A 288358-nucleotide genomic window follows, 5' to 3' on the forward strand; every position below is an offset into this window, starting at 1 on the left:
CACGCCAGATTGTTATTTCCTCCATTATCACAAGTGTTCTCTTAATTTCTAGTGCCACTAAAAATTTCTCATAAGAATGAGCACAGAGATAATTAGCTGGGTTTGAGCCTATATGCTGTATCAAACCAACCAAATTGTAGATGAAAAGAATACTGGGTTTTATATCATCTGCATTTTAGGAACTTAAAACAAATTCTGAGTGCATAGATGCCTTGATAACTTTCATATATTTTCATAACTTTTATATTATTTATATTATTTGAGATATATATTTCAAATATTATGTTTATTTTGAACTTCATATGACACAAAGAATTTAAACACACTTTTACTTTTAACATGTTATCAAGATGGAATGGGCACAGACTGAAACACAAAATGTTCCATTTGAACATGAAGAAACAGTGGCACAGGTTGCCTGGGAAGGTTGTAGAGTCTCCACTCTTGGAGATATTGAAAAGGCATCTGGACATGGTCCTGGGCAAACTGGTCTAAGTAGCCTTGCTTCAGTGGTTTTCAAAGATCCCTTCCAACCCCAAGTGTTCTATGATTCTGTTACAGAATGTCTTATAAATTTGTATCAAATATTGTCAGATTAGCTTTAAGAAAAAATTCAACTGCCTGAAGTTAAAAGTCATAAATGTATTGATTCTAATTACAATGTAGACCGAATTTTATCCACTGTGAATATTAATAGAACAGTGATTTCTTGTTAAGATATATGTATGAGAGAACAGCTCATACAATGGAAGTATCTGTGTAAAAATAGTGATGTTTTGTGTACATCAATAATGAAACTATGGACATACCACTGTAGTATTGGACTAAACTAAGAGAATTCTATTTCTCCATTACTGTCCACTAAAAATAAGCCAGATTTTTGATTGTCTTCAAATATCTTTCAAGACAATCTACATTACATTTTATGCTGTGTCACATTGCTGATATTATGTGTAGTTATGTAGGTTAATGATCACATAGGTGAAAATTAAGGAAGAAGTATTTTGCTTGAGAGATTATATTAAAGCTTTATCAAGAACAGAACTAGCTCAATGCTGCAGCACAGCAGCCAGTGAGACTCTCCTTGCAGGGTTTAGAGAAAGCTTCTTGACCTCCTTTGATTACTGGAATTGAAGCAAACCTCATGGTCTTTTCATCTCTGAGAGTCATGGGATTTTGTTCAGAGAGTTTAACTTTCTAAATTGCTTTTCAGAGGAAAGAATTGTGAATTGTGCTGATAGGAATGTGAAACTGAACTAAAGCATAGTGCAGTAAACAAAAAGACAGACAAGCAAGCAAGCAAGCAAAACCCACCAAAAACCCCCAAACCCCTGAAGAACTGTGGAAGAAGTTGAACTGAAGAAATAATGTGGAAACAGAAAAGAAGAAAAGAAATGTTGTTTAATATAAACTTGACGTATTCCTATAATGGGACAGAGTATCATGGACAAACTGAGGTGACTGAATACCCAATTTCTGTGTCAGAATGCCATTTAACTAAAAAATGACCAAGACAGCAGGTATCCTACAGTAATGTATTTTTGGCCTAAAGTCACTGGAATAACAGTCTAACAAAATAAAACAAATAGTCAAAAATACTTTCTTTTAGCCATCAAAAGGCAAAACAAGCAGAGAAGGAGCATAGAATTTGATCTTTCAATTTTATTGTAATTGTTTGTGTACATGGCAACAAGATCTCATACCATGGCTTTGTGATTTATGGAGCATGTCCTGTCCTTCCCTTTGATCTTTTGTGTACAAGGCCAATAGTGAATCAAAAGGGTGACACAATTTTTAGAAAACCAACCAACAAAGTGAAAATTATGACCTCTCCTGAAAGAAAGATGATTCAGGCTGAAAACCCAAGCTGAAGCTACAGTGTGGGACTTTCAGTTGTTCAGAGGCCATGCCCAGGGCAAAAAGGTTTTACAAGTTCAGAATAAAATGCTTTATACAAAAAGAGGTATTTTCCTTTTGTATTTCTTTCCTGGTGGGAGACAAACTTCCTAAGATCACAAATTTGTGTGTCTGGCTTTCCTAAGTTTGGTCTAGGCAAGGAAAAAGTGATCAGATGATAATGCCACATATAATACCTCATGTTTGCAGTTTTCCACTCAGGTGCTTGAAAATTATTATTTTGGCCTTACTTTTCTGTTGTGAGATCCTGTCAGCATGTGTAGGTTTATTAGAAGCTGTACAGTTTCTTTCTCATATTCTGTTTTTCAAGTACTCATAGAAAACTCTTTCTGGGGTAACTCTGATTACTGAAAGATACCTCTTCCCTCTGCCCTCTGCTTCAGCCAGATCTTGGCATTGTTGTGGGTGGGTGCCTTTGAACAACTTCTGGAGCTATACTTACATGGAGAATTGGAAATGGTCATAGTTTTAGGGGTCATCAACATGCCTATCATCTCTCTGGATCTGCATTCTGTATCTATGTAGCATTCATTCTGTGATGAAACTCTGTTTACATTTCCTGTTACAAGCTTTCCAGTGTGCTATCCAAAATATGTCAAAGGGTCATACGAAATTAAATTCAATAGTAACAATATAGTTGTGCATAATTTCTTTAGACATAATATGAAATGTTTCCAGGTGTGATCTAGGTCCTCTTAAAAAGGTGCTATTCAAGCATGTTGAAAGAAATTGGTTTCTGCCTCAGAGAGTTAAGAAATAAATGGAAATAAATAAATTTGCCCCTTATAACTGTCAAGATTTGTAATGCTTTTCTAACACAAAATAAGCATCATATAGAAATAAAGCTAGATATAGCCATAGAGGAACTGACAGTTACAGCTAAGGTATTTTACCGGTGTTACGACATTTGAGACTGGTCCTGACAGTTACCTTGTCAGTTATGTTGAGAAAGACTCCTAATTCATGGTTATGAGACTTGATCTTCCCTTGAAATTTCACACTCCTTGAATACTAATACCTGCAGTTGAAACCTTGGAATTACAAAGCCCTTTCCCTATTTTATAGTTCTTTAAGTGGTTAGTCCACATAAGTAATCAATCACAACTTCTATTCACTTTTCATATGGACAATTAAAACATAAAGAAAGTGAAAGGAAGTGAAATTTAAATCAGTTCAATAAATATGTTTTAAGTGGATTTAAACTCTGGTAGAAGTCTCTGAGGGTGAATTTTTATGCTTCAATTAATTCACCCAATTTCCATATAATCCAGAGCCAATTTTTGCATATAAAGTTGTTAACAGTTAATGGGAATGGATATGCAAGCATATGTTCTCTTCCATATATAGATATCCAGTTTTCTTTACAAAATATGTGCCATGTACACACACAAAAAGATATATCAGTTTGTATGCATTTCTTTGTAATACAATAAGGCTTAATAACTTCTGACATGGATCTTTATGAATGTCAAATCAATAAACTACTTATTAAAAAGAGAAACTTTTAAATACAAGAATAACAGAGTTTAAAATGCACCAAAGTATATTGTCAAATGGACACAGTTCTGTTCAGGGGAAGGGTACAAATGATGTTATACAAAACAGAAGAATTGCCTCCATGTGAACTGAGACACAACAAAGACTAAGACAAAATTATAGTTAACTTAGACAATCTTACCTGTATCGTCAATTGGAATAGGCAACTTTCAGATTTCATCTCACCCTAATGTAAACTATAGAATAAATCAATAGACTTGTTCTTTTGACATACTTATGTTATTTCATCAGCTAGAAAGGAAGGCTGAGCATGTCTGCTCAGATGTTGATAGTTATGATGCCATGATGACTTTAGGATTATGGTGGAAATGCAGGATGATTAAGGTAAGTGACAATGTGTCACACAAAATATTTACTCAGTGTCCATGCTTTTATTTTTAAGTTATCAAGCAACATGTCTTTGCTCTCCATCTGTTTGTCAGACATTATATGGTGTATCATCACTTCTGCCATTCATTTATTTCCCTATCATGACAAGAATTTTTCCTTGTATATATTTCTTTGCACAAACCATTCTGCTAGACAGACATAAAGCTAAAGAATGTTCCAGATGTTTTAAATAACCACATTTATTGCCTGATGAAAGATCATCTCCAATGAGCTAGCACAATGGTAGCTTCATCCCTCTTGCTTCTTTCTTTGACAGGTAGTATGCTCTTCCTTAGTGTCTTTCAGCAAGATGTCTGTTGCTGTTCCCACTGAGAAGGGTCCTGAGTCCTTATTTCATTGTTAAACTTGATGATTTTCTACAGCATGTCTTCAGTCCACCTCCTGTGTATGTTCTTCCTTCAAAGAATACAGAATAACCAGTTCTTTGTGATGTATGATGTTGGTTGATTTTTTATTCTGATTGCCTTTATATCTCTAGATTAATATCTTGGCCCAATGTTCACAGGAGCATCTTGACACTGAAGCAATATAGGTACTATATTGTATGTATTAGCGTCTTACTGTTGTGCTTTTATTGACTAGGGAGAGATAAATGAGATGTTCTAACTGATTCTTTTACTTTGAAATGCAACTGACATTCAATGCTCACTTTATAGGTTCTACTTTTTTTGTCAGGTATCAGCCTTCTTCCCACTGCTGAGTGATCCTCACCCTGGTCAACCTCTTGCCTGGTAAGTTTTAATGCTGAGGGTGAATGATCTTCACACTTCTGACACATGTGCTTCAGTTGGACTGAACTGATATTAACTGATATTTTTACATCTTTACTCACAATTCCTTCCTTCTTCTATAAACTCTATATAACCTCTCTACATTTGTTACAGGTTCAGAGATGAAGCTGACCACTGCTGAAAACCTTCTTCATTTCACTGTGAAATTCAGTGAAAATAGTAAGATCACTCAGGGCCAGCTCTTTTAATAGTATCAGAGTGTAGCTCCAGGAAAGAAGAGGCATATAGCCTTTCCTTTGGATTAAGAGAAAGAAATGCAAAGAGAAAGATGTCTTTTAAAGAAGATGGGAGTCTGTTTTCGCTTGGGTTTTAGTGGTTATTTTCTGTTTTTCTGTGCTGCAAAATGGCAACAATGCAATGCATAGACACTTCTCTCGATGGAAAGCTTGATGAATAAACAATGTTAGGACATTTAAATATAATGGCAGAATCTCAATATGAGCAGAATGTGAGATCCTTTTCAAAGACCTGTTTGAGGCAGAATGTACTGATGGCTTTTTTAACTATCATTTGGGCAATAAAAAGACATGTTTTAATTCACTGAGGTTTGGAATTCCTATTACCTAAAGCTGGAGTTTTTAAAGGAGAGTAAAATCCCCAAATCTATTGAATTTGAATGGGATTTATTCCCTTGACCTCCTTTGAAGTCAGATATTTTTGAAAATCATAAACTTTTAAAAAATCCCATCAAATCTTGAGGCTTTTATGAAAACTTCTTCTGTTTCTGCATATTTCAACACCAGTGAAGTATTGTGGGAGAGGAAGAAAGGGAGAGAGAATAAAGATGGAGAAAATGTTGCAGGGATATAAGGTAGAGAAGTACATAGAAGCACATTTTACACCAGAGATATTTTTCCATGATAAATATTATTGCACTGAAAAATGAACAACCAACAATGTTCTAGCATTAGAAGTAAACCTGGTAACATCAGATTGTATGTGTGGGAGTCACAATGAGCAGTTTCTCTTTTTTCATATAAAATAGAATTAGAACTTCATGGACTTAAAAGCAAATTGAACTTTGACCATGAAAGAAAAGATTGACTCATATCAAAATTAACAGCCTTAATATTTCTTTAGAAATAGGATAGAATAAAAAAAAATCTATTAAGATCCTTACATAGTTGTGGGTTGGTTTTTTTGTTTTGTTTTGTTTTGTTTTTTTTTTTTTTTTTTTTTTTTTTTTTTTTTTTTTTTTTTTTTTAATTTTTTTTACGTTTTACTTAAGTCATAGAATCATAGAATGGTTTGGGCTAGAAGGAACCCTAAGACCATCTAGTTCCAACATCCCTGCCATTGTCAGGGAACCAGGTTATTCAGAGCCCCACCCAACTTGGCTTTCAACACTTTCAGGGGTGGGGAATCCACAACATCTCTGGGCAATCTGTGCCAGTGTCTCACCACCCTCGCAGTAAAGGTTTCTTCCTAATATCTAACATCAACCTGTCTGCCTTCAGCTTAAAGCCATTCCCCTTTTTTTCTACCACTATACACCCTTGCAAAATGTCCCTCTCCATCCTTCTTTAAAGCCTCCTTTGGGTATGCAGAGGCTGTTTTAAGCTCTCCTCAGAGTCCTTTACTTGCCAGGCTGAACAGCCCCAGCTCTCTCAGCCTGTGTGCTCCAGCTCTGTGATCAATTTCATGGCCCTCCTCTGGACTCCTTCCAACAGGTCCATGTCCTTTTTGTGTTGGGGACCCCAGAGCTGGACACAGTGCTCCAGGTGGAGTCTTAGCGGAGCAGACTAGAGGGGCAGCCCTTGACCTGCTGGTCACTCCTCTTTTGATGCAGCCCAGGATGGAATTGGCCTTCTGGGCTGCAAGTGCGCATTGCTGGGTCATTTTGAACTTTTTGTCTACAAACACACCCAAGACTTTCTTCCCAGGGTTAGTCCTGATCCATTCTCCTCTCCACCCTTATTAGTGCTTGGGATTTCCCTGACCCAGGTGCAGGACCTTGCACTTGGTCTAGTCAAATATCATGAGGTTTGCACAGGCCCACTCCTCAGTCTTGCAAAGGTCCCTCTTGATGTCATACCTTTCCAACAGCTTGTCAACCACATCACACAGCTGCGTGTTGTCAACAACCTTGCTGAAATTCTCTCAATCCCAATATCCATGTCACTGACAAAAGTGTTAAAAAATGCCAGTCCCAATATTGAATCCTGAGGAAAGCCCCTCATCACTGCTTCCATTTGAGCTAAAAAATCTAAAATCTAGAATCTAAAATATAAAAATCCGAAAATCTAAAAATTAGGAGTTCCTGAAACTGTTGAAGAGAATTATATAAGACACTAAATTGTTTGATGTGGGATGTAGAAGGACTTATGCACATAGTTTTCTGTATGAACTTCTTCTTTGCAATGCTGCTGGTGATTCATCATCTTAGGAAGTGTCTACTAAAACTTCTGCTCCTTAAATCTGAGAAGAGTTTAGAAAAAGTAATTTTATAAATAAGTTCACTATGAAACACCATTTGGAGGACTTCAACTGCTAGTTGAAGGCATTCACTCAGCTTTCTTCCTTATGTCATGTAAATGAAAATCAATGTTTACCCAGTCACTCAAAGATTCTGTTACTGTCTTTAATCCTAACACCTTATCTTTCTCTCTCCAAGCTTTTGGCTTTGGAGGTAAAGAAAAAAACTAGACAAAGTGGTTAGCATCTATAAATAAATCTTGATTTGGAACAGTAAAATGTAAGATTGGAAAAATTCCGGAGGATAAAGAGAAAGAATAAGGTGTGGAGGATTGTAAATGTTCTCACTATATACTATTTCTCTGTCTGCTTAAAATATTGCTCCTGAATGTTTAGGTCTAGCATCTTAGACTCCAGAGAGAAGAAAAAGGCTATGACAGAACATGATTTGTGTTGGAATCCAGGGCATCCCTCTGAGTGCCCTGGAAAGTCATAGACCTCAGTAGAGAGGCGTGGGACCCAAGGAAGAAGGTCTGGGGTCTGTGCAGGGGGGGTTGCCTGGCACAGAGACCAGGAGGACACAGTCTTTGATTTTGGTCCATGAGAAAAACTTCTAACACAGAGAAGAATTGCAAGTCACAAATGTGTAACAGATAGTAGTGTAGTTTATCACCAGGTAGAAGATTTTGTAGTTTTGGGATTTTTAGAAAGTAGATGCAAAGGGACAAGATGGAGATTTTAGTGCGGATCCCTAAATTCTTCTTCTTTCCCCTTGGCATCCATCTTCTGCAGTGATGTGGGCACAAAGTAGTTTGATAGGATTGGCTCAAAGTAGAAACGACCCTGTTAGTATAAGTGATAGGCATTGGTATGAAATGGTAAATAATAACCATGTAGTTATCTGAATAAAAGCAGAGTGACCTCCCATTACAGGGGGAGTCACATCGTGTCTGAGCTGCTGTGAACACCTTGGCCAAACACAGATTATTGTAAGAGAAGAATTAATAAACAACACGAGAAACCAAGAAAACCAAGACCTTGAGACTCCACATCATTCCCATACCGAACACAGACTCACAGACCAGAGTCAGATTTAAAACCTTCAGAGGTCAGGAGGGAAAAACACTCCCTTGAGCCCACCAGAACCACCAGCCTCGGAATCTCGGGTCGGGCAGAAAGAAACCGTAAAACCGTAAAGAGAGATTTGTGATGAAAGAACTAATTATTTTATTGTGAGGTATGTTTTTGTTGTACCTCTAATCTTGTATAATCCTGTTCATTATGATAAGAAATGTCATAATTTTCTCCATGCTGGACTCATATACACACACCCCACCACCACCACCATGTTCCTCTATAGCTAAATAACATTTGGTTAGAAGTAGTAAGAATGAGTCTAGTGTAAATAAACAAGAAAAATCTCTAAAGATGTTTTCTTTCTGGTGCAGCTTGGATAGGACATGCAGGAGAAAGGAGACTATGGTGTGTGGCAAAAACCCCCTACGTATTATGAAGGCTGAATTTTTGACAGATGAGTAGGAACCAGTAATTGCCCATTGTCTTGAAAACCTCACAAGAAATATCCAAAGATCATTTTAAAAAGAATTTGAGATTGTTTTGGAAGGCTGCCAGTACTTGGTTGTACTGAAACTCAGCTTTTTATTGTCCCGGCAGTCAGAGAGTGCTGCAACACAGATGTTATGGCAGAGAGAGAAGCATATGAGTGTAAGGAAACTGGCTCAGGTTCTGCATAGGAAAAGAGGAAAGGAGCAATAGACAGAAAATGTTCAGGATAACAATGCTTTCATGAGGTGTTAACAAAATGGAGGAGAGAACATCTTGCTGACAAATTTATGTGTTTAGAAGAACTTACTTGAACCTGGAACATAAAGCAGAAGGACTACATCTATGAATTTACTAGAGAGAAGAAAGGATATATGACAATATAGTAGAGAGATAAGGCAAAAAATTGGGCAAAATGAAAGGATACAAATACAGTATCCAATTGCATGATCCTTTGGCATCAAAAACTGCAGCTTTCATTGGTTCCAAATGCACGCAATTCAGCTCCTATCTGCTGTAAAATTGTATGTGAAAGTAGAAGGTGGTTTAGATCTTAATCAGTATTAGCAGCAGTGACAGGCTATTTTTTGCTTTACACTTCCACTAATTCCTAGACTTCATAATAGCTTTCTTCTCCTATGACACAGAACACTTTTAAAATGATTGACACAAAATTTTATTATACTGATAGTGCACTCAAAATTAATTTTAATCAAATGGCGTAGAAATGCTTTAGTTGTGTTTCCAATATGTTGCTGCAGTTATATACAAAGCTGCTAATATATAATTTACTTCATATGCCAATTAACATGTTAATATGCAATATATTTACAAAAAATGTATAAATAAATGTAAGATCTCAAACAACACTTCTTAAAAATCTTAAATAAAGTATTTAGGATGCAAAAGAAGAAGAGGAATCCCATCTGTGATAGGAAATGGTCTACAAGTCAAAAAGTGATTTGCTTCAGAGAGTAAAATAATGGCTATTTAAATGTTTTCTGAATTCACTGGGACAAATTTTTTATTATGGTTAAGTGACTCTAATTCTGGGTTAGTCAGCAACAGAAATCTGTTGCTTTATTATTTATTTTGTTTAGAATCAACTGGGATATGGACCAACATTGCATTAGGCTGTTCCAGTGCTGGGTATCAGCAGAACAATTCTCATGTGGCTTGTTTTGGCTGCATCTACTGGACAGATTCAGCAGAGAACACCACAAATTATTTTCCTATCTTCATACATCAGTTACCCTTGAAAGAGTGCTGTAGGGTAGGTCATTAGGATTTTTCTTCATGAGTAGCTTCTTGCTTTTTCTTGTTTTATTTGATCTAGAGCTGTGATTCAAAATCTTCAGTGATTTGTTCCATTTGGTTTATCTGCCTTTGCTCTCCAAAAAGTGGGTTAATAAGACAGGGAGTGGCAGAAGCAAAATGATACTTCATTTCCTTCCTGCTCACATAAAGGATGGGTGAATTTGTGACAATATGTGCTCTGACTGGTGCAAAATTATCTAAACAGATGAGAACTGGTCCTACAGCCTTTGTCTATGCTACAAAAAGCTCTGTTATGCCAAAAGTGGTGAAACTTGCATGAACGTAACATTTTTTGAAAACTCTATTCCTTTGTTGAGTGAGATGAAGGCTGGAAAAATTTTTAAGAGATTAAGAGGAATATACAGATGATAGGACAGAACTTGGTAGCTTAAACTTCTTGTCCCTGAGAAAACAAGCTGAAGAACAACTACCTACCACTAATTTTGACAGTGGTTTAGGAAATAAAAATAACAAATAACTTATCTCTCAATTACTTTCTACATATCAAGGCTTTTAAAAATTTTTCCGAAGTTCTCACCTGAAAGTAGAGCTTTACATAGTATGAAAAATCAGTTGGGATTTGGTGTGTCTGATTAACTTTTCAGGGACAACTTTGACTTACTCTACTTGCTTTTACTCTGCTGTGTTTGGTAGAATACTTTGACAGTACCAGCTGGAAATACTTTGGATACTTCAGTGAAAACAATATTTAAATAAATAGTAAATGGAAATTTTAAATTATATTGCAATAATTTACATTGATCTGAAATCTAAATTCCATGATTTATCTATCTACATTCTAAAAATTTTCACTGTGGTAGTTATAGCCTTCTACCTATTCAAAGGGCTGAATTCTAGCTATTTACAAATTCACTTAAATCTTGCTATAATTGTATAATAATTCCTCCAAAAAGAGTATATATAATTTCTTTAATTTTGTATCAGTATAAATTTCCATCCTAATGTAAATTCTCCACAGATAACTAACAAACCCTTGAGACTTACTGTAGAATTTGTGAAAAGAGTATTTCAAAAGATTTTCTGGCTAAGGTAAGAAAAAGCAGTTAACTACTGGTCTGACATAGTGCACACTCTTTACAAAAAGTCTCAGCATTTGAGAATAATAAAGCCAGATAGAAGCATCTGTCATTCATTATATATGACCTAAAGATTCCCTTTCTTTGAAGACAGACATACTATCTCATCTCCCACAGTCTTAAAGGATTTACTGTAAACTATGATTATCTGACATGTGAGGAGTAAATTTTGCCAGAAAAGAGAAAAATTACTCAAAATATTCACCTCTGGCCACTGAATTTGGAATTTCTTGACTGAGGAGTGTCTGATGAGCATCTGACTTTTTTACACAAATACCTTTTTCAACTATAAAAGTAATGCTTTTTTCAGTAGGTTAATGTAGCCTAAATTCTGAGGTTGGAATTTTTAAACAAAATAAAAAAATATACGTATGTGGCATCATAATGATTCCTTACACAGTCCAATGACAGGGATAAACTATGTAGGGCTGAACTCATTAGTGACTTGGTACCTTCCACAGAGACCAGTCTGTAAAAGAGAGAGATGAAATAAACCGTTCAGAAGAGGTTGCTGACAGCAGGACACTGCTGGATTGAGGGATTTCTTTAAATTTATATTCTTATAAGGGATTCTTATAAATTTATAATTCTTTATATTTGAAGAAAAATACAAACCCTGAAGATAATAGACTGGAATCTGACACACTATTCAACATGTTCTCTCTTCTTCCAGCATGTCATCTTTGTCTTTCCTCAGTGTTCTCACTTGAGTGTCCTTCACCTGTTAACAAATGGGAGTCCATCCAGCACGTTGTGTTTTAGTCATATGTTTATCTGATACTGCAAGGAATAATTGGAAATACCTTGGTCCCTAATCTTGCCTCTTATCTATGGTAAAGAGATAAGGTTGCCTTCCATATCCACAGGTAAGAAATAACTTGAAAGATTCTTCACTCTTATGTGATGTCCTTTATAAAAATAAAATATTTTGGACCTCACTTCCATAAAGTAATTGACTTTTATTTTCATTCAATTTTCTAATGGGACTATTCTAAACTGTGTGACTCAGGAGAATCTTTAATCTTTTAAGATTAAAAGATCTGGAGAAGTAGATCTAGGCTCACAGAAGCTGCAATAAATCTCTTCTGTTGAGTCCTTCCATATATAAGAATTAGCCAATATGTGGAATAGTTTTCCTAAAGGTCTAGAAGAAAGCTCAACTGTTCCTAAAGGTGCAGTGATTCAAAAACATATTTGAATTAATTTTGTTTGGATCCAAATTTCTTAAGTAGGCTCAACACCACACCTAGGATTTATAATTTTACTATTAAAAATTATTAAATTATAATTATTTTCTCAAAGTTTTCTGTCCTTCTAATATAATAATATTCTCTTCCTAGCTATGGACAGTGACTTCTCTACACAGTGTATTTGAAAGTTGGTAAAATCAACTATATTTTTTAAAAAAAGGTTGCAATATAAGGTTGTTGAGGTTTTTTTGTTTTGTTTCTGAAGTAATTTATTAGAAAATACTTTGCCAATAATATTTTCCTTTCAGGAGACATTTTTGTAGACTTTTTGAAATAGAACTGAAAGACAAACATAAAATGATTATTAATTTTATTTAAATAAAATATTTTCTGAAGTGAAAGTATCTGAGCAACAAGTCTGAAAGTTAATTAAACAATTCTGTAGCAAAACATTTGGAGAACCTTAAAAAAGTCCCTCTGGTGTTTAGAAGTCTGAATAAGAGCAGAGGGAATTTGTGGATTGCTGTTAAACTTTCAAAGTAGTGTCTTAGAACATTTAAAAGTCTTCTGACATTTGAAACTTTTAAGACCTACCCACAAGGGTTACTTGCTGTGGTACGGAATACATTAGACAGAATAATCCTCAAAATAAATTATGATAGTCAGTTGAATTTGATTATACTGACTGAGTTAAAATAATTAGTTCAAAGGAAATATTCACTCCAGAATGCCAAGAGGAAACTCAGAATCACTATATTTCATGCAACAAAACTTAGTTTGCATAAATAAAGCTGAACATTGCGTAAGTAGTATATGAGGGACAATGCAGGGAGAAAAAAGTGATTTAAAATGCATTTTAAAATTACTTCCATGTTGATGGATCAAAGAAATGATGATTTTTTAGGCCATCTGTGTGGCTGTGGGCTTATTAGTTATTTTCCAGAGACTGAAATGCTAAACATAAGGACATTTGTGTGATTTGCACACCCGCACCAGTTGCATATTTTTCTAGATTCCAACATAAATATTAGCAGCAAAGTATGGTCCTGGTCCCTTTCAGTCACTTTGCCCTGAATTAAACCCTAAGTAAGCCATTTCCTTTCTGCCCACCTCTCTAGAGTGAGAGTGACAAAGGCAAAAGACTTTATTGGGTTAATAATAAAAGTATAAAAAAAGAGAAGGTGCTTTACATTCAAAAGGTGTTCACCTGCTTGGCTTAGTTCTGTGTGGCTGCTGAGAGAAAAACAGGATAGTGGGTCCTCCTGCAGCTCAGCAGTGACAAGGGTTCATTCCTGAGCAAACTGCAAAGGGACAAAGAACTCTGGTCTGTGCCAGGGAAGAGGAGAGGAAAGAACTCTGCTTTATGTCAGAGAAAATACTCTGCTCAGAAAAACTGTGCCTAGTATTTCCCATCCATATGTATAACTTTCAGTACTACCAAACTAATATTTTTTTACAGATAACCTGTATGTTAGTCACATTTAAACATGGCACCTATGAGAATTATTCATTTTGCAAATATAAATTTTAATAAAATCCAGTTATAACTGTGACTTTAGTACTTTGCATGTTCATACAGTAAAACCTTCTCAGAAGCTTAGGGGGGAAAAAAAGCTAAGAAACTTTAATATTGGAATGTCATTTTATGAGATTAATATTTCATGGATTTTGGAGCTCTTTCTGCTTCTGAAACTCAGAGAGGCTTCAAACATGAATATATGCTATTGTTAAAAGTGGCTTGAGGAATGGGAGAACATGTTAAGTTAGGAAGCATGGATAAAAAGACTGTGTGTGTTCTTGAACTAGAAGAAAGATTTTGGTTAAGCAACATACTATTACATCTAAAATAAACACCAGGATTAATTAATAGTTATAGGGTCTTATGATATTTGTGGGGAAAAAATTTCTAGCCCCATAGAGTTCCAAATATGGCTGATCTTTAAAAATTAGTTACTGGCTAGTATTCTTAGATTTCTTCTGTAGTCATTTTTATTTAGAAAAAAATTCAAAGGGTTATTCCTGTTTTGTAATTTAAAATTAATGAATACTATGGTCCATGCATGAGGAAATAACCAGCAAAGATTTGGTAAAGGTGGATACAAAAAACAAAAAATTATCTCTGTAATGTGTAATTGTAGGGAACAAATTTATGATAGCAAGCTGGAAGCACAGTTAAAATAGCAGACTATGAAAAGATCCTGTTCCGAGGATGGTAATTTGGGTGTTTGACCCTGTAGAGCTAGTAAAAATTCCCACATTCTTCGGAGAGCAAGAGAGTCTGTACTCAGATTCCTTTTATGTGAAAATTCTCATGAGGAAAAAAAAAATCCTTCAGATTACTGCCCCCTGACACAACCAGTTACACAGTGGGGTTGAGCCTTAGCAACTTGTTTGGTCATACTAGAAGAACATTCATCATTATCAGGTCAGATGTGGCTTCATGAGCAGTATCATAGGAAGGGTGATGTGGTTTGAATAGTAATGTTGCTTGAAAACACATTAGAATTCAAATTTTATTTGAATTCAAATTCAAAGGCAGTGAGAAAGATGAGGACAGTGCACCCACATGGTGACTTACTGGATCACTGACAGCAATCATGGGATGCCATAGCTCTGGTGGACTGTCAGAGACACAATGTTGGGATCATCTTATTCATCCTGATGTTGGGTAAAGTGCAGGATGGCATACAGCAGGGTGTTAGTGTTTTAAACATATGAATATAATTCAATGTAATTTTGGTCTACTGCTACCACACCAGAGGGGCAGAACTCCCCAAGATCAATTTCTAGTCATCAATCCCCTGTAGATATTTTACATTGTAGAGGCTCAGAGAAGCTGACTTTAGCTATGGGATGGATGGTGCATTCCTTCCCCAACCAATAAAGTTTAGCTGCTCAGCATGTATTTTCTTTAGTAACAAGACCTGGAAGTCTTAAAGAAGGATTTTCAATTTTCCAAATGCTTTCAAGTTGTTATATAAAGTGCCTGGAAGATTAATGATTCGTGCTGAGAGTTTCATGAGGCTTTCATGATTCGTATGCTGAGAGTAAGAAACTTCTTCCTCATCTGCTGTACTATCGGTTAGTTTGACCCAACTGTACTGCCAAGTTCTCTTACTGCTCAGAACTTGCACCTTGTCTCTTCCTTACAGATTAAATGTCTGAATCAGAACTCTCCCAAAACTGTTGGCAGTTTCCAGATAGTGACGTCAGACTAGTGTCTCTGTCCATTCATAACTCTGAACCTCAAAAAGCAAAGTATTTGTGCTGACTCCCAATATGTAGTCTACATCAGCCATGTCTTGAAAAACTGAAGGTAACTCTCTCAGTATGGTTACAAATGCAAGTGCTTGAATGAATATAATAATCCTGGCTACTGAGGTGACTGTAAAATTAACAGACTTACTAACTGTGTCTATTACAACCTCATTTATAGGAAATAAAAGCAAAAGGCAACTTTCTCATAATTTAAATCATAATGTGATGGCAAATGCTATTGAATAGGTGCTGCTGATAGACAGCAGAGGCACTAGACAATAGGGCAGCTCATCAGCTTGTCTTCCATAAACACTTTCTTTGAATGTCTCCAGTGTTTCTTCCAGGAAGGAGTCAGAAGCAGTGTTGTGGTTTGAAAGCAAAACGAATGAGAGGCTCCAAGTCAGAGATATAATTTAATAAGAAGAAAGGTAAAAAGGTAAAAATAAAATAAAATAAATGCAATAACACAAAGGATCACTGGCAGAGTCAGAATACAACCTGAGCAGGATGGTGGAAGCAGTCCAGGTGAGGTGCTCTTCCTGAAGCAGTGATCCTGTAGAAAGGTCTGAGAGCTCTGGTCCTCTGGGAATCCAGTGGATAAGTGCCCTTGCACTGTCCCACATACCAGCTTATATCCAGGTGAGAATGCTTGGCTCCTCCCCCTGGGCAGAGCATCTCACAATAGCATGAGAAGTGTGAAGTGGGTCCTTGATGGCCCATTAAACAGAGATAACCCCTGGAGGGAGTTACCTGTGACTCATGGGCCAGGCGTTAATGGGCCATTAGCAGAAGACACCCCCAAAGGCCATTAGCAGAAGAGGCAGGGGCTTGGGAAGAACACTGCCCCACCTGGTTTCAACAGTTCATGAAGATGGTGATAGAATAAATACTTTGTGTACATCCTATACTGCAACGCAGGATAAGCAGGAAGGGATAATGCTGTCTTTAAGTGTAAATATGGCATTGTGTGTATTTCCTCTCAGGCTCACTCACTCAGCTTGGACACATGGTAGTTACATCCCCCTGTCACCTTTTTTGTGTGGAGAACACAGTATAAATATCCTGACTCTTCTATTTTAATAGTAGCCACAGATTATAGTGTCTGCAGGTTTAGACAGGTTGTGGTGCACGAGATACAGGAGGGTTGAATTTTCATATTTTATTTCAAAATCTCTAAAGCAGTATTTTTTCCTATAAACTCAAAGTTTGAGATCTTAATATATTAAAAAATCAGGGTCTCCAGGTATGGACCTATCTTTCCTGCACCATTATTAGGTAACATTTGGGTGGGATTTTCCTTCACCTGGACAGGAATTTTGAAATCAAAATTCTTGACCAGAGACCAGAGTACTCTGGTGCTGGATGATGTTGCAAGCCTATCTATGGCCTAAAATGCTCACAAAACACCAAATACTTTATATTTTGCTCCTCATCTCTGTTACTGCTGGCTAAAAGCAACATCAAAATTTCTAAGTGTTCATATATGCCTTGTGCTTTTTTAAGACTGTTGAGCACATTCCACCCACAAGAAGCATAATCTGCTCCAACTTCTTCCTTCTACTAGATTTTCTTGAAATATTTCAGACTGAATAAACTTCTAAACCCATCTTGAATAATTGTTTATATCATCGTAACCATCTTAAAATATATACATAAAATTGAGTTGTCAGTGTATATTGTGTTACAGCATAAAGAATGTTATTTACCACTGCCGTACTCTTCTTCTCATAATTCTGCTTTCTCTTGTTTTTTCTCTTGTTTTCTGCCTTTTCTTGTTTTTGAATAGCTTTTACATTTCTTCAATTGTCAACTGCAAATTCTATATATATGCATATTCATATAACAGAAATAAGAACACATGAAAATCCAAGCTTTTTTTATTGCCTATTACTTTCTTTTCTTGGTTTATTGCTTAAAAAGAAATATTTATGCTTTAGACATAGGCAGGCATAAGTAAACCAGTTTATACATGTGCAGACATATATGTTGTCTCACAATAATTGTAAGTGGCATTACAAGGTCGCAAGATTTGAGAAAAGAAGAAAACTCATCAAGGAACTCTGTATAAATACCAGTTCTTTTTGTTTCTGAGAATTCAGAGTCATGTAAAAAGAACTGGATAAGTAATGTTGTTGCTTCGCGTATCTGTCTCTCAGGTCAGCTCAGCATTCGGCTGGGCCACCCTGCTAGCTCTGATACGCCCCAACAGTACCTTTGCGTGGGTCTTGGCTCCGCAGTACCTTTGCCTTGGCTGTCACGGCCGTGGTTCGAAAGAGGGGACACTCTTTAAGGCTCAGGAAGAAGGTTTTATTCGGGAAACTCAGGGGCAGTCCCTGGTCCCAGGCCTGTGCCTCTGGAGAGTGACCCAGGGCCTGGTTTGCAAGGGGTTTTTGTTCCCCAGAAATCTCAGGGGTGGGCACAAGTTACAAGACCAATGAAACAAAGCAAGGTGGGTAAGGCCAAATGCAATACACAACATTAACAAATCAGGTTGATTGAGGTGGGGTCCTCGGAGATCCACCAATCACTGTCCGACACCTCTCCAAAGGTTTTGGGCCTGGGAGATGATGGGCATGGGGGGGAGAATATACATTGTGATGGGGAAAAAGACAATGGGATGACCAAACTCCAGGCAGAGGATTAGATTGTCTTGGAAACTCTTATCAACTTCTGATAAGAACCATTCTAAGACAGGAACTTTACCTGGCTAGGGTTAAAGTCCAAATCACATCAAACTTACAACTAAAAAACCTATGAAACAATTCCAGCACCCCCACATAATGTACTTCGTTTTCTGGTGGTTTTTTTGTTTTGTTTTTTTTTTTTTTTTTTATGTCGCTAGTAGAGTTTTTCGGGCAATGAAAAAATGGGTCACATTCATTATTTGAAAATTGCATAAATTTTTTTTTTTTCTTCTGCACTGAACTACTAACTGAGACATATTACAAAACTGACAGGAACACCTCTTGCAACATAGTGGTAATGAAAATGAAATAAAACTATTATTACTGCCTTATATTTTGTTATTTTTCTCTCATCAGAAACCAATATTGTTTAGAGCATTGGTAAGTGCCAGAAAAACTTTTTGGGTTGCACGATACACTTATCTTTCACTTATTAGAATCACTTGTTCCTCACCTCATTTTATCTGCTTGCTACTTTGCAATAGTAGCAAGCAATTGAATCTAATCCAATCCAATCATCTCAATCCAGTGTTAAGCCCAGTTTTCCAATCTCAAAGCATACAAACAGTGCTCACTCTTTCTGAAGGAGGATTCTAAAGCTAAAGAAAAATACTGATGAGCAGTCTTACCCTCTAGTCTTTCTTTAGAGCAACTTCTAACATAAAAAAGGACCTGTTTACTGAATGCCTGTACTCACTGCATCTATTCAAAGGAATATTTTTTCTCCAAATTAGGAAGTTGTGTCTTTAAATTGCATAGAAGGGTAAGAATAAATATCAGTAAATAATACATTGCTTAATTTATCTTACATAGTAGCCACTAAGAGGGATTTATCAAGAGTTCTGTATGGAATCAAAGTTGCTGTTTCTTAGAATAATACTTTGAAGTGACTGGAGGTAGAACACTGCCTACTGTCAGTCAAAGATTCATTCCAGTTGAACTTTATTGCCAAAGAAAGATAAATTTTTATCTTCATACACAGTAAACTTACATTGCGATGCCTAAAATCACAAAATGAATTACACTTCTAGGCTTCACCTCAGTGGCAATTTAAGCAGCTGAGCCCAGTAATGACACTGTAAATGCATCATCTTCAGAGAAATCCAATTCATATATTCCCTTTCTGGCCATTTGTTACAGCTTTCATGCATTTTACACTTCTGTACATTCTGTTAAAATGAAAATATTTTCCTTCTAGTCTTTCAAAGGACATTTTACATTTGTGTTGTCATTGTGGTTTATATTCTTGCTCCGGTCCCTTAAGTTTAAATGCTCTTGTATGTTGGTTGAGTAGGGTATTACAACCCTAGACAGTAAAATGCAAACCACAACCCCTTTAAAATTCAACTAGATTTAATACTTAACTCTCTTCCTCCATCCCTACCCTACCCCCACCTTGCTTTGTTGAGTACAGAAAACTTTTCCCTTCTTAATATCTCTATTTAAATTCTTGTGCAGAATTATTTGGAAAGTAGGTGTCATGATGCATGAAAGAAATTACACTTTTCTAAATCATGCAATGAAAGTAGTCAGTAAGTGTTCAAATGCGTCTAAGCTAGAAACTTCATGCCTATATTTCAATAGTATTACTGAATCAGTAGGGGTAAAACTGCACTGTTTTTCATTAAAAACGGTATTGCTAATGAGTTTGCTGAAGACAATGTTGGTCATTAATGCTCAGTAAGCGTTAATTGTTTTACGTGATTTGGAACATACTTTAGTACATCATTTTCATTGTTGCCATTTTAGATCTCTTTCCATTCTAATACTGTCTCCTAATGAAATTAACATCAAGAATATATTTGTCAAGGATACAATTTTAAGGACACCTTCTGCCACAGAGGCCTCATTAGGGGCTTTTGAAATACAGAATACTAATGAAAGCCCCTTGTGGCAAGACATTTAGTTAAGGACTCATGCAGCTTAGGATGTCTCTGCTTAAGATATTACTCCTCATGATGCAGACAGACTTGTTTTGAAAAGTATCTGTTCAGTTCCAGCGAACTCACTGATGGCAGTAAAGATGAGGCCCAACAAAATCACATATTCATGGGAAAAAACTAAAATAAAAATATAAAAATATATTTACTTTTCTTTGTATAAATGAATTAAGCAGAGAATACAGTAAATATCATCCATATACTGGAAAATTTCAAGTTTGCAGTTCAAGCAATTGCAGATCATTTTAATGGAATAAAATTTCAGTCATATAACTACTGTGTAAACTCTGCCTCTAGCACTTCAAGCCTAAGAGGCCCATACTCTTTCATTACAGAGCAGTGCCTTGATGGGACACTCACGATGTGTGTTTCTGGAAGCTGAATTCTTTATAGGATTCTACCGGTTTTAGATCTATAACTGGTTGCTAGAACCACTAAAGAGTAGAACTACATGCTTATGGGGTCAAGCAAAAGTTAAATGAGGATTTTGAGGATACTAGTACTGCATAAATAAAACACAGCTGGGTTTAAGTGTCATCTAATATGCTTCAGCCTTCCATACCATCCTCTGGCCAGCCTTCCGGCACTTCCATGACCACAGTGACTTTATCAAACCCTGTGTGACTGCATGCTTGTCTTTCCTTTAACCTCTTTTCAAGGTGTTTGCTGTCAGAGGTAGGGCACCCTCAGAGGCAGGAAAACAGAACAGACAGATCCTTCATCTGAGGGCATGACTATCTCACATTATTTTCTTATGCTGGTTCTCTTATCTGCCTGTGCACCTCATGCTGTTACGTATAGCCTCTCTTTATATAATGATTTCCGTTGAACAGACAGTGACTACAGATAGTTTACCTCAGATGGGGTTTTTTCTTATACACAATGAAAAAATGAACAGTATTAAATACCATTTTATTGTACCTACTGTTTAATGCTGATAAGTGATCAACTTAAATGAACATTCTTTCTTTTGAGTATTTATTTCCTTTACCCAACACACCAAGAACATTCTTCATTATATCTCAATGTTGTTTCAAGTTGGCTTTTTTTTTTAAATTTAACAATGAAGCTACTATGTTGGTGCTGGCCAAATGATTTAGAGTTTTCACAAATTTTACTTAACCTCTTTAAAATAGAAATGCTTCAGTGGTCTGAAAGAGAACAGAGCATGATCAGAATGTTTAACACACAAAAGAGATTGGAAATACTTGGCAAAAAACAGGGGGTTTTAAGAGACTTGTCTAAACTTGTATCTCATTTTTGTACCTAATGATGCTGCTCAGTTTCACAGGCATTATTTAACTGCCTGTAGTGCTGTCAGATTAGCAAGCATCAATTGTTTCATGGTCTTACTCAAGAAATATTTTTCTTTTTTTTTAATGATGTGTATGATGACATAAAGACATATGTGTTGTATACCATCAGAGAATCAGTCCTTATAGTTTCTTCAATAATAAAGTATTCTCATCATTGCTGAAATACCTTGTGATACTTTGTATCTGTTTCCAGGCATCCTGTCCCATCTGGCTTACTGTCTGTCCACTGCCTCTTTCCAGTTCTCATTCCAACTAAAAATGAGTTCTAGTCAAGGGGTGTTTGAGAGAAAAGCAATTTAAGGAGGGGGGATAAAGGATGCCTGAGAAATGGGTGTGCACTGAAAGTGACTCTTCTTCTAAAATATAATAGTCCGTCAGTAGAAATACCTTTTTGACTCTGTAATTTATAAGTATTTGTGGAGTCAGGAATTCTTTGCCATTCTTGATCAGTCAGCTGGGGTCAAGTTGAAGATAACATATGCTGGGATTGAATGTCATGCCTCAGTAATGCCTCTCACTTTTTTCCCAGAAGAGCTGGAGGTTCAGAAGTCAGAAATGTTAATGTGTCTTGCTGCCCCAAACCAGCCAAAATACTCTTTTTTGTTGTCTGAAAATTAAGATGGATTCTCAGATAACTCAGGTCATTAAACAAGCAAATTTAAGATTTAGAGCAATAGGAGTTTTTAAAAATAAATTTGGCTTCTAGCTCTGGAAATAAGAATCCAGAGCATGTTTTTGCCCTCAGCATTCACAGAGAACTTGTGAATTAGGCATGTTTACAATTATTCAGATGTGATATTATGTACAGGGCACTTGTACTCAGTTTAACAAAAATAGATGGCCATTTATAGCTGAATATGATAGTCTATTTTATCATGTCAATAAATACAGAAACCATTATCTACTGATTTATCAGTGTTCAGAGCTGTGCTATAGTTTATGACAAATTACTTACAAAATAAAGCATGTATATTGTTTTCAATTTCTTTGTGCTTCCAGAAGAGTGGTAAAATGATTTTGCTTAATAAGCTAGTGACAACAAAGAGAGTTTAAGCTGGGAGGGTTTCTAGAGTTTCTGGAAAGATGTATTTAAACCTGAACCACAACAATTTCTTGTGGCATAAATGTACTAATGTGGCACTTACAGACTGTGTGTGTCGTTCAAAAATTCTCTGAACCACCTGAGCATTGATATTTAGATAAAATGTAAAAAAGTACACAAAAAGACACAAATCTTTGCATTGAAATGTTAATTTTCTTTATGATCAATTTTCTAGTTTAATTACTACCTTTCTGTATAGATATTTTAATCTTTTAAGGTTTCATTTTTAAAAGTGTGTGTCTGTAGCACTGTCATTGCCATGCTTTCTGAGCAGCCTGACCACTGGTTGTAACCCTGACTTCCTAGGAGCAGCACAGTCTCACTGTGGCCAAGCCATATATTTTGGGGAAGGCTTGTGTAGTGACTTATTTGCCTAAATTTGCCTTTCTCTCCCCAGTACTTTTACTGTCTTACTGGGGTTTCATGTGGTGGGAAAGGGGATCTCTTACCACTTCATGCAATGGCTCCTTTCCTGTATGTGCCAGGTTTGTGCTGATAACTTTTCTTGGGGGCTGTGCTCACAGGGAACATGCATCAGCTCAAACTCTTTCCTTAACTGACTTACAATGCAACCAATACCCTCCTGGACCAAAAACTCTGCCCTTTGTCACCTGCTGCTATCCACAGGGCACAGTAGGAGATCTGCCTGACATAAGCAAACTACTGCAGGGAGTTTCATCTCCCAGCATAGCTATATTGCAGGTGGGCACCATCTGAAAGATACAAAAATAAATGGCAGTATTTTACAGCAGCTCTTTGGTGTTTCCATGTGAGTGCTTCGGGCCATATTAAAGTTCACTAGATTTTTGCAAACACAATGAAAACTTGTTTCCCTAGGCATTGCTGCAGTGCAGCAATTGTATGCTACATCATTTGTCTTTTACTGCCTGAACTTGTCTAGGGAGCACTAGATCTACTTGGTCTGTTGCAGAAAGATGTACCTGGATGGCCAGGTAGGAGTCAGCTGTGCAGCTGTGCAGGATCTCAGTTGACAGGTATTGAATCATGAAGTCATGCAGCTGCATTATTGTTATTGTGGTTGATTTTTTATGACCAAAACCACATCTGTTTCTAGCTGATGGCTTTGAGCTGGTTTGCATCCTTTTGCCCAGTCATACTGTAAATAAAAGACTCAGGTCTTAATAAAGGTAGACCATAGTCATATAGGGATATTTTCAAGATGTATTTTATGTTCATAGCTACTAGGAACAAGTGAAATATGTACATCATAGAGATCTTGAGGTTCAAGAGTGAAAAGCCCTTGATAATTGAAGCCAGAAATGACTGCACAAGAAGCAACCTGTGGGAACAGACTCATCAGAGAATGAGAAATATGCTCAGTTTCTCATCAATTTATGATTTCTCTTTTTAAACTCTGTTATTCATCATATCAGTGGGCAAAGTATTTTGCATTTGGTGTAATTTTTTCTTTTTAACAAACATCAATTTTGTAATTCACAAAAATCACGTTGAAAAACCAATGACAATGTCATGTTTGTTTTAAGAATGGTGTCTCACTCATTGCTATATGACTTCCAGTTCCAGCATTGTGCCCTGGTGGCATAAATAGATAATTTTTCAACCACAACAAATATCTGTTTTCATTTCCATTCTAAAATAAGTATGTTTCCTAACTACGAATTAGCTGAAATAAATTTAGAAATAGAAAGAAATTAAATTTGTGGTTCATGTTTTTCATTTTCAAGTATTTTCCTCATTGTTAATATATTCCTATTGCATCTGAACAGCAACAGAACTAACATCAGCATTGCTGTGCAGTGAGGTTGCATTTAGTTATCCATATGGAAAATAACAACTTCACTCAGACTTCCCTTGCAAAAGAATGAGAATGATTTTAACATACAAAAGTAGAATTTGAAAAGTAGAAACTTTAGGCCCAAATAAATTAATGAAACAAGTCTACAACAATGTGTTATTATAAGTGACCAAATCAGTGAATTATAGAATTGCTGAGGTGAGAAGGCACCCTGGATGTCCTCTAGTCTAACTCCAAAGCACAGCCAGCTAGAGCAGATTGATGAGGAAAGTATCCAGTGGGATTTTGAGTATCTCCTGGAGATAGACCGGAGACTGATATTTCTGATGTTTAAATGACATTTCCTTTTTGTCAGTTTGTGCCTCCTGCCTCACTGGGCACCACAGAGAGGAGTTTGTTAGCATCTTATTTAGTTCCTCATCAGGTATTTATATACATGGAGAAGAGCTCCTTGAACATTCACTTCTCAGGCTGAAGTGAACACTCTTCCTAGTACCTTTCAGGAGTCTTCTCTCCAAGGTCATATTGATGGCTTATGACTAGCTTGTTGTCTTTTCTGTAAAAAGCTTTCCAACTGGTTAGTCTGTACTGTATGTACTAATGCAGGCTGTTCCTACTTAGGTGCAGGACTTGGCGTTTTACTTTGCTGACCTCCCCAACTTCATTGTCCCTGTCTCCAGCCTCCTGAAGCTCCTCTAAATGTGAGACCATCCATCAGATGTATCAGCCATTCCTCCCAAGTGTGTATCATCACTCCTGCTGAGAGTGCAGTCTGCCTCCTTGCCCAGGTCATTAATGAAAAGGTAAGTCAATACTTTCCTGGAATGAGGCCCTGGAGTATACCAGCAGTGGCTGACTTATCGGGCTAGTCAGAACAGTCCATGCTGACTGTTTGTGTCATTCTTGGTGGCTTGGTGGTCAAACCTTTTTAATAGAATTGGAAATAGCTTCCAGGATTATTTGCCCCTTTCAAGGGATCAGGTCAGGCTGACCATATTGTAGTTCCCTGGGTCTCCTTACCCTTTTTGAAGACAGAAATCTTCAGGTCCTCAGGAACCTCCTTCAACTCCCATGAACTTTCAAAGACAGTTGGGAGTGGCCTAGCAATGACATAAACCAGCTCCCTCACCATGGATACATCCTATCAACGTAGAAGACACATTCAAGCTTTAAAGAAGGAACACCTTTCTGAAAGTGTACACAGCAGACTCTGTCAGTAAGAAAATATGGAAATTAAAACAAAATGTGTTTTGAAAGGAAGGATTTTATTCAATCTCAGCTATTAATGTTAAAATAGGAGTCACCATTGCATAAAGATTTGCAAAAATAATGGTTACTTTTAATATTTAAAATTTTTTTATTCCTTATATAAAAACAGGTTGTGTTATACCACAAAGACTTAAATTGTTTGGAATTTCAGGCTAGTGTGGAGTGAATCTGACTTCTTGGTGAGAGGTCTCTGACACTGATATTGCAAGTAGTGTGTGAACTTCTGATAACTTTTCCTATAGAAAATAACACTTGGCTTTTGACCCAGAAGTGCCAAAGTGATTTTGATTTCCTGAAAGAAATTCTTTCTTCCCCGACTGTACTGCCATAATTCAGATCACTGGCAGTTTTCAAGTAGGAGCATTTGAACAGAAGTGACTGTTGAAGAGAAGAGACCAAAATGGTAGTTGATACTGGTTCATTCCTTTCAAGTGGAGTAAGGACACATCTGTGAACTCCACATCTGTATCTCTGCCTGCTGCAGGTGCCCTGAACTTCCTGCAGCTACATAGGAGATATAATTTTTTTTTATTCCCTGCACTAACTGCTACCTAGAATCTGTACCCAAAACAGAATTAACCACCTTGACATTGTTAGATCAATTCTAATAGTGTTCTAGTCAATCTACTGTCATTCACTGTCATTGCCTGTTGTCAACATTTTCTGGTAAAATAAAAGTTTAAATATCATGGGTCAAAATGGATTAAAATATATATGGTTACCATAATTTATAGGTATTTGACATCTTATGAGCATGGTGCATATGGAGTTTTCTGCTGCCTTGGATGGTGGGAATCACTAATCTAGCACACAGGATTCTACACAGCTCTCGAAGAGAATAGGTCTGGTTTGGTGATACAAGGAGGCTTTGTGGGTTCTTTAACACCTGTACATGGTCAATTTGATCTAATGCAAAAATCAGAAAAAAGAATATTTTCTCTGAATTACTTTAGTAGTTTAAAACATTTAAAATAATTACTGTGTCAAATACTGTTCCAAAATTTCTTTCATCCAGCTGGGAGTAATTGCCTTTTTCCTTGTAGTACCATGGTCTAAGTAAGAATAACTGCCATTAAACTTGTCAATCTTATGCTAGAGTAAAAGTGGTCTAATAGATATAAATATCTTACCAGAAAGGTATTGATGTAGAAACAGCCCAGTGGAAACATTACTGGGTTTCTAAAAAATGCATGGATAAGCTATATAGCCAGCAGCTTGGCTATTTTCTAATGAATTATTTTCTGTGCTAGAAATGCTGCCACTTATCCTAGGCCTGAAACAATCCCATAGAAATGGCCTTGAGAAAACTTTAATACATGAAGGTATGAACATTGGCATTATGGCAGCCAACAAATGAAAAAATATTCTCAATATGTGGCAGCTACTCGCCTTGCTGAACAAAAAGATAACTGTCACCAAATTATTCAGCCCTCCCTACCCTCATATGGGTAGGTAATAAATTGCATTTCCTTGATCTTCTTTCTGCTTAATATCTGAAACCCCCAGCCTACCCAGGAATCATTTTTCTCCAGCACCCCAAGGAAAGAATCCGCTTGCTGCCAAGATCTTTTTAAGTGATATACACCTTTAGAAAACAATGGCAATGTTTCCTAAAATGATTTATTTAAAAAATATGACAATAGCCACTCTGCTAATACTTGCCTACAGGTAAGAGCAACACCAAACAGCCACAACACTGGAAATCTAATGACAGACATGACCTCTCAGCAGTTCATTGATAGTGAAAAAACACAAGTATAGCTGAGAAAACAATGCTGTACAGCTCTATACAAAAGGTTTAAAAATGGCATTGCCTCTCTAAAGTGTTGTGGTTTGTTTGCAGAATAATTATTCTGATTTCATAAAGTACACGCAATTTTCATTTATTAGTAACAGATCACCTTATATTCCATGACAATTTCTTTTGAGTTACTGTTCTCTGCTGAATGCCATCTCATTTAATGACACAGTATCACCTTATTAGAATGCACCTAGGAAAGTGCCACTGTGGCCAGGGCACTTCTGAAATAGTTGAGACAAATTAATATTGTCAAACCCAAGAGAGGGATTATAAATTCCCCTTTAAACTGACTTCATGTCTTTCAAGGACAATTTACACCCTGTAGATTCAGCTGATGCTTTAAGTATCTCACACTGACATCCTTTAAGTGTTTTAAATTGTTTTTAAACTCAGATTTTTTTTTTGCATACTCTTTATATATAAAACAAAATATAATATTACTGCAAGTTTAAATTTGCTACATATAATAAATACGGACATCTAAAAAGTAGGAATCACTTGAATTAGTCAGCATTCAGGTTCAGTTTCATTGCCAATAATTTATTTAAATAGTAGGACACCTATAACATTGAATATTTATTTCCTTTCAGACTGAATTGTATTCCACTCTAAAAAATCCTTGTATCAAGTTCAATTCAGCTTTAATGATACTTGTACAAGAAATTCATCATGGACATAATCTATAACATCCAAAACCCCTCCTACAGTGACAGTGCCTCCAGAATTTCATCCTCTTTACATCAGACAGGTGAAAATGATGTTTACATTTTTACAACATATTCTTTCTTCTTCTTTCAACTCCTCAAAGGGAAGGCTCTGCAGTTTAGATCAATAAGGGCACCCTTCACACACCCCATCTTACTCAATGAACTCCACAGTTCATTGTTTTTGCTCCTTTCTTGCAGATAAAACTCCACTTGGGTCTTCCTGCCAAGCATGCTGCAAGAGTTTCCCTGTTACCCATCTTGTAGATGGGACACCTGCTCAGTGTTCCTTGCTACTGATTGGGAAGTTTGCTTGTGCATTGTTTCCAACCCTTTGAAAAGCTGACCACAAAAAAAATGTGATCATTTACAAACAGATTAGACCTATAAAGATCCAGATCATAAATGAAAATGTTGTATTTGTCTTCTGAATTTTCATCCTTCAGGGTGAAATTTGATCACACAACTAATATTAATTTCATAACAGTAAGAATGTGATGTTTCTCTCTTTTATAGCTAAAATTTACATCTGATTAGATAATTTGAAGAACTGAGGCTTGAAAAAGGCACTAAATATTTAAAGACTTACTATAAATATTTCAGGCCAAGTATCTGGAACACATTCATAAAAATCAAGACATTACATAGAAATATAACAACTCAAGAAAAATTCTACTGAGGAAGAAATTCAGTTCTTCAATACTTTTTCTTCAAAAATCCCAAAATTTTAAAACAAATGCATCTTCTGATCTAAACAACTTATTTCAAAATAATTTTAAAACAAATGCTTCTTCTGATCTAAACAAATTATTTAAAAATATTTATAAAGAAATTTCAAATATTTAGATGAGTATACAAATTTATGCTAGTTTGAGCCATCATTATACTTGAAAATACTAACAGAAATGAAGCTCTAGATTTTGAGAGAGCTATACTGTGACAGTATTTTGCAATACTTCTTCCTTTTTCTGAAAGAAATCTGACATTATTTAAAGGGAATAAACCAAGATTCAAGCAAGCAAGTAGGGAAGAAACCTTACCTGAAGTAAGATAGTCAGACTTATTCTGATTACAACTGGTACAGGTATACCATATTCAGTTTACCCCAAATATTTGCCTTCATCCAATATCCCATCTCGCTTACACCAACATGTATTTTCAGTGCAGATTTAGAGGTCCAGAAGCTGAGCAGAAGAAGTATGCTCTGACTTATAACAGATCATAAACAATTGCATCAGGAGAGATCACAAAGTCTAGGTATAGTGCAATTTCTTCTTTGAGCTATATTCTTTGTATTTCAAATAATATTGATTTGTTGGCATCATAGGTTCAATTACATTTATGGGTCCTAGTCTTCACCATGCTCTCATTTTATTTATATTCATACTCCTATTTACATGTTTCTTTGATTTTTACCTTTGTCAGCCTCTTAGTCCTTTGTTATTTGAGATGTGAAATAATATTTTTTAAAATTTGCATTGCTGCCACTATTGCAAAATAATTTTTGATTAGTGTTTTCCTTTGCCTCAAAAAAGACTTTCGGCTAATTTTAGCGCCACCCTAATCTTGAAGTACAGCAGCTCTAATGCATTTTGTATTAATGTATTTAAATCCAAAATAAAGCAAACTGACAAACTCACTCAAAAGAAGTCTTAAACATCCGGAATATTTCTTCCATAGGGAAGAATTCTATATTACTTAAATACAAATCCTATTAAAGTCATTGCTTGCTTAGAAACACTAACATTTTTATAACTGGTTTTAAAAATAATATGGTATAAGGGAACAAAGCAAAATATTTTAAAAATCTTGGGCTCTACAAGAGTTTTTTACTTCCCAGAAGTTCATTGCTGGTATATAAACTTTATGTTGTGCAATGCGTGTGTCACTGGAGAAAAGGTAGGCTTGCAGATGGGGCAGGTGTGGGGATAGAAAGGCAAAGTACAATAATACTTTGAAAATAGCTGTTCCTTGCTTTTTTCTCCATCCCAAGCTTACTATCTGCAATAAACCTCTATATTCATTTCTATGACTTCATGGCCATTAATTTTTCTGATAAAACTACTGCATTCAGTCATTCAATATAATATCCAGCATCTCACACTGAGTAACTCAGGATTGTTATTTTGCATTAGTAGGTGTATTTGGCTCAATCTTGTCAAGATTTTTTTGTAGCCCAGAGTGAATTAAGAAAAGCAAGGAATCAAAAGTTAAAAACCTGGGTGTTAAACCCATGACTCTTCAGAGCAGTGAAGCAGATTTCTTCAGTGGCTGCAGGCTTGTGTCCTAGGCAGTCTAAAGAGGTGTTTTATACAGAGAAGGAAATTTGTTAATATATTGAAGACAAGTAAAAGATGGCATACATGGCTATTGAAAGGAAACAGACTATCTTTTTGTCAAACCAATGAAATAAATGGAAAATGGAGGAGATTTCCTAATTGTTGATTTATGCAGGAAACAAGAAGCAGTGGTTTCCTGTTTAGATGAAAGAATGTGGCATACTATAAATTTAGTATGATACTTAAGAAATCACCGGCACTACATCCTCTTTTTCTCACCTACTTATCCTGTAAAGATAATTTTAAGTGGATTTCAGTTTCATACCACTGAAAATATACTAACACATGCTATATTAGAGTGAAATTGCTTAGAATCATTCAAAGTCAAATAATAATGGATTGGAAACCCAATCTTTTCCTTAAATATGAAGATATTTTCTGCCTAGGCTTTCACATCTGTGTCACTTTCATCTTTCTTAGAGAGAGCAAAACGAAAGACAGCCTTGTCATAAAGACAGTAACTGAAGAATCATCAGTGTGGATCACGAGTACCTGATCTTTTACTGCCTGTATGAGCTTGTGCAAATCTTTTATGACCAAGTCAAGGATTCAAATTTTATTTTGAACTGAAAGAAGAAATTCATAGCCCTCTGTCAAGTTCACAAAATCAAGCATATGGACTAAAAGATTGTTTAAGATAATTTAAGATGCTGAGGACAGGGGAATAAATAATTTCCTTCCCTACAGTTTAAGTACCAGCCCACCTTCAAGACTGTACTTCTATTCACAAATTTGTAATTAAATCCTTTCAGCCCAGGGAGACCAGTGCAAAATGTTTCATCCCTCCATGAAGATTGGAAGCCATATCTCCCGGAAGGGTCTTTTAATTATCAGGTAGATGAGCTGAGGGACCCTCAATCTGCCTGCTTGGTTTTGTTCCACTTTGCCTAAGAAAATATGTATATTCCAAAAAGATTGATTTAATTGCACTTAGTAGAGCACTCATTCTCAAGGAGAGAATCAGGGTTCTAGACTCTTCTTCTACTAATATTTTATTAATTTGTGCTGGAAAGGAAAATCCATGTTTTCCTTCACCTCTACATGTTAACTGACCAGTTATATAATCAGTTTCTTATGGTCTTTGGCTGAGTCAATATTTAACTACGCTGTGTAAGTGGAATAACTTCAAAATAAAAAGAAAAATGGGAACACTCAAACTTTTATCATACTAACAGCTACAGGTTCTTAGTATTTTGCTTTTCTCAATGAAGTATCAAAAAATCACAGAACGAGAAAGGAAATAAACAAGATATTCTGTATCCTGAAAGCACTGTTTATTTGTTAGCTGAAAGACTGTTAAGGCACCATTATCAGCTGTTTAATTTTGCTCTGTGACCTAATCAGCAGGATGTTCTTGGTGGATGTTTTTCTTAAGCTCTGCAGATAAGTACTCATGGCACACAAGTCTGAAACAGATTAAGAAGTAAACAGGAGGTCTCTATGCACCTAAGGAAATTTAATTTTGGAAATTTATATCCCAGTAGACTTCAGTTACCTTAAACCTTATCATGATGTTTTGGCATTCAGTTAGGAATTTAAATGCCTGAAGTTATAGAGATTTATCATCCAGTAATTTTATTTTCTGTAAAGTGCTTCAATTATAAGGAGTTCTATAAAAAGCACAGAGCAGAATTTCTCCAGTGTACAAGTATTGTGTAAACAAATGTTTTAAATCTCACAAAATTTAAGGATCATATATGAGGCACTGAAGCAAAATGCCAACTAATATAGATAATTAGTAAAAGACATCTGCTACTATGATATAGCAGAATTTATTCAGTGACATTACAAAATATTTTACCTTTGACAGCAAAATTTTCCTGTAGTTGCAACACCTTAACAGTAATAGCTTGGCATTTTTTTCATACTCATGAGCACTGCAGACATAAACTAATGTATAATCAACATCTTTATATAGAGTGAGTGTATAGGAAATGGGATGAAGTTTGGGAACAGAAGAAATAGAGATTTTTGTTTTTGAAATGACTCAGTAACTAATGCTTGATTTCAGTGTAATATGAAAATGTTTACAAGGTGATACAATACGTAAATCTAGAGTAGTCCCTGGGTCTCACAAAAAGCCAGTATATTCAGTTTGCTACAAACAAACAAACAAATAAACAAACAAGCAAACACCCCTGCATTAGTCAAGTGCATACTGACAAGAAGGTAATACTAGAAATTCAAAATTAGGAATAGGGTAGACCTATGACCCAAAAGGATGCTTGCCAGAGGGTGGAGACAGAGTTCTGCTACAAGTTTCAGCTATGGCAAAAATTTACACCTTTGTTAGCTCCGCTTTTCAACTGAGCCTTCATCTGAGCTGATGAACAAAACTTCATCAGATGTAGGATGTTCATCTTAACTGCAATCTGTGTTGATGTCTTACAGCATCATAAATACTGACAATATTAATTACTGACAACTGCTAATAAGGAAAATGAGCAGTATTTTTTGAACAAAAAGAGCTTTTCGCTTTACACTTCACGATCTTCATTAGAGCAGATTTATGCTGACTGTAGAGACAGTATCACTACATTTATAGACCCAAAGTAATAAAAGACAAAGTTACTCTTTACTGAACAGAAGCCCCATTGTGGAGATTTATATTAGAAAGTCACTTCATCAGCTTCTGATTAATAATTAATTAACAGTGTGGACTCATTAATTTATTTCCTTCTAATATCTTCACTCTTTTTCTTTCTCCACCAAAAATGCAATTCATTATAAAATGCTGCCAAAAGTGACTAATGCAATTGAAGACAAATTTCTTAAACATAAAATTCTTGTTCAGGAAAAAGATGATGTTTCATACCCACAAACTAATGGCTAATAATGAACAAAAAATTACTAATAATTATAATCTAAAAACAACACTTGACTGTCTACTACTGCTTTCTGGAGGTAAAAAATCTAGGAAACATTTTTTCGGAGTTGAATAATTTTGTTGCATACAATATCATGTGTAGTTATATAAGTTGAATTCTTGATAGCAGTAACAGGATGAAAGTAAGGATAAGAAAATTTTCTCTGAATATTGAGATAAATTTCTAAACACTGAAATCTATTATACTGTGCAGTCATTTTCAGGAGCACATTATTTTCATATTTATTTTGCTCTCAATGGCCCACAAGTCATGCTGATTTCAAGACTAAAGCACTTGGTGGAGTTTGAAATTAAACCCAGAGGTTTGCAAAAGAATACTACATATATTTCAAGTTAACATCTCAGTGATTTCTCCTGTTTACTTCCCCCCCGCCCCCTTTTCTCTACAACACCGACTTTCAAGGAATCTAAAGCTCTGAATAAGAAGTATGCCTGCCTGCCTATTTTTTTTTAGCTCCATTTGCAAAATATTCTTCCAGGTGTTATATCATTGCCTGATATAAGATGACAACATATTTTAACTGTCCTTTCAGATTTTGACATAAGAGATTTCTCTACATACTCTACTGTGCTACTTCATTGACTGATTTTTTAAAAAATCTTAACCATGCTTGGCAAAGAAAGAAGTCACATAATAATACTGCAATACTAGCTGTTCACATATATTTTCCCTGGTAGTTTGAACTGGTGACATAAGGGCATTAGAGAGTTTTCATGATCCCAAAAATCATGTTTATTGAACTAACTAAAAGGAAGACATATCAGAAAAGAATTGTTTGATTTAGGGAGAGAAACTTCACCAATGATGATCAGAGGTGATTTGTTGGATCAGTTGCCTACATGAGGCAATGGGTACAGATATTGTATGCACCTATTGTATCTACCTATTGGATGGATTGATAAGAAAAGCTGCACTAAATTTCTTATTCTTTTACAGTTACTTGGTCAACCCTCATCCTGGCAGATGGTGATAGCAAGCAAATTTAGAAGCGTCTTAGACATTATGAGGAATACCAATCTTATTGGTTAATGTCACACAAAGCAGTGTGTGACCAGTCATAACTCCTTACAGCCATCTGTTCTTGCTGGGAATTAATAGACTATTTTGGTATGGACTATGTTTTTTATGTACCAAATACTTTATTGCATCCAGCCACCATGAGGTTATATACACCTATGCAACAGATGGGTGTAAATAGGATATAATGATGATTTTTAGTAAGTATTATTTATTCATATTTATTTTTCACAGTTTCTTCAGAGGAAAACTAGACATTTTAAATTGATAGAAATATTGGTAATAAAGAAGATTGTAAATAAAATGTTAGGGACCTGAGGATATGAGTAAAAGCTTTTTATTGAAGAATTCACTGCAGATGTAGAATTAGTTATAAGATACATTGCCTCTTCCCATGCTATTCCTCCACAGCTGAGATTTATAACTTAGAGGTTATATTCCTGCTGTGATTTTTAATACACAATATAGTGTTGCTCCTCTGTCTTTAAATAAGCATCTGTAGAAGAGGGCACATAGTGGTCAGATGGTCAATACAACCTCCAATCACTGACAGTGGCCAGCAGGACACACTCAGTGAAGATTAGGCATCAGAGTGATCTTTTCCCTCCAGAATTTTCTCTGAACCTTCTGTGATGTGTGACGCAGAAAGCCCCTGGGCCAGAAATAAAAGGAATAGTGATTTTATTGATCTCTATCATATCCTCTTTCTATCACCTTCATCTTAGCCTGAACAATCCTAGTCATTCCTTCTACAGAGGCAGGTTGCCTATCAATAAAATGTGGAATTCCTACAAGTATATTTTGGCTTTTGATAATCCCTTCCTTTTTTTGTAGCTGTGCTTTCAAATCCTTTTCTAAAAATTCTCCTTTTATAATCCAAAGTTTTCTTTGAATGCAGAGAAACCTACAAGATCTGAATTTGGTTAAAAGAGAAGGAAAGTGAACCCTCAAACATTTAGTTGTATGCACTATGTTTTGTTCATAGCCCCTTCTATACGAGACCTAAATTCTCATATGAGAATATAAATTCTCTATATTCTCATTCCTCTATATGAGACCTAAAATCCCTGGATTATAAATTATTTATTCAGTTAGTAGTTGGCAACATTCAACAATTATCTCTAGAACACTTTTTGATCTATAAGTCCTTAGACAATCATGTATATTACATACTACATTCTCATGCTAATTATAAATTCAAATCAAAATTTTAGCATATATTAATATGATACTTTTCCCTATTAGAATCATAGAAGTGACATATATTGGAAAATCAGTAGCAATGACTCATCTTCAAAGCTGACTTGTTATTATATGATAATGGTTTTGTTATTTTCAACCCTAATTTGGTCACTATGGTGTGTAGGACTTTGGACATATTGGCCTATCCTCAGCAGTGCATTCTGCCTGCTAATCCCTTTTCTCCTTCCTTCTGGTCTCCTACACACAGAATTGATGTGGGGGTGGTGTACACTGGTACAACTTTTATCTTGGACCAGACCTTGTTTTCCAATGCTGTGGAGATTCAATGGCATGACAGAGTAGGGGGTTACCAGGAGGTGGGTGGCAAGTGCCGTCACTGTGTCAGAGACCCAGTCCCGTATGTGCCTGAAGGTCCTCTCCTGTTCAACCATTTCTATTATGTAATTTGAAAGATAACATAACACGACATAAAAGATCAAATTGTGTGTCATATAGATGACCACAGAATCTTACTTGAAAACCAAGAAATGAAATGGTCTTCTGTAAAATCGATTTTATGGAAACAGTGCCTCTTGATATATAAAGAAATATATTTTTAAAAACTTTGAAACATCAAACCTTTGCATCTTGTCAAACTTCACAAAGTCTGGAGTTGGCTCAAAGCTCCATTTAGCTGTCATGTATTTTTCCCTTTTATTTCCCTTTCCATCATTTTTGATCACCAAGATTTGATGAATTGTTATCGCAAATACATAAGAACTGGCCACTTGAATCAACTTGCTTTTCTGTCAAGAATGTCTCAGCGGTGGCTTTCATTCCTTCTTTGAAAGATTTCTTTTCAAGTCAAATGGAGAGCATTATTTTATAAAGAAGTACCTTACTGCTTTATAGCTCAATTTTCCAATGCTTCTGGAGAGAGACAGACTTAAGAGTTGAAGGCACTTGGCACCCTGCAGGAGACACTCTGCACAGCAGAGGACTGAATCATTAAATACAGTACTTTTTACAGTGCACACACAAAAAATATTGACTTTGATCTCTGTTTCGTGCATCTGCACAATGCTGTATTTCCTAGTAATATTTTTACAAATGCTGTACTTTCTATATTTTAATTGAGGGTTGATTATTAACCTGCTTCTGTAAGTATTATAGAAGACCTATAATTGCAAAATATAGTGTTAAATATGGCTTCATTAGAGAGTTTCACAAGAAGGGGATTATTATTTTATTATTATATTTGTTGAGGAATGTATTTGAAGTAGAGTGAATGTTGCTTATTTGTTTATGTGTTTTCCACTAGATCTGCAAAGTCTTTTAAATTATTATAATCATTATTATTGTTATTATTATTATTGTTGTTACTATATGGATCAGAGCAAGTAGCAAAGGAGAGGAGAAATGGGATGCACTGAGGTCAGCTGCAATTCTGCCACACAGGTAAAAAACCATGGCAAAGGGAGATTAAATTAAAGAGTGTGGGGAATGATGTGTAAGCAGGTGGGAAAGTTACATCAAGAACATCTGAGGTGCAAGGAATGAAAATTAGTGAAACGAGAGTTTCAAAGGCTAAGAGCAAAGAGAAGTTTTCTCAGGAAAGCAATTGAAGAAGCTCTGCTGGGTGCATTGCACAGTCTTAGGTAGAGCAATAGATAATAGTGGAAGATAAAAGAGAGTAGCCAGAGCCTGTTGAGCACTGGACCAGAAACCCTCAGCCATAGAAGCAGTGAGAACCTGGGAAGGGAAGAGAAGGATGATGAAGGCAGGGAAACCCATGGGAAAGCACAGGCAGTTTTCCAGCAATGCTTACCTGCTACCATAAAACCCAGTCATGCTTTGATCAACTATTCAGGTGCCCACAAGCATTTTGCCACATTTTTCTTGCAGCCTCCTTTACATGCCAACTCACATTACGCAGACATATGCAACATTTGTACCTATGGTACACTGGCGGTTGTAGTCTCTGATATGGAACCTAAATTTGTCAGCTTACAAGCCTAAATTTCAGTACTTTAGTGGTATTCTACAGGAAGGGAAAAAGACTGCCATAATTGAGAACATGGTCAGGGAGATCTGAAATGAGTGGAAGAGAAGACACAGAAAATAATGTACTGAAATGAAATGAAATGAAATGATTTAATAAACCAGTGGATTCAATTATACTGCCAAAAATATTACCAAAAAGACCACATGAATTTATGTACCAAATAAGCTACTTCAAATTCAGAATTTTTCTTTAATCAAAATTTTAGGGTATGTTTTTCTTTTAATTTTGAAACAAAAGGCAGAATGCTCAAAGTCTATATACTAGAAGTATTTAAAAATGCATTTTAGGGGACAAAATCGAAACATTTTAGATTAGGAAATCTAAAACAAAAAAGATCAAAATCTAAACAAAATAGATTAGGAAATGACTGCATTTAAAACCACCACAGAGTCTCTTATTGTCTTTGAAATAATGCTTTTAAAAGACTCTCATCTTAGTATAGTATTGTATACATTTCATGTTGATATTTTTTCTACTAAGTTGTATCTGCAAAGTTTCTTATTTATTTTTCATTTTGCAGTAGTTAAAACTAGCTTTTATTCTGGACACTAGATTGTTTAACATTATGCTTGCTTTACTTCCTTTTTGAAGATGTCCCTGTTTTGATACCACAATGTAATATAATGGAGAAGAAAATTAGGCAAGTGCTCAGGATCTTTATGAGTAGCAAATCTTACGTTATTTTAAATCATTAAATAAAGTGAGATAGAGAGGAAACTTAGGTTTCTCTTTTGTTACTTCTTCTCTTCAGTTTACTGTTCCCTGGGTGAGCATGTATGTACCAAATGTATGACATGTATGACACAATGCTTGAGACAAACTGAATGTGCCTGAGAAGTGGAGATAATCATGAGTGCAAGAACAGCTATTTATTATCTCAAATACAATACCAGAATATGCTCAGATTCACCTTACTTAGAGCAGGTGTGTGCAGATACACCCCTGGGTGTGTCTGCTGCAAGTGTTTGAATATGTCACACTTGGTAATATGTTTTGTGGAAACTGAGACATCCAGTCAAGAAGTCTATGGTGCAGAATCTCTATAACAGAGATTCTTAGCTGTTGACTGACAAACAGAAATTTTCAAGACTTTTTTTGTCTTAAATTTTATCATTCATTGTTGTCATAATCTTTTAATGGGCTAGAAGCTGTAGAAAACTATTTCTTATTCAATACATCCCATAGTATCAAGAGAGATTTCATAGCTGAACATAGTCTAAAAGTCTTTACATTTTTATCATTGTAGGTATTTTAGCATTTATTCATATGACATCAAGTTAGATGTGCAATCCTACATTATACAAAAACACTGGGACCACTTGGGATAACAAACACAGAGTACAATTGGGGTAGGCTTAGCGAATAACCATGCTTTGGGTAAGCAAAAATCAGAAAGGAAAATCTCTTTGCTTGAGCCATAATTCTTCATTCTCAGCTCTTTTGGGACTCTGTAAATACTGGAGAAAAACCTTGGGAAGATAACTTAGTCTTCTTTCGCCCTTTGATTCTCATTTCTACTTTTACTGTGACTTAATTGATGAGTGAAAAATTCGGTGTAATAAATTAAACAGAATACCATATTCAAATATATAACCTTAAAACAAATGAGGTAATTTAACTGGTTTAAATTATTCTGTAAATTTGATATTTTTGGCAATATAACAAAATAAATTAAACACTGCATTCAATTGGATTGTGCTCCATCAGGTAATTAAGTTAATATAGCTCAATAATAATGTCCAGATAAAGACAAATACTGGAAAATTATGAGCTTTTACTTTGCCATTTTACTTTTATGATTTAATGAAGAGGAGAAATTTCATATGACAAAGAACCTAGTTTGTACTAGGCAAAATTGGCTTTTTTGTATTTCCATTTAATATAGTGAGGAGGAACATTTAAAGATAAATTTTATGTTAGTCTTGCACATTGATTTGAGTTAGAGTGAAACAAGAAAGAATGGCTCAACAATGTCATGTCCTGCTGGCACATATGTAGTGCCATAATCTCATCATATCTGTTAATCATCAAAATCCTAATAGCATTAATGTGAATACTGTGTGCTTCTTAAAGAATTGCTTTTAGCAGAAAAATTGCTCCTCTCTGTTGTCCTGTGTTTCCAAGTTCAGGAGCTCCATTTTGACAAACTTATGAACTTAAGTCTTCTAGGTTTATAGTGGAACACCATGGAGATAACAGGACTCTCAAATCTGTGGGAATGATCAGCAGGAAATGTCAATGTGCTCACAGTATTGCTTTGTTTTTGAAGACCTTCACGATTTTCCAGAGCCACGTCACCTCTCAGCATCTTTAGTCTGAAATACTGGGGTGAAGGTCTCTAACAAATACCTTTGCTTTTTTCCTGTTTCAATATTATTCATGGATAACACTGAAGCATATTTATCACAACTATTCTTAGTGTTTCTTATTTCTGGAATTTAAAATTAAAAGGCTGGAGTCACTTTGCACTTTTATCCTAAAAAACAAAATTTTTACTTCAGTATTAGAAATGGTCAAAGGTTTGATGATTTTTTTTCCCCTATATACCCATAAAATTATCCATACTTAAAGTATGGGTAAGTATGAGGAGAAGTGACCCTTTAGGAAGTACCCTGGCCACTTAAAGGCCTTTATGAACAATACATGTTAATAGTGACTACCCACATCTCCTCTACAAACAACAGAGAGCTGGTTTGGTTTATTTGTTTTGTTGTGGGGTTTTGTTTTGATTTGATTTGATTTGTTGAGGTTTTTATGGTTGGGTTTTTTTCAGGTAAAACGGTGATGCAGAGACTTGACAAGGAAATGTGAATTCCATGACCAAACACCAGACTTCACACATCACCTTAACAAGTGAGTGCCAGTGCCTACACCTTTTCATTTCAGCTCCATCATCCTAAACGCTTATTTCATTATTCTTTTCAACTCAGTAGATCAGAATATCAAAGACTGAAATTTTTGAACATTTCCCACCAGGCAGAGTTTATTCCTTCTGTTTACTGGTGTCAAGCAGGTTTCAGTCTCATGCTGAGCAGATGCTTTTCTAATGTTTTGCACAGTGGTTAATCAAATATTTATGCAGCACATGAAGGAAGTATACTTATATTTCACTGTAGATGATTGAATAAGTTCTATACCATTTCTCCAATGAATAGTCACGTCCAAACACTTTCAATTATTCATGTTCTAATTTGTAAATATTGCAAGGAGTTCTTCTCTGGAAATGCCTCCTAGTCCTGTAGTTGAGGAGAAAAAATTCCTTCCAGGTACAGAAGATACATGATAAAAAATTATTCTTCTCTTTCAATATGCATGTTTAGTGCCAGCTCCTGGATAATTTAGAAATTAATGCTAATCCGTAAACACATATAATTTTTCTTACCTTCATTACAGCTGAAACATTCTGATACATTGTATACTCTTGTGGTTTGAAATGCATGGGTGGTTTAATCCTAACTAAGATGAAAAAAACCTTGGGAAAGTAATATTGTAAATCAGTAATGTATGTAATACCTTGCCTCTGCTTTCTATAATGGGGATGAAAGCATTTTGAGGAATTTGAAATTGAAAGACACCCAAATCAAAGTCCTGATTTAAAAAGAATCCTTGTTTAGGTAGTCCTTACTCATACAAATAGTTCATTTAAATTTTTCTGGATTAGGCAATAATGCATATTATTACTTTTACTATTATTACATATTATTACTTTTATGCTGAATTATTTTTTGTTGTGAGTCAGAATGCTTGATTTAATTCCTAGGTAATACATTAAATATTATAATTCTTTGTAAAAAAACATACATAATTAAGATAAATGAGCACTTAACTGATAGACAGTATTAGATATATAAGCAATATATATATATATATATATATATATACAAGGAAGAAAACATTGCTTATTAAGTCTGAGATGGCATCTAACTGGGAGGAATTTCAAATCTGCAAGAGAAAGAAAAAAGTAATACATCAAGGAGAAACATCAACATTTACGTACAGGTAGGAACAACCAAGTCCAATATTGTAGAACAAGAATTATACATCTGGGCAACAAAACTGTAAAAGCAGGCCTGGAGACTAAAATGGATCCAAACTGATCATGACTGAATAGCGTTGCAGTGTGGCAAACAGGCACAGAGGTACTGTCAATATGTCAAGCAGGCTTTCTGCTCAAGGCACTTCTGACAGATAAGGCTTCACTAAGAATATTTTGTACAGATTTTGGTCCTGTGCTCTAAGCAAGAAATGAGCCATTGGGAGAACATGGAAAAGACAACAAGAAGCAACACTGATCTGACCTACATGATAGACTGAAGAAGTTGTAATTTGGAGAGAAGAGACTTGTGGCTCCAGTTTCAACTTGTGGAAAAGAGCTATGTGGTAAAAGTTAAAATCCTGCTATGAAATTTTCATCTGTAGGAAGTGAGATTTATAGCACGCATCTGGAAAACTTTCTGGAATGGAATATGGTAAATGCTAGGAAAGGTGGAAACTGAATTTTTAGGAACAACTTAAAGAAACTCCTGTCAGAAATGGCTTATGGAGCACTTATCCTGCCTTTGTTCTAGAACTAACTAGCTAACTAACTAAATAACTAACTAATTGAAGTCTTCCTATTGCTTTTCTGTGGAAGTGGACATATATTCAAAGCACCCATTGGGACTTTGGTGTTTTTCACTTTGTACAGTGGCATATGAACAAACACATCTGTCAGCACAGCTAGCAATAATGCAGAATTAAACCCAAATCCTCCAGCCTTTGTATATAACTGTTATTATTACTTTTTCTGTCTTCAGTTCCAGTTCCAACATCATATAATAAACAGTCCTCTGACACTGCCCTTGACTTATGAACCCTCTTCTAGAAGTACAAGAGCTGTTGTAATGAGCCTCTCATGTTGCTATTCTATTTCTGTAGAATTTCTGATTGACAGATGTGAAGATTTTTTTTGAGTGAAAAATTTGGAAATAAAATTTTTAGGATAAAATAGTTAATTAATAATGCTTAGGTTACCTTGGCTTTTTATGTTTAGTCACTAGTGTTGTATTTGGAGAATTCTTGTGTTCATGTGAAACAGAGGTTCTCTCAGGCTCTCAGCCTCCATCATTGAGACACTTATAGCAGGAAAAAATGGTGTTTGGATACACCTTCCCATTTTGTCTCAAATGTATAGAAAAAGCTTTTTAAAGGTTTAAGGGATCATATATAATTTGACCCATGTGTGGAAGCCTAGCATGGTTTGTAAGAACATCCATGATCTCTCTAACCAGGAATTCAGTATTTCTTCAATTTAATGTAAAATCTTCCTTGATTTAGATTGTGCAGCACTTAACATATCCTTGGATAGCAGTTCATCACAACTTTGCAGCCTAAATTTAGAATTAACATAGCCTTTACCTGATTTCTTACTTGGCAAGCACCTCTGAAAATGTCTTATTTCTTCCTGGATAATGCCTGTAACACTCACACGAGCATGGGGAATTAAAATGAACTTATCTCTGATGTGAATTTTTTTATAATTGTACAGTTCTGACCTTGTATAACTCCAGTGATCTTTCTGCAACAACATCTCACAACTTTGCAAATTCCTCATCAGTCCAAGCCAAAGTTATTCAACTGAACCATAAAAAATTGGGCTTTGAACCCTTGGTCTCAAGCAGCTAAACTTTGGAAAGGGGAAGTTTACATAGAGAAGAGATTAGGGGAAGGTTGCATAGAGAAAGGGTTAGAGTAAGATTCTAGGCTCTAACATAGCAAAATAAGATTGTCTATGAATGTGGAGTACTTTCAGCCTGGTTCAATTGGATTGAATACCTCTCACAGGAGTGGACATGTGGAGCTGGAGCCTCACAATTTGGTTTTAAATTGCCTCTGCAAATCTATCAGAGGCCTAATTTAAATTCTTTATCCCATACCCTTCCAACCTCTTTTGCCTCAACGAATTAATGTCATAGGCCTCTGAAAGCAATTTATTAATGATTGAAAAATCTCTAGAAGCCAGAAATTGAAAAGCTGAAAGGAAGAAATCAAGGTAAATAATACACATTTCTAGAGACCTGTACATTTACTATAAGATTTTATTAAATTTGAAAAGGAAATGCATGTCTTCTAAGTACATTAAAAATATGGTAGAGAGATACAAGGGTCTTGGTTTTGAACTTTGAGGAATGTGATCTCTTTTTGTCTGAAATACAAAATATTTTTCAAATGTGGATTTGAATGATGAAGAGGAGGAGAAACTCATAAACTGTAACACAATACACTTCTCATTCTCTCAGCATTGGCAAAGAATTGCTACTCTCTGTGTGTGTGTGTATGCAGGCATGTGCATAAATAAATTGCTCAGGTGAAAAGTTTGCATTAGCAGAAATTGTGTGACTCACATAGTAAGGAAAATCAGAGGCTGACACAAAAAATGCCAAATGTATTACAGCATAAAAGGTCACTTCAAAAATTTTTGACAACCTGTAACATTAGAAGGTCAAAAATCTACAGCATATTGTCCTGTTTGGTTAGATTGTGCTACTACACTCTCTATGGACTCTTATTTTTTAAAATAATTGCATGCACTTTTGAATCAGCCAGCCATTCAAAACTGTACTTCCCATTTTATTGAGAAATTAATGAAGTGTAGAGAACAACTCATTTTATTCCAGTAGTCCTTTTAACATGAAAATAGTGGAGTCTTTCAATGAACACACTTCTGTTTGTGCTATTAATGTTGGAGCAATTGATAATTGTCCAGTTTAGAAAATGTGTCCCTAAAACTTGTCTATATTTTCCCCTAGGTAATAATGAAAGATCTAATTAAACACATATTTTCTAACTTTCCACATATTTCTTGCCTGTCTGGACCAGTAAGAGAATATCTGCTGATTACTGATTTATCAAAATTCCTATCCTATCATTTATAAATTCCAGTCACAAACAACTGTGAGTTTTTTCTGCTTGTCTTGTTTTGAAAATCTTCAAAATATTTTAAGAGAAAAGGCACTGAAGAGTTAGGCTGGGAAAAGTCTTGTGGATCCTCACTGAAAGAGGAGAAGATACAAAATAAATTTTCCCAGTTCACCTCAACACTTTATATAAAAAAAACCCCAAAAAACAAACAAAGTTCTCCCACAAAACACAGAGATACCTAGAAAGTACACAAGCTATTGCTGACAACTCCTTAAAGTAAGGATATCTTGGAACCTATTTTCTCATCTTTATTTTACCAATCTCTTGTATTTCACACCATACTGACCCTGCACCTCACAGAGACTTCTATAAATGCATTCTATTGTCTCCACAAAGACACCAGAGATCCATCTTCAGAAAGGTGTCAACATCAAAAGACTTACAAGTCATGATCTTGGGAAAACCTTAGAACAGGTTTTAGCAGCATTGACCAGTACCTGGAAGTATATTAGTGGAAAATATTGAAAGTTTTGTCATGAATATTTCTTAATATTTGAAAATATATGAATCTGGAATACAGTTGTAAATGATGTCAAGAATAAATGCAGAAATTATTTTCTGCAAAAGGACATGAATTCTACTTCAAACACTTAGAAACAAACATATTGAATTTGTGTGAATTTGTAAGCAGTTTTCCTTTGTTGGGTATGTCATTATAGCTCTGGATAGGTTTATAGAGTTATTTTAAAGTAACCTGTATGAATAGTAACTGCAGCAACTGACAGATATTGTGAGTTACATTTCAGATTCAGAGACTGGACATATTTCAGTGTATTTCATCACTTAATGTCATTTTTATTAGAGATAAGAGGAAATCTTTGACTTCTTTTTTTACAAGGAGGACTGCTTAGAAAACAGAAGCATAAAAGATGTAAAACCAATAACACTTAAAGGCATTGCTTAGTTGGAGATACCGATGGAGTCACTGGGAGTCAGGAAACATCAGCTTGATTCTCTGTTACTGAGACATCAGCCTTTAGAGGTAACAAAAAAAAAATCAGAAGAACAAAACTTTTAATGTAATGTAGGTTATTCACATTCCTTTCTTTAAAAAAGAATCGAGCTTTATAGAAAACGAAAGGTAGATGATAAACATTTGCCACACTAGTATGAGAGGTACAATAACTGATTTTTTGTATATTCCACTCCTAACCATGTAAAAAGTCATCTGCTGAGATGGAGATCCCTCCATGGTTTGGATCTTTTTCCAAATCCCCTCATTCTTGTTTTTCACTTAAAAGACACAGGTGCACATCATTGAATCTAACTTTGCACTTGATGCAGGGGCAGAAAGTTGTCTCAGGTTCAGGTCATTGCTACTGACAAACTTTGAATACAATAAACAAATTTTTGGTTTTATAAAAGGTGATTTTATCCTTACAGAATAAGCCAGAGTTGTCACCTCTTTTGCTTTGTGATTTGTTCTTTCTGAAAAATGTTAATTAAAATGTGGAGATAAATAAATCCTAGGTCTTCTCTTGAGGCTTTCTCTTTTTGGCATCTGAATCACTAACCTCTCTGTTGCCACAGATTTAAAACAAAACCTAAACCTTTAATTTTCAAAGGAGAGTTTATGCAGAAAACTAATTACAACCTTCTCTTCTGATTCCTGTGGTAATAGTCCTGTCTCTATGCAAGCAGAACTGCCTGCCAGAAAATTTCTTAGATGTCAAGATTCAAAGTATAAATATTAGTGAATTTAAGTTTTCTGTAGACAACAAACCTCAGAATAATTTTGTGACCTTTCATTCAAGTCATGCATAATGTGTCTGTTTGCTCTTATCTTCCATTTCTTTTCGGCTTCTGCATGTAAGCCAAAAACTTGGAATCCATTTAGCTGGGGAAAAGACAATATGAAGAATAACATAAAAGTTTGTTTTATACGGCTTTATAGCTGAAACTTACTACAAGTCATGGCTCTGGCATTTATCTACAAGTTCTTATCTGCTAGAAAATACTAGCTAGCATCTACTGGGTGCTTTTAAACACTTCTGTTCTTTGCTGCTGATGGGAAAAGGCCCATCATGGTCTTCTGTAAGTAAGAGTAGGCTTCTTCTCTGCTAAGAGGTATAAATAAAATATGTAAAATAATAAAAAAATCCCTTAGGAAGTATTCTGTAAATGTGTAACATTACCATATCCCATAAAAAAGGACCATAATAAATTGGTTGCCAGAGGTAGGATACATTTTACTTAACTTTAGAAGTTTTATGACCAAGCTGAGCACTTCTGGCTGTTGGGAGATGACTGAGCAATTCTGAAAAGTGATTTATCAGACCTCTTTTAGACATCCACTTTAGTCATTGTGTCCCAGTAGTGGCTATTTCTCTCTAGCTCTGAAGGGAGTGTGTAGATGACTACCAGCAATAGGTGCTTACATTTCTCTGATGAAAGCCATATATGACTGGGATCCCATGCATCTGTTTGATTAAGGACTTTGGCCAATGTCCAAGTGCACAGTAGCTGTAGCTCACTACCAAGAAACTTTGCATCACACAATATTTTAATCTCTGACTACAGATGCCAAGCAGTCTTTAGGCAGCCAGACGAAATTGGGTTCCTTACAATTCAAATTATCTTAGCAATGTAAAAATGTAATTATCAGGACAGGTGGGGGAATCATATCACATTGCAGCAAAGGCAGCTGCAAAAAGATCCCAGAAGATCACTGTGCCAGGAATGGTGAGCCCCTCACCAGCTGAGAATCCCCACAAACCCAGTTCTCTAAATGCCATCTCAGCTGACTTACATCCACACACTACGTATGCAAGCCAAGTATTAAGAGTAGACGTATTCACATCTGCCATCAGAATGCTTACGTTTTTGATCTGTTTTTTTATTCAGACCTGATTTCTTTTAATGACAAGGTAACTCCCCCAGCTGACCAAAGGAAGCCAGTTGATGTATTCTTTTTGGATTTCAGTAAAGCTTTTAATAGCGTCTTTTAGAGGACTCTCACAGCACTCAGCTGGACAGACATATGATGTGATGGGTGAGCAACTGGCTCATGAGTCAGGCACAAAGGGTTATAGTGAATGGGGTGACATCAGGCTGATGACTGTCACTAGTGGGGTTCCACAGGGCTCCATCCTTGGCCCTGTACTCTTCATCATCTTCAGGAATGACTTGGATGCAGGACTGGAAGGGATACTGAGCAAGTTTGCAGACAATACAAAACTGGGAGGAGCTGTTGACTCCTGTGAGGTCAGGGAGGCCCTGGAGAGAGACCTTAAAAGCTAGAGGACTGGGCAATCACCAATTCTATGAATTTCAACAAAGGCAAGGGCCAGATTCTGCACATGGGATGAGGCAGCACTGGATGTACAGACTGGGGAATGAGAGGCTGGAAAGCAGCAACACAGAAAAAGATGTAAGAATCCTGATCAATGGCAAATTGAATATGAATCAGCAGTGCCCTGGCAGCCAGGAGGGCCAAGCCTGTCCTAGGAGGCATCAGGCACAGCATCACAGCTGGGCAAGGGAAGGGATTGTCCCACTCTGCTCTGCACTGGGGCAGCCTCATCTTGAGTGCTGGGGGCAATTTTGGGTACCACAATATAAGAAAGATATAAAGCTATGGGAGAGTGTCCAAATGAGGGCCACAAATATGGTGAACAGCCTTGAGGGGAAGCCTTTTGAGGCGTGACTGAGGTCACTTTGGTCTGTTCAGCCTGGAGAAGAGGAGACTGAGGGCAGACCTCATTGCAGTTGCAACTTCCTTGTGAGGGGAAGAGGAGGAACAGGCTCTGTCGTGACCAGTCACAGGACCGGAAGAAATGGCCTGAAGTTGTGTCAAGGGAGGTTTAGTTTGGATATCAGGAAAAGGTTCTTCACCCAGAGGGTGGTTGGGCACTGGAACAGGGTCCCCAGAGAAGTGGTCACAGGACCAAGCCTAAGAGAGTTCAAGAAGCATTTGGTCAACACTCTCAGGCACATTTTGTGACTATTGGAGATGGTCCTGTGTAGGGCCCAGAGCTGGACTTCATGATCCTGATAGGTCTCTTCCAACTCAGCATATTCTGTGATTCTGTGGTTCTGCTTAGTCAAAAGAATTGGCAAAACCCTTCCAATTTTTGTCCCTTTAACTGCTGTTATTCTTGCATAGCATATAGACTTTAGAAAATCCCCATTTCAAAAAATCTTCTTAACAGTCTTTTTCATAGCTTTAAAATGGATTAAATTATTCCTCAAATCCTTACACATTGTTATATAAGACCAAATCTATAACTTAGCTCAGGTCAGTTCAGTAAAAGTAATAACTTTTTGTATGCAAAATGTGTAATCCCCTTTTCACCTCAGTTGTTTTTCTGGTCTGTTATTACTGCTCATTAGTATTTTAAGATGCTAATCATTACATGCATTTACTCTATTATTCAGGAAAATCTGAATTAATTGTCTGAGAGTTTTTCAAAAATACACCACTGGACTGTAGACTGAAGACTGAAGAAAAGAATTAAGTTTCAAACCCGTAGTTTCATAAGCTTAATAAAATACACAACCAGAAGTTACAAGGAAATTTTTAACTATATTGTTAGTGCTAAGAAAATAACCCTATAATCACAATGATGAATACGTGCACAAAACTTTTCTTGCTACATTACTTGTCAGTGAAATAAATCACTGCTTAGATGTCAGATAAAAGGGTATTCAGGAAGCATCAAATCATGGAAGCTCATGAATTACAGTAATTGATCATTTGTTGTGTAAAAATCTCATCCAGAATATTCAGCCTAATGTTGAAGCTCATATTCTAAGGGTTTGCAGATTTCACTTCCAAGTGAGAAAGATGTTTCTCTCCAGAACTCCTAAAACTCATTTGATATAATAAAATTGTTACTTTGAGATTACAGACATTTGATGAAACTATGAAAGTATGTATTTTTAAGAGGGCAAATAAGATGGTAGTTTTATTTTTCATGACAATGTACAAAAACCCGACATCCTTTATCTCTGAAATACCTTTTTTTTGTCCCTTTAGGCTATTTTCTGCTGAATTTGTAAACACAGTCATAAGGTGTCTCCAAAAGAAAACTTAACTCTTAACTTCTTACACATACAGATAGCTGTTTTTATACATATGGATCTTTCTAGATATTTTCTAAAAGCAACCTTGAACCAAACACTCAGAGGAAAACCTAGAACTCTGAAGATGCACAACAAATTGTTGTTATAGGCGTGAAGAACTTCCACCTAGCCACTCTGTGTGTGTAATTCAAGGTGATGTTCCTTGTATTCCTGATGGACCAATGCACAATTACTCTGTCAGAGAGGCTGGCTGCTACAAAGTCAGAGTTTGAATTTTCTGTGGGAAATAACATTTCTGAAAGAAATTCCCCAAAGAAAAATAAAAGATCTCTTCATGTCAGTTTTCGTAGTGTAGATATGTGAGTTAACTGCAACAAGAGCTCCCTCATTTTTCTAAAAGATGTTGGGGATTTCATGCTGGGGGTTCTGTTCTTATCCATTAGTGTATACTTAGACAATGTCTGACAGAATCAGATTAAAATTAGTCATTACCTGCAATTCTTCCGCATTCAGTCCTTCAACTTCTTGTCCATTTAGCCAGAAATCTCAAGTGACATGAATTCAGCATGAAGAGTTTCCCAAGTTGTTGTGAGAAAATGAAACCCCGCAGGGATTTTCTGGTAAGTCTGTGTAACATTTTGAAAATCTCTGAAGGAAACATGAAGTGGGATTAAAAACAGAAGATAAAAATAGAAAAAGGCAAGGACAGGAAAAAAAAAAAAAAAAAGTGAAGGAAATGTAGGACATGAACAAAAGAGTAGATTGAGATATAGTACAGCAGAACTGCAGACAAGCAAAGAATAAGCAAGCTCTGGGAAGAAAGTAGACAATGTCTTGTCATTACAGGATTATAGAAAAGCAAAACTGCACAAAAGGAGCACCAGAAGCTGAAAATACAGATGATGTTCTGATCCATTTGAGATCACTGTCAGAACTTCAGTTGACAGAAGAAATAGGCTATAAATACACAGGGGAAAAAAAGATATACATACATATATAGAGGCATATATATGTACCCATGCGTATATATTCATATGTTCCAGGGAAATCTGGAAAAAATCTACATATATTCTTACAGCACAGTTATAAAAATAATGCAATTATAATAAAGACACACCTGAACATACTGAATAACATCTTAATTGGATCTGATAGGAGTCTGGCAAGAACTTTTTTTGCTGAGTGTCACCTAGAAACAGTGTGGAATAACGAAAAGACCTTGAAAGAAGACAATGTTCTATGTTCATAGAATCATTCTTCTAGTTTTAAAATAGTATTCAGCAAACTTAAATTGGAAAAACCACACTTTCTTAATAACATTTCTATGCCCACAGATTTCTCTTAGCCTGGACACTGATGTGCTATGTTTTCAAGTCTGAATAAATCTTTAATTGCATTTGCATGAAGGTTGTATCAAATGAAGGTTAGAAGCAGAGTTAATTTTCTGACAAGGTTTGCTGTCCCTAGTCTGATGACCTGCTCCAAAATGGAAACACAAAAAATATTGTCTGTAGAAAACCGATTTGAGAGGACGTGTCAAGGAACCTTCAAGGTCTTAAAAAAATGAGAGGGATTTGTGTGTCAGTGTGAATGTCTGGCAAACAGATCATCATAAACTCTACCCCACAGCAATTCGAGCATGCCACCTTGCAGCTTTAGTCTATGAGGGAATGTCAAGCACCTTTCAGCCTTTATTAAACTCCTGCATGCCAGGGCAGCCTCCCTTTGCCTCTGCACACCCATGCTCCCTGTGGAACAACAACTTTGGCTGTGGCACAATATGCAGCCTTTCCAAAAATATTTCTTAAATAGAAATTACGTCCCATTACACTTAACAGCAAAATAAAGAAATCCCTCAAGTAGGATCCAATTTAGTTGGAACAGCCTCCAGAGGCAAGTTCTCTCCCCTGGGATGCAGTTCTACTTGAAAATGGTGCACTATACATGTACAAAACAAAGCATTTGTTTACGGATGTTTCATATTCAAAAGGTATCAGGAGACAGCTCTGGTCAACACTGTCATATTATTACACTGAAATGGAATTGTACAAGGAATGAAAAAGAATTGTCGTTCTAGAAATACAATTACTTTGGTGCGTTTTGCAGCAAGCAATTCAGGTAAAACACTGTTTGCAATCTACACAAAAAAAAAAAAAAAATTGTCCAGACATTGATATACAGATTTTGATGAAAAATTATGATTGTAAACAAAACAAAACAAAAAGACAAAAGCAAACCAATTTGATCTAGTTGCATAAGCTGTTGCAGATTGCTGATTTTCTTTTCCTTTATTGTAGTTCAGAATATTTTTCCTTCCTACTGAGACAGCCTTTATGTGTGTACACTTCACAAAGAAATGATAAAAGAGATTTTTTTGTTTGCTTGAGCAAGGAAGAAAGCTTTTCTCTTTTTCTGTGCTGCATTACTGGCTCGGAGTAGAAACAGACAGCAAAACAGATGTATCCTATGTGTAGCCAGCCTGAAACATACTGTAGCAGGACAGTCTAGACCAATATGCTGTACTATCTGTAAGGGAAAACAAAACTGCTGAAGGCATCAGGCCAGATTTCTAAAAAAACCCCAATGTTGTCCTGATGTTTCCACTGTTTGTTGTCCATAATCTTGGTATTTGAAGTTCACCTGTAGCAGCTTTAACAATTGTGTTACATCCTTGCTTTCTGTATGTACAACACACAGGTTTACTGAATTAAATGCATCCAAACATATCTCTATCTGAAAGTTCTATTTCATGTCAAGGGAGTAAAACAAGCAGAGCAAAGCATAGCGAAGCACACATATCCATAATCACCCTTGGGAATCTTGCTTCAGTGAAAATTGTGTTTTGATATTTTAAATTGTTACCTTATTAACAGATTTATTTCAATGTATGTTTACAGTATCTATTCCTCTTTACATGCTGGCAAGGAAACTTTCACTTGAAAAATATTTCATAATCAACACACTTCCTTTCAACATTCCAGGGTGTAATCAAATATTTGTACAATGTCTCTCTTAAATGAAAGAAAATGTGTAAAATTAAATAAAAGGCAAATAAATTGAAACAGCTCAAAAAGATTGGTGATGCTAACAAGTCAGGTGCTTCTGCTCTTTATTTCAAGCAATTTAACCAATGAAACATTTTCTTCTTAAAGAGAACTGCTCACAAGTGAACATGAGTTTAAAAAAAGCCAAATCATTGTATTTGAAATTCAAATGAAAGGTTTTACCAGAATATTTGTGCTGTAGATGAAGTTCCTGCTTACAAGCTGTAATCATAGACAAGGGAAAAAGGATGAGTTGTCCTTGGCTGTGAATATTCATGCATGTGCAGTACCAAACAGGTTTTCTAAAATCTTCTTCTCCCTTGCTATTTTCATTATAAAATAATTGTCACTGCAGACACTTTGGGGTGTAGTTTTGTTTCAGCACTTGTTTGAGGAAAATTACCTGGTTATTTGAGTACCTAAATGTCTGGCTGATGTCTGAAACTGTAGTCAAAACAAGAGTGATTATATATGCACTCAAACAAGCAGGATAGGGTGGGAAACTGAATCTATTCTAACAGTCGTGATAATTGATACTTTTATCTCTTTGAATCATAGCATACCATAATATATTCTACTTTCTGGTTACTAAAGGGCACATAGCACACAGATAATGAAGTTGGCAATGAACTTAGGAGCACTGAATGGAAGCTGTCGCATGGAAAAGCTAAACATTGTATTATTTTGAATTGTTAAATACCAGCAAAATGTGACCACATGGAAAATTAGTATATTTTGTTATATTACTGTTTGGGTTTTTTCCCTTCTTGCAGGTGAGAGAAAAGAAAAACTAAAGCAAACTCAGGATGGGGAAAAAAGTGAGTTTGATTTTTCATCTGCTGTCTATGTCTTCAAATTTCTGAGAAAAAGTTTTGCTTTGAATTAAACTGATAACTGCTTAAAGACAGACCATTTACTTAGCATTGAACACGGATGGGGCTGAGCCAGCTGGAGTGCAGAATGCTGATATTTTTGTGTTGATTTGACTGATCACAGTAAGCAGACACTGATCTGAAGAAAGAAACAGGTATATTACAAAGCATTAAAAAGCGTAAACAGAGGCTCAGGAACCAGGATCCTTTAGACTTCAGCCCTTAGCAAGTTTCACCAAGGCTCTAAGACCTTTCTACTTGAATAATGATTAAAGAATAATGGCAATAAAGTTCCTAATACATTTTTTCTTTATAAATTTGAGCTGTGAGTTTTTCACTTTTTTCGGGATAAGTAAAAACACAGTAAAGTAAAAAAAAAAAAAAAAAAAAAAAAAAAGTTTTCCTTCCTGGACTCACACAGCTGCTATACCAGTAAAAGTGTGTCTTTGTGGGGACAGAAGGGCAGGAGCACTGATTAGCGCCTCTCGCTCATTCAGCCTGTCAAGACATTGTAGCACCTTATATCACAAAGCAAAATGAAAAACAGGAAACCTTTTTCTGTCATTAATGGGAGCACTTTAAATCAACTAAATGCTTGTGAAGTCTCCCCACCAGCATAATAGTAACCGCAGGTCATATGAAATCTGAGGGTTTTTTCCCCGGCTTCTAAAAGACATGGATACAAATCAGAGTTTCAGAAAAGTAATCCTTCAGATAGCAGCATTTAGATTCTGGGATAGACTCCATAAATATAACAGTATTCTCAGTTAATAATGAGCCTGAACGTCAGTGTTTTGTTGGGTCAAAGACCTCAAGAATGACTGGTTTCTGGACAGAGACTGGTAAAAGCCTAGTCAGTCCATCTTGAAAAACATAGATCGTGTCCACCTAAGAGCAAAATAGGGACAAGGGAACAACAGAATATTATTCTCGGAGTCCTGAAATTTTTGAAATTGGTGCAAGGAAAAGTGGGAAAGGCCATTATTAGGTCAATGTAAAAAGCTGAGAAACCAGCTGTTCCAGAATAGCTGTGTTTACTTTTTACCTCACTTTCTTGGGGCAAAGATAATGAGAAATGCAACAAACTGCAATAAACTGAGAAAAATGTGTGGTTTGTAGTGAACTGCCTAAGAGAATCTTAAAGATCTTCATATTGTAAAAAATTTAATTCAGGAGGCACAGAAAAGAGCAACAGAATGTGAGTTTATTACTATGTATGACTGTGTAAGCTTTAACTAGGTTAGAAAGAGATGAATTAAAAATTAATTCAAAGAATGATATTTCTGACATTTTTCTGCACTACTGTTAATTATTACTGTGCCTTTGGAACTGTGTATACAGTATGATAATACCAAAAATTTAAGTTTTTAAGTAGGCTTTGTTTCACCTCTGATCCCTGCCAACCCCAAAATTTAGTATTCTGCAAGGTTAATTTATAAAACTGAAAGTGCAAATGACTTCAGGAAAGAAGATGAAAATATTAGTCCAGAATACTAAATGATATTTCTGGACAATGTAGCCTCATATTAAAAGCCAAAATAATGTAGGAATCATAGAAATTAAATATCACTTTGATTCCCTTGTGATTACTGTAGTATTGCAGGAAAAATCTGAGAATTTTGTTCTCAAAAAGAAATCCTTTAAACTAGTCTAATGATGTGGGAAAAAATTTAAGATGTTAAAGAAGAAGTAGAAATCTTATCTAGGTAACTGTGATTATTTATTTATGAACTGTTGCCCCGGCCTGAATAAACCTTGTCCCTGGAGCACATAACATTCTTGCACAACGACTGACAGTTGTTTTGAAATACGTCAAGATTTGTGATGACTGTGTATTTCACAATGATTTGCTTCCCCCTTATGCAAAAGAGTGAGTTATACTGTCTGTCATGTGCTGTCAGTGTTTATTCCCCATATACTAATACCCATTATCTTTACTGTTTTCACACAGCTGTGCAGCATAGAGAAACTGCCACAGAACTACTTAAAGTCGTCAGGGTTATCAGCTTCAGGTCATCTATATCTTTGCCTGCGCTATCATTTTATACCCACTCTCTTATTTGACTCTACTTGAACATTAGAAAATATTAACTATGAGTCTTAAACTACAAAGCCTTAATTCCGTGTTCATCTTTACTATGAATAAAATATTACCACAAGGATTATTCAGTACTGTGGACAGAAATAGCTAAATAGCTAAGTTCAAATATGTTTTATAAGCACATTACCAAATAGTATCAGATATTATTGACACATGCTGATTTTGAAATGAGAAATCATGCATTTTGAACACAAAAGCATACCTTTTTTGGGACTGGGGCATTTCTGGAAAAAAAAGAATCAAATTGAGATTATGAATGCACACTGAGAGCTGGAGATGGATGCTACCCATTTTGTTTAGAAATCACATATTTTTCTTTTCCAGTCTGTGTTGTTACTATGAATCGAGTTCCTTACATAACCCTTTTCTTCTTTCTGGGAGTATGTAACAGTGCTATTGTTAGTGTGCCCTATAAAGGAGCATTATTTTTAAGACTAGAGACCAGAATAAAATGCAGTTGTAAATACCAGCCCACAATGAGTATTTTACTACTATGACTGGGTATGTCGAAATCTACGATTTATTAGAGTCTCTCATTCCAGGCTCTTGGTGTGCTTTATGAATACAGCTTTTCCAGCCCAGCTTTCCCAGTGCTGTACTTCTGAAGCACAGTCATCCCAGAGTGGAGTGTAGCAGCTATTTTGCTCCCACTTGACGGCTGTTGGTTATTATGACATGCTTCTTTCCTAGTTATTTTTCTCAAAAATATATGAGACAGAAATCCACCCACCAGGAATAGGCAGAGACCATCTGCTGTGACTAATTTCACATTTATTCCAGGCAGCAGTTGTACCAAAATTCCAAAATGAAAGCCCAGTTACTATTATAACTTGAGCCAGTGGATGTAAAATGAAATAATATGTTCAAGATCTTTCCATTATATTATCCATGAATACAGATCTCCATCAAAATTGTAAACATTTTTGAACACCTTTCCAAATTCAAGCAAAGGTCCTTTGAAACATTTAGGTTTTTTATTCATTTCAAATGTTGCCATGTTGCCTGGACAAGTGTACCTAAACTTAGAAAACTGATTACAGAGACCTTTTCTTTATCTGAACAGACAAAGCAAAATAGAACATGTGATCTATGGTTGGAAGTGTTGATTGTTTTTTAGGTACTTTAGGTACTGAAGTGCATATGATATATTAGTAAAATAATTGCTTTCAGTTTCTGCTGTGGTCAATGTAAAGGAATAGATACTCTACAGGGAAAATAAGAATTATTCTTTGAAGGTAAGTATTTCTTTCCCTTTCTTGCTTTATAGATTAGAGAAGCATCATAGTGTGACTATGTATTTTGTCTACATTTTAGCTGATATATCTTCCTATAATCAAAGTCCATGAAGAGCCAGGCTGCATAGCTCAGTGCTCTACGTTGACTTAAACAGGTTTACATGGGTCTGCCTATCTGGAGAAAGACCTTGTGACCCTCTAGATGAACTCCTGCTCTTTGAAAGAGCTTTGAACTTCTTCCATTAATTTGTCTAGACTCAGAATTTTATATTTGTTTATGTTTTCTATAAAAACAGATGAGGAATAATTCTTGGGTATACTTAAATTCACTATTCCTCTGGGAAATGCACTTTTGCTGTGCTATGTTGCACAAACTCTTAGTTTCCTTCCTACTTATGCTAGTTTAATCATCCCTACTTACCATCAAGTTTTAAGAGAATTTTTTTAAATTCAGTGTGGATTTTATTAGTTTAAGTTTCTTTTCTTTGAGGCAGTACATGCATTTGTATACATATGTAAGAGAAAGAGCTTTGAAGACATGATCTGAATCTTACACAGCAAATTGAAAATTGATCTGTCTGTTATCCAACACATTTTATGTGAAATAAATCAGACAGAGCCAAACCATAATCCAGTCCAAACGCAGTAACTCAGCAGCTTAGATAATAGAGGACAAAATCAATAAGAACAAGACAAAAATGTAAGGCAGGTTGTAAGGTTCAGCAAAAAATGGATTAGAGAATGATCATGTTAAGAAAAGGATGAAAAAAAGGAAAAGTTTTCCATACTTTTTCCAGCTGCAGGCCTCCTGTTCCTTTAAAACTCCGCAATAAAAAAACAAAACAAAACAAAACAAAACAAAACAAAAAAACAAAAACAAAAACAAACAACAACAACAACAACAACAACAACAAAAAACAACAACAAAAAAAAACAAAACAGAGAAACAAACAAAAACCACCACTACAACAACAGCAAGAAATCAGGTGATAAAATTAGTGCTTTCCCCTTAAGGTAGTTGGGCCAACCTTTTCTACATCTAAACTTCAGATTTTGATTTTCATTTCTCTCCCAAACCCATAAAATTCACTCAGCAGCTTTAAGTCCACAGGAAATAGTGGAAACTATATATGGAGAGTAGATTGGCATCTAGTATGTTTGCATTCACACCTCTCAAGCTTGACTTTAAATCATTCAACCATGCATTATATAGGTCTTGAAGATGGCAGCACATTACACAATATTTTAGCTTCCTGGCCTTCTACAGTAAATTTTTGCGCAGTCCTGTAATTAAAGTTGAGCCTGAAAGGCACAAGACTGATTTCTGCTTGATAAAACAGCAGCAGATTTTAAGTGCAAATTCCAAATTAAGATACTTCTGGGAAAGGACTTCTACACTTTTTCAGTTATTGGAAAAGGGTGAAGCTTCAGATTACAAGCACAGTAGAAAACACTAAATTATCTTAATAGCTGTAGTCAGTAGCTAAGTATGACAGAGGAAAGGAATCTTGGAGTTTGTATATATTTTGTGCCATTGTAACCAGCAGAACCAAATCTGAGTAATATCCTAATTCTTCAGTTTGGTTGATCTTAGAGTGACTACTAAATAGATTTTTATGAGAACCCTTTTTTCCAAAAGCAAGCAAGCAAGCAGCATTGGCTGATCAAAAAATTACTCAATTTAAATATTTATAATATGACAGTGAAAAGTAATGGAATTAAATATTGGCTTTTATGAATTAAAATTATGTTACTTACTACAGTATCCAAAATATCTAAATAAATTATTGGGGATAATGCTTTAAAATTATAATTATTAATATTAATAACAACCAACTAAGGAAGATCCTTATTTGACATAAATTGAAAAAAAAATTATAAGTGCAATGAAGTAAAAAAAAATTAAGATGTTATCGTCCTGATGATCTGAAAATGATATTTGAACAGCTCTGAGAACAACATCTTTTTTCTGCATAGTTCTTGACTAATGACACTTTCAAACTTGTATAGCTTACCTCAGTTTTAATGGGAACATTAATAAATTTTAGTATTCATGGAAGCGTCTGCCTTTTCTGGCAGATAACTGGGACATCACTTCTAGATAGTATAAGATGAGTTTCTGTGATAGCAACAGTTGTCCTGAAACCAAGACAAATATTTTAAAATGAGAAAACTTACTTAAGAAGTGATATGTATGTTGGCTTTAGAGCTAGAGAGGTGCTGAAAGAGGAAATTTATACCAAGCTTTATATGATATATGGTAAGGAATCTCTTTCATACATGTGAAAAGTGCATGGGTCCTTAAATTATTTTATTAGCAAAGTCTGTTGCTAGAATAATGGGGTCCCCATAAGCATGAGAAAGTAGATATAGCTGACAGAAGAGGTAAAACTTATAAGATAATGCAAATTGTAGCGCCTAAGGACACATTAAATAAAGGTTACTAGATCTAAGGATATTTCTTAGTCATCCATCAATTTTCACATTATTCTTCTTCACTGTAATAAGGAAATACTGAACTGAGTAATTGCACATGCAAGGAGGGCAACAGTACTAAAAGATATTCCAAACACTTTCTGGAGGCATACTTTAAAGGAGCAAAAATTTTCACATAAAATACTTAGAATGAAATTGATCCTAGTCTGAGTTCAACTGTGGTGCAAAGATTACAGTTTGAACTTGCAATGGATGTGGAAAATAGGGAGAAAAACCCTTATCATTCTTAATAATGCTGCTATCTACCTAACACTACTAATATATGCCATGTTATTAGAAGGGAAGGGATGGGGGTGTGTGACATCCTTCTTTCAGATCAAATTTCCTTTTAATGTTACATTAAACAGGGAAACCTGAGAAAAGTAACAAACTACAAGCAAAAATAGCATAGCAGATCATTTAATATATCATCAAAGGAAGCAATATCAGAAAATCACTTTAATAAAATACTATGCCATACCTTAAACTAGTCAGATCTTCAAGAAAATGACTCATAAGCATCTAGTCCACAACCTCACTTCCCTGATGCTAGAAAACCTTCCAGCACAGAGAAACCTTCTCTTCCTGGCCAGCAGATATCCATTTTATCCAAATGCTTTGTGATTCCTCCCTCCTTTTCCAGTTGTATCCTTAGGACTTTGAATTGTTTCATGCTGAAAAACTTTTTAAGCCTTCTCTCAATGAATCTTCATTACGTGTATTATCGTCCCACTTTATTTCACAACTCTTTCTATTTCAGTACCTTTTTATTTAATACACTTGATCAAGTTGGGTGAAAGATATTGTAGCCAAAATTCTCTAAGTGGTGTTTTGTCCAATAGCACACAGTTTCCCACATCCAACACCTGAAATCACATCTACATTTTGATAAGTCCGTCATAATGTCAGTTTTTAATATCTCAGGAAGCTACTACTATGTCAGACTTTTCTATTTCTGAGCAATTGACAATTGATAAATTTCCAGATAATGGTGAAAAATATTATTAATGCCTCTTCATAAGGCTTCATGTTTCAGCTAAATGCCAACCCATTTCTATTACTGTAGTCATCAAAATCATCACATACTTTCTGCATGATATGCAAATTGTCCTTCATATTTACTTGCCTCTTAATTTTGTATGACAAACCTCTTTCATCAAGATTTTTACTTTGTACCAAATTCATTAATGTAAATACTAAAGATCTGCTAGATGAGTGGGTCTTCGAAGAATTCTGTTGCTGACCTTCTTCTAGTCTGATATATTCATTTTTTATTACTATTTTTAGCAATTTTTCTTTGTCAGTACGTGTTTTTTATCAAGTCTTCTATTCTTTCAAATACAAAAAAAGGCAGAAAATAAGTCTCCACCTGGAGAAGTCCAGCTGACTCGTGTCGCAGTGCCTCCTTGTGCCACTCGCCTCGGCCAGCCCTGGCACCATGGCAACACCGGGGCTCTTGTAGCTTGGAGCAGAGTCACAGCTAAGGCGCAGGATGAATAAGAGACGGGACTCTCTTAAGGGTGAACCAACCAGGTTTATTGCAGGGATCCTGCACCCAAGGCTGTGCCTCAAGAGAGACCTAGAACACCCGAGTACAGCAACTTTTAAAGGTGGGTGGATCTCAGGGCAGGGTCAAACATGGAACCAATGGGAGAAGGTTGGGGAGTGGCTTGGGATATAATAGACATACATAACAGCAAATTAGGCATAACTGGGAGGGGAAATCCCGGATCCTGACCAATCACCTGGAACCTTCCTTAGAACTTTCCAGACTTAGGGAGAGAACTTTCCATCCAGAGTGACTGGCAGGACCAGAGGGTTATGTAACAGATGATTGACATATAACTGATAGGGAGGAGAGACCAACAGGGAGTAACAGGGGGGGTACAGAGAACAAACCATTCAACAACAAACTCATAAAGAACATGCCATGCAATAGGACCTTGTTTTGCACCGCCACAGACTTGAGTGCCTAGGACCCCTAATATTTCTAATTTTGAGACACAAATTTTTAGTTTCAGAATGGGTTCTTTGCTTATATTACTATGTTAAACCATAATAGTTTGATGTAAATTTGTATAACCATAACTTATATGACCCTTAAAATTTACCAACTATAACAAGGAAAATAGCATAACATCTTTGAGGCATCAGATGTATGTGAGGTAATTCTTTATCTATCCCATTTTGTTTTCAATGTACATGCATTAAATTAATCTGTATAACTATTTTGCTGCTAAACTCAGAATCTTTCTATGAACAATAAGGAAACAGGTATTTTTTTAGTATTATTGAAATCTTAATAGTCTAAAGAAATTTTATTATAGAAAAGAAGAATGAATGTCTGTATGCAGAACAGTTTCAATGATAGAATAACAATAATAGCAATACAATTACAATTATAAGTCACAACAATTTTCTACCCCTTGTTCTGATGTTATGTGCACCCTACGGTCACAAGGTTTTTAAGGTCAGAAGATTTTAAGACTAAAACCATGCTGCTACTATACATCCCTAGGAAAATAAAAATAAAACAACAGCCATAGTCCCTCTCCAACTAGAGCTAAACCAAGTAAAGTCAATCTCTAAACAGGTCAGGAGCAGTTCAGAAGGAGCAAACTTGACAAAGCTCGGTCTCAAGTCCTTGCAACACAATATTTAGACTGTTGCTTGTTACTAGCCAGGGCTACAATATTTGTTATGTTTATGAAACAACTGTAATTAACTAGAGTGTAAAAACTATAACCATAACTTCTCACTTAACTCCTCACTTCTCAGTTTAAATAATTTAGACCTACCTAATGATTCTAGATTAATCCAGGAAAGCCTATGGATTGAATCCAGATGAATCCAGGTTTTTGAGATAGTCTGCATTTCTCAGAGCTGGTCATTTAGCTTCTGTTTGACCCTACTTTCTCCTCCCACCTCAACTGATGCCCCTGGCGAAAGAATGAGTAAAAATCAGATAAAATTTGCCAGACTCTGATGATGTGGCATTTTGAAACCCCAGAATAAAATCTATTTGTGGTAAAAATCTGTAGTCTTTAAATTCATGATATTGCTTTAAATTTTAATTTTCTTCTACAGGACTTAAAAGAGAAAAGGCAATTTGCACCTCTTCTTTCAATATGCAGTCCCAAGTTGCTTAATTTTATTTAGGGTTACTTTTTTGCATGTAATTTAATCCAATCAATGAATCATATCTAAACATAGCAACTTAAACACTTTTGATGGAGTTATAAACTATTTAAATAACACCATCTAAATTTCTTTAATTTTTTAGCCCTCATTAATTCCTGATTTGTGGGTTTCAGATGTTTTGTCACAGGGCTGACATTTTAGAGTTGTAGTTACCATCACATGTTTCCTATAAAGGCACAAAATACAAAGCTAAATATATCCTTGTTCTCATGTTGTGCAATAAAAAATTGGTTGAAAAAGACTGAAAATATTTCTTACTTTCATGCAGCCTGATTTCTCTTTGGTTGAGATAATTTTAGGGAAACATATCTGAAATGTTTAATATTTATTTTCAACTTTTATTTAGTGCAAAAACATCCTCATAGTCAAACATTTGAATGTAATAAACATTAGAGGAAAGCATAGACAGTTTTGCAGAAAGAGCCAAATATTAAATATTAAAATGAGTTTTCCTGAAAATTGGAGTGTAAATGTGAACAAATGTTTTAGCATTTCCACATCTGCCAGTCTCTTAAATGGTCTGATCCTCTAGGAGTTGGACAAATCTTGAACAGATTTAACAGAGAGTACTGGAGGAATGTGTGAACCAACAAACTTGGAATGGATAAGAAACAGTTTCTATGTGATTTTTTTCAAGTAAATCTTTTATACATACTGTTTTGGTTGGTAAGTATGGAACAGTTGCATATTTCTTGGTGTTCGTCTCCTAATCTTGTTTGGTTTTCCAGTTTTAGATTTAGCAGCTATATATTTTCTTACCTATGTAATGCTTGATCTTTACTTTTGGTTTTCAGAATTTGTCTTATAAAGTAATGTTTTAACACTGTGCATTAAAACCTTATTTAAGGGTAAAGAAGAAGCATGTTGTGTATAATTAAACCAATAACTTACTCATATAACTGAAATGTTATATCTAAACTTAATATCAAAACATTCAGCGTTTAGATCAGAAGTGTTACAGAAAAAGAAGAGCAATGCAGTTTAAGTTGTTTTACACAGATGTGGTTCCTATCCCTTTTCCCAGTGTTGTATTCAACCTTTCTAGGCCACTGTACCCTAAAGTTTCTGTCCTCATGGCTGTGGCTGTGGTGCTGTGGTTGTCAACACCTGGCCTGCCTTACTGGGACGACTATGATGATGATGTTTACTGTTCCCCACCCCACTTGGTGTCAATCCTCTTGTTGGCTAGCACCCTTTTACACCTTTGCTTTATCTTCATTTGTCTGTAGCATACAGGTGACCTCTTAATTTGCCGTATATGTTACATTTTACTTGTGTGAAATATTATTTCTTTACTTTCTCTGCTACCTCTGAAAGTACTTTTGTCCAGCTGCAGGTCAGTGTCTCCTCTACAGACAGCAGGTGAGCTCTTTGTGGGGTCTGCAGTGCAGACTGGGACCCCTCACCTGCTATCCCATGTGTACATCTCTGCACCACATCCTATGTCTCCGCTTCTCAAGTCCTCTGCTGTCCTTCATAGACTGTTTTTCTCTACATTGTCATTGTAATAACAATCATAAATATCTCATGCTGCCTAAAGTAACTGCTGGTTCCTGTTAGGTGTAGAAAGCATTGTACCATGCACAAGTAAACAAAAGTGAAAAAAATTAACCATAGACACCTGTCCAATTAGAGAAAGTACCATCACAGCTATGCCAAGTTACAGATTAAGAAAATTTCAGACAAAGCATGCCTGACAAACTTCAGTCTTAAGGCCTGTCCATCTTAGCACAACACTTAAGGCCTGCTACTAGCAATGGAAATACAGCTTTTGAGGCTGCACAGTCACATCGCATTTCAGTAATGCATCGATGGTACTTAGTAATTTTTTTTTTAACATCCTCATCAAGTTGAACCTGTGTACAGACATTTTCCCCTTCCGTTTGATTATTAAACAATTTAAATCAACATAAAATCATATTAGATGTAAATCCTGTGATGCTGGCAGAAAGCAGTTGAAGTATTAAAAAATAATTCTAATCACGTTGACAGATGGCAGCACTTTCCATGCACCTTAGTGAGCAGAAGTGAAACAGAAAAAAAATTAATTTGGCATCCAGACCTACTATCTGCCTAGTTAGCATATTACCTTTAAAATTTTCCACTGCATTTTTCAATCTGATCCATAGGTGGTCATAGAAATTTATCTCATACAACATACACCTGCAAAATATGGCTCACCAGAGATACAACTCTCCCTGGTCCACAGCAGTGCTTCTTGGCTTTTTTGATACACTCCATTTCAAAATTGCTCCTTTTCATGGATGAAGATGGTACCCTGCACTTGTTGCAGATGGGCTGGGATATATCTGGGTCCACTGGTGGATAGATAGCTCTCCTATATTAAGAGATATTCCTATCTCACCTTCCTAAGTAAAAATTCTTGTTTGAGACTCTTGTTGGAGATACCTTTTTATAAAAATAGCATCTGAATACCATTAACTATAGGCTACAAATTTTGCCTTAACCATATGAGTTGACAGAATTAAATATTGCATAAAAAATCATGTAATCAAACTGACATTTGGATGCCAGTAGTGGAAACAAAAATGTGAGCAATAATATATGTGGATTGTCACAATTCAAGTGCCAAATATTTCCTCCCTTCCTCAGTCTGTCTTTAGTTTATCATCTGTTTGGTGTTTCAGGTTCAGTTTGGTTTTATTGAAACACTGGACATTGTTCAAGGCTCCACATGAGGACTTCAAAAAATATTATGGGAGTTAGGAGCATCTGGCTGGTTTGGCTGAAGCTCCCTAACAAGCTTAGTTGTCTGGGATGTAAAATAAAACAAGAAGCTGAAGCAAAAGATAATGTTAATGAGAAAACTTCTTGGCTTTTGCACCAGCAAAACAGAAATACAGCCAATTTCATACCTTTGAAAAAAGCTAAAATATCTCAGTAAATAAGAAACAGCTACTGTATATATCACCTCAGTAGTCACTGAGAACTACCAACCAAAATATACTTTTTTTAAATCTAAGAATTTTCTGGAAAAGCTATTATTCGTTTACCTTTCATTGTGGAAAAAAAAAAAATCCTAGTACTAGTAAGTATTTTTAACCTAAATTTCAGGTTTTCAGTTTCTGAAGTTTTAAGTGAGAAGCCTATAAGTAGACAGCCAGGGTACTGGCAGGTGTTTCAAACCCAAAGTGGACTTTATGCTGCACTGTGGTGATCTGTGTGTCTAGTTGCACATCAACCTGACTGGGGAAGGGTGGTTACCAGAAATTTTCTGCTGCTGTAACACTCAAAGCAAAATGTATCCCTGGCAAGGGGACTCCTTCCTTCTTTCTGTCCTTTCACCTGTGCCCTGTGTATCTAGAGTAAGCCAGGTTACCTTTGAGATACCCAAGCAATATGGAATATTGATATTCCAATATGAAATCAATCTCTGATGGAAACCTGAGAGATGCAGCCTCGTCCTGTTTCTCAATGAAGAAACAAATGAAATTCCTATCCATCTTTGTTGTGAAGATAATGTCTAGCTTACAAATCAAAAGGAGTTATAGTCCTTTGGAGAAAGATTAATTAATTTTTTTCTTCTAATTTTCTGGCAGCAAAAATTAATTGTGATAAGAAATTCTGGTAATTCTAATGACAAGCTTGTTGGGAATTTTTAAAGATTTTCACAGAATATCTATAATATTTTTTGCCCATATGTGTGATGTATGACTGTGTGCTTTGACTGTTCAATTGTAAAACATCAGTTTGAATACAGGAAACTGAGTAGGTTTTAGTCATTATTTTCATCACCCTGAAAGATCTCCCTGGTAGAGAAGAATGAAAATAGGTAACACAAAAGACAAAAATATGTCAGTGTCACTTGAAATCAGATTTGAATAGATGTCAGTCCTTTAACCTGTCAGCAGTGAGACAACACCATCAACCTGTATCTGGCAGATCAACATAGTATAAAGGTTCAGACAAAAAAGAAGACTGCTGCATCAAGCAAACATCTCCCCAAAGGTACTGTATAGATAATGATTTATACCTTAAACCATGAATTTTAATATACCTCTTCCATGAGGTTTATTATAATTAATGGCAACTTTTAATACTGATCTTACCTGGTGTTCTTTGAACTCTTGATCTCAGACACTCTGTATAATCATACACTTCACCATTCAGTTAAATGCTGTGATGAGAAAAATGGAAATTGCCTTGACTTGATTCACAGAGCACTCTAAAGATATGTGAATCATGAAGCTCCACCTGGAATAGTCTCTAGAATACAACAGGACAATGTACATGGACATGGGAACTAAAAGAAGTTAGTTTCCTTCAGGAAATGTAAGGACTAATACTCCTGAGCTAGCTAGTCCATATTTTATTACAGTGTTTTTTACAGTGTTTAAAACTCTTTTCATGCATTCATATACATGTCTCTTTTCTAGAGAAATATAAAATCAGAGTTGCTATAGCCACTTACAGGTAAGTTTTTTCATGGCCTTGTCAGCCTTCTCAGAAACATTTATTTCATGCTGTCATATTTCTGAGAAATGCTCAGTGCACAATTGCAATGCAAATGAGGCAGTGTTGTTGGTTTCTGATAGTACAATAACACTTCACTCTGAACATGACTTTGCATTTTTCCTACCAGTTGCACATTGAGCAGAAGTGAGATTTTTGCATTTTCCCAGATCCTCTCTGAAAAGTGACAGGTAATATCATTTTCTAAAGCATACAAGCCCTTTATTTTATTTCCCTGTGGTAAAAGATACTTGGAGTCTATTGATACTAAGTGTCATTGTTATCCTGTACCTTTGCACGAATCTTTTGTAGATATCTCAGATTCCCCAGTTGTCTCTGGTACCAGACTAACCCAAGTAGATTCATTGCTCTGCAAGAGTGTCTGTTTCTCTAATCACTTAATTTTAAAGGTATTTAGTAAGGACACAAAACAAGTCCTTTATGAAAGAACTTACTGGCATACTTCTTGTAACATCTTGTCCTGATGAAAATCAAACACATTCACCCCTATTTTCTTTTTCTGCCTCCTAGGCAAGTTTTATTCCTGTTTTTTTACATCTTATGGGATTCAGGGAGGCTTCAGGGAGGCTGCAGTTGGTTAAAAGTCTACAAAACTATCAGCTGCTTCTCTATTATTTTGGACTTTTTGGAGAAAGATATTTGTAAGGTGTTTTTTTGTCTACAGAGCTGTAAACAGACTACATTTGTCTACCAAAATATCCAAGACAACCTCAGTGACTTCTGGTCTGACTGCCCTCAGAGAGAAGAGGGAGGAACCCTGTAATCAGCTGCCTTCCTTGCAAATGCAGATAAAGACCACAGATGTAGGTCACACACAAAAAGCAGAACTTAATCACTGTTCTTCCCTGGAAACATGGTTTATCTCTCAGCAGTGGCTTTTTGGGCACTAAAAACAGTCTTTAAGAAGAAATGTTAAGCACTTTAATTAGTGCTTTCTTCTGCCACGATATCATGTCCTTAGATCTCAGCTTTTTTCTCAGACTTTGCATGCTTTTTTGAAGGAAGTGAAGATGCAACTTCAGTAGAACACAACTTGGGCTGTTGCATACAGCAAAAAGCTTTGCTCTGATTTCTGTAACTAAAAGTTTTGTGGGGATAAATCCACCCCCTCTTCAAGCAGTGGCTCCTGGGGCAATAGAGGAGTGTGAATGTGCCTTAAAAAGTTATGTAACAAATACCAGAACTGACTTTAAACATGGAGACATCTTACCAAGTGCATTTTACCTTTAGATTAATTTCATGGAACAGTTGCTCTAAGGAGGAATAATATGAGCTTAGTCTAGTCAAAATTTCAACAGATGCAATTTGTAGTCATAGCCCTTCCAACAGAGTGAAAAAAGGAAAACTTAGAAGTGAGAAGTGCTTTGTGCACTCTTTTCTGAGTGGTCTGTACATCAAAAATCAGTCCTCTGATCTCACCAGAAACCAGATGCTGAAATTAGAAAGTCTGAACAGGATCAGAAGCCATCGAAAAATTCCTGTTGCCACATATCCCAATGAAATGAGATTATTTTTGATACGATGAAACATGTTTCTTTACAGTCAGTTGGAAGGAGACTGTAATCATGCAGATTATATTTACATTGTCATTTTTTCTACTCCTAATTTTGTATTTGCATCTTGTCCCTTTGCCCCCCAACATCAATACTCTCTACATGTTTGGATACATTTGGATTTTGAATTGGTGCTTACCAGATGTCCTCTTGAATGAGGAAACTCACATGTAGGGAATGGATTTATTACACACTTCTACACCTGCATGGATGCATTAGTAGGCATAGTATAACTTGTATAAATATTGGTAATACAGCTATAACTCTTACAGACTTCATTCTATTTAATCTGTCTGCAGTCTTTCAAAGCTATATAGCAAGCTAAGCATGTTCTCAGTAGTCATGCCCTGCCCAGTACCGGCAGGTTACTGTGAAAGGCCAATGGCCTACGAAACAGCCTTCTCATTCCCTGGCGAAACACACATCTGCCCTATCAGGTTTTTTAGATGCTCACATATATACAGCCAATGCAAGATGGCTCAACTCCTTTTGAACATTTGCAAAGAACATAAAAATTGTTACTTAGCGATAAAAATGAAATTTAGAATGTTTATCTTGTAATGTAACAGTAAAAAGCCACCTCCGTGGCACCCCTCAGACCACCTTAAAAACAGACCTCTAAAGCGAGAGCCCGTTCCCTTCAAAGATGCTCGGCACCGCGGCTCCCCCACTCCCGCCGACGCCGGAGGCTGCCGACCCCCCCCGCCGAAACCAGAGAGGGGAAGAGCAGCCCCGGCCCCCACCCGTTGCCGCTGCCGGGGCTGAGAGGGAGAAAAGAACCGGCTGCTCCTCCCAGCCCTGTCCGCGGCCCGAGCCCGGCGCAGGGGGATCCCAGAGCCCGCGGAGCCACCCGCCCCGGCGCGGCTCCAGCCGCCAAGCAGTCAGCCACCCGGCCCGACCCCCGGCGAAAAAAACTCCAAAGCCCGCAAAACCACCATGTGCCGCAGCCCCGGGCTGCCGCCGCAGCAAAGCGATGCGTCCCAGCCCCGTCCTCAGCCCGAGCCCAGCGTGGGGGATCCCAGGGCCCGAAGAGCCGCCCGCCCCGGGCCAGACCCCCCGCCGGACCGCCGCCCCGTTCCAAAAGAAGGGAACCCACGCCCGCCACGTTCCACCCCCACCTCACAAGCCCCAGCCCGAACCCCCGCAAACGTTGCTGCCGCTGTGAGGCAGCGTGAGACCCCCGAGACGCCATGACTGCTGCAAAACTGCCATGCGGCCGCAAGAGTCTCCAGCCGCCCGCCCCGGCCGACCCCGCATGCAAATAAAAGACCTCGAAATGCATCTCGGGATACCGTTTAACACCAAAAACCCCTTATAAAATAAAACCAAGCAAAATTAAAATGCACAGAAACCAGTGCTAGGCCGTGTGGACCCTGGAGTAACGAAGGAGCTGATTTCTCCGGTTCTTCTTACTAGCTGTAAGTTAAAAAGACCAAACCAGAGATGAGACCCCCGGAGAAAACAAAAGAAACTAAGAACCCTGGGGTTACTCCCAGCGAGGGTGGGTTCTCCAGCTCTGCTTAACTCTCTGCAACAGAGCTGATAAAGACCCTCCTCCTCCACGGTGCGCACGGGCAGCCAAAAAACCCCTCGAGCAAATATTGTAAGAGCTGATTAATAAAGGCGTTTTAAGGAGATTAATATTATCTCCGCCTATTTTTATTCATAACACTTAGTATCCAGGAAACTTTCTGTGCATTCACTGTGTACCTGCAATGTTCATAAGTGTCATTCTAATTGTGAATTATCATTGATTCAGATGAAAAAAGTTGAGGATAGTTCCTTGCAGGCCTTGGATCCAAAACGACTGCCCAGAGCTCAATCACTGATTTACTTGTCTCCCTGCGAGCCACCACTGAGACTTTCTGTCCAGATGCTGTCTGCAGCACAAGACTGCTGCATGCATTGTTATCGAACACGCTCAAATCAATACTTGAATTGCTGGAAGCCATAAAGGGAAACTAGGGGGCATCAAATGCCATCTTCTAAACACATGAGTCTGTTTAAAACTTCTGTAGAACAATGGATGGTCTCTGCCTGTATACAAGGGTCAAGCATGAAAAGAATATACCAGCAACACTTCTTACTCTGTCCTTCCTTTTGACCTAATCATCCACCCCTTCCTTAGCAGAATGAAGTTGACAAGCATCTAAGGATGACAAATACATCTTTTGTTTGCTAAAAACAAAAGATGTATTCCCCAGCTTCCCCAGCCCGGCATTTCTTGCAGATTGAAGAACTGAAAAAATTTAATCGGTACTAAGCACGTTTTTGTCTGACATGAACCAGCTCTTTCTCTCTCCTAGATATTTGGTGCAGCTCCAGCACCTGTTTCTCCCTGACCACTCCCAGCAACACACCCCTTTCAAAATCAACAGTTTACTTCTCCCAGCAAAGATATTCAGACTCTATTTTTCAGGCCTCACCTTTCTATACAGTAGGAAACACAACCTTGGGTGGACAACTTTAGTACTTAAAGGAGCAGAGAAAGAGTGTGATTTGCATTTATCAGTTTTTATAGGGAATGAATTGTAATAATTGAATAATTTGGCTTATTAATGTTATTATTAATGAAATTATGCTAATAATAATTCATTGATTAAACCCCCAATACCATAACTGGACTAACCATATATTCCTTGCTTAAAGTGTGTTTCTGTAGTCCAGCTGAAGCCTACCATATTGATCTGCAGCCAGTTCTTGTGGAATAGCTGTTTAAATATAGATTCAACAGCTTGTGGAGAATACAGGTGGCCCAGGCTTTAATTTTCAGTGCAATAAAATAGTTCCTTGCCATCTGCAGGTTGCTCCAATGATATCTACACTGTGCAAGACACAGAGTATTTGTAAATTTCCTCACCATATCCTTGGCAAGGTCCTTCTAGAATATCCCCCATTTTATTTATACACATTGAGCTCCTCTATTACATAACACAGAAACACTCATTAAACTGTTACATTCAGTATGCAGACTGAACTTATTGCACCTGCAGTTGAGACAGGGTGAATGCCGTGAAGCTGAGTGAAGAGAAGGCAGAGTCGGCACCAGCACTGTAAATTGTCAGAAGAGTGTGCATTGTTTTCACATTCCACTGAAAACAGTGACTTGCAGTAATCCATCTGAACACATTCCCCTAGTCCTGACATAAAGCTCAGTAAACAGTTGCTTTCAAAGGAATTCAAGTTTCAAAAGAGCGATGAGACTCTACATCATCTACTAATGACTATTGTTGTGAATTTTACTTTATTCCAGCAATTGGCTGATGGATAGCATAACACAGCTCTTACAATTCTAAGGGGAATTTCAGCAAAGGGCTCTTTCTTAGAATAGCAGTTTATTGTAAAGAAAAGGTCCTGAAAATGGAGACAAAAGGCAGACTTTTAATCAGAGCACTAATGTGGGCTGTCAGTGATGCAGCTCTTATCATTCCACCACAAGCAGTGTATAGCACTCAAAGAGAGATTCTGTACAACAGTAATAGAGGCTTTTAAATCATTATTTGTACTTTAAGCATAGGGAGATATTTGATTGCTTCACAAAACATTGCTCAGAAAGGGAAATAACTGTGAAGATGAGTTTGGACCTAATTTTTTCTTCTTTTTTTTTTTTTTTCTGGACACTAGAGCCTGTGGCTATCTCTTACTAATGGCAAATCCAGTAGTTCAAGCCCAGTTAATTTAAATTCTGTCTGTGAGAAGCATCCTAATTAGTGACAATTTCATTTTTCCAAAGACATGAGTATATCTCTATAATGGAAAATAACATGCAAGGAGAGTGACTGATCTGGTAGAGGGGCTAGTCCATAATGGACTTAGAATATCAAGACTAGAAAATGCAGATAATTATGGGCCAGGCCAAGGGAAGCATAACTACCTATGGTGATACTTAAAGGTGAAGAAATACCTAACACATCTGTCTGAAACATAGGGATAGAAGGTTTTCACCAGCATCTTATGAATTAGATTAATCACATTAAAAGAGCTATTACTGTAGCTTTAATGCAGAATGAAATAGTTTGTAGCTATTAAAATAAGATGCCATAAAATGTTAGTTTGCCATAGCAAGGACTTCAGCTGCAGTCTTCTGGTCTCTTTCAGTTGGAGAGGAAACCTTTTTCTGTCTTTTCTTTGGGGTTTGGGTTTTTTGTTTTATATTCCAAAACACTATAGAATGGAGTTAACTTAATTCGATAGTGAGTGATATTCACTGAAGGTCATGTTAGAGAGAAAGTATTTAAGCTGCTGCTTCATGTTTAATTTTTATTACCTTAAGGCTTCAAGCTATTCTAGTCACACGTGCTGATTTTGGCTGTGCAGAGAAAAAGCTGAAAGATGCTTGGAAGTTATTTATTTATTTGTTTGTTTGTTTATTTATACATTCATTCATTCATTCATTCATTCATTTCATCCCAGTTGAATAGAAAAGGAATGAAATATTTGTAATTCACTGAAGGATTCTGCTTCTTTTGTTCTGAGAGCTTGTGATACAATTTCATAGAGGTCTTGGTTATGGAAGAATACTGTATCTAGTTGAACTTCAAGGGTGATATTGGCAATCCTGTGCAGAGCTGAAAAAGAGTGCAAGTGTTTTGCATGTAGAAACATGGTAGTCAGCACTGTTATTTCACACAAATGAAATTTCACAGGGGCCAACAAAAGGGACATTGAATGCACTGACATATAAACAAAATTACTGACCCCCACAAAATATCCCAAATAATATAGACTTACATTGAGTAAGGCAAAATATAATTTCCTAAGTTTATTTTGCACCTGGAAAGCTTTTGCTTTTAATTACAGTGTGTAATTTTATCAACAAACATGAAAATGAGGATTTAGTAGCAGAGCAGCAAGATTCCCTTGTTTACATAGAGAATATAAAGCTATGATTTTTGTCCTGGCCAAAATTTGATTAAAAAATCCATAAGATAAAATGGATGACACTGAGCTTGAATTATTTTCAAAATCCTTGATTTTATTTAAAGAAAAATAAAAAACTTACTTTTGCATGAATTTTCAAAACAGTTAGATTTAATGCCTGTGTCTTGAGAACTTTGTAGCTAGTAAATATCCTTAAATGCATCAAAGACATTGGCAGTGTTCAGAAAGATGAAGCTTCAGTCTAACATTCATTTCCTCTGTATTCACTGTCATAAAAATGAAAATGAATGTACTTGAAAACATTGCTACAATATAAGAAATATTCAAATGTTGACATAGATTGTTTCCATTCAGTGTAAACTTGTTTTTAATATTACTGTATTTCAAGAACCAGAAAAAGTAATTTGAATTTTAATGCAAACACAACCAATCTATGCGTTTATTAGACTCTCTTTGCCTTTAACGTTTTAACATCTATTTCAAATTTTATGCTTTGAATGATTAGTTTGCCTTACATGTGAAGTGGAAATTTAGATTTTTTTTCTGTTTTAATGTTACTTTAAGTGCCATCCCCTCCTGCTAAGATAGTAAATTATTTGAGGTGAAGAGCATGATTACAATGGTTTTGTGTCATCACATAAATATTCCAAGAAACAGTGCTGCATATTTATATCAGTATTTAATAGCAACATCACATTACAAGGATGTGCTCACTTGAAAATAAAGTAGAAAATAGTTCTTATACAGATCACAGATATTTAAGTGGTACTAGCTCTAATTTTCTAGTATAGTAGATCAGATCAATCACCTTTCCTAGTCAGATAAAATCATAGGACTTCTGTCTCTGAGGCTCACTTCCTTCAAGATGTCCAAGAGGTAAAAGAGTCTGGGGAAAAGTTGCCTTTTGAGTATGAAGGATAACAAAATCATTTTGTTGGGTAAAAGATAAAGACTGAACACAGGCAAATACTGAACACTGGCACCAAAGTTCCTCCTTGCTTACTGCCGTACTAATTTTACTACCACCTTCCATTCCAATCCCTGATGATTTCTGCTCTTTTCTGATGGCCTTCCAAAACATATCACATTTTACTTCTACTGTGTGGTCTGTTTGGCCTAATTATTTACTTCTTGCATTCACCTACAGTGCCATACTCCTGAGATCAGTGTTATGTTTCTCTCCTGCCCGCCAGGTACCATCCAGCATTCCTCCTGTGCCTGCTCCTTTCCCCACCATGCTACTTCCAGCAGCCCTGCCTTGCCTTGCTTCTCTGCCCATCTCACCTCAACATCTTGTTCCCTCATCCTCTGGGACCATTTTCCCTACAGCTTGAGCTGACTTCCCCCTTTATTCTCAACACTATGGTCTTGAATCCCATTGCTGACAAGTGGTGTCCCTCAGGGGACCAGTGCTACTTCCTATCTTCATTAATGATACAGAAGAAGGGATTGAGTGCACCCTCAGCAAATGGTGCGGTTGCCAAAACCAGTGGATGCCCAGAGGGACCTGGACAACCTCGAGGAGTTGGCTGGTGGGAATCTCCTGTTGTTTAATATGACCAAGTGCAAGGTGCTGCACTTGGGTTGGAGCAACCCCTGTATCAACACAGGCTGGGGGGATGAACAGATCCAGAGCAGCCCTGCTGAGAAGGACCTGGAGTGCATTACATGCTGGACATGAGCAGTCAAAGTGCCCTCCCAGCCCAGAAAGCCACTTGTATCCTAGGCTGCATCAAAAGCAGTTGTCAACAGGGCAAGGGAAGGGATTCTTCCCCATTGCTCCACTCTGCTGAGACCCCACCTGGAGCCTACAAGGAAAGGCTGAGAGAATAAGGATTGTTCAGCTTGGAAAAAAGAAAGCTTCGGAGTGACCTAATTGTGACCTTTAAGTACCTGAAGAGAATTTACAAGAAAGATGGAGAGAGACTGTTTACAAGAGGTGATAGGACAAGGGGGAATGGCTTCAAACTGAAAGAGACTAGGTTTATATCAGACATGATGAAGAACTTTACTGTGAGCGTACTGAAGCACTGGCACAGGTTGTCCAAGAGAACTTGTGGATGCCCCATCCCTAGAAGTGTTCAAGGTCAGGTTGGATGGGCTTGGAGTAACCTGGTCTAGTGGAAGGTATCCCTGCCCACAGTATGGAAGGTTGTATGTAACTAGATGATCTTTAAGGTTTCTTCCAACTCAAACTATTCTAAGAGTCTATGATCCTTTACTTGTTATTTTTCTTGCTCTAGTTCTAGGAGGTTTTTTATTCTGGAAGAGTTTACAATTTTTCTAGTAACTAGGCTGATTTCCTTTTAATGCAATAAATTCTCCTCTTTTAGGTAAATATTCTTTCCTTGGCATATTTCCCCTTCCTCTCCAGAGATATTATATTCCAAGTTCCAGTGTGTTTTTCCTAGTTGGGTCTGAATTTATGCCTTGGTTTGGAAAGGTGTCTGCCAGGGAAGCAGAAGCTTCCCTTGGAATGGAGAAAATAGACTGCATCCCTCCAAATTATTATAATTCTGCAATTAAGGGAGCTTTCAGACAAAGGTGTGAGAATAGGAATAACAGTTCTTTACTAGGAATATTAAAAATACAAATGTACTAGTACAAAAAAACAAGAAAACAAACAAACAAACAAATCCTAGAAACACTGACAGAGTCAGAATATGACCTGACACAGTATTGGTCAGGGTGTTGGAAGCAGTCCAAATATATATTCCTGGAGTAAACAGATGTAGTTCTGTTGGAGCAGAGATGATCCTGTAGAAGAGTCCAGTGGTGGCAAGATGGGTTCAGTCTTCCTCTGGGAAATCCAGTGGAAAACATTCTGTCCTGGTGTTCTGAATTGCAGGTTTTATCTAGGTGGGAATGACTGGCTCATCCCACTGGGTAGAGCATCTCACAATGAGATAATGTAATGTTTTCCAGTCATGTGGTAAACCTTAATGGCCCATTAACAGCAGATATCTCCCTGGAGGGAGGATGGGTCAGTGGAAGAGATAAGGAACATTTCTCCACCTGGTTTTAACAGCTGGCCCATTAACAGAAGGCACCTGCCCCCTCCTCCCTGGGTATACAAGCAAGCAAGAAAAAACATCTCCTCAACCAGTTTCAACATATGGCAAATAGAATACACATTTTTGGTTACATATTGCAACCCAAGACAATTTCTCTGGTCTATATTAACAGCCTCAAAAAATGGGTTAAATTCAATTCAAGCATTTTTTATCTATCTTATGCTGAGACCTTAAACTGTGACCAAAAATGCTTTGAGACCTCAATGGTTTTTGCAAAAAACACTCTTAGTTATGTTACTGGTTATGCTGGACTATCAATTTGGAAGATCAGGTCCTTTTTGTGTATGGCCCAATATTTCTCTACACTGGTGCATTATATTTATTGAAGTTAATACATAAGAGTAATAAAATCAACTTTGTGATGCAACAATACATAAAAAGTTTCTCAGTGGTTTTTTTTATTATTATTTTTTGAGATTTTTTTCCTCATGGAGAATTAACAGCATGTGAAGAAGATGCAAGGAGATATAATTCAACATTGTGTAACTTTGACTAAATAAAGAGAACAAAAGATAATCATGTGAAAGGATGTGTTTCTGACGGTGGTGAGGATAAGACTAGAAATTAATGGGATAAAATTGATTGTAAGTGGCCTATTAAGGATTTGTTTCATTGCACTCTTTGCAAGCGTTGCAAGCTTTCATTCAACAAATAAGTAAAGCTTTGCTCTGGGGTAGAAGATCACTTAATAAACAGTCCAAGAACTGTTTGATATGAACTGCAGAAATCTTCACCATCTTCTGCCAAGAAAGATAATAGCTTGTCTCTGTAATAGCAGAGACTTCACAAATATACACTAATAGCAGCTACTTCACAAATATACACTAAGCGTACCATTTCCAAATACAGTGCTCTTCCTATATATGCAATTACTAACCTGAAACTATGGACAAAGTTTTTGAAAATTTTCACCTGTATGGACTCTTGACTCCCTGAGAAAAAAGCGGGAGACACTTTACTTGATTTGTTTAAACCTAGATTGGATGAATTAATGGTAAATACTATCAGGAAAAATAGCAAGTGACTAAAATTGTGTATATGATTTATGTGTTTTTGTATGTATGAATGCATTCATGCATGAATGTGAGCATGTATGTCCAGTTCTAAGTATTTCAATTTTTTTCTACTTATTTCTGTGCTATTTCTAGCTCATCAAAATAGATAACTTTTTTGAGAGAGATGGCAAAATGTAATATATTTTAACATACTCTCACTCATAATCTCATAGTCATAGGGGAGTTTTATTGTTATAAATGGGCAGAGATAATATTTTTCTCCTTAAAATGCCTTTATTAATCAGCTCTTACAATGGTGGCCCGAGGGGTTTATGGCAGCCCGGTTCGCCTTTGAGGAGGAGGGTCCTTGTCAGCTCTGCAGCAGGAAGTTCAGCAGGGCTGGAGAACTCTTCCCTCGCTGGGAGTGTCCTCGGAGTTCTGAATTCTTTTTGTTTGCCTCGGGGTCTCACTCCTTGTTTGGTACTTTTAAGTTACAGTGAGTTACAAAAACTGGAAAAATCTGTTCCACTGATGCTCTAGGGTACACACGGCCTAGTATTGGTTCTTGTGGGTTTAAATTTTACTTAGGTTTATTTTTATAAGGGGTTTTTGGTGTTAAAAGGGTCCCGAGATGCATCTGGGATTTTTAATTTGCATGTACAGGGTCGCTATGGGGGCGCAGGGGCTGCAGGCTCTAACAGCCTCATGGCAATTTTGCTGGGGCGGGCGTCCCGTTGGCAGAGACATGCTGCTGCGGCGGCGGTTCGGCGGCCCGGCGGCGGCCCGGGGACACGGCTCTCTTTATGGGGGCCCGGGGACGCGCCGTCTCGTCGGCAGAGCCACAGCGGCCGCGGCCGCCTGGGACGGAAGCTGTGCTGGAGTGGGGCGGCTCGGCAGCCCCGTCGGTCTGCAGCCGCAGCTGGCTGCCCGGTGGCCGCTCGGGAGCGGTTTGGGAGTCGGGAGCCGCAGTGCCGGAGCCATTTTGCGGCGGGGGTTTTTCGCACCGGGCTCGGGCTGGGGCTGGCTGGCCCGTCGGTTTGCGGCGGCGGCTGGCTGCCCGGCAGCGGCGGGAGCGCTCGGCCCCGCGGTTGTGGTGGGGACGGAGAGCGGCAGGCTGGGCGTGGAGGAGGCGCGGGGCCGTGCAGCCAGGCTTCTTTGAAGGGAGCGGGCGAGCCTGCTCCCGGGGTCTGTTTTTAAGGTGGTCCGGGGTCTGGGGGGTTGCAGGCTCTCTCTCTCTCTTAAGGCGGCAGGCAGTCCACTCTGGGGTCGGAGGGAGGGGGCCTGCGGGCGGCTTCTAAGCGACCAGGCAGCCCCCCCTTCACTGCCCCCTCCCACCCCCCGGGGGGGGACCACGGAGGTGGCTTTTTACTGTTACATTACAAAATAAACATTCAAGATATTAATACACTTATTACATAACAATCAAGGGTTTCAATTCTCCAAATTTCATTTCTTTCATTTATCATCGAATCTTAGAGAAAAACAGGAGAAATAAATATATGACAACAACCTGAGAGGCACTAGTGAAAATGAACTACTTAAAAGTTCTGCAAATAAATGAAAGCAATTATTATGCCAAATTTGTTTCTCTTTGCAATTTCTTCATATTAATTTTGTCATCTAGATGTTAAAATGTATTTTCTCCCATCTTTTTTTTGGAAGGGTGAGGTGTTTATTTTGGTATTGTTGTAGTTTTTTAATTAGCATTTATCACTGTCTGCAACAGTGGCTTGTACGCTAGGCACTTACTACATTTTAAATTCCACACACATGTTCTTGTATTTCTAAGTATGTGAGTTTGATGATTCTGCCACTGGGAAATGTTTAGTTTCATTTATTTAAAAAAATCAATTAGTTGAGCCTTGTACTTATGGTCAACTTCCATCAGACCTTTTGACTTGGAGGAATTGGATTGTAAAACGCCTTCCAGCTCTTTATATGACACCTTGACTAGACTTTTATTCTATCATCCAGCAGTAATAATAAACTCAATTTATGCTTAATTAGTCATGACATTTTATCATGTCTGGACAGAAACAACTGTTATCTCCAAAGAGTGATTGTTGAGAGTTGGGTTGCTCTGAGAGACCTAGCATGAAGTATCCAGGGAGATATTACTGTAGGATTTCAATACTTAAAGAGGGCTTATAAGAAAGATGAGGATAGAGTTTCTAATAGGAACTGTAGTGATAAGACAAGAGGTACATGTTTTAAGCTAATTTTTTTTTACAATGAGTGTGATAAAACACTGGCATAATTTGTCAAAAGAGGTTGCAGATGGCCCATCCTTGGAAACATTCAAAGTCAGATTGAGTAAAGCTTTGAGCAATCTGGTGCAGTTAAAGAGATCTCTGCTCATTGCAGGTGGTTAAAATGATAAGATTTGTTTTGGATTTTATGGTCCCTTGCAACCCAAATCATTCTAAGATTCTACAATTCTAAGAGTAAGGTGTAGTTCTAGTTACTTCAAATTTACATGCTTCTGAGATAGCTTTGTGCTGAAGTGAGTCATAAAAAAGGCTACCTGAGACCTCACCAGTGAGGGGAATCTCTCAGCTGTTCTACATCAGAGACTGCCACCAAGCCTGAGGGAAGTACTGACTTCCTCACTACACTTCTGAATAAGGAAGAAGAAACCCTATTCACTATGGATGGAAGAAAATCAATAGAATACTGTTTTGGCTGTGATATCTTAGATGAGTTGAGGAGAAGGGATTTCTTATTTATTTCTCCATATTATCATATGACCAGTGTAGAGTATGATTCATATAGATAGACTCAGGCATGTGCTGTCACTTGAGATGCTCTGTAGTAGCCTAACTGTCCTCTATCTGATGTCTGTGTTTAAGCAGCACTAACAGATATGGAAAAAGGCATGAGAGTAACAATTTAACTCTGATAGCATCTTCAAGTTCTGTAAAACAAAGCAAGAGAAAATGTGAAAAGACTGTAGAGCATAAAAGACCATGTTCCTCCCATTGTTTGGAACTTTAAGGATCTCTTTCCCCGCGTTTGTTCAGATTAGGCCCAGTATAAACAGTTTGAGTTGAAAGAGTCCTTTTAATAGTCATCCAGTCCAACTCCTTTGAAATGAGCAGTGACAACTTCAACTAGATCTGTTATATGACTAAATATCTTACTAAAATATATATACATATATCTGCTTTTATACTATGTTAAAAAAAAAATATGTTAGCCTATGGAATAAAATTCGAGAACATAAGAAAGAAAGCAAACATAACCACATGAGTAAGTTGCTGACAGAAAATGTTACAGATTGCTGAGTTGTAATGTAAGCGGCTATCACAATGACCAGCATGAATGTTTTTTAAGATATCTTGAGTTCAGGGACTATTTATTGTATGGCATGAAAGCTTCATGAATATTCTTTGCCTCTTCCTATCCTCTTGTGGAATGTATATTTTTAAATAATAAAATGTTCTTTCATTATTATTGGTTCCTATCAACATACTTAGCATTTCTCACATCACATACACAAAAAATCCCACAGAATCTCAGCTTTTGTTATTTCCATTCTACCTTTCTATTGTCTTACTCAGAAAACATATAAATGCAGCAAATATATAAGAAATAATTAAACAACAGAATCCTATCTGGACTTCAGTCCCAAGGGCTTAGTACAGCGTCTGAAAATATTTTATTCCATTCCAAACAAGAACTACTATGCTAATCCCCTTGGAATACAGCACTTATTACTTACCTGGCAGGTGTGAGGCATTGCATGCTAAACGGATTATCTCTCCCTCCTTCTCTCTACCTCCTGCTTTGTTCGGGCAAAGTAGAAGAGGGAAAGGAGGAGATAATCCTCCTCAAATGGAGCATTTATTACTATAGATGTAGCCCCAAAGTGCTGCTTGCTGAGTGGGAGTTAGCACAGGAGCATCTGCTTATACCAGTGATAAACTCCATTGTAAACAAAATAAAGCTTCTTACTAATCTGACCACTGCCTTCTTGAGAAAGTTCAGGACTTTTTATTGCTCTTTACAATAGTTCTTGATATTCAAGACAAATCCCTACTATCAGATTATTGATAATGGAAATTTTGGGTAGCAGATACAACAAGCTAGAGTGTTCATAAAGCAAAGTTGTGAGGGTTTTTTGTTGGGGTTTTTTTGTGTGTGTGTGTTGGGGTTTTTTTTTTCCTTTGGGTGTTTTTTCTCTTTTTTTTTTTTTTTTTTTTTTTTTTTTTTTTTTTAATTTTAAGCTTTTAGAGTTAGGTCTGTATCTATCTAACTGTTGGCAGAGATTAGGGTTGGATGGATTTTCTCATTTCAAGAGCATCAATTCTACTTTCTGTTTCACAGACAACTGCTTTTGTCATCAATTCTTTGTGTTGTATTTGTGACATTTGTGAACATATTCTCCACCCTTATCAAGTCCATTTGTTTAGAAGAAAAACCACACTTGGCTCTAAAGAGACAATGTAAAGCTTAACCAAAAAAAGAAGGGTTTTTTTTCTCTGAAAGAGAATTTTCTGCAGAGGGCTTATGTTTTAGAGTTTTATAATATATTGCACAGCCACTTAAAGACTACTCTCTAGGGACATAGAGTGAACTTTACACTTCTGGTTCTCTAGGTGTAGCCAAGTTACCAATTCATGGATTCAGACTGACTTCATCAAATTCAGAGCATGCACGGATCAATAAAAGTTTGTGGCATTCATGATGATCTGGAAAATGACAGAACTTCCCATCTTGTTCTGCAGTCTAGAGCATACCAGAAGTTTTGGCATATTTCATTCAAAGTAGAGAACAAAAGAATGAGAGAATGAGCTGGGAAATAAATATTGAAGCCTAAGTCTGTCAACAGGCATAGTCATATAAAACAATTTAACTCTTATTGCTGGTTTTTCTCTCAAATATATGGCTGCCCCTTTAAGGCTCCACTTCTTTAGCAGTTTGTTACTCCCAGCCCAGGTGGTCACTACAGATCTGCTGAAGGAGCTTTTCTTGTGAGTCATTTCAATCAGAATCAGCTGTGTCAGTTCTGGGACATGGGAAGTCTGAGTCATCCTAAACCATCCTTGCTTGTGTCCCTCCTCTGGATCCTACCATGTAATTCTCTCCACCCTGATGCCATCACTGGTTTTACTCTGCACTTATTCTGAACAAGTTTGGTTTGACAGAATACAAAGATAAAGGAAAACGATATCACAGAAATGTTGAGTACAACACAAGGACAGAGAACATCCATGTGGACAGAGGTTGAGAGACAGAAAGGGACTCTAGTGGCTCCCATTTAGTCAGTCTTCTTTTGTATGTGACTTAAGCCAAATTTGCTGAAATAGAGCAATCATTAGAGTCTTAGTCAGCAGAATAGCACTTCACCAGTTTCCTCCAGGAACAGAGCAATTACAGAGTGAGGAAAGTAGTGGCTGAAGAGACAGTGACCTCTGGAAGAGAGGCACAGCAAGCCTGCCCTCTTTCTTGGAGCAGACAGAATAACAATTGCAGTAACACCAAAGGCTGTGTTTTGCAATTATAATATTTATATCTAGACATGAAAGAGCAGTGGCAAAATGTTCTAATAAAAATTGATCCTTGAAGCAAAGAGGTTGATAATTCAGTGGAAGAAACTTTGAGGAACATAGCTGATAAAAGTTATGCAGTGGTCATGTAGCCTCATGCATTTCATTGAGTCCTAAAATTTCCTACAAGATATTCAATATATCTGTCTTGCCAGAAAAATCCTTCAAGGAAAATGGTATCATTCTGTATATTCGTGTGCAAATTAAGCTGCAGAAGCAGGTTTGCCAATTAGGAAATTGGTGCAGTGTCTGATAGGCACTTAATCTGGTCTTCACTACAGAAAGTTTAAGGACAAAATCTCAATGTGTCTACTCTTATTTTTAACTGTCATTCAGATGTTTAAAATTCAAACAGCACAGCAGGTGTTTCCAGAATAAGAAGAAACAAGGAAAAAGAAAATTGCTACACAGACAGTATTTCCTTGTACTTATGCCAGTTGGCAATGTAGATACTGTGTTAGACTGACATTGATTAAATCACTCTCTTGGGCAGAACCTTTGATATTTTGTACTTTCTGTATCTCTCTTAACTGTGAAAACTTATGTGTTAGACTTGCTTCTATTATCTTTCTTTTGAGAGAATTTCTAATTCGTTTGCAGCACTATCAGCTTTTCAAGGTTCATGTTTGCCTTTATATTCAGCCATTGGTGACATACTGCAGAAGAGAATTGAGGATAAATAGCATGCCTAGTACTGAAGTGCCTGAACACCCATTTTATTCCAGAAATGCTGTTACTCTCTCTCTCTGCAGTCTTTTTATTCAGTTCTGAGAAAAACCTCCTTCCAAGCTAATTTATGTTTGCACAAATTTGTTTTGTACAATACAAAATGTTCTTGAGAAAAATATTTATCCAAATTGTGCTCCTCTGAAGAACCAAAACATTCAAGAAGCTAGCATTGTTAATGCAAAAGTAGGTTAGGATACATGCAATTGCACTCATAATGCAAATACACATCTAGGTTTTATGTATAGGACCTTAAGCTCTGCATTTTGCCAGGTCATAGGGTCTGCTTGAATGACAAGGTGATTCAGTGCTGAGAGGATACTGTTTGATATTTCTTATTTTATTTTTTTTTTTAAATTCAACAGAGTAGTTATTGTTCCTGTGAATACTGTGTAACCGAGTATTGTTCATTAGGCTTTGAGTAGAAGTTTTCGGGATCCATATATTTCATTAGTGTATTATTCATTATTTTTTCACTCATTATTCTCTTGCAAATAAATTCGTCAGGCAGTAAAAGAGCAGAAACAACATAAGATCAGTTGAACTGCACAGCCAATGTAAGCTATCTGTCATCTCTGTATAACACATTCAGAACATTCAGAAAATACTTATGAATTCTAATTATGCTAACAGCCAATCTGCATGCCTCATAAATGTTTCTCAAATTAATGAAAAACCAACATTTGTCAAACTTTTCTCTGATGAGTGTTATTCAGCTTGTACTTGTTTCTTCTCCAGCCTGTGATTTTTTGTTGCTTGTCAAGGGAAAAGGAAATAGCTGTAAGATCTGAACCAAATAATTGAGGATGCAAGAGGATCTTTTGATATAACTGCAATTTAACATCCGTAGTGGTAGGTCATTTTGTATTCATTTTCAGTCAACACGTGATGTCTTTATGGACCAAAATACTGGTGTTTAAACAATTTAGTATATGAAGTATCTTTTTAAAAGCAGATATACACTGATATTATGTAGATTTTAGTGACTTCTAGGCATACAAGGTTTTTTAAGAAAGACAGTGAGCAGTTTCCTCGTGTGTAGTTTGTACTGTGTTAATTTACCTCTAATTAACCTGTCTTTTGTAGGGTTTTTCTGTCAGAAAAAAATTGCCTCAGATGGCAACTACGAGTCATCTCTGAGCCTTCCTAATTAGAACTTCAACCCAACTTTTGCACCCTGGACAGTATTACTCCTGTCTGGTCTAATCAGTTTAAAGTACTGTGGGATCCACCACAGTTTGCAGAAGATTCTGGTGAAAGAAAGACTTAGATGTGCTTGACTGTATGATGTAGCTGGTATATGCTATGGTAAATGGCTTTGGAATGGGATAATGAAAATACAAAGATCTAAACTGCCGAAAGATTTTTTTGTTCTCCTTTCCACCTTCTTTTTTTTTTTTTTTTTTTTTTTTTTTTTTTTTTTTTCAGCAGTGTATTGCTAGCTATCATCTATTTAAAAAGGAAAACATAGGGGACAGAGATGGGCAAATAACCTTAATCTACTACCATAGTGAAGATGACTACCTCTCGTTCAGTTTAAAATACTAGTCAGTATTTTGTTTATGTAGGTGTATTGCAAAGCCTTGCTAATAAAATATTTTTGTTGAAGATATATTAAAAGGCAAATATTCTACAGTATTTTTTTCAGATTTCCACAGAAAACGTGTTTTAGGAGATCAGTTTGTTTGGTTGGATTTCTCAGCACCTGATGTATTTTTCATACAAAATTCAATCAATAATCATCCAATATGCATTTGGTATTCATTCTATACCATTATTCTTTATTATTTCAATATGGAAAATAATTCCTTCTGTGTTTCGCGGCAGAGGATTTTAGCCTGTCTCTAAGTACATTTATATGTGCTGAAAAGTAGCTAAAGGACAAGCAAATCTTTAGTCATCCTGGTGTCACAGTAGCACCAGAAATTAAAATTAATGGGCTACAACTAGATTGCTGCAGTGGAAAGAAGATGAAAAAAACTTGACTGGACACTTTATGAAGCCTGGAGCATTCATTTATTTATCTGTAAAAGTATCGCAGTACAAAATGCCTCTAGAGAGATTAAAAAAAAAAAAAAATCTGTGTATGTCCTTAATGACCTCTTGGGCAGTATGGTTTCTTTAACTCTTTCAGTATATGAATATGACAACACAGTAACTTTTATACTCAGCTAATACTCAGCTATTCATCACATTCATGACAAATGTGACAGCAGCAAAGCAATTTTTTCTGTAAGAATCATGCACATAATGAGGATCAAGGAAGATGGCAGACAAAGTGGAATTTTTTTGTTGAGATACACCCTATCTAAATACACAAGCACAATTTTTATGGATGAAAAGCACAGAGGAATGAACACAACTATTGGGATCACCAGACAGAGGAGATATTGGCCTTCTGACATCTGGCTTTTTCAATGCAACCCATTGTTAGAAGTATCCCTGCTGCTTTATTTATAGAAAATAAACATTTCATATGAATTTGTATAGATTTTAGCTTGCTTGCTCTAAAAGTCTCTCTCTGCACCATCATCCTCTTCCTCAGCTAAAACAAGGTCAATCAAATCAAGTAGGGATTAAGGACAGAAAAACGGGTTAAGGATGTTTATCAGAGATGAGTTGGCAATGAAACTCAAGTGTGATGCCTAGAAAAGCAACAAATTCGCTGAACTGAATTATGTAGTCATCTGAAACTGATAAAGGCAAGTGACTGAGGTTATCTTGAAATATTTCTTGGCAAGATTTTTCTGATTTTTATGGTACGTATTAAAGAAAATAACAGCAGTTATTTTTCAGCTCTGGAATTATCAGCAGCTCTTTTCCAGCTCTAAAATTATAGACTTGTTTATCAGGAGAGCTATATGCAAAAGTGAAACATATCAAATATTTCTTCTCCTGAAAATAGTTATATAATAAGGATGTCCTTCAAATATCTTCTGAACTGACTCCTGAGCTATTCACTTATAGCAAAGCCTAGTTCCAAACTGAGAAAAAGGGAATATGTAATATGAAATCAATTTAGAATAAAGAATTCAAATAAAGAGCTGAGAATAGAAATTAAAAAACAGGAAAATCAACTTTATGTACCTGTTGAAATTTTGCAAACTCGCTCTTCATCATAGGATGGTTTCCTGTGGCATACTGCACTCACTACATATGACCTACTTTTACATCCTTATAAGAGGTATAGGAAGACCAGGAGACATCTTCCTGCAGCATCTGTAACAGTGATGCAGTGCCGGATTCCCTCCAGCCAGCTCCCGGCACCGGGCTGAGAGTGGGCTGTTCCCAGAGAGCAGCACAGTCCGGGATACAGCTGTGGGGTTTTTGCTCTATGGCACAGGATGTCAAGCGTCAGGGGCAGGAGCAAGAACGAGGGAGAGGTCTTCCCTGTTTCCAAAGGGGTTTATTCCGAGGAAGGATCATGGATGAAAGATCAGGAATTGGGGTGTGCAAAAACTCATAAACAGAGGAGGTCTCAGGAGGAGGTAACAATTTAACCAATAGGGAAAACACAGGGGACAGACGACTACAGGGTGGGATTGACAATATACAAACTAATGGGGAACAGATCAAACAAACCAGAGAGGCTTCAAATATTAGGGAACTTCCAAAGCAGGGGGCAGGTACCATATGGGAATGACAACTCAGGAGGAGGAGGAACAGAGAACATTCTATAACAAGGGATAGGCCTTAGGGAAGATAGACAGCTAGGGGGGAGGGTATAACTTAGGCTGAACCAACAAAGCAGGGAGGAAACAGAACAGACTATTAGAGACAAAAACACACCACATTTCCCCCTTTCTTGTTCAGAAAGAGAGAAGAAGAAAAAAATATATTGGGGAAAGAAATAAGTTATTTATATAAACAGAGGAGTAAGGACTGCAAAGGATGGGATAGGGTACCAGTAGACAGTGGTACCATCCTTGAGAATGACTCTGACCTCAACCACCAGCATTTACTACTAAGGCCATTCTACCTTACATCAAATTGTAAAAGCTTAGATGGGGAAAAGTGTTTCTAAGCAGACTGATTTCAAAAGATTAACTATTTAAGGAGACCTCATAATTACCACACTTTCAGTGTGTACAGAAAATTGAATCTTTATAATGCTTTCAGTGCTTTTCTCTTGGTCATTTCCAGTGAAATGAGACATACTTGGACTAATACTGATATTCCCAGTCTACGATTCATTTGAGGAGTTTCCTAGAAGAGTGGAAATATAGTTACCTGTTATCTGGGTAATAGTCTCCTTCTGCCTAGCATGTTTAACCAATCCTAAGTGTAAATTCTTTTGAGAAAAGTACTATGTGTATTGGCTAATATAAAATTATTTACTGGGAGATGAATCTCTGGACATAGTGTAATAATTTTGTAACTGAGAAATGAAAACCAGCTAGCCCATAAACACAAATGAATCCTTTGAAGAGCTGCTCACTATTACAATGTAATATTTGAATCCACATGTATAAATAATCCTACCAATGACTTCATCATTTCCCAACTGATTTCAAGGAACTAAGTCAACTCCTTCAGGTAAGATAGGCTTAGGGAATGTTTACAGATAAACAGCTGTCTTGGATCCATCCAAATCACTTCTCCAGCAGCTGGTGTTAGTTTTTGATTTACTGCTGGTAAGGAAGCCTAGAAAAAACTCTTCTTGGGAAGTGAGGGGGGAATGGATGGGAAAGAGCACAAGAAAAACCTGAGCGCCTTGCAGATGTTGATTCACAGACACAGAGGTGCATGCATATGCACAACCACAGGTTCCCACTGATCAGAGTAGGGGTACAGTCCCTGCTCCTTTTTCTGTAGCAGGACCTATACTGACAGGACAAGGGGTAATGATTTTAAATTAAAAGAAGGTAGAATCAGAGTAGATATGAGGAAGAAATTTTTATTATCAGGGTGGTGCAACACCTGTACAGGTCACCCAGATAGGATGTAGGTGCCCAATCTCTGGAAACAGGTCAGGTTGGATGGGACTCTGAACAACCAGGTCTAGTTGAAGGTGCCATCACTTTTTGTGGGTGGGTTTTGCTGCAAAACAAAAAATGGGAGGTGAAAAATCTCCCTCATTTTTTTACTGCTTTTGATCCCTCTTCATTCTACATTTTTTATAGTGTCATTGATTTAAGTATGTAACAGTGGCCAGCATAACATCAATTATCTTAGTGGAAATGATGAGCAGGTTTTTAATCATCTGGCTTTGCCTTTTTGCTTCTTGGTTACAAAACCTCCCCCCCCTTATATCTGCATCCCTAAATCAGCATTGTTCAAAAAGAAAATAAAAAAAAAAAAAATGGGAGAAAAAAGTTACTTATTTGTGCCTGGCAAAGACTGAAGTGTTCAAACATTTTAAGAAAACATCTGAATACAGAACTGTGACCTTCCATTAAGACTCACACAAGATAATTGTGGAGAGTGAATATTACTCTGACTACATGGACTGATACTTTAAAGATTTTTTAATATGCTATTTCCTTTTTTTTATTATTATTATTATTATTATTATTATTTTTTTTTTTTTTTTTTTTTTTTTTTTTTTTTTTTTGCAAAAAAAGTTTTGATGAAAAGCAGATGTAGATCTGCAACAGAAAGGAAGCGAGAAATTACATGTCAGTCATAAATGGAAAGAATATCAAACCCATCAATTTTATACAGTTATGTATATAAAGATAGCTGAAGATGTGTGCTGTAGTATGGAAAATTATCCATATCTTGAGTTCTACAATAATAAAGAAATTAAAATCATCAAGTTTTTTAATTACAGTTTCTGTTTTTCCAAATGATTGTCTAAAATTTTTAGATTTAGAAGGAATGACCTAGATATTTTTCTGAATTTCTCTAGGGGGGGAAAAAAAAGGCAGGACTAAGATTTCCAGTTATCATCTGCTTTTTCTGAGAAAAAAAAAAAAAAAGGGAAAAAAAAAGCAAAAGGGAAAACAAAATTTGAGAGTAAAATTAGCAGTGCATACAGAAAGATGTCAGGATATAGTTGAAGCAAACATAGGACTTCCAAGAGAAGAGAGGATAAAAATTTGATTCCTCCATGAAAAAACTCTAGCTAGGCAAAATTAGGCATCCTCAGCTTAGAGAGTTCTGGCTTCAGAACTGGTCTCCAGTGAGAGGTAACCTTAAGGAGTTGGTGTAATTCTATGATCCCTCCTGTTCACAAGCTTAAGAGATAAAGTAGAACCAACTGATGACCAAAGAGATGAATGCCCTGTAATAATAACATCTGTGTATTCATTTGCAATTATCTGATTAACCAAGATACAAATGGAATAGGTTTATTTCAATGAGTTTGAATCGGAATTTCCATGAAAAGACTTGAGGCATATCAAATTTTCTTTTATTACTGTAATGGATCCAGCCAATATGAAAACTTAAACTATATTGTCAGGCAAAATGCAAGCCAAGATATCTCCTAATTCATGAAAAATAGGCCTTTGAAGATCCATTTGAAACTCTGTGGAGACATAAGACAACTTCAGGCAGTGAGGCAATTAGATACATGCAGTATTTTTACAACAATACCATACTGTTTACAGAGACTGAAAACTAATGTTCAGTAGCTATTATTTTTCTGGTTAAGTTGCAGTTTCTATCTTTTTTTATAACATAAAGAGCATAAATGAGGATCACTAATAGGACAGCACAGAAATGTCTTTGAAGTGGTTTAATCTTCACCTCCTTGTGACCTCTGTTTTTATGGCAGAATAAGCCACAGTGGTGCCACATAATTCCATTAGCCATCCTTTCTAAACTGAATAAAATGAAATTATCAAAAGGGGTGGAAATATCACCCTGTTATGTAGTGTTCTTGTCAGAGGTGTATCAGATATATAATCAGAGCACACAAAAAAAAATCAAAAAAAAATATCACAGAATATTCTGAGTTGGAAGGGGACCACAAGGATTATTAAGCCCAACTCTGAACTGTAAGGCTCATTCAGGGATTGAACTCACAGCCTTGGTGTTACAAGTACACTGCTCTGCCCAACTGATCCAAGGCAGTTCATATGATGACTGCACCTTAAGGATTTAACAGAAGTGTTTCTCTAGATCTCTGGAACAGAAAAAGTATTGTTTTGCCAAAGACTTACATACCTGTTTGTACTGATTGAGTTAACTGTCAAAATAAGAGAAAGGTCAAATGTAATTCTCTAGGGGAATGCTTTCTCTCTTCTGATCCCCTGGAATTCCTTACCACTTAGAGTGACCCTTCCTTCCTTCTTTGACCCCACTGGCTGTGGTCCAGCTATCTCTTCCCTGACCAGGGGGCTATAAAATGCCTCCCCTTTCTTTGTTCTACCTCTTTCTCCCCTGGAATTTTGAAGAATAAATGCGTGGGACAAAGGTCCTGGGGAAAGGGCCTCTTCTGAGCTCTTACCTTGTCCTTGGTATAATTCTCTCCAAATCCTCCTAATAACTGAACTAGCTAAAACCTCCGGGAGGAGGCCAGGAGAGTGATTTATACAGTCAAAGACTCCAAGAAAAATCTGATGTTTTTACTCATTTGCTTTAAACCAGCATGCAGTCAGATGTACTGACTTGCATGACTACATTATGTCCAAAAGAAGGCCTGTAGTCAATTCCTCTTCACTAAACTGGTAAATGGTTCTGTTTTATGAGGCACTTTGTTCTTATCACTCATGGGCCCATGAAGTACTAACCAGACCTTTGTGAATAATCTCTGTTAAATATTAAGATGATTAGAAAAGTGTGATACATATATTAAGGTGTGCCTAAATCAGTTCAAACTTAGTAAAATTAATAAGGTTTTCTGGAACTCACCATTGTGCCATGCACACATTTGAGATTTTTACAGAGTGGCAGATTTTGTAATGAGTCTACGCTATTCTTGTGCCTATCAGTATATCTTTGTCTGTACATAAAGCTGATACACATATTGAATAGTTCATTGTTCTACACTTTGTTTCCTAATTGTTATCTAATGCCATAGTGATTCCTGTGTTTGTCTTGGATCACCTCTGTATTTTTGTTCATTGACAAACGAATCTAAAGATGCATCTTTTGTTCATTCTTCACATTTGATATTGTGGCAGCTGCCATCGCTGTTAAGCGGCTCTGTCAGTTTTTTCAGGCAGATATAATAAGAACCTGATGGGATAAATAAAGCCATACATTTCAGCTGGAGCTGGTCTCTGATCAGGGAATACACTGTGAAAATGCTTGAAAAACCTCCGTCTTCTGAAGAAGAAATCAAATGCAGCCTTCAAAGCTGATGGGATAAAAAAGCCAGAATCAGGAAAACAACAGGCAGAAGATGGAATTTATGAAAACTTAACGAGTATATGTATTTCAAATGGTAATGAGTATAGAGAATAAAGTTTGGACTGATAATAATATTTTTAGAAGCCTTGGAGCAGTTCTTCATAAATGCAAACATTTTCATGGTTTCTGAGAATCTTCACAAAAGTGCATAAGATACATTTTTAAAACAGTTACTCAGCCCAGAAGCAGGACACATGCACACATACACATCCATTTTCTTTTGACTTTAGTGATTCTACACAGTGGGGAACACTGAATAATTCTATTCAGTCTGAGTCAGTTTGCATTTCACAATACAAACTTTGACATACAGACAGATGTCATTCTTGCTTTCCTGTATTCACAGTATAGAGAGAGTTACAAGTTGTACATTTGCAGAGGGATCAAACAGTGTTGTAAGTTGCACATATTTACCTGGTTAAAAAAATATCTTACATCAGACAGAATGGTTACATGGCAGTACAAAGAAGTGCAAGTGTCTCTTCTGCCTGAAGCTTTTCCTAATGTTGTCCTAAAGGCAAACTCACAAGCATTAACTGAAGGGGCCTTAGCACTTACAACTAATACTTTAACATACAAAAGATTGAGTGATATTGGTGAACTTTGAACTGTAAAGAGAAATACATATTTCATTAGCTTAATCAATTAATATAGGTCATATTTTGAAAAGTTAGCAAAAAAATTAACTTTTATTAGTTGTGTCTTGCTATTAATGTCTACTATATCTGCAATTTTATGAATGTTGCTGTACTGAATATACATCAATAATCAATACATAGAGTAATGTCTTGCTTCTTAAATTATCTGTGATGCTGGTATTTTGCCTCTTCTGTTTTCTCGGCTTTACCTTATACCCAACTACACATACTTTTTTTACAGCCAGGGCTCCCCCATCTGCTGTGCCTCTCATAAACATAGATACAGATTCTGAAATGGTCCCAGAAATGTGGGTCAGACAAGTCCTGTGCCTGTGATACCTTTAAAAGATCCAAAATAGGACTTAGAGATATGAATCAGCCATTAACTCTTTTGGGTTTTTTATAGGCACTGCAATACAAAGGGCAGTTAAATACAAAGTACTGTTTCTGAAGTCTGTTACAGATGAACATTTTACCCTTTTTCTTATGTATTGGGATTTTAAGTTTTGAATTCTGCTAGTAGATGATCTGTAAGAGGCCAACTTGTCTAGCAAGAGAAGTGACAGGTTCCTCAGATTCCAGAGGTATATAATGATGTTTCATTTCCTCTGCTTAAATCCTACTTTTGACCTTTGGAAAGATAGTTGCACTTTCCTAGTGTAGGTCTCAGATTTTCAAAATTTCTATTTGGTTGCTAATAAAAATAAAGTTAAAAGGTTAGGAAAGCAATTCCTGTCATTTTATTATAAACCTGGATTACACAGCATATTGTTACTCAATTATCTGAGGAATCTGTAAAGGTCTTACAGGAAAAATTACATTTATGACTTCATGGGACTCTTGCTGAGTACTGAGAAATAGAATAGCAATATATCTACTCTAATAGATATGCAAGTGAAAACATTGGCTAAGCCATTTCTCTTTAATATTTTGATTTTATACAGCTACTCTGCATTTCTGTTCCCTCATGGTACCACTTTGGTAAACAGAAAGAAACGTACAACGTTGATAAGACCGAGTATACAAGGAAGACTAAAAAAAGAAATGTACACATCAACTTTTCTATAAGTCCTTAGGAAAGCAGATGGCCATCATAACCTTGACTGTACCCATTTTCTTTCAAGCCATTATTCTGTGTCTTTGCAGAACTAGACTTTGCAGTTGATAGAATTGATAGAATCTCTTCAGAGATGCAACCTTAATGTTTAGACAAACTGCTGATGTATTGCAACTCAGTAAAACCTACGATCTTGACTGTATATCTGATGTAACCATAGAATAAAAGAAGAAAAATTACCAGGGCAAAACATTTAATGGAAAAGAGAGATGAACTCTATGTTTTAAATTCAACTGAAAAGCCATTTTAAGGTACCCAGAAACAAAACAGGAATAAAACCCCAACAACACTAAGTAAACTGATCACAGGATATTTTTAATCTATAAATCTATATTTAATGTAATCATACTTGTGATCACTTGACATTCATGACCCTAACAAGCATAGGAAAATTCTTCCTACTTTCTGTTGAAGTCTTCCCTGAAGTAGTTGTATTGATGTCAGCTGCAAGACTCAGTGATGAGAAAGTCATGAAACTACTAATCTGAAAGGCAGGATCCAGGAAACTCAAGCCTTTGGTTTGATAGCTCAAGTTTGGCTGATGTGTAATAACTAATCAATAACCTTCTTCAAGGATAAAAAAAATAAAGGTTTTCAACCTTAAATTATAATTAGCAACATTTCCAAGTGCAGATGCCACTAGAATAAACATGCAATACCTTTCAAAAAAAGTTATTTTGGTTTATTTTCATATACCAAGCAAATTTTATTCATGCAGATCACATTTCTGTACTGCTTTGCTCCTAGAAATGTGAAAATTTCCTTTGCACATGGAAATTTTCATTGTAACAACATATTGTAATTGCTGACTTTGGCTCTAGCATAGAAAGTAGTAAAATACAGGCCTAGCTGGGAGTGTGAAGATACCAAGTATGTGTATTCACAAATTGAATCAGGCAGGAAAGCAAATCATCCTTTTCATTAATCTCCCAGATATTCAGTGATTGTAGTATACCTTTTATGTTTGTAAGCATTAAATTTACATGACCTTCAAAATAGAGCATACTTCCTGCTTCAGAAATGCTACATTTTCATTTTCGAACTTGACAGGTCTCCGAGGACAGGCAGTGTCTAAGTTTGGAATTGTCATCTTCTAGGCCTGCCATCAGCTTCACAAAACAGCTGTGCTGGAACTAGAAATCAGAGCTCTGGTTTTCAGTGATTATAAATATATTCTTAAATATGCAAAGTTTGTTATAGGCTGTAAAGAAAGTTCCATGATTTGCTTCTCTAAAGAAATTCTTCAATAAACTAACAAAATTTTAAAGAAATATTAATCTCTATAACCTGTGGAATTCAAATATTAAGAACATGACTTTATCGTAAGATAAATTCTCTATTTATCCATTCGTTATCTCTGTAGCCAGAAGACCTTTATACCACAATTTACCAATGAACATAGTCATACAAGGAATGACATGTTTTAAGTAGTTTTGAAACTCAGAGTAACTCATATTCTCCATTAGTTGAAAAATACCCTTTAAAGTGGATTTTTTGTACTACTCACCAAAATTACTGTAATAAATGCTATGTAATTTCTTCACAATTAGTTTATAGAAAATAACATGGCAATTAGTTTATAGAAAATACTGACTTTAAACAGGAGAAATATGACTTTCAAAAAGCCAAAAAATATAGATTCAACATAATTTATATATGTGTGTGTGTTTTGAAAAAGGATATATTTACAGTTTTACAAATAATGATATATACTTACAGGAAGACTGAGATCTATAAACTGAAGACTTCTAAACCAATGTCTTAGTTCTCTACTTTTCACTATTTTGAAATTTGACGTAAATTATAAATATGTATAAATTCCTTTTTACCTTTAGCCATTCATTAAAAAGTCATGAGTTAATTTCCAGCTTTGATTATACAATAGTATGCTAAACAAATATATTGTTCTAAGCAGTAATCATTATGTAAACAAATAAATATCACTTCTTGACTAGTTACAGTAGTTATTTATTTGCATTCCCTTACTTAAAATGCCTTACTTATTTGCATTGTCTTACTTAAAATGAATATACTACATGTAACCACAGGTACTTGCACAACCTGGATAACTTCTGTTTATATCAGAGACCTGTGTAAATGAAAGAAATCCAAAATACTTTTGAGGGAAAACTACTTAAATATAGCTCAAAGGTTCTTTTGTGGTATCTCCAGCATATCTAGGGAGAAAATGTTAAAAACATTTTCCAGTTGCTCTGGTTTTTGCTTTAGCAGGCCTATTTTCGCGGGGGCCAAATTGCTGCATCACCTGTAAGAGTGACCTTCCAAAACAGAGGCTGGTTTGTAAAACTTGCTGTGCACCTTGCTGGAGTGCTCCCACTGTGGATCACACCAGTGCTAGAGCTGGGGCTTAGACTGTGCATGTTCAAGGATTCCTTTGCGTGAGCTTGCTTAGAGACTGTCATGAAGCATCAGTTGGATAGAAACAAAACATTTAACATTCAGCTTAACTGAAAATTTTAGATCCTATTTCTAGTGTATAGACTAGCCTTCAACATCTTCATCCATTTCCTGCTGGTGCAGGAATGATTGAGAAGCTGTAGTCATGTCAACGGCAGTGCAGTGTCTGAGCAGCAAGCACCCAAATGTCACCGGTTAGACTGGTATTAATGGCCCTTTGTTTTGTGAAGTCATGCAAAACCAACAGTGTATTCATGATTTTGAACTTATTAAAATTAAGACTAGGGTAATATTTAAGAACTGTTTCCTCAGGCGAGTTCAACCGTGTGCTTACATACACTTCATTTGGAACAACACCTCCTTCGTCTACTTAGAGATTAGCTACATTCAAGAACTGCAATTTATGGACAAAGTGTGGCAATCCATAAATTGAATTTTACAATGAATGTTTGTCTTGAGACACAGCAAAGAGAGTACTTACTAACTTCTAGCCTGTAACAAATTCTGGTTTTTTTTTCTGTGAGTGCTTTTGACAGGTACAATATTGAGCTTGTAGTGATAAAATTTTGTCAATAAATGCATAATGTTTTACACAGTGCAAACTTGTTTTTCTGTCTCTATCCATTGTATAAAGAGAATTCTTGTTTAAAAAGCCCTAACTCAGTGTGTTGAATAAAATAACACTGAAAAATTATTTTATTGGATTGATACATTGACATGCTGTATTCCTTAGTTATTTAAAGCTTGGTAACAAGTTAGAAGATTCGATAACACAAAGGCAGGCCTGGACAAGTAAAACAAATTCATTCCATACTGCCAACATTTCAGAACTCTGAAATGCCCACAGGGGTTCTTTTGTCTCCCATTTATTCAAGGACTCACATATTTCTATATCATGCAGTAAATACTGTGGTAAATGAGATACACTGAAGGTCAGAAAGAATTCCAGGTCTAAGCCTTACTAATGTAACCATGTAGATATGACTGATTGTTTATTCTGGAAACACCATAGCCAAGTCCGTCAGCCTTTCACAGGAAAGAAAATGACAACATACTTTTATTGTGATATGTTCCATTAGGTACATGCTGGGACAGTTTTGTTTGTTTTTAAGATATATATTATTTTGTTAAATATATTCTGTTATATCCAGACAAATATCCAATAATGTCACAAATATATTTAAGGGAGTATGACATCAGGTTTTATCTGATCTCCATTTTCTTATCTGATATTGTGTCATTGGCAAGACTATCACTATCCCAGTTTATTTCCACTATTGAAGTGCTCAGGCCTGAACATTGCCAGCTGAGTTCTTATCTGATTATCAGGGCTTGAAGGTTTTTTTTGAATGTTAGTAATTTATCTCACTGGAGACAGAGCTTCCAAGCCGTGAATCTTTCTATATATTTGAGTCCTACAGAGGTAAGTTATCTCCAGCTTGGCTGACTGTCAAATTGAGAAAATATTTAGCAAGTTTGAGACAAAACAGCCCTTCTTCAGGATGTAAACCAATTTCCCATGACTCTTACAGCTCATTGATCTTGTCATGTAACTGTTTTGCTATTACAGTTTCTACAGTGTAATTGCATTAAGGAATTAGGAGATATTTTTCATGATTTTGAATAGAAAGCTACTTTTTCACAAGTTTTTTGCCAGTTCAGAAAAACATTTCCGTTTAGCGTTGTATTCCTTTTTTCACCACCTGTCATTTCAATTTCTGTGTGAACTGTACTGGTCTGTTGTAATGAGCTATTGCTTTTTAAATACATATATTTTTATTAATGCTTGCAAAATTAAAGCATAAAATATAGAGAAAAATAATTTTAGGAGAAATACTAGAACAATCAGTGCAGGTGAGGGAAGACTCATATAATTAAAATATTTGAGTGGGAAAATTTCACAGACACATTTTAACCTGTATAGGAGTAGCTGAGTGAAAATAAAATAAAAAATAAACATGCCATGAAGTTAATTGATACTTTATTTCTCTCTTTCCTTATTGTCAAAAAAGCAGTAGCAGTAGGATTTATACAATACTCTAGATCATTTCCTGTAGGTCAAACTTTTTTTTTTCACACATGATTTAATTTATTTGGAGGTTGTTTTGAACAAGAACGGGAGGTACAGACTTCTTTCTGGATCAGAATAAGAAATCCCAACAAATGGCCTAATTAAATAGTTGTCATAAAAAGGTAGAACAAAGAGTAGGACAGATAACAAGTAAATTTTACATTCCTTCAGATGACAGGAACCCTGCTTTCATGTATTGTCAGATAGACCCTAGACAGACCTTCCCATGGTAAACCAGCCTGGGGAGGGAAGTTCCTCCTTTTTGGTTATTTGATCTATTACATGATTTTCTTACAATAAAACAAGTTTTTAGATAATTTCTACTGTCAAAAACCCCAGCAAAAACATACATAAGAGCTTCCTGTTGCTCTGTCACATAGACAAGGCCACAGAGGCAGAACGAATGCAGCTTCCGAGCGAGTGATGATATCAGGCTCCTCCATTCCAGTGAACTTCCCGACCTTGTCCTGCAGCAGGGAATTTGTGCAGCATAAGGCAGCCTGAGGGCCAGGCTGGACATGGTACAACACAGTGAAATGTTCTGTTGTCAACCTGTCAGAATCATTACATCCTACTCCCTTCATCAGCACACAGTTTACTTCTCCTAAGATATTATCATTGCAGGTTATATAAGTTAGAGGGGATTTTCAAGCTCGATGGACACGATTCAATACATTATACCTGGCCTATTTAAATTCCCTTACTGCTTGAATACAAGGTCTGCTAAAAGGCTCCCAGTAGTCTGGTACAGTCTGATCTTTGACTATTATATTGTATATTGAAAAAAAAGCATATGTTTTACTAAACATTTTTATGGTACAGGACAAAAGCCAAATTCTTACTATAGATTTACTGTAAATAGACTGAATGCTATGATAATAAGAGCTGATTTATGATTCTAAGGTCAGAGACTCAATACTGAAGTTCTTTGTCAAACAACTTCTTACTAAAATTAGTGATACAAATAAACCTGGAGAACAAGAATTAAAAATTATTCAACACCTTAAAAGGGATATCACATTTTTTTTATTCAAACACAAATCCGAAATTAAAATACTTACAGCATTGACTTTTTTCCACCGAATTTTGTTCATGCTCTGTTATTTCATTTTACTTTGTCCTTCTTCTAGCCAGTCACTTCTAGTCTCCTGTCTTAAAGACCTACTGTCTTTACAACCATTCTCATGATTCTTACTATAACTTGTTAACAGGATGCTCTGCTCAAGCAGCACTTTTGTAATATTCACTGCCATCTACAAGTTTTAGCAGATTTGACACAGCTCACCAAATGCATACATTTGAGTAAAAAATAACACAGGGTCATGGAAGTTCGATTATAGTGCGTGAAATCAGGTAAAATGTGCAAAGTTGTGGTGCTGCAAAATCACTAAACTCTCGAGTAATAGAAATCCTGTCTGATATATGCAAAAAAAGTCCAGTTGTAAGCAGATTGGCAAGATAGGGGAAAAGTAATTAAAAATAAAACAGAAAGTTTCCAGACACCTTCCTTTCTAAATAAGTCATGGAGGAAATCTAAATAAATGATGATTAATGACTAGGAGTAGCAATAGCTGCCATAGATGTCACATTCTGCTCCTTCTCCTTCAGTGGCAGAAGTATGTGGAGCAGGAAACTGTGCAAGCAGATGAGTGGAATTGGATGTCTACACTGTTCCTGGTGCTGGAGTACCCAATGGCAAAGTGGAAATTGACAAGATAGCATATTTACTGCCTTGGCTCTTAGGAATGTGGGAGAAAATGTTTCATCTTGGTGGAAGAAATAGATTACCTCCAAATACTGAAACAAATTAAGGAGAGTGTGAAGTTACAAGAAATTATAACTTGTAAGTCTAGCTTATCTTCTTAGTTTAAGTCATGCAAATTAGGACTATCTCTGCTGAAGATAATGGAATAAGAATCACTGTGTCTGGGAAAGAAATCTGGATCCCTACTCTAGGACCCAGACTTTGTAAAATCAAAATGCTCAAAACAGCTAAAATCGTGGAGGGGCGGGGGGGAGGTTAGTCAAAGAGAGTATTAGTAGTTATATGTCTTCTGAAATATTACTTCAAAGATATCCAGCAGTGTGTTAGTTGCTTTTCTTGGCAAACCTGTAATTCTGTCTTTTCTGTGTATTAAACATCAAAGTGTAAATGCAGTACTTAAAGCCATTCCGTTCTGAATCTTCAGCAATTTCTTGAACTAGATAAATCCAATTGGCATATCTAAAATTTTTACTCAGAACCCCAACTACATATAGGAAATGAACTACTGGAATTAATGTAAGTGCTGCATATATTAATTGAAATTCCAGTACTATAAAACTGATAGGGATAGCATAACAGGAATTCTGAATGATGGGTACTTGATGAAGCTGGTACTTTTCCTTCTAAAAGTAAGAGAAGTGCATATATGTAAGGTATGAAAAATATTCTTGAGAACCTGCTGAACAAAAGTCAACTGACATTTCAGTCCCTCATATTTCACAAAATATATAAGGAAAGCTAGGTGTGTAGAGCACATTGTGGGTTTTGCACTGTGGGAATTTCAATTTTCCAATATGTTAGCCTGTCTTTTAAAGATTTCTACATGCTTCAATGATCCACTATGTATCCTCCAATAAAATTATAAAATATACGAGAAATTAATAAAGGAAAAAGTTAAGATAGGAAAATAGATAAGAAAAATTAGCAGATTATGAAGAAGCAATAAGAGATTACTTTGGATAAATAAATATAAAGAAGATTACGTCAGCAAGAGACAGGAAGGAGTAAATTCAAAACATCAAGATATATACAAAGGTTTCAGATACATTTGATTATTTTTTAATCAATCAACTTTCTCCTCACAAGTCCCAGAAGAGAAGGAAATTATGTCCAAAGACAGCTGTAACTCTGTGACTTCTTTTATGCCTGTAAACTAAGTAGTGCTAGGGTCCTTTACTTATCCTGAAGCCAACTAGCATAGTCTTGTGTAGGTTTATTTTATAAAATTCCCTTGTTCCCTAGAAGAGGCTAGTCTTTTGAGGAAAAGTCACTGTTTCAGGCTAAGCTCTGGATGATGCCTCAGTTTTGGGGGAAAAATACCTAATCCACAGGATAGTAAGATGGCCAGTTCAGCTGTAGACCTTGAATGTTTTGTGTAGATGAAGTGCCTATCTTTAATCATGAAATCCCCTGCCAAATGCATTTTACTGTTACCTGAACCTTATTTATACTGTGGCTGATTTTTATTTCAGAGCAATTTCTTTAATTTCTTTCTTGCTATAATGCTTCTGAAGGTTGCTTGGCAGCTGAAATTAGCCATCCACTAGTAGGAAATCTAGTGTCCTAAATTCCAGACTCATGACTTAGTTTTCTATTTTTATTAACCTATGCTAAGAAGACAAAATTATTAATAAATTAGAGGGAAACAATGAAAAATAATGTTGACTATGAAAATAGTTATAACAAATCAGTGGTTAAAAAGGAGTGGCAAAGGGCTAAATGACTAAAAAATATCAAGATATTTAAACATAGATAATATTTTAGCAAAGGTAAAAGTTAAAATCCTGACATACACAAAATTGATTGCATCCTTTCTTATCTGTAGTCCATACACACATGGTTTCTCTAAAAAAATTGGATGGTCTTGGATTTTTTGTTACTGTTGTTTTGAAGTCATCAAAAATACATGCTCAGACTTCATACATAAAGAGTTATCAGTATCAGAAACAGGTCCAGAACAAAAGGTTATTCAGGTCCAGCACACAGCTTTTGGCAAGATCACTTTTACTCTTGGTGTGTTTTGATATTTATCTTCAGATATCGACCAGATTTTTTCTTTAGCTGTAAACACATCACTAAAATTGAAACCACCAATATACTTTCTCATGTTGTCCAAGGTAATAATAATATAGAAAACCACGGTAATCCACAATTATAATTTTTCTTGCTTTTATTATTGATATGCATATTAGTATATGAGTATGAAGCAATTTAGAAAAATAAATGCATTATTTAATTCCTTCTGTACTGAAACATTTGGGAACACATTCCTGAATTTTGTATGAGTGCTATATTCTCCATATATAGGCTGTGATCCCAGCACCACCATAAAAAGCATCTCCATGAGCAGCCCACTGAATGAACCTCTGATGGTTAAAAAGTTCCAGCCAGGTTGACTTGGAGTAGCAGGATTTGACCTGATGTTGGGCAGGTAGGATGCTGACATCAGATGCTGTTTTAGCAGCACATCTTTCTGAGTTTCATAGTCTTGAAAGTGGTAAAGGGAACTAGAGCCAGGGCAAGAGATCCTAACAGTGACCATCTTTTGCACCAAGACCTCAATATTAACACACAGAAATACACATATTGCACTAAAAGTATTCTGAAAGTCATAGAACTTTCATACTGCAACATTTTAAAAGAAGGAGGGGGAAGTTTTAAAAGGGGTATAACAAAAATTAAGAATCTTCTAAAATGGAACTTGTATAAGAAAGGATCAAAGGAAAACATTTTTTGAAAATAGAAATACTTTTGCTGTCATGCAGGCTTCAAAATTCCATTTCCATTCTATCAGAAGAATGTCTGGACTGACATTTTGGAGCACAGTGGGGAAGCTATGCATTGTTTGTGCAATAGCTCCTGGAATTTCTATGTGAACTTGATCAGCCTATCTCCGTGACTTGTTCTGTGCACGTGTCACAGTTCTCTGACAATTTCTCTAATGGGATCTCCTTGCTTCTCCTTCCTCTTTCTCCTCTGCATTAATGCAAGCTACAGAAGATTTGCACCTATTATATGAATAATATTAAGACATCCATAGGCTTGGTTTAATCACTTAATAAGGGTCTTTCTAAACCTTAAAATATACCTGAAAAACAAGGCTTTGCATGCTGTGCATGCAGCACTGCCCACCACCAGAATGGATCTCACAAGCAAGTATTTTTCAGCTTTTCTTCACCAAGTTTTCACTTAGATTTAATATCTAGGAGTAATGTTAATTTCATTGCAGAGCATTTACACATTCACCTCAAGCTCTACTATATAAATGAGATGAAAGCAAAATATGAACTATTAGGTGTTTTCAAAGTTATAAATTACAGAGGATTTCTTGTAAAATTTTTATTGGACTAAAGGTATGTTTGACATCATGATAAGGTTTTATTTTGCTTTAAATCATAATGAATTCAATAATTTCTTCAGGAGAATGAAGGAAACAAAAAATGGGAGTTTATAATGGAAATTTTAAAATGCCATTTATCAACACCTTAGTGCTAAAGTCAAATTACTTGAAATAATTATACAGTGTCTTGAAATGTTGATTAAATGAATTTTTAAATTTAAGAAAAAAAAATATTCATTTCCTCCAGAACAGGGCTTTTGTGTATCACAAAGAATTGCATTTTCCTTATCTAGAAGCCCTTTTCCTTGGTGCCCAACTTGAATATTTGTCAATTATTTCACCCAGTAAAGGTTAATCTTTGATGGACCACACATCCTTAAAAATTCACTTTTTCCCCTCATTTTCTAATTTCGTACAGATTCAGATGTACATAAATATAGCGTTTTGAATTGATTATTTTTATATGTGGAGTTTTTTTAATGAATACGCATTATTTGGTTTCTGTTGAAGTTGGTACGTTAAAACGACAAAACACATTAGGAGGTATGTGGTTTTCCTGCTATAACCAAATCACAAAGGTTTTGTGAAGCTAAAAGCATAGCTTTTATGCAAGAATGGGAAAAAGTGGAAACCCAGTACTTTCTTAACATTCATTTTTTACCTAAGGATTCTAACATGGATGAAATAAGACAATACACCTTATTTCTGTGTTCTGTAAATTATAAATTTGAATATTTCTAATATCTATTGCTTAACTTTCTAGGATGAGCTGTGAAGTTTATGTGCATTTACCTGAGAAACGTGAAAATAATTTTCATCTTAAACAGTTGAAGAAGTTGATTGTATGGCACACTTAATATGCAGAAAAATTCAAAAGACCAACACCACATGTAGTATTTTTTGCAGTTTTAGCTTTATAGCTCTAAAAATGATTCACATAGTAAAGTTGCGGTAGTTTTTTGATGCTAATATTCACTGTGTTATCAATCTTGCTTCTCACATGTCTATGTTGCCAGTTAGTGATAAAAAATTCCCTCAATTCTTTGAGATGCAATATCTATTCAAATTTGGATGAACTCACATTATTATTTTTCTATGGCAAGCATGATTTTTCAGTGGGTTTCTGTGCAAGGGAAAACCTTTCTCCCAATTCCCTATTTAGAGATTTAGATTTGCTAATGATATAGCTAAAACCAGAGTTTGACATTATATATTCATGACTCTGAATACAAGAAATTTATACAATGGGATCTCTCCTTATCTTTTGCTCCCTGTCTCTCAACAAGCAGACTCATAATGGTTATTCTTTGGGACACTTCATCTCCATGAGATGTCCTATTATTCCTCTTTGACATTCACCCTTGCATTCTTACACTGCTATCTGGACTGATTCATTAAGATGTGAACAAAACTAGTGATACACTGGGTCAAATAAAGGAGAAAAGAGGTATTTTTCATTATGGACCAACAACAGCCACTTGTGGGGCTGGGATCAGAACAATGTCATCTATTGCTTTCCCTCTGGAGTCTGCAAAAGCTTAAAGGATGTCACACATTGGTCATGGTGCTCCTCATTTTAGGTAGTGGGAATTATCTCAATGCATGGCAAAACCTGTCATATAAAGTGTTTAAGTTACACTGGTCAAAAATTGTACCAGTTTCAGGGGAAACTCAGAAAAGCTAGATCAGCACTTGTGATAATCCTGCCCTGTAGAAATTAATCAATTAGACAGGAGTATGATTAGTCCTAGAAATCTCATTTGCTTCTTTGTTGTTTCTGTCAGGATTTCCTTCTTCTGGAGGATGGGAAGAGGATGTAAGCAATATAGTATAGCTTACAGAAAAAATTCAGTGTGAAGCTAATTCAGCAATAATCCTCCCATTAGGATTCTTATTTTAGAGAACTGGATCACACTTTCAGACAGCCTCTTGCATAGCAGATAAAGATATTTTAAAGTTATTAGGAACCCAGTTCTTTTTCATGATGTGCTGTGAATTCCTGAAAATTCAATACCTTGCTGTGTCAGGCTCACATGGAACATATGAAACTACAGAAGTGCAATTGTCCTTTGGTAATTTTGAGTTCAGGGTTTGGTTTTTTTTTCTTCTTCTTTTATTTGGGTTTTGTTGGTTTTGTTTTGTCCTGGAATTTTGTTTGTTTGGTTGGTTGGTTGGTTGGTTTGGTTTGTGCTATTTGGAGAGCAATACACATATATGCAGATCTGTGACCAAAAACTCAACAGAGCTCCTAGATGCTGCTGGGGAAAAACACGATGCATTTTGGGAAGTATTCCTTTTGGAATAAGAAGTGAGGGACTCAAGAATTCTTAACTTCGATTTCTTCTTCTAAATTGTCATATATATAATTTTATTTTGTATAAATAACAAAATTACTGCAGTGTAACACTTTGTATTCTGAAAAATAATAGATACAAGTTTAATGAGCTGGCTGCCAGAGGGCTGTATTATAATGGTTTTCAAAAAAGAAGAGATACAATAATTACACTGAAGAAGCCCTGGATAGCTAATAAAATACTTGACTTGATAATTACTGTTCCTATATCTGTGTTAGAACAAGACTGTCCTTTCTCTGCAGCTTTTAGGTATAATGATATTGTGACATGATGTGCCATTTCTGTGATATTTTCCTACTCTAAAAGGTGCACTGGAGACAGTTTAATTGCAAGTGTCACAAAACATACATTTTGGGCAACATGAAGGAGGGTCTGAAGGCTGTTTATTCATGGTTTTAAAAAGAATGGTAAACAGCTCTCTTGGTTACGTAATTGTTTCATTGTGGAGGATACTGTCTCTTTGGGAACTCAGTGAGACCAGCCGCAATTCTCCTCCAGAAAATATTTATGGGGCTATGGTACAGTGAAATTGATGCAAGTTTCACACTTAGAAGTTTTCACCACATAGTCAAAGTGGCATAGGAATAACATGAAATGTCCATTTAACCCAGGGTTATTTCAGATTAATCTGACATCTGTGTTCTAAGACAATTGTCCAAAATTAGCAAAAAAAGAAGCATTTAACCCAGAGTGTCTGAATAGAAAAAGTAATTTTCTTTAAGAGAGTTCTCTATACAGGGATGAAGGAAATCATGTCCATGTTTTAGGAGAAGAGAAGCAGGATGATATCTGAGCCAAACTCACAAATGGGATTGTCTGAAATCTTGCCTTTCTTATCACTATAGTAATTTTCCTTCTTAACTAAAACCTTTGTGAAACTGTTTCACAAAGTACAGTTCATTCTCTGACTTTGAAACTAAACTAACTCTCATGGATGGGTATTCTGGTGTCCGGTGTGAGCTTTACCGGCTGGCTCCCTCACTGATCAGAATATGGAGGGTACAGCCTTGTACCTCTGATGTTTGGTGGGTGTGAACCTCAGACTGAAACGTGGTTATGGCATGGAAGAAGGAGGACTCTTATGTGGAAAGCAGAGAGGTTTATTCAGCCCTGAAGCCCATGTGAAGAGTGATCTCAGGGGCTCAGGTTGCCCGTTGAGTACCAGGGGCATCTCCTGGGCAAGGAGATACCTAGAACCAATCCTGGGGAAGGGGAGGAGTGACTTAAGAACAGAGGACAATTAGCAAGGACATATATAGACAGAAAGGAGAGTGGGGAACTTGATACCTTGTTGAATCACCCTGAAGCTCCACCAGAACGCTCAGGCTTAGGGTGTGGTGGCAGTGTGATTGACAAGACCCATCACCAGGGTAATACCACAGGGAATTGGGGATGGGGGATGTAGGGATAAACCATTACAAAACTAATAACAAAACATACAGAACTTTAGAAAACCCCAAAATGCACACCACAACAGATGGAAACATCAGGGAAGGGTGGTAACCACCTTTTGCATGATAACTTGTTGTTTGTAGATCTGGCCCAGTAGGTAGGGAGCTCACTTGTGCCATCCACCTTAATATCCATGTAATATAGTCTGGAACAGTAGGCTCTCGAGCCTTTGACTCCTCCTCTTCCAGCTATCTCATTGTACTTGTTTGCTTGTTTGTTTTTATAGGGGTTTTGTTTGTTTGTTCTTGTAAGGGTTTTGTTTGTTTGTTCTTGTTTTCCCCTTTTCCCTCTCCTAGGGACATCTGAAGGCAGCACGCCTTGGAATTCAAAACAGCAAGGCTGAAGGTAATAAACATAGTGAAAAATTTAGATGCTATGCATGAAACCAGGAGGGAAGCAACTAGTTCATTCATGGACTTGGAATAACTCTTACTCCAAACTCTTTTAACACCTAGTTTCTACTGAAGGGTAGTTCTACCTTATTTTCATTGCTGTTATCTTTGTATTAAGGAAAATACAGTTTTATGATTGCATATGATATGAATTTCATTGTATAAAATATCATTTCAGTCACTGCAGAAAACAGATACTCTCTTCCTAGTAAGAAAAGAGAACTTAGCTCGTTGTAGGTAAATGTTTTATTTACCATTCCAGTCAAATACTGAGTATGTTTCAATCCTATCCAGTGACTGATTTCCTGTATCCAAGTAGATGTTGGTTCTGAGTTCGCACGGCAGCCAGAGCTGTGCCAAAACCAGCTGTGTATATCGAGTTGAATGAGCAGAATAATTTCTCAGGTTAGAAAGTAGCAGAAAGCTGCTAAAAGACAGCAAAACATAGAGTTGTGGAGACTTCTGGATGAAGTAAAAGTGCTAATTGAATAAAGCAGCAAAACCACTTTTGGCAATGTTTTGCTTTGGCTTATTCATTCTACTTATTTACAAATTCTGTAAGTGATTTGGTGCTCCCATTTTAGGGCAAGTGTGTTCAAAGCTACTTTGAGTCCAGTGATGTAGTCATGCATCGTATCAGCCTCCAAAGGCTTGCAAATGAACCTACCCATGAAGTTATTTGTGAATGAATCAAGTAATGTAACATGAGGGAAATTAAAATATATATCCTTAAGCCTCAGATCATGTTCACCATTAGGAAAGTTAGTTCTTAGAAATGTTAGACTGCTTTAATTTTTCTAAATGGTGGCACTGTGGTAAATTAGGAATAAAGTATTTTAATAAAGCTGATGTGCTTTTGGTGATGTTCTTTCCCATAATCATGGAAATTATGGGGATGAGGTAGCAGTGGTATTTAAGCCTGGAGAGAGAATGCCTATTACTATATGTGTAGATATGGTTACAGTGCCATCTTTCTAAAGTTTCTCAGTTATAATTCCTGATGGAATCATGTTGCCTCATGTAACAATGTATATGTTACGTAAATTCAATTTCTGCACTCTCTTTCTTACAGTTGTTTGAAATGCTTCCACACAGACCTGTGCACAGGTTATCCAGTGTTACTGTAATTACTATTCATGGTGTCAGCAAGATGAACAGATCAGAGACAAAGTTTTCCCTTTCTGTCTTCCTCATCTTGGACACTGGTGTTTCTTTTTTGGCCTCAGATGGAAACATACTGCACTGAATATAGAGTGAGTGCCATGAGAAAATTGCATCATGTTTTTTAACTTGATTGCTGTTTTTCTACCCACATAATTTGGGAACAAAAATGGATCGTGATTTGGAGCTTTATTTTTCTCCTTTGATAATATCCTTCACACAAGTCCTTGGCTAAATACCCATACATAGTCCAAATACATTAACATATTAGCAATGTTTCCCTTCATTTTAATCAAGCAACATTTCTTGGCCTCTTCTGACCTTTCTATCAGCTATTGCAGCTGTATCAAAGAAGTCACCTTTCCCTTTTTCTATATTGTCCGGTAAAAATACTGATTTTCTTCTTTATTATGAATGTGGATAGAATACAATTGATCCTGTTTACTTGCTCTTGGAGAAATACTGCCTTCATTTTGGTTTTCATGTAATTTTCAGGGTGATAATATTGAAACAAACCACCTAACTAAAGAATTCCCAACAGAATGACTTCAAAAGGATGGCTAAAAGAATAAAGATGAAAGACTGATGCTGAATGTAGATATATTACAGGAGAAAACATGGCCTTTCTGTCTCCAAGAAATGAACTAAAAGAAGCAAACAAACCTCTAAATCAAACCCGATTTCTTATTGTCTGAACTAATGTTCTATTAGTCATTCTATTTTGAAAGAACATCACTGGAATTTCTTGGAATACAACAAGCAGAGATGACAACTGAAAAGACGACAATCAGTGGGAAGGATGGTTAAACACTGATAAGTAGGCAGTGGGCTGTCCTGACCTGACACAATCTAAAATCACAACAACTTTTCTGCACTCCTGGCATTGCTGCACTACGGATCATAGAACATGAATGGTAACTGCACAGCTTGCAAATCAGATGGACAAACATGAAAGGGATCTTTCCAATACAAAAACTTTGAGTAATCTGCAGGTCCAATATTTGTTTTCCAGCTCAATAAAATTCTACTTAGAATTTTACTTCTCATCATTAAGCATAAGAATGAAAAAGTACTGTTCACCTTGAACTTCATTAATTTAATATAATAGAACAGACGTAAACACAATGTGTAGATTTCATATATATTTGGGTTGAAGTCTTTCCTTCTCAGGTCATTTTCCATATTTTTTTAATATTTTGTTTTCCGCTCCTTTCCTGTCTGGCCTTGTGAATAAGTGACTAAGTAATTAAAAAGAACAGACAAATAAGCACACTAACTGTGAAAATATCTTTGAAGTTTGTAAAAAACATTAGAAAAAAATTAAAATGTCCTACAAAAAACTTAAACTACTACAAAATATGGGGTAGAGACATGAGTAGATATCAGGTTTGAGAAAAAATCCCAGATACTATGCAATAATTTTGGGATTCCTTTCATGCTATAATAATGAAAGACTATTTAATTTCTAATAATATTGTAGTAATATTGCAGTCTCCTATGAATTTCTCTCTTGTCTTTACATCTTCTAACTTGATAAATGCTAGAACACAGGAAAGATTCAGATTTGGCTTCCTTGTATTTAATTATATTCAGAAAAAGCATTGGTAGAACAAGCTCCTAAAATTTTTGAACAAAAGACACCTTGAACATCAAGATTGTATTGATCAGTGGCACAGATACAAAAAAAGATGACTCTTATTTTTACTGTTTTTCTCTATTTTTGTTTAATGTATGATAGCAAGACTTGTTTTTGAAGATGGAACAGAGTTTTAAAGACCATAACTACACCTACACTTTATCAAAATACAAAAATGCTCAAAAAAGCTATTTAAATTCTGTGCCCTTTCTTTAAAAAAAATCAATGTAATTTGTACTTAGAAGTATTTTTTGTAATTTTTGTGTCTTTGTGCATGTTAAAATAACAATAAACACATAAAAACACGTAAACTGCCAGTGGGTATTGAAAAGTAGGTAACTGGTAAAAATGAAGAGAAGACAAAAGAAAAAAAACCCCAACAAAAATACAAAATTGCAAATTGAATTGCCCTGATGGTTTTTATATGACATAACAAATACTTTGATTGCTATTGTTGTACATCTATGACTGTCATTCCCATTAAAAGTCTAGACAAAACAGGGCAATCAATAAAGTTATTGTGTGTGATTGTACTGTGCTTAGGTTTTGTACTTTTTGTGGGTTTCACTGTAAAGAAAATACATGCCCAGACACTACTTGAGTAGTGTTGATCTCATTGACACAAAAAAAATTCATGAATTCTATACTACTCTTCCCAGATGGAAATGGACACTGTAATTTATATTAACTAATGAAAGCTTTCTTCTGATGTCCTTCCAGTAACTCCAAAATGTATAGTTTAGATTAGATACCTGCTTTTCAGAACAATAAATTAGGTGAAAAAAAATTAGCCACCAAAAGCGTCATTTAACACATCTTATATTTCATATTTAATTACACTCATCTAAGGATTTCACTATGTGAGAAAACAGGTGGAAAGAAAAACAGACATCAACAGTGGAAGCTTGAGAATGACAACAGTTTTCTACTTGCATTATTCACAATTGTTTGGCACATACCTACCCATGGCTCCTATTAATATCTGAACCATTTGGTGTCCTGGTGAGGATGAAGAAATATGTGAAGCTCATGAAACAGACTTGAGGAATCTCAAAATCATGAATGACTTGTATCTATTTCTCCTAGCTGCCACTCAGTTATCTCCATCTCTTTACCAGTATTTCTATAATATATTACTGAGATAGGTAGAAGCTTTGGACACTAAAGAACACACATGAAAGTTTTCATGGATATTCAAAATATTAAATCTATTACAAATAGTCACATCTTAAAAATTGTTGAAAGAGTAAAACATACTGATGTGAATAACAAAATAAATTAAATATATTTCTGATCGTTTTGCAACTTGAGAATCGATTATTTCTAATATAAAAACACCCTGAGTAATGCCCTTCTTTGCATCTGGAATGTTAGTGTGCTATGTCTAATAAGAACCAGAAATATGAGTAGACCATAAGTAATTTCTCTTAATTTTCTCTTGACTTTCATCAGCATTTGTTTTCACATAGTTTGTATTACCATTCAGTGTCTTTGGGATAACAACCCTGTGGGAATGCATGAATAAAATTGCCTATAGACTACATAACAGTATGTTGAAATAAGTAAATGGATTTCATTGTTAAATGGAGTCCTGCTAAAATTGCTTTGACTGTATCAGGGCTTAGTGCTCACAGCTACTGACCTTCATGCAATCATTCACTGTGGCTGAATATTGATTTTAGAGACACCTACCTTCAAAAAAACTTCAAGGAAAATGAGCACAGTTTGATATAACATCAATGTGGGAAACTAAAGTAGAAAAAAGAAAAATTTCACATATTAGTTGTGTATATAGCTGCATCATAATCAAGGGGCAGAAAAACAGGGTCAGTGCAGTTGCATATATATAATGTTTCATCTAAGGCACAATATCCACCACATTGTTTCAGCTCTTTTATGTAGTCTGACCTCTTCATGTCCTTTTGCAATGGATATCCAGCCGCATGGATACTATTGTGGAGCAAATCTCCAAGCATATCCTAACACAAGCTGGTTCACTCAGAAGTCACATCTCCAAAAATCACACTTCAGTATTATAAAGAAATATCAAATCTAGGATGCAGTAGTCCTTGAAATTTTTCCAGAACATTTACTACTCTACTGTACTTCATAATTGACAGAGGGCTTCAGCCAAAAACCCCCAAGAGGTTAATAATAGAAAATGCACCAGAATTGAATGAGGGACAAAAATTATTAAAAGAAGAATATAGTGAAGTCCTTACGCCATGACAAATTCTAAAATGTGACTAGAACTTAATTAAACATCACAACTTCTTCTGAACATTGAGGAGTGTGCTTTTTAGAAAAGAGGCTAAAAGTAGGTGCATCATCAGAAGAATGAGATTGTTTTTAATATAAGGTGCAATTTTAGACATCTTCACAAACTAGTTACATTTTATCATCTCATGTTCTAATTATATTCTGCTTTCTCTTAAGTAGCTATCTTCGTACTACTCTTACTTTGGATGTCCTGCCAGTATATATTACTTTGAAAGAATTTCTTTTGAATTAGAGAAAAGATGAATCTGAAAAATTCTTCTCTAGAAAGATAATTGCATTCTACAGAAAGAAGTGGAGGAGAAAAAGGAGAACACATACAATGGCATGGCTTAATCTTTGATTAGGAGAACATTTTCCCATCAGCTTTCTCTGGAAAAAAAAGATTTTCATTTTGCCTTAAAAATCAGTCAGACAACGTTGCTTAGCACATATTCTTCCCTGTCAAACATTTCACTGATGCTTCATTCTGTAGACAGCTTAATAAAAGGTATTTCACCCTTAGCATGTTATGGAAGTTGTGTGTCATTTTCTTTCCATTTCAGATGACATTTGTGGAAGCAAGAGTCTCACATACCTTTTAGGTATATAACCATTAGAATCGTTAACTCCTTTCTTTCCTCATGCTTTATAGCACAGAGAAAAAGCAAATTGTGAACAGTGTTTTCCTTTGTAAAGATAATTTGTGATAACTGGACAGGTCTTAACAGTCATTAATATCAAAAAAATACAAAAGTTGTATATTTTCCTCCCCTTTTAGAGGATTTCTCAGAGGGTTGCAATACTCCAGTACATGGAAAGAACTTATTAAAAGAGTTGTCATACTTCTTTACATATAATTTTTTTCCTCTACCACATAAAAAGCAAACTCTATATATGATGTTTTATATGTAATTTTGATAAACTATATATTTCCAATCACCTTTAAAAAATAATGATGTAAAGCTCATGGTATGAAGTTGTATGGTTCAGAAGCTCAGAGGAAGATGTGTCGTTAAGATTATCCAAGGGGATAATCTTTTCACTGCAATGGGGACATTAAAGGAGAAAACAAAAGAAAAAAAATTAGATAGATATATAATTTAATAGATGAGGGATAATAGAGATTAAGCCAAAGACAAAACGTCCTCAGTTACAAGTTGAGGAGCCATCAAGAAACTCCAGGCACAGCTCTAGAGGTGATCAATCTGAACTTTGTAATTGATAAGAAGGGGGAAACAAGAAGAAGACAAGGAATTGGGATACTCAAGGCTCCCTGGGCCTGTGGTATCATCAACCAGAGGCAGCATGGTCTCAGTGCTAAAGACTGCAGTAGGTGGGGATCTTGATCCAGGCACTGGTTTTGGAATGGGATGTGTTCCCTATGTCATCTGCTGGAGGAACTGGGGTAGAGTGAGATGAGTGGGGGGCTCTGCACCAGCAGCTGGAGATGGACCATTGGTATCTGCCCATGTGACAGATGCTGGTTGTGTAAGTTTCTGTATCTTTCCCAAAACTGATGTGAGTCTGAGTGTGTGTTAGGTGACTGAAAAACCTCAAGCTGCACCAGGGACAAGTAGAATGCCCCGAGTCTAGGAGGTATCAGGCAGGCTGGTGGGGGAGATCTGAAAGATTATGAAAGAGATTATGAAAGTCTATCTGTTTGCTGGCAAGTGAGTAGGGGACCCATGAGACAGGTAAGAGACAGAGGATCTGGGAAGGCAGGGTGGACAGGCAGAAGGGCCATGCCATTCATAGAGGATCCATGATAGTGCTTGTGAATCTAGAAAACATTTCATGGGTTCTTCCACTAACAACCTTTAGTCCAGATCAGCTGAAGAGGAGGATTTGGTGTCTGTACTGATGTTTTATCAGTCCTGTATGTGGATACAGTTAAATGTAGCACCCTTTCTGTGCTTGGCTGTGTTGCAGGTGCTGACATTGTCTCCTCTGTGCCAGTACCTGCGTGTGTGTGTATGTGTGTGTGTGTGTGTGTGTGTGTGTGTGTGTGTGTGTGAGAAATGCTTTCAGCAAACCAACTGAACTTTTAAATAGAAAAAGGCTGCTCAGTCTGGCAGAGACCCCAGGTGCCTCCGGATGGGCTTCAGTAGCCAAGAAGGAGAAGAACCCATCTCCAGAACTACTGGAAGAAGCAGCCTCCAGTACTAAACAGTGATGTGCACTCAAAGGATGGGTTCTATTTTTTGCCTTCTGACAGCAAAAGGTATCATGGTTCTCTGTCTTTAGAATCTAATTATATGCTTGAAATTTTTTTTACAATTCCTGGAAAATTTTGTTATTTTGAGTACTTAGTATATTCTTAGTTATTTCATCTTACTCCTGAAGCTTTTCATCCCTTCGTTCCTACAATACAATAAGATGATCTTTGCTATACTTCAGTAACTTTACCCCTTTTCCCCCTTATAATCTTCCCTGCTTCCATTATTGTCGCTCCATTTTGGACTCCTACCTTAAACACAAATAACATTCATTAATGAGAATCTCTTCTATTCCTAACTTTTTAACAGCTAATTAGGAAGGGTTTCTTCCTTGACAGATATTTGCAAATATCACAGATATTTGAGTAAATATGGATTACTACAATCAATTGCACTATCTTTTTTTTGCTGTTTCTCATTTCCCTGGGATCCTTACAGAAATTATGTAAAAAGGGGGTTTTTGCAGTGCAGCTCCAGTAAGTACATGGTGGAGACCTCCATATAGACTTAAAAGCCTACAGCTCATCTGTAAGCCTACAGCTCATCTGTCTTGAATGAGTTAAATCCAGCTCCCTGTGGAACAATGATGATGGAGATATTAACTGAAGAAGAATTTATAAAGATTGCCTCCTTTCAAATTTTCATCACAAGAGAGAATGAGATGGACCAATTACAATAGAATTATAATGGCAATCTAATTCTCTGCGTTTCAAGCAATTGTCAAAATGAAAAAAAGCTTGGGAAGGGGAAAGAAGATGAAAATTGTTAGTTGCACTGTATAACAAACTAGACAGCAGTTGTTTTAATAAAATGTTCCCTAAAAATATTGCTAACAACAAATTTACACTTTTATCTATGAATTAGTGGGCATAACATATTTGTCAATGGAATGGACAGTTCATTTAAATGGAAAGTGAGTCACTCTACATTATACACGTACTATAATTCTTTATATGCATAGAAAATTATTCAGATACATGAAATAGCAAGAACCAGTTGGTAAAATTAAAATGCAAAGTACAAAATGAACATGGAAGAAAGCAATAGCTTTGGATTTATAAGACTTCTTAAATGGGAAATGAAAAACATACATGAAATAAATATTCAGTAACACTGGCGAAGTCCCCGGATTTTATAGAATTTACTCTTTAAAGTCTTTGAGAAGTCAGTTTTTTTAAAAAAAGGAATCTATTCCATCCTATGACAAAACCCAAAAGGATACTGAGAACCTGAATCACAACACAGAAATATGTGTGGTGGTGCTTAAATTCAATTCCAATTGGGTTTTTACTGCTCCGGTTTGGTTTTATAATTTGTGTTTTATAATTTTGTATTTATTTCTATTGTTTAAGATGGCCTCTCCTTCCCTCTCCTTCTCTCCTTCCCTCAGACTTTCCTTCCCCCCCCCTCAAACCTTCCCGCCAAAATCTTGGTTGTCCTGGTAACCCCATCCCATAATAGTTGTTTACCACTTTTCGGTTACCTGTCAATCTTTAAGTTATATAACTTCCCCACCCCCTCATCATGTATTCCTCCTCCCCAAGTTACTTGTTATTGGTTCAAAAGTTGTGCATTGCCTCATTATACGATGACAAAAGGTTGTAATTGGTCCCACGCAATCCCATCCCTGAACCCACTCAATAAAAAGCCGTGCCATTTCGAGGCCAGCGTCTCTCTCCGGAGCGCGGCCTTGGGACCACGCATCCCTTGGTTGCACACCCTGAGAATCCCGCCTTTCTATTCTGCGCACTATCCGCACCGTGGTCGAGTTTGCCCACGCCTCTGGCAAAGTGAGCCCCTGGATGTAGTGGCGGCAGGGCTGGCCGGAGCTGCACCATTGGAAAGCCGAACCACTGCAAATATGATTAACCAGTTCCTTATAAATTTAATGATTTCCAATAAAAAGACGATGTTGAAAAATAGATTTGAACCACAATTTTTTGTATTTTTATATGAGGCTGTGGTATTTCCAAAGTTAGCTGCTTTATTTGATTTCATGGGTGTCATTTTCTATTGTCATTATTTGTTTATATTCCCAGTAGTGTTCAGAGGTTTCAATCCCTATCAAAATCTCTCAGTGCTAAGGATATTGCAGTACAGTTAAAATTGGAATAGTCAGAAGACAGGCTAAAGAGAGAGTGGATTCATTCACAAAGATCTGAATCTGAAAATAGTCAGGTTCTCTTACCATGTAAATACTGGCACCTTGGATTCCATCAAGTGTCTAAATGTACATTTTCCCTAAACCCATCCAGCAATTGAGTCCTGGTCCCCAGGCCAAGTAATGTAGCATGGCCTGGGCCCACTCTGCCTCAAGTGGAGGGTACATTAGAAATACAAGGCACCTGTCTCAAATCTTGCCTAGCTTCCAGGTGGTGCTCTGTGGCTCTCTGGACATACAAAATAATAGTTATTTTGTGCACACACAGAAAATAACTATTATTGTGAGCTTTCTCTAGTTCAAAGAGTTGTAACAATACAAGGAAAATTTGCTGAATCCATGTTACAGAATGGGTTGACTGAATTCCTACCAGTCAGACTCTACTTATGGTCCAAAGGAGCAGACACAGGAGAAATTTAGTTTTGGTCTAATTCTTAATTACTTAATAAAATAATTACTTTTAGACCAGTTATCACTATATTAACACTTACATTTTATACAGATAAGTTGATATATCTACTCAAAATTTCTAGAATTCATCCTGCTATTGCTGACACCCATCACTGCCTGTTTGGCAGTTTAGATCAATGGTTTCAGGCTGTGAGGGTAGGTTATGGCTATCTTTGGCATTCCAGGTTCTTCATGGACATGGGGATGATATTGTGTTGATGATTTGTTTATAACCTCTCCAGGATCTGCCTCACATTATATTTACTGTCAATGCTTTACTTACTGACCTGCAAATCCATAGTGCATCAAAATTCACATCTGCAATCACTATATGCAATATTTTGCACTTGTTGTGTACTTGTTCTTTGTCCTCTGTTACCTCCAGAACTGATTTTACTCAGCTCCTGGTGTTGCACTCTGTTTGTGATTGGTTAATTGGGCATTGGTGAGTAGTTTGCAGCTCAGGAGCACCTGATTTCAGTGGAATTACATATTTTTCCTTGTATTTATTGTACACATTTGGCTGTATTCAATTTTTCTCCTGTAACAGACTACCTTAGAAATACTTATCAGAGAATATTGAAGGTTGCAGGAGTATTTAAATTGCTTAAACCATTTCCTCTTCAGTAGCCTTGATTTTTGAGTGAAGCCCATCTCAAAATTAGAAGTGTTCAATGGCAACCTATAAACTACATTAAGCTCTATTAACTCATTGGAGCAACCTATTTTGGCAGATGTGCTCATCCAGAAAATAGAGAACATAAAATTCAATGGCTTCTTCCCACAGCATCAGACAAATTTAAGCCACTCATAACATCAATTTACGGAGAAGTGGCAGACTTATAAATTACTTGAGCTTTATAGGCAATATGAAGCAAACATATGGTGTAAGGTATTTGGAAAGGCATTTATGAGTCCTGTAAAAATGCTGTAATAAAGTTCTAAGCAGTTATTCCAGGGTACTTTTTCAATGCTCGTATGTGTTCCTAATTCTTGGGTCATGGTTCAAACATAATTCAATAGTATCAAAGTATTTCTAACCTTCCAGGACTAATTTTGTGCAGTCTTAACTTTGATTTGATTTTAGCTGATACTTACAGATATTTTTTCATTTTTAATTTTACAAAATTAATTCAGGATGACTCCATTACTAGTCACAGAAAACAATAAAATCATATTCTTGACAATCCATTAATTGACTATGTAAAATGCTTCATATGGGTTTTTTTGACTGTTTGCTGCTCAATTAGACAAAATAATCATTAGTGAATATCCAGAAGAGTAAATACTTCAATGCAAATAATTCTGAGGAAAGAAGTCCATCAATTCTTTTTATTTTGTGATACATCCTTCCCAATGGCATTTTAGTCTGTTGATTCTTGCTCTGCAGAGCTGCTGCTCACCTTTCACAGTGGCTGTACCCTTCACTGTTTCACCTTCAGTGTCACTCAGGAAGGCAACTTCGTTTTTCAGAGCTGACACATAAGCTCCTTGCTTCAGGACAATACAGTCATGACCGACGTAATAGTGTGTATGAGACAACAAACTATTCAGAAGGTCTTAAGTGTCATCTCCAATTTGAATCAAACTATCAGTCTTCCTTAGCCCTGAATTAACCTTTGCCCTTTCTCATGAAGTGACAGATTAGGGGAAGATTCTTGGTATTGGTATATGCTAAATGATACATATTTTTCAATACCCCCTTACCTAAATATAACAACTAATGGTAGTACATTCCTAAACATCAACTCCTAGAATTTTATTTTTATATAAACTTTAAAAACAACACAGAAAGTTTTGAACATAATGTTTTTACTCAAGCTCATTATTACTACAGAGCTATAGAATACTTTTGTGAATCTCTTAATTTAGTAATGAAACCTGTTGAAAAAGCATTGCATAGATAGACACTTTTTAGTTTTCACTAACTGAAATATGCATTTCATTTAGAAATGTTATCCAGTTGTGTGTTTAATTCTCTCCTGGTACTGCTTTTTGGGTCAATACAAGAATCTCTGGGGATGTACTGTAACTTACTGAACCAGCCTGACTTCTTAAGAGTTGGTTCAGTAGGAGTATGTTGCCATTCTTCTTCATTTATTTCAGAACTAGATAACTAAACTTTCTATGGTATGGTTGTATTTATGCAAACTGGTGGTCTGTACCCAAATCCAAGGAAAGAAAAGAATAGCTTCTTAGTGGAGACATAGAGACTGTTATAAGTATCCATAAAATCATGACTAAAGTTCTCCTGGTTTTACTCTGGTGAACAGCTTTCCCCCATCTCTCTTTTTTGCTTTGGTCAGCAAGATTTATTCTTCAGTGATGGATCTAAAACGGGCAACATTATAAAAATTGCTAGTTTCATGCCCAATATGATGAAAATAGAGCATGTGACCTCTAAACACATTCTATGAAATGAATTTTCTTATATAGTCTCTAATTCTAAAACAATTTTAGAGAAATAGACACTTTTTATTGCTGATTAAATATGAATACTAGTTAAGTGCTAAAAATCAAACCAGAATTGTTTGAAAGATAGCAAAGGAAGCAATACTTACAGTACTGAATTATTTATTGCATGAATACTATCTGTTGTAGGTCTTTTCTGTAGACATAAAATGGCCTGCTGTAGATGGCTGTGCAGAGTTGACAGAAAATTAGTATCTTCAGTGTAGTTCCATAAAAAACCCATTTGTATAATTTTACTATTTGCCATCTTTAAAATGTTCCCTCTCTGGAAAATTCAATCCTTAAGGACATTAAAAATAATAAATTAGAAATTTCTGTATAGCTAATAACATAAAATTAAGATATAGATTTTTCCAGTGAATATATTAAGACTGTGAAATTCATTGTTCAGGATGAAGTTAGGAGACATGAGATAGAGAAGAATAGAAGGATATTAAAAGCTTATAATTATATTGAGACTTTCTAGAGTCATATCACCTAATACCATATCTATTTCAGATATCAAATTAAATATAAATTGGATTAAGACAAAAATTCATGGGGACTTATTTTGCCAGAATGCCCTACTGATTTTGGGTGCAGATGGGTACAGATTTGTCTCTGGGCATTTTCTATTTCTCCTCAAAGGAGATGAGATATTGAATTAAATAGAGAGTAGGTAATTGTCCTGGCTTTATCTGGATAGTGTTATTTTCATTCTAGCACCTGGTACAGTGCTATGGTTTGGATTTAATATAAGAATAATGTTAATAACAGACTGATGTTTTAGTCACTGCGAGTAGTGCTTACCCTTTTACCCTTAGACCTTTCCAGGTCCCCAAGCTTTTCCAGTGGAGAGGTGCACAAGAAGCCAGGAGGGAGCATGGTCAGTGGTCAGGACAACTGACCCAAACTGGCCAAAGGGATATTTCACACCACAGAATGTCATGCTCAACATATAAACAAAGCAGTTTACTGGTGCTGCTGATCACTGCTTGGGGATAGGCTGATGTAACTTCTTTCTCTTGGGCGCTGTTCCTCTCTCTTTTAGTTTAATATTATTATCATTATTAATAATATTAATTATATTAATAATAGAAAAACTATCATCATCATATTTATTTTAAATTATTAAACTGTTGTTATCTCAAGCCAGGAATTTTGCCTTTTATTTCTAATTCTCCTCCCCACTGAAGGAAAGTGATAGAGGGAGCACTTGCATGGTACTAAGTTGATAGCTGGGGTTAAATAACAACCACAAAATTGTTTATTGAACATGGTTTAAATTTGATACTAACAAATTAAGTTAGCTGGTGAGGAATTCTGGACAATTACATGCTCTTAGGTTATGCTAGTAACTTAGAGTGAGGTCCCACCAGACCAGAAGTCATGTAGGTGTTCCACAAGTCTTCCCAGGAATGGAAAACTGGGCTGGGGAAAAGATTCATATCAATTTATTTTTTTTTTACAGTAAAATTAAAAATTTAAAAGAAATCTATCTCTAGAAAGAGAAATAAAGGACTCTCTTGCATGTGAGAAGCTTTGCTAGCTTACTGCACAAATCCATAAGAAATTATTCATATTTAATACAATTATATTCCTAAAATCCATTAGCATTATTAGACAAAAATAGATACATATCCAGACAGATCTCTTGGCCATGAATGTTTAATTATCTGTTTATTAAATAAGCCATCCTTAATGGAATCTTCCCAATATTTAGACTTTTCAATATTATTCAAATAGTTGGTAGATTACTTTGGGTATTATGCTGTTTTAGAAAAAATTTAGGATCACTAATGAGTTTATATGACAAAATGGACAACATAAGAGGACAGTCAGAGACTGATAAGGCTTCTCATTTCTTACAGTACAATTTGGAGGACACCTTTGGAAATAAAATTTAAACTAGTTTCTATAAGCATGTGATAAAATAGGGTATCAGGTATATCATGTTTGAAAAGATATTAAGGACATATTTAATGTGTGTCAGTTCCAAGAATTTAGATGTCAGGTCTTCTAAATGTTCTTTTTTTGCTTTTTCCACTTCATTGCAGTGCATCCTGTTATGTGTTACTAAGAAGAGTGTTAATCAGTAGCTATATTTTTAACTAGAGATGAGCATAAGATGTCACTGTCATATAATGTGACATCTAAGAATACGTCCAAATATGACTTTTTTAACAAATAAAAATAAATTTAACAAAGTGAAGAAAATGTCTAGGAAGTTTGATGAGTGAGCAGAGTGCAAACATGTCAATGCCTGTTGTTAATGGGAAATAAAAGAGTGTTTTGAGCTACCACTTCTGGCTATATTTAGCCATCTGGAGTTCCCGTTGTACAGTCAAGCAAAAGTTTATAAATCAGTTAGATTTCAGGTGGTTACAGCCTGAACTAAGTCGAATAACTTAGGTCAGACTATAGCTGGCAAAATTTTTTAATTAATACATTACTTCTCAAGTCACAATAAATAAACTAAAGAACTAGGGCATCTAATTTAAAAAGCATAATAAAGAATATCTTTGGGTTTTCTGTCTACATGTGAAGAAGCTATATCCTAATAAAAGATTCAATGACGCTTAAAATACGTTATCTACATGTACTTGGAACAAGTTTCTTTATTTTTCTTGAGACTATTATTCATTCTTTTTTCTAGCTCTGTCTCCTAAGCTAAATGAAAGTGAAAATAACCCAATTAGCTATTAACAAGACTAGCATTGTAAGTGACTTCATTTTTTAGAGTCAACTAGTTATGACAATGTCAAGCATCACAAACAACACTAACATTCTCCTTGGAAATCAGAAAAAAGGCAAAACCCAGAATTCATTATCTTTCTCCTGGGGCATTCAATGTTAATATATCTGCCAATCATTTTAAAACTATGACCACTGTAGTCTCCCTAGGCAAATTTTTAATTTATATGCAATTATATTACAGATTACTTTCCATATCTTACATAAATAAGTTGCTAATATCTCCCAAGATTTTTAACAAATTATAAAAAGACTATTTTATTAATAATTCTGTTATAATTTAATGGTTCTACTTGTCACAGGTCATAGTTTTTCCTGCATTCCCTTAGGGAACCAATGCTGTACAAATTCTAAGTAAATTAGTTTAAATGAAAACAAATTAACAGTGAATCATGCAAGCTGACCTTTACCTATTAGTTGTAATGCAAGATTATTATCTGTAAGTCAGTAAACACTGCAGGATAAATGATTCATTTAAGCTTTATTCACATTAATGAAAAGTGAATTTTAATTCAGCAAAATATCCTTAGTGGATTTCATTGTATGAATATCATGAGTAGAAAGGAGATGTATGAAAGTCAAGGAGAGGAGGAGGAGGTATTCTAGAAAACGGTAGAAGAGATATAGGGCAGAACAAAACCACCAGATTCAAGCTTGCACAGGCCTGTACAGACTTTGGGGAACACAAATGCATAAATAAATTCTATTTATCAACAATCAGTGATCTGTTACAACAAATCAGATTAATTAGTCAGGCACTTTGTGAATACTCTGTCAAAGATGGTAAATGCTAAAAACCAGTTATTTCTGGCTTTAAAATATGCCCCTAGAAGCTGAAGGTCCCAGATGTCACAGACAACCAGTGTGGCCAAGTGCTTTGTCCGTTAACTCTCATCCAGGGAATGCCGCTTCAGGGTGAAAATAACAGCTACCAGTGGTACCTGAAAAATACAGGAAGATTTTACCTACTGGATATATTGTTTTTCGCAAAGAATAGACATGTTGTGTGAAGATGATAAGTATGTTTGGAATAGATATGGAGAAATAAAAGGCTCAATGGAAAAGTAATCAATGCTTGCTACAGCTCATTAATGTTTTATAGCAATATGACTATGACATCATGTGGAAGAAATGATGGTGGAAGACATGAGTCAGGACTGCAGCAAGTGGAATGAACTGGAGTTTGACTAGAAAGCAAAAACTGCCCTGCAGTTTTGAATGGAAGATTATGGCACAGCAAAGAATGTGAGGCCACCTTTTCATGTCCCATCTTACTGAGCAAAGAGGCTAGGGGCTTCTCTCTTTCCACGTTGAGTTGGAAAAGCTACTTCTTCTATGGAACACTAGCTTTTGATGATTTTTGCTTGTATAGTGCTCTCTGCAAGATCTGATTATGAGGAAAGTCCATAGGTACTATGATAAATAATAAAGAGTAATATCAGAAAGAATGCTGATAATATAATATCCAAGAGGTATTTTCTCCTAGGATTCAGGAGAGAGTGTAACTTCATACTGTCAGTAGAGAGGGCTGTTTTTCATAACAAATAACTCTGTTGTAATAAAAATTTGATTCTGTGGCAGGTAAATTTTCTTCTTTGATGCTCCTTGATGTGCTGCTGTAATCCATTACACTGGCAATTCTGAGCAAACTTAGGATGTTCCTGAGACAACCGATCTGTTATTCAAACACATTTAAGGCTTCCTTTTCATTGATTTTTGATACTTGATTGATTGGTATTTGATTTTTTACAAGGTATTCCACAAAATATGGTAATGTAGAGTTCTTAAAAAATAAATCAAAAAAGTTATTTGTTTGATTTTTCTGCATTTTTTCTGCCAGTGTAGTCGGAACAGCCTTATCTCAGTCTAGCTGTCCATACTCCAGCCATTTGTGCTGGATTTTTTTCCATGGAAATTTCTGTGATGTTTTTCATCCTCACCTCATCATGACTGTTCTATTTTTCATCTGGTGCTGTCTTTTTCTAATTTGATTCAAACTCATAGGTTCCAAAGATCTCTTAAGATCTTTTGCTCATTATGCTACGCAACTGTCAATACTGCACACCATTAAACTATTCCCAAAAATTAGTACTGGTTAACTTGATCATATTTCCATGTCTAACTACTTTTAGCTTTTCAGAGTCCCCAAGAAAACTTGCTGTGAATTAAGCACATCAGACTCAAGGTCTAAAGAAAGCCATTTACCAGACAAGACCACAAGAGAGCAGCTATTTAAATCACCTTCCACTTAATAATCAGGAGGTTTTGAGTTCATCCCATCCCAAGACATGCACACAGTTCCTCATGTGCTCTTTAGTTGATGACAATATGTGGGCATTTCAATGTCAGAAGCCTTATACAGGTCTTGTGTATGTCCAGACCACCTAACTGGGGCTATGCAGCTTTTTCAGCTGTGCTTCTTAGGACAGAGAAGTGCACTATTTATTTATGCATGTTCATTCACAAATAGTCTCGTGACATCTACATGATGTATGCAAAAAGGGTACCTTATAAAAAGGCATTTGGAAAAGTACACCTGAATGGCAGGCATTTAGTCATGAGATTGAGAGCTGACCTCTCAAACACAGAAAGCACCAGTGTCTGTTTTGTCCTTTATGAATTTTGTGCTCAGAATAATTTGAACAGCCTGGCAGTTACTCATTCTTAGTCCTGGGATTCATTAACAGAAAGCATTTCTAGTAAAAGAAACAGATACAGAAATTTGATGATTGACATGTCAGCTGTCAACTCTACACGTGGTATTGGCTATTTAACACTCATTATTAGCTTTCAGCTGCTAACATATAAAGAGAGATATGAAGGTCTGTCAGACTTCTGCCCTTGCCTCATTTAACTTTACCAAGTCATGGGACAAAGTGTTGAAATTTTACTGTGTAGTACTTTTTATGTGCTGCAAGTTAGTGGAAAACATAATTTCATAGTTTCTGACACTCCATGAAAACTAAAAGAATAGATTTTTTCCAAAAACCTCAATATTTCATGTTAGACAGATCAAGCCACCATCTGATGCATGTCGGTCTGAAATGATGCAGTGAGATATTTTCCAAGATTATTTAGCAAAATCTGACAGATAAGATTGGTTTTTCCTCTTCTGATTGTATTAATTTCTGTATTCTTTCCTCTAAAAAATCTAACCTCAACATTATTGTTCCTGGATTTCATAACATGAAACAAGTATAAATAAAAATCCTTCATTAACAATTATCTTTATCAACATACTTCAATCTTTTCTAAAGTAAAGCTAAATGACAGCAGGAAGATTTCAATAATAAAACTAAAAACAATTGGGTATAAAGCTGGTGTCAAGACCCATGAAACTAGAGAATGTGACTATATCCCACTCATTCCCATTTCTTGCTAGGAAAGAAATTATTTACCTTAGAAAATTATGAACAGTACCTCAGCATTGTTGTTTCTTTAGTTAAAGTCTTTGTTGTTTCTTTAGTTATAGTTTAGTTATAGTGTCTGCATGAGTTAACTAAACTCATTATTGTTAAACTATATGTCCTTACTTTCTAGCTCCTTACTTTCCAACTGGCATGTCCATGTATTTCATTAAAAATAATTTACTTTAATTGTTGAAGCCAAAGTAAAGACTGATAAAATAATTTCTCTCCTGGTTGTTCAGAAAACCTGCCAGGCTAGATTTAATTAATTTCATGTGATTCTAAGCAGTCTTTTTTCACTTGAATTCCTAAACTGGCAAGATGCGAAATGTGTTGAGGTGAAACACTGGCAGGATGTATCAGGGTACAGGAAGGGGCTGGTGGATCCCTGCTCAATCCTTACGGGCTGGGCTCCAGGAGCTACAGGAGCTGCCCATTGAGCAAGTGGGAACTGATGGCCACAAGCAAAGCTGAGATGAGTTCTTGGGCTATGGGCAGGAGTGGGAGAAGGCTCAGGTAAGGGTCTAAGAGAGGGTTGATCACAAAGGCCTAAATAAAGGTAGGCCTTTCCTAAGGCTAAATAAAAGGTCACTACTATTGTCCGAGAGTGCCTAGAACACTCACCTCAAAATGGAAGAATTTGCATAATTGTCTTTTCTTGAAACAGATATTTTGATCTACTTCCTGAAATTACTAGGCTACATTGTGTTTTCAAGTACAGATTCTTTTAATGATGTGATGCCACCCATAGTTCCAGCTACTATGGATGCCACCTTCTGCCAATGGCTTAATATTGGTTTTTCCCTTTGTCAGGGTTAGGCAGTGAATTCATCCCAGATTTCTTCAAAATTCTGGGAACAAACCCCATAATTTTCATTAATCTAGTTTTTCCCTAGGAAGCCCCCCAAGTCTTAATGCTGTTTTTTTGTTCCTTAGCAATGTAGTATTATAGAGCTGCATCTTGTAATAGATGAGTTATAGTATATTTGACTCAAGAAGGTTCAGAAACCTCTAGGTTTATTTCAGTTTTCACTGCAAATGAATGGATGAGAGTAGAAATAACCCTACTGACAGAAACTATCTGTGGATCTATATCTAGAAGTGATTTTATTTTATTTCTGAATTTTTCTTGGACATGTAATGTATTAAACATATTTGAATTGTGAGTAAACAATGAAATTATATAATGGGATAAATAATGAACTTTCTCAATGCTTATATGTCTGATATGTATATGATGAGTATCTTGCTTGGAAAAAAATAAGAGGAAATTTGAACAACTTTCAAGTTTTGCACAGCACTTACTAATAACCTGAATCTTCACTATTTTCTATTAATTCTTTGTTTGTTTTCTTTATTTCTTATAGAAAACTTCACTTAGTGACTGAAACATTAAAAAAAAAGTAAAATCCAAAAGTAAAAGTTAATTTATTTTAAGAATTTTCATGCTAACAATACAAAGTTATATAAGAAAACAACTATTGTCTCAATATGAATTCATATCTACACGTATAAAACTGCATAAGCAATCTTTTCTGCAATGATTACACTGACTCTCAATGCAGAGAAAATTGTCTTCTTTTTGTCAGTCTAAAGCTTTGATGGGTTTTTGTCAGAAGACTGTAAATAAATGGCAGACAATGAGGGGTTGTGGAAATAAAAAGACAGTTTTATGGCATTTTCATTTTCTTTCAAACTTTTATTCTTATTCCATATTTTCTATTTCATAGAATCTTAGAATATGAAAGGGACCCTCAAAGATCATCTAGTTTCAACCCCTCTGGTGTGGCAGGGACATCTTTGGGTGGTTGTATACAGAGGGTAGTGGTCAATAGCTAGGGGTCCTAATGGACATCAGAGACAAGTGGTGTCCCTCAGGGGTCTTTACTGGGACAAGTGTTTTTTAATATCTTCATCATTGACATAGGCAAAAGGATCCCTTGGCAGATTTGCAGATGACACCAAGCTGAGTGGTGCAGTTGACACACCTGAAGGATGGGATGCTATCCAGAGGGACCTGGACAAGCTCAAGAAGGGGGCTGGTGGAAATGTCATGAGTTTTAACAGGACCAAATGCAAGGGCTGCAGCTGGGTCAGGGCAACCCCTGTATCAACAGAAAGCTGGAGGAGAAACAGATCCAGAGCAGCCCTGCCAAGAAGGACTTGAGGTGCATGAGAGGCTGGACATGAGCAGGCAAAGTGCCCTCCCAGCCCATAAAGTCACATGTATCCTAGGCTGCATCAAGAGCTGTGTGGCCAGCCGGTCAAGGGAGTGGATTCTCTTCATCTACTTCAGTTTGGTGAGACCCCACTTACCAACTAAAAGGATGCAAAAGAATTTTTAGCAATGTATTAAATTTTTTTAAAAAAAAAGTCTTAATAATTGTGAGCACTTGAGCCCTTGAAAAAATATATCTATGAGAATTACAGAATCTACATAATTGAAGATTTAAAAAATCCATTAAGACGTATCCTGAGCTGCCTGCTCTAGCTTCAGAGTTTGGCCTGCTTTCAGTCTGTGTTAGAATTGGAATACCTTAGAAATTCCTTCCACTCCAGAACATAAAACAAATGTAATACTTTATCTCATATCTCTTCTGGTTTGCCAAAGTCAATGTGTCATATGCAACTTCTGAGCTTCTTGTGCCATGAACTCCTAGGAAAATATAAAAGAGTCTCTCTGTTGTCTGATGTGCAACAAGGAATAATCTCTTGTTTGTATCTTATACACTTGATATCACTTGATACTGGGGAGCTGCAGCAATAAAACATGATTATCATGGTATGCAAAACATGTAGTTATACAGAGAAGTTTATTTGTAGCTGAACTTGGATAGCAATTCAGCAATTGCTGCATTTGGATGCTATTTATTTTAATAACTTTTAATAATTATTTTAATAATTTTAATGATACTATTGTTATATATAGTATATAAATATAATATGTATATTATACTTTTTAATATATTTTATGGTGCTATTACTAATTTTTAATGATACTATACTAAGACTATTTAATCTGAAAACAGTCCTGCTGACTATCAATTGATATACAGTCACAAAGAGCAGTGAAGTGAGCTGAAGATTTCACATAGAGAACAAAGCTTGAGTGTAAGTACTAAGCAGTAATTTTTAATCTCCGTGGGTGGAAGTTTAGGGTGTATGCATCTGAGAGTCCCCTGGAGACTGGTGTGACATTGGTGTTGGCTATGAGTCAGAGAAGCTCAGGAAGGTGTTTTTGAAAGGATAAAGCTCTTCAATACAGCAGAATTCTCAAAAATATTAACTACAGAGAACATAAAGATGCATACTGTTAATGTAAAATATGCTCAGCTCTTTTAGATGCTACAATATATCAGTGTGAACAAGCATAAAAGCACAGGTTAAAAAAGTAATATTCAACTAACAGCTTTACTCACTCCAAGTTAAACTGTTTTATTTAACTACCTAAATTCTTTATCCTGTATCATTACACCATTTTAAAATGCAGTTTGATTTGTTTTTCCTTCACCTTTTCTTCTTAACTACTCTGCTTGAAACATATGGTTCTATCAGCAAGAACAAAAAGAGTGGGTTCAGCCTTCACCTCTTGCTGAGATGAAAGAATACCTTAATTAAAACCAAATGTAAATAAATCTCCATTAGAGGACAAGACAGTACAACATATTCAAAATGTCTCTATCATGGTTTAGAAATTGTCGGGAAGGACGTTAAGTAGAATCCAAGTCATTGATCCCTGCCATTTTCATCACAAAATAGAGAGACCTTTGAAAGAAAAACCCTGTAAGCAAGAAGATCTTATGCTTATTAAAAGGTTTGAATTACTGCTCTTGCATTAGGAATGAACACCACCCCCAGAGTAAGAGCAGACCAAAATGGTAGAAAGGGTGGAATTTTTCAGCTCTACAGTTTAAGCAATTGCTTAAATATTTATATATTTGTATCTATAGAACATATATTCTATACATATATATTAAGCTGTAAAAAAACATTGTAATGTGTCACTCAGTTCAGATGTTAAAGAGAGGAAAAGGCCTTGATAAATTATACTCTCCAGGCATCTGCTGGTTGATAATGTCCTGATGTTCCCTCACTCAAAATAGGGAGAGTTGACTCATGTCCCTCATGGTCTTGGAGTTAAGTCATACATGATTAGAGTGGAAAGAGTAGTTCCAGTGTCCTGCTCTCAATTGTGGTCATGAAACATCGGGCTGGGTGATGTGTTCCTGGTCATTCACCAGTGACATGATTTATTACCCTTTTCTACAGCTCTTTTCATAGTCCAGTTTCTTCATCTTTACCATCAGCTATTCTTATTTACTCTTTCCCCAGGGATCTCAGTTTTGCTGACTTTTTACACCTTCTTGTTATTCATGATGTGGTTGCCCTGGAAAATTCTACTTTGGTCAGCAGTTCTGTAAGGTAATGCCTCTTTTTATACATAGTTTTTCATTTCTTCCATTTCTCATGTTGTTGTCATCTTAGTTTAGTAAGGCTTGGCCAGCTACATTTACTCTTTTGTTATTTGTTATGCCTGTATTTTCTCTTGCTCTTCCCTTCTTAGTGCAGTTCGGGACTTTCTTTACTGGACACTCCAAAATTAGTCAGCAGCCCATAAATTTGCTTGTTTATCTGGCCTTTAATCTGCCCAAGATAAATACTTGTCTTTAGAAGGGAGCATAGAACATAAAATGCTATTGCCACCAAAAAATGCTACTTACTGGCTTTTGATCAACTTTTGTTGCAAAGGGAAAGTATGTAAAACAATTACTCCGAGACCATGTCTATTATTGATGAGAACAGTTCTGAATTACCATCCCATAGTAATAGCATTTTGTTTTCCTTTTATTTGTAGTTCTTCCAGTTTTTAAGAAAGGGGATGGCATGTGTTGGCTGGTATATATTGAATGAGAGTGCTGACTGAGCAGAAAGGGCATAGCCTGTGAGCAAATGGAATAAAGCAATTAATGCATATTTCTACTTTGACTGTTCTAGAGATTACAAATAAGGTAATATTAAATTAGTGAGAGGACAAGAGACAGGCCTTACATATATATCCACTGATGGTTATCAGTGAAAATGAGTAAAAGTAAACACAGACTTTATTTTAGGCAGTACTTTCATTAATGTCCAAACCCCTCAGTAGATCAGACAGGGCCAAATTCATCTTTGTCCCCTAGTTCTTGGCAACATCTACTTCAGATATTGGACAGAGCTTCAGATGGCCTAAACATGGATCTTTCCATTGGTTCTGGAAGAGACATAATGATTTATAACCACTGAAGTCCAGCATTATGTGTTTGCAAAAGGTGTAAATCAGAACAGAGACAGATCCATTGATTTTTCCTCTCATTTCCTTGTCAATGCCTTCTGCTTTGTAGTGCTTAACATTTTCTCATCAGTTCTTACAGATATTACCTGTACTGATTTTAGTCACTCCTGAGGTATAGCAGCTTCCAAACAAGTATATAGTTAAATGATTCATTTAACACTTTCTTTCTAACCAGAGAAATAATGAATATCAAATTGAATAATAAACAGTAAAAAAGTGCTAATATTAGCTCATTGTGTAAGAATTTACTTATATTTTGATTTACATTTTAGACAGTGAAGCTGTAATCTAAAAATGTGTAGATGAAATACTACTATAATGACTTTGATATTATAAATAATGATTACTCATTTTATAAGCCCTTGAATGAACTCAGTTTTATTTCAAAACTGTATGAATGACCTGCCATCTTTACATATCAGATCATTAGTAGAGATTTATATAGATAATATGGTGATTTATTATGGTTCTCTAAGATATTTAGTTGTAGTTAATGCTCTGATTTCAAGCAGGAATGTTGTCAATGATTTGCTTGAACTAAAAAGTTTATCAGTAGAAACAAAAACACTGACAAACTGAGTGTTGTACTCTGTATAAATTGATCTGGTAATGGTAGAACATAAAAAAATGTCTGTTAAAATTTTTTCTGTAATTAGGCAATATTTAAATTATGTGCAATAAATAATACTGAAGATGTTACCCAATATACATGAAAATGAATTACAGTCATTGGCAAACTAATGTTGTACTTGTTTTATGCATTGTTAATTTAATATTACTAGTAAATCCATAAAATATTTGATCTGCACTTAAGATTACATTGATCAATTTCTTCTGTCAGTTACAGAGACCTGTCTTAGGAGATTTCCCTTTGTATCACTATTTAACCTCTCTTTAACTTCTTTTTGCATGAAACAGTCGATGAAATGAAGTGCAATCCTATGTTACTTAAACAAAACTTCTATGAACATCAAATATTTGCACTGTATGGAAAAAGACTGGGGGACTTACTGGCTGATAAAAGGATTTTCTATGTGACATTGTAATGCTGCAAAACTAGGCACTTACTTCAAGAAAAGGAATTTTGCATGTTTATACCATTGTAGAAAAAAATCTTAGTATTGAATCTTTTACAGTAATCTTTCTGGAATAAAATTGCAATGCTTTATAATTTTGGGTCATTGTCTAAGTAAGGGAAACATTCCATGAATTTTATTTCTTTTTGTTCGAATATTTTAATTCTTGTTCGTCCTATAGACTGACATGTCTTAAATACAGTGTCACAAATAATAAACTCATTGAAGATGCAGCATCACTTAATGCTAATAGAGAAAGTATTCATAGTCTTTTGTTGTTTTAATCTGCTGAATTCTTTGATGTTTTGTCGTGAGATGTTGCAGTTTCTAGTTAAAGCAACTTGGACTAGATACTTCCAGGTGTCACACCCCTACCTTCCCCTCAACACACAGAATGACTGAGAGAGCCAAAGCATCCTCAGAAGAATATACCACATTTGATATATATATAATAGCCCTGTTCCTGGTCAGGCTTAAGTTCCTTAAGATTGAGAACAAAAGTTTGTATCATCCTGAGAGATGAGTTTTATCAACACAGATATTTTCATAGCTCTAGGAAAAGGAAAAAACTTTATTTCATTTAGCAGTTTTGACAATGCTGTACAAATCTTTTCCATACACAAAGGGCCTGCTCTATGACTTAGTATTGCTTATCTCCAAAATAAACACCATTTTGACTAGGTCAAGTGACAGAATTCGATAAATTATTATTTTTTAAAACACTTGTATTGGGAAATCTATCCTTCTCTTCTAACCTCCCAGAGCAGTCTTTTCTTTGGTTAATTTTCAACTCATCCTTAAATTTATAGATTTTTCTAGCACTGTTACTTTGCGCTCAACCATTTCATAGCTGCTGCATGGAGTGATATTAAAGGATAGGTCATAGCTGCCAGTAAGGAACACTTTAAGATACTGTTCTTTTCTCTTTCCAGTCAATTATTTAATCAACTTGACTATTATAGAAAAATAATGTGCAAAGTACAATGGGACATGCTTTAATATCTCAGTGTTCTTTAAACCCTTATGTGTTGTTTCATAGCATTGTAATTTTTTCATACTTTGTAATCACTACTTTCTCGACACCCATTGTACATTGGCTAATACAATGACTAAAAATCCATCTTAGAGTTTCCCAATAATGTCTAAATTTATTTTCAATCTATGACTGAATAATTAAAATAAAAATATTGCCCAGTCTGCTTTTTTAATCAATATTTGCATGCGGAAAATGTCAGTAATAAAAAAAAGAAATGTTTAATTTCAGTATTTCTTTTTGTGTTATGTTGTTAGTTATATCATGATTAATAGCACTCGAGTTACTTTAAAAAATATTTTATTATTTTACCAGGAAGGTAAAAATCATACAACTATATACAATGAGTAATAGAAAAGTTCCTTGCACCCCCATTTAACTGCTGAGCATGCAGAATTGTGTGCTTGACAAGTCCAGCTCCTGCCTCAGCATCCATGTAATTCTTCATTTTAATTAGATTTCTTGGCAAAGATGCAGACCAAAAGCTCATAACTCTCCTTTGACTGTTTTAGATGAATCAGCCTTGCTGTGATATAGTGCACACCTACACACTCACATGCTTCTTAGCTGTGATAGCAAGAATTAAATTAAAAAGTCACATGGGCACCTTACACAATGGGAATAATGGAAAGTTTGGCATTTTCACACTTATTTCCAGAGTGATATTTCACTCTTACATCTTCTCAGTGCTCCAAGTATTTAACTAGGGATTTCTTGCAAAAACTTAATATGATCCTATGAAAAGTAGAGTGAAAATCACACTAGAATGGCTCCAATAGCTGCATAGATTTTATCTAAAAGTAAAGAAATGTGATCCAATCATTTCACCCTGGGAAATAAAGACAGAATTCCCCAAAGTGTGGTTACTTTGTTCCAGCTCATCCTGGTCCAGCATGGGTCCTTTCCATGGGGTCACTCATTCAGGAGCAGACTGTTCTAGTGTGGGACCCCTGTGAGCCACAGTTGCTACCAGGAGCCTGGTCCTGAATGATTCTGCATGGGTGACAGACAGACAGACAACCAGCTCAGTAGCTGTACTGGACTAAGTCAGGATTTGTTCTTTGCCTTCTTAATGTTTAGTTCATTTTATATTGATGTATTCCGTTCTTCCTATACTGTTGGCCATTAAACTATCCATTAGGAAATGTTTTTTTGAAAGCATACTAACATGTGGATTTTTTTTTTAATATGTCAGTCTATTCAAGTTTTAATAACTACAGAAATTCAGTAAGACTATAAAAAATATAAAAAACTTTTTTGTCTGAATTAGATTTCAGCTTTGCAGTGTCTGAGGGATTTATGCTTGAAGACTGTTTAAAAATGGAACAACATACTTTAATTTCTTCTGATGTGATTTCAATTTGTCATCACAGAACAGCCTGAACTCTCCTTACTGACTAAATCCTTACTGTTTCTCTGTTATTATGGAAAGACCTTGATCTCCAGTTGATAAAAATAATATAGACCATAATGGGACTATAACAGATCAAATCAAAGGTCAACTTATTCCAACATGTGCTAGTAATAAAACACTTAGAAAAGCAAATATGAGCAGTGTAATACTACAGTCCCTAAGATACTCACTTCACTTCCTGTGATTTAATGTTCTGCAGCTTTTTGGGCCACAGAGGGATTTGTGGTAGTTAATAACCATCAGTAGGGTGTTTCTGACACAAATTTACTGTGCTCTTTTTGATCTCGTGAAATCATTTGGCCTCTGCAGCATCCCATCGTAAAGAAATTCCAACTTAGCTACATAGAAAGAAGTTTGTGCTTTGTCTGTAACATGCTAGTTCTAGTGGAGCTCCTTATTACTGCACAAGACAAGAAACAGCTGAGGCTGATTCTTCAAACTCCTGTTTCTAAAAACTGTTACCTGTGATCCTCTCCATCATGTCTTCTGCAGACTGAAGACCATTCATCCGTACAGTTAGATGTCCTTCCATATACCTTTTCCATTAAGGATTTGTCTCATTTCTTTTATTTTGTTAGCCATTCCTAGCATTTGACTTGCCCCTTACTGTATACATCATAGTAGTTAAGCTTTTTCACATTTATCCCATTTATTTATATTTAATTGTAGCTGTCATTTGATTGTTTGCGTAACCTTTCCACAATTCTTTACAGTGACCATTTATACTATACTGAATATCTTAGTGTCAGTAGATATTATCAGTTAATATTTTAATTGTTTTGCAGATCAGCTATAAATGTCTTGCTAAAAAAAAAAAAAAAAAAATTTAAAAAAAAAAAAAAAAAAGCAGGAGTTCGGATCTATTTGGGCAGTTTCTCCATGACCCAGGTTGTGCTGAGGCACAGTAGCTAATGTTTCTGCAGCTATATTTTTCTTCTCTTCTTGTGAATTTTTTAATGGTATCAGAAGCACAGAGTAATTCCTCTATTTAACTTCAAAATCAAAACCCTTATGGCTGAGCAAGGTGTGAATAAGCACCTGTTTGTTCAGCTGGCCTGGGCATCACCTGCACTAATCACCATGTCAGGGCACAATAAAGATGATAAAGACCAGAGCTACCCACTCATTCTGTAGGACATGAGAGATCAGTTCATGGAAGGCTTCCTACACACCACTGCACACTGGCTGGCGCAGGTGCAAATTTTCCTATAGGTGTAAAGGTTAGCAAATCATGAGGATACCTGGCTGCAAGAGAAATGCAGCATTCCAACTAATTAAACTTACCTATTCTTTCTCACCAACCCCAGAAGGTTGAACTGTATTGTAATTTCAAGCCTCTAGGCCAGTTTGGAGGGTACTTCAACATCATTTGGTATGAAAGATGCTCTGCTAAAGGCAGTAACTCTGTCATTTGTTTAATGATTGCCCTGAATAATATTAAACAGGCTCTGGAAGGAATGATCAAGGGGTTGAGAATGTGGGAAAAAATCAGACTATAAGTAAGGAGATATATGATGTATAGATCAGCTCTGAGTTGGGGGAAAATTGTATCACCTGGAATTCAAATATGAAAATTAGACTGTCTATTGTTGACGTAGAAGCAATCAGTAAATGTGAAATACTGAATGATTCTATATGTAATATCTTCTCTTTATAATTTCCTAATTTATTTCTGATTGTCAATTTCTCAGCATTTTCTTTCCACATTTTATACATCATTGTTTTGTTTTTCCTTTTCTGATGACACCTTTTATCTTCTCACATCTTGACAAAGTCTTGCTTCAAAATGTTATTGTCATTACTTGTCCCACAAACATTTTTATGCCTTAAATAAACGACTGAGCAAGGTTAAGTAATAAAAATACATACTATTTCCCTGTATTTATGATATTTCCTCTCAGTGATAATCTGTATTGTCAATTAAATTTAAGTTTTTGAACAGCTCATAGCAATTTATCTACTCATCTGGGTAGTTTGTACCACAGTGGCAAAAAGTTACTACTAAATTTCAGAGGAAAAGTGTTCAAAGAATTTTAGTATATAGCAGTTTTCCTTTTTAGTTAGCATATACAAAGCTCTAATGGGCTTTATTATATGAAGCTACAGCATACCTACGATATGTACATGAAAACTAGCTGGGCTGAAAAGGAACTTAAAGGGGATTGAAAATCCTGTCATAGCTAGCCTTGAGTCTGCCATGGCACAGTGGCTGCAGCTGTACCAGTAATTGCCCAAAGACAGTTATATCTTTCCCCCTTTTTGTAGTCTAAATAGTAGTACCGCATCCCAAAATAATTACTCAGTCTAGAGGCTAAAGATTTTATCTCTGCCTGAGAGATAGAAAATTTACAAATACTTCAGTGGAATATCACTGGCTGAAATTTGGGCTTAACTGAATCAGTAATTTTTTGATTGGGACCAGAAATTCACCTGCAGTTACCAGCTGACATCATCTTGGGAAATGATCCATTCTTGGTGATACCATCATTCTCCTATTCCATCAAAGGTCATTTTACTTGTCTTGCACCTTTAGCAACAAATCTTCAGCACAGTTTAGCCCTTCAGTCCTTACAAGATCCTATTTTTTCCTCTCCAGTTCTCATTTTAATTCAGTTTGCAAATAAAGAAAATTCCACATTTTCTTACTTAACAGTTTCCCATTTTATCTGCAATATAAACAAAGTGAGTCAAAATAATTTTCCTCCATAAAAGTGCCAGGAACCTACCTGGGGAGGGGGTGACTTGACCTGCATTACTTTTGTTAGAGTATTGACAAGCTTCTTTCTGTAGATTAACACTTCATTTTGTATACAATATGTCAGTATGTTCTTGACATATTTTATTCTTGTATTTCCAGATACAGATCTAAAAGATTGTTTTAAATCTAAAAGATTGTTTATATCTAAAAGTGGATGAAAATATAATAATGTCATGGTAGTCAACTGTAGTTGATTCTTCACCACTAAAATCAATAGGAATATAGTTATTACTTTTATTTAAACAGATTGCCCACAGCAGTAATGTCTGACCTCTGCACTTTTTTTATTTTGTTAAAACATATATTCAAAACCAGTACCCTTAATTTCTTTTACAAACAAGATAATTTTAAATTAGGTTTATTGAAATAACAAAGGTCAAGACACAGGTTACAAAATAAGAGAAAGATTTAAAAATTATCAACTTGTTTTTTATTATGAAGTTTAGGTCACAACTTATACCAAATTTTCATCAAGTTTTGTAGTAGAGATAGTCAGCTTAGTTGTTTTTTTACAGAAACTTCAAGTGCATCATCTGATAGTTCTAATCTCTGTAGTATTATAAACATTCCTTTGGCCATCAAGCAACGCTTCATGGATTTTTTGTTGTTGATTTGTTTGTTTGTTTTTTAAATTCCCATTATTTATTCAGAAGAGCCTTATCTCCTCATTTTTACAGGCATCTTTTTGTGTGCAATTCAAAATTACTTACTCAAAACAGGATAATTTAGGTTCAAACCCCATAAAATATATTTTAACAATAAGTATGAATAATAAAAATCTGACTTTTTTAAAAAATGTCAGCGAACATATTCTTCCTTTAGCTAGCAGAAAGGAGGAACCTGAAGCAGAAATAGGCAAAAATGCTAAGCATATATCTCAACTGCATTATATTTGTGATTTGAATGTCATAAAAAATATGACATTGCTGTCACTGCTTTTTAATCCCTGTTGTGGAGGGAGAGAGTGTCCTTCTATGGCAATAGCTACTTACCAGTTCACAAACTTGCTTGTGCAAGGCTTTAGAGGGAGATCCAAAGATCCATGACTTCTTGGACAGGTAGAAACAGATATATATATATATCATTCTTTTCAGAATCATATTAGACTTCTAAATTTCATTAAAGAAATGAAGAAAAAACTTTGTTATTACAGACCCAACATCAACAGCATAGTCAATAGGACCATGGACAGACATAGTTGGTTTTGAGTTAGTTCACTCTATGAGGTCTCTCCTTCTACATACATAGCTAATAATAAAACAAGGTCCTTGCACAACTTCATGCAAAATCCAATCCATATAAGCAAAACTTCCACTAAACATAGCTTCTACTGATGCAAATTTTTGTTTGTGTAATTTTATGCAATCATAGACTCAGTTTTCTTAGTACATGACTGCAGTCTTGCCACATGTTTCAGAATCATGTTCCACAGAACGTAAACAGGGGGAAGGTTCCATAATGCTTGGTTCACATAGTGAATTTGTGCCTATATTTTGTAGATTATACTGTCACTGTGTTCTAGTTATTTAAGTGATTCTATTTTCCAAATAAATCATCCGCTAGTACAAATATAAACTTTGAATAAAGCTGTGTGCAAACTCTTTTGGAAGGTTTGCTTGCAACAAGAACTATTTTGGAGAACTCAGATAAAAGTTAGAGGTTGGCATATTACAGGACTGTGTAAAGTGATGCAACAGTAATTTTCTTGATTTATTTTTTTACTAAAAAGGAAAACTGGAATTTTATTCTAAACTCAGCTATATGACCCTAATTACTTAGTTTTCTTCTCTTAAATATTTTACCTCATCATAACATAATGCTATGATATTTCTAAGATAATGCCCTCTTTGTCTGTAATCCCAGAGGTATTTCAGAAATAACTTCTATTGTATTTTCACATACCAGGCTGCCACCAGTGTTTTTCTCACATCTAGAAGCACACTATTTTATTCACTCCTGTTCATTTACCCAGTTTTCCTGCTTCATCCTGCCAACCAGCCTTCACAATGTATTTTCTGTCTTGCTATCGTGTTCTGACATTTATCTGCTTCAAATTCTTATATGCATTCCCAAATTTCCATACTGTATCAGACTGTTATCACACTGACATGGCATATGGCACTTGAAGACATTTAACAAGTGTATATTTTCATTTAAATATGTTCAAAATTCTGTATGTGTTGCAATCTATATGTTTGAATGCAGAACCAGACTTCTGAAGATGATTTATGAAATTCAATTACAAATTGATGTGATGGAAAGTAGGACAGGATCCAGATAATCTAAACCTCACTTAACCTGGAAGTTTGGAAACCCCATCAAACACTCTGCTGGCTGTCCAGAAATGCAGCCTGCCTCTGCAGATGCCTAATTTTGCTACCTAGAGAGTTTTGAGCCAGAGCTTTTAATTTTTTTCCACATATTTTCAGAGTGGTCAAGACTATTTTCATTCTTATTACAACCTCTTGCCATGGGTCTTGCAATTCATACAGAGAAAAATCTGACTTTTCCCAAGTACCCAAAGAAGTCCTTCCCAATTGTGCACGGTCAGAACTGCATTTATAACATATATTGTTTGTCTCTATTAAGTATACCTAGAAATTTCTGTGGGTATTTTCCACAACTGATTTGTCTCAATCCCCAGTCTTAATATTTAACCTTTGAAAATGCATAAAGATATAGCTTTAATGTACCAAACTTTAATTCCCAAGTAAAATTAATTTCACCCAAATGAAAATTACTTCCAATTGGGATGCCTCAGTGTAAATTTTTCATCATGTCCTTTAGTGGCAACTATCTACATTTTTTCTAAAATGGAACAGTAAAAGTGATATAGCTTAAATACTGGTGTTCTAATGCTAGCCAGTTAAATAGTCCACCCTTATGGACTATTTTTTCTCATGTTCCTCCTTGTGAACATTGCTGGCTTGTGTTGAGCTTTACATCAACAGTCACCCCAAGTCCTCCTCCTGCAGGGCTCTCTCATTTTGCATCCAGCCTCAGGCATGTCTGAGATTGCCATTGTCCAGGTGTAGGATTCTTCATGACTTTCATTCCTTCATTAGTTCACACAGTCCCACTGAACACCACCCTCCAATCTCCAGTATCCTAGACTTCAAATTTTCAACCTTCCTGGTCAGAAATGCTCAGTTTGCCTGCGATTTCTTGACAGCCTATCAGTAATTTAGTGTTACTGATCAGGTTTTGATTTTGTCCTGGTCTTATGTTTGTCAGGTCTATGTGTCTATTTTTCTTATGCCCTTTATTATCTGCTTTTGCATGGAAAAAGTCCTCAATCAAATAATCTTAGCAAAGGAAATACAGGTTTTCCATTAACAGAATAGCCTGACTTGGAAAGGACCCAGAAGGATCATCAGGTCCATCTTTAAAGTGAATGGCCCATAGTTTGATTGGACTGTTGGCCACCATGCTCTAACCAAATGAGCTAATCTCAGGGTCAGGTCTTACTGTGGGAACTCAGATAAGATGGCTGTAGTGCAAAACCTGTAATAAAAGATAGAAGTACTGAGCTACTTGATCTGGTATTGTTTGATTACAGATATGCTCCTCAATTAGTAATGCAGTAACAATACAAGAAAATGCATCCAGTTATCCAAAGTTATGTAGGGATTTGGTTTTTTGTTTAAAATATAGCTCAGTGTAAGTCAGTGAACTGAGTTATTTTTGTAGCAATTCAGAAACAGGTAGTTCTACCACCAAGGTTTCTGTAAGCCACAAAGGCACAATATTCAACACATGGGGTTTGTAGCACCCTCCTTTTTCCCTAAGGCAAACTCTGTCAAAGTTGTTGATCTAAGATATGGGTCAGTTAACAAGATTGTATCTGAAGACTGCAGAGCAAACTGGGTTCAGAAAGAATCGATACTTCTAGATAACAGGAGTCAAGGCCAAGTCATACATTAAATCAAACAATTTAAGTATAAATATCAATGTACTGCCTGACAGGATGCCAATAAATGTGCTTTAAAAGCAAAGGTATATAGCTTGGTTATATAATTAAGAATAAAGTACCAATAAACTAAAGGCACTTCTTAAAAGCACTGGATATATCTTAAAGCAGAAATTGACAAAAGCACTTGGTAGAAACAGAAGCACAGGCAGAACCCACTTAACTTCAGCTGAAGATCAAACTTTGCAGGCAGCTTTCAGAATCCCACAGGTTTGACTGCAAAGCCTTATTATCTCCAAGTCAGGTATAGATCAATACTAGCAACATTTGCAAGATTGAAATAGGTCACACTTAGGAAAGGAGATGGTATCATTTTAATGAGGAAATAAAAGATCACGACCAGGATCCTTATGAAGGAAACAGAGAAAAGTCATTCACTGTACAGCAGATTTAATGGTTATCTCCTAATGAATGCTGTGAATGTAAGACAGAGGTTTGGTTTCCCCTGGAACTAAAAGATTATGGAGTTTTTTAGGCATTCAAGTTTTCTCTGAGAATTAAAAATGAGAAAGATTCAGTGAATTCTAGTAGTATTTTGCCCTAGTATATCTATATTAAATGAAAACCATATATATACAGCCATCAGGGCAGAAGAAGAACAAAAACCTCCCTATAACTGATTGTCTGTCTGCAGGGTGTCATGACTTCATAGGTCTGATTGTTCATGCACCTTTTCTTGCTGAGGAATGAAGGGAAAGAGTAAGTCCTAGTACAGAGCAAATGAAGGCAGAACAGCCTGCTGCTGATCTCAGCAGAAGAAGACAGATGACTCATTTGAGACAAATATATCCTCTACTGCTCATTCACAAATCCTGCAGTGGTGGAATTGCTTCTAAGATATAAAAAAAACCTCTATGAATCAATGAGTAAAAAAATTTATTTTTCAAACAAAAAGGTAGTAGGTTTTTTTAAGTTCAAGGTTTTAATGAAAAAAAGCCTGTTTCATTCCCTTAGCATGCCCTAATATTTAATTACTTTAGCAATGCAAACACAATTGTTTCTGGTTTACCTTACCTGTGGCAGATTCATCACCAGTATTGGTGATGACAGGGGTTAAACCAATAAGGTAATGCTAACAGATTTAGTTCCAAAGGGATTTATCCAATTAGGTCTCAAATACACTGGGGTGATCATATGAGAGCTTTCGATAAAGTCTTTGTTTTTTCAATAAATTTTACTGAACTGTCAGGTTGCAGGTAAGGTTATTCATCAAAAAGCTGAAGTCTAAGCAGAGGCAGAAGCATTATAGAGACCTTTTGGACAGATGCTATATTCTAGAATCCTTTTTTTTACTTCCAAGGCAAATGAAATTCAAAAATGAGTGTACAAATGCTAAGTGAAAATTATAGACCCATTACGAATATCTGAGGTTAAATAATACCTGAATTCCAAGAACTTCTATCACTTCCCCAACTTTTCCCTTCTGCAAAGTATAGAGAAAGATTCATTACAATCTATTTAGGTTAGAACTGAAGATGCTGAAAGCACATTATTCTCTTAAAATTTCCCCTCTCACAGGAAGAGTTGTTCATTGGTTGTAAATCAAATAATTTCTGGCCCATCTGAGCTCAGGAGCACAGTCAGATGGACACTCAGCTACATCTGCACAGAACCACAGTCTCCAGGGGAATCAAAAGCCTGTGAAACAATGTCCTTTCCATAATGCCTCTATTGCTCCTACATTCTGGAACTGACTTATTTTCCAATCTTCAAATTGTGTTCACAGGAAGAATTAATATTACTGCTTATAATAATTACCTTGTAAGGACAGTCCAGTGATTAAAAAAAAGCATGGTATAACTATATAACATTTTAGTACTTTTCCTAACTGCAAAAATTACTGTGCCTCTTTGGACATATCTCTTTGAATCTAAGATACAAATAAAGACATTAAACTTTCTTCAGAAAAGATTTGACAATTATTAATTGTGGTATAGCAAGAAAGACTGGAAGTTACAGTTTATCTCCTTTTGCTTGAAATTAATTTAGCAGTTATAACATATTCTAAGTTTTATCATTAAAGATTTGTCTCTGATAAAAATTATTTATTTGCTTGTGAAGTGTAATTTAATTTAAGCTAAAAAATGGAAAATTCATTGAAAAAATCTGAATAATTTTAAGCATATAGTAGATGCAAGAAATTTCTTGCAGAAAGATAATGAAAAATATTTCTCCATATTTTTATGTAGTAGTGGACAGAAAAACATATAATATAGATAGTAGCAAAAAATTTTAGAACTGCCCAAAAACCAGCAAAATTTTCCCATTTTTCAGTTTTACATAGAAAGATATCAAGTCGAAAATGAACAGAATGTTCTGTTTAATTATGTAGAATACATATCCTTGTTCTATTTGTTAAATTTCTGAAGGATATTTCTCTTGTCTGGAAATTTTGAATTCCTTGGATTCAAGAAAAGAAAAGAATTTGCATGTGTATAATCTATCTCAAGTATATTCCAAGGAAGGAAACTGGCACAAGATGAGTTTTTAATTCTTTTTTTCCCCATAGGTATAGAAAAAGCATAATGAACAGTATGGTTAAATAAGACAAAAAATACTTGAGGCAATCACAGGAAAGGTTATAGTATACAGTGTGTGGTCTTTCTCAGCTTTGTAGTGCAAAACAACACATAAATTTCTCAATTCTACAGAGGCTTAGGGATGGTTACCGCCATACTTTGTTAGGAACTTAAAAGAATGGACCCCTTGTAAGGATCCTTCCTCTCTAGGAGCCGATAAAGCTAGCAAAGCTTCAGATCCTGGGGAGTACAGCTCCATCTTTTTATGTTTGGTTTTCTTTTTTTCTGTCTTTAAAAAAATCCCAAACCAAACAAAACTGAAAAATCCTATGCAACAAATATGGTAAGATAGATGTTAACTTCAGGCTAAGCTTTTAAACTTCAAGTAGTGCCAGAGATAACAGTATTCTTATATATAATGTTAGGAAGAAAAATGATCTTCTGTTTAAAAAACATTTTTATGCCTGTAGGACAGAGCTCAATTTCAGATTTCATTTAAAGCCTAGAGTAACTTATGGATTTGATTCATGTCACTTAATTTTAGCTTGTCTAAAAGTTAGACATCCCATGCAAACTACAGAGAATATCTTGGCTCTGGCCCCAGTTCAAGAGATGGATAGCTAAATGTGGAGCATGATTCATACCTTCTTAACATAATCACTTTCCACTGAATTGATGAATGTGAAAGTCAGGTATAAACTAAAAATAAATTTTAAATAGGTGTCGTTCAGCTTGGTTTTGGTTAGAATCTCCCTCTCTCTCATTTATTTTGCAAAATCAAGTATTGAAACATTGCCTATCCCTTGGGGAAAGAGTAGTTGGGACCAAGAATTCCTGAAGGATTATAAAGATGATCAGATACTTGTTTGTAAAATAAATGTTTGATTTTACTTCTGCCCTACTCAAATCAAATACTTTCTCAGATAATGTATTAGCTCAGTTGGTTAGAGCATGGTGCTAATAGTGCCAAGTTATGTGTTTGATCTCCATGTGAGCCATTTGCTTGAGATGGACTCAATCCTTGCGGGTCCCTTGCAACTCAGAATATTCTGTGATTCTATGTGAATGTTTCTAAACACTGTCATTTCTTTAAATGTAAATTATTATGAGAGTTCAAAAATAATTCCTATTCTGCAAGCCCATTAGCTCTTTTATACCTTGAACCATCTTGATTTTTCATGTTGCATCCTTCAGATCTGTAATGCCATGGATCCTGCATTTCACCTTCATCTGGGGAGTAGTTTTTTTTTTTTCTCTGATTCTCTTTCTTTTCCCCATGATGCCTAATGACCCAGACACATCTCAAAAGAATTTATGAAAAACAGAAGGGCACACCTGCACTATGGCTAAGAAAACCCAAAAGTTCTAAAAGTCTCAAAGTGTTGCAGCATCCTGAGACTGAAGTTTCATAGAATAGTGGTGTGGTAGTTATAGTGGCTTTGCTCCTACAACTTGAAATTTTGTGATCATATTCCATTTCGTGTGAGGACAAGAATAGTGAGTTCTAAAGATACAGAGCTGCTTCTGGTGGTGTGGGAGTGTTTTTGTGGATTTTGTTTGAAAAGTAACTTTAAGTCCCACCATGGATAACCAAACCTTAAGGATAACCAAACTTCCAATTTGAAGTTTTTCATTCTTTGATAGTTAAAAAGCTTTAGATTAAAAACCTCTAGAGAGGTTTACAATATTGGTAATAATTACACAGTGAATGAACTCAGGTTTTTCTTATTCTTACATTGAATGACAGCTTTTGGAATATGTAAGTTTTTAATATTAAAATTTTCCTCAGAATCATGCATTTGGCTGCAGTTTGAATGTTGTTACACTACGTCAACAATTAAAAAAAAAAAATGAAGCATTTTCCTTTCTATTTTCCCTTTGTTTAAATTTTAGAGTACCAAAAGAAAATGTTGCTGACATTTTTGCTGACAACTTCTGCATGGTTATGAAGCTTAATAGGTGATATATTGAAGAGAGTTTTATCATCAGGCATAAGAGAGAGAGCCAGAGAGAGACTGAGTGCAGGAGTATGAACATCCATCCTGTACAAATGGTATTAATTTCTTGCCTCTATCACCCACAATATGCCTTGTTGGCAGTGCTGCAGCTGTGATGAGAAAAATGGATGTTCTCGAATTGTGTTCCTTTCAGCTTCTACCCTTTGTAAAGTCACAATATGTAGGGAGTGAAAGACTCAGCACAGAATATTACTTATTCTGGAGCAGCTTTAAATTTCTGGAAATTCATTCACTTTATGGCTTGTTTCTAGCACAAAAGCTGCAAATAATCTTCACTTTATTCTTTTGTCATTTTCCTACTGAGCAGATGTGCTGGTTTTTCACTGATTGACATATGCCTTTGAATTGTAATTCTATCTATCTTGATTCTGAAAATTGTGAAGATTTTCAGCTTCTTTGGTTAACTTCCTACAGCAGAGTTACTAATCAGCATCTCAACATGTCCCATGAATGTGTCCGCTTTACTCAGGACACTTCACAGGTATAAACTTTCTATGAACAATCATGTAAAAGCCCAAAATCATCTACATTGCCCAGCTGCTGTTAGCTAAGGGTCAGCCTCTCAGAAGACAAAAAATATTGATGATATCATTATAATTTTACAAAGCTTATATACTTAGATTCAGGGTTTTTTTATTAGTTATGAATATTGGACTTTTAACTTTTCAGGAAAATGTCAGTGCCATAGAGATAGTCCTGCAGCTAGTGTAGCTCATAAAGCTGCAATCATTTCAATATGCACTTTGCAACAGCTAAGGATTTCATCCTTGGGAGTTTAGCATAAAATAATATCAAGAAGAATAATTTAACAAATAGTACTTGCTGTGAGATTAAATGTGTTTGAAGAAACCTAATTTCAGCCCTGCTAAGGCACCTCTGGAATACCATTCAGAGTAACAGCTCTTTGCAGTGAAAAGATAATGATAAAACAGACAAGCAGGAAGAGAAGGAACAGAGTTAGAGATGAAAGCTGTTGAAAGATCAGAAATATCTAAAAAGTTAATATTTAGAACCTGAAATTTTATCCTTTTGGGAAAACAGTTTAAAAGTGATGGAGACATAATTAAGAATAAGCAAACCTGTGGGCAAGAGGTGTATGGCTGAACTACAGAAAAGCAAAACTGAGTTGGAGAGGTGGAGGCTTCCAAAAGCAAAGCAATGAGGCAAGAATGGTTTTATTGGGGTTGCATGAATAGAAAATTCATAAAAAATTCAGGTAATTATTTTGAAACTGAAATATCTTGCTTTGTAAATTTAGATTTTATTAGAAGAGCAAATGAAGAATATGAAGTAACTTTCCACGTTCTTTCAAAGTCTCATTTTATTGAAGTATGGCGTATTATTAAAATCTAGTTTTACTGGTCAGATCTTGGACTTCAAAAATGCAAATAAAACCCACCTAATGGAATACATCTTTGATTTTACTTTTAGCAAAGCCTTCTTTGCATTTACATTGCATCCTGTAGGAAAACTCTCTTTTTTTATTTCCATACTAGATGAAACTGGAAATTACAGTTGATTAAAATGAGAACATGTCTTGGAAAACTTTGGTTTAATTGATAGATTCCTTCATCTTGACATCAGGCTTCTGGAGTCAAAGATGACCAAGAACACTTGTTTTTCTGATTGAAAAAAAAAAAAAAAATCAACTGAAAATGACCATTTAATGGTTTACCAACCAAAAGAAAGACAATAAAATAAGTGCTTCCCCAGCTACAAATTTAGTAGCCATTTTAAGATAGACTTGATCCCCCTTCCCATGAAAAATTTTTAAAGGTCCAGAAGTCTTTTTCTCCAGTGTAGAATCCAAACAAATGCTGAAGCCTCATTTTCTAAAATGGACTGCACCTGTTTTGCCTGAGTCCTGTTACAAAAATAGAGTCAGTAAGATGAGAAAAAGTCTAACAGCTAAGACGCCATGACCAGAGACAATTATGGAGAGAAAAACAGACAACAGAATTGGATGAGTCTTGGCTTTGAGCTGGATTCCATAATATCCTTGTTTAGGCATAGCTTTTTAAACTGAATTTAACATTTGTGAACAGCTGCACATGAATAGCACAGGACAACAAAATTCATTCTTTCAACCCAATCCAAAGCCAATTGAAACAAGTGGAAAACTTGCATGTATTCTGATGAGCTCTTTTATGCTCAAACTAGATTAAGTTTGGCCCCAAATGGTATAGGAATATCCAGCTTCAATTCCTGAGACTCAATTCAAAGATTTCAGTTTCTGAGGAGATAATCTATATCCACTGAGAGGCTCCTGTTTGTTCTTTTGGGTGTGTATGGCTTTTTTCATTTTTGGTTGTATAACTTAGTGATAATAGCATTAGTAGAACTTGTGAAGTAAGCTCCCAAGCTCACCAATGATTTGCTTTAGGACTCACTAATAGATTAATAGATTGGACTAAGGAAACCCAGATACTTCCCTATCTGAAAGAGTCTCTGGATGGGTCATTCACCCATACATACAAGTAGAGAATGTCAGCACATGCTGCTGTATGTTCACAAGGAAAACAGGACTACAATGCATGAACTTGCTCTTCCTTAGAACCATTTGTTCTGTATGTTTTTGAATTCCTATTATTCCATGGGAGAAAGGAAATTTCCCTTGTCTCTGTTTATTAGATGTATGGACACATACACCAAAAGAATAGGCAAGGCAGCCTCCCTACCTCACTCCACATAGTGCTACTCTCACAGGGAGCAGTATCACATAGACTTGACTAATACCCCACAGAACTGCCTCTCAGGTGCACAAATCCCTGATGCCTCAGCAGCCTCAAATTCTCAATGAGCAACCAATTTTCTAAAATAATTTTGTGCTTATACATGGAAAACTGTAGGACTGTTTCCTAGTAGGTAATACTAAGATTTTTGGTGCAAAAGCACTCAGGATTTGAGTTTCTGAACATGTCTAAATTTTTTCTTCTGTATTTACTGAATATTGTGTATTTAGCTTAATCATGAGAAGGATTTTTTATTCAGGATTTCAGTAGGGTAATGTGGGTGGCTCTGATCTGTTTACATGCTGAACCTGTGCGGTTTATTGTCTGATTTTACTTTGTGCTTCACCTGACCCACTGTGCAAAATTACTTTTTAAAATAAGGTGATGATGAAGGGTTAATATATTATATTTAAGCATGTTATTTGTGAAAATTTTTCTGACTTAAAGAAACCCTAAACATAGGGGCTATGATAGATGGGCTTTTTATTAGGTATGCACAGACATAGCCAGACACTGGAACTAATCAAATAAACCCTGGAGGATAATACCACTACCAACTTCAAGGACAGCTGTTGGGTTTCTTGGGGATTTGATTTATATTGTTTCCATGCAAATGTAGACTATTTTATAGGAAAGAAAATTCTGAAATGAATGCTGGAATTTAATTCCTGACCCTGTCAGTTCTGTGTAAATTAAAGAGCAACAGGAAAGCTGAATTTTTTAAAAATGCCAATGTACATTGTTAAAATGCTAATATGATGAAGCAGAAAGTGACAGAGGTAGGAAAGGTGGAAGACTGAGGATTGTAAATGCTTGCTTCAAATACAGATGGGAGTTCAAATGTGAGGTGTTCTAATATGTCCTGTTCAAGAACATTACTTTTCTCTTTACAGAAGAACAAGTAGACAGAGGCTTAATGTCCCCTATTCTTTTACAAACATAAAGTGACATTAAGAAAAAAATGTCCATCTACTAACAAAAACAGTCTCATTGTATTTATTGACTTCTATATTGGCTTTTTTAAGGCAAATCAGGCTGTTCAACTATGAAATGTCCTCTGGGAATAAGAATATTGGCCAAAATGATGGTGGGTTTATCTCCTGGGTTGTATGGATCCACAGTGGTAACTGAGAGAGCAGCAGAGCACTTCCTCCATGTGTTCTTTGACTTAACATCTTTTCCCTGTCTGTGTCAGTTGACATAGTGCAAGCTTGTGTGACGATGTGGTGCAGATGTATTTTCACTGTGCTTTTCAAACGTTTCCTTTGGTTTTCTGTCCAGTACCACTTGCCACTCCCCACAACCCTTTTCTGCATTGTATCCTTATACTTCCTATCTTCTTAATGCCTAACTTGACTGTTTCCACTTCTGTGTTGGACTTAAGTCTCTTTATTGTGTCATGTTTTTGTATGATCATGGATGTTTTCACCTGAAATCTCATTAATTTATGTTACTTGATGGTAAGTCTCAACATTATTAATTTAGTGAGGGTTTTATTTGCAGAAGTCATCTTCAAATTTCCATCTGCTTATCTGAATGACAGCTACTGATATTAGCCCTCCTGAAGGAAGCAACATGCCAAGAAAGCCTGATGATCCAATTATCAGTATCTAACACTTTTCCTTATCAGAAAAAAACAAGTCCTTTTATCACTGATTAAAAGTGTCCCTGCCTGCTCCCTGACAACTCTGAGAGGACCTTGAATGAATAGAGGTGCTAAAAACGACACAGCCCAATTAATAATTAAAAAAACCCCAGATTTTATTGTGTTATCAAAAATGGTCTTGAAAAGCCACAATCAAAAAAGACAGTGCCAAGCCTGGGGTCGAGCCTGGGTGAACCTTATATTCGGGCTCTATTGCTCCAAACCGGCCCCATTCACAAATTTGGTTTCTAAGGGGTCTGTATTTATACACTTTTTCAACTAAGGCAGAGTTTTGTTTGTTTGTGCTTGCTTTGCATATCCACATCTTTTCTTATGCTGGTTTTATGGAACAGTTTTCCGGGCAGGGTTTCTGTCTGTTTGAGCACGCTTTCCCCCTTTTCTTGTTGTCAGTTTTGCTATAGAGTTGTCCGCTTGTGCTCCTCAGTTTTCTGGGCAGAGATGAATATATGATTTTATTTATGATTTATGGGACCCTGGCATTGGGATGCACACCCTTGATGATTTTGATTGTCTTATCACAGATGCATATTGGGTATTCATCACCTGGGCATTGTCGGACCCAACCCTGGAGAAGGCCCCTCTCCGTCCGGAGCCACTGTTTTCTACTGCAAATTTGACTCTTCCTCTCTCCCTCCTGTGTTTCTTTTACAATTGCAAATTAGTCTTCTCCCTGTAGCTGCTTGTAGTTTTACAATTTTTGGAACCTTCAATTCCTAAGCACGAATTATTTTATATCATATACCACAGAGGCTTTGAGGTAGATATACCTACAGCTTTCCATTAACCAAAATTGTGTTCTTGATATCTAAATTTATGTTTTACTAGCAGAAAAATACAAAAACAAGTTTTAAGGATGGAACAATCATTTCTGCTTAGAAGACAGATTTAAAAAACCCATCTTTTGATAATGATTCTACCTGGCTTGGCCATAATTTTTCCTCTGATGTTGCCTCTTCATCTCTTCCAAAGGGATCTCACCCTAGGGAGGCGCACTATTTTCTCTTTCTGAGGACTTCAGATTGCAGCAGGCAAAACAAAGCAAACAGGCAGGTTTCCTGCTGCTCAGAAATGAATGAATATTAGTGCTGCATGATTAATAGTAATATAGTCAATAAGGGAAAACAAAAATTCACCATATTCAAAATTTCTTCCATCAACTGTGCAGAACAATGCTGGTTCAGCATATCTGTAAATCCATGGATTACGGGAACTTGTTATCCACAGTTCATTCTATAATGTATAATGTATAATGTATAATGTATAATGTATATTTGTGAAGTGTTCTGGCAGTATGCTCTTCCTTCCAGAAGAGACTCAAATGGAGTCTATGGTTGTCACTGTTCTGCCTGTGCAGGGCTAAGTTCTATTTCTCATGCTGCATTATTCTGCCACCAACCAAACCTCCAGATGGAGGAGAGGCTTCACACCTCAAAAACACAGTGTTGTTTTCTGGATCAAAGATACCAAGTATCATGTTCATTTCAATTTGAAGGGCATGTTTCAAACACTCAGTAGTTGTGAAAGCACCTTTCCCGTGCTTTCTGCACACAACTCCAGTAAAACAAAAAGGACAAGGAAGGACATGCCTCTGGTAAGGCATTCTGGAAGAAAAAATAACCCTCCCTACCATGAATTAGCTTGTTTATGAGTCTGTCATTATGAGTCATTAGCTGTCTGCCACATACTCTATCTGCCATTATGTTGTGTATGAAGCTTGATTCTGAGAGATAAACAAAAACAGAGATGATAAGCAAGCCGAGAATAATTTTCTCATGGACAGAGTGTTTATGGACACTGTGGGGAGAGCCAGTAGAACCCTGTACATTATTCTTCATAAATATGGAGGCAGAGGAATTAAAACCACAAGAATTAATTAAAATCTCAGCTACAGTAGCACATCTTCTAATAAAATTCTCTGGTCACTGGATTTAAAATTTTAATATTATTACAGTAGACATTTCTTTTCATGTTTTGTGTCTCATTAAAAAAAAATCTGACCAAAAAACCCTCAATCCAACCCAAAACCCTAAAGTCGAAAAATCCTGTGCAGCTTCCTTGATGTACTAAAAAAATAACAGTATCCAGTGTGAGTATCAGAGGAATGAAAATACAGATAGGAAAGAAGGCAAGTTTATTTCCAAATTGTAATTGAAAAGGGGAGGGAAAATTAAGGTAAAAGGAGTAGAAGCTTTTTCCAGTTTGCCATTGATCCAGAGAAGGTGGCTGATGAGAATTCTGGAGATGAGAATGCTGGAGACAGAAACTCTTGTGTAGCTTCCATACACAGATATAACCAGTTTATATATTACCAGTTTATATACCAGATATTACCTATATTACCAGTTTACTCACGGAAACAGTGCATGATTATATGAAATTGCAGAAATATCGAATAGACTGTTTTTTTCTAATGGAAGACATATTTGGGAAAAGCAGTGCCTCATAAACTCTGCTAACAAACAAATTCAAATACAACCCTTGATACCAAATAAAATCAAATACAACAAACTCAAGCAAAGATATATATCAAAGAATCTCTACAGATTCTATGGGAAGGAATAGAGTGAAATTAGTACAACAGCCCACTCTGGGAGACCCTCCCACACCTCAGGTGACTGCTGTCTATGTGTTATAGTATTCTCTTATGTGTTATAGTATTCTCTTTTGCCATAGCAAAGTTGATCAAGATAGTACATGGCAACATTAGATGCTGTGTTCACATTTCAACGCATACATGGGTATCATAATCTGAAAACTAATCTCTCTCCTCCCATGCCTGGAAATGGTGCCCACCAAGAGTACCCACACCTTGAACTAAAGCTGTCAAGTGTCTTCCAGCCAAATAAGGCAGTCAAAGATGGTTAAGATAGCAGAAATATCAGGATAATTTATGAAAAACAACAATAAAGATAACAACAAATTTCAAAAGCACTCACATAAAAAGTATTTCCAGAAAAAGGTGCACACTTCCATTACATAAAGTGAAAAAAATCATGTAAAAATTTCCTTTGGAAACTTCAAAAGTCAAAATGATTTCTTTTCAGCATCCAGTTGTGCCAAATGTGAACCAAAAGAAAATATGAAAAAATCATTAGCTTCTGAAAATACTTTAAAATAACATGGTAAATAATGAAATGCAGAATCTGAAATAAGAAAACTCAGTATTTTCTTGGTGTCAGTTATTTTTTTGGAATCTGGATATAAGGTAAAACGCAGAAGATAAACTAATTTGAAGTAGTGTTGAAAACATATGCTAAGAAGATGGATACAGCAGTGCAATGCAGAGGCTGCAGAAGCCATGCGAATCAATACAGTGTGTGGAAGGATCGAGGAGGATAAAGTCAGAACAATACCTGTGCTGAAAAGATCTTCCTCAAACACATATTGCTACAAAAATAGAATGGACTACGAGAGAATTATTGGCAACCCCAAATCAATTTGTTGAAATGTTCCCATTTATTTTAAAGGTGACAAAATATGGGAACAATTAATCCTATTTCTTCATTCATGGCCATGAAGTGTCAAACAAGCAGTACCAATAACTCTTTTTTCTGTTAACTGACAATTTTCTTGAAACTGCTTAAATTCAAAAAACACCAGCAAAGTTTCAGTGACCTAATGGGAGCTACATCTCCTTGCTCTTTACCAAATTGTTTATAATTGATTTATGAGAAATGGATTGGGCCTTTTTTACAGTTCCTAGTCATTCTTGCCCTTTCCAGAAGCAACGGAACAGGTGGTATGAATTACCTAGGACAAGTAAAAGTAGGAATTATATAAATGGAACAGTCTCTTGAAATGTCAAGTTTCATGACTTCCTCAGGGTCAGAGTCCTCAGACACTAGAGGCAAAGTATCTCACTAATTTAAGGCTCTTTGTTTTTGTCTCCACTGGTCTGGGGGGCCTTATATTAGCCAGCTTCAAAACTGGAAGCTGAAAAATGACTTTAAAGCAATAAGCTGGTGTGGACCTCTGTCATCATTCCAACACAAAGTATTCATGACCTGAGTCAGGTTCTCCTCATGGTACTTGTACAATGTCATTTCTCCATACCAAACTGTTTGTGAATCTAACTTGCATATTCCATTTTACGTCAATGTATAACATCTTCTGTTATAGTAAATGAGGTAAAAAGAAAAAAAAAAAAAAAAAAAAAAGATTGACAAAGAAGGTATACAAATCATATTATTCTTGGTAAACAAATGTGTTAACCTAAATAACCCTTATTCATATGTTGCTTGTGAAGTTACCCGAACAAGTCCCCTTGTACGAATTCAGTCCTGGTCTATGAACTGAAGTATGCACAGAGAACAAGAAGAATGAGTGAAAAGCGTAGACATTGTCTTTCCTAAGACTGCGCTGTGCTCAGGCTGCTGAGATGATCATCCTGAATGTAAACTTCAGCTCTGTGAATAGAAAATGCAGCTTCAGCCTTTATTGAGCAGAGACAGATGTAAATGGCCTTCGGATTACTATACATTAGTGGCTGAAGAAAGGCTTAAGCATCCAGTTCACAGAGGGAGATTTTGTTGATTAAAAATCACAAAGTATTTTAGTTCTTTACTTTAAATCAGAACTTTCAACTCTTGCAGTTTTCATTGGTCTGATGACACCAGACATTTTGTTTGTGACCTATAGATGTGTGATTATAATAATGTTTTAGTTTTGCTTTCCTTCACAAATACCTTTCCAGATTTCAGTTTTAGACACTGAACAAAGAGCAAACAACAAAAATAAAATTACTTGTGCACAATATAATTTCAAAGTAGACTCCTAGTTTTGTCAGTCTGAACAAATACATGTCGTTCAGGCACGTGAACACATGTCTTTCTGAGCTATATTGAAACTAAATCTCTTTCTGAAACAAAGATTACAAACTATTGGTCATGCAGTTAGTAACCACTAAGGATAAACTGAGGCAAACTGACGTAGACTAAAATACTTTCATTCCTTTTCTCCTTGGGAAGAAAGTCTTAGGGATAGCTCTGATACTGTAAATGAAAAAACTGAGGAGGATGAAAATAATCACATTAAAATATGTTCCATAACACTTTTCTATATGTTTGCTTTTTAGCCTTCTAGTTGGGACTGTATCTTTTTATCCTCTTAGCTTGCTTGAATGTTATTTCATTTCAAGAAATTACTTTGAATTTTCTTATATGTTACTTTATTGTATGTGTGTTCTGTCAATCAGTGAGATGATTTTATGTTACTTAAAAATATTATCCTCCTGTCAGCAGCTAATACAAAGTCTTTCAATACTGTGGAGGTTAACTGATTTTATAAAGAAGAAACGTCTCTGCGGGGATTAAAAAATGCCTCACAGGCAAGAATTAAAAAGTTGGTGTAGTTTAGTCTGCACTTTCCTTCATGCTGGTTAAAAAGAGCATACTGGCAAAGAGACCCTAGTCAACCACAGTAAGCTGCTTATTCCTGTTTTTCAGTAAAGAATTATGAAGATTTTACTGGATTATTTTGGACTGAAAAATTTCTTGTTGAAACTGGTATTTACATGGGAAGCTGCTACTAGGAAAAAAAAAGTCTGAAAAACTAATCTCAAGATGAAGATTTTAAATCAGCAAATATGTTCTTTCTGCTAAAACAATAAACAAAAAATATAATGTGCATCTACATAATATACATTATTATTATTATTATTACTATTTGGTATGCCACCTTAAGAAAGAAAACAGAAAAAGTCATTTTCAAAAAAATATTTCAAAAAAGTGGCTGTATATTTTAGTCTTATTTAATTAAAAATATTTTAATAAAATAAGTTCTCATATAGACTGGTTTCATTTCGTATTTGTGTGGGTTTCATTATAGGAGTGCAGACTGAGCTTGAAGATACTACAGGAATCAGAATAAATTAAATTATGCACTGAAATAGTGGGGATCCCAGTTATGAGGAAAGACTTTATGAATGTATTTTAGCTTTGTTAAGTAAATGAAAATTCAATATATTCTTAACAGAGCTAAAATATGATGTGCTTTCTCGTAATTCTCTAATACTCTTCAAAAAGTCTGTACCAGAGGTCCTTCCTCACTTTTCAGAATTTGCCACTCTAGGACTTGAAGAACTGCGTATTTTCTCTATAAGTGCAGTTGATAGAAACAAGGGGAAAAAAATGGTATAAAACAACCATCACAGGATTTTTGCAGGAGTGTCATCAGCCCTAATTATTCTTATGCTATATTTTTAAAAGAAAATTACCTAGACAACAGTAAGGTACTCAGTAAGCATTAATACAACATAAATCTAAAAATTCCTTTTAATTTAAATTTTATTTTAGGGACAAAAAAGCTTTTAAATACTAATCTTCAGGTGGAATTGAAATATTTTAACAGGATTTTTACTTGTGTTTAAAGAAAAAATCATAAAATATTCTTTTATAAAGTGTGAAATTTTGAAAATTGCATAAATTTTTTATTTCTTTCTGTTATGGTTATAAAATTATTTGTGTCAGAAAAAAAAGGCAGTCTTTTTTATTTATCTTTAAAACTTAATATAATTATCACTGCTCTTGGAACAGAGCTAAACCCAATGTATTGTAATGGAGTATTTGCGTCAGTTTGATGTTCATGTCATGGAACAGACAGGTAACTGAAGGAGCTGCGAAATTTGGGATAGATTCATATCATCAGGTTTGGCAGATGATCTGGAGTCACAGGATTTAATTGAAAAAGTCCTACTGAATTTATTTGTGCCTGGGGCTAACAAATCTATTTTGCAGCAAAAATAGATATTGAAATAATACTTACTTGTTAAAATAATTTTAATAAGATTTCCTTTATCATATAACACTCCACAAGCTAAATAGAATATTTTAATTATAAAATTCCTAAAGCAATTAATTTCAAATCTCCTTACTAAAAATCCAGAATGCAAAATGTTAAGTTCCAGCAAAATGAAACACAGAAGGATACAATTGGACAAGCTGTGGGTGATATTCTTAACTCATGCAAACAGGCGAGGCAGAGTGTTAAAACTTCACTGCTAGGCCCAGTTAAGACTGAGGCTAATTACCAGAAGTGTTGAGACTCTTTTTGCTAAAGAGCTATAGCTTTAGGAGCATGCTGCATGATTATATACATAACTGCCTATTCTCTCTCCTCTGAGTAATTTGGGAAATGCATAAGGGACCAATATTTTTCAGTACTAATCCTCATCTCCACTGATTCTTCTGTTCTTCCAGAACTATCCTGACTGGCCAGCAGTTAAAAAGAGCTTTGATGGCTTTGGGTCTGCAGCTAGGGAAAGAAATATCCAGCTGTGCTAGGATGACTGGCTTCCACCTGCACTTCCTTTCAAGCAAGATGATAGTTTCACTTTGTATTTTCTAAAACTGAGAGTCAGTGCATGTCACCGGCGATGCGACGAACTGGACGAGCCGGGGTGGCAATCAAAAATAGGGACAGGAATGATTGAGTAAGCCTGAAAAATAACTTTAAGAAATAACCAGAGCCAACAGAAGAACATAAGTTGAACGCAGTATGGGGTAACTTCAAAAGACAGAACAATGGGGCAAACATAACAATATCTATAGTGCAATCTGAAGGCAGGGAACCAATGAGCAATTACATTACCATATATGTCAAACACTGTTAGCCAACCATAGACAAGAACTCAAAAATTACCTTATATGGTGCAATGCATTAACATACCTGTTCCCATAATCCCATTCTTCTCACCATAACCTAACAAGATGTTTCTCTTCCTAGCACCCCATTTCCTGTGGCCTCAGATTGATGCTGACCTCATTATCGGCCAGGGCCAACTCACTGTTGGTCCCTGCCAGTCCAACTCCCACAAGTGCATCTAACAGAAAGCAACAGGAAACTTTTTTTTCCCCTGAGCACACATAGGGCCATGATTCTTCATCTGATTTTTTTAACTAACAGACAGGAAAAGGAAGAAATCAGTAGAATGGTCTTATACATCATGTTGGAGAGAAAGTCTGCATTAATTTTTTTACCTTCCCTTTTATTGTGTACAAGTACACATAAATAAGATACTCTCATTTAGAAAATGAGAAAGTAGCTCACTTATTATTTTCTGCTCCAGTTTTCAAGCCAACAGAATGTGTCAGTAGTCTCAGCATGGCAGGAAGTGGCAGCAGCATTGCAGCAAAGACACAGCACTGGTAGGGAGGTGGTCCTGAATGAACACCAAGCACCAGGATAGGTCCTGGTGGAGGCCTGGTTCCACAGAAATGTCAACGTCTGTTCCCCCAGATGCTAGTCCTGCTCTGCCTGGGTTATGGATGTCGTGCACTGTGCCTGCTCTGCTCTGCTCTGAACAGAATGTGTGGCACATCTGTTCCCTGTGAAGCACATCTCTAAGGCAGTCTGGTTTGAGGGTGAGTTTTCTCATTTTTAGACTTATTTTTCAGAAGAAGAAATACTGACCACGGAGATAATATTTGCCGAACTCTATTACTAGATAGATCTCTTGCTTTCACAGAAACACTCACTGCACGAACAGTTAACTCTTGCAAGCCAGTAACTTAAAAAGACCATAAGATAATTGCACTTGTGAACTCTATGAAAAAGTAGTTTATGTAACATGACTTTATATCTCCTGCTTTACACTCTAGTCACTATGCATGTGTAATTTTAGGAGAATTTCCTTATCCAGGGCATTACCAGCACAAAGTACAAATGTATTAATATTTCCTGCAAGGAAACATGTCCCAGGTGCATATGTCACAAAGCCAAGAAAATGTACTGATGGACCTTTATGTTTCCTTTGTAATGATTCCTTTATACATAAATAGTTTATCCAAGGGACAATGGATATATATTTCTGACTGCATTTTATTTTAATCTGAATAGTATATGGAATTAAAGACAGGGCTAACAGCACACATAGCAACATATATGAGCATATTGGTGAGGTTAGAGAATGAAGCTATAGAGTACATCTGTGTAACATCTTCCAAGTTGATGGGTATGACTATCAGTATTTGTATTTTATAAAATTAAAAGGTGGCATGCAGCATTTATTCTGGGTTAAACTCTTGCTAAACAGAGTCAGAGAAAAACTGAACCAAGTAAAAAAGGCCTTTTGAGATATGAATAACTAAAAAACCCAAGACCATAGTATTTCTAGTATCTTTGCACCATTCCTCTATATTTTTCATTGAGTATGGGCAACTGTAGAGTATATAAATGTGGAGAAAATTCTCATCCTTAACCAGATTTCTTCAACTACACAGAAGGTGTAGGAAGGCTTCAACATGTTTTTTAACCATTTCTTTTTAAATTTCTTATGTTTGTTTAATCTTTACATTAAACTACCACTGACATTTCTGTCAGACCATTTTGAATTAACATTTTTCATTAACAATTTGATCAATAATCTAGTTAATATACTATGCCACATGAACTCAAAACATTTGCATAATTTTTTTACAAATTATTTTAATTAACTTTAATTTAGTGCATTTAAATGCATTTAATTTAATGTATTTAATTAAAGTGATTTATTTTAAATGCACTTTTTTCAGAAAATTTTGAAATGTAAATGACAATTATCATTATCATTATTATTATTATTATTATTATTATTATAACAGCATGCTAATTGGACTTTGAGTTCTGTTGCCTTGTTTTACTGGGTTGTTGTCTGAGGACAATACATATAAAAAATAAGTAGACATTTGACCACTAGACCCACAGCCATGATTTTCCTCCCAGATATCACCAGAATTGTGCCTAATATTGTGTGATTGCAGTGTTTGAAAGAGAAAGATAAATATGTATATTCACATACAGCTGCAAATACATACATGTATATACACATCTACATTTAAATACTTACGTGCATCTGAGAGGTGAGCTTGGAGTATTTTATTTACATACGACTGCAGAATCATTGGGTCCTTCAACTTCACCTCTATCTCCAAAAATTCTTGATAAAATTGCAGATCTTTAATGAAAGAGCTGACCAAAAGTTCAGGTTAAGATATATGACATTGTCTGAAGAGCCTTTGAAATATAGGGAAATGTAATAAATGTAATTAAAAGCATTAAATAAATATGTGAAATATAAGGAAGCCCTAGGGAGAGGTTGCCAACATGACCTACCCTGACTCCATTGACTGTTAACACTTTAGCTGATGCTGTTGGTGCATATGTAAACCCCGGTGTGGCTCTTTGTTCTCTGTTGACCAACAGTGTGAGATGATAGCTGGCAGTATCAGCACTGCTCTTGCAGGCAGCTGCTCTGCAATGGCTGAGACTGAATTCAGAAGGAGATTTTTGGAAGATGCATAACCAATGTCAGAAGGTCAAGAGCAGACTTTAACAATTCTTTACTGCAGATAAAACTGGAAAGACTGAGTGCTTTTGACAAAAATGAAACACCAACTATACAAAGATACTCTGCTTATGATGTATAGTTGAGAAACCCATTGAAATAATGAACAAATGATACCAGGTCTTTTTTATAGTGAACTGTATAGTCACTGTATCCTGGAAAAAAAGTTGCTTGAAATATTGTAGAAAGAAACCAAATTTTGTCTTAAACAATGCAAAATAACAAAAATTTTGGGTTGTGGAAGTAGAAGGATTTTCAGCAGTTCTTTCTGATTTTTATTCTTCAATTTTCTATGGTGCAGTGAGGGTTGTGCGGTGAGAATTTTTCCTGATGGAGTTCGGAAGATTTTTTTTGTGGTTAAAATAATGTGTTTATTTACCTTTTTAGGCAAAATTTTCTTGGGTGAGTTTTCTCCTTGTTTATTTTTCTATAGCTTTTCTCTCCCATACCCAGCACAACACCTTGAAGTTCCCTTGGAAATCATTCACCTATTGGCCTGATTGTTTCAATCTTCTTTCAGGTGCCTTAGCAGAAGAATAAAGACTCTAATTCTTAGGCTGATAGCTTCTTACATTTTTGACCTACATTGTCTGTGAAAGCTGATAAATAATTGGTTTACAGTTTCTGGAACAGGTTGCTCAGATATGCTGTGGCGGTTTCCTCACTGGAGATATTCAACAATCATCTGGAAGCAATCCTCTGCAATGTACTTTCAGGATGGCCCTGCTGGAGCAGGTAGGTTGTACCAGATGATCCTCTGTGGTCTCTGCAAACTTTGTCCATTCTGTGATTCTGTGCTATGACAGATCTGGATACTGATATGTGATAGGGAGAAAAAGAAGAAAGGTCCTAGATCCCTTCACCTTTGCATATTTGTGCTGTGAATTCAATGAAATTCAAACAAATTACAGTAAAAGGTTCCTTTTAAGTGGAGAATCACCTAAACCATGCACAATAGACTACATGCATCCATTGGGTAATTCCAGTGATTTTAAAAAGATTATTTTAAGGTTTAATTTGCCACAATACATTCAACAGCTCATAACCTTTTATGAAGATTATACTCACAAGTTTAAACAGTACAGTGCCCTGAATTTCTTGGGAGGCTACAAATGGTCCCTCAGTGTTCATTAGCAGGCTATAGTTCTTCCTATCATGGGTTTCTGAAGCAAGAGCATTATAGTTCAATTTGCACATAAGCTGCTGATCTATCCAGGAAAAAGTAATATTCAGCATTAATTTATACATAAGATATGAGGAAGATATGTTCCAAAACAAAGAAAACAAAATGGTAATAAACCAATTTTTTTGTGTAAACAAAGGAAAAATATGCCATCACAATTTCCCAAATTGGCAGAAATAACTTCAACAGTTGCTGCCTAAGAAAGTACAAAGCTGAGAGAGTGGCAGTACCAATGTTGCCAGTTCTGTGATACTGATTAGTCTTAAGTTCATAGTAAGAAATTGCTCAAACTTGTGACTCTCATGGCAGTTAATGGGCTGGAATATGAGCTGCTCATCTGAGACCTAATTTACAAGAAGAATTAAAAGGTCGAGCATGTGGGCAAGCATTGAGAGTTTAATGAAAATGTGGCAGAAACTTTGTAAATTATTTAAGATAATTAAAAATTTGGTAGGACATAAATTAAAGGAATTTCCAGAACAGGACCACAAAACATGGAGAGTGATGCGGTGGTGAATATGTGGTGAAATGGCAGCTCAGAGGTCGGGACTATCTGTCAGAGACATGAGAATGGTTTAGGGATTTTCCTTTGACATATGCACGATGGATGTGTAAGGCACCTTTACATAGTTCCTTGCCAAGGACCTTAATATGAGCAGCACAGTTAACTATTTGAGTTTTAATCTTCTGGGACTTCTGCAGTAAATCAGCTTTGTTCTGATTAATGTGTTTGTGCCTTCATCTTTACAGTGAGCTTGTCTTGCTAAGGTTTGTTAAAGAAATTTTAAGATGATCAAAAGATGCAGACTTCCATTACAAAACTGTAATGGACCTTTTAATGAATTATCTTGGAAAAATTCATGTGTAATACAAACTTTAAAGGAATGTTTTTAAAATTATATTCTTTAATTAGTCTCACAAAATTCATTATTGGCATTTTATTACCAGTAAAATTCTGATACATAGAATGTTCCTGTCAAATAATAATCTACATAAATGCATCAGCAAAGTACACAAAACTGTCCAGCAGGTATATAACACATTCATCACCAAGGCAACTAATGACTATAACTATATATTTGAAATGCTAAATGACATTGTATGAAGTACTTCATCAGAAAGAAGAAAACAGAATAGAAATAACATGACCATTTTGAATTAGACACCAAAATGGAATATTTCAGTTCAAGAAAAACAAAAAACCCAAAAAACAATATGTTTTAGAAAGAAGTAAAAAGAAGTAAGAAGCATTAATAGTTCAAATTTATGGTGCTGAGCCAGGTAGACCATTTCACACATATCCAATAAATGAAAGACTTGAAGTATATGAATAAATAATACGGACACAATACCAACAAAAATAGTGCTACAACATTGTGGTTCTTTTTGTCTCTAGGAAAATCTTGCTTAATAAAACAATTCTGATTATGAGTGAAAAAAGTGTATCTCTGTTAGAAATAAAAACTATCTTATTTATGGCATATAGTAATTACCTGTTTTTCTTTGAAACATTGTTTCTTGCAATTATATCACTATATAGTTCTCTTTTTCTTGAAATTTCTCATGAAATTCAGTCAACAAATGAAGAGAAAGTTATTTTGCTTAGACTATTCATGATAATATTTAGTACATGGAATTTAGTTCACTGAGCATTTGGAGTTGGAAGACATTGCTGTTGATTGCCTGGTCCAAATTCCTTGCTCAGGCAGTGTGGTGGTGCTTGAATTCAATTCCAGTTGGGTTTTCACTGCTCCAGTTTGGTTTTATAAGTGGTGTTTTATAATTGTTTTGGAAAATTGTAATTATTACTATTGTTTAAGATGGCCTCTCCTTCCCTCAGACTTTCCCACCAAACCTTGGTTGTCCCGGTTACCCCATCCCATAATAGTTATTTACCAGTTTTCTGTTATATGTCAATCTTTAAGTTATATAACTTCCCCACCCCCTCATCATGCATTCCTCCTCCCCAAGTTACTTATTATTGGTTCAAAATTTGTTCATTCCCTTGTTACAAGTTGGCAAAAGGTTATGATTGGTCCCGCTCAATCCCACCCCTGTAACCCACTCAATAAAGAGCCGTGTCATCCCAAGGTCAGCGTCTCTCCGGAGCACTGCCTTGGGGACCACGCACCCCCTTGGTTGCAAATCCTGAGAGTCCCGCCTTTCTATTCTGCGCACTATCCGCACCGTGGTCAGGTTTGCTCACTCCTCTGGCAAAGTGGCCCCCGGGTTGTGGTGGTGGCAGGGCTGGCCGGAGCTGCACCCTTGGTAGCCGACCACTGCAAGGCAGGGTCATGTAAAACCGTTGCTCATGACCATGTCTCTGAGAAATACACAGCTCAGTGCAGCATGCTTTTTTATAGCATATTGTATTTCATGAATATTTTGGTGCTTCTGTCACTAAAGCTAGTCAAAAATGCATGAGAAAAATAATTTTATGACTAAGATTATGCATCAAATAATTTATACTATCAATATTCATTCTGGGTATTAAGCTGCTCTAATTATGAATGGTTTCCCAGAAGCTGCAGCATGTACTTAGAAATGGAGTCACTGTTTAAAATAAAAGCATAAGGCACACTATGACCACAGCAGAAGATTTGAAAGATACTTAGGGAATGGAAAGGGAGGGACTCTGACATTAATGGCACTGAAATATATCTTCAATATTAACAGCAAACCCTATTTTAGATAGACATGAATTAACTTTAGAGATTCTCAGTTTAATTTCTTAAAGTATGGCCATTTGGCCAGCCTTTTCAGTGCCACATCAGGTTGGCAGTTTGAGGACTCCCAGGCATGCAGAGACCTAGGTCTGTTTTTCAGTCTCTTTGAATGCCAGAGCAACAAATGTGAGGCAAACCCTTCTCATGTTGAGATAAAATTAACTTCATGGCCTGTTTAGCCTGGTGCTTAATATTATTTGGATAATACTTGTAGCAGTGTTTTTCTCATGACTTATTTTTCTTAGTGGCACATAGCTGGATACCAGCAATAAGTGACAGAAAAAGGACACAAAATGCACTGCCAAGCCCAGTGCCACAATCTAGTTTTTGCTCTTTTGTGCTAACTGTTAAAGCAGTGATTTCTTTTAAAGGTTGGTCAGCTTTTTCTACAACATAGATAGTGAAATCAGAGTTCTAACATCAACTTCAGTAGTAAATCTGGAGTTACCAGAGAATGACAACTCCCAACCATTGTAAAAAGTCACTAAACCAGATGGCAAATGTGCTGGTTTTACTTCTTAAAGATAATACTTTACCTGTTATGTATATATTTTATTAGAGGAAAATACAAATGTTTAATGTAGCCATAGAATTTTTCCTGTTAGAAAATAATCATATTTACATTTAACCACTGAAACAATGTCAATAAATTGGTTTCCGTTATTGATGGCTCTGTACTTTTTTCATATATATATGATATATAAAGATATTATTTTCTTGTAACCTTGTCTATTTAATGTTGACTTAAAAATGAAATATATTTGATGGTTAAGAATAAGCATTTCATTTGCAAAGGCACTTCCTATTTTTTACGGCCCTACTTTATTGAACTTATTTCTGAGATCTAGATATAATTTTATTCAAGGGCAGTGTTTAGTATAACAACCCTGATATAGCCCATATTTTTCCCACTTATGCCCTGTTGAATCATAGATTCTCAGACAGAAGCATAAATCTGGTTTATATAGAAATAGTACAAAACTCTTGATAAAAATCACAGGCAACTAATAATATCCAGGAAAAACAGATATATTAGAATGTCTCTGAAACTTTTAGATGTTTTGTGAACTGTTTAAAACTTTAATAAGAAAAGCCATGTTTCTAGGAGAAAATAATCTGTGATAACCTCTCACTCTTCCTCTTCAATAAGACAATTAAAATAGATTTATTATGAAAACACCACTGTTTTATGAAAACAAACTTAAACCAAACAGTAAAGAAAAAACACATAAGGAAAGAAACGTGAGACAGATAATAGCTTTACAGGATGGATCCTTTATTTCTTTTTGAAGTTTTCTGTTCATTGCAAGATACTTTGTCTATATGCATGACCAAATTTTAGATTTCAGTTGCATTAGCAATTTGTTAGCTTAAAAATTACATTAATTATTTTGTTGTTGTTAGAATAGTTTTTGGGGTTTTTATACATACAGATAAAGTATTTTATAAATGTACAAAGAAAATAAAACATGACCCTTAACATAAAACTTAAGAGAAGAAATATTTAAAGATAGAGAAAGTAGAGGAGCACACAATGAGAATCTGAGCAGATTTTGTTGCTCCTTGTCATGGTTTAATGAAGTTTAGTTTTCAGCTGGGGGGGAGTTCCCTGTGGGGACCTGGCGGAGCCAATCATCTGGCTAGTTTTGATGAGCCAATCAGCTGCCTAGTTTGCAAAATCGACACCTGGTTAACCAGTCAGTGGGATAGTTTTGAAGATTGACGCCAAGTTAAACCACTTAGAAGGGCTGGTTAGGCCTCTATCACATTTAAAGAGGGGCTAGCCAGTGGAGGGCCTCTCTTGGCTCCTGAAGAGGTAACAGGCCAACCTGGCCCCGCGTGGCTGCACGGCCTGTCAGGGCAGGTTTGCACAGCCCACGCAGCCCAGTTGGCGTGTGTCTTGGCTGAGATTTCTGCCACTGTCGTGCCATGCCACCAGGACTATCTTAACACTGCAAACAACCATGGAGCCAAGACTGAAGTGTGGCCGAGGCAGCACCATCCGGCTGGGAAGTGCCATGTGGCCGTGGCTATCTCGGCATGGCTGGCAAAGGAATTTTGTTTACTCTGGGGCCAGTGCTGGGAGTGGCCCTGCAGCTGGGGCTGGGGAAGGCCCCAAGGCCAGGAGCAGGTCAGGCTGGGATGGCCACCACTGGCCCAGTCTGGAATGGCCACGTGGCCGGGAACATGTGGCTGAAAATGGGCACAAGCAGAGCAACAGCACGTAAATACTATTAATCATAAATAATAAGAACGCAAAACATGAAGGAAGCTAATCAAAGCTTCACGCTAATTACCACTGTGTAACACAAGTAAAAAGCTGACTAATTGAAATGAAGAGGCCTGATAATGGAAGGCAAACAGAAAACCTGGGTTATTTTTAGTCAAAGGCTGTAATTTAAAAACATCTCTTAATTATCAGTATCTACAGAAACACCAGTTGAGTACACAAGGAATAAGGAGTCACAAAACATGCTTACATTGTTCAACATATTCAATAGATGAAAATTTTAGAATGAAAGAGATCAAAAGCACCTTCAAGAAAACAAATCTTGCTAGCTTCGCGTGCAACTGTATTTTACTGGTTATACTTTGTATATCCTATGTGCTGAAAATTGTATGAGGAAAACTTACTGCTGCATATGCACAGCAAAGAAGTAGAGTGGATGCACAGACAACTCAATTTTCCGGGCTATTACAGGTCTCCCAAAGATACAGAAACATTTTGCTTTTCTCAGGTGAGATCCATGACCAAGAGTGCATGGATATTTGTTGTACTGAAAAAAAGAAGTGAAAATACTTATGATAGATTGGCAAATTTGTTGTATCAACTATTGGTTTCTGAAACAAACAACTGAAAAAGACATTTTAGAACAATGTGCATAAACTACAAGGTCACTTTTTATCTGATTCCATTTTCATCCTGATATAGTCAGAATCAGGAATAACAAGGAATTTCAAGGCAAATTATTTTATAACTACCTCTGTGATTGTGTAGAGGAGACATCTCACTCTCAGATAGCCAGGATACTGGTTTTAACAATTAAGGCATTTATTTGTCTCTTTTTAATAATTTGTGATTCAGCATTAGTTATTCTTCGAGGAAAAAAATAGTCCCAGCCTCACTGTGTAAATAGGTCTTTTTATTTACCTCTATTTAATTCTAAACTCTATGGAGATTCAGCTGAGGCTCTCTCTGACAAATAGAGCTAAGTTCTCAAATTATATCTTCATGCAGTTTGTATGAGATGTATGAACTTTTGTACCTGTCAGTGAAGACCAGACAGTGACAATGAAAGTTCTGTGTTTAACAAAAGTGCAAGTCACTGAACTCCTCCCTCTTAAGAAAATGCTGTTAACTTTGTGCTTCAGTAGTTCAGTAGAAAACTGATACCAAAGCCAAGTATATTTAGAAAACTTAAAAAACTCCTTCAACTTCCTGATTTTACAGTGCATGTAAACTCCACTAAACGTACCCTTCCTGTCATATGTTATTTGTAGCTAATGCTAGACTGAAAGAACTGAAACACTTTCCCAGTCTGACCAGAAAACCTGACACTGGACTTCACCCAGAAACAGAGGCTGACAGATGGAGCCTACTTAGGCAAAAGAAGGAAGGATATTGAAGATCTGTTTAAGCTCTGAGCAATTTTAGGTACCTGCTACACAGTACACTTTTTACCAAGGAATGTATTAAATCACATTTATAAACAATGATAGAAAAAAGAATAGCAGAAAAAAAGAGCCATGATGGAAATCCAAGGCTTAAATGAAGATCAGTGGCAAAATCTATGTATGGAAAGAATGGTATGCTTGAGCATCTTGGTAAACACCCTCATCTTTTGCTCTGGGCATGCTGTTTGCATGATTGAGAAACAAGGTGCTGTTTAAGATACAGCTTCTAGGAAGTCTACAGAAACAGGCAGCAACTCTTTCAATCCTTATCAACTAGATTAATTTTCAAGGATAGCATGCATTGTTACCCAATAATTTAGGAAATGTAAAATAATTTAGGTGAGTATGCTGAAGGGATAGGTGTTCTTGTACTTCAACTTTGGTTCTTAAAAGTAATAAGCAGATAGTGGAATGAATGTAGGAAAAGTATTAATTTATCCCCTGTCCTTCATTCTGAACTTAGCAATTAGAATATGAGTTCCATCTTCTCTTACAGCTACTTTTCCCACCACAGGATCTTGATTCCTACCTATAGCAAAGAGGAGAAGGTTAGGTGGCATGGGATTGCTGTGAACACAAGACTAAGCATAAGAGGATAAAGGCAAGAATAGAGCTGAAGTCAAGGAGGCTGCAAATAGAGATTAACAGTAGCTGAAATCCCCAAAAGTACTTGCTTATTCTTATACTGTATTGTTTTGTTTTAGCCATATCCCTAATTGCTTTATTTAGAAAATCTATTAGTCATGCTCTACAATATCACAAAATCCATAGGATTTAAATTATGACTTTTAATTCATGTTTCTTAGTGAAAAAAAATCACTACATTCTTCAGAGAGATTAACACAGAATTAAAAAAAATCTTCTCTAAATTAATTTTACCAAAACAGTGATAAAATATTTTATATTTTATTCCACCAGAGGTAATCCTAATGTATAACAGGGTTCTGCAGATGTCATCATTTTTTATGTTTGTGTCAATATTTGTTGCTTTAATTTACTGACTTGGAAGTGGTGAGAAATCAGCTCTCCTGATAAAGAAGAATTTGGATCACATCTGAAGTTATGCATCTATGTCTGAGATATTTGCTTGGTTATAATCTATGGCTGCAACTTGTGCAGCACAAATAAGAGGTTTTCATCACCACATACACACTCCAAAACATTGATCTCATTTTGAATTTGTCCTTGTCCATACCTGTTTTTAAATATTCAGTCTTTTCTAAAAAAAAATCTTTAGGGAACAGAAGCACAAAGCAAAGGGGACCTGAGAAGACGTTCTTAGAAAAGTGAGGAGGCTCATTAAATTTATTACCGTTGGAAAAATTTAAGATATTCCCATGAGATTCTCAGAGGCTGATACTCAGAATTTTCTGGATGCCATTTCCTTAAGGTAATTTGAAAGATCACACAGTACATATTTTAAGTTTGGGCCCAATATATGCAATTTTAGGCAATTTTTTCACCAAAAAAACCAAACCAAAGCAAAACAAAAGATAAAAAACTTTCTTAAACAGACTTTATTTTTGTAGACCCAATTTTGGTGGACACATTAACTTAATGACATTAAGCAAGTACAGACCAGTTCTGTGGTATAACTGAGTGATATAACTGAAAATAACCCAAAAATTGACACAAAACATATACTCAATTAATATAAAATGTTTATTGCAGTGTTAATAGTTGAGGCAGTTTACAATAAATGCTTTAATTGTGTATATGGTACATAAAAATTAAGACTATTTAAGGTATAAAAATTTAGAAGCATATATCATTAAGTGATTTTGAAAAGAGAATGAACCACTTTATATGCTGTAATTATATTTTAATGACTGAGTCAAACATACTGGTACTTTTCTTAAAAAGTGTTTAATTCTTAAGAATGTAAACTATAGCTAAACACATAGAATAACAGCAATGAGGAAATTAATAATTTTATAAAGAATGGATGTCATGTGAGATTTCTTATAGAATTTTGCCTGGAATAAGAAAATTATAGTAAATTTTATCACTCAATGGTGATGGCAATAAATAGAGTACATTGGCTGTATATCAAGTATGCCTACTGCAAAAACATTTTTTCAGTATAATAATTCTAAGGATTTATGAAAGGAATATTTAATTTTCTTTTTTTTTTTAACTGAAGGGATTGTAGTGCTTTTTAATGCTTGGAGAACTGAAGGCTTGATTTAATGAAATAGAGCTAAACATGGTATGGCTAAGTAAAGAACAAACATTTTTATTTCTGGACATTTGTTCTTTTTCCTCAACCAGCTCTGGTATTACAGTCTGAAATATTTTACAAGAAAATCTCAATTTTGAAAGTCTGAGATTCTATGTCCTGAAGAAACATTCTATAAAATCTTTAGTAAAACCTGTATTCTAAATTCAGACTGAAGTAACTCTGCAGAAAAAGAAAAGCAAATAGGTTGGGATATTCTTTACAACGTAGGGGGAATTTTAGTGTTTTAGGAGTACTAACCAACATAGCTACTATACAGTTATAGATTGTTAATAAACAATTGATTTCCTGGTAGTTAAACTAAATACATGGATGAGCAACAAGCTAACTTTTACCTCCTATTAACCTACCCTTTCACTTATTAAATGTAATTGCACTCTTACTTATATGTTGAGTATAAACTGCACTATATTTTATAATCTTGTTAGCATTCATGCTTTGTTAATGGAATTTGATCAGCTTATTAAAGATGCTGAGTTCTTGCAGTTAACTCACATCTGTTGTCAGAAGTAATTAGATCAGGTGCCAATTGACAGCACCTTTCCTGACAGATGCTTTAATGTTGTGAGTAAGAATGCCCTAAATGTCTCTTTGAATAATGCCAAGATTTCAGCTAGGGTTTGTTTGCCTTGAGCTTTCAAAGTGGATCTTCTGAGCAATCTGACATAGTTCCAGACAGGAGTATGTGTGACTTTCACTTCCAGTGTTAGAGGAAAAGAGAAACTCCTTCAAGATGATTTTTAATAAAGATTTGTCTTGGAAAGGTAAAAGATAATGTTATCAAACTATCTCAATATGTTTTCTTTTTAGTATATATACATACACTCTGTTAAGGCACAAAAGATATTGCATTATGCATTTAGGCATAACTCAGATAGTAAATTACACTTCACTCTAATGATAACATTATTCAAATAAATGTGCTGACAAGCTGGTGAAGATATTATCTTATGGCAGGCTTTTCATCAGACAGCCATGAAATAATGCTAGCTTTCTGCTTGTGAATCACACAACACATGTTTTTAGTGAACTTACCTCATAAGTAAGTACTGTAAAATGCACTATGAAAGTGTCTCTTCCATCATTTATCCACAATCTAGATAGCACACAGATAATGGCAGTGTGGGGTTTCTAGGTCTATTTGGAAAGATACATTCATGCTTCCTGGTCCATATGATTCTGCATAAACAGGAATTGTAGGAATGCCTTTGACCAATTCTCTGCATTGTTTTATCCTTACAAACTATAGTGGAATCAGGAGTTCTCGCCAGATTGACAATCCCTGCCTGTGCACCATCCAACAGCTTGGAGGAGTGGTTCAAAGTCAGGCCTGACAGCTACCAAAAAGGATAGCCCTTGTTACTGGCACCCCATGCAAAAATGTCAAAGGAATTTTAGTGGTAGCAAGAAAGATTGTTCTCTGTGCACGCTCAAAGAGCAGTGTACTTTCTTTTGTCTCTGAGAGGTGAATGTCAATGATGTTCTCTTCTGGTTTTTTTGGTGTTGTTGTTTGTTTGTTTGTTTGTTTGTTTGTTTGTTTGTTTTGGTCCCCACACCTTTCACAGTACTGTCTGGGTCCATACAGTTAAAGATGATCCTATTAAATCTGATGAAACAAAAATGTTTTAACTACTATAATTATTCCCTTAACAGTAGTGTTGATGGGTAGAATAAAATGAAATGAAGTCCATCCCATTTCACCATGCTTAGGTTTCATCAGATGTCTTCAGCGGGTCACAGCTGGTCATTTGGGTCCATATGTCTGGATTGGTTCCTCATTTTTTGTTCTTCATGTTCTTAATAATTCTTTACAATTGGAAATTAGCAAAACAGCTGTCATATTATTTTGCTTCACTTCCTTCTAAAGTGGAAGTTTTTTATCAATATGAATTGTAGAAAGAGTGGTATCATCTGGAATGATAAGGAGGTAAATTATAATCTGAGGATTATACTTATGTCATTCCATTTTTGTCTGTCTTCTTTATCCTTATGTAAAACAGAATAAACACAAGAGTGGACATTCATTGCAGGTCAGAAGCATCCTTCATGAATAGATATTCACATTGACAATAATGTCCTGGTCTGAAAATGGGAGTAATTCTAGCTGCCCTTTAGCATTTCTTTATGTCACATCTGGTTACATTTGTATAATAACACACACAAACATGACAACTCAGTGCATCATATTGGCTTAGTGTGGGGAGATAAAGCATAAATGGAAAGTGACTGGCTAGGAAAATGATGTCTGATGCCTCAAAACAGAACCTGAAAAGTAGAAAAAGTACAAGATTCACACCTTATGAAAACAGAAAGAAAGATGGCCAAAATATTTACAGGTCCAAACTTAAATATAAGAAATTGGTAGAAGGAATACCATTTTTACTTTAAAACAGCATTCAAGAACACAAACATAGTGCGATAGAGTGCTATCTCTTCACAGATCACTAAAAACATGAGAATAAAAGTGCCTGATATTGCACACATCATTCATCTAATGAAGCCAAATGAAGGAGAAAAAACTCCAGTAAAGTGTTTGCATACATGGATCACAGGTTCTGTGTGTACTGAAGTATGCTAGGTCCTGTGGCAGACTGTGTAAATACACTAGGCTTCTGGCAGAGAATATGCTGTGTAGCTTTTTCTTTGAATTAGAGTTTCATATTGAATTCTCAGTGACATCTCCAATACCACTGGACAACACTGCAACCCCTCCATAGATAAGGGTTCATACCAAGGAATAGCCTGAAATATGAAAGACACAGTAGAACTGCCTAAAGAAACAGAAAATACATAGAAAATAGACAAATGTGTCTACAGATTTTCCTACTTACCTCACTGGACCCAACAAAGGAAGAGGAAGAATTTTCAGCATAAACACTTCTCCAAAAGGTGTCGGCATTTTGCTAGGGGCAGCAATGGGTAAGTGCTGATTATACCAGGACTTATTATGGAATGCAGTGACTGAAAAATTTTATTGTATCAAGACCAACAGACCTTTATGCAGAAAAAAAAAGCAAAATTGTGTTATCTCTGCATTTCTCTATTGCTATTATTTTGTGGATTTTTTATTAACAATCCTTGTTTGTAGCTATTATTAGAAGCTATTTCAATCCAATTAATATTTTTTTTTTTTCTGCAGACTTGCAATACTGGAGTCTCTCAATATCTTGGTTTGATGGTGACTGAATGATCTTCACAAGACTTACTTATCAGGGTGTATGTACTCTGTGCTTGCTGATAATTTTTCTGTATCAAACACCCCAGTTTGAAAAGACAAAAAAAAAAGAAGAAAGTCAGAAATTTTTTTGGTATTTCAGCTTATACTCATTCTATAGTCTTGCTTATTAAAACTAAAAAATTTTCAAAATCTTTTTTATTGATGTAATTCTTACCTCCATTCAGTTTATCTTGGGGATATAGCCAGTTTCTCTTGAAAGAGGTAACTTTGACACATAGCCCACATGCTCTTACTTTTTGTACCACAAATACAATTTATTATAGTAGAATAGTGAAATTCAGAAATTGTAAAAGGCAATTTTATATAATCTTCTTTTTAAAAAGAATTCTGTAAAATATTCTTTTTATTGTTGCTCTGTAAAATCTTACTCTCCCATATGCTGTCATTTCCACTCAAGAAAAAAGCCATTCTTTTTTTTCCCTTCAGAAGCGAATGGAAATCTATTGTACTTCAGAATTATTTTTTCCAAAGAAATTTAAGTCATTCATTTACTAACTCTTGAAGTTAGACAAATTGTACAAAAGTGCTTTATGCAGTCAGTATGATAAATTTCAAATTGTACTGGTAGAAGAATGTGAATAATGGAAAAATTATGCACAAAATATATTATCCTCAAACTTTAAAGAAACCATACATATTAAGTTCCCTTATCCACTCCAGGAAAGGAATAAACGATAAATAAATATTTCAGGAGTAATTCATTCAAATAATTTATTTTAAAACTATCCATGACCTGATTGAAACCCCATTGAAATAATTGATCTCACTTCTGGGAGATCAGCTCCATAAAGAAATACACAAGAAGCTCCAGTATTTTATAGAATCAGGCTCTTTTCACTTTTTTCAGCTTCTAACCCAGTTTAAAGCATTTTTAGGCACTAATGATTGACTTTTATTTCTAACTTCCCATTCCTTCAATTTTCCTTCCCCCAATTTTTACAATTTAAAAATGTCATATTGCAAAATGTGTGACACAGTTATTTCTTAAATTATTCTGATGGCATTTTGTACTCATTATTTAACTGAATTGGTACGCAATTATATCACATTTACCTACTTGGTGCCTAGTTTATCAATTTGTTTATGCTGAACAAAATGCTATGTTGGGCAAGTTTGTCCATTTTGCGTTTCCATAACTTTAGAATTAAATATTCAATACTGTAAGAAACTGTAGGTTGATTTTCTTTAAGAATGCAGATATTAAAATAAGCACTTAAATAGATATTCAACAGAATACAACAGCAAAATGCAGTAAAGTCCCTTATAATCCAAAGCTTGAGTAAATAAGCCTTCATGTAGGTCATGTGAGCCTGGAATTAGTTTCCTCTTTAAGAGGAGCGGGTCTCCCATGGAATGTCTCCCATCTGGCTCAGCCACCCTTCAGATCCAGATGGGTTAGGATACTGTCCTTGTCTTCAAGTAGATCCATTTTTCTTGTAGGTAGGTTCATAAAGGGAATGGAGACATTTCTACAACTGCCATATTAGGCAGTAGCTTCTTTATAAAATACACAAAGAGCTTAGGAATGGCAGCCAAAAATGCCACTACATAGCTGAGTACCTTAAGCTAGAAACTAAGGAATACCGAAAAAAAAATGTGCTTTCACACCTCTCATACTGTCTTTCTGTTAGGTTCAAACAATTAATTTTTAAAATTCTAAATCAGAAGTCATTTTTAGGAAGAAGAAAGTTTAACTAAGGAACACTTCAAGGGCTAGGTCATTGATTTAGGATATAGGCCTTTTTTCAGTTCCTTATTCCTCCTCAAGCAATTTGATTTACCCATTTAGCTAAACTAGGGTAATACATGCATATTGATTCAAGAGGTCAAAACCACATATTCATTGCTTTGCATAGCCAACAGAGCACTTGCCTAAGACAGGTAAATATGAATTCCATTCCTGATTCTAAAGACCTATATTTTTATCTGAAGTGTTTAATGGAGCCAGGGACAGATGTAGAGCCAGTCTGATTCCCAAGTGATTTTCTTAAATGTAGTCTAAAGTCATGTTCATATTCTCTGGACCAGTGAGTGTTGAACTACTTCATGCTATGTGGAGTTAGTTATCTTCAGGAGAGTCTGCAGAATACCTTGGAGGGCAACAATAAAATATTCACAGAAGGGATGTGATTTCAAACCTTTGCAGACAGAAGAGGGGGTTATCCCCACACCCCCTGCCTCTCCTTTCCTTCCTCCTTAATCTGAACCTATTGGAACACACATGGCTAAAGAAAGAAGAGAGTTTGGATTTGGGCATCTTGATTAGACATAACTGTTTCTTCTCAATCTATCTAAAGTTATTTGCAGAGGAACTCTTTTCTACATCTGAAAAGAGAACTCTGTGGTGCACTCAGGGCCTGTAACTGAGACTGTTCTGAGTAGGCAGTCACTGAGCAGCACATCTGCGGTAAGTTTAGTGCATTGACCTATTGTGCTAATGGTAAATCTTCTTTTTACTGAGAATTTCAGCTCTCTCTCTTCAAGATGATGTTTCCCTCTCTGCCCTGTTCAGTGAGTCATTCACATCCACATGAGTGCTGGAGGATGAACCAAATTCCTCCACTTGGCATATTTTATAATCTATGTTAATGGTTATTCATTCAATACCATTTTTGCTGTTACTTCTATGACTGTCCGAAAACATTTTATAAAGTGCACTGTATCTAGCTTACACCCTCTCTGCATTGCTCAATACCATGACACTGCTTTTTTTTCTGTAGACTTAGCCCCAGGTGTTCCAGTCAATTTGAATATTTGATGTAATTTTCAACACATACAAAAACCCATGACTAATTTGAACATCTCAAATTCTCCTTTCACCAAAGATGTAAATGAAATTTCATATGATATGTAATTATGCTGCTTATTTCAGACTACTTTCATTACTGATTTTTTTACACATTAACAATTTAGGTCTCAAGAGTGCTGATAGAAGAGGTTGCTTAACATTGTTCCAACCTTAATCATTGTAAACTGCCTGTAAGCAAACTTGTACTCCACAGGTATTTTTCAAGATACAAAGAGCCTGGGACTAGAAACAAGAAGGAAGGATTTATATATTTTTCAGAAAATCTTTCAAGGTCAATTTTGGTTCAAAAAATAAGGAAGGATTCATGGAACTTTTTTTTTTAAATTGAAGAAAATGGATATTTATGTGACAGTATGTTTACATATACATATAAAATTATACATACAGATGAATAAACTTAGGAATAAGTTTTCAGGCTAGAATTTCATCAAAATTTGGCAAGGCAATGGTTCTGATATTCCTCCAGAAGACAAAAGAACAAAGAATCTTTCCCTCTCTTTAATTCAGAATATGAATATTTGACAATCTATTTGAATGAACTTTTAAATCTACAGTTACTCCATGGGCAGTGTTTCTCCACATCAAACAGTTCTTTACATATATAAAAATTATTCAGAAAATGTTTCTGAATCATAGTTGCTTGTCTTTCAAGTGAGCTAAAAGTTGACATACGAGAATTTTCCCAAATTTCTGTTCAAATGTTTAGAAGTTCTGTATGATGCCAAAGTACCTTTATACAACGTGTCAGGAAAAGGTTTGATGACTTCTAAAAATCAGGCCCTAAATTCTATTTTATATGATTATGCTTGGAGTTGCATCCACAGATTTATAATCAGAAATGTAGGTGCCTTGTATCCAATAAGCACCTCAAAACCATTTTGTTTTAAAATTCTCCCAGATAACTTGCTCTCTCATTGATATACTTTTTCAGATAAGAAACGCTTAAATTTTTTACAATTATAAAATTATAATTATAAATTATAATTAAATTATAGAAATTTAAATATAATTTAAAAAAATATTATGGTAATTCCATTGTCTTTTTTCTTTTTCCTTTTTATCCATTTCTTCGAGATCTCAGAAAAAATATAATTTAACGTTTGATATGACATGAAGCACAATATTGTGTGTGAGAAAAATGTCATGATAATTTTTCATCAAATTGCAAATTATAGATATCTGCAGTTAAGTAAAAAAATAATTCATCTTTCTCTGATTTAAATTAACATTTTATAATATTAACATTTGATAATAATAATGATTAAATATTATTAATTAATTAATAATAACAAATTTAATGTTTTATTTTTCCTCATATTCAAATCTGCTTATTTTTATGCTATGGTTAAGGACATAGTACCATTAAGGTGAGATTCATGGCTGAGCACAGTTTATTTATACTTGTAGTGAACCATTTTCAAGTCTTTCTTTTAGGGACTTAAAGGTATTTTTCATAGTGTTTAACGTTTCATCTACTTTGCCAACAATCACAGTTGGAGTAAAACTCAGTTTCTCAAGACTTTGGTCTTTGGAAGTTGTATAAATCAATGTAAGTCCATGAAGGAGAGTAGAATTAAAGTAGAATTATTTCAGTTGTAATTCTGAATACCTTGCTTTATGCATAACATTTCATTTAAGTTTTTAAGCATACTTGTTATAAATTTTCCCTAAGATCCCCTTTGTTTCACAGTTAAACATCAAGAAGTAGGATTATGACCAACATTTGTGATTTTACAGATTTTGTAGACCAAGTCATTCAGTTGTCCAGGTGTTCAAGATGGCCACCTTAAGAAATTAATTCTTTTTATCTGATGAGTGTCACTGGAAAATGAAAGTTTAATTACAGAAAAAGTTACGCTCTACCAGGTTAGTTGAGGACAGAATTTCATATAAATATTCTTAAATAATATTATACTAGGTCACAAGTCGAAGTTTAGTCTTTTGCATCTGCTAAGAATGCCATCATCTTAAATGGAAGAAGGTATAATGAAATTCATGTAGATAATTTTTCCATTCAAAACTAGCAAATAAATTATCATATATTAGTTTTTCATCTACAGCATTAAAAATTCCCTAAACTTTAAACCTGAGAAAAATATTATATGCTGCAAAGATATGATACAAAATTTTCTTTTATAAAAAAGGAAGCAACAAGTTAGTGTTTGTATTCTAGAGCTCCCTCAGACCCCTAATAATTCCTCTCAGATTTTTGACATGTTTAAATATTGCATCATGAACTGATTTTTGATCATCTTACTTCATGATTTAGTATTCCCACAATCATTATTTTTTTAATTAAAAGTGGTTTATCAGAACTTCGTTTTTGTAAATAGTCAAGGATAATTGTATCTTAACTGAATGAAAACTCAGATAAATGTGCACATTGGTAGAAAATGAAAGTACATACAAAATAAATCTTTTCTGTTTATTCCATCTCATTTGGACATGACTAAAATGAGAAATGAACCAAAAAGAGCTTTAGAAAACTGTGATAAGCATCTGTTTCATCCTCACAGTTTTTGAGTATAATATTTTAAAAATACTTTTTTGGAGATGTTGTGCATTCTGAGACAGTAATTTGTAGATTCAATTATATAGTAAATAAAAAAGCCAGTGTCCAAAACCTGCTTCAATATGAAGCTTTTAAGGCCAAATTCTATTATTTGCATGATCTCAGTCCAATTAATATTAAAAAAATATTCCATTTTAATCAAGGGCCTCTGCCTGTTGGTCAGAAATGGTAAAATTTTATGTACTGAGTAGATTCATACACATGATTTTGTTCAAAAGTGCAGTCACAAAACACACACATTTCATAAGAAGGGCAGAATATGGCAGAGAGCCAGAAAGATTCAAATGAGACAAACCACATTATTTGTGTCGGAACCAAGATGTGACCTCATTTTAATATTGATTCAGAGGTTTCAGTACTTACAAAATACACATATAGGTCTTCCTCTCCAACCTTCATTGGAAGATTACTTAATTACAGGAAATTAATTACCACTGAAATGTAGAAATCCAACCTGCAGGGCCCAAGTAGTCAAACTCCCAGGGAGAATTGCCTGAGGGGAAAGTCACAACAGTTTTTGCAGGAGGATGTGAGAAGGTGTGCGGATTTTGGTTAGGATAGAGTTGATTTTGTTCACAGTGACTAATATTGATGCTGTTTCTGAGATGGAAACAAGCATTAGAAGTTCTACAACTCTACAACTACAAAGAAATTAAGAAAAATAGCATTTCAAGATATATTTTAGACGTAATACATGACTCCTGACTGGTGTGAGTGTACATATTTCAGTTAAAATTTCTAATTAATCTGTATCTATTTTCAGAAATGGTTGCCATTTCCCTTTTTTTAAAGCAACATAACTTGATAAGTTTAGTTGCTTCAGTTAGATGACATCAAAATATAGATTCAGGCATTTGAAATCTAATGCAGTTCACAAAATGAAATTCCTTTTTGCTTATTCTGTTTGCCATAGTGCAATTTAAGAATTGTAGTAAAATCTTTCTTTGTGGTTTAACACACACTAATGCACCATGTCATAAATATCAGAACATAAAAAATGAGATAGCTGTAAAGACTGTACAATAAAAAACTCTTTGCACTTTGTAAAAAAAGAGGATGACTCCAACTTTCCTAAATTTATCATACTTGTCACAAAAACAACAACTATGCAATTGTTATTAGTAAAAAGGGGAGTAATTTGTATAGCTTATTATTTTTAAACCTTGCAAGTGAAGAATATTAGGGTAGCTATCACATAGGACCTTGCCTGATAATTTCCATGTATTCACACCTGACAAATTATATACCTCCTATAATTCTCAAACTTTTTGACAAATGAGTAATAATGATCAGTGACTTGTGCCTGCAAGATTAAATTATGGATCACCTAAAACTTACTTTAAAGTATTATACAGTGTATGAACCAAATTATTAACCGAACATGTATTTGTTCTCATTTTCCATTAATTTGTGGATAGAATTATGTCTCCCAAATTTAGCAGTAGAGTTATCATTTACCAGTAATAAGACTTTGTCAATGTTCTGACAGAGTTCCAGTGATGCTTCATGACTGCCCTGAAAACCATCAAGAAAAGAATGGACTATTACATTTACAAGAGAATGGTGATTAAGAAACTTGAAAATATTATGATATTTCCATGTGTTTAAGGCATGAGTGACTGCAAAGAAAATTATGGTCTTTTGATCAAGCCTTAGTCTACAAAGATGACTGTTTCAACTGAGAGCTAATAAATTGTTGGCAATACAGGATAGTCTAGTCATGTCAAGATGCATTATTCAGCAAGAGGTAGGTTTTAGAACACAGGTTCACGTTTAAGTGATCCAATTGAATGTCAATGGTGACATTGCATTATGCTATTCTTCTTTTCACTAGCACAAATTGATATTTTTTTCTGTACTTTGATGATTTTTTAAAAGTACAATTTAGAAAATTTTGTTCTCAGAAGCTATGCTAGAATTATATCAATAGTTCTACCTATTCACATGGTGGTTTTCATCTGATGAGCTGAGAAATCTCTACATCAAAAACTACACCTTATGGTACCTATTTCTCATGTTACTGAGCCATGCAAAAATTCTCTGCTTATTCTCTACTCTACTTTGGGAGGAAGTTCCTCCACCTTTAGCAGCATTGCTGTCACAGCCTCCATAAGGGGCATTTCTATATGGGTTGCAATCAACTGACTAAAATCATACAAATTATATTGTTTATTATATTATCCTTCATCAGGATCTGCTCTCCAGCCTTTTCTTATTGTCTTGAAAGGCTATAGTTGTTGTATGTCTTTTAGTCTCTCATTAGTATATTTTAAAACAATCTCTGAACAATAAAGAAGTGGTCATAAATTTAAATTTATCTCAAATTCCATGGGATGAGCTTTCTCAAAATACATTTCAAAGTTGCATGTTTATTTCAAAAATCATTAACTATTTTTGTAAGTGACATTCTAGAGATATTTATATATCTTAGTTATATGTCATTAAGAAAATAATATATTGTAAATGATTAAAATAAAAAAAAAAATCAAATTGAAAATGTAGGACTTGATGAAGAAAATGAAAGTAAGAAATTAAAGAAAAGACACCACAGATTTTTGGTTGCACTCTAAGGCAGTCCCAGTTCTTTGCTTGAGTTAGAAATTTTCATGCAGAAATTTCACTGTATGATTTGATAAGTTTGGGGAAAATTTAAAGTTTTATTAATTTCAGATCTCTTTTGGCATTCTCATCAGGTTGAAGTGCAAAACACAGTGCTACCAAACCCACTTTCCATAATCACATAGAAATATAAAGCACGTCTGCTGCACATGGTAACAAAAGTCTGTGAGAAGACTCATCCATATAAGTCTTGTTGTATCTGAATGAATACTTCTGGAGAGCTGTGGTTAGTCCTTCCCATCCTGTGTCTGAAGAAGTTGATGAGATGTTATTATTTAAAGACCAACACTATAGATGTATTTAACAAGTCATTCAAATAAAATTTAATAATGTTCATAAAGGATAAGCATTTATTTGTCACAAAAATGTATGTTTCCAGTTGGAGATTATTATAATAGTTACTATATTCTGGCTTTTTATCTAGTTTTACAGTAGAAAATAAGTGGTCTGGTATAGTATCAGACTTTACCAGATGAAATTTCCACCACAAATCTACATTCATGGAGGGTTTTTTTTGGATACATTATGCAGAACAGTTTTAGGACAACCTGAAATGTAAGTTGGTTTTTTCTTTTTTTTTTTCCTTGAGCTTTATAATTAGTTCTTATCTAAAGATTAAATCTTGTACTATAAGATCCATGGCGTTGTGAAATTAAATAATCTAAATTTCAACATTCTTGCTGTTGGTTAATCAGTCTTTCACAAGACTATTATTGTTCAATTTAGAAAGCTCTGGTGGGAGTTGATAATTTTTTGTGCTTCTAAATTTTACAAGCCTTTTAAACCTGGAGAATCTATTTCACTCATTCAATTTAGTAACCTTCAGCTGACAATGTCATAAGATCTGGATATTTTAGTCAAAATATTATTTCCCTTTATTTCAACAACTACTCAAAACCCAAAAACACTCTTTCCAGAAACTGAGCAGCAGTTACAACCTCTTTCAATTGGGATGTTCAGTTCAAAGAGATATGATTATAAGTTGAAACAGGTATAAAAAAAAGAAGATTTTTCTGAAGGCCAGGAATTGTAAGTAGAGATTTTGTAAAGTCACTCCTTCAATAGCAGCTATTTTTCCTCTGTTCAAAATAGAATATGGTTTTGCAATGACATTTATTTCTATACAAATTTTTCCTGGAATTTTTATTTTTTTTCCTCATCCTAAAAAGATTTATATCATTGTGCTCTATTGTCACTGGGGACGGAATTGGCTGTGCCGGTTCAATTAATTTCTACTGGTATTGGATGACATCAGTTTCGTCACCTTTATGTCAATGTGTCCTCACAGCTTTGGCTTTTGGGTAATGACACTTCTGAAATTCCATGAGCATTTTCATAGACTACTGAAATACTGTCTCTGGAAAAGGAAAAAAAATAAAAGGGTGCTGGTTATTTCAAATAATTTTCCAGTCCTTGATTGCTATGCCAAAATGCTTGTAAATTTGCAGTCTCTGTAGAAAATCAGTGATTGAAGGACAAATTGGAATAATTTCTCAAGGATCTGAGACATTTAATCTTCAAATGGCTTCTTCTAGAGTCTTGCCAAGAGTCACCTGGAAGGGATAAAGCTAAAAATATAATTACAGGAAAATGTAGTCTTAGGGGTGTTTTACTGCTAATAGAGATGTTGTGTTCCCAGTCATTCTGAAGATGTGGCAGCTTAGGGATCAACTAGTTAAACAAATGAGAAAAGATTGTTTCTCTCAAAGAACGAGATTAAAGAATGTAGGTTTTGAAGTGGGTATGCAGTCTAAAATTCAAGTCCTTTGCAGTATTTATATGCAGTAATAAAAGATACATAAAGTACCTCTCAACCTACAGTCTGGTGACTAACTGCTTGGTAGTACCTTAGCAGTAAGGCAGTGTTCTGCACTGAAGATTGTTGGAGTAGGTGCCTTTAGGCAGCCCATTACTAAAACAAAATTGTTTTCTTGGATGGAACTGTTACATCTGTTACTGTTACAAATCAGTTAGTGACATAGGTCATTTACTTCACTGGTTATTGTTATCTGCATATGTCTTCTAGAAAACACATATTTCCACTGACACCTAAAACTTCTGAGTTAAATACAATTGATCACACAATCTACTTTAGTGAGGAAAGCTGTTTTAAGTCTTGCAGGCCAAACACCATTGTAAAATTATAAAGATATTTATGTAGGTAACTGAAGGGAGTGTGTTAAAAGGATGGACCAGTAGTCCTAAGCCATAGGATAAGAGGCAACGGGCCAAAACTGGTGCACAGAAAGTTCCATCTGAGTATAAGGAAGAACTTTATTGTGTGGGTGACTGAGCACTGGATCAGATTGTACAGAGATGTTGTGGAGTCTCCCTCACTGGAGATATCCAGGAACCATCCAAGCCGCAATCCTGTGTAATGTGCTCTGGGATGACACTGCTTGAGCAGGGAGCTTGGACCACTGTGGTCCTTTCCAACATGACCCATTCTCTGAAAACATTAAAGAAAGACATTTTGGTTTTGACTTCAGCTACTCCAAATTTAAAAGTAAATAAATGAGACTTGCACATATATTAATTTAAAATTTAATATAAACGCAAAAATATTAATAAAACCTTTCAAATTATAATGGAACAGGCAATTTTTAATACCAATATACACTCAAATTTTGTGCTCAGGGGCTCAGAAATCCCAGTTATTTCTGTGCATGGTGTATTTACACATACAGTGATTATCTGAAAAAAGTAAAGTAATTATTTAGGGCAATATAAAACATTGTTGGCCAGTCATGTATAATAACCTGAGTAATAGCAAAAAGAACCAGTTAGAACAGTAGAAATTTAAGACCTGGGAAAAAAGAAAAGCAGGTACACAGAAAAGTAGCCTCCTGAAAGTAGCCTCTTGAAGTTAAAATCCCTTTCAAAAATATTTGACATTATCTTGATGGTATTTCACAAACTATATCAGCAGTAATAAGGTTAATTTTGACTTTAATATCAATTTTTATGTATTACTTATTATAGATTATAGAATATTTATTGTTTATAATAGATTTATTATAGATATATTCTAGATTTATTATATATTAATTATGTTTAATATTGTTAATATCTCAAATTATTAGAGAAATTAACTAGTGTTGGATGAAATAATTACTTGACCATAAGGATAAAAAGAATTTAGTGATATAGCCCTCTACAAAGGAATGGGCTATGTAGGACTGTGAGGCCAAAATCCCATTGTACTGAAGTGAAAATACTGGTCACGTTCTGATCAGTATAAACCAGCGTGTTTTACTGGCTTGTTTCTTTTCTATTATAGACAGATTCTTGTACTTGAACCAAATAACTGGCAATGAACCTATGGAATGATTTTCAATGTCTATATTTGCAGAGCATGAACTTCATAAAACTATAATCAAAATAGTTTTAGCTTAATTATAAACTTATAGTAATGCAGTAAATTTTCCTCCTCTGCCCTGGTGAATGATCTTCACTTCTGCTACCTGTTGCAGCTCCCAGTTGCACACATCTGTTCTGAAAAGCTGTAGCAAAACCAGCAGAGTGACAGCAGATAAAGAGGTTCTAGGCCTGTTTGAAAGGCTTCAGAGGCTCTGAAAGAAATGGGAGGAAAAGTCACATAACATGTAAAACCTGCTCTAATGGCTTAGGTCAAAGATTTAAGTACCTTGCCTATATTAGCAGCTAAAAAACTATAAAGATAGGAGACTAAATTTAACATGTATGGTAGATTTTGTGCATTGGAAATCCATAACCATTTTGGAAGCTTTCTAAGACATGCCTTGCTTCTGTGTATCATTGGATTTCTCTTCCTTACACACATCTAGTCTGTCCTACTACTTTAAACTGTCATCTTTGCAGAGTGGATATTGTAGGAGGAATCATGACCTTTACTACTATTGTTATTATTATTATCATCATTATTTATTTCTTTCTGATAATATATTTGGTTTAGCTCTCTTATAACTTCCTTGACTTTGGAGACCTGTATCATATCTCGCTTAATTGATTGATAGTACTAGTTTATTTAGTTGTTTCTTGGATACAAGAACACCCATCATTGTGATTAATGTAGAGACCCTCTTGAACCTGACCTTTCAACCTGTCCTTATATCCCTTAGATAGGGAACCAGGATTTATGTAGCAGTGAAATAAAAATTTATTCCGTGGCACAGTAATTTTCTATGTTTTGTACTTCATTTCTCCCCTAATAACTCCTGACATGCAATTTACATTTTTGCTTCACTTAATTTGCTGTCTCTAGGAACACTTGCAGAAAGTTTCAATAAAGAAACTTTATTGACAAATAATAAAGTTACTGAAAATATATGGAAGAGAACGAGTTCTTTGCAGTTTAACAAAGGTTTCCTTGGCTAGAAGGCAATGACGTGTAAAAATTCAGAATTTTTAGATTTCAAGGCAGAAAATGATCTTAAGGACATCACACCATAATCAAACTTCCAGGTCGTAACTGTATTTCTTACTTTTGTAGAAATGACAATTTGCTGCAATATTTGAATACCAAAACAAGACGACTGCTAAATGTGGCCTGACCATGACAGTCCCATGGATCACTTGTACATCCGGACCCTTCATTTTTACTTCCTGTATGATGATATTCCTTCAGAAGCTATCCCATTTTAACAAATTATAAAGTAGTCTAGACACAATTGAAAACTATTGCACCCTAAGGAGTTCAAGCCTATTGACCAATATTATCCACAAAATCTAAACTGAATTAGTAGCAATCCACTTTCTTAGAAAGGGTGTTACAGTATTGCTAGCAGGTGTTTTGAAAAATGTGCCAAAAACTCATTATAGTGATTAAACTTCAACTGATATTTACAGGTGTTTTCCTCCTTTACCAAGCTTAATATTATTTTGATTAATAGATTATAAATGCTCATTTCTTGCCCTAAATTTGCTCAGCCTCTATAAGCAAAATTTAGAATAGTGTCCCCAGAATGTAGAGTTTTTAAACTGTTGGTCGTGGAACAGTTGTCTAAAGCTTGCTATATAGATCTCTCTCCACTTTTGTTCCTAAGGTATTATTCCTAAGGTAACTTTCCATACATATCCAAAAAGAGACATGAAAAACATATGGATGGATAAACGGGGTGCATAAGACAATGCTAAAGTAAGAGTTTAATTAATTTACCATGCTTTTGCAGATTTGAAAACTCAACTTGAAATATGATCTGGTAGTGACTAATAATTTAGCCCTGACTGCTGAAGATCTTATATCAGGTGTTCCTGTCAGTGGATGCATATCTGTAGACACAACAAGACTTGATTGTGAAGTTGCCTATATGAATTGATTTTAGAAGTGGAACTCAAAGTGATACTTAGAAAATCATTCCCTGGGATTCTGTAGGTACTTAACAACCCATGACTGTTTGGGTCAAATACACTGCTCTGGAACTCCACTAAGGCAGTAATATATGGCCTAAGTACAACACGGAGCCTTTGTATACTGGAAACGACACATTACAGTGGTAAGTCAGCAATCGAAAGAAAAAAACCAAACAACCTAAAGAATTTTGTACATACTTCAAAGAAGTACTATAAGATTTAAATCTTATTGTTATTATTTGCAAATAAATAAGATTGCACATATATTCATCAAAACATTTTGCTATGCCTTCTTCATAAGTAAACATTTTGGTATATATCGTCTTCATGCTCTTTGTCTGAGGGAAAAATTAGTCTCAGAATATTCTACTAGAGCTGGATGGAGTTGGATAGGTCAAGATATTTTGTTAATCCCAGATAAGTAGCTGAACTGTGAGTAGTCAAAATTCTTGGAAGGTCAGGGAGTGAGGGTGTCTGGAATGAGACTCCTTATGAAGGGAAGGACTGTCCTGAAAACACCAGCTATTGGCACTTGAACTAATGACAAATTCATGTGAATGAACTATAGTAAATGGATAGTCCACTGTGTCTCCCTATGGACAATCCGACTTGATTAGCTGGAATACTGGAGACAGAAGCCTCTGTTTCTTTCAGAGTTATGTGAGATAGACTACTCCCAGGTCAACAGAAGGGCCTTGAGCCAGCTGGGGAGCTTTCAGGAGAGTTGTCTTTCTACATATTAAATGGTCTCTTTGAGGGAAGCAGTTAATAGTGATCATGTCAACAGAATTGGAAAGTGACTTTGTAAAGCTTGATTCAGTTAGAATTATGTTTTGTTTAGCCTTATGAGGCTGGAAAACCATTTATAATCTGACATGAAAATCAGGGTTCCTCTTCAGGGAGAGGAATAATCTTTTTTCAGGCCATGATTTAGAATTTATGTCCTGTTTTGTATTTTATAGGCTCTCTGGGAAACTTTGGTATGACAAAATAATTGAGCATTTCACATTTAAACAAACTTACTGAATGACAGGGCATTTGGGCATTATAGATTTATAGGAAGTTTCCACCTTCCTTATTTCTCAATCATCCATAGGAGACCATATCAGTATCTGTTAGTAAAAAAGTCATGCTAAGCAGAACACATAGTTGACACTGACATTAACTTGTTTTTTTAGTGGCATTACAGAGGTGTTTTAATACAACAGAAATACATTATAATCAGGGTTACATTACTGAAATGCTCTAGTTTTCTTTTATCCTAGAGAGAATTTCTTCAGTGTTCCCTCTGAATGGAGAGATTATTTTTTTTTAATTTAAGATTTCATAAATTGCATCTTTCTGATCCAAACTAAGTAATCTGTAACTTGGCTTTCCCCAGGGTATTGTTCAGGAGCATCACTGGCTCTGCTCCCCACAACTGAGTTATGGAATCAGGGTCGTGTATACACCATCTACTATATACACATTGCCTGGGTCCACATACAGAGAATTCAGAGGAAAAACCTAGCTCTATAATTTCAAATGTGTTTGTAATCACAGCAACTTTTGGTGTAATCTTTTTACTAGTATTTCCATCATTATCATGTAAACAAGCTCAAAAGATTCAGAACAATGGGAATTTAGGCCCTCCATCTAGGAAGTGAGCTCAACATGGACTTATTTGGGATTAATACACTTTCCTAATTAGCTCAGCAGAGGATTTATTTTAAATTAACACAGTTCATGAAAACACAAGCTTTGTTGTTAAGGTGTTATAAATGGTTTACAGTCTTTAGCTAAGCCTGTTAGTGGCATGAAAATAACACTTCTGTTTTGTAAAAAATATTTACCAACTAAGCCTCACAACCCTGTTATTTGATTTTGTTGAAGAAAAATATAAATGAACATATTCGTTAATCTAGAACATTTAAAATTATTTCTGTTATACACAACTCCTATGATTTAGACTACTTTGAAATAAGTTGTGAGAGTGAAAGTGTGTGATGCTTAGCATAGTTTTTAGTAAATACATTAAATCCTGCCATCAACAACTAGTGTTTTCTGTGAAATCCAACCCTTCATGAGAGACATGTAGTCCCATAGCAGAAGAAGGTTCAAAATGGTGTAGCCCTGTACTGTGCTGTTCCCATTGTTATTAATGGACGACAACCTCATACTAGCTGTGGTTAAGTTTAAATGCTGTTAAGTGCTGTTGAGCCTTTGGGGATAATGAGTCAAGTCTTGGCTCAGTTAGCGCAGGCATCTGCTCTGAAACCTGTGACTAAACAGGAGGGTCTTCCATATTCTTTTTTTCATTACCCTTTTCTGTCCCATCGTACCATCCCCAACACCCCCTTCAAGCCTCCACATAGATAGTTTTGGGTTTTAATTTATTGATTTGGGATTTTTTTTCTTGCTTGCTTTTTCTTGGTGTGCTTTAACCGTCTAGTAAAGAGTAGACTGAATCTTGTCAGCAACCTTTGTCATGCTGCCTCTTTGATATTAAACCTGGTTTTGCTCTTACCTTTGATGATGATTACTTAAGCAACCTTAAAACACTCATTCATGAGAGGTATATAAAGGCCTAAGCATTTGCTCATCATTGTCTAGACTTTTCTGATCTTATTGTGGGTAATCTTGGTTGAAGTAGAAAATTGGACAATAGTTTGGTGACTAGAGCCTAACTGCGTTTAACTTTATTTTACCTTTATACATCTAGATAGTTTTAGCCTGAAGAAATTACACCATATACTGTCTAAAAGACCAAAGTTTTGAGTTTAACATTTGTTAGACACACTTCCCAGAATAGCCTTCACAATTTTTCTCTAAGCAGATGACTTCAGGTCAGGTCAACAAATATTTCTCCCCTTCAAAAGAAGAACTTTGGTTTACAGGACAGTTTGCTAGGAAGTGTGCATGACTGAAGCTGCTGTGATGGATGGAAAACGTGTTTACCAGACATAGTTGGTAATGCTTAAAAACTGTGGCTGTTGCTGAAATAACATTGCAAACCTTCACATGCTATATTTTGCCAAAAAATACCACAGGGTTGGAACAGCTGGTCTTCTGGGTAAGTTTGACTTTTTCTCATCCAGTCCTTCCTCTTCCTCACTTGACCTTTGGGTTTTTTTTTTTTTTTTTGTTTGGTTGGTTTTGGTTTTGGTTTTGGTTTTTTGTTGTTGTTTTTTTTTTTTTTTTTTTTTTTTTTTTTTTTTTTTTTTTTTTTTTTTGTGTGTGTGTGTTCTTGAAAACAGTGGAAGTGCCCAAATATATTGGAATTCCCCGATGCTGAAGAGGGGAATAGAAGAAGACGGGGTTCCTGTGGGAGAAGGGCAGATGGAAACTGCAAAGGTAGAGTTTACTTTAATAGATTTTCCACAGCCATGAAGGATAAAGAGGGAGAGAAAAAAAAAATTGCCTTTGCTCTGAGCAGATAGGTTAAATCACATTGCCTTGATCCAACATTTCTCAGCTAGGAAAACAAAATCCTGGACAGCAGTCATAGTCCTGCAGTGTTAACCATTGCCAAAAAACACACAAGGGTTATTTGCTGCATGCACAGGAGCTCACTGTACCCAAAGCAAAATATATTCATCTTCCTGCCCCAGGTACACACAACAATAAATCTCTTCTGGATATCTGAGAGGAAGGATTCATCATGTAGAATACCTGAGTCAGATTAAATTCCTGGGAAGAAAGGAGGGTATAGATATATCCTGAACTATTTCTTATACATTTAAAGAAAGTAGTACAAAACAACCTACTTATTTTGATCAAGGTTATTTTAGATTCCATGAGATTTCCTTGCTCAGTTCTCCCCTAAGCACTGTATGCCAGAAGTAATCAAGAATTGACATAGACGTGCTGGCAAGCAACCCTAGCTAGTAGACCAGAAATCCTCACGCAGACTCCTTTCTCTGCCCTTGGACAGCTGTTACCTACATGAGCAATCCTGTACCACTGCTGCAGCCTGAAAAGAGAGCTTGCTCTCTGGCCACAGAGGATTTGAGAGCAGCCAGCTTTAGCTCTCGTTAATTTTTAGTTTTTAAGAAATTGATAAGGACTGTAAATAAAGCATGTGTAGTACACACTGTCCACCAAGTAGTTGGGTTTTTAATGTCTGAGGATGCTTCTTTATCTTTCAGCCTTGAGAGAGACAAAAGTACTTACATCTTTTGTTCCTTTATTTCCAGACTCTAAGGAAGAGTGGTGTGCAACATATCCCTCATTCAAGAGAGGTTATTCTACATCTCTTTGTAGAACAAGGACAAACAATATTTTGAGCCCATCATAACTATTAACAGGGCTCTAAGAATGAGGAATATCTTACAAAGTATATCCTAGGACAGGTCTTCAAATCTGCAGGAAGCATCTCCTTGGGCTGAAACAATTTGCCAATTCCTTAAAATTTAGGGCCATAATGATGGAGGACTTAATATCCCATGATGTGTTGATGGAGTCTTGTTTTCTCAAAGTAGTTTTTTAGATTTTTCTTCATTTTAAGAATTGATGTTAATTAGTATATGTTATTAATCACTAACATATGAATCTCCTGTTATCTTCAGCAATGTCTCCCCTTCTGAGAAAAAAAAAATAAAAAGAAAAAAGTTTTCAGTAAAAATTTTTAGCATTTACCCTGATCCTTTTTACTTGTCTTTGTAATGTAATGGATAGAACAGGAAAAGTGTCACTGAGAGAGAGGTGATTTCTCCAGGTTTAGAGGGCTGAAGTCAGCTCTGTCCCATTGTGGTGACCAAGTAGCAAAACACTCTTCAACCTACAGCTACAACGTTGGGGGTTCAAACAGTTCTTAACCTTGTATTTGGGAACTTCTGTATGTCAAACATCTCAGAGGAGACCCTTCTATTAAATATATCTGAACCCAACTCTAAACTGTGAGAGCATCAGCTGAGAATTAAACTCTTCTGGCCAGGTCATCTCTGCACATAAGCAGAAGCTTTGAAAACTTCCCTGAAAGGATAAACTAAGCTGAAATCGATAATGACAGTCAGAAACCTTAACACAGAACTCAGACCTAAGCTGGTAGTTTGAGAATGGTCTTGAGGATGTCCTCTTTAAATTATTCTTTAAAAATAATGCTGTTTTCCTTATGTCAAACCTTGCTATTTTCATCAGTAAAGTTTTTTGCTGATGGAGAAGCGTATCCCAATTATTTTCAAAAAATCATTCTTGTGTTTTGTTACCTGAAAACAGGGAGGAAAGGGTAGGAATCACAACTTTAGGATGGTGAATGTGAAGCCTCAAAGTATAGACCATGTTTTTTTACTTTGCTTTGGTACAGAAAGAAAATATTTCAAAACTCCTAAAGCTAGTTTTAAAAATGAAGCTTGGTTATGACAGTTAAGGGAAAATTCTTAAACTATAAAAGTTGTAATTTCTTCTCTCTTATCAAAAATGCATAGAGGTACCATGGATATACTTGAAGTTTGATTTCAGTAAAGGGTAACAAAGGCATTCCTTTCCTCTCTGGAAAGGAAACAAATTATTATCTATCTGCCACAAAGCAAAGTAGCATTGACCTGTGATTTTGGCATTTTCTTTTAGCAGCTGAGTCTCTTTGCCTGCTGTTAGAGTTGTTTCTTACCTCCTTTCCCACATATCAATTATAATAACTTCTTGCACTTCAACATGTTGTCAAATTGCCTAATGCTTTTCTGGTAGCTGCTCAGTAGGGATATCTGCTTAGAACATCTAAGATCCTAAAGTTCTTCAAGTCATTCTCAAAACACAGCTGGAGTTGGTAGCCGTGCTATTGTCCTAAATAAGATATTGAAATAGAGTGCAGTCTGAAATACAGGTGAGTGAATAAAAGAAGATAAGGTGAAATTCTCCAGAGTCATACTGCACAGGATGTATTACATTACAGGTATGCTGTGAATAACTATATTTTCATGGTTATTGCACTAAATTTTAATTCAGCCTTCTTAATTATAAGTATCTATTTTTGCTATGTAGAAAACCTGTAAAAAGAAATATGAAAGTACTAACTTTATTTAAGTGTCATCTTCCTCTTGCTGTGTATGTGGCAATAAATCAGAACTTATTCTGATGACATTATCAGCCATAAGCATTACAGATTGACACATTTCCTAGTACGCTCAGCATTATAATGAACTTTGCATACTGCACACTAATATTCAACTGCTGTAAAATACTTTCATTACAGGACATTTTTGTGTGCCTTCAGTCATGTACAAATCTAACAAAGAACAATCTGCAGAGTTAAGGTTTAGTTTGAAATGTCAGTTACAATTCATAAACATCAATACAAAGTATTTGTCCTAATAGCATTTGGAAGCAACAAAAAAATAAACCAATTTATGCTTCAGAATTGCATCATGAAGTTATTACTTAACACACTGATCACTCCACTGCTGTATATTTTCTCTTTGTTTTTAGACATGCTTAGTGTACTTCAAGCCCAAACCTTATGTTTCTCAAGACTCAAAAAATTGTTTATGTATAAAAAACCCACTGTATTATTCCATTAATTGATATACTAAAGCTCCAAGCTTCCCTCATCCTTCATCTAATAAAGAGTTTTGATTCATGTTTCATGGTAAGCTCAGTTTTTAAAAATTTTACAGTGGAACAAGAGGTTTGAAGCAAATCAGAAATTTCTTTGCTCAGTCTCAATGCTTGGTTTTATTCCACAGCCAGGTGTCTTGAAGTGGTTTAGTAACAAACTGATCTCGCAAGGAGTTTATGACATAACCTCAAAACTTCTTGAAACAATGGAATGATGACTATGTCTAAATTTGACACCTACCAAAGTAAATAGTGGTTTCTAAATTGAAAGCCATGCTTATTTATTTATTTACATATTAGCTCATAATCCATAGTAAACTTGAAGTTTAAGCAAGAAAAGTTAAGAGCAACCATTTTAGCTTGCTGTCCTCTTGAGAAAACTAGCCACGGACAAGTACAATCAAATTCCCTAAAATAAAGTTTTTTTAAAGATTTGCCTTTAAAAAATGCTTTAAATTATACTTACAAACTAACACTATTTTCACAATGGCTTCGTGAAGGTTGGGCCAAAAATATGGATCATGAAATTATCATACTAGCTTAGTGTATGTACCCTTTGAAACTGAACAAGACGGTGTAAAACAGAAGACTGTCTTATAATGAATCTGTGCAAAGAACCAGGTTCCTCTGGAGGGATGAATATGAAACTAGGAACTGGGACAGTCGCTCAGCTGGTAGGCCAGAAGGAACTGTGCTTGGAGTGGGGGTGCAGAGTACAGAAAAAAAAGAGGAATGTGTTCACAATCATGTCTTCTTAAATCTTTTTTCTTTTACTGTCAACAGTCTGTTTCAAAAAACCTCCTTTTCAAATGCTGCTGCATCAAAGGGAGTTAACAGCTACTGTTGTTACCCGTTTCTGTATTTCAGACATCAGAAATCCCTGCAGTAGGTCAGAAGCAAGGAGAACTTTTAGCTATAAAAAGAATTCCTTATATGGGTCTAACTCTGGCAGCACCTAAATGTATAAATAGAACAAGAAGCAGAACTCCTGACTCACAGTGGCCTCTCTTCTCTACAGATACACATATTTTTCTTGCTTGTCTAGCCCTAGTAGTTTTTTACATGCTCCTCATTGAGACATAGACTAGAATGTACTATGTTAACTTAATGGTGAAGATATTCAACTGACTTCATACATGTTTGAAATCCTACATGTTGCAGTGTGCATTTTGGGTTTTCTAAAGTTCTGTATGTTCTCAAGTTTCTGTAACAGTTCATCCTTACCATCCCCCTTTCCCAAATCCCCGTTCTTTCCCTCACAATAGCCTCTCCCAGTCCATTGTAAACCTTCACTGATAAGACCCATTACCACACCCTTAGGCTTGATTGCTCTGGCAAAAGCCTTGGTGACTCAGCCAGGCTTCAGTTTTCCCCACTCCCCTTTTGCCCCAAAATGGCCATGCCAATGCCCCCTGTTCCTAAGTCACTGCCCTTCATTCCCAAAGGTAATGTCCCCTGTACTTAAGGGCAGGTAAGCCCAGAAATATTCACTTGCACCTGGACCTTGGCCTGAATAAAACTTTCCTGATCCCCAAGTGTGAGTCCGCTCCTTCTCCGAGCCACGATCACATCTCTGTCTGAGATTTGGACCCACAAACAATTTGTTTATATGGTTATCTGATGAGCAGGGCTGGCCAGAGATCAGCTCAGAAGAAACCTACAGGATAAAGAAGGCCAAGAGATGAAGTCTGCTTAAATGCAGACTTTACTTATTTGTAAACCCCTTTACAAATAACAGACAATACTATTTCCTTTATCGCTATTTTAAGTCCAAAGGGTTGGCTGGTACTGATAAAGTCTATCCAAGAATATTAGTCTTTCCCTGGATTTAGGACATAATGTAGAGGATCAATAGGCTGATAGATCTTCTTCACATTCCTGCTGCAGGCAAGGAGAAAATGGGAAGTTAAGCCAGACAACCATATTAAGCTTTTTTCTTTCGTTTGGTTTGTTTAGAATTTTTAATTACCTTTTTGATCATGGGAGCTTTAGCATTCAGTTTCTGGGATGCTTCATTCTTGATCTGTTGTAAAAGAAGACAAGCATTGAATTGTGAGTCTAAACTCCTGAGTAATATCCCTGCTGGGTTCCTTAGACTGAGGTGTTACAGTGCTTTACTTACTAGTGCAAAGTGTTCTGCAAAGCACTAAATAGACCACCTTTGAAAAATATTAGAATTTAACAGCTTTGCATGATAAAAATGCAACAGAAAGCTACCACTATAGTTTTTCACTTCAGAAAGAAAAGCTACATATGGAAATAAAAGTTACAATGAAAGTCAGAAAGAAGTCAGTCTATGTCTAAATTCTCTCAGTCATTATAGAAAAATAAAAACCTTATGTGAGGCAAACTCTGTCAATACTGATTTAAAAGGCTAAAAGTGCTACTAAAAAGCTAAATTTAGGGAATTGTTAGAAATTCAAAAAAAGAAAACACCCCAAACCAATGATAATGAGAAAAAATACATAAAAACCCCTTAAATAAGCAAAGAAATACCCCCAGCAGTTATTTAAAAGATAAAGTTTGGGTCTAAAGGAAGAATTTAGGAGAAAAGAGAGTATATGATGGTGAGCTAAATGTTGCCATTTTGAAGAAATGTTTAGGAGTGACTTATTAACATCATTAAACCTTCTAATAGAGGATTTTTAAGCACACAAACTCAGAAACATGGTCAAAAATTTAATGAGGTTCAAATGATGATACAAGTTCTAAAGAGACACTTAAGGAAGACGTGTATAGCAGAACAGCTAAAAATGTAGTGGATTTGTTCTCCTGATGTGTCTCCATAGTGGCTCTCTATTTTTTTAATCAGGGAATACTTTAGGAGCTGTCTCAAATTAAAGTGTCAGTAAATGACTATTAAGATAAAACAAAAAAAAGATTAGTAAGACATTGACATGAAGAGATGATATTCAGCCAGGAACACTACAGGTAATCAAATATAAAACTACTAACTTCCAGTTAAAATCAGAAGGATGGAAAGGATCAAATAGGACATCAATTTTAAAAGACTCCAGGAGAGAACTAGGAAAATGAACTGACAAATCTGATTTAACTTCAGGCAAACTGTAAAGACTGGAACTCTAAGATTGACAGGAGGGAAAAAAGAAGAGAGAAACAGAGACAGAGGGGGAGATGGAAAAGGGAAAAGAATCAATGGCGATTCTATAGAGAGCATACTCTCCATCTAAAATCAATACAATACTCTAAAAAAGTCAGTGGCTACTTTGGGAACATTCCTAGGCAGTGGAGCTTGATTCTATTTACCAATAACTATTAGAATACTCAATGGAAGGCTAGTGACTCATGCCAACTGTCACTGTCCTGTTTACAATTTAAACACTAACACAATCCCCAAAGAGCATTCTCAACATGTTTTGGAGACTATGTAACGAAAACTGTGCCCTTCTCTGAGCTCAAGTGTCAGAGAACAGTTGTAAGCACATTAAATATATTGGTATTAATACATCCCTAAACTTTGAGAATAATGGAGATCTAATTGCTAGAATATGCATATATTTATGGGGTTTAATAAGGTTTTCCATCAAGGTACCTCCAGAAATGGTATCAAACCCAAAAATGAAAATCTATACCTGGTGAGAGTAGAAAGGATGGGAGAAGGGAACTGGTCCTAACTTTACATACATAATAAAAGAATTTCATTTCACTGCAATTGACGTAGAAGTATTGGATGATATTTGGTGTAGTTTAAGAAGGGTAAAAAATTTCTGAGAACAGCCAAGGAGGCAGAAAAACTGTGGTGTTACTGTAAATCATCAAATGATAGAATTATTTAGGTTGGAAAATACCATTTTCTCCGAAATAACCTCAAGTCATCGATTCATGTATAAATTATATTTGGGTCTTTAACATTCACTTATACAGTTCACAGAAATGAATATTGTGTTTGCTGTTTTCAATATAATATGTTCAGTAAACAATAATGAGGTAATGGCACTTCAACTTCAAGCAGACAGTTACATACTTCCCATTAAAGCCTCAAAAGAATGGAAACTGAAATAGACTATTAGGTATAGACCAATAGACCTGAAGTACAGCTGAAATGTGTGACATGAAATTGAATTAAAATTGAGGAGGAACAAGGGTGATGTACAAAATAGCATAAAATTTCATATTTAAGTCTTATGGTTATATGGAAAAGTAAAAAGTTATAATAAACAAGTAAAAAATTCTATTAAATAATTAGTAAATACTTAGCATTCTATAAATAAAAATCAAAGTTAAAATGCAAGCTATTTTTATATATTTATATAGTAAAAAATAGAATAAAGTAGTTAATAATCTTAAGGTGATAATAAAATTCCTACATTCCCAGACCATTACAAAATTAGCAGACCCTGCTGGACCAAAAAGAACCTCTGCTTCCTCTGGTATTTTTCTTCACAACATACTTGCATGCCAGGAGTAGAAGCATGAGGGAAAGGCCACGTAGAAATCAACTTTACTTTCTAATTTTTGTCAGACACCACTGTAGAGGTTGCTTTGAGGTCATACTTGGACAAAAAAACCTTTCAAATATACATTGAAGATTCTAATTTGCCTCAATTCTTTTTAATTTTATAAATTTGTTCTAGCTGGTTTTTTTGTTTTGTTTTGGTTTTGTTTTGGTTTGTTGTTGTTGTTGTTGTTTTTTGTTTGTTTGTTTTTTGTTTTTTGTTTTTTGTTTTTTTCCTGTGTGAAGAAATTCCACTGTTAAATTCTGATTATTTTTCTGCAATTTAAACCTTTTGCACAGGAAACTGGTTGAGTCCCCATTCCTGGAGGTATTTAAAACATGTCTAAATGCACTACTTACGTACATGGTTTAATGGTAGACATGGAAGTATTAGGTAGCAGTTCAACTCAATAATTTTAAATGTCTTTTCCAACTGAAATGATTCTAGGATTCTATAATCTATTCTCTGTGACAATAATAACAGTCACACAAAATATGCCTACTTTGTTTTCAAAACTTACATATCTTGTACTGACTGGTGTAAAAGCACAAACATTAGATAATTTCTTAGTTTGCTGCTTCGTAAAATAAAGACATCTAGCATCTGATCCATGCAGCTAAATATGTTCCCTTATTTTCTTGGTCTATAAGCCACTTTTTGTAGGAAAACAGGAATGTTTTATTCTTTTTATCATTTTTGTCATCAGTCAGATGATAACTGATCTGTCACAAGAAGTCAGTGCTGGAGTTTAATAACCCCAAGACAGAAAAAATATAATTTGCAACACTTACAAAAGTAGTATTTTGTTTTCTTATTTTTAATATATTTTCTGAATCAAAAGGCAGTTTCTTTTTACTTCCTTCCTAGTGTTTTCATTTTACTGCAACCATTATTTTCTTATTTCACATCTACATCTTAAACTGACCCGAGTGTGATGAATCTGCAATCCAATTCAGCTGTGAGTCTTGACCTCAGATATTTTATTAACAGTAGACCTTGTTTATTTTGTTAGTTATGGTGGCACTCTCTTCAGCACATAATTCGCCTTCACTTCATCCTCCTGGAAGCTTCTTCTGACTTCTTTTCTCTAGTAGAGCACTTAAATAAAGGAAATGGTTTCCAAAAATCACAGGCAGAAATGAGAAAAAAGGAAAGGACAAGGACATAATGGTAATATCTCTCAGCCATGAAAGACAATGGAAGACTTGTCCAAGGACATACTTCACATCATTACCCTCATCTTACCATAACCATCTGTCATATGTTCCTCAAGAACTAGCTTTAAAACTTTCATATATTAACATTTCAACTTAGTCTTTAATGATATGCAATGAAATTGCTCAAACCTTTTTCACAGCTAAGAAACTTTGGGCTGATATCCTCTATTAATAATGTGTGCCTCCCAAAGACATTACACAAGGAGCACATTCGGTCGCTTATGCTTTTCTTCTCCTAGAGATGACATCTATAATTTTTCTGAGAAGTCAAATTGAGGCAAACTATGGCACCTACAAACTGCCTTGCAACAACAACTCTTATCATGAGAACAGGAGCATATTTTGTAGTAATAAAAAATGACAGATCAATTAGAGTGAGCTTTAACTTTTATAGGTAAATTACACACAACAGATTTTATTAGTTCTAAGGTAATGATTGTTATCAACCTGTCCTTTTATTATCTCATGCCTGCTAAACCCACATTGTTCAGTTGATTAACACCTTCTAACTTTCATAGACAACTATAATATAAAACATAACAGCAGCAACAGCAATTGTACTATAAATGCAGATCTAATACTAATGCAAGACGTCATTATGTATGCAGTTTTTCAATATTAAAGAGACTCACTTCATGGTAAAACAAATTATTGATATAATAATAAATTAGGCTTAAAAATTATTTCATAAGTCACAAAGTCCAACATTTGCCAATGAAAGATTGTTCTCTACAGTATTTTTTTCTGTGCAATTTCAATGATGAAAGCTCTTGAAATACTGCTTTGATTGCCACAGAAACAGTTTTAAAACACAGATGACTGATCAAACAGCAGGGTATATTCCCTAATCTAGTGTAGTTCAGCTGGTAATAAGAGAATGTACATTCTCCATTAAGGCTTCATTTGGCTTGGTTCAAATAGTCCACTGTTAAGTATCTGATTAGTAGGATCACAGAAGCATCAAGGTTGTAATGGGCCTTTGGACACCATGGAGTCCAACACCCTTGCACAAAGCACTATCAACTACACCAGGGTGCCCAGGCCTCTGTCTTCTCAGGTTTTGAATATCTTGAAGGATGCAAACTGCACAGCCTCTCCAGGCAACCTCCTCCAGCACTGGACTTGTTTTTCCTTATGACACTATGAATTTTTACTGCTTTTCAATTTCTATGACTTGTCCTTTGTACTATCGGTGGGCACCACTGAGAAAGAGCTGGGTCCGACTTCTTCATTCACTCCTGTCAAATATTTATAAATGTTGGCAAGGCCTACACCAGCCTCTTGCTGGGCCCTCAAACCTTCTTCTGCAAAGTGAGCTGTCCCATATGTCTTAGCTCCCCTTGCATGAAAGGTGCTCCAGTCCCATAAACAGCTTTGTAGTCCTGGCACTAGATTGTCTCCAGCATGTACATGACTCTTAGAGTCATAAACTCCTTCAAGCACCCACCTTCAGGCTCTGATGTGACATCCTCCATGGGCTGCAATTGGGTCTCTGCTGCGGTGTGGACCTTCATGAGCAGCAGCAAGACAGCCTTCACCTCAGCCTGCAGAGGAGTTTCTGCTTTAGTGCATGGAGCACCTTATTCCCCTCCTTTTTCAGTGACCTTGGTATCTGCAGAGCTGTTTCTCTCATATAATCTCACTCCTCTCTCCCAGCTGCTGCCCAGTGTAACTTACCCTAAGTTATCAGAGGAGCACTACCACCTGATGGGTTGCTGATGGGCTCAGTTTTGAACAGTGACAGGTTCATCTTGGAGCCTACTGGAACTGGCTTCTTCCAACACAGGAATAGCTTCTGGTGTCTTTTCACAGAAGCCACCTGAGCAACCTGTCCTGCTACCAAGTTTTGTCATGCAAATACAATATGTTCTGTTTTCTTAAATCCCTATGTAGAAATGGGGGTCTGCTTTATATTAAGGATCTTCAACATCCCAGTTAAGAAAATAATAATTTTCATAGTATGGCTCAGATATTTATCCTTACCTATATTTTCCTCTAATGTCCTTGCAGGAGGAAAAAATCAGCTTTTGACATAATGTAGGTCACAAATATATCTGATTTTACTGAAGTAATAGAATTCTGTTAGCACTGGAGATTAAATTAATCAGGCGAGATGTATCCTCTGATAAAAGTTTGGCTATTGCTAATAAATGAATATTTACCCCTGGGGAAAATTATCTATTGATTGTCACACAGAAACAAGCTATACAGGAAGACAAATGGACCCCAGTGTTCTAGTCTTACACAGGCTACCTCATCTCCTCAGTTCATACAGAGCACCTTCATACTCATATCTTGCAGGCCTCAGGATGTGGTCTGGCATATTTATTACACACCTCAACAATAAAAATGTTTGTTATTAAAAAAAAATCATAAAGCAGCTGTATGAAGCCCAGAGAGAGTGAAAACACATTTATGGTGTTACTTTGAACTCATTTTCTGTGTATGAATCAAGTTGGAGCAGCATTTGAATACTGCTCAAGCCAGGTCTCTAAACCAGCAACATGAAAATGCATCTTATTTTCATTTCAGTTGTAATAGCTTCATTGTAATTCTGTTAAACTTGCTGTAATCCAGAGTAACTAAATTAAAAGTTCATCTACATGCATAATTAATTTGTTTATATTTGATACTGGTACTGTCACATTATATATTAATGACATAGTAAGCTAAGGACTGGCTTAAGGACTTTGCCTAGTGTCTGAATTTCTTTTAGAGCAAAATAATCCCTTTATTAATACTATGTGTATATCAGGGCTACACATACAATTTTCTTTGGAAGTCAGTCCTGGTTGTCTCCAAACGTTGAGGGAAATGGTGTTTGAGTGGTAACTACAAGCAAAGTGTCAGAATGTATGCAAATGCAAGTGCAGCTGCAAACATGTCTGGGAAAAATATCTGAACATCTAATGTGTTTATGCTTATGTGATACATGTCTTCTAGCTATATACTTTAGTAGAGTATTTCTGAATTTTACTTGCATGAGGCCTATTGAGGAAATAAATTGTTGTCCTTGAGCTCAAAGAAAATAGTATTTTAAATCTGAATATCCATGTAGAGATTCTGGCAGTATAAAACAATGGGAATAGAACACCTTTTGCCAGAGAAAGGGGCATGAGATCCTCAGGTCATTAACTGGTGTCTGGGTTCAGAGAAAAACAAGACAGAAAAGTGACCAGAACAGATCCAGCTAATACCAGCTGTGCAGATATGATTTCAGTGATGTGATAATGACAAAAAAAATATGCACAAGTAAACTAAATAGTATTGGTTGTTTCCTGGACACAGACACTGCTCGTAATAGTCAGATCTCATTAGTGAGGCCAAAAAAGATGAAATTAAATGAGCCAAATAGAGGCTTGGCTGGCCATTTACAACCAGAACACCTTCAATGATATTAAAACTCACCCAAATAAAAACTCTCATAAAATCAGAAGCCAAAATACACAACCAGAATGAGCATAAAGCAAGAAATTTGATTAAAGCTGTTTGCCTTACAAATGGTGGTGAAACAATTAAATGTACTTGGAGAATTCACTCAGAATGTAAACTGAGGCAGAAGAGGAAGAATGAGAAGTAATAGTCATATTTGCAGCCCTTATGGTTTCTTATTATTCTGTTTATAAATTACTGGGTTTGAGGTCTGATTTTTTTTTAAAGGTCCAGCCTGAAGACTGTCTCTTGGATTTATGCTTTGCTTGAATCCAGAACCCTCTTCTACCATGATGCATATCACAGGGTAAGACAAAAGAGGAAATCAAACCCATGCAGTGATCAACTTAATGAATTGTCTTTTCGAATTAGTTGTTGCCTTTAGTGGTATAACTACATAGACTGCACTTCCAGCTCCCTTTATTTATTTTTTGTTTGTTTGTTTTAAGCTCATGTGCATTTCTGACATCATCTGATTCCAGAGGAAACTATGTACTCTAATCCTATTGCTTTACTCCTGCGAAAGAAAATAGAAGGGGAGAAAGCAAGAAAAGAAATTACAAGGGTATGACTTCAGGGCACAGAGAGGCAGAACCAAAAGTGGAGTGCCCAGCTGCTGCAGGTTCCTTGCTCTGAACAGACAATAAAAGGATGTTGCTACACTTAAGTGAACTGTATGAGCTACAGTAGTCATCCATGACTGCCCCTATCTTATCCTACATGTGAAATAAGATGTGTGAGCTTAGAGTACCCTCACCATGTTTCACCAGGGGTTAAAAGTTGACATTAAATTATGCACTATGCTTTAGCAGGCCAGGAATACATGCATCATCAATAGGTTGAAAATAACAGTCTGAATCATGCACCATGCTTTTCAGAAAGATAACATTTTAAAATTATACGGAATCATTTCATTATTTCAGACTCATCTGTTCTGTGGATAACTCCATGCTATACCTAATGTAAAGGCTTCAGATTTCAAGTAATTAAGAGGTACACATTTTGCTTCTCTTGTCTGCAGTATGAACTAAGGTTGCCTAAAGTCCCTTGTTGCCCTTATGACAGCAAACATTTTGAGTCCTTTTGGGAAGAACCTAAGGGCATCTTCAAGGAATAATCCCCAGACTATTTTCTTTTTTTCCCTACTTGATGTCAATGAAATGGCAAATAGAATAGCTAAAGGATGCATGCAAATATTGTTGCTGATGGATGGGGTACATCAGCAATTCCCAGTGCCATCCAGGAGTATCAGCAGGTTTGCCCTAGAGCTCGCCTTTGGGATGACTGAACAAGCAATCAAGGTAGATGGCAAGCTCTTCTGGCCTTGAGGCTATCCTGAGGGCTGCTCCACATAGTAACATAGACCCAGCATCTGGGACTCTGCAGGCGATCAGTGAAGCAGCCTGTGCTTTCAGAGCTGATGCTTCAGGCTCTTGGCACACCACTAATGTCTTGCTAAACACTTTCAAAGTACTCAGAAACTGATAGCAATAAGCCTGTTCAGCTACGTGATGTGAATATATTTGAGTGCAAGTGAGATAGTATTGATGACTTTTTTGAAGTGGAAAAAATTAACAGATATAGAGATAAATATTGGATTGCTTTGACACAGAGTATAAAGCAGAATGAGAAAGGGCCTGATCCTGTACTGGTGCTATGTATCACTGGTATTGTCTTTGATTTTGACTTGTCCATTTCTTGCATTATTTTACTTTCTAACCATTAGAAAATTATCTCCTGTTTATTCAAGTCCTAAATAGCCTACTTGTGTCCCAATACTTTTCCTACATATATGACTTTAAGATGGGGGAGTGAAAAAAAAATTATAATTTTACCCCATATGACTGTTCAACAAAATCCCCTCTAGCTGCTCTTATTTGCCTGCAATATGTGTAGAAGAAAAATATGCAATGAATTTAATGGCTTTTTTCTTATTCACTATACTAATTTATGGACTTATAAACACAACATAATTTGTTGAACAGTGCTGGAGAACAAGTTTATAAGCTCATTAAAATCTTGACAATATAAACTGCAATTAACAAAAGGGAATGCAGTGTGTTACAGACTTTGTCATTCAGTTAAAGGTTTCTACCTATTTCCAATAATTTGAAATGCCAGATTGCAAGAGTTTAATTAGTTTAATTGTAGTTCTTGGTGTTCCAGATGAGTTCATACTTGGACAGTATTCTAAATATTTAAAACTCTCTTGGAGAATTGGATGGCATCAAGTTGCTGCTGGAAAGCAAGAAGCGGCAATAATGTTATGCAGTGGCATGTGATGGGGAATTTAAACAATCAAAGAAAAGTAACACCCACATATTTTTGATTAAAATTCACTTTTGGCAAATCTCAAAGCAGGCTCTTTTAAACAGCATTTCCAATTAATCCATTATGAATAGTCTTAGAAGGGTATTAGGCTAAATTGTTTCCCATATAATTATGGGAATTAAGAATGGATTGAGAGAAGCTCTGAGGAAAGAGACTTGGGGGTGTTGGTAGACAAGAAGCTCAACATGACACAGCAATTTGCACTCACAGCCCAGAGAGCCAAATATGTCCTCGGCTGCACCAAAAGAACTGTGACCAACAAGCTGGGGGATGTGATTCTGCCTCTCTGCTCTGCTCTGGAGAGACCCCGCCTGTAGTACTGCATCCAGCTCTGGGGCCTCCAGCATGAGAAGGACAAGAACCTGCTGGAGGGAGTCCAGAGAAGTCACTAAGATGATCAGAGAGCTGGACCACCTCTCCTATGAAATCAGGCTGAGTTGAGATATTCAATCTGGAGGAGAGAAGGCTCTCAGAGCAGCCTTCTAGTACCTGAAGGAGGCTTATGAGAAAGCTGCAGAGGGGCCCTATATAAGGGCATGTAGTAATAGGACAAGGGGGCATGGCTTCAAATTGAGAGACATTAGGTATTAGGGAAGAAATTCTTGACTGTGAGGGTGGTGAGGAACTGAAATGAGTTTCCCAGAGAAGCTGCTGTGGATGCTCTATCCCTGGAAGAAGACCAGTCAGTTTGGATGAGTTTGAACAACCTGGTCTAGTCGGAAGGTGTCTCTGCCCACAAAAGGGGGACTGGAACAAGGTGATCTTTTTAAGGTCCCCTCCAAACCATACCATTCTATGATTGTATGATAATTATCCTGTTTAAGCAAGACTATTGCTTAAATTCTTAGGCAAGTATGCAATATTTTAAATATAAAACATCTTTGGTATCTGTTTTAAAGTTTACGATGACATGAACCAAGAAAGTTTAATTCCCAGAGCCATAAGACATAAATGTACAAATTACTGGCAAGCATCAGACCACAGCTTTTAAATACAGAACTTAATAGAACAGAACGTTACTTTCCCAGATACATTCCACAATAAAATATCTGTACAAGACGTCATACACCTTTCCCCAAAAGCTATTACTACTGGCTGGTTTCTTTCTGTCTATTCACTGGATTTTGTTTGCTTGCAACTTCTAATCTTTCTTTCTTGTGCAGAAGAATGGGCGTTCATAGGAACTTAATTTTGGAAAGCCTGAAAGTTTTCTATTCCTTTGTAGCTTCATTTATCACTGAATCATGTTCCTAGTTACACCAAAGAACTAGACATAGAGAGGGATTTTTTTCCCTCATTTGTATCCAATTAAAAATATATATCTGACATATATTTAAGCATTCAACTGCCATACTTGTTACAATATGCACTCATGAGAATACTGAAAAATTTACAGGACACATATGACCTGTCACCCCTGCATTTCTTGCTTTCAAGTGTTTGAACCTTTACAGCCTGATTCTCACACTGCTTCATGTAAACAATGTGTATTCTTAGAATTTATCAGTATGTTTTTCATAGTTGCTCTCTAAGAGAGAATTTGACTGATGGTCATAGTGACCAATGGAGTCAGGAGATTGTAACCTCCTTGGGCCAATCTGGGCCCTCTGTACAAAATGTATATAAGCCAATTGGAGCCAGATAATAAAGAGCCTTCCATGTTTGACCCTGCTGCTGCCTGCTGTCCTCTGTGAAGGTCCACACCCACGTCTCAACTTGTTACCCCTCTAAGGGCAGGGGTAACAATGACCTGTATTAGGAATGCAAATTACACCATGGGCAAAAGACATTTTTTGATTAGCAACTTGCAAGCCTTATTCTCATGCAGAAATGGACATGCTTTAGCACATATTTGATCAGTATTCCAGTTTTTAGCACTTGGAAATCAAAATATTCTTCCATTGTTTACCTAAAATAATGTGAACAGATCAAACACATTTGTAGCAATGCTCATATATGTGAAGCTGTAACCCACATAAATGTATGTCCTTGTGTGCCACTAATATTTTCTAAGAGCAAAAAAATATTCATTTAATCTGAAATATTTCAATCAAAGTTTCTCTCAAATCAATTACTCAAAGAGGAGAAGTTTCAAGATTAAAATGAATTTGAAAGTTTTGCTCTCACCTCCATTAGTTCATTTTAGTGAATATTCTGTCAGCTGAATACACTACTAGAAATGTTGACAGAAGGAAAAATTATATTTTCTGCAAATGTTAAAGAAAACACATAGAAGTTGATTTCAAAATTCTTAATGGCAATTACTTGTTATGTAATTCATGTTTATTTAGTCAGAAAGAGAAACCTCTCAAACAAAAGCTTCTTGTCTGACGAAAGCAGTTTGAACTTTGGATACAAAATACTCCCAGTAACTCAGTTATGTACAATGGATGTGCAGAATTATGTTTACACCACTGAACTCTTTGTTAAAGCTCTAGGCTTAATACCCAATTAACTATACTCCTACTTTGTTTCATCAACTTTCCTCAGCCTCATGAAGTCACTCCTTCTTGTTTAACTTTACTACACGAGAATATAGATTAATGCTTACTTTCTCATCTAACTAAAGCTGAGGTTTAAAGTATTTCAGACAGAGCCTGCTTTTGCTGTCACAGAAGAGTAGTGCTAGACTGAGAGCTCTTTATGACTTGAACTGACTTTCACTCTTTGCATATATAGCTTCTTACAGTCCATAGCAATATCATGAGGAAAACAGCACAACACATTTTCTTGTATTTTTTATAATTATTGGATGATTAACTAGAAACCTACATATGTATTTTTTTCTTGATATGTTGGAGAATTTGACTCACTCCTGAGGAACTGAACCAATATGTCACAGACTAACATACAGAGCAAATTACTCCTGCTCCTCATGTTGACGGTTGTGATTTCTAATAGAGTTTTCAGTTAATTTTTTATTTTTAATTTTAAATTTTTATTTTTTTAAAAAATATATATTTTAATAAAAAATAATAATTTTTAAAAATATATTTCTATCCAAATATGTTTGTTCCATTATGGGACTACCAAAATACAAATTATGGCAATGAAGATATAAATTGGGATTTCATTTGGTGAGTAATTTCAAGTAGTAATTTTATCTTTGAGGAGATCATAGAAAGCAATACATTGTCAGTTTGATTGCTGTATTTAACTGCAATTAGTAAAACCTTCTCCTCAGTACAAAAACAACTGTATTCCTACAGAAAAATAGGGACAGGTTTCCTTTTCCTAGGGGCATTTTTTTTAAATTTAAGAGCAAACTGATTCTTTTGGTACTACAATACTTAGAAAATTCTATTGCTGTCAACTGTTAAGGTGATGTTGCCTACAGTTCAAGTAAGTCTCATCTTTGTTCTGAGAAAAGTGCTTGAAGTTACCATGTCAGATTTTTAAGTTCATATGAAATATGAACTTCATAAGATTTGCCATGTCTCACTGCAATAAAGCTGGTATAAATTAGTGTCTTTCTAACCCAATGAATGCTTTTCATTTTAACACATCTTTGACTTGTGACAAGATCTTTCCTCAAAAGGTTGATATCTGTCTTTTTGTAACAAAGTGAATATCAAAAAGAGAAATAAAAGGAAATTGAAAAAAAAGATGATACATTTTTGAATGAAGTGGTAGATCTTTATCACTTCTGTAAATTGAGACAGAAGTGGTGAGTGCGTAGAAGAGACTTGTATGGACTTTTTAGTGCAGTTTGACAGGAAATTAAGCAACTTTATATCTGCTCATCTATCATGTATTCACCTTTATCTCTTGACATGTCCTTAGTAAATGGTGACATTTGGAAACAGTTCAATTAAAGTCACTGTGTTCTGGGTAATCCTGCAAACACTGTGTGTGAAATAAATAACTTGTAAATTGCATTGCATGAATACCACTATTGAAACAGCAAGCAGTATCATAGCAATGGGTATGTATAACAAAGTTGAATGAATACTGATTTTTCATTTATTTTATGATAATTCTATGGTCAAAGGCCATTGTAACCTTACTGTTCAAGATTAATAAAAATATGTCTATCTTAGAAAGAAGACTAGAAAGATTAAATTTTTCTGTTAGCTGAAATGCATTGAGAGAGAGAAAAAATTCATAAATTCTCTTTTCATAGCTTAATCTCACAGTTAAAGGCAGAGTTTTCCTTTCTTTATTTTAGTGTTAATTTTTTGAAGGTAAAGTCTATGTTAGGGGAAAATGTCACTTTCCTCTTGTTTCCCACAGCTGAGTTGTGAAATATGTTTAGAGCCATGTTAGGGGAGAAGGGAACCTTTAAATATTAGTAATTTTACATACATTCTACTCCTCCACCAGACTTCCTTTCCTGTGATATAGGTAAGGTCATGTCACCTGTTACACTCAATAAAAAGAAAACACATAAAAGCATTATAGACAGTAGCCTGACTAAGGGAATAAAATGGAAATTAAAACAATGGGTACTTCAAACTAAAGTCCTAGAGAACACAGCTTTGGAATTTCTAGATCAAAGTATTTTAGTTATTTTAGTTTTCTGTTCTTTGTAAAAGACTTGGAAACCTTCCCAGGGGCTGGGGTGGGGGATGGTGATGGTTGTGAAGGGGTTGGGGCTATGTGGAAGAAAAAAAAATTTTTAGGGTATTAAAACATGAACAGTGAAAATTTTCAATTGGCTTACACATTAAGTGTGCATGCAAATGCATAAACAAGACCTCTCTTTGCCTTTTAATGTTCTTAGTTTGGCATATATCAAGATATTTTAGTAAAAGAGGAGTCTATGCCATAGGATTGCTGGTAAATTTATTACAGAATCTTTACAACTTCTCAGATGTACTTAATTCTTGAAGAAGCTTCTGTCCAGGTCAAGAATACTATATTAACTGAGATTTTCAACCAAGCTATGCAGAAAACAATATTGAAGAGGTACTTTCCCATCACAGTCTGTAAAACTCCTTTTGAAAAAAAGTTTTCAATGAGTTCCCATTTCACAAGTATCACAGCTTTTTTGTTGTCATGTACAGTCAACTGCTCTCCACTTATGCAGAAAATATAAATCCAGGTTGTTAGAAATAAATGTGATATTAAAGATTGGTGCGTCATGTATCTATGGTTGTTTTTATGGCAATCCAGACTTCCATAACTTGCTATAAATGTGTACCGTAACACTATAGGCATGCCATACATAATGTAAGACTCGACACTGGCTCATGACTCACACAGCCTTTTGCACACATTAATGGAATTGTGCAGCAGTCCTACACTTTCTTTCCTGATGGGAATTTGATCAAGCTGACAGTGATGGTCACTATGTCACAGTGAACAGAAGGCACTGGGGTATATATCCACCAGCATAAAACATCTACCAGAGCCTCAGGGTGGTCATGTCCTTCTTATTGGCAGCCATTCTAGTATAACCAATCTGTTTTGCTGAGTTGTTGCACATTTTGAAATGTCTGACAGCCCGAATCCTTATTACCAGCCAAGAGTCAAAAGAGGAATAGGAGCAGCTGATGTGGTATAAAGATCAACAAAAATGTGATGTTAAATCTTGTGAGCTCTAATGTGAGCACATTAGCAAGTAGGTTCATGCTAACTGTGCATATGTTGAGATGTTGAATGCAGATTACACATTGAAGTATCACTTGTTGTACCAGGGTATAACATTTCAACAGTAGAAAAAAAATACTCAGCAGAAAGTAGGCACTATCATTGTTTCAATTACCTCAACAAATCCATATTATTATTCATAACTTTATGCAAATATACATGCATTAGAAATAATATTTATACCAATAAGTAAAATACCTCTGGCCCATTAAACGTAAGACTTACACCCAATTGGTATGAACAAATGGAAACAATAGATCTCTGAAGAAAGCAAATAACCAGATATGTCGACCAAGACGCAGTGAAGAAGACAAGCCTCTGCCAAAGAGACAGAGCTAGTGAACAGATCATCTGCATTGCACCTTCTCAGCTATAAAAAAAAGGTGTTGCCCAGTGACTTGGACTGACAACTTTACTTTGGCAACTAAGTTTGTTGAATGCTAAGTGTAATGGACTACATTTAAACATTTTTTGTATATTTTCTAAGTTTTTGTAACAGATTAAGAAAAAAGTCCATATCTGGTCCCATTTGTCCAGCTTTTATTCTGGTATGGTGACGATGCCCATTGTAACATTTCTTATGAGTACAGTTAGTCACAGAAAATACTAATCAGAAAAAGCACAATCTTAATCTTTTTGGCTTTGTGTATTTCCAGTGTGGGTTTCTTATTAAACTGGTCTTGTCATTTGCTAAATAACTCAACCTAAGATAAACAGTGAGTATATTTCCCTACATGGCATGTTTCTCCCTTTTTATATCTCTATATGCACACCACAAACTGTTTTTTGAGTTGTCTGCTTTGTAAATATATATAAGTAGGGACTGATAGGCTGCTGTTATGGGTAATTAAATAAAAGGGAGAGAAATGCCAATTCAGGATGCCACAAAATTATGGATGGAGATAATATAGAGGGCAATATTTTAACCTTCAGCCTAGAAGAAATATGTTAAAAATAAACAGAATTCTGAGCAGAATTCTTACAGGAAAATTACAAAGCATGGGGGGTTTAAATTTTTTTTTTAATATTATCTTAACATTTGTCCTCCTTCACTCCTTCTCCCCTTAATTAATTTTTTATAACTTGAAGTTAGTTTAAAATTAAACTATCTTCTAAAGTCTGAGAAAATGTCACAGCATTTGATCTACAAAGCATCCAGCCTGCCTCAGAATGCTGTATAAATAACGTGGAGGTCTAATTGTGTGCTCAACCTCAAGAGATGTCAGAAGGAGCAGAAAGATGATTTTAAAGTTATTTTTATTCTGTTTAGATTTTGCTTTGACTGAGAACAGATGGTGTGTTGTAACTATCTTTTTGAATGAGCTGAATGTCTACAGGTTTGAAAGTTTATGACAAATCTCCTTGTTATACTCTGCATGAAGGAGAGGGATAGAAAAAACTGTGCAAGTACAGTGTACTTTCTGCACTAGGTGAATCCTCTGCTGGGGTGTTGAAACATCTTCATTGCACTGCAATGATATACATGGGGCCACATAGTTCTTTAAAGACCCAGAAGTGTAACTGGCCCTGTTTGTCAAGACAAATAGGTGCTAGAGATGAGAAGCCACATGGAAGCCTGTTTTCCAGCTGGCAGATTTGAAAAGCTTCCAGTTAAAAAGAAGATTCATGCAGAGAGTAGCTTATTAGCTAGAGGACAGAAGAGACTAGCCGCCTGATTCAAAAGGTTCTAGAAATTGCTTTCTTTCCCCTTTCTCTAGAGGGGATAGGATTGTTCTCTCTGTTAGCTTGATGGTTAATCAAAGTCATGTGTATTCTGTAGCTGAATTACTCTGGTACTCATAGGAGGCTTTGACCAGTGAACAAACACTGCACCACAAAGTTTTGAATCAATATGTTTTAACTCAAAGGAGATTAGTCACAGAGGCTGGTTTTCTTGGTTTGTTTCTCTCACTGCGGTTTCTTTACACTCAACACAGAAACAAAGCCTCTTTCAGAAAGAGCTTAGAGAGTATCTGTTAGGCTGGTTCAGTCATCCTTGAAGGACTTTTCCTTCTTTCTAAGGAAGGTCATTAGATTACTTGTCACCTTCAGCAGAAGAACATCCTTTTGGATACCTTTCTCCATGTGAACTGCTCTAAGAAATGTGATGTTAAATATTTTGTCAATATTAGAAGGCTCATTGAAGCAAAATTCTGTGCACTAAGCTTAAGCCTTGCAAACTGCTGTCTGTATCTTGCTGTTCAAATTCATAAAAGTCTTCAATATTCTCTAAAGGAAAACACAATTTAGACAAATCATTGTAGCATTCATTGTAATATTATTCAATTAGTATTCATTGTAGGATTATGAATACAGAAATATTTCAGTATTCCATATAGTCCACAACAGAGTTGTGCTGTGGGTTTTTCTAGGGGGGGTGGAAATGACTAGCACTAAAACTGTTGGTTTTATTTCAGTGTCCCAGCTGATTACTCTTACACTGTTTACCTCCAGCAGGAGGCAAAACTTAAAGGTTATGAGAAGTAGGAGGAAAGCAAAAGCATCAGAGGAATCAGCATCAGATTCTACATGACTTCATACAATTTAACGTAATTTATTAGTTTAGAACTTTTCTCATCTGTGAACAACACATAGTCCCAAAGCTAGGTGCTATGATATTTGTCTTTGTCTTTTGACAGAGAAGTTCCTTTTCTCTGGATGCCACACAATATTCCTATCATAAACTCTTCCATGTGAGACTATTTTTTTTGTGCATGAATTGCTATTAATCCTTGGTGACTTCAGCAGTTTTTTCCAGAGATCCATAAAGTCAGTGCATGACCATCTGAAATGTTGCAAGTTTTTTGCATGTTTGTATAATGGATTTCATTGGCATTCACTGCACTGAATTGCTAAAAATGTATGGTGTAGGCCTCAATACATATTCCATTCTCCTATATTTCTCCATCTGATTACATGAACTTCATTCTTTTCATCTATTCCAACAGGAATCTGCAAGAGACATTAGTACTGATGTAAAATATATATTTAGCAGTTGAACCAGCTTTGTAAGAGGAAAAACTGTCTGTGAGACATTTTGTTTTGACTGAACTATTCTCAGATACTACCTGACAGATAGTAAAACCTTTCTATTTCCTGAATATGCTTTGGCAACACGCGTTTAGATTTTCTTGTTTTGTGGTCACAAATATCTGCTGTTTTCTGTCTGTGTGGAGCTCAATTATTTCTCACCCCTCTCTCATTCTGCCTGCAAATAATTCTTCCATTTGATCTTTCCTTCCTATGTTTATTTCCTTCTTGTCTTCTCTTTTCTCTACTGGGCTTTTTTTGTATGTGTTCCTTTCCTTTCCTTTCCTTTCCTTTCCTTTCCTTTCCTTTCCTTTCCTTTCCTTTCCTTTCCTTTCCTTTCCTTTCCTTTCCTTTCCTTTCCTTTTTTTTTTTTTTTTCCTTTTCTCCTTGTTCTGTCACTGCAGTCCCACAAATTTGCTCTTGAACTGTTAGACTTGTAACTATCTCTTCCTCTGCCATGCATGCATGGTAAATATCAAAGTCCAAAAGTCTGTGCTCTAGGTATTATTCTGCACCCTTGTATCCTGTATGTCTTTAAATGTCAATGTGTTTCATGATCCTTTTTACCTTCTGTTATGGTTTAACCCCAGACAGGATCCAAGTATATGTAGCTACTCATACAACCAGCAGCATCAAGGAGAGAATTGAATCATAAGGGCAAAACATAGAAAACTTGTGGATTGAGATAAAGACAGTTTAATAGGGAGAACAAAAGCCATACACACAAGCAAAACAAAAGGAGTTAATTCACTGCTTCCCATGAGCAGTGTTCAGCCATCCCCAGAAGAGCAGAGCCCCATCATATGTAATGGTTATTGGGGAAGAGAAATGCCTTTACTCTGAGTGTCCCTTCCCTTCCGCCTTCTTCTCCCCACTTTATATACCGAGCATGATGTCATATAGAACAGCCCTCAGGTCAGTTTGGGTCACCTGTCCAGACTGCATCTCCTCTCAATCTCCTGTGAACTCCCAGTCTCCTCCTCAGCATGGCAGCATGAAAAGCAGGGAAGGCTTTGGCTCTGTGTAACCACTTCTCAGCAATAAAAAACCATCTCTTTATTATCAATCCTGTGTCCACCAAAATCTAAAACACAGTCCCAATGAGCCACTGTGAAGAAAATTTACTCTATCCCAGGCCAAACCTGTATGCCTTCATCTTTACTTCCTGAATCTTTACTTTGCTAACCTCTGCTAGATGATGCAAGAAATGTGTATGTGCTCTCTGAATAAAGACTTTCATGTTGGACTGTATTTTTAAACATTAATTTATTTTGGTTTTTTCTCCTTTCTTAGGTCACTACCAATATTGTCTGTGAGCACCATCACCTTCCCTTTCCAGCAGACACCTCTGAAGAGGAAAGATAACAACTGGAAAAACTGTCATCTAACTCCTTGTTTTAAGGACTTTTTACACAACTTTACATACCTGTATAACCATATTGTTATACTAAAGAAGAAATTTTCTTCTTACCTTAGTTGGTAGTCATTTGAAGGTTCAAATTCTAAGCTAACTCCCTTTTATATGAAAAGTTTTAATTGCATGTAGCAATATTATTCATCAAAATGACTGGTAACAGCAGCCAGGCATATATTCAAACTTCATTAATATAGCTGGTCAGGGGATCAAGAGAGATGTTTAGAATTGGGAAATTAAAGATATTTAGTAGTTTACGCAAATGTTTCGGATTGAAATATTTATGCAAATTCAAAGTGACAACAACAACCAAGTAAACAAACAAAAAAAAAGGGAGGATTTCTTCACCTAAAGAATTCTAATCCAGTAATTCTGACATATAATTTGAGTGCAGTCACTGGAAGAGGTTTCACACAACTTTCAGGACTCAGGACTGCATTCTTATTTTTTCTGTATATACATTTTAATTTAAACATCTTAACAAAGCTTAATTTAGGTTCAGATCTTTAATCAATCTTTTTGTTTTTAATTTTAATTTCCTTGAAACATGGTAATTATGTCTCAAAATAGAGCTAAAATCCAGACACCATCAGCTTTTATCCACTATGCTAACTAATACACAGTCTGGCCATGGAAAATCTGCCATTCATCTCTGTGCCACTTAAAGCAGTTATTTTGGTATTGGCAGTGCTGATTAAAGGGCAAACTTTTAACAATGGTATGCAAAGCATCACAAAATGAAGATCAATACAAATGAAATCTCTGTGTATATATATATGTATTCATATATGCCTATACGTGCATATATATATATATATATATATATATTAGACTTTAGCTAATAATTGAGTTCCATTATAAAACTGATCTCCTTAATGTTAAGTATAAAAGAGGGGAAAAGTGAAATTACCAAAAATATTGTACTTACTGAGTTTTGAGATTTTATCATTGTTTTTTATTTCTTTAAAGCAAATCTATGTCTAGGATGCCATCCTTTTCAAAGAGGAAGCATAGGGTAATAAAATCAATTATGTACATAGGGCTGGATCCTAAGCCTGTCACAATCAAATTATATACTTCCATTGATCTTTCAACTCCTGAAGTGCTATGAGGTATCCACAACACTGAAAGAAGGATAGCAGAGTAAAAACAGAGAATGCTTTTTCTTTATTTTTCCCCGTTACTTAAGTGTAACATGATTTTAACAGGTGTAAAGCTTTTCTGGGGAGGAGATCATAAGTATTTAAGTTGGCAGAGACACTGTAATCTCGGCTACTCTTTTCCCTTCTAGTAGTTACAAAGATATTAATAAAATCTGAGAAAAATGTCATGCACTTATGAAAACAGCTCTAGCTGAAGACTCTAGAATATAGTTATGAGGGATTATACTTTCCAACAACTCTCAGAAGTACTGGAACTCAAGTATGGTATAGTTCAGGTAAGTTCTGCTTTTGAAAAACTAGTTTTTAAACATGTATTCTGTCCATTACCAACACAATAATTTGAGGTGCAATTGGAAGTGCAAGACTACATGTATCATGTAATTAATTTGTTTCTACCTTGTCATTACATTTTATTCTGATGGCAATTACCAGAAACAGAAATCTCATTAACAGATTATTTATATAGAACTGTATTTTACATTTGATTTGATACCAGTGAGGATCTATTAATTTGGGAAGGAATATAAACCTCATGGTTTGATTCATAACTCCTCTACCCATCAGTGTATGTCTTGCCTACTGGCTAGAGTCAAGGTAGAAACATTTCGAAAATAAGTATTTTTTGGCAGTTAGAAGAACTAATTTTCAGTAAGTGTGCTTAGCAAAATCAGCAAGCAGCTTTCTGTAAGATGTTTAGTTGGAAATCATTCCTTCACACCAGAAGAATATGTTAAGTGAGTAAGAAATCCTATTTAAAACTGAGGTTTTGCCAGTAACACTGAATTCACACAGAGGGAGAACTTTTTTGGCATGAAAAGCTGCAATAGTTTTAACTCTCCTCCCAAACACAGACACACTTCTTTGCAATTACAGTGAACTTGGATTGTTTGTTCTGTAGCAAGAAAATCTCGTAGCCCATGCCTAAGTGAAAGAGGACTGACATCACAGGTAAAATAGATTCTGATCCTCTAGATATAGTAGTCTCTGGCAGAATGCTGAAAATCAGTGGCATTTAAATGTGATAGTTCTCATCTGAGTTAGTAAAGTAAGTTGTTAAAACTTCAAGTCTAGAAAACTTTTAAATCCCCAAATTAAAATCATGAGAAATAAAAGCACTTTTTACTGAGATTCATTACTTCACTTTTCAAAACCAAAATGTTTAAGGTTTTTATTTCTCTCTTTAATTCCTTTGGCAGAATATTTTTTCCAACACTGTCATGTCCATTGGTCTCTTCTGTTCAAAGAGTACACTCGTCTTGACTACAATCAATTGGTGCAGTACCTGTAATAACATCCTGACCACAGTGCTTTTGAGCATGGAAATAGAACAAATTGGAGGGGTTTTTTCTATTTTACAGGCATGCTGTCTAGCAAAAAAAAAAGAAAAAGTTTTAAATTTGTACCTTTTTATTTCATGCAGCTGGAGAGCCTTATCTGAGTTTCATTATCTGTCCTAGAGAAAGTCATCTCATAAAGTCAAAGCTCCAACTTTCTGCCTGATTTGAAGCTAAAAACTACCCATATTTTCACATGGCATTTGCTTAACATTTTTTTGAAATGTTCTTTTTTCCACTGGGAGAGAAGGTCAGAGCTGAAATGTTGAGATGGATTTCTTGAAACTTTCATAGAGGAAATGTTGGTCTTATGCAAGGTCAGTATCAGAATTTAATTTGCAAAATCTTGGTGAGGATAGGCAAAACTAAACCTCTCTGAAGGGAGGTTTAGGAGGGGTCTTATTGTTGAAGTACAGTGGAACTTTAATCCTGTTTGCTTTGAACAATGAGATCATTGGCCTGCTATTGACTTGATAAACTATCCAATGAAAAAAATTCAGTGCTGTAATTAAGGAAATTACAATGCAGCCTTACTATACTCTCTGCAGAAACAAAGATTTGTAAGCAAGCTAACAAAAGAATAGTCCAAACAATAAAAACAGAATACTAAAATCTCAAACTACGGAGCAGGTCCTAAAAATACAACTGCAGAAAATGTCACTTCTTTATATCTTCGCTACAGGAAAAATCACATTTGCATCTAAACCCATGACATGCCTGGAAAACCACTGCCTTTTCTGTATTATAAGAAAACAATTCCATGGGATTAAATAGGATTAAGAAGCCTATGAATAAATCTAACTCGATCATCAGTCTAATAGCATATTAAAATTGTTTACTGGGAGAAGGCCAGGAGAGAAAATCAAGAAAAAAAGAAGTTAAAACTCTTTAAATTTCAAAGTAGTAATTAAGTTAGTTTCCTACAGACAAGCACATCATGAACCTGATTCTCACAGGACATCTCAGTCAATTTAAAAGTTTGTTTGTTCTATCAACTCACAGGAACCATGATGCTTTTATCAGCATCTTGTTTTTGTATCAGCCTCTGTAAAAAGTAGTGAATTATAACTTTTTAGGTTCCACACCATCTAATTGTGAGCTTTTACATTGTAGAGTAACTGTGGACTGATTTGCTTATATTTGTATTTAAAAAGGGAAGCCTATTGCAAAGGAGTGTTCTGACCATAAATTAGTTTATTCTGGGAGATATTTTATTCTATTACCTCTGTAAGACAATAAACCTAGGGAAAAACATGCTGTACCTAGTGGTACAGTATAAATAAATATAGTCAGTATAAATACCTCTCCTAACATTATGTTTTCATAAAATTAGAAGTAATCTAGCCCCTCCTGGCTTGTCAACCCAGTTCTTTCCCATCAAATGCAACCATACCATGTAATGCTTCTGATACAAATATCTACACTGTTTTGCTACTAATTTGTGTTTTGACTGTTACTGATAGATCCTCACTACTAAAATAATAAGAAACTTTTTTTTACTCTTTCCAGTACAAATTTATGGTGGAAAAAACATTTAAAAAGTGATTGGTACAAAGTAAAAGAAAAATATAACTCTTTTTAAAAATTCATGGAGATTGAGACATGTTGAAAGTATAATACTTTATTTGAGGGGAAAGCGTGTCCCTCATGTAATAAACTGTTGACAAGCAGTAACATTTATTGTGTAATCTGAGAGCATTTTTATTACTGACATAGGGCCTCTTGCAGATAACTTTAGTGTTCTAAAAAGCTAGTTGGTGTGTTCCTTGAGTGGTTGCAAAAGTGAGGCAGGGCAGAATAAGACTGCATTTTTGTGGTTTTTTAAGCATCTCCCTTAGAATAAGCTTACATGGAAAGTCTCACTCTATACAAAAGAAATTCATGTTCCACCCATGAAAACTTTCAAGGCTGGACAGAACTTCCAGCAACCTGATTCAGTTGAAGGTGTTACTTTTAAAGGTCCCTTCCAACACAAACTATGTTTTGGTTCTATGATCAGTCCTCATACAAGGAGAGCCTAGTGGACTGCCCAAAGCTAGAAACCTATTTTCAAGCAGTTGTATATAGACTGATTGAAACCCACCATCATATACAAGGTGGCCTGTGGTGGATGGAGGAGAGGCAACTATAACATATCTATCAAGAAGTAAAGAGATTTAGCAGTGTACCACAACTGGTGTTTTCTGTTACATAAGAAAATACAGAAAGCAGAAATTTGTTCTTAAATCCTGGAGGTGAATTAATTACTTTTTGAGACCTGATTTCAATTTATTTCAATTTTTTCTTAGATGTCAAAACCACTGAAGGTTTGTCCGTAACTGTTGCTATAAACAATTGAGTTTTGCTCCAGTATATCAGAGGTGAAAGTTTCCTCTTTAGATTTATACATGTGAGAGAAATTCTCTATGTATATTAAGGTATGAGATGTCAGGGCCCTGAGAACAAGAAGCCTCAGTGATCCTAATCAGCCTCCCCTGGAGACCCACACCCATACCCAGATCCTTCCAAGCTCCCAGCTCAACCGTCTGGAAGGGGCACTCTTGCCCTAAGTCTGGGATCCTAAAATATTAATTTCTGGGTTTTGTTTCTCTGAAATACTTGAGTAAAACACCTTAAAATTATAAGATTTGTGGCCAGACTGTTTTTGATATATGATGCTTATATCCTTAGTATACTGTAAAATGCAACATCCCATAGTCTCCAAAACACTCAGATTTAAAATCCACATGAACATTATTGTGTTGTGAAATTCATTCTGAACAAAATCCCTTGGTTAGCAGTATAACATTTCACAGATTTTTTTTTATTTATTCGCTTCTCAGTATAGAATTACTCAGTAATATAAGGTAGATATAAACACCTTTGTGATGAAAAGCCACTAAAACGTCCCTGTCTGGTTAATTCTTACAGTTGAAAAACAAGGCTAAATTTGGGATAGGGTGGCAGGTGTCAAGGGCCCCATGAGCTTCCCCTTTCATCTGGCTACCATTTCCATTCTGCAAGAGCATATGAGTGAGAGTGTGTGCTCCAGGGAACCATGTGGAATGAAATAATCCCCAACAGATTATTATTACAGAGTGTAATGAGGCTAGCCAGTGGGCAGTAAAATATCAGTGTCTGTCTGACAGTTTGGGAGTTCACCAGTTTTGGGCCTCCATGATGCCAGATAAATGGAGTTATGGAAGAATTCCCTTCTCTATTTTATTTTCTTGCCTAAAGACATTCCTGTCTCAGGTTAGACAGATCTCTGCTTGCTTGTGAGTCCCTAATGACTTTGCTTGAAGCCCCATAAAACAGTACATAGGAAAGCAACATCAGACTCAATGAGAAATGACTGAATTCGTGACTTGGTATCAGAGATTTGAGATACATTTGAGATGTCAACAGCCCTGAAGCCTTTGACAGTCTTTGACACTGGAACAAGTAGCAGCACATGGGCTGTGTTTATATCATTAACATTTCACAAACTACAGCAGAGAGCAGTCATGTGCAAAATAGTCTGGTCAGTGGTAATTCCTATTTGCTGCTGAGGAACTGCTCAGATACATGTGATTTGGCCTGAATCAAAGCAATGCTAGGGCTCATCCTAAGAATTTCAAAGTGGCCAATAAAGAGCCTGCTGAAAGATGTGCTCCATGTCAGAAACAAGACCTCGAAATGTCTTTGTCAGCTGTGTCTTTAATTTGTTGTAGATAGTGAGTGAGCTAACAGGTAGGTTTGGATTAACAGGAAGGGCAAACAACTCTCAAAATGTCACATGTCAACACACCCTATTTCATGGCCATGGACCAGAAAGGCAATTCTGCAGTGATTTGTCTCCAATGACCCATGAGTATATGCTCATTGCTCTACATGGATCACTGTATCAGTACATATGTGAAGCCTGTTTGCCAGCACAGGTACCAGTATTTGGTAATTCAGGGGAATAAATTCTATATGCTTTATTGCTCTATTAATGAGAAGCCCACAAATAGCTTCGCTATTCCAGTCACAATTGTAAATGTATCATTGCCTTTTCTTCTGCAAAATAATGCAACAACTTAGAGAACTTAGTATTGCATTGTGGATTTTATTGTTGTACTTGAAATTAAAGCTTAAATTAATATAAATTTCAATGTTACTAACAATAATTATTTCTACATTTCCCTTCCTCAAAGAAAATAACTCTCCAATTATTTGGGGAGTTTTGTGTTGGATTTTGCTTTTTCCTGAAGTCAATCTATTCTTCCTAATTATGAACATATTCAATGTCTTTTTGTTCACCTTTTATGCTCCTCTGTCATTGTTAATTCTCCACTCTAATGTAGAAGTTTATATGCCGTAGGGTGTATCCACCTTATTTAAATAAAAAAAATATACTAAAAAGACATTAGAGACATGGAATTGACAATACTTTCCATCCATAATTTCTTTTGATGAATTGATTAATTAAGGTGCAGAGATACTCCTCATATTGCAGGCTAGACTATGTTCTCCTGTGTTGGTGTGTAGTGGACCATTTTGTGTAATATTTTCTCTGTTGCTATAGAAAAATGCTCTGTTTTGATTTGCAGGAACAACTATTATCTCTAAACCACAGCTTATCATGAAGTAAGAAGGAGCTCTTTTAATGAATATCACTAAGTTCAAAAAGAAGAATCCAATTTCTATCTTTGTAGAGGGAACATGAATACACATGCAGAGTTTGGCAACTCTAGGAGCCAGACATCTTAACCAGGACAACAGAGAGCACAAGTTTCAACACAGATCTTTTAAGTTCGTATTTCTTCATTGGCAGTTATGTAGCTCAGCTCTGGAATATACTTGCATTATACTTGAAAATTCAACTCTTCTACTACTAAAAATAAAGGATATAGCTGAACTTGAAGATATCCAACTTTACTATTTTGCAACCAACCTGATCCTTAATGTTCATGAGTCTAAATGTACAAGATGCATTTATTCACATATTTATTTTTGTAGGTCTACTTTGTGAGATCATGGGTTCTTTCTGAAATACTGTGTGAAGTGGTAAGGGAAATTATTAGTGAAATGTTGTCCCTCTTTGGCCTATCACTTGAATTTTTATTTTTGTATCCCTTACTTCGTGTTAGGAACTATATCACTGTTTCTGTCTTTGAGTTAAAAGCACTTTCCTACATGGAAAGTACTAAATGAACCCTTAAAAGTCCTGAACATTTACAGTTGAAAACCCCACAGCGCCTCTTCATCATCAGCCTTTTTTTTTTTTCTGCTGTGACAGATAGTACACATTTCTGTTTGGATCAGAAAAAATGTCATGTTAAGAAATATTTCCATGTAACTTTTAGTTACGTTATTTGAAAACAAGCCCACAATAACTTTATCAGAAGATTTATACCAAAAAAGCATTACTCCCAACAGTTCACTACCCCAAACCTTGCTAATTCAAAACACTAAATTCCTTTTTGCCAAACAGCAGTGTCAATGAAGATGCTAATAAAAGATAAATTCCTTCCTTTTAATGAACACATTTAAGACAAATCAGTCATTATCAGATATTGCATACAGCGGGTCAGTTGTGAGGATGCTGAACTGCAGTCCAAAAACACTCACAGCACTCTGCTGGTTTTTGTTGTATGCTAGACTGCAAATATCTGACAGGATGGCAAACTAAGTATGTTCAAATAAACCAGAAGGAATATCTCAAAAAACTAGCATGCACACTAAGCCAAAACAGCTGGCTGTCCAAATGATTGTTAATTCAGTTTTCATTATCACTCTCTTATTTTGTTTACTGAAACATTCTTTAGAATGTTTTTATAGAACCACAGGGGACATGCAGGAGTTATATATTGGGGAAAATTCTATTATCATACCCAGTCCACTCTATTATTCTGTTCCCTCCAGGAAAACAACAAAGTATTTTGCTGGTTTATAATTTTCTTCTCTTTTGCAGTAGGAATTAGATGCTTACTGAAGAAAGAGGATTAAATTGTAAGTTCTGTATTTTTTACAAAAACCTGTCTCAATCCTGCTGATGACAAATGTCCTGCTATCCTGGAGGAAAGGAATCAGCTAGAAAGCATTATCATGCAGTTTTTTTATTACCTAAACAACAAAGATCTTCTTTTTGTCATCTCCACACTTTATTTTGTAAACACCAGTAAGTGATATAGTTGAATATGAATAGATAGAATGGCACCAGTCTGTCAGATACGATTGAAATGTAAACGTGGCACCAGGAGGGATGAGGAAGGCTTTGTCGCACCCACTTTAATGGTTTTTGTGCTAATGCAAAGACCAGTGACCAAGGCTTGAAGCTAAGTAGCCTTTCCACAAAGCCATGCATAGGACTGTGTTTGGACAAGATATCACATCTGGAATGACTGGAGATTTTTCTTCCCGGAAGTACTTTATTAATATCTCCCGTATTGTGTTGATAAATCTGAATAAGATTAAAGGACCTTGTAGACCTATATTCTTTGGGACATCACTCTCAGAAGCACAAGTAATACACAGTAAAGAAACTTATGCTGAATCAATTCAGATTTCTTTCTTTTTCTTCCCAGATAACTAGATAAATCTGTGGAATGTATTATTCTTTTAAAAAGCAAATTTTTCTCTGATAAAGGAACAACAGAATAATGAGAGGAAAAAAATGCATAACTGATGATGCTACTTCCAAATCAGTAATATATATATATATATATGTTTGATATCATCCCTGCTTAGAAACTTGTACTCACCTACACGCTTCCTCTAAAAAGTGTGTGGTTCTGTCTAATCATTCATCTATTTATTCTTAGTTAAGGATTGATCACTGAACTGGCATTTCAGGGACAGACAGAATAAAGGAAGATAATTATCTGGAGAAAAAAAGAGGACTCCAAAGAGAGAAACTATTCAAACATCTCTGCATAATATCAGTGCAGACCATTACTGAGAAAATTCCTTGTGCTGGCCAAGACTCATTTCAGCATGACAAGCAATAAACTCTGTATAATATTTAAGTTCTAACCTTCTGTTAAAGGCCCCCTCTAATTACCTAGATATGTCATGTGGTAAGTCTTGCCACTCAGAATAAATCTGACATCAACAGATTTCTTCTCCTAATTTTTATTTTAATAAGTAAGCCATACAGCAGCTGTGAAGTTACTGATAATGGATATTAGGAAATAGGATTACTCAAGTGAGTTAAATCCTTCCGCCTTTTCATTATCTGCTATATAATACTCGAAAGTCACATCCTGAATAGACACAGAACAAGTAACTGGAACCTACAAATTTGATCCCTATGTTTCTAGCTCAGTCACTAAACAAGGCTCAATCCCTGAGAAAACCTGGGATGACCACAGTATCTACATGTGCTTATGTGCATTGTTTTGTTCAGAAATTCTCCAGCATGTTGTGGGTGTCTGGATATATGTGTGTTTGTGTGCGTAAGTTTACTTTATGAAGAGTAGATTGATCTTGTTTTGATGTGATGGGGGCGATTTTTAAGCTACTAGTCACAAATAGTTTGGCACCTGAAACTCCAGGAAGCATTTATGCTTACAGTCTTGCAGAGCTCTTGAGCTACCATGGGGCTAATTTACACACTCCTGAACTGCCAAGCTGCCTTGCCTGTTCCTCTAGCATGCTTTCCCCTGTAAGATATGTCCTTTTCTTCCCAAGCCTGTGTGATAACAGCACTGGACTAGATCCACTATAACTTCAAGTTTGACTACCTAGACAAATAAATTTACAAGGTATCAGGGAAATTCTTTCCAATAAAACCAGTAACATTTTTCCCTGTTAAATTCAGCTGGATTAAGTTATCTTTTTATCAACAAAGAGATTAGAGCAATAAGATGCAAAGTACGTATTCATACTGGTAACTAAAAGTAGATCAGATGTGCAACAAATTACATTGGATTCAGTTTCATAGCAATGCCTGTGTTAGATACATATTTATTATAAGGAATGCAGCTCAGTTTGAGAAATTTCTGCCTTAATAAAGTGGTCTTTGCCATTGAATCATACCATATCTTGATTAAAAACTTGTAGAAAATAAAGATAGCACATAATAAATAGCGTAAAACCACCTTAAAGGCTGATTAAACCTAGTATTTCTAGGTGTATAGAGATCAGTAAGTGGAACTGTTTTGACTGGGATTCCACACATAGAAATTTTTATTAAGTGTCTATAATAGACCATGTTATGAAGTGCATGCTAGACATACTTAGGTGTGGAATTGCAACTAATCAGGAGGACAAGTGATCAGTTACCTGAGTCACTCTGAAACAAAATGGTCACAACCTACCAAAATGTATTTTAACTCACTTCATTATGGGTAGTAGTAAAGGAAACAACCACACCCATGCCTATAGAAGAGGACACTACCTCAGAAAGCCACTTGAAATCATCCTTAACGTGACATTTTAATCTCATTCTGGAAGGCCTAACTTTATACATATGAGAGAATTCTGTCAAGTTAAAGTAAGGAAATAATTTTGACTTAGTATGCAAGTAACAGATAAGACTTCTGCCAGGATATGTCTACTGCCAGTGTCTACATCCAGACAAATATGAAAATACTGAAGATAGTTCAAAGAATGGACATAAAAGGGCTCTGGGAATCAAAAAAAAGTTTTATTATCTGAGGTTTAAAGTGTTCAATCAATTTAGCACATCTGCAGAGAAGGTTAAAGGTGATTTAATCTGAGTACAGATCCTCATACAAGCAAAAGAGATCTGATAGTGGGAGTGCTCAGAATTGCAGACAAAGACATAAGAATCTCCAAGACTTGAAAGATGAACTTGGATGAATTCAAGCTTGGGAAATTAATTTTAAAGCACTGAGACTAATTTATGTAAGAATAGATGTCATAGACACACCAGCATGTGGACTTTTTGAAGGGCAGTCTAAATGTTGCACTTAAATCCATGCAGCTTCTAGTAAAACTGAAAAAGAGCACAGGCTCATGACTGTTATTCCCATTTTGGGTTTCAAATTTCAGACAATTACTAATTCAGGAAAGAGGAGGGAGTTTGTTTTGTAAGAGGCATAAACCAGAAAATGCAGCACTTTGGAAACCGAACTTGATTTCCATTGCTGCTGTGCCTTGTGATTGACTGGCACAGGCTTGTATCTAAGAAGACTGGAGGTTTACCTGTTGCTGAAAAATTTACCCTCTGTGTGGACTGTTGTGCCGAAGAGGATGTGAAATCTTCCTTTGACTGTTCTATCAGTCAGGCCTGCTGTTTTCTGTTCCTCCATTCATTTTTGCCAAAATTTGCAAAATTTTAATTTGTTATTTTTGAAGTTTATAACATAGTAAAAGGGATAGTAGGAGAAAGACTTGAAAAAAAACTCATTTTCATTGTTTTAGAGATTAGGTGACAGTAATCTAGGAAAAATTTCTGGCTTTCCTGCTCCTTTCTCAAACCAAGAGCATTAGAAACTCTCTAAAGTCTTTTAATGACTTTGCTGTTGATTTAGTTTCTGAAATTTGAGAGTAATGCAAAAGGTTATAAAAGGTTAAGATAGATAATTACCACCCTTCTCTTTGCTCATAATAGTTGACATATTCTCTGAGCAAACAAACTTCCCTTAAAGGGAATAATTTTCCCTTTTCCCAAGTCACATTTATCAAAGTCTTTATTATTATTATGTCTTCAATTTATGGGTCCTTTAGTCACATGGCAAAATGGCAGATTTGGAGCTTACAATAAATTTGCCCCCAGTTTTAACACTGTGCTGACTGAGTATTTCAGCACTGTCATCTCCAGTAGGCTGAATAATCTTTTAAGAACTACTTGCCCTATTCCGTTATGTGAAACCCAAATAACTGTTGAATGTCTGCAACATAGACACTAGATACTAGTGAGAAAAGTAAATTTGCAGATACATTGCTAGTGAACCTAAATATTGCTGGTGAAAATAAATGATACCTTTTCCAGGAACTGTGGATTATCTAAATAATATTGCTGTTACTTTTTATTGATTCAAATTGTACCCAGCACCAACAGTTAGCTAAAAATTAAAGTTGAATTTTTTTGTGCAAGATCATATACCTAACCTGATGAATGCTGAAAATATGACCATTTTGGTTTTGGAATTCATCCAAAAGATAGTTAATTTACACTTCATCCATTGGCATAATGTTGCTTTCTCTCATGTTGCTTGCTTGCAGTACTCTAACTGCAAAAGTATACCCCAACTGAACTATTCAACTTCTCCCTTTTAGCATATGAGTGCTTGCCAACTGTTTGCATCAGCCATTTACCCCTAATGTTTGACATGGAGTGGCTTGTCAGATGAGTCTCATAGCATTGTCCCTGCTTGGTAACTCAATGAATTATTCAGAAGAAGGTTGTATTGTGTAAACCTAAGATGTTTAAGTCTATATTAATGTGTTCTGCTGCTGCTCTCAAATATTCAACAGGTTGATGCAAACCATCTTTGAAAGACAAATACATGCATGTTGCAAGACATGTGGATACTTTTTTCCACATAGATGAGTCAAGAAAAAAAGACATCTATCTAATTGAGTAAAAATAAGAGTAAATGTAGTCTCCAGTACTAAGATTCTGATTTCTAGCATTTTATATCAGAGTTATATGGATCAAAAAAGTTGAGTCATAGTAAGAAAATATTGGAGTCAATGCATATTTGGTTAGGATGCTTACACATTTTTATGTAATCTGAAAGAGTTAGGTGTATTCAAAATTAAAACTGAATGCTGAGCAGCTAAATGGAGCCTATAGAAAAGTGAAGGAAGGAAAATAAACTTCCTCCGAGGTATGAGCTAATCCAATATAGAATAAGATTTTAAAACATTTTACTACACTTTTTTTATTTTTTTTATATTTGACTTTGTAAGATTAGGTCTTCAAAAAAAATAATACCTATGCACTCATAATTATTATGTATCAGAATATAAAGATACATTCTTATCCATTTGCTCCATTTCTTTTCTTCCTCTCAAAATTTGGAAAGCTATTGAACCTTTATTTACAAGATTGGTCAGAGAAGCATGTCTGTAAAATATTGAATTTACACAGAGCCTGTACAGGGTCACAGTCATTGGTTTGACTTATCAGCTGCTGTGAGGTGAAGTGTTTTGTGGAGTTTACACAGAGGTCAAGAGCAGAGGACAGACAGGCAATCAGCACTTCTTATTAACTGACCAAATTACTGCATTCAAAACTGGCAGAATCCCAGAAAGGAATACAAAAGATAACTTTAAATGCTGTAATAGAAGAAAAAACTTCACACGGGAAAATGTAACATCACAATTCAGATATGAAACGGACAGTCAGAGAGAGACATGCTTCATTACTGCCTCTATTGAAAAACTTGTTCAGTTTTCAAAGCCTACTTTCCCACTGTAATACAGGAAGGTTACATATGAGAAGCTTTTATGTGAATTTTCAGTGTTTAGAGAAAGAGGCATCTTTCTGATATGTGAAACATGGTTTAATCCTATAACTACGATAACTTGTTAAATAGCTGATTGTGACTTCATATCAGTAAAGAAATGTATGAGATTTGTTTAAAGTGGAGTTCTAGTCAGAAAAAGGGAAATATGAGGCAGATAATACAGAAGAATGTGAATACAACTTGCAGACATTCTGTCCAATGCTGAAACACTTTTCAACATTAGCCAAAGAACCCTTCTTGGAACTACCCAGCACCATGATGTCTTAATAATAAGAAGGAATGAAGTTTGAAAAGAAAGTTAATGCATGATAAGAAAGCTAAGTGAGAATATCTCTGCCTTTAAGATTTCATGGACATTAATCACGATAAATTTTACTTTCCCACTTGATGTCCTATCATTAGAGCACTTCATAGAGGTGGAAGTGCAGGTCCCTGTTTGATGAATGTGTTGTTTGTACAACCATTTTTCTAATTGAGAAATTACTTGCTCTGTCCTATCCTACTTGCCCATACTCAAAAAAAGCAGAAGAGAAATAGGATCAGTTAGGATTTAAATGACGTCTGAAAAAAATGCAGATTCTTTTTTCCAGCTTTCTAAATATGAAAAAAACCTACAAATCTTGAAAAAGAATTGACCTTTGGGCAGGATGAGCTTTACTTGCCACTGTTTATTTTTCTGAACAGAAATTTTGTCCCAAAAATATTTTATGAAAATTTTTATAACTTGTTTTCTGTTGATAGACCTCATGAAAAAACACATCCCAGACTTTAAGAACTGAAATCCAAGGCAAAACAGCTTTGACCTCAAGAAGGGAGAATCAGTTCATAGGAATGACAAAATTGAGATGTTTGTGTGTGGATGATTGCACATTTGTCCAATGCTCAAGCTCTTTTTACATTATATTGAGATGTTTGCCTAAATGCTATCGTCTAAATGTTTATGAAATGCCCTCATGATTGTGAAATGCCCTATGGGTTTTACCCAGACTTCTGACTGTCCAGCCTGACAGAAACATGGCTATAATAATGAGTGAGATGGCTGATTGAGAGTGCCTTGAAAAATCAAAAGGGTTTTAATAACAAAGGAAAATAATACAAAAAGACTCAAAAAAACAAAAAACCAACAAAGCTGAGCACAGCACAGAGACAAACTCCTTGCTTGCTACTGCACCTGGAAAAGCATGGAGTTTCTTTGCTCACTCTCTTTAGTACTTAATAGCTTAGGTGGGCTTTTTGGCCCTTGGCCCAACGAGTGTAACAACAGTCTTTGAGTTACATTCTCAGAGTCCAATCCACACTTCTGGACTGGGTCTGAGCCAATTACAAGGAGATCCACAGAACTTTCCAGCTAACTTCTTAACACGTCAAAAGGTAAAGTGAGACTCTTTTCCCTATTTGGAAGCACCAGCTAGAGGTGTAGGGATTGCATTCCCACAATGCCCTTATAATATCTAAGACATTTGCACAGAACTGGAGGAAAAAAGACAGGAGGAACAGAAGACCCACACCTTTATGGAAAGATTGGGGCTGGACCTGTGTGGCTGAGTTGAGTCTACATCTCCATTTAGTGAAATGGGAACGTGGGCACTTTACCCTGTAGGGTGTGCCAGTTTTAGGTAATTAAAGCTGGGGCTTATCACGGTCCCCAGAGCTGCCCACCGGCTAGCTGGGCTCTGTCATGATAAGGTGAAGTTTTTTGGCAGGTCCAGATCCCAAGCAGGAGTGTGCTTGCTTCGGAGAAAGGAGCGACTCACACTCAGTGGTAAAGAAGGTGTTTATTCAGGGCAGAAGCCCAGGTGTTCAAGGCTTGAGTGTGCGTATGAGTGTCAGAGAGTCTGGATTTTGGGTGTCTCCTGCTCTTATGAACAGGGGTGTTACTCAGGGAAATGAGGGGGTTTGACCTGGCCATATAGGGGTGAGAGGGGTGTGACTTCGCCATTTAGGGATGAGATGGGGGTGGAGAAACTCGAATCTTTGGCCGATTTACCTGGCTATAGCCTGGGTCATTGAGTGTCCATGATAAGATATAATAGATTCTCAAAGACTGGAGCCAGGGCTATCCAGCAGAGACAAAGCACTGGGCTAGGGTATTGAAAAAACACAATGGAGGGATCCAGGGCTATTGAAGGGGCATACTATGGAAAGGGGGAACCCATTATGTGACATAACTACAGGTACTTGGAAAAAGGGGGATGGGGGTGGATGAACACTTACAGAAACTGGGATACAAAATTATATAAAATTAGAAAATACAATTCCACACCACTACAGGGGCTCACATTCTACCTGTTTACAGCAGCAGAAGTTTCTGTGTCTCAAAAGAAACACATATGTTTTGAAATTTGGCTTCAATTGAGTTAAGAAAAAAAGAAGAACATACAAAGCAGGTAAACACCAGTAAAAAAAAAGGTAAACCGACTGCAGTTCGATTGTTTTGATTTTAATGTGACACAGCCAGTAATACATCTTTGTTAAAATTCACAAAAGAATGGCAAATGTTACAAGCAGTTCAGAGCAATAATACAACCTGATTAACAAATTCCTTTATGTTTAACCCTATTCATTTAGCATTCAGTTAATAAGAACTGCAGGGTTCTCTTGAACCTGTCACTAGTAATTTATTGCGTGCATTTTATATTCATCTGTTTATAGATCAAACATGGAGAAGATGAGTTCAACAGTATTGAGCACATTTAACAAAGAAAAGAGGAGATTGGGTATTTAAATTTTAGGTGATAGGTTTTCAGCAGGAAGACAGTAATTAAATTTAGGCTACTGGTTTGATCAAGGATAAATGTTCTATGCTTAAATCCCTCTGAAATCAATACACCTATTTAGACCAACAGTTCCTGAAAAAACATGGCATTGTCTTGGTGGTGAACCGAGGTTTCACTATATATGTGGTTTGCAAAAGTGAAAATTTGAAATCAGCTCTGTTAAAAACTGATTTCTGACATGCAGGTAAGAAACACCAGTGAATCAGACACCTTGCATGCTGGAATCACCTCATGAATAAAGAAACACAAATCAGTTTAAAAATGTTGAGTCTCCCAGTTACCACCAAGGCACTTCTGTCTCTTACAAGATTTATTATGCACTTCAGAGCAGCAGCTGCAAAAACTGCTAATCTACCATTTAAATATCAACAGCAAAATTTATGAAAATTCATGAAAAGATGTCTTAATTGTACAATGATTTGTGTGGTGATGAAAAATGCAGTTCTTGAGTGATTTAAAATTTTTATTACTTTGGACATATTTTCCACTGCAAAAATATCTTTTAAAAAATTATAAACTTGTGTTTGAAATGTCATAAAATCTGAATGTGGTACGAAGCTTTTGCAAGACGAAAATTCAATTTTTTTAGAATTTCCTTATATGTTCAGTTTCTCAGTGCTGGATCTGATAGTGACTCCTGGAGTAAAAATGAACTTGCCGGTAAAAAAAACTCACCTCTCCAACAGAACTTGATGATGTGAACACACCACTACAGAAACACATCAGCACACATTTTATTTATCAATTGACTAATAATATATGGTATTTCTTATGTTGTTTGTGAGTAGTCGGATCTTGTATAATGTTTCCTGGTCAAACTGGGATAATTCTAGCATCAATGGGACATAGAAGCAGGTGTTGTCATTGAGAGATTATTTTACCTGTTTGGGATATGAGTACAGTTGTCACATAATATTGCCTCTGAGACATTACAGAAATGCAGTCCAATCAGCAATGGTTAAACAACATTTTAAAACAAGTACTATTTATAAGCTAACAAATTTTAAGACATTGTCTATGCTATAGTTTCATCTTTACTGCTGCTTAGGTATGCTGGTATGAATATATGGAGCAGACAAGTTTAATAGTAATGATGAGACAAGTATAATAATTGAAAATACCCTTTATAATAAGTTGAATTAAAACTAGAGAATGTGGGAACCTTGTTAAAAACTGCCTCTATTTATACACTTGGAAACAAGATTTGACAGAGGGGAAAACCAGCTACTTCCTGGCTAGCAAAATTGGTCTTTAGGTTATATGCTGGAAACTCAAAATATGGCTACAAATTTATGCTATTAAGGAAAGAATAACTTCGAACTAACTAAAAAGAAAATAATTTTAGAGTAGATACTGGTATATATCTAGACTTTGAAGAGGTAACAGAGGGAGAAAAATTACCCTGGAGTCAGACTGTAAATGGTACAGATCAATGGTACATGATTGCCTAGTGTCTCCTTGTGACACTTTGAGTGTTTGCTAACTCACAAATACACATCTATCTCTTATGAAAGCTCCCCCTCCCATTAAATCACCACTAAGATTAACATTTAATACCTAACATTGCTACTTTTTTTTTTCCTCTCTTCATACTGAATGTGAGAAAAGAAAAAAAAGAAGCATCATGTCTGGCTTCAACAATTCTGGGTAACAATTTATAGAAGAACATGCTTGGGAGTCTGCCTTTATTTTAAAGAATAAACAGAGTCACCATGTTTGTATCTCAACTACACTTTAAATAATTTCTAGAGATATTCAGATATATTCTTGTTTAAATGTACCCCTCCAATTCTTGTCTAAATTTATCCCTGTTTCAGTGAGATTCATAGCTCACAGTACAGTCATATGTAGTGTAATGCTTTATTAGTGTCACAGATTTTACAAACAAGGACGAAAACTTCAAAGACCAACTGCTAACAGCACAGGAGTAGAAAAAAAGAGTTATGTGCTCCTGCTGTTTATTTTGGTTTACATTGCACTGTGACAGAAAAGAGCACTTGGTGATTAATTTGAAAAGAATGAGACTTCCTGGTGAATTTTTTTTCACCCAATGGCAAAATGTAAAAAAAAAAAAAAGGGACATAAAAGTAAATGCAAACATAAAATTTATGCCCTTAAAAATATACAAAGACATAGTGTGCAATGTTGTGAAAGCACAAAAACATTTTAAAAAAGAAATCATAAGAATAAGGGTTTGTTTACTTAATGAAAAATGAACATCATTTCATACCAGTACATTCAAACAAAGGCTCAACTTAAACACAGAAACTGGGGAATATCCTGTTATTACACACATACACAATCTGGTCATTAGAAGTAACATGAGCAACAACAGATTATGAACTAAAACTCAACAAGGAGTAATCATGTAAGAACCTGGATAAGATTAGGTAAAACTTTAAAATATAAAGAAGTTGGACCCTCATATCTGGTGTCTGAATGAAATGAGGACAGCAGTTACTGCTTCTCAGACTGTCATATATAAAAATGTATGAAACTTGAAAGATTGAAAAAGCTTTTGTCATTTTTAAGGACGCCGGTAAATTCTATCAACTAATGTGTTCAACAGCTTCTGATAAGGAAGATTAAAAATTTCAGGGTGTTTCATTATGGGTATAAGAATTTAGCAGAAAATAAGCCCCCTTGCACTCCAGCTGATCCTCAGAGATCAGAGGAACTGGGTACTGCTGAGCTTCATTTCTGATTACAGCCAATTTAAGCACTGTAAATCTGGTTGAGTTTAAAAGAAAAACTTGCATGAATATAGATGCACAAACACTGCAGTTTACCAGCCCTGTACTATACATTTGGTCATGTTCAACTAGGACTTTGCACAATCTAGATTCATGACTAGTAGAGCTTATTGAAACAGCAGAAAAGCAGGTTCAGGATTGCTAGTGATAAATACATTAAGTACAGTGTGTTAATTTGTGTTACAACGGAAAGTATAGCAAGAGAGAGACAAATAGCTCTATATACATATAAATGAATTCTTGTGTGTGCCTCAATGCTCTTGCAGGTGCAAAGCTCACCAGTAGGTGTTCCCTCAGGAAAGACATTGCCTATTGACACATACTGAGCAGGCAGAGATGTTTTTCCAGATGTTTTTCCCCACCTGCCTTTTCCACCCTGAAACTCTCCTTTTATACCATAAAATTTAGCCTTTCCCGAGGGCGTGGAATAATTACATGTTATAAGTGGAGTTTGGTGACTTTCGTCATACATACATTACACATCCATGTTCTCCTTCATTTGCATCCTGAAAAATGTGCAAGTGAATATGTTAAAGAAACTTACTGAGGATATTGGTTACTTTGGGTCAGAATTGGTTGACAAAAAAGGTAGAATAAACACTTTGGCCATCCACTACTGAGGTGGCAGTAAAAGCTGTTAGATTTTCATCAGAGAGTCTTTGAGTCCATCCTTATCTCCTTAAGGAAGCAGATTCATAACAAGGCTTGTTTTTCTCAGTGAAGTGAATGTGGTTATTAACTGGTTGCCTTGGTTTGAAAGACAGGTATCTGCTAGGGAGGGGCAGGGCCTCCCTCAGAATGGAGAATTCAAATCCCCTCCCTCCAAATGATGATAATTTAGAAAATTAAAGGGGCTTTCAGGCAGAGGTATGGGGATAGGAATAACAGTTCTTTACTAGTATGTATAACAAGTAAAAAAACGAACAACTACAGCATAAATAATAAACAGAACCAGGAACCTCAAGGGTCTTTGTTTCACAAAGCCTAGGGCAGTCTGATCTCAGCGCTCCTGTGGGACTCAGAGAGCACCAAGCTGGAATGGTGGAAAATCCCTGGCTGGTGGTAGCTGGAATGGCAGGGATGTCTCAGCAGGGCAGGGCAGGGCTACAGAGTAGCAAAAAGCCTCAAAGCATTGGCTGAAGAAACAGAGAAGGGACAGGGCCAGCCCAGCAGGGCAGGAGGAGGCGAGCTCAGAATTTCTGGGCACATGAGCAGATGGTGATAGATTTCCCAGGACTGGACTTGGTGGTAACAGTGAACTCCTCATCCAGCACGCAGCAGCCTGGCTGTCCTCTCTCCAATGCCAAAAGCAAGAGCCAGAAGCTGCCTTCAGCCCTGTCCTTTACCTGCCCCAAAACTCACCCTGTGTTTTCGTCCTCTCCGAGAGAAACTCCCACAGACCCAAAGAAGTGTAGCCACGTGCTACTAAAACTCCTCTCCTTTGGCCCCAGTGGTCTGCTTGTTCTTCTTACTTTTGTCTTTACATTCAAAATGTTAAATTCTAGCCCAAATTAAAAAGTGTTTGGATGCAAATCTATATACTCAGCATGTTAATTTTGTAAGAACTTGAAATTAAAACAAAAATAGAACCAGGACCTTTAAATAAGCAAGCAACCAACAAATGAACAGAACTAAACAGAGAAAAACAAAGCAACAAACCAAACAAAAACCAACACCCCACAAGAAACAAATAAGCAAATTAATAAAAGCTCCCCTTTGTGCTGAAAGTTTGTTTTAATTACACATTGAAACATTATCTCTGTTCAAAATACTGGCTAAATTCCACTGTCTCCTCAAAATCACTACCCCAGTTGAGATAAGGTCTCAGTTCTCTCTCCACCCTCAAATCTCTGCACAAATAAAGTAATGAGATCCTCATATTCTGTAGCGGCAGAAGAAAAATAAGCGGCTCTATTTATGCCCTATTTTTTTTCCCTCAAGAAAGAAAATTTCAGAAACCAAACAAAGAGAAATTCAACTCTTCTGCCTTCTTAATTTGGGATAACTGAGGTACGACAGCATATGGATTATAGTGTATAAAAAAATGAACAATGTTAAAAGGATGTTGCCTGCTCCTAACCTGATGCTATAAGTGGCCAAGAACTCTCAGTTTAATGAATACATCTATTTGGAATGCATACGAGATGTTGATTCCTTTTTCCAAATCATGAACCAAGATAACACAGACAAAAGCAGTGCAGAATGTCATTAGCAGAAGTGTGGACATGGATTAATAGGTGATGACTTACAAGGAACTTAATCTGCTGATTTGCTAAATGACATTTGAAATATGTCACCCATTTCTTGGGTTACCTTTAGGTTATGTGTAAACATATTTTCAATTACAAAATCACAGTCATTATTGTTGGAAGGCAACATGAGATAACTCTAGTACATCCACATGATCAAAGCAGAATCAACCTTGAATTCAGACCAGACTGTGTAGGACTTTCTCTAACCAGTTTATGTAAATTCCAAGAACAATCTCTCAGGACATTCTGTTGCAATGCTTAATTATCATCACAGTATTTTTTTTTTTTTTTAATACCCATTTTTACCTTTGTTGCTGTGATTTATGACCAGTGTCCTGTTTTCCCGCTTCAGTAGGCTTGTGGTTTTTGGTCCTCTTTTTTTAATAATATCCACCTATGTACTAGCAGACTGGCTATTATGTATCCCTGAATATGCCTCTTTTCATGCTGAGCAAGACTAGAATCTCAAGTGTCTCTGGGTTAGTGCTCCAGCTTCTAATCATCTTGGTGCCCTCCACTGAAATTGCACTAGTTTGTAGTTGTCTTCAACTGTGGGGCCCAAAACTGGACACAGTATTCCAGATGCAATGTCAAGTACGATATCAAGTAATTAGAGTCAAACCCGTCTTGCTCCCAGCTCCTCTATACTCTTTGCATCAAACTTAGGTCACTTGTTTTCCTGAGCATTGAGATGCAAGTATTGGAGGAGGTTGCTCTTTAACACATATTGTATTCAGCTCCTTAATCCCTCAGAACTGCTGTCACATGGCCACATCTGACAGTTGCTTTAGAAAACTGAGTTTTGTTGCCATCCTGGCAAATACACACTGCTTTCCCATTTACCAGTCTACCTGCTGTTCGACTCTTTGTTAAAGAATAATGTCTACAGGACGAGACAGCCCCTTTGTGAAAGCATTTTAAATACTTACTGGCTTTAAAAAAGTCCTGAGCCATTAGACATTTAAATGTTGAGGTTCATAATTTTGATCATTTAAGGATTTATTGCTGATTTTCAAGAATGTGTATGCAACTGACACTTATCTCCTCAAGCAATACAAGATAGTGTGGAGTGCATGACTAGCACAGCAAGATCCTCCTCCACCTTCAGAAGGAAAATCAAACTTCGTTCATGGGTCATTTAATATCTGTGTGCAGAGATAAATACATTTTAAACATCACTGAGCCAAAGTCTTAAGTAACAAAATTTCCTTTCCATTTCAGACAGTCTCAATCCCTTGAAACTCGCATTATGCACACTTTATTCTGGTTAATAACTGCAGTTGCAGGTCACAAATGATTAAAATAAGCCTCAGTAACTTCCAGTTCATTAGGGCAACCAAAGCACCAGAAAAATATTTGGCTTCTTCATGAGGCTTAGACACTCCTAAAATATTTTCTGGCTTTGAGCTGCAGTTAGTATTACAAAACTGCAAAGCAGCCCTATTAATTTTTAATTAGTGGTTTTCATATACTAAAATATATATATATAAGTGCTGATACATATATACACAGATATGCAAGCGCACACGTTTATCTTGGTAGCCTTCTTTTTAATTGAATACCTGGTTGATTGGAAGAAATGTTTCCTTGTAATCTCTCATTTGCATTTGGCTCAAAACTTGAAGTAGGTTTGAAGCAGGTTTTAAATTCCCTGAAATTATACTTTCTCTCCTCAGGCATCTTACTTCACTGAATACTCTCTTGCAAAGGAGAGGAAGAGGAAATTAGAAATATAAAACCAGAATGCAAAGAAGTGTGATTACATAAGAAATTATAATATTTAAGCCATATGAATATTAGAATGTTAGTTAAAAATATCATCAAAAGCTCTGTCTGTCTAGAGTTGAAAAGGTAAGGGTTTATAAAAGCTTTTTATTCAGAAAGAGTAAAACATTTTATTTTTAAAAGTATGAGCTGGGCTTTGAAATAAATGTAACATACAGAGAAGCAGAGACCAATCATTACACTCCAAAGTAATTTTTGCAAGGAGAAGGAAACTTGTTAAATTTCTTTCTAAATGTTAAAGCATTTCATATCACATGATTGTAAAATTCCCCATGTCTCCTGACTTCAACATTTAAACAGCTTTCTCTTATAGGTGATGCAGTCCTATATTAGAAGAAAAAATCCCCAATAATCCTGAAAAGTAATTTTTTATCTACTGTTTTTCCATTCATAAAAGTTTCATTTAAATGTAAGTTACATCATGAAGTTATATTTTAGACTCGCATATTTTTAAAAAACCCAGGATTTTTATATCAGTGGTCTGTAATTCATTACTTCCATACCAGAACAAAACTGAGGTAAAAGTGACTATTCTACAGAAGAATTCTTCTACTGGTCTGCATAAAGCTATATGGTAAAATATGGTTGGCTTTTTGAAAGAAGACAGAGAAGTTTCACAAACATCTTCTCTTTTGATTAAAAAAATGGAATTGAAGGATTTTTGTAAAATCTTATAGAAATGCATAAACAGTTATGGAACTATTAACAATACAACTATGATAATAACAAGAATTAACAATCCTGTTTTGACCACAGACAAAGCCCAACCATTTAAACCCCAACCTTTGAAACGTTCATTAAACCAGTCCTCGTTTTCTACTTGAAGCTTCTTGTAACGCTTGGATACTCTTATGAATTGACTTGATGTGGCTGGAGAGATTCATTCAGCACATCCCCCTGAAGTCCTCACAGCCGTGGCCATGTGCCAGAAATAAAAAATATATCGCTGCTCTGTTTTGTAAGGTTGCGTGTCTAACAGTTTCAACATCTGAGAGCAGGCCACTTGAGGCAATAGAGGTAGCATTAGTTTGCTTACTTAGTAGGCACCCGAGATGATCCAACTGTCCTAATGCTTTGGCTGCAGCTACCCAAGGCAATAACAGAGGTTGCAATTCTTTTGCTTTTACTCCAATAGGTTATGTTGTCTTTGCAGTCGGCTTCAAAATAATGTGTAGGTCTTTTTGCTCTATCCTTTTTATTGTAAACTATTTAAACATTGGGTGCCAGTAAGATAAGCCTCCCCAAGATACATGGTCCACCTTTAATGTGAGATGGAATGTCTGGCCATGCTCTATTCCCACAAATGAGAAACGTAGTCTGAGGCAGTTGAAGTGGGTGACTACTGGACCACCTGGATGAGGTGTAATTACACTATTGGCTCTGATTTCTGTACACAGGGGGATATGGGGAAACACTTTGTCTGATAATTTTTGTATGGTTTTTGATTTTGAGTCTGGATCTTGGTTCAAAATGGCGGACTTCTGGGGTGGAGTTCCAGAGGGGTGGCTTAGGATGGGGCCAGGGTGATTGATGTTGGAGGTGTGACCCATAGTCGAGGGGATGGTTCCCAAGGGTTAGTTTGGACAGGAAGAGAAGGTGGAGGAAAGAAGTGAAGGAGACCAAATTGTGGAAGAACAACTAGACACTTGAGCCACATTTTGACTCCCTCCTTCTTGTATCCCTGGGGTATTAGGCTCCAAAATGATGTGGCCAGTACCATTTTGCATCACTTTTGAGGGTCCACAAAGGGAAGGTTCCAGGGAGGGTTTTGGGTCCAGGGAGACTGACTAACTCAGCGATCAACGCTGTGCTGGCTGGTGAAGAGTTTCAAGGATTAATATGAAAGAGGGGGGCATGTGGAGAGCAACAGGGTCCCTCTTAGTTGACAGATCATATAATTTAACTCCCACTGAATCCCAAAATCTGATGGTACAAATTTCATTAGCAGAGGTGTCTGGAAAATTTTTTGAAATCCATTTCACAATTGATTTCAATTCTTTCTTTGAAAATTCTTTGTTTTGGTCTGTTAGAATTAATTTAAATTGTCTATATACTCCCCTCTGTACTTTGGACGTCTGGCCACCCATTTTTCTCTCTTTCCTCTTTAGGGGGAACAGCCACTGGAACATCCCAAATCAGTGATGGAACTTGGGCATGTATTTTAAAGCACAGTGGCAAAATGGGTCATAAATGTCCTGTGCTTCCCCAAACCCACCTGCAATCCTCCACAGGTGCAACTGTCATCATCCTTGCTGATCCTGGTCAAAGTCCTTTTTGACAACAAAGCCACCAGGCTCAGCACAATGCACAATTCTGGGGAGCACTGGCCTACCTATCACCTATCCCCAGCTGACATGGGAGACACAGGGAGCCCTGAATATCAGAATCCCTGTTCATCAGTGCCACTGTTGCAGTTGTGGGTTGACTGCGACAAGTCTTTTGGGTTCCCTGATTTCAGGGCAGATGTAGTGCAGAAAAAGGAGCAGGTGTGATGAATTGCCTGAAAAGTAAAATTACTTTAATGAGAAATAAAATAGGGATGATGCCCAGAAACCAAACACAGAACTCTCAGGATAAAAGCTGTACACTGTATGGGGGCAAACTCCAAAGACCGGAAATGAGCGGGGATTGACAATATATAGGCTTGAGGGTAAAGAGTTCTAGAAACATGACCAAATATGGAATAGGGGTACCCAATAGACTGAACTGGGGTTTATTAACATAAGAGCAGCAAGCACTCCTGGGAGGAGATCTTTGTCTCATCCTAAGTTAAACAAACATTTCCCAGGGCTTGAAGCCAAGAACTGGCCTGTCAGAGGTAGAAACTTGGCTGTCTCTGTGGCTCTGCCAGGTTGATGCCTACAGTCTCTCTCACATATTTTCACTCCTCTCTCTGGCTGCAGTTGCTGATGTGCACGGGTGTCGTGGTTTGAAAGCAAAACGAGTGAGAGGCTCCAAGTCAGAAATACAATTTAATAAGAAGAAAGGTAAAAAGGTAAAAATAAAATAAAATAAATGCAATAACACAAAGGGCCACTGACAGAGTCAGAATACAACCTGAGCAGGATGGTGGAAGCAGTCCAGATGAGGTGGTCTTCCTAGAAGCAGTGATCCCGTAGAAAGGTCTGGTGGCTCTGGTCCTCTGGGAATCCAGTAGGTAAGGGCTGCTTGTACTGTCCCAAATCCCAGATTATATCCAGGTGAGAATGCTTGGCTCCTCCCCCTGGGTGGAGCATCTCACAATGGGATGATGAGTTGTGAAGTGGGTCCTTGATGGCCCATTAAACAGAGATAACTCCTGGAGGGAGTTATCTGTGAGTCATGGGCCAGGCGTTGATGGGCCATTAGCAGAAGAGCCCAAAGGCAGGAGGCTTGGGAACACTAGAACACTGCCTCACTTGGTTTAACAGTTCATGAGGATGGTGATAGAATAAATACTTTGTGTACCTCCTACACTGCAACCCAGGACAACGGGGTTTTTCCCCACTTCCTAACTACATTATCACAGAGATACTACTACCAATGCTCTTGGGTTTGTTCTTGGCCCATGATGGGTCCATCTGCAAGACAGTTGGTGTTGACCCTCTGAGACATAGGGGAAGCTTCTGGAAATTTCTGAAAGAAGCCACCCCTGTAGCCTCCTCTGTACCAAAACCTGATCATACAAATCCAACACACAGTATGCTCATTTTTGGGCTAGTAAGGTTAAATCCAATTTCCAACTCTACACACATTTATCACAACAGGCATGTTTATCAAATCTGATTTTCCTAAGTAACTGAAAAGACCCACAAGTAATTTTCCTGAAGCAGATCTGCATCTGGCCATAGAGGAAAGGTCTAAAAGAGCTTTGCCCGTCCCCATGCACCTCCAGCTTCTTCCCCACTGCAACACTGTGAACTCACTATATGTTCTCCATATAGTGTGCTTTTGTTAGCCAACAGCTTAGCAGTGCTTGACACTTCCAGAGTATAGGAAAAGATGTGGTACTGTACATACTTCATTCTATTTGTAGCTCTGTCAGACAGTGGAATGGTTCAGCTCTTTCATTACATTACATCCAGCCAGACTTACTACTGAACATCTGGCAACTGGAACACCTAGCTTCCTTTTTGCCCTTGTTTTCTTTAGCTATGACATTAGAGCACTTTCTTTTTGTAACGACCTTGTGGATTTTTTGAACAGTTCTTTTTTCTTTCAAAATCATTTTCCCTTCTTCAATACCCTCAAATTCCTCTAAATGAGGATTAATTCTTCATCCTTTCTGGCTTTAATTCCTCCTTCAGGAAAATTGAAGAAGAATACTAATAATATAATAAATTACAATGAAGCAATAATACTTTTAAAAATAATAAATATTTTAAATAATTTTAAATAATAATACAACATCTTCCAGTTATTTAAAATGCCCAGTTTATCCAAGGCATATTTTCTTTAATTACAGAACTTTAGTTGCAGCGTGAGGTTTCTGGCATTGTCTGTCTCCAATCCAGTTTACTGTGATCTAAATGCCTTGTTCTATATGTTGTTTCCTAAAGGATCATCAAGATTCTTATTCTGTAACCTGCACTTCTCATCCACACCTTCTCCATGATCCATCACCTGTGGCAGTGGTTGTGTGGAAAACAGTAGTAGCTGACTCACACAGAGGCAGAATTCTTTACAGTTTGTGAGACTCTCTGTTGGGGCACCTCTAATTTGACGGCAAGTGCATCATGACTGGTGGACTATTTCAACTTGTTTTACTAATTGGATCTGAGAAATCTTAGTCTTTTAATTTTCTTTTGAAAGTGTCTGATGATAAACTATATTTTTTTAACTATAAGAGGAAAGATGTGATCTCCTTTCCCTAAAGTTTTATCACACATTTAAATAGGCTTCCAAACTCCTCCAATCTGAATTTTCAGTCTGCCAAAAAATAGGATACCAAAAATAAAATAAAATTTTTATGGAATTAATGGGTCATCCTGCTGAAGATTCAAAGCAGCAGTCTGTATTTCCAAGAAAAATCCAAACAGTCATGAAGAAAAAAACATGTCTTCTTAATGCAGGAATTCAATTTTCAGTTATGGATGTTTCGTTTTTTAAGCAATTTTAATATAAAGCGAAGTTTTAATATAAAATGAAGTAAGATAAAGTATTCTGCAAAGTTTTTCAAGCATTTTCTAAAGTGCAACAACTTCCTCAGGAGTGTCCTTGAACAACAGGAATGAGCTATGCTACATGTCAAATGGAATAAAAGACTTTGTTCTAATGTTATCCAGAAGAAACCTTGGTCTATATGTTTTCATTTGAACACACTGTGAATTAACTTTTGCACAAAGCAGTAAACATGTATAGCAACCATCCTTCACAGCTCCTATACAATTGTAAAACATTGTAAATTCTATATGTATATATTATTAAATTTTATATGTGAACTGTATGTCCTCTTGGAGGTAAAGTGTCATGATATTTTACTATACACTGGCATGTATTCTAATATGCAACTTGTGCTACTCTATAACATGGAAACAATACTTTAGGAAAGGTTTCTGTCCTAATGTAATCTTGAACTAAGGTCAGAAGAAAATTAGAACCAGCACAGATAATATATGATAGATTTTAGATATTTAGATATTTATTATCAATTTACTGGACATAATAAAAGCAATTTTTTAAAAAAATTTAATACTTCTGAAATCAAAGAATGTCCTAATAACTTGAACAAAATGTGGCAGCTTACTTTTCTTAGAAGTCTTCTTTCCAAGTTTCATTCAATATTCTTTTAGATTTCCTACAACAGTCCAGCATCCATTAGCTTTTTTCCCTACCAAGGGTTGATAGATGTCATGATTTATTATTGCAATTGTTTTTTATCACTGACTGCTGTGCAGTGACAAGAATCAGTCTAGAGTGCAGTGTGAAAGTTCATATTTTTACTTTTTTCAGAAACAAAGTGGGGAAAGAAATATCTGCTTTTTGTCAGATAAATATATTTATGGTTTCAACTTTATACAGCCATCTGAACCTTAGCTTGATAAATTATTCTGCCCGTGTCTCTTTCTCTACATAAAATAAGTTAAAATCTTAAATCTGCTGAGTTTGGCTTTCTAATATCAATTTAGCTAGGAACAAAAAAAAAAATCCTTAGTTTTAATATTCCCCCCCTCAAATTTTAACAGGCATAAGTCCTGTGTTCATTTAAGCTACAGTATAATTTCTTTTTTTTTTCTGTTGTTAAGTCTGAAAATATAAATATTGTCTGTCTCTAACAAGAAATCTGGATAATCCAATTTTCTAATATATCCTAGAATTGTTATCTATATTTCATTTTTGTGGTGACATTTATGATGCTACTTTTCGTCTCACTGCAGTGCATCTTATGTTAAAAACAAGCAAACAAACAAACAAATAAAAGAATCAAACCAAAAAAATAAATCACTTATTAAGATAAAGGAACAAAGCATTTATTGCCCTAATTCAATTACATACAGAAATAAGTTAAAAAAACATGAACACACTTCTTCAACAGGATCTGGAACACTAAACAAACAAACCACAAGTAGGAGTAAATCTAACGTTATTTTAGAATTTATATTTCCAGGATAATATTTTAAGGGCAGAATCATAGAATAGGTTGGAAAAGACCTGAAGTTCATTAAGTCCTGCCATTAACCCAGCAATGCCAAGTCTAGCACTAAACTATGTTCCTAAGTGCCACATCTACATGCCTTTTAAATCCCTCTGGGGATAGTGACTCATCAACTTCTCTGTGCAGCCTGTGCCAATATTTGACAATCCTTTCAGTGAAGAAATTTTCCTAATATCCAATCTAGATCTCCACTGGTAAATCTGGAGGGTGTTTTTTTCTTGTCTTAACCAGGCCAATCTCCAACACTTTACAACCTCCTTTCAAGTTGTTGTAAAGTGCAATAAGGTTTCCTTTCAGCTTGTTTATCTCCAGGCTGAACAGCCCCAGTTCCCTTGGCCACTCCTCCACTTGTTCTCCAGCTGTGTTACCCTTCTCTGGACACACTCCAGCACCTCAATGTCCTGCTTGTAGTAAGGGGCCCAGAACTGAGTACAGAGGGACAATTGACTGCCTGGTCCTGCTGACCACCCCATTGCTTTTACAGACCATGATGTCATTGGTCTTCTTAGCCACCTGGGTATACTGATGGTTCATGTTCAGCTACCTGCCAAACAGATCCCTTTTTATCACACAGCTTTCCAGCCACTTTTGCCCCAGTCTCTAATGCTGCATGTGGTTGTGACCAAAGGGCAGGACTCAGCACTTCTTGTTGAACCTCATGCAATTGGTCTGTCCAAATTCCTCTGCAGAGCCTTCCAAATCTCCAGCAGATTGACATTCCCACCCAGCTTGGTGGTTTCTGCAAACTCACCAAGTGTGCAGTTGATAACCTTGTGCAGATTGTTGTTAAAGAAATTAAACAGAACTGGTCCCAAAGTGAACCCTGGGGACCATATACATATCATCATGTGGAAAACAAGTAATGTATTCTTCATGGCAAGTGGATTAGCCAGGACACTTCTATATGGTGCTTAGTGGATTCAGACTATTTTCTGTGGTTTGCTCTGAGGCTGTTTAAGGTGTAGCAGGTTGCTGTAGGTACTGTTCTATCAAATTAAATAAAGGGAAAAAAAAGTAGGATAAAGACACTTGTCATCCTCATTTAGTCTTGCACCAAGCTAAGTATAAGGCTTAGAATTTGTTTATATTCTTTCTCTTAATCTCTTTTTGTCACAAAGGTGACAGGAATGCATCAGGAGTAATGAGGCAGAATTATGCGTCAGGATTATTGTGAGATTTGAAATGAATACATATGTACATGAAGTTTAACTTCTATATCCAGTGTATTCAGAAATTTGCCCATTAGAGAAGTGAGATGGGTAGGCAAAAAATGCTTCTTTCTTCCATTCTTGAGTTTAATTTACAGGTAAAGAAAAAGAAAAAATCACAAGTAGTACTTCCAGTATTTCATCTCACAGTTGATTAGCCTGGGAATTAGTGACAAAAGGGTTTCCCTCTTGAAGATTAACATCTTCAAAATTAACATTTTGAAGCTTGCAAGTTCATTGTCTCTACATCCCTCTCCATAACCTTGGTAAGAGGCAAACAAATGAAAAGTCGACAAAGGCCAAACTGCTGTTGCACACCAAATTGTTTTCTCTGTTCACCTCATTATGTCCCAGAAATAGCTTTTTGGGTCCACCACAAAAACTTGTGTTTTAAATAGGCGAAGACCAGAATTATTGCACAGTTTTCACACTGTATTCCTCAGTGAATGGTGAGATAAGTATAAATAAGAAAATGCATAAGCCCAGACTGTAAGAGGACTCAAATAATTCAAAATTGAAACCCTGAACTACTTTCAGAATGGGAAGGAGTCTCTAGGTTTAATTAGGGAATTAATCAAAAAAGACTCTGAACACCTGCATGGCTATTCAAATTCCAGATCCAAATGCCATGGTCAATCCTAGCTGATTATTACATATAGTGGCTGGTCAGCTCAGCATACTGCAAGCTTTATGAGCTAAAATGATATCCAGGAACATAGTCGTTGTCAGCCCCATCGCATGCAAATACCAAGAGCATAAATATCTTTATGGCCTTTTATTTGCAGCCTATAAAACCAAAGGAGCTTTATAACACAAATGAAAATTAATTGCACAATTACCTTTCTCCTGGGTAGATTCCAAAAAAAAAACCCCAAAACAAAACCAAAACAAACTCCCAACAGAAAAGATAAAACAAACATGTTTTCTCCCTCATATTCTGTATTGCCTTTCTGCTTGCTTCATAGCCAAGTAGGACAAACACAAAAGACTTAGGAGAACCTTTTCTCTCCGATCCATGTTATCCATTTACCATTGTCCTTATTGAACCTCACAGCTGAGATTTCTCAGCCAACTTTATTTTTCTTGTGACAAAATTTACCTGAACTCTTCAGCAAACAATACTAGTAATAAATGCATGGTTCAGTTCATGATTCAATGCGTGGTTCATCTTTTAAAAGTCATAAGCTTTAAAGGCTTATTTTAGCTGTAGTGTTTTCTTTCACCTTGAAAAGTCAGTGTGTCTTCAAAATTAGTTTTTCTTCATCTTCCAAATAATAATAACTAAATAATCATAACTAATTAGTTATGATAATGATCAAAACTAATAATCATAATTTTTAAAAATCCTAAAGAATCCTGTATCATTGATATTGCATCAGGGAGCAGCAAGGAAAAGATGCTGCTTACAGCCCTCCCCTGAGAGCAAGTGCGGCAGAGGCAATGCTCACTTGGCCAGGTGTAGCTACACAGAGCAGCAGAGCACAGCCAGCCCAGGGATTTTCTGGCAGGTCTGAGCATATGTTGGGAAGTCTAATCCACAGATCCAAAGGTACAGGTCTAGGCATACACATGGTTATATCATAACTTATAAAAGGACTAGTTTTCAAGACAGCTCCTGAGTGGAGGTAAGGAGCCTGTGACTCCTACAGCTCCTTCTCACAAGTGTGATATAAGACCATACAGGTGCATCATTTATTTTTTTTGACTTTGTTGTTCTAAGTTCATCTTTGCCAAACTCTCCCCCTTCTGTAATTGTATTCAACAGAAGTAAAAGTCCATGTATATTGAATATTTTCAGTGGCATCAGTCATCGCAAATTTTCACTGGATTCTCTAATTGTGTTTGTGCTGGGGGATATGCAGCTTACTTTGGAATCACGTGTATCATTGGGTTCTGCATAATACTGGAAAAGTTGCTGGAAAATCTGGAAAGATTACATTGCAATACTCATTTTGACCCAGCAGATTACGTTTGAAATATATACTGAATAATCTATTAATGTATTGACCAATTTGCGTGACCAGTTTTCATGGAAAAAATGTCACACTTCACTGTGATAGTTTTACCTCATACTAAAGGAATTATGTAGTCATTTTTCTTTGAATTATACATATTTACTTATTCCCTGAGGCTTTGTGTAACATTAAAAACAACAGCAAGGTCATTAAACAAACCATTTTGAATCTTATGATTTAAAAAATCAAGTAGTAACCTTAGAAAAAATAATCACCATAATCATCAACATAGTCGCTTGAAGTCCTGGAAAATTTGTGAAACAGATACCTGGGCTTGTCTTAAGTAGTGACCCTAACATTTACTTTTACTTCTGGGATCAACAGCAGCAATACATTCATTGAAACATGTATGTAGTTATTCTTAGGCACAGTGTAAACATCCTTCACACAGCTGTGACCAGAAGGTGAAGTAAATTGAGTAAGAATAGGATAAAAAAACCTAGAGGTAGTGTTTTAACATGAATCATGGCACTTTTATTTGTATGAAATATGTAAAATATTATATGACATATATATTACATGAAATTTTCCATGAATAATGGAGAAACTTCTGGGAAGATCAACTGAACTTAAAAAAAAAAAAAAGGGAAGAGTCGCCCTTTTTGTGCATCCCTGCCACAAATGTTTGGCAGGATATTCCAGGATACCAGGATATTAGAAATGCACTAAATACCTGAGATGCATATGCCAGAGGTCACAGAAGGTGATAATAAAGGTAAAGCCTAAAAATAAAAAAATTTAAAATAATAAACGAGAGCCAACAAAACTTCTTTATTATTCAATGCTATTTTTTGTAAATAAGGATATCACTCATATTTTTAACCAATTTTTACCTATAAAAGGGCTTCCTTTTTTATACTTTCCCATGAGGTGTTCAGTGCTTGTCTGCTCATTTTTCAGAACACAGAGTTAGATGGAGCCCAGATCAGATCCAGTGCAAACACTTAGATATTCAGGTCTTGTTTTCTGTTTTCACTCCTTGAGATGCATTTTTTAATTCCTTAGGCAAGCAAAAGATCTTATTAGCTAGCAGGGAGGGAGTTAACAGAAGTAGTTCTTTATCTTGCTGGATGACAGCAGAGAAGACTGGAGGAAAATTCTTTGTGTGGGCTTGGAATCTGATACAGACAGTATACCCCTACACTGAGTATCCAGCTGAAGAGTGACATTAATCATGTCCAGTCTTATCTAAGCTCAGCAAAATCTCTGGAAAGTCTCTCATGGATGTCTGTAACTAAAACAAGATTTAATACAGTGGGAACAAGATGATATATAGAAAGATGTGAGAAATATATTCTTTTTTGCTTCTTTTTCTGTTACAATTGGCCACATATTTTGAAATAGTGTACAGCATAAACTTTGTTATGTCTGATGGCGAAAAACAGAAGAGGATAAAGAACATAATCAATTGGTTTAAAATGCCATATTATGTTGCTCTAAGAATGCCCTTTATGTTGAAATGTTGTCAATTCCAAGCACAAAATACCCTGGAATTTTGAATCAGAAGAATGCTCTAAGATATTTTCTGGTTCATTGGCCTGCAATGTGGATAAATTGGTGTCTCCAAATTATGAGATGCCTTGAGATATTCTACACCTTTATTTCCACCAGCACCCTAGGAAGTGGTAATCCCACTGGACCTTGAGCAGATTTATGCCCCACAGGTCTCATTCAATCATTTTTCTGTTATGCTATATTCAGATGCTGCTGAATTTATTTTCCAAGAGGCAGGGTCTCAGGTACCCACTAACTGACTGTTTTCATTTACAGGAATAATTTCATTAGCAATATGTCATCTTCTACTACTATGCCCTGTGGATAATTATGATGTCTATGGGGGGGAGTGACACATATCTTTTATTAGATTCTTCACACAAAAATATGATATGAATAGTGGAAATAGACTAATATATGGATATTTATTGATAGCATATTTTCTATGATTCTCAAGTCTTTTTATTTTTGTCCTGGATTTGTGAGATAAGAATGTATTCTATTTGCCATCTGTTGGAGGTGGGGGCAGTTATCTTATCTCTTCCAAGAACAATGTCTCCCTCCGGGGAGATGTCTCCTGCTAATGGGCCATTAAGTGACTCACTGCATGACTGATAAGGTACATCATCCCATTGTGAGATGCTCCACCCAGAAGGAGGAACCAAGCATTCCTACCTGCATAAAATAAGCTTGGTCTAAGCCATCGGCCCAGTTTTCTTCACTGGATTCCCAGAGGAGCAGCCATCTTCGCTGGATTCCCAGAGAAGCAGCTTCTTCCCTGCTGGATTCCCAGAGGAGGACCAGGCCCATCTACTCTATCACCAGACCTTCACAGAGAACTATACCCTTCTACAGGATCTCTGCTTCAGCAGCATTTCATCTGCCACTGCAGGAGGCACAGCCATCATCCAACTGGACTTTTACCAACACCCTGACTCCTCAGGGTGTCAGGTTTTCTGACTGTATCAGTAGTTTTGTTTGTACTAATTACATTTGTTGTTCTTTTTTTTCTATTTTAGTTTTTTTCTAGTAAATAACTATTATTCCCATTCCCATACCTTTGCCTGAGAGCTGTTTTTTTTATTTTGAAATTGTGGTAATTCGGAGGGAGGGAGGGGGTTTACCTTTCCCACTTCACAGGAGGCTTTTGCCTTCCTTTACAGACTCCTGTCTTTTCAAACTAAGACAGATCTTGGCGCCCAACGTGGGGCTCGAGGGCATTGAAAGGAAAAAGGGAATAATAGTTCTTAAGTAATCTAATTGTGTGTACTGATATAGAAACATCTTTGAGTGTCACCATGTGGTCTAGCTTACCTTGGTTTGGGTGGCACGTGATCGTGGCTGTATTTCTCCCATTTGCAGGCCCTTATCTAGATATGGGTCCTATAACTAAGGCTACTGTGGCTGTTATCCAGTTTGGCTTATGGGTTAATAAGGTGAGGAATTCATGGATCTTTAACTTCCTCTGGAAGGCAGGTACATGGATTCAGAGCTATCATACACTAACTGTGTGTTTTTGGGGTTACCTTAATAATGGTACCTATTGTGAAGAAATGACACCAGGGGAGATTTTCTCCCAACCTTTTAACCATCTTTTTGGGTCTGCTCCACCAGTTTTTGAAGGGTTAAGATCCACTCTGAATGCTAATGATGTCATACAATGGGTGGTGTTGTTGATATGCCTGTTATATTTAGCACTCAGAGATAAGGGAAGATTAACATGGAGAACTACCCTGACACCTGCCCCAGAGACTAGAGATGCTGCTGTTCCAGAGCCTGACCCTGCCCCACAGTCTGTCTCAGAAATGAACCACCCAGATTGGGTGGGGGTTCTGGTTAAGGAGATACGTGAGATGAGTCAGATGCTGAAGGAGTGCATTTCCCCAGCTATTGAGAAACTCTCACTTTGCCTTCAAGAGGGACAGCCAAATAGTACAGCAGTGGAACCCACAGGTGTTACAACTGTCCAGGGTCCAGCCGAACCACAAAGGCAGTCACAGCCAGCAGCAGTTGCCCCGGTAGAAACAAGGAGGTCTAAGATGAAAGCTGAGCACCCAGATAAGGATAGGAATGGAGGAACCTCACAACCCACAGGGGAGCCAGAGGTTGCAATCATCACTGAGTCCCTGAGGTACGAAAGTCTCCGTAACCTGCACAAAGACATTGTGCGACGGGGACGTGAGGCTTATACTACCTGGTTACTCCGGGTCTGGGATCTTATGGGTACAGGCGTGCAGCTGGATGGTGGTGAGGCAAGGAACTTGGGACCCTTGACCCAGGACTCAGGTATGAATCAGATTTTTGTAAGGGAGCCAGGGTCTCTTTCTCTCTGGGAGCGGCTTTTAATGAGTGTCAGAGAGAGGTTTGTCCACAAGGAAAGAATGCAGGAGCACCACCATAGGATGCGCTGGAAGACCCTTGAGGAAGGGATCCAACAGCTGAGGGAAGTAGCAATATTGGAGGTACTCTTCGGGAGGGATGGACAGCATGACAATGACCCCGACAAAGTCAGGTGCACAGGGCAAATGCTGTGGAGCCTAGCAAACCTTGGGCCATCTCAATACACCACTTTTATTGCAACAATTGATGCAGATACTAACCGAGAGACCATGGGTTCTGTTGCCAACAAGCTGAGGAATTATGAGAGCATGATCAATGGCCCAATGCAGGCTCATATCTCAGCTGTGATTAAGGAGTTCAAAGAGGAGATGAGGGAGATGAGGGAGGAGATGAAGAAAGTTAATGCAGCCCCTGTGCGAGTTACAGGCCCCAAATTCAGTGCCCAACATTCCCCAGCTAGAGACAGAGGGTACACCCCAAGGGCCAATTTGTGGTTCTTCCTGCGTGACCATGGGGAAGACATGGGTAGGTGGGATGGGAAACCCACTTCTGTCCTGGCAGCACGGGTGCGTCAGCTCAAAGAGGGAAACTCTAACCGAGGAACTTCCACCAAGGTGAAGGTAGCCTCGACCTCCCATGACCGAGCTGCCAGGTATGATGTGTCAGATCCCCTTGAAGGAACCTCTAGTATGTATGCCCAGGAAGGGAATAATAACCAGTGTTAGAGGTGCCCTGTCTCTAGCCAGGGAGAGGCACGGGAAAACCGGATCTTCTGGACAGTGTGGATCCGATGGCCTGGCACATCAGAGCCACAAAAATATGATGCTTTAGTTGATACTGGTGCGCAGTGTACTTTAATACCATCGGGACAGGTGGGGGCAGAGGCTGTTTCCATTGCTGGTGTGACAGGGGGATCTCAGCAACTGACCCTGGTGGAGGCCGAGGTGAGCCTGACCGGGAAGGAGTGGAAGAAACATTCTATTGTGACCGGCCCAGACGCTCCATGTATTCTAGGCATAGACTTTCTCCGGAACGGCTATTACAAAGACCCAAAGGGACTCAGGTGGGCTTTTGGAATAGCTGCTGTAGAGGCAGAGAACATTAAGCAGTTGAACACCTTGCCTGGATTATCAGAGAACCCGTCTGCAGTAGGACTCCTGAGGGTGGAAGAGCAACGTGTGCCAATTGCGACCTCGACAGTGCACCGCCGGCAATATCGGACAGATCGAGATGCTGTGATCCCCATCCACCGGATGATTCGTGAGCTGGAGAGCCAAGGGGTGGTCAGCAAAACTCACTCACCCTTCAACAGCCCCATCTGGCCTGTGCGCAAATCCGACAGAGAATGGAGATTGACTGTGGACTACCGTGGCTTGAATGAAGTGACTCCACCGCTGAGCGCTGCTGTGCCGGACATGCTGGAACTCCAGTACGAGCTGGAGTCCAAAGCAGCAAAGTGGTATGCCACTATTGACATTGCTAACGCGTTTTTCTCCATTCCTCTGGCAGCAGAATGCAGGCCTCAGTTTGCTTTCACGTGGAGAGGTGTGCAGTACACCTAGAACCGACTGCCCCAAGGGTGGAAACACAGCCCCACCATCTGCCATGGACTGATCCAGACTGCACTGGAAAAGGGTGAGGCTCCAGAACACCTGCAATACATCGATGACATCATTGTGTGGGGGAGCACAGTGGCAGAGGTGTTTGAGAAAGGAGAAAAAATCATCCAGATTCTCCTGAAAGCCGGTTTCGCCATTAAGAAGAGCAAAGTCAAAGGACCTGCCCGAGAGATCCAGTTCCTTGGAGTGAAATGGCAAGATGGACGCCGCCAGATTCCCACTGAGGTCATCAACAAGATCACGGCGATGTCTCCACCGACCAGCAAAAAGGAAACACAAGCTTTCCTGGGTGCCATAGGATTTTGGAGAATGCACATTCCCGAGTATAGCCAGATTGTGAGCCCTCTCTACCTGGTTACCCGCAAGAAGAACGATTTCCACTGGGGCCCTGAACAGCAGCAAGCCTTCACCCAGATCAAGCAGGAGATTGCTCATGCAGTAGCCCTTGGCCCAGTCAGGACGGGACCAGAGGTGAAGAACGTGCTCTACTCTGCAGCCGGGAACAATGGCTTGTCCTGGAGCCTTTGGCAGAAGGTGCCTGGTGAGACTCGAGGCCGACCCTTGGGATTCTGGAGCCGAGGTTACAGAGGGTCCGAAGCCAACTACACCCCAACAGAGAAAGAAATCTTGGCTGCCTATGAAGGAGTTCAAGCCGCCTCGGAGGTGATTGGCACGGAAGCACAACTCCTCCTGGCACCCCGACTCCCGGTGCTGGGCTGGATGTTCAAAGGAAAGGTTCCCACTACCCACCATGCCACTGATGCTACATGGAGCAAATGGATTGCCCTTATCACCCAGCGTGCCCGTATTGGAAATCCGAATCGCCCTGGGATTTTGGAGATAATTACGAACTGGCCGGAAGGTGAAAACTTCGGTCTCACTGATGATGAGGAACAGGAACAAGTGACAAGGGCTGAAGAAGCGCCACCATATAACCAACTACCAGCAGAGGAAACATGCTACGCTCTTTTCACTGACGGTTCTTGTCGCATCGTAGGGATAAACCGAAAGTGGAAAGCAGCCGTATGGAGCCCCACACGACAGGTTGCACAGGCTACCGAAGGAGAAGGTGGATCGAGCCAACTCGCTGAGCTCAAGGCTGTTCAGCTGGCCCTGGACATTGCTGAAAGGGAGAAGTGGCCAAGGCTCTACCTTTACACCGATTCGTGGATGGTAGCCAATGCTCTGTGGGGGTGGCTGGGAAGGTGGAGAAAGGCCAACTGGCAGCGCAGAGGAAAACCCATCTGGGCTGCTGATATATGGAAAGACATTGCCTCTCGGGTGGAGAAACTAACAGTGAAAGTCCGTCATGTAGATGCCCATGTCCCCAAAAGTCGGGCTGATGAGGAGCACCGAAACAACGAGCAAGTAGATCAGGCAGCAAGAATAGAGGTGTCAAAGATAGACCTAGATTGGCACCATAAGGGGGAGTTGTTCCTGGCTCGATGGGCCCATGATGCGTCAGGTCATCAGGGCAGAGATGCCACCTACAAGTGGGCACGAGACCGAGGGGTGGACCTAACCATGGACAGCATTTCTCAGGTTATCCATGACTGTGAGACGTGTGCTGCCATCAAACAGGCCAAGCGGGTGAAGCCCCTATGGTATGGTGGACGGTAGTCCAAGTACAAGTATGGGGAGGCCTGGCAGATAGACTACATCACACTGCCCCAGACACGCCAAGGCAAGCGCTACGTGCTGACCATGGTGGAAGCCACCACTGGATGGCTGGAGACCTACCCTGTGCCTCATGCCACCGCCCGGAACACCATCTTAGGCCTGGAAAAGCAAGTCCTGTGGAGACATGGCACCCCTGAGAGAATAGAGTCGGACAACAGAACCCATTTCAAGAACAGCCTTATCAACACCTGGGCCAGAGAACATGGTATCGAATGGATATATCATATTCCCTATCATGCTCCAGCTGCCGGCAAAGTTGAACGGTGCAACGGACTCCTTAAGACCACCCTGAAGGCACTTGGTGGTGGAACTTTTAGAAACTGGGAAATGAACCTGGCAAAAGCAACCTGAATGGTCAACACCCGAGGGTCCATCAATCGAGCTGGTCCTGCCCAGTCTGAACCCGTGCACACAGTAGATGGAGATAAAGTCCCTGTGGTACATATGAAAGGTATTTTAGGAAAAACTGTTTGGATTAATCCCACCTCAGGCAAAGACAAACCCATCCGTGGGATTGTTTTTGCTCAAGGACCTGGTTATACTTGGTGGGTAATGCAGAAAGATGGAGAAACCCGTTGTGTACCACAAGGAAACCTAGTCTTAAGTGAGAAATGGGTGTAAGATTTCATTGTGATGCAGATGGAAATAGAATAAGGGGTGGATAATGTCCTGGATTTGTGAGATAAGAATGTATTCTATTTGCCATCTGTTGGAGGTGGGGGCAGTTATCTTATCTCTTCCAAGAACAATGTCTCCCTCCGGGGAGATGTCTCCTGCTAATGGGCCATTAAGTGACTCACTGCATGACTGATAAGGTACATCATCCCATTGTGAGATGCTCCACCCAGAAGGAGGAACCAAGCATTCCTACCTGCATAAAATAAGCTTGGTCTAAGCCATCGGCCCAGTTTTCTTCACTGGATTCCCAGAGGAGCAGCCATCTTCGCTGGATTCCCAGAGAAGCAGCTTCTTCCCTGCTGGATTCCCAGAGGAGGACCAGGCCCATCTACTCTATCACCAGACCTTCACAGAGAACTATACCCTTCTACAGGATCTCTGCTTCAGCAGCATTTCATCTGCCACTGCAGGAGGCACAGCCATCATCCAACTGGACTTTTACCAACACCCTGACTCCTCAGGGTGTCAGGTTTTCTGACTGTATCAGTAGTTTTGTTTGTACTAATTACATTTGTTGTTCTTTTTTTTCTATTTTAGTTTTTTTCTAGTAAATAACTATTATTCCCATTCCCATACCTTTGCCTGAGAGCTGTTTTTTTTATTTTGAAATTGTGGTAATTCGGAGGGAGGGAGGGGGTTTACCTTTCCCACTTCACAGGAGGCTTTTGCCTTCCTTTACAGACTCCTGTCTTTTCAAACTAAGACAATTTTTTATTCTATACCATTCCATGAATGGTAACTGTATTCCTAAGAAACCATTTCATGTTCTTCCATGAGAACACCCTTTACTGTATGGTAGTATAATAAATTACAAAGCTTTGCTTTCAGCAAGATTATTAAACAAACCATTTTGAATCTTATGATCTAAAAATTCAAGTAATAGAAAAAATAATTAACATAGTCATTAACATAGTCGCTTGAAGTCCTGGAAAATTTGTGACATGGGTACTTTTTTTATTTGCTTTCAGGGTATGTCTTAATAGTAACATGAAGCATGAAATAATAAATTTTAGTTACACAGCATCGTATTTTTATATTAAGAGCTTGATAAAATTAGCTACTTCTGTTTTAGTTCCAATTTAGTCTTTTGGAGTGTAGAATCTGTAGAGGCGTTCTTATTCTGTGTCCCTTGCCATACACAAACTCTTTCTGTATTTGACTCTCCCAGTCAAATACTGTGATTGGTAAAGTCTGCTTTCATTCCACTGAAATAAATCACCCAGGTATTCGCTTTCCTTAAATGCAGGTTTTTCGTTCAAACACTCCTATGAAAGAATGTCAAGGTGAATTACATTAAAACAGTTTAAAATTTATTTATATGTGTCTTGGTTTAGGGCAAATTTTGGGACGAAACCTCTGAATGGGTTCCTCTGGAGAGCAAACTTAAACAGCCCCTCCTCCCCAGTCAGTTTGGGAAAAGAACTTTAGAGAAAAGTGGAAAAAAAACATTTATTTAACTAACAAAATTCTCACAAGTATAAGGAATGAATAATATGAAACAATAAAACTTTCACCACTCCAAAGAAAGACGGCAAAACTGAGAGAAGTCCTTGCTGGGAGTTAGCTCATCTCTCTCAGTCTCTTATCAGTCCCTGTCCCTTTGGTGCTGCAAAATGCTGAGGTCCAGGCCCAGTGGGCCACGGGCGCAAGATCTCAGTCCTCCTCTGGGTTTTTCAGTCCAGAGAAGATTTAAACAGTCCCAAGAAAAAGAAAAAAAAAAAAAAACAAAAAAAAAAAACCACCCCAGGAAGCTTCTTTGCCTCAGCTAGCTAAACTAAGTATAAGTAAAAGCAAAAAAATTTCTCTCTCCAACCGCTGTCCGTACCTCCAATGAACACACCGATTCTAGAGAAAAAAGAATATGTAGGAGTGAACACTGTTTTCTCAAAACAAACTGTGTGCTTCTTCTTTTCTTGCTTCTCTCAGAATCATTCTTAAAGACACAAAATTCAACATACAGCAGACACAGAATAGACGATTGGGGATAGAAGCATCATAACATCACCCTAGGACAATGTGAAACCAACACCTAGTACTGTAGATCCTGGCATGAAATATTTTAGCTATCACAGAGATATGACATATTTTAGCTATCATAGAAATATTGCTTTTATTTCAGAATATTACCAAACAGCAATGGTATTGTTGGATTATTGAACATGTAATTATTCAGTACAGGAACAAGGTTTTTGCTTTATATTTTTTAGATATTCTTCATTCAGTAGCATAAGTGGATCAAATGCGGACAATTAGTACAGGTCACCAGCTGGTGAGAGCAGTGATGGTCATGCTGGTTTACTGATTTGGGCCCCCTCTGGAGTTGCTACAGATATTGAAATGGGGAAATTGGGTGAAATGAACCTAAAACAGAGATGCTTGAGTTTGCAGTTAAAGTGCAGTTGGTTGGAGTTAGGCTAAGATCACTCGTGCATAAATTTAGGGAGATGTTGAAGCAGTTAGTAGCCTTGTAGTGCATAATGTAGCATAAGACTCATACAGTGGGAAAATGTTAGCTTTGTATGAGGATAAACAGTGTTAAGTTTGTTCCTACTGAAATTTCTAGTCACAAAAAAGCTGTGCCAGGTGTTTTGTTTTGTTCTGGTTTTATGCACTGTATCACAAAGAACACAAGTTAGATACTGTTATGACAAAAAGTTCAATACCTTTTTGATCTGTCCATGTAGAGGTCATTCACTCCTAACTCAATATTAATTCTGTCTTGAAACAGATAAAGTACATTTCCTCTCACAGCATTAAACTCACAGATGTTCAAATCCACAACAGATTCTCAAATATAAAAATAATGCACATATAGTTTTAAAATCTGGTTTCCAGTATCTAGGACAGTAATGCATGCTGGGTTTCTGTTTAAGATTCTGACACGTAAACTCTCATCTCCTTTCTAGTATTTAGGGGCAAGTTAGATGACATCACAATCCAAGGGCTCCCATAACAGTCAGTGAGGAGACACACAGCACTGCCAGGGAGCCATAGAAAAATGCTGAATTGATTGATCACCAGATGTTTCTTTAGGGTGAGGCAAATCTTAGTTGAATTGATTAAATAGACTAAGGAAGCAATTTGGTTGCCTAAGATGTTTAAGATGACATAATATATTCTTCCTGGTCTACAGCTACGACATCAGAAAACCACAAGATTCCTTTTAGTCCTGTTTCCTATCTGCCAACCTCATGCAGGTATCTCTGGAGGTCTAGATTCATAAAAACACTGATCACTGTGGAAATTTAGACATTAACTCAGATGTTGACATCTACAACACAGTTAAGTTGCCTGGATATAGGTAATTGAGATTATCCCATGTATCTTCAGATATAATATATTTTTTGTCCTTCAGATAGGACAAAAGGTCTAAAAAAATCTGTACTCCTCTATAGAGGGTGATATGAGCCCAGATATGATGCCCTGAAAATTCTCAAGTGGCAGTAGATAATTATATCTAGTCAATATAGTTATTCTCAGGTTTAGATGTCTTACATTTACATTTTGCTGTACTTACATCTTATTGTATGTATACTGTATTACACACTTGTAAAGTCCTATAAAGTCACTCAGTTATTTCAACACTGAGACAAGGTAAGATGGTACAGACTAGAACACTATTGTTTCATGTATTAATCACACAAGTCTGGATAATATAGTAGGAGGAAGGAGAGAACACACTGTCCATATTGTTGTGATCAAAGATAAACTATAACTAAAGACGGCTTGGTGTTTTGGAACCCTACCAAGCATAAATATGGCCAACTGAATATATGGGCTCTGCGGTAACAGGACAAGACCTTCTCCACCCTTTTGTTATATCCTTGACTTATCAAATGCCAGCTGATAGAGAGAGTCCTGTATGTCCACAATCAAATGTAATATTACATATAAGAAAATGAGATATGCCAAGAGTTATAGAATTGCCATCATGACTAAATAAGAAAATGGTTAATGAGGTCTATAATTGGGCAGACTAAGGCATCTTAGGATGGCAACATGGAAGAAGGGAAGATGGGCACAAAAGAAGAGGACCTACAATAGTCTTACAGTATCATCTACTCCATTCTGAAACCAGAAACCCCAGCTGAAATGGCAAGCATATAAGTTTGACCATGCTGTAATAATTAATCATTCATGTTATTCCACCCTATTGCCTATTTACAACAAAGTACCCTAAATCAGAATATCTGATATGCTAGTAAGCAGAAAATCAAGTTTTCTGAAAGTCTAGGGCATCACAGAATGTGTGATACTACTAAGAAATATGGTACTTTTAGCATTTGCACATAAAACTTCACCCAGCACAAATCTTTCACAAAAACTCCCCAAAATCAGGGTTGAAGTTTGTGTTTTTTACCTATTTATGACTCAGAATTCTGAAGTATAATAGGAAGCACCATACCATCTTAGGTAGGTGCATGTTTACAAGTAAGCTAGTATCTAGATGGTTTCATAGTTTGCTAATTTTACTGCATAAGAGCTCAGCTGGTAAACTCACAATAGATTTAGGTGATACCAAAAACCTCTTCTCAGGAAAACTACAGCCTTCTCAGGGAGTTGCCTTCGAGTTACAGTACAAATTGACTGCTTTGTTACTCATAGAAAGTCAAATGAGCAATTGACACAGACGCAGAGCTGATGGTTGAGAAACAATATATTAGAAGACTTAAATTAATTCTCCTTAGAATTCAAGCAGGATAATTGGAAGTTTTGTAGAATACACATAGATGAACTGTTTGTAAATTCCTTTAATACAAAGAAAATTTTTAAAATAAAAGAAGATGCATATATTGTATAAAAGTTATGCTAAATATTCGTGATAATTCTGGCAATGAAAAGCTAGCCTTTATCCCTGGGTGCCAGTCATTGGCTCACAGAAAAATCAAAGACTTGGTTGGAAAAAATCTTTAAGAAATTATAGAGAAAAAATGGGGAAATTCAAACAATAGCCATATGCCATACATAGTCCCTGGAAGATCTCAATCCTATATACCCATAATGTGTGAAAAGTGTAACTGATTTGAAAGATATAGAGTTGATATGTTAAAAAGGGGGGGTGGGGGGGGAAGAGGAAAATGTGGTCTTCAGTGATGTTCTTATTATTGATTACTATTGAGAAAAAATTATATTCACTGGAAATTAGGCTATTCCTAATATATTTATATAATTTCTATTCCAAGTGCACTCCTTTCTGTATTGGATAATTGATATGTTTAATTGCCTCTTAATTAAAATACAACAATTAAACTGCCTCTTAATTAAAATACAGTATCTGTTATTTGACTCTGACAACCAGAAATTACTGGCTGTGTTCAGAATTGCAACTTCAGAGCAGAATGCAGTCCATTGTTCTGATGCTGCTGTTGTTTAAGGTAAGAGTGATTATCATAACTGGTAATGAAATCTATTCCTGATTTTTTAATAATAGCAAAATAATATGGGACGAATATTGTATAACAAGACAATACTCTTTTTATGGCTTTAGGAGTGCATAATTGAAAAGTATTATTACTATTATATGCTTTTAACTTTGTGCTAACCAATTCAAAACTACTCAGGCAAAGTTCACACTGACTTATGTTATTTAATTTTTAATTTTGTTCTTCCTGTCAGTGGAACTCAGCTCCTCTCAGTTTTAAATGCATAAGTTCTAGTCATGGAAGGTAGCAATTTTTTTTCAGTAGTCTCATTTATAGTTAGTAGAGCATTCACTGAAATTGTACTCTTGGTCAATTGAAAATAATTTTTAAAATGCAAAAAACCCAAGAAGGTATTTTGAGCTAAAAATTATCTGTAGTAAATATTTTAGTTTTTTATTTTTCTATTTATATTTTTTCCTTCTTCTATTTATTTTTTTCCTTCTTCTCCAATGTGTCTTCCTTCCCCCTCCCATCTAATGTTGTTAGGGAATAACTAATTATCTCACTTCCCAAGAGAATTCCCTGTGCTCCAAGGTCTGCAGAGGTCATTTGCTTTCATACCACAGTTGTTCTTTTTGAAATTGTTTCATATATTGTGGAGAAGGGAGGGCATTCAAACTATGCTACTTATCAGCCGATTGCCATAGCTACCTATTTATCAGAGAATTATCTTTTCTTCTTTTCAGCCTGAAAAAGATGAAGATATTCTGAGTTACTTAATAGCATCATTTTTCTAGTATTTATTAGGAAGGACAGACACATGCAGAGTATTTATTTAATAAACAAATAATAAAGTATTTCAACAACTCTGACTGTAAATTCTCATCCCAGAACATTAGTCTTTGACTGTGGAGTCCTCTCATTCTAAGGAGGCTGGAATTTGATCTTATCTTGTGTTAGCTCCTCCCTTGACCCAAACCCTAAACTCCACCCCTGCTCTACCCTATAAAAACACCATGACCCTGCGTTTGCCTGGTCTTTTCATCTTCATCCCCTCCTCAGCCCCAGGGGTAAATAAATGAATTCTTGAGCTAAATAAATGAAGACCCATCTTGCTCCTTCCCACTTCTGCCAGTGCCAGCAGCTGCACCCTCCCTGGACATGATGAACTCTGTAGCTACGCAGTGCTACAAATGGTGGAGTGTGCGGACATCCAGTGAGGACAACAGGACCAGCACCCCGTAACTCACCCGCTGACTGCTACACCTTGTGGGAAGGAAGGAAAAAGGAAGACTGAAGAGTACCATGGCTGGAGGCCAGGCCTAGAGTGATCTTGAAAACGTGGGGGTAAAAAGCTTACAGGGAGGGGAACTCCCAGTAAGGTAGTAAGGCTTACCAGGACCAAGCAATGAGATTAACATCTACCATCTCAGTGAGATGTTTATGAATGGTTTAAGTATTTTCATTCTTCATGAGAGGGAGTTTTTAAGAGCTACAAGCAGCTGGTCTGCCTGCAAGAAGGACCATTCTGGGGACTCTTATCAACTATCCTGACACGTTTGCTGCAGCTTATGGATGATAAATTCCTGGTGGCTACTTATGGACAATTATGGACTATTGCAAGCAGAGTGTCGGTGCCCTAGATCAGTAGTCCTCTCTCCTGTGAACCTTCACATTTTTCAGTTTCTGTGAAGCTGCCCATATTTTTCCTTACCCTTTGTTCCTAAGAACATGGCATGGAGAGAAAACTGCCAGAATGGCACAGAGTTGCTACTGTCTCTGTCACCCCATGCCCCTCTCCGCCACCCCTATTCCCCTTTCTATGAAGGCAGGGCAAAGGTTGGAACCCATCCAGAGGTGATGCTACCTCCTCTCGTTGTCCTGTGTTCTCCTTCGTCCCCTGTCTTTCCATATTCCCTGTTCCCTGCCTGGGAAGACCATCCAGGGCTTTCCTTCTAAAAATGGCACTTACCACATGGTTTTGAGATCCTCTTTTTCCTGCCGAAGTCTTTCTTTTCTGGTCCCAAACCTTCCCCCTTACCTATCTCTTCCTCTGTACTGCTGCAGCTGGCCCTGCCCCAGGGGCAGTGGAGGCATGGCAGAGCTGCTCTGTCCAGTGGGGGAGCTGGGCCCTGCTGTGACACTGCTGGCCCCATCACCGCTTCCTTGACCGTTCCCTTGCTTCGCAGTCCTCACCATCATCCAAAATAGTAACACCTATAACATCAGTACTAAAGCCGAGACCAAACACTAAGGATTCTGCCCTTTGTGAAGAGGAAATCAAGGAACTGCATCCCTTCTGGTAAGAAGATCAAAATCTGAAGGAGATTGAACTATTAACCCATTAAGTAAAAATCTATTCATTTAATTAAGTATCATCATTTCTGTTACTTTATTCTTTGCAATTAAGTTTCAAATGCTTTCCTATTGCTTGTTAATTTAGCTTACTAATGTACATTTTAGTTTTGTAAACTATTAAGTCATATTCCCAAGAATCCCTTTGTTATAAGTTGTTCAACACACCTTTTTTAACCAATTTAAAATAGGTTGTTATGTCATCCTCCCATTCTAAGGAGGCTGGAATTTGATATTACCTTGTGTTAACTCTTCCCTTGACCCAAACCCTAAACTCTGCCCCTGCTCTGCCCTATAAAAACACCACAACTCTGCCTTTGCTTGGTCTTTTTGTCTTCACCCCCTTTCCCAGCCCCAGGGGTAAATAAATAAGGATTATCGAGCTAAGTAAATGAAGACCCATCTCATTCTTTTCCCTGCCAGAGCCAGCAGCTGCACCCTCCCTGGATATGATGAACTCTGTAGCTATGTGCTACTACATTTGACTAGAATGATTTTGTGGCAAAAGACAATTCAATTCAATTTCTGCCCTAAATGATGCATAATAGAAGGTCTTGACCCTGATTTTTTCTAAGACATGTTTCAGTCCAGTTATTCCCACTGCGAGGGAAAAGGCTTGTGTTTCATTTGAAGGAGTCTTTAGGAAAAATTAGTTCTCCATATAAATTCATTTCAGAGCAGAAGAAAGAGAGAAATATTTACAGTCTGACCCTTAATGTTAATTTATAGACAAGGTATAAGTGTCTTGCAAACCTTGAAGAGGCTTTTACTAAATGCCTTACTGAGTGACAGAAGAATGTGGAATCCACTAAAAATTCTTGTGATTCATGCCACAAAACTTATATACAACCACGTTTACAACCACAAATAAACTACTTATATGAGATTAAAATTTCCTCATTTTTAAAAATTATTGATGATACTACACTTGTCCAAAAATGCTACAAGGAACAAGAACTGGGCAAGATCTCCTTGCCCAGCTCTTACATGAAGTGATATCATTTTAATCCCCTGCTTGTCTTTGTCAAGACCCACTTAAAAATCAGCTACTTACCTAACTTAATTTTTTTGGTTGAAAGGCTATTCCATTATTTCATGCTCTGACAATTGTTATTTTTCTTCTAAGAATATTTCTTTGCCACAGATAAAGAGGGAACTATTAGTAAAATTCACTGGGCACCATAAATGACAAGACAGCAATCCTCATTTGGCTGCTGCTTTTCTAATCAGTTATACCAACTTCCAGCTTGTCTCACCTTAAATTTTCTTTTTTTTTTATTACCTCAAAAGTCCTAGAAAGCTCATGGATTTATTTTTATGAATATTTGAAAGTAAAAGCAGGTAAATTGAGTATCTGAAGCACTTTCATAAAACTGATTGGGGGAAGGTTTGTTGCTAGTTTTGATAGTGTCCAATGCCGTATCTTAATAAGGATATTAACATTTTTGTGTTAAAATATCAGAAAATATTTTAAACTAAATCTTCTATGTTTTCTGGATAAAAGGCTTAAGAAACAGTACACAAAAAAACCCCAGGTTCTGTAGAATCTGAATCCAATAAAACTATGGGGCAAAAACAACCTTCAGCATGGACCAAGTGTCAAATCTCTTAAAATAACTTGCTTGAAGTTAAAGACTGAAATACATGTAAGAATTTTTTTAAAAAATAAATTATGTAAATTCAAGTACAATTGTGTTAGTCCTGGGCAAATGGAAAATTCATATGATATTAATCTTTTGAGAAGGAGTAGTCTTTTACTCTGACAAACCAAAATGAGAAATTCACCGAGGAAAATGGTAGTATTTGCTTCTGTTGTTGGTTTTAACAGGAAGGATGAACCCTGTTCCTTCTGTTGTTTGAGAAGAGTGTTTTTGGTACATGGCAGCCCAGTGAGATGGGATTACACCAAATAATACTGCAGCTTCTCAGGCCTGTTGTATTCAGATATTGCTGCAGAACCATAACAGGCAGAGACACAATAGAAGTCTGTGAACAACAGTATTCCACCATTTCTTTAAAGTTTTTAAATATAAAAAGTTGTATGCTTTAATTTTTATGCCATAGAGGACTGGAGATAAGGTTTGCTGTGTTGCAGACTTGAGAAATTACAGAAATAGAAAGGACAAAAATTGTTTCAGCTTATTTTTCAGAAAAGCTATAGCAGAGCTGGTGATGCAAAAAGAGAGTGCCCACTTTAACACACACATAAAATGCATTATATTCTTCCTTTGTAGTGTTATTGTGATCTACTCTTCTTAAAATTATTAAGGCTAGAAAGGATATATTATGTAAGCCACATGCTGACTGGGAAGGTTCAAAAGCAAAATCTGCCTTTTGTTTTTCACAATGGCAATATAATATTGCCATCATTGTTTTTGTTAATTTCCCTGTAAATGTATGTATTGTCTTTCTTCATGTGTACATTAAGCAGGCATTTTCATTGTGCTAATTAAATAGCACTTGCTTCTTTCTCCTGAAAGGTTACAATGCACTGTATTTCAGCATTTATTCTATTTATATATATGCTCAGAATTTTTCTGATGAAACCACATATAATCAGACAATGCCAATTCAATCAGCCAAATTTTAAGCACAAACGCTATCAAAGGGGTCTAGGGGAGTTAAGTAAATGTTAATAAACATAGTATAGATATATAGATAATATATTTAAGTTCTCTGCCAAATTATGACTTCTCTGTAGAGGGCAGTTTTCCCGGGAAAAAAGAAAACCCTGGAAAAATGCCTTGGGAAACCACATTCTTAGTGCCATAAGTAGAAGACTGATTGATATGCTCTCTATGCTAATTGTTACTAGAAAGTTCTCAGTTCTCTGTGTTATCATAGGTTGATTTTCGGTGCAAGAATTTTAATATTCTCAATTGATGTCTCCCATTGGACCCTTCCCTCAGACCCCACCCTAACTCTCCACCCACACAGGGGTGCAGCTTTATCTCTTTTAATGGCAGCTATTTTTATTAAATTCTGTTAAGTCCAATTTGCCCACCTCCTATAGTCCTGAGAAGGAATATCACAATTATAAATTTGGAAGCACATTTATTCCTATACCTCTGTGTTTCCTTTTTAGTCGTTTTGTATAGTACTTAATTTATGTTCCCTTCTTTTACCACAGGGCTGGGGACTTTGTTTTTTAAAAGATACTTCTTTGATGTGTTGCATCACACCACTTATGCAGAATCTGATAGCAAGAGTGAAGAAATTATTGATAATATAATCAAAATTATTATTAGTCTAGTTAAACTAATGCTAATACCAATACACCAAATTATACATTTATTACAGCTCGTTCACACTAATAATACAATTAATCATCCTAGTTTATTTTATTCTCACTCTTCCAGTGTGTTGATAAAGCCAGATACCAGTATCACAAATCCAAAAAGAGTATGATGGGACTGGTAACTTTGGATGCTGACTTGCTTTTGCATCTATGTGAGACTATTTTTATATGCTTGTCAAAACCATCAGATTACTTGCTTGTTCTTCATATGTCCTCAATTATATTATGTAATCATTATATATTATATGTTGAATATTTCTTTATTATCTTTGATGCCCTAAAGCTGGTTTTATCATCTGCTGACTATTTGTAATTAGTTTCTAGATTTGAGGATCTAGGTCTGATCTTTGAAGGCCCCTGTGGTTACCTCTGGCTCCACTCAGCTATACTACAATCCTTTTCTAGAGTCATAGATGGCTTGCTCTGAATCACACAATAGCTACAAACTGGTTTTAGTTATGTTCTGTTTTAACTGGGATAGAGTTAACTTTCTTGGCTTGGTGTGGAGCTTTGTTTAGGATTTATGGTGAAGCTAGTTGATAACACAGGGATGTTTCAGCTGTTGCCAAACAGAGCTTACCCGGAGTCAAGGCCTTTTCTGCCTCTCACCTCATCCCACCAGTGAGGAGGGTGCAGTTCCACAAAGGTGATGGGAGGGCGCACAGCCAGGACAGCTGACCCCAACTGACCACAGAGTTATCCCAGGCCACCTGGCATCATTCTCAGCATGTAAAATGGGGGAAGAAGAAGGAAAGGGGGAAGATACTTGGGAATGACAGAATTTTTTTTTTCCCAAATCGTCCTTACCTGTGATAAAGCCCTGCTTTCCTGGTTATGGCTGAACACTTGCCTGCTCATGGGAAATAGTGAACAATCCCCTTGTCTTGACTTGCTTGTGCGCATGGCTTTTCCTTTATCTGTTAACCTGTGTTTGTCTCAACCACAAGTTTTCTCACTTTTACGCTTTTAATTGTCTTTCCTCTCCCCCAGAGGACTAAGTTGCTGTGCGAGGCAAAACTGCTGGTTGGAATTAGACTGCAACAATCCATTACTTACATAAATATATCAATACTATGGTAACAGAAGGCATCACCTCACACCACTGGGCAAAGATGATTTACAACTAAACTAAATATTTAATGGCCATCTGGTCATTCTCCAAGTAGGCTAAGGAAGTTCAGAGAAAGCCTGATAGATCCTGAGACAACTTCTGTTATTGCAAAGACTGTGTTCCCTACTTGCATTTGGGATTATGAGGCTGCAGATATTTCTAGAGGTTTGTGAGGCTGTTGTCAAAATCAACCTTCAGGTTTTTTTGAGCTGGGATGTCTTAGGGGAATATATTATAGTATTCAGTTCAGTTAGTAGTCTTTTGATTATATAAATTTTGATTTCAGGATATTATAAAATAATTTTCTCATATATTCCAATTTTTAGAACCTCCATACAAATTTGACCACAGTCCCTGAGTAAGTAATGCAGTTCCCTATAAAACTCACATTTAATTTTCTTTCTACTTGGATTCAATGGCAAACTCATTACCGGTTCTAAGACTCTTAAATATTATGCTGATGGCTGCCAATTTTTGTCCTAGGGACATGTTTACATAGCACGCAGAGAGATGCCTAGGCTTATTTTTTATGGCCAAAAGCAAATTCAAGCTGACTCCTTAGTCTGTAAAAGCAATGAAAAGGTCTTACGTCTTCCTTAGACATGATTACGCCCTTGAAAGGCTTAAAGACCTCTCAGATAGAAGAGGAAATTGAAATAGGTCTAAGAGATGCATGGAATCAGAATAAACCTAGTACAGTCAGTTGGAAATATATTGAGAAAAATAAAGTATCATAAGAGTTTAGAAAACAATTTTGAAATAATTTCCTGAAGGAACCTAAAAGTAAAAATAAATTTCTAAGTCTGTAACACAGTATATTTCAGTTATACAAAAGAGTAAAACCAAAAAATGTCAGAAAGTTTTACCAGAAGCTCATCTTTTTGTCCCAAATTTGCATGGACAGGTTTTGGTCCAGGGAAGTCCAGGGGTGGCTTCTGTGAGAGGCTGTGACATCCCCCATGTCCAACACAGCCAGTGCAAACCAGCTCCATGCCAGACCCACCACTGGCCAAGGCCAACCAACAGCAGAGGTGCCTCTGTTGCAAGAGGTTTAAGAAGGGGAAAAGTTGCTTCACATCAGCAACTGCAACTCAGAGAGGAGTGAAAATATGTGAAAGGAACAACTGTGCAGACACCCAGGTCATTGAAGAAGGTGAGGGAGGAGGTGCTCCATACACTGGAGAAGAGTTTTTCCTGCAACCCATGATGAGTTGGTAGTCCCTCTTTGGTCCATGGATGTCCACATTGGAAAAAAGATCCACCTGCAGCTCTTGGAGAACTCCATGCCAAGCAGGTGAATGCCTGAAGGAGGCTCTGATTCCACTGGAAGTTTGTGCTGGACTTGGCTCCTGTCAGGATCTGTGGCCCCATAGGGAGAGGAGCCCAAGCTCCCTTCTTTGCAGTGGCTTTGTATTTTAATGGACTCCTTTACTGTGACGAGGTTCAGACCCTGGGGAGTTGTGCTGTTTGATGAGGCCACCACTATGCTGGGGTCATCCCTGTGGCTTGTTCTCATGCGGGAGCAACCTTGTTCTTGCTGCTGCATGGTATTTGGTATCTGCATCAACCTGAAAACTGTGAAAATGGATTAAATAAAAGAACTGGGAATCATCCATCATCAACTAATGTTTTTAAGGAACAAGCCTTCTCAGAAATAGAATCTAGGATTTATTATCTCTCTAGACACTGATTACCATGTGTGCCTACAGTGATAATTTTTATGTTCTCTTTGCCCACACAAGTATGCAATTACATCAGTGACTGGATGAGTATGTAGGTTGGTCATGTTAAGGGATTTTAAAGCTGTTTTGGTTTTGCTTCAGGTGAATTCTTTCACAGATGACTAGACTGAGGAACTTTTATATCCTTGAAGCTTGCTTATCTTTTTTCTGCCAAAATGGGTTCCAAAAATTAATCTAGTTTTGCAATCCCATTTATTTCTTATGATCACAGGAGGATGCACAGCTGTAAGTGAGAAGGGTGCTGCTGCCAGCAGTGTCTCTTGAAGAGAAGGTGGTCTCAAGTGTTTAGTCTAAATTCATCTGTTATTGTGAACAGATTCATTTTATTTGGTAAGTTCTCATCTTGTTAAGACATTTTTATGAAAAGGGAACATGAATACAGTAACTTCATCATCTTTTTGAAGAGATGTTAGTTAAACCTAAGGGCTGGAAGCAAAAATACGAGATGCAAATTAAAGAAAAAAAAAAAGGGAAATGTCGCGGTGCCTGCCTGCGTTTCTCGCCTTGGCCAGCCCTGGCACCACGGCAACACCGGGGCTCTTTCAGCGGGAACAGAATCACAGCTGTGACACAAGAGAATGAAAAGATGAGACTCCCCTGAGATGAACCAACTGGGCTTTATTGAAGGGGTCCTTCACCCAGGGCCGTGCCTCAGAAGAGACCCCAAGCACCTGGGTTCAGCATCTTAAAAGGGTAGGCGTCGCTCAGGGCAGGGCAGAACATGGGACCAATAGGGAACAGGTAGGGAGTGGCTCAGAGTACAACAGACGCATGAAACAACAAATTATATAGAACTGGGAGGGGAACTCCTGAATCCTGTCCAATTATCTGAAGCCTCCCCTGGAATCTTCCAGATGATGCTGAGAAGGGCCCCAGAATGACAGGCAGGAGCAGGGGGTTATATAACTCATGATTGGCATATAACGAACATAGGGAGGAACCAACTGAGGGAAGACCAGGGGGGGTACATAGAACATACCATCCAACTGTAAACTGTAAAACTTATAAAATAAAATCCTACAGTTAGAACTGATAAACTGAACACAACCCCACACCGCCACAGAGAAGCTCTCCTATATTTATATCATAATGAAATCTTAAGTGTATGAGGTTTTCTTCTTCTGGTACTGTCAATCACTTATTGAAGTTTCTAAAGAGAGAACATTTCTAAAGATCAGGTTAATCAAGACAGAGAAAGTTGTGGATGCCTTTAACCTTAATTTATCAATTTGACAGCATTTAGCATGTCTGTCAATTACACCTATTTAGCAAAATTAAGAATACAATATTTAAGAGAAAAAAATAAGTAATTTAAAGAGCAACTTCACAATTAAAATTATAGGAAGCTTTGGCTTACCTGAACAGCTTGTATTTATATATGCTTATGAATTGATTAAGAGGGAAATTATTTTAATGCTACTTTTTTAACCTTTTGAGATAGATGCTTTTTTTTTCCCCTACAAATATTGTAAGTGTTAATTTTCTAAAGAAGCATCATAGCCACCTACCTGAATTAAAGAACTAGTTTTCCAGTACAGATCAGTGTTTTCATGTGTAATTATCAGCAAAAAAAACCAAACTAAAAACTCTTCTCTTGCAAAAATCTGCAGATACAAGAGTTTATGTTAAAATTTAAGGTAAAAAATCTTACATATACAGTCACTAATGGCTCAACATCTGTGAACATCTCAGTTTAAATGAGAGAGAAATGCAAAAGGTTTACTTTCCACAAGAATTCTTTGTCTTCCAACATACACACTTTGTTATACTCAAACAATGTTGTTCCATTTTTAAGGGATACAAAAACCACATTTGTCCATAGGCTTTAAAAGTGGACTTTCTGTTTGCAGTTGGGACAGTTGCACGTTCTCCCAAACAATGAAGGTTGCGTTTAAATTAAGACTTTATATTTGATTGGTAAGTTTCTTTAAAATTGGATTTATATCTGTCTGGTGCTGTGAATTTTTTTTCTAAATTTGGCCATGCCATTACTCAAATCAGAATAAATGAAGGAAAAATCAGATCATTTTGCATTATTTTGAAAAGCATCTTTATTTGCTTATTAGGTTTTGTGAAAGCATCCTTTCACAAGTGTGAGAGAGAAAAAAATTGCAAAACTCTAACAAAAACAGCATACAACATTTTAAAAACGCTTTTCTTAAAAGTGCCTCTGTTTATATCTGGTGTCTGAGAAAGAAATAAGGCTTTTTGTTTTCTGTTTTCTTGTTTATTGTATACAAAAAAAAAGTAACGCAGTCATGAGACTAATAGCAAATTATTTTTGCACTCATACCTGAAAGACATGCTGATATTGTGAATATAACATTATTAAGTTTCATTATGAAATTACCACAACAATTAAAGTCAGCTGTGAAATACTAGTTCAAGAATAACTGTCTCATTTTAAAATAATATCATTAGTTCTTGTCATGCAGAGAAATGTAACTAATGTAAATTTAATTTACATATCCCTTCATATTTATTATCTTTCTTTAACCTTGTAATCATCACAAGTAATTTTTCAAAAATGTGACCTTAATAAGTAATTAACAGTTTTCCTAAACTCACCCTAACAATTGTTAGTTTATTAATATTAGTGTTCCTGTAAACAAAGAAAAACTCAGTTCTAAAAAAAGATGCTCAAAAAGCAGAAAACCTTAAGATAATGGTAAAAAAATGCATATTTCATTTAAAAGAGTTGAAATAATAATAAAGACATTAAAATTTGCATGTGCAAATACAGCCACAGAGTTCACATAAACTGAATCTCCTTATATGATTCTTGTTGACCAACAATTACTATCATGCTATCTTCAATATTTTTTCTAATCAGGCAAAAAGCTCGGAGTCTGGTATTAATTATTTGTATTAGACATATGGGCCAATTTATCTTCCTTCTTCTCTATGAATTATTTACAACCATATTTCTCAAATATAGTAATTATTCAAAGACTATTTTCTGTAGTGAGTGGTGAATAACATACTCACAAAATAAGGATTGTGAATGTATTTTAAAGATAAAATTACAATTCTAATTCCTCTGGGTACAAATCCATAGGAAAAAAATCCTCTTACATAAGTGAGTAGAAGACAAAACAACTGAAGCAATTGGGACACACTAGGAATTCTCTGAAACACAAATAATTTCCAGGGCCTGAGAAGCCCGGAATTGAAAGTATAAATATTTAAGTTGTTGAATTAACTATTCATTTAATTTGAATAATCTGTCATTGCTATAGAAAATTATTCTCATTGGCACATCTTCCTTCCAAAAACCCATTTGCTAGACTATTCACAAGAAGGCAAACATAAAGCCGTCAGTGCAAGTGAAAGGATTCATCTAGCAGTGAATATTCACAGGAAATCATTTGCCCAGCTGGCAAAAATAACTGTGGTAGCTAGAATAATTACTGGATATCTGAACTACATAGTTTTAGCCAAGACTCAAAAGCTTTTCTCTGAAAAAACGAATCATAAGGCTTGGGTTATTTTAAATGAGCTTTTGATATTTCTTCAGTCATATTTCCATATGACATGTGTCTCCATTGCTAAACTAGAAGAAAAATACACAGTCTGGATCTGATTCTGCTCTGAGATACATGAATTAATCAATGTAGCATAGTATGATCACAAGTAGCCTGAAATAATGTTATCTCTACCAGGTACTGTATTTCTGTGACAACTGATCTCTTGTTAATAAGCTGGGAGCTTTGTGACCAAATGCAGTTGTCATAAATTTATGCTACAATAATTTCTTTTTAAATTTGTCATGTGATATATAGTGGCAATAATTTGGTAATGAGAAACTAGGTTCAACAACTTGCTTCATTATAATCATAGTCAGCATAAGTCAGATGTTATTTTGGACTTTCCAAAGTGTGGCAAAATTTTCTTTCATAATTGTTTTTTTCCTTGAAAAATCTAGGATTTTTCTTTTGATCTTTCATACTGTGGAATTGGAATTTAACATTCTAAGGTTATTTTATCCTCCTATAATATTCCTACCAAATTGCAGGACTATTCTAAGGTTGTTTTAACTTGTTCAGGCAGAATTAAATAATAACACATAATTATTAATTATTAACATGTTCTCTGCAACTTCCTTAGACTATTTCTTAATGAGATCAATTGTAGCCTTAACAAGAAAAGTTTTCAAATAGGCTGGCTCAAATTACTTCAATGGAAAAAGTAATATGCAACTGCCTCCATATATTAAATAAGACTTTATAATCTTGTTATTCCATACAGAACATTAAATTAAGAAATATAAGGTTTTCTTTTATCTCATGCTCCTGTCTTTTAAGATGTCATTCTATAATATAGTCAAAAAATATTTTACCATTTTACAGAAACTTTCTATCTACATGAACAATAGTTCTTAGCAGCTAATATTATTGAGAGATTGTGCTTTAAAAGGAACAACTAAAACTTAAATGGAGTAACATTCTCCCATGATTCCTGCTGGCTTAGTGTAACAGATATCACTATATTTTAAATATGCAAAGACTTACCCACAGAATTTCCCATTACCTTGACACTTCTGCTACGACTTTCAGTGTTCCCCTGTTCTCTGAGTTTTTAAATCAAGACCTGATATCTTCTAGATAATGGTCTTTAAACTGATGAAACTCCAAAGAAAAATCTGGCATCAGGGCATATGGACTGTGTTATTAGAGAAAGTGGAGTCTAGAAAACAAAACCAGTTTTATTTAGTTATAAACTAACTAGGAAGGTAAAATACTTAATTCTGAACCTGAAATATGTTAATCTGAAATTCTTCAGATTCTTCAGATTCTGAAAGTATTCCATTTTCAATCCACCAACAGGTTTTTACATAAACAGAGTAGGCTACCTTTTACATGAAATTGGCTGTGTTTAAATGTCCTATCAAACAGGAGCCAGAATAAACCTAGTAGCTGTTTACTTTTTAACTTCTTACTCAATAAATTTTCTATCTGCCATGCCTTTGACTCATTTTTCATAGCATCAGTTATGTCTTTGCTTTACACCGTCTCACACCAATTGGCCTGCAGTATTAACCCGTGATGATGAAGTGTCTGAGCCTGATCTGAGCAATACATCTCTTCTTATGGCTGCTGTAGAATAAGAACAAAGGAGAGAAAGTACAGTACGTGTCGTAGTCATTTAAGCAAAACACACATCAACAATGTTATTTCAAGTATCAAGCTCAAATTTCAGATGTTAGCAGATAGGAGTTTGGACCTGAGGGTTCTTGACCAAAAATTCAGGGACACCATCATCACTGGTTATAGGGAGATTAACAGCATTTGTTCTGTCACTTCCTTGGAAAAACATGTGTCAATGTGGAAACAGGACAACTGTTTTTCTCGTATACATTATGTATGCAATGATGTCTCACTCCTAATGGTTTTCATTTTATGGAAATTTTAGTGGATTCAATAGAAAAAATATTTACAAGAAACTCAGATATGATGTAGGAGGGCATTGAATAAAAAAAGGGAGAGAGCTGAGTCTACAAAGTCTATATTAAGATGCAATTTATCATTTCCCTTGCTCTTCATTTTACACTGAATATACTATGCAACAACCAAATTGCTGTTCCTGGTTGTGGCTGTGTACCTGCATTCTTAATGGTATATCAACATTTGTTTGCATTTTCAGGCAGATATTTTGGGGTGATTAATTTGGGTGTCAAAAATCAGACTTGTGTCTTCCAGATACTATTCTGATAAGATTAACTGTGTCATTATCCACAGGTATGAGGTATTTCAATTCTAGCCCATTGCTCTGTCTTGATAATTAAGTTGTCACTCCTTTAAGCAATTTATTACAACATAGTATGCAATTGCTTTATTATACATGAAAGCCAGTAACAGTCAGGGTCCCATCAGTGGTTTGCAATTTGATTATGTGCATGACTAACAAAAAGAAAATAAAGTGCACGTCACTAAGAAAAAGAATGGAAAGAAAAAAGTTAGAAAACAATGATGTATAGCATTTCTAGGGGCTTTTTAAATGTTTTCTCAGAATTATAATATCTCCAGCTAATATGATTTACAGAGATTTGTTAATTTATATCCAAGCAGGTAATTCTACACAGTAAGTATGAAATTATAAGTTAACATGCATTGAGTAAATAAACAATGAATAACAGAACATTGTAAAACACATCTATTTGTAGTAAGACCACCTTATTTCAGCTAATATTAATGAGAGACAAAAAAAGAAGGAAAGGGTTTCATGACAGAAACCTTTGTCCTAACCTGCTGAATTCAGCAGTTTAAGATTGTCTTTTTTTGCAAATATGTGGGCAATGAAAACATTGAGTCCAATCACTTGTCCAAATACCCATTCAATTTCAAATACAGTGTCATCTTCCCCAACTTTTTTTCTCAGTGGTATCTTAGTAAAATCAGGATATTTTCTAACCATCTTTCTGGAAGATCATTTTATAGTTGCCTCTTTAGCGTTTTTTTCTTCATAGTAGATGCACATATGCATGTTCTCACTGCTGAAGTCAAAATGTTAGCCACCTCAATAGTAATCTCTTTACCTTCTAAAGTTATGTTCCAGTGTATTTTTGGTTGGGTAGGTGAGTGAGTCAGTAGGTGACTGCAAATAATCTTTTATTCCAAAAGACTTTAAAGAATTTTTTATTAGGAATTGAAAGAAAATCACAGTTTAATGGATTACGTCAGCTCCTATCACAAAGGCATATTTGTATATGTTGGGTTGCTACCTCTGTTTTCTGGCATTGTGACCCACGTCATTGGTAACCTTCATTTATATCACTGCAGGGGCTGGTATCTATCCTGCATAATGGTGTCCAGCACGTGGACAATTTTCAATAAGAGTGAACATCAAGAATGAAGCATTTGAAGTGCAGACTTCTTCAGTGATCTAATTCTCCACTACATTTGCTAGAAACAGCTAAATATGTTTAGAATAAATATTTGGTACAAAAAATATAAATACATATCCCACTGTATATATATAATATAGATAAAGACACAAAAAATCCACCTAGAACTGTGTCCTTTGGATGACCTCCAGAGTCTTGAAAGGCTTTTAAATCTGCAAGTAGTCATATAAAAATGAGCTAAGAAGCAAATACATTAGAAAAGAATATTAATACATTAAAAAAGAGTGCAGTATGAAATGAGTCCAAGAACAAAAACATGTTAAAACTACCATGACACCAAACAAAGCAACAAATCTAGTTCCACATGCACATTACAACTAAGAAGAAGACAGCTTAGTCCTATTACTTATTTGAGAGAAAAGTAAACATAATGGATATTGCAGGGAAAGCTGAAGTAGTCAATGCTGTCTCACTTCACTCCTCCCAAAAAGAAAAAAAAGCAAAACAAGATTAATTATGGCCAGACTCTAAGGAAAATTAATTTTAGTATAGAGACAGACACAGGCGGAATGTGTGAAAAAATAGCTTTAAAAGTGTACATAGATCAGATGCATTCAAATCCACAGGCTCGGATAAAATTCTCCCCAAGGTACTTAAGGAACTAGCTAATACAATCTTGTAATCATTAGTCATTCCCTTAGACAAACTACTGAGCATGAGAAAAGTCCCAGGATATTGAAGAAGGCCAAACACAGTATTTATTCTTAAAAGGAAGGTGAAAGAAGAACCAGAAAGTTATAAGTATCAGTCTGATTCCAGTACGTAGAAAAGGTCTAATTTTCTTTTTAAAGCAAACATTTTGTTAAATCTTAGGACATAATAAGATCTGAAAAAAATAGTCAGCATCCTTATGTCAATAATGATGTAATTTAGTTGTTTGTGAGAATGGATGCTTTAGTAGACAATGGGAATACTTCACAATTTATTGCATTTCTTACAAATAGGTTATATAGGGTATTCTCATAAGAAAATGAGGAAAATACAGCTCAAATTAAAAGAAACTATTTTTCTGAGAAAAAAAAAAAGTAGGGTTTTTTCTCAATTCTTTATCTAAAAGGAGATTAATCCAAAAGGACTCTCATATGGGACTGTTTCAGTGTAATTTTATACCATACTTCCACTAACTTAAAAAGCGAATATGTGCACCTCAAAAGAAGAGAAAAAAAGTATCCTTGGGTTGAGGATGAGACTTCAAACTTCAGGACAGTCTTTGCAAATTGGAGCTATAGGAAAAGTCAGCAGGAGGCAATTCAGTTAAGAAAATTGCAAAGTGCCATTCCCAGGAAGAAAGAAATCTGTCATCAATGCAGTGTAGAGACAAACTGGCTATAGGCTGTCATATGGACACAAAGGTTCTCTAGGATAAAGCTAATTGAACTCAAGGCTATCATACAATTTCAGAATGATTCTCCAAAAAGTATTCTGTGTAAAACTCAAGAAATTATTGCCCTAAGTAATAGGAAAGCTTTACCTGAAATAATATATCCAATTTTGGGAGCAACACTGATGCAGACAGACCAGACACAGTATAAAGTAGAAAAGGATATTTAGGAGATATTATCTAAGATTTGTTTTTGTACAGATTCTTAAATACTAAAGTGGGAGACTGTGTAAGAGGACTTGATAGTTGCCTCTTGGATTTTTATGGGTTACAATCAAGTGTTTTGTAGGTCTACTAAAGCAAGGACAAAAGCATAGTCTCTTTGATTAGCAGTAAAAAGATATTTCTGAATGTCAGAAAAAAGAATATTTTAATACTGTGACAAGCACTAAAATTGCCAGTCCAGGGGAAATTTCGGAAATTTACTTCCTTGGAGATTTTTAGCAGACATATAAGGGATATAAGAACAGAAGAATAGCTCAAGCAGGTTACTCCACAGTGAATGGGAGACTATTTCATGCAGCCTTGGAGGGCTGGGGGTAAGTTAGTTTGTGGCAGTGGATATAAGTGCCTCCACTAGAACACATACTGAACCTCCAGGAAGTTTTGACTGAGACAACAATAAACCAGGACCATTTTACTTGTGTTTAATAGGCTTGGGTTTTTTCTCTGAATTGTTCCTCCGAACCCATTTAACATTTGCAGCTTGTACAGTGTCCAGTGCAAACATTTTTCACAGTCTTATGTGAACCATGTCCTGATGATTGTTTCAAGCCATCTGCCTGGCACCTCTGTCCAATGCCCATAGCTTCTTCTCCTGAAAGCAGAAATTAAGTGTATTTCCCTATTCACTGTTGTCGGGAAAGATGAGACAGGAAAAGCTTACAAATATGATTGCCTGGCAAGAAATACTAAAAATATAAAACCTGTGAGTGAAAGAGAAATGAAAGCCAACTTTGAGATGTGATCATGGCAGGGAGGAAGACAGTGATTAGCTAGAAGATGGGTGGAGTTATAACAAACAATGGGACACTAAGGGACCCAAGGGTGTAGCCCCTCTCCACCCTGGTACAGTATCAGGGAAAAGGCAGATAAGAAAAGCAGTCTTTAGACTTTAGAATATAGGATGATATGGTAATATAGTAGTTCTCATAGGCTGTATGCAAAGTTTGTAGGTTTTGTATCTCGTGCCAGTTGGTCACTGTAAATTAGAATATTCAACACAAAAGGAGATATAATGTATTGTAACAAGGTCCTCTCCCCTGTTACCTTCCCTATCTCTCTTACCTTACTTCTCTTATCTGGCCCACTTACCTTACCTCCCTCACCTTCCTTACCCCTGCCACCTCTCTTACCTCTCACCCTCTTGCTCTCTCTCTCCCTCTCTCTTTGGGGCCTCCCTTCAGCCGAGGCTGGTGGCTGGAGGCCCTTTTTACCCACCACCCTTGCAATAAAACCACATGTTCTCTCAAAAGTGTCTCAGGTCTGCAGAGTTCCCTCTCCTTGCTGTCCACAGATGCCCTCACACACTGTTCTGATGCCACTCTCAGGCCCCTCTAACATCTTCCCTCAGTTATACCTTTAGCTGGAAAATGGAAAGTCTTTTTTGATAAATGCTTGCCAGGAATATCCCAAGTTATGGTGAAGTTGCTCATGGGCAGAGGAATAGAGTAGGTGGATGAATTGCTTTGAAACCCTTTCAAGCATCATGAAATGGAGTCAGGACTTGTATAATTCTTCCTATTGTTGACATTTCAGGCATCTTCTCTTTACTGCAATTTCCTAAATAGAATATTAATAACCTGTTTACTAGGTTAAGAAAACTAAGATGTTACAGAGAAGCAAGATTATATAAATGGCACAAAAAAGCCTATATTTTAAACAAAATCATAAAATATAACTGAAAATTAGAAATTTTTTTTACAATGATCTACAGAAAATAACCTGTTTGAAGTATGAATTTATAATAAGTTGGCAAAAAAGCATTTCAAAAAGTATTTTCAACAGAAATTAGATTCTGTTCTACTTTTTCCATCAATATTTTCTTTAAAAAATTAAGTTTTAAACCATGGAATTTGAAATAAATTTACATTTCATAAAAAAAGGAGTGGCTATCAAATTTGAAGAAGCCCTTTAAATTGCCACCAAAAGCTTAATGGGAGCAAAGGATCAATTTTACGTGTAAAAAATAACAAATTCAGCTTGTGTTTCCTGTATATGAGTTTGCAGTAGCAATTGTTATTTACCTGAGGTTGCATATTCTTAATTGCTTAACAAGATACATGGCAGTGGACCCTTTTTTTTTTCTTTCCTCATGTTTTTCAGTACTAAACTACAGGTTTAACACACAATACATACAATGAATTTTAACATATGTCATTAGAATAATGTTTATTGAATTATATCAATGAATTTTGCACAGACTTTTGGCAATAGTGTAATGAATGTAATTTTTTTTATCTTATAAAGTGTAGAAGAAACTAAAACATTAAAGTACCTGGCTAAGCAACAAAAATCCTCTGTTTTTAATTTATCCAGGAAAGAAATGGTCTTAGTTCTCATAACATAGATTTGACAAAAATATAGACCCACTGGTCTTAAAAAACCCCAATGCATAACAGGTTTTCCTCTTGAAGAGAATAGTGTTAGTAATCGTTAAACCCCAGAGAGTCTTTCCTATGTTCTCTGGATCTTGTCATTCCAGAAAACATAATGTCATCTTGTTAGAGGCCTTTTGGTTAGCAGGCATGGAGAGAGGCACAGAAACAAAACCTGTTAGTGCTGTGTAATCAAAGCTGGGCTCTGGTGCTCTTCGTATAAGCTTTGAAGCCTTATGAATATCTATGGGCAAAGTGGTACTTAGAATGATAAAGATAATGTGTTTTGGTTTTCACAGAGCACATGGAGGAGGTTAAGGCAGCATTGCAAATCAGGCTGTTCATGTTTCCACACAAAAGCAGACAAAAATAAAAGAAACATTCCCTTATAAGCAGATTTTTAATAGGAGCTATCTCTGGAAAAAAAGAAAAAACTTAGTTACTGTAAAAAATAATTCTCAAATAATCTTTAAAAATTTTACAGGTCCTTTACCTTCCTAGAAGTAGAATCACAATTTCTTTCATTAAGTCTTCTGCAGATATGGAGTCTTGTTGTAATCATGCTGATGTGTCATTAATTTTTTACATTTACTGCATGGTTTATTTTGCATATATAAGAGACATCACCAGGCTTACACACTTACCAATTTTGCTGCTGAGGGTCTGAATTTTCTTTTACTAGGCCTATTCCTTTATACTCCGCCTTTAGTTGTAACCTGACAGCTTTTCTGTAAACAGACTATTAAAAAAATTACTTAAGAAGTATTCAGGGCTAAGGACTTCATACTCATTAGATTTTTAGTAACACACCTATTTGCTAGCATCAATGGTAATAAAAGGTAATTTACATGGATCTGCAATAAGATTTTTAAAACCCTGTTAGGAAAACATGTGCAGTAATTTTAATTACTTTTATTGCTTTCACTATTTAAATTAAACATATAGATGTTTGTTTTTATTGGAAAGCTATATTCCTGCAAACAGGGAATATAATTTTAAACACTTTTTCTATCTCTTTTAAGAAATTCAGTTGATTTGCTATTTATATTTTCATTTAAGAAATTCTGTTCTCATTTATTTTGTTTGAAATCTCAGCTTTGAAACAATGTAAATGAGATCAGAATGTGACCCAGTGAAAATGGTTTGCCATCAAAGGATTCACACTTCAAGCTGTGTTATGTAGCTTTCCAAAAGTGACATCTGGCCTCTTGGCAGGTTCCTCAGCAGGTTCCTCAGGCAGCTGTGCTGGTGGCTTAGAAATTGCTGATGGGCCTGCCATATGCAGTACCTGCAGTTTGGCTGCTTCAGGCTTGCTCCAATTCATTGCCCTACTGAATAAAATTTGCTTTGAATTATCTTCTATTTGAAATTATTGGCATACAGTTTTTTTTTTTTTTTTTTTTTTTTTTTTTTTTTTTTTTTTTTTTTTTTTAATTCAATCAGAGATGTGGTCAGAAAGGAGAGTTCCAACTTGTGCTGCATTGTCCTAGTTAGAGAAAACAGCTCTGTGATCTAAGAATATCACTGTGCTGCCTGCTGCTATTGAAGAGATCCCCAGAGGCTGAACAGGTCTGTATAACTAACCTGTGCCCTTGATTAGGCACCCTGGGTGAATGTATGGCCTGTACAGCTCTGGAACAGCCTGGAATCTGTTAGTTTCCTAGGATAGAATTTGGTATACATAATCATTATTTCATGAAAGTTTCAAAGTGGTGAGATGTCAATAAAGCTGACAGTATTTATAAACATGGGTTGCATTCAGGGAATATTTGTCTGTTTGGTATGTTAATAGGATGAAAAATGGGACAAAAGTTCCAAAGACTGACAGAAGAGACCACAGAGAGATCTTTGTGTTCTTTAGCAGGATGCTTTAATCAATTTGTTTTCCTTCTTTGTCTGCACATCTGTACAGAAAAACATCCTTTTATGGCTGTATTGCTTTAGCACCTAGAGACTCATACTTCTAACAAGGTATCAGTTGTGCTAATCTCTGTACTCTCACTGAAATTACTAATAACAGCAGTGCCTGATGGCACTTTGGTGCATGTTAAGATTGTTTCCCTCTCCTACTCCACCTTAAGTAGTGGATACCATGCCCAGATTAGCACAGCAGAGATGCAAGGAGCAATGCACAACTGATTTGCAAATGTTCTCAATGTCAATGGTATAAACTCTGAAATAATCTCTCTAGTCATTAAATTCTTGAAAGATTTTGATCATTATTATATATGCATCAGTAAATGTATTAGACACAAAACCACAGAGAGACATCTCTTAAAAAATTGTTTTAAAGTCAGAATGTACTCAAATATCCACTTTTAATGAGTATCCCTAAAGCAGAGTAACTGAGCACACGTTGGCCAGGAAATAGCAATATTTAAATCACATATAGATTAAAAACTCCGTCACTCTGAATGAGGATGACAATACAGGCCATTACAAGAAATTATGCTTTCTGTCCATCTTGTGTGATGGATGGGGTGTGATGGGTTGTTCCTGGCTGGTAGCTAATCCTCTGCTTTATCACTTGCTTACTCTCCCCTAGTGGGATAGGGGGAGAATTGGATGGACAACAGCAAGAAAACTCATGAGTTGAAAAAAAGACAGTTTCTTATGTAAAGGAGAAAGAAAGAAAACCAAGAGATTGAAAGGCAACCACTTAACACCTCCCTCCAACACACTGATGCCCATCCAGTCTCTGAGCAATGGCATAGCACAAATTTACAATTGCCAAATCATGCCTGACCAACCTGATTGCCTTGATGGGATTTGAGGATTGACAAAGGTAGAGAATATTTGATAATTTTGATTTTAGCCAGGCTTTTGACACAATATACTTATGTTCTTGCATTCAAGCTGGAGGGTTAAAGTACAGGTAGATAGAAAAGTAGATGGTTGAAAAAGTGGGTGAGTGCTTGAGCTCAGAAGTCACTGATTAATGAAGTCTAATCTACCCAGAGACAGGGTACTGCAAAAGTCTATAAGGAACTGACCCTGTTTAATGTCTTTGTCAATGTTCTAGGGAGATAAGACTGTGCACTCTCGTCTGGTCTAGAGATGGCAGCTGCAGAGTGCAATTAATATTGCACCCTTGAGGGCAGGGGTGGGTACTCAGAGCTGTAGGGATTATCCAAGAGATCCATTTTAAAATCAACAAAGACAAATTCAAAGGCCTGCATCAAATATGGACAAATCACCCACAACAGTAGAGAATGGGGATAGACTGAATAACTGTGCAGCAGCTTTTGTGAAAGTAACCTGGGGATCCTGATGAGCAATTAACGGAAGGCAAGCCACTGGGCCCCAGCAGCAGTGAGCCTGTACAAAGGGGAGTGTGGCTACTAGGGTGAGGGAGATGATGAGTACTCTTTGACTTAGAACTTGTTGAAATGCATCTAGAGTTCTATGTCCAGTTTTCTATGCTCCAGGACATGAAAGGCATGGATAACTTGGAGAGAGTTCAGCAGAGGGCCTCCAATGCAGAAGGGGCTGCAGCACCTGCCTGTTGAAGAGATAACAGGGATCTGGGCTTGGCAAAGAGGTGACGTTGGGAGGATGACCCAGCTGCTGCCTTTCTAGAACCTATGAGAAGGTTAGCAAGAATCACATAATTCTTTCCAACCCCCTGATAGGAAGACAGGGGATTGGTGCATGGCAGGCTGATGAGGGGGAAGGCACATATTTTGAAACAAAAGAGATTCTGTCTGGATAGAAAAAGAAACTCTTTCCACATGGGGATTGTTAGGTGATAGAATAGGCTCCCTAAACAGTACACACAGTTTTTGTTCTTGGACATTGCCAAGACCTGACTGGATAAAACTTTGACAGAATTGTTAATATACCCTATTTTGAGCTGCAAGTCAGATTTGAGACCTTCTGAAAACATTTCCAGCCCAAATTATTCAGTGAAATTGCTAATCTATAGAGACTATAACAACTCAAGGAGCCATTGAAAGTTACTGTGTAGAAGAGCAAAATTACCAGCAAGAGCTCTGTGGATTGGAAAAAAGATACCTCTTCTTTTAATGTCTCTTACTCACCAAAACTGAGTTTTTCTCTTTAAAACCCTTTCCCCCCCTTTTTTATGTTGAAGTAAAATTTACAATTAGAGATTAAAATGCTTTTGATGGTTTTAATGTGATCATTTCAAGAAATAAGAGGTGGATTCACTTCAAGAAACTGAATTTCACCAGGTTGTAGTACATCTTAACAGAGATATAATGAGTTATATTATTTTTGATTCCTTTATGTTCATAACTGTCAGCTACAGGGAGCTTGAGACCTCCTTTCTGCTCCTGAAACTGTGTGGGGGAGTAATTACCAATACAATGTTCCATTAGAAAACAGCTATAAGATTGTCCACGAAATAAGCAATAAATAGAAGGGAGAACATGCTGTTTTCCTGAAACTGAGTGAATGGCAGAAGTTTTCTTGCCGTTTCACCATTCAGTACATATACCCATTATCATACCAGTCTTGCTGGGAATGAAATTGTGCGTCAGAGAATGGGTTATTTTCATTCATGTACCCAAGCAAGCCATTTGTCTTACCTTTCACTTTCTCTGTGTTCTGAGTGTTTAAATGAAGTTTTTCTACATGCTAGGTTTATATATTTTCTTTTTATTGATAATGTAGCTTTTTTTCCAGTACAATACAAGAGATGGAGAGAAGCTTCATGAATGTGTTGGTGGTACTACATAACCTGATTGCTTGTGATTACAGGGAAACTGGACCTAATGAATCTGATAGCTCCTGGCAGCTTTATATTCTGTGTTCTTGCTCACCTCAATGATATTTATGTTACATTCATGCCTAAAACATGGATTTTTTTCCTTAATTAGTAGGCAAACTTTAGGAGAGAATTTTCTACTCTGTAAGGTATGGACAAATCACCCACAACTGAAATGGAGTTCAGTTTTCCTACAGCAGCCCTCACAGGGTTGTGTTTCACACTTGTAGCTGGAAGTGTGCTGTCTTCAACATCTCCACACACACACTAGTAGGCTGGTGGTGGGCAAGATCTTGGTAGAGGACATAGAAAGACAGCTTATCCACAGGGTTATTCCATTCCACATAATGCCTGCTCACCCATAAAAACTCAGAGAAAGGAGGAAGGAGGCATTTGTTATTACAATTTTTATCTGCCAGAGCAATCACTATGCATTCTGAAGTCCCATACATCCATTTAAATAATGATATTAGTCAAATATATCCATTTTAAGTTTATGAAAACACATGCACATTGTGGATAAACTTTCATATAACCACTTTTCCAGTATGCTATATACTCTGATATTATGTAGCAGTTACTCAGCACATGAATATGTTATGTCTTTATCTAGTAAATTGGAAAATAGTGAGATAATATATTATTTTGAATTATTTATTAGTGATAATGGCTATGAAAATAATTTTAATCTAAATATGTATGCTTATAATTAAAACATAGCACATGTAAGAGATTTTTCTGCTGTATTTAATGGACTCTTGTCCTGTTCAAGAAAATAGATTTAGGTTTTGCTGGAGTTCCTTTACATAACCTTAATCACGTAACTGGGCATCTAGTCTAAGTAATCAAAAAGGCTCCATCCACTGTAACTGGAGGAAAGAGAAACAAAATAGATTGCAATTTAATTTAATTATTTATCAGTTTTTATAATGCTTAAGCAGTTTATCAAATAAAAATGCACAAATTCTATGCTTTATATATCTTTTATCTTATCTTATACATTATGTATATAGGTAGTTGTGTAGACATGCAACTTCTGCAGCTATAAAGACAAGAGGAGAAAGTGTGCACTCTGGGAGACCCTCATGCTAACTCTATCTCTGCAGAGAAGACGGGGCCTGGCTGAGATAGAGTTCAGGTTTGCCTCCTCAGAGGGACCATATCCCATTGTCTCATTGACTATAGAGAAAGCCTGTACATGGGTAAATGTTAGGCTATAATGTCTAGCTTCTACAACACAAGCCTCATCAGACTTCTGGTTGTTCACAGGAAACACCTGTCTTCTAGGAGTCCTGCCTTAAAAGAGCTGAACTTCTTACTTCCAATACAAATGGCAATTCTCTCTGCCCTTAACCTGATGCCAGTGTAGAGGCACAATTGACTGTGTCAGTGTGAAGCATAATATACAATGGATCTACAGAACTGTTCTGTTTTTTATATGATATATTTTTAGTTTGTGAAAAACATTTCAGAAGCCGACAGGGCAGATGGTAATAAATGTAAATATTCATTCTGAAGTCTCTTTCTTTTTAAACTAATCTAGCAGTAGCATTTTGAGGAACTGATGAAGAAGCTGGTTCCCTGTTGGGGATCAACTAAGGATCAACTATCTGTAAACAGAATTACACTGACTTATACTTTCAGATGATCCTTCTGGATGTTAGTAAGCATCTATATTCCAGGAAGAATTTTGAATCACAATGAACACCTATCTCTTTGGCCCAGAAGATTATTGGCAAAATTAGTTTCCAATGAACAGTTACCAACTATTTCCATGAAGTTTTCAGAACCAGTTTTCATGAACAACTATCAAAGTTTTACATATTGCACAGTGGTTTTTATTTTGCTGTTTGGTTCCATGGATCACTTGCAGACGTCTTACCATAATCTGGCTACTGGATCATCACTTTCTTCCCTTCACAACTCCTCAGAAGCAAACTCCTCATATCATAAAATCATGGATGCATACAATATGTTGCATTGGAAGAGACCCATCAACATCATAGAGTCCAACTCCTAGCCCTGCACAAGACAGCCCCAAGAATTACACTACGTGTCTGAGAGAGTTGTCCAAACGCTGCTTGAACTCTTTCAGTGTGGTGTTGTGACCACTTCCCTAGGGAGCTCGTTCCAGTGCCCAACCACCCTCTGGGTGAAAAGCTTTTTCCTGTTACCCAAGCTAAACCTTCCCTGACACAGCTTCAGGTCGTTCCCTTTGGTCCTGTCACTGGTCACCACAGAGATCAGTGCCTGCCCTTCCTCTTCCTCTCACAAGGAAGTTGTAACTGTAGTGAGGTCTCCCCTCAGTCTCCTCTTCTCCAGGCTGAACAGACCAAGTGACCTCAGCCACTCCTCAAAAGGTTTCCCTTCAAGGCCCTTCACCATCTTGGTTGCCCTCATTTGGACACTCTCCCATA

The sequence above is a fragment of the Zosterops lateralis genome (genome assembly GCF_965231275.1).
Source record: "Zosterops lateralis genome assembly, chromosome: 4".
NCBI classification, from domain to species: domain Eukaryota; kingdom Metazoa; phylum Chordata; class Aves; order Passeriformes; family Zosteropidae; genus Zosterops; species Zosterops lateralis.